Source organism: Pseudophryne corroboree, chromosome 6 (genome assembly GCF_028390025.1).
Source record: "Pseudophryne corroboree isolate aPseCor3 chromosome 6, aPseCor3.hap2, whole genome shotgun sequence".
NCBI lineage: Eukaryota > Metazoa > Chordata > Amphibia > Anura > Myobatrachidae > Pseudophryne > Pseudophryne corroboree.
In genome coordinates this window covers 266,492,093-266,780,450 of record NC_086449.1, presented here as the reverse complement: position 1 = coordinate 266,780,450, position 288,358 = coordinate 266,492,093, and the positions used below count along the sequence as shown (strand labels likewise).

The 288,358-nt window shown below is 47.1% G+C and overlaps 2 protein-coding genes across 3 annotated transcripts in view; one reads left to right on the top strand and one right to left on the bottom strand.

The window, feature by feature from the left end:
* USP50 (ubiquitin specific peptidase 50) overlaps positions 1 to 20,295 on the top strand; it is a 156,215-nt gene extending 135,920 nt beyond the window's left edge. Inside the window, exons 6-7 of the mRNA XM_063925994.1 lie at positions 6,139 to 6,271; positions 20,015 to 20,295. Of these exons, the coding sequence (XP_063782064.1) occupies positions 6,139 to 6,271; positions 20,015 to 20,212 (331 nt within the window). The 3' untranslated portion in view covers positions 20,213 to 20,295. The remainder of the gene's footprint in view (positions 1 to 6,138; positions 6,272 to 20,014) is intronic.
* A 52,448-nt stretch (positions 20,296 to 72,743) lies between these two features.
* USP8 (ubiquitin specific peptidase 8) lies at positions 72,744 to 278,458 on the bottom strand. 2 transcript variants are annotated; one of them, XM_063925992.1, is made up of 20 exons: positions 278,169 to 278,458; positions 257,914 to 258,080; positions 239,601 to 239,745; positions 227,361 to 227,446; positions 227,150 to 227,279; positions 207,849 to 207,900; positions 198,146 to 198,299; positions 197,676 to 197,838; positions 173,484 to 173,628; positions 171,131 to 171,342; positions 151,859 to 152,281; positions 151,079 to 151,156; positions 150,840 to 150,914; positions 149,611 to 149,861; positions 143,927 to 144,139; positions 138,488 to 138,698; positions 130,057 to 130,293; positions 120,906 to 121,048; positions 120,669 to 120,798; positions 72,744 to 74,063 (listed from the first exon to the last, which is right to left on the bottom strand). In XM_063925992.1, the coding sequence occupies exons 2-20, from the start codon at positions 258,015 to 258,017 to the stop codon at positions 73,878 to 73,880; spliced, it is 3,138 nt and encodes a 1,045-aa protein (XP_063782062.1). In that variant the 5' UTR covers positions 258,018 to 258,080; positions 278,169 to 278,458; the 3' UTR covers positions 72,744 to 73,877. The 2 variants fall into 2 exon arrangements, with proteins under 2 accessions (XP_063782062.1, XP_063782063.1); XM_063925993.1 differs by lacking the exon at positions 257,914 to 258,080 and having other exon boundaries at positions 278,169 to 278,457.
* Positions 278,459 to 288,358: the final 9,900 nt, after the last annotated feature.

Genomic DNA, 288,358 nt, shown 5'->3' with positions numbered 1-288,358 from the left:
TCCCCTCGTCATTACCCTCCTCACATCACTCCCCTTGCCATTACCCAGCTAACGTCACCCACCTCATCATTACCCAGCTCACATCACTACCCTCATCTTTACCCTCCTCAAATCACCCCCCTCCAGCATTACCCTACTCACATCACGCCCCATGTCATTACCCAGCTAATATCACTCCCCCATCAATACCATTCTCACTTCACCCCCCTTGTCATTATCAAGCTCACATCACCCTCTCGTCAATACACAGCTCACATCACCCCCTTCATAATTAAGCAGCTCACATCTCCCCCACATCATTACCCAACTCACATCACATCCCCTGTCATTAGCCAGCTCTAACCCCTGTCATTACCTATCTCACATTTCCCAGCTCACATCACCTCCACGTCATTATACTGCTCACATCACCCCCTTCATCATTACCAAGCTCACATCACCCCCACGTCATTACCCAGTTCACATCACCCCCACTTCATTATCCAGCTCACATCACATCCCTTGTCATTATCCAGCTCTAACCACCCCATCATTACCCATCTCTCATTACCCCCTCTCCCCCGGTCATTACCCTCCACACATCACCCCCCTCATCATTACCCAGCTCACATCACCCCCCTTGTCATTAGCCAGCTCACACTACCCACCTCATCATTACCCTCCTCACATCACACCCCTTGTCATTACCCAGTTTACACCCCCCTCCTCACATCACCCCCCTGGTCATTACCAAGCTCACATCACCCCCCTCATCATTACCCAGCTCACATCGCCCATCTCGTCATTACCCAGCTCACGCCACTCCCATCATCATTACTCTCCTCACATCAGCCCTTCTCATTAGCAAGCTCACGTCACCCCCTTCGTCATTACCCTCTTCACATCACACCCCTGGTCATTACCCAGCTCACATCACCCCCATCATTAGCCAGTTCACCCCCCCCTCATCATTACCCTCCTCACATCACCCTTCTAGTCATTACCAAGCTCACAGCACTCCCATCATTAGCCAATTCACCCCCCCTCGTCATTACCCTCTTCACATCACCCTTCTAGTCATTACCAAGCTCACAGCACTCCCCCTCATATCCCTCTCCCCTCATTATTACCAAGCTCACTACCCCCCAAACATTAGCCAGCTCACATCACCTCCTCCCTCTCGTCATTACCCAGCTCACATCACCCCATTGTCATTACCCTTCTCACATCACTCCCCTTGTCATTACCCAGCTCACATCATACCCTCATCATTACCCTCCTCACATCAGTGCTCATTATTAGTCAGCTCACGTCACTCCCCCCCATCATTACCCAGCTCACATCACCCACTCATCCTTACATAGCGCACATCACTCCCCTCATCATTACCCTCCTCACATCAGTCCTCATCATTAGTCAGCTCACGTCACTCCCACCGCCCATCCTTACCCAGCTCACATCACTACCCTCATCATTACATAGCTCACATCAGCCCTCATCATTAGTCAGCTCACATCACCCCTCCCCCCATTGTTACTCAGCTGACATCACCCCCTTGTTCTTACCCAGTTCACATCACTCCCATCGTTATGCTCCTCACATCAGACATCCTCATTAGCAAGCTCACGTCACCCCCTCATCTTTAGCCACCCCCTTCCCCCCATTATTAGCCAGCTTACATCACCCCCTCGTCATTACTCAACTCACATTATCCCCTCGTCATTACCCTCCCCACATCAGTCCTCATTAGTCAGCTCACATCACCCATCCCCCCATTATTACCCAGCTCACATCACTCCCATCGTTATTACGCTCCTCACATCAGACCTCCTCATTAGCAAGCTCACGTCACCCCCTCATCTTTAGCCAGCTCACATCACCCCCTTCCCCCATCATTAGCCAGCTTACATCACCCCCTCATCATTACTCAGCTCACATTATCCCCTTCGTCATTACCCAGCCCACTTAACCCCCATTGCCATTACCCTGCTCACATCACTCCCTCACTTCATCAACCAGCTCACATCACCTCTCTCGTCATTACCCAGCACAGCCCCATCATCATTATCCAACTCATATCACCCCCCCACTCATCATATCACTCCCCTCATCATTACCAAACTCACTACCTCCTCAACATTTGGCAACTCATTTCACCCCCCCCCCACCCCGTCATTGCACAGCTCACATCACCCCCTCATCATTACCCAGCTCACATCACCCCCTCATCATTATCCAGCTCACATCGTAACCTGGTTATTACCCAGCTCACATCATAGCCCCCCTCCCTCCATCATTACCCAGCTCAAATCACTCCCCCACTTCATTAACCAGCTAACATCATCCCCTCATCATTACCCAGCTCTGCCCCATCATTACCTAGCTTACATCACCCCCCCCCCATTATTACCCCCTCATATCACTCCCTTCATCATTACCAAGCTCACTATTACCTCATCATTAGCCAGCTGACATTACCCCCTCGTCATTACCCAGCTCACTGAACCCCACCCAGCTCACATCACTCCCTCACTTCATTAACCAGTTCACATCACCCCTTTCATCATTACCCAGCTCAGTCCCATCATCATTATCCAGCTCATATCACCCCCCTCGTATCACTCCCCTCATCATCACCAAACTCACTACCTCCTCAACATTTGCCAACTCATATCACCCCCCGCCCCATCATTACACTGCTCACTTCCCCCCTTGTCATTACCCAGCCCACAACATAACCCCCCTCCCCCCACATCATTATCCAGCTTCCATCACCCCACTCATCATATCACTCCACTTGTCATTACCAAGCTCACTATTCCCTCATCCTTAGCCAGCTGACATTACCCCCTTGTCATTAACCAGCTCACATCACTCCCTAACTTCATTAACCCCCCTCGCATTACCCAGCTCAGCCCCATCATCTTTAGCCAGCTCATATCACCCCCCCCATTCATCATATCACAGATAACATTACCCCCTTGTCATTACCCAGCTCACATCGCCCATCTCGTCCTTACCCAGCTCACATCACTCCCGTCGTAATTCCCCTCCTCACATCAGCCCTCCTCATTAGCAAGCTCACATCACCCCCCCCTCATCATTACCCAGCTCACATCACCCCGTCATTACCCAGCTCACATCCCCCCTCATAATAACCCTCCTCATGTCACCCCCCCCCCCCCGTGATTACCCAGCTCACATCACCCCGCTCGTCATTACCCAGCTCACATCAGCCCTCAACCTTAGCCAGCTCATATCACCCTCCCCATGTCATTACCCAGCTCACATCACTCCCACGTCATTACCCAGCTATCACCCACCTCGTCATTATCCAGTTCACATCACATCCCTTGTCATTACCTTCCTCAGATCAGCCCTCCTCATTAGCCAGCTCACGTCACCCCCCTCGTCATTACCTCCTCACATCACACCCCTTGTCATTACCCAGCTCACCACCCCCCTCCTAGCATCACCCCCCCCTCGTCATTACCCAGCTCATGTCACCCCATCACTACCAAGCTCATGTCACCCCCTTCATCACTACCCTGCTCATGTCACCCCCTTCATCATTACCCAGCTCATCCCCATCCTCATTACCTCCTCACATCACACCCCTGGTCATTACCCAGCTCACCACCACCCTCGTCATTACCCTCCTAGCATCACCCAACCTCGTCATTACCCAGCTCATGTCACCCCCCATCACATGTCACCCCCTTCATCATTACCCAGCTCAACCCCATCATCATTACCTAGCTCATATCACTCCACTCACCATTACCAAGCTCACTACCCCCTCAACATTAGCCAGCTCCCATCACCCCACCCCTTGTCATTACCCAGGTCACATCACTCTTCTGTCATTAGCTAGCTCACATCACCCCCCTCATCATTACCCAGCTCACATCACCCCACTCATCATATCACTCCACTCATCATTACCAAGGTCACTACCCACTCACCGTTAGCCAGCTCCCATCACCCACTTTCATCATTACCCAGCTCACATCACTCTCCTTGTAATTAGCCAGCTCACATCACCCCCTTATCATTACCCAGCTCACATCACTCTCCTTGTCATTACCCAGCTTACACCCCCCTCCTCACATCACCCCACTCATCATATCACTCCACTTGTCATTGCCAAGCTCTCTACCCCCTCATCATTAGCCAGCTGGCATGGTATCCGTTCACATGGTCGACCATGTTATGGTCGACAGTCATTAGGTCGACCACTATTGGTCGACATTCACATGGTCGACACATGAAAGGGTCGACACATGAAAGGGTCGACATGAGTTTTTTTACTTTTATTTCTTTTGGGGAACTTTTCCATACTTTACGATCCACGTGGACTACGATTGGAACGGTAATCTGTGCCGAGCGAAGTGGTAGCGGAGCGAAGGCACCATGCTCGAAGCATGGCGAGCGAACGCGGTGCACTAATTGGGGTTCCCAGTCACATTACGCAAAAAACGACACCAAAAAAAGTTAAAAAACTCATGTCGACCCTTTGATGTGTCGACCATTTTAATGTGTCGACCATGTGTCCATGTCGACCATGTCAATGTCGACCAATAGTGGTCGACCTAATGACTGTCGACCATAACATGGTCGACCATTCATACCGGAACCAGCTGACATTACCCCCTTGTCATTAACCAGCTCATATCACCCCCCTCTCATTACCCAGCTCAGCCACATCATCATTATCCAGCTCATATCACCCCCCCACTCATCATATCACAGATAACATTACCACCTTGTCATTACCAAGGTCACATAGCCCATCTCATCCTTACCCAGCTCACATCACTCCCGTCGTAATTACCCTCCTCACATCAGTCCTCCTCATTAGCAAGCTCACATCACCACCCCTCGTCATTACCCAGCTCACATCACCCCCTCATCATTACCCAGCTCACATCACTCCGTCATTACCCAGCTCACATCCCCCCCCCCATAATAACCCTCCTCACGTCACCCCCCTCGTCATTACCCAGCTCACATCACCCCCCTCGTCATTACCCAGCTCACATCAGCCCTCCTTATTAGCAAGCTCACATCACCCCCCCCCCATAATAACCCTCCTCACGTCACCCCCCCTCGTCATTACCCAACTCACATCACCCCCCTTGTCATTACCCAGCTCACATCAGCCCTCAACATTAGCCAGCTCATATCACCCTCCCTGCGTCATTACCCAGCTCACATCACTCCCACGTTATTACCCAGCTAACATCACCCACCTCGTCATTATCCAGTTCACATCACATCCCTTGTCATTACCTTCCTCAAATCAGCCCTCCTCATTAGCCAGCTCACGTCACCCCCCTTGTCATTACCCAGCTCATGTCACCCCCATCACTACCCAGCTCATATCACCCCCTTCATCATTACCCAGCTCAACCCCATCATCATTACCTAGCTCATATCACTCCCCTCACCATTACCAAGCTCACTACCCCCTCAACATTAGCCAGCTCCCATCACCCCACCCCTCGTCATTACCCAGCTCACATCACTCTCCTTGTCATTAGCCAGCTCACATCACCCCCCTCATCATTAGCCAGCTCACATCACCCCCCTCATCATTAGCCAGCTCACATCACCCCCCTCATCATTAAACTCCACACATCACCCACTTCCCCTCCTCTCCTCTCACATAACCCATTAGTCTCCTCACACAGCACCTGTCTGTCACTGCTGGTCTGTAATCATTTCTCCCTGAGCTCACCCCTTGCATGACTTCAGAAGCCGACACAGAGCGCAGCTCCTGGAAGAGACTGAGGTAGATCCTCATTTGTGCCCATCATGTTTGATCTCTGTCCCTGTTAGCATCATAATGTACATGTGGATACGCCAGCTCTGCTACCCCCTGGCCGTGGCTGGCACTGCCAGGTAGAGCTCCCCATCAACGGGTGGCCCTGGCAAGTGCCATCCTGGCCAAGGGGTAGATACACCTCATAATATTAAACTCATGATTCTTTTGTCCGTGAAAATTGTAGTTTAGAAAGTATTTTAACAAATTCAACTTTTTTAATGCCATAAACATATTTGTAGACAATTAATTGTGTGACAGGTGTATTGCAGGTATATTGTAAACCATGCAGGCGATACAAGTAAAGAAAACCCTAACACCAGTTTCTATTGCAGGTTTGAGTATCAAGGTCGTGTGAAAAGAAAATTGAAAACAAATGTCACATTTCCTCTGACCCATTTAGACCTGTCTCCATTTGTCTCAGCAGTTAAAGTAAAACACTCCATGTACAGCTTATATGCTGTAGTGGTAAGTTCTATACTGCACTTATTATTATTATTATTATTATTGTTTATTTATATGGCGCCACAAGGGATCCGCAGCACCCATTACACAGTACATAATCAATGAGCAAAACAAGAAAACAGCACTTACAGTCAAGGCAATATAGGACAGCTATGGAAAACCAGGGGTTAGGTGCCATCAAAGGGAGTATGGAGTATAAGGTAGTGTAAGTATGAGACGGAAAGGCACATGAGGCGCTCTTACAAGCTTACAATGTAATATGATGTACACATTAAGGAGGCTGTACGCCGGCCCTCAAGTCCCACACTTTGCTTTTATTACAATTTATTGTCATTACATTATGTTGTTTTCTTTACAATGTATATACAGTACCCGCCTACACCAGAGCCATCTTTTCCACTGGGCTCAATGGGCACCATGATTCTAAGGGCCCGTGACCAAACAACCCCTATTCCACCCCACACACATCACAGCAGCCAAATGCACTGATCCTCCCACTCCCACGGGTTGCATGTGACATCTTTCAGACGGCCAACCTGACGATGGTGGTCATTCCGAGTTGTTCCCTCGCTAGCAGTTTGTAGCAGTCGTGCAAACGCTATGCCGCCGCCCTCTGGTTGTGTATTTTAGCTTAGCAGAAGTGCGAACGAAAGGATTGCAGAGCGGCTACAAAATAAAATTGTGCAGTTTCAGAGCAGCTCCAGACCTACTCAGCGCTTGTGATCACTTCAGACTATTTAGTTCCTGTTTTGACGTCACAAACACGCCCTGCATTCTCCCAGCCACGCCTGCGTTTTTTTTAACACTCCCTGAAAACGGTCAGTACACACCCAGAAACACCCTCTTCCTGTCAATCACTCTGCGGCCAGCAGTGCGACAAATGCTTCGCTAGACCTTGTGTAAAACTGCATCGGCCGTTGTGAAAGTACGTCGCGTGTGCGCATTGCGCCGCATACACATGCGCCGAAGTGCCGTTTTTTTGCCTGATCGCTGCGCAGTGACCGAAAACAGCTAGCGAACAACTCGGAATGACCACCCATATCGCATGCGGCGCTGTGCATATTGCTGAAGGATGGAACAGCATAGCATTTATTAAATCACCTGATATGTGTAGTCAAACGTGGATGGTCCAGGACGAAGGTAAAGCATCCTGACTATCAGCCCGATTGGCGGTCTGATGTGTACTCACCATAAGGCACAAGGCATCCCCCACCCCCCACTGGGTATCTCCTTTGATATTGTCCCTGAGTATTAGTATTCAAAGTTGTCAAGAATGCAGTGACATGCCTAATTATCTCCCCTCACTCTGTTTTCCTTCCTGTTCTTATTTCATGCTTGTGTCAATTATTGTCACTTCATTAATATGTAGTGCTGTATCCAGAGCCGGCCCTAGGCATAGGCAAACTAGGCAAATGCCTAGGGCATTTGGTATGCCTGGGGGCACAAGCAGCTTCTGCTGATTAAAATAATATGCGGCATGCCTATAGTCTATGTGTGACTGCAGCTGTATCTGCATACGAAATGCTACGTTACAGTGTATTCCTGGAAATCACTGTAATGTAGTATTTCATATGCAGATACAGCCACAGTCGCACACAGAATATAGGCATACTGCATATCATTTGTAATCAGCATGTGCATCCTAGCCACATAGTAATGCAAATAAGAAGGTGCCCAACCTAGCAGAGCTGCCAGCTGACTCAATCCAGCCATCTCCTGCTGCATATTGAGGTAAGATGTATGAGGACACATCTGTATCCAACCAGAGGCAGAGGTTACGGTGTTAGCGGCCAGGTGAGTGCTGTGTGTGGGTGGGTTGGTTGTGCAGTAGTGTTCGGCATATGTGTAAGAGGCATTATGTGTATAAGGGCATTAATAAAGGTTGGCCTAATGTGGCGCATTATGTTTATAAAGACATTAATAATGTGTGTCATATGTGTAAGGCATTACTGTGTGGTATTATGTGTATAAAGGCATTACTAATGTGTGGCATTAAGTGTATAAGGTGCTCTACTTTGTGGCTTAACGTATAGAAAGGGCAATACTGTGTGGTCTAATGTGAATAAAAAGCAATATAGTGTGGTGTAATGTAAATAAGGAGCAATTCAGTGTGATGTAATGTGGATAAGGGCACTACTGTGAGAAGTAACGCATATAAGGTAAAGTGGTACTACTCTGTGATGTAACGTGAATAAGGGACACTATTGCATGATAAAATGTGAATAAAGTTGCACTACTGTGTGGCACAATTTAAATTGGGGGTACTATTGTGTGGCCATGCCCCTTGCGCACTGTTCCTATTTAAAATATAGGGGGTAGGACACCAAAATGAGGACTGCTATGGGTGATGGTGCTGGGAAAGGGGTGCAGGGTCAGAGGCGGAACTAGAGGCGGTGCTAGGGGGCATCAGCCAAAATCTTGCCTAGGGCATCATATTGGTTAGGGCCGGCTCTGGCTCTATCCAACCCCTCTGCTGCTCCACATCATGCATACTATAGATTAGAATTTTGATAAGCAATGTAAGTGTAGGATCAGAGGAACATATTCTCAACAAAATCTTTATTTCTGTTTCCTGCATTGGTTATTTACTTTCCAACGGAACAAGAGAAACCACTCACACAAATATACAAAACTAATTCCATTCAACACACACACACACACGTCAAAGACAAATCTGTGCACTGTATAGCATATACACAATTACTATGGACTAGAGCAGCATTACAAGGAGCTAACTGCTACTGTACATCCCATAAACATGAAAGTGAAGAATGAGAAGGAAGAGCATTAAACACCTGCAGAGGGAGAGTTAGTGTTTCTCTTTGTATATTACTTTTTCCCTACATAAATTTTAAACGAGGGAACAGGGTAGAGAAATGCAGAGTCACTAAATAAAAAACACTTAATGACTATACGTTCCCGATAGCTAAATTCTTCCAATTTCTAAATACAATGGAAGCAGGATCAGAACATTGGGGGTCATTCTGACCTGATCGCTCGCTGCAGTTTATCGCAGCGCAGCGTTCAGGTCAGAACTGCGAATGCGCCGGCGCATGGCTGACAGCCGACGGCTATCATTGCCTAGCGATCGCCTCTACCTGATTGACAGGCAGAGGCGGTCGCTGGGCGGGAGTGGGCGGCATGGCGGCATTTGGGCACCATTTTGTGGGCACGGTCCGGCCAACGCAGGCGTGGCTGGACCATGCGGGGGGCGGGCCGCAATGGCTGCGTGACGTCACACGCAGCCGCTGCGAGCTGGGCAGCGATGAGTTGCTCCCGGCCAGTGTGCAAAAGCTGCGCTGGCCGGGAGCTGCTCCTGAAGTACAAAAGCATCGCCGCTGTGTGATGCTTTTGTACTTCAGCGACGGGGCAGGGACTGACATGCGGGGTGGGCTAGCCCTGTGATGGGCGTCCCCCCGCATGTCTGTGTTCCTGATCGTAGCTGTGCTAAATTTAGCACAGCTACGATCAACTCGGAATGACTCCCACTGTGAGGCTCTTCAGTCACTGTGAGGCTCTTGACAGTCTGCAGGTGTTTCAGGGCAAAGTTTGGAAGCATTCCTGAAAATGGGTGTGCTGGACCCATTTTCTGGGCATTCCAAAGCCAGAGGCTGCGTTCTCGTACACAGTTTCAGTGGCCCCGGCAGCATAGATTTGCCGGACATCCTTAGTAACCTGAGGGTTTACGCAGAGGTATGATGTTGTGACCATTTGTTAATGATCCAATGCTGCGACCCATAGTCCTCCAGAATTAATGGAACAACTTAATGCTCTGAAGTGAACTCAACAGGAAAAGACCAGAACAGTCCGACGTGGTACCGGTCTTACAGCCCAATGGAACAATACCAGTAATATGCACCCTGTATTATCATTCATGGTGAATTTATTTTACACTATCTTGAAGACTAGCATTGGGTTGTTTTAAATATTAAAAGTATTACCTGAATGTACCAATAATCACATGCAAGGATATGAACAGCAGCAAAAAGATTATGCATTTTTGCATTACTAAAGAAAAAAAAATGTTTCCCAAACAGAATAGAGGTATTGTCATACGTTCCTGAATACAGTAGCTGTTAGCCTCAGGTAGGCCATGGCTCTGGCATTTTTGCTGCTTCTTGGCAAGGAGGCATACGTTGTGATTAAGACACTGTAATAGGTTTTTTGCTGCAACAATACACGTGGGCAGGGATAGGTCAGTTTTCTCACCACTTGGTGAGATGGACTCACGCTCCAGTTTTGTGTTGCTCACTAGCAGCCAAAAAGTTAACAAACCAAATTATATAACACATTTTATAGGAAAACTCACATAACAAAATGGAAAATCAACTGAACCACGTCTGTGAAGTCATTGTTCAAAAATAAACATGAGCCCCTCGGGATCCACTGACTGGATTTGACTAATATGGCTTATGTGTGTGGATTGTGTTTGCTTTACATAAATTCACCATTCCATAGTTTTGAACTGCCCTTGAAAATGAACCTGTACCTACCTTTTATGAAATGGGTTGGGTACGAAATCCCAGCAGTCAGGATCCCAACAGTCAGAAGACCGACAGTGGAATCCTGATGGAGCCTGGTGAGTATTTTCACTCTACTCCCAGCCCAGCCTAACCCTTACCACCGGGATCCTATCCGTGGGCATATCGCTGTCAGCATCCCGACTGCCAGGATTTTAACCACATCCCCTATCAACACTTACATTAATGTATTGTTTTTAATTCTTCCTTAAATACTGCTCCGTTTGCCCTCATATACGTGGTTAATTAATCATGAGCGAGATACCACATTGGAACTGTATTTATGACCTTAAGACATTTTTGAGTTTGGCTTTATTACATTGGTCACAGTAAACCTTAAAAAGTGTTTTCCTATAAAAAAAAAAATGCACTTAAAAGTGGACTCCTGTTTACCAGCAGCCTCAGTGTAACTGGAACATTCAAGTAATCTTGCCGACGTAAAAATGCTGTGCAGCACCCCGCAAACAGCAAATAGAAATAGCTGAAATTCAGCATGGAACATCACGGACCTGCCCACCTCCTCCCATTAGGAAATGCAAAATGTTGCATCCCTACATACGCCTCCATCTTAAACGACAAATTAATGCACTTCCTCCCCCCCCCCCCCCAAAAAAAAAGTGACGATTTGGTGAACGAATTTGCTTGAATCCCTTCATGCATGAATTATGATAAGCTAATGCAAGATTTTTTTTAAAATGTTTTTTTGGTCTTCAGGACTTTTAAAAACACAAAGGGCGGTATTCGATTCTTTTCACCCCCTTCCACACCTGTTCTGTTTCTGCTGACGGGCTTGGTATAATCATTTCCACTTACTACTACCAGAGTAACGAGGGTGCCCAATTCTTTATGCCGCTAAACCCGATTACTATGGGCGCGATATGCGCAATAACGGGGATCACTTTAGGGAGGAGATTGGGTGTGATATATAATTTGAATACCACCCAAAAAGTGTTTTAAAACTATGAAACTAAAGATGTTATACACTTGTCCACTTGAGAGGACAACATGCATCTGCAACATAAAAAAATTGCGCTTTTCTCGTTCAACTGTTTTTTAACCATGAAAATATTTATTTATATTTTTGCAAAAAAGCTATAATGAATAATCAAATGTCTGGTATGATTCCAATTTGTTCTTACATTGCTTATTCTCCAGAAACAAAAAAATCCTCTATGTTAAAAATTTATTTTTTATGCCTAGTTATGGATAAATTCATCCAGAAACAAAAATGTCCTCAGTGTTTATAACCTAAGTATTTTCAATTAGTTCTGAGTTTGCTTCATACCTAGAAAGTCAGCCCATTTCACTTTAGTGAACGGAATTTGATTTTATTGCACAATGTCCACTGAAGTGGACATGTGACTTAAGAGTATGGATCTGTGTGTTGCGCGATGTCCACTGAAGTGAAATAGGATTTTACATCAACTGAAAAAAAATATTTGATAAAAAAAACTACCATATTATGAAACCTAAAATGGGACGGCAGATAAGAAGCACTTGGCCCATCTAGCCTGCCCCCTTTTTTTTCCCACCATATTTTTACCTCAAACCTTATTTGATCCTTATTTCTTTGTAAGGTTATCCTTATCCCATTTATTGTAGGGGGGTTGTACCAGCGCACTGGGTGGATGAGTTCAGCGAGCTGCTACAAAAATAGGGTGACTAGCCTATAAGGAACAAGCAATAATTCATATGTTGTAGCGCTCAACCTGTGCGAATGTGTAAATGATGATGCTGTGAAACTAGAATTCTGAAAAATAATTCAAGGTTTATTATTGTTAATAAAGGACACAAACATATATTTCGTGTACATGCATTCAGAAATTATGAATGTATGGTTTGAAAAAATTATATGTATACATATATATGATCGAGATTATATATATATATATATATATATATATATATTGCTTGGAAAGACTGTATATATATATATATATATCAAGGGAAAAAAATGTTGAAAAACCGTACAGGCTGAAAAAAAGGGAGGTAATTTAAAAAGAAATGGAAAAAAATGAAGAAAAAATGAAAAAAATGAAAAAAAAATCAAAGGAAAACAGAGGAATTGTCTCTTTGGCTGTGACCCAGCTGATTAAGTTATTTAAATAGTTGTGCAGCATTCAAAGTCATTCACATATTAGTCAGCGGCGTCCCGCTGACTACACGGTTCGAGCAGGCTGATGGTGACTTGCTTAACGGTGATTGCGGTGTTTCCCCGGGGTTCTGGGTGCGCCTGGTGCGGGGAGGGTAAGGGGACAGGGAGTACCGGACTGTGTATGCCCCGTGGGAGGACGCACTCACCCTGTCCTGGTTCGGACAGTGATAGAGGATCCAGCCACCACAGGGATTGAACTAGCGGTGATCGGCAGTGTAGGCTTGTTTAGAGCCGTCACTGCGCTTCGTCCGCCGGGCCCGGAGCTGCTACCTCTCTCTCCCCCCTCCTACGCTGGTCGACTCGGCAATACACCCCACCGGCTTACCTTCCTCCTTCTGATGTTTCTCCGTCGCTGGTGTCTGCTTCCGGGTAGGGGAATCACGTGATCCCCGCTCGGCAATGTTCTGCAGGATTTCTACGGCTCGTGCTGTCAGTGCAGTTTCAATGTGAATGAGGTAGTTTGAAGGTATAGGCCCAACGCGTTTCAACCCTCTAGGGGTCTTCTTCCAGGGATGTGTAGGTAATGTTCATGGATCGGGTCTCCCTTAAAAAGGGGGATTGATTCAATCTCATTGGTTTGCATGTCAGTATCCGCCTCCTTTTGGTTTTGTCCGTTCCTTATTGGTCTAACTGGACTTCAATCAAGTTGGATTGACATTGATGGGTGCTTGGAGTGTGATCACAGTATGGGATGAGAGAGAAATATCACTTGGATATTGTTTTTGGTTGGTATAGAATGTTGATAATCGTGTTATCAATTCTAACTTGGTGGGTGATGTATTTCACACTCCCCCGCTTGTCATCATTTATAATATAAGATGAATGAAGAATAAAATTATACATCTAAATGTACATAAAGTGTAATAGATTGAAAGTATAAGTGAACATATATGTAAATAAAATTATAAATAGAAAATGGAAATAAAAATATTAATAATGAAAATGAGAGTAAAAGAAGAAATTAGATGTAAAGATAAGAATAAATAAAAATAAGAAAAAATGAAAATAAATATGAACCTAAAGATAAAATTAAAATAAATTTGCGAAATGAAATTGAAAGTATAAAACGTGGTTTAGGTAGTTTGTATTGTTTTAGGACCCATAATAGCGGTGTTGGGGAGGGGGGAGGGAGGAATGAGATATGGGGGGGGGGGGGAGGTATGTGTAAAGTAGTCATTCATCTGATGTGTATCAGTGTGGTAGGGTGTGATCCTCCACATTGATATGTCATTGATTGCAGATAATGGCTTTCACTTCATTATCCAGGTTATGTCCCTGCGGTGCAAAGGTCTTGAGTTCAAATATCCATCTCAACTCTGTTGTGTTCATGTGATGCACAAAATTTCCACCCCTCCAATTTTGTTGTACTCCTTGTATGCCCATAAATTTCAGAGTATCTGGTTCACTATTGTGCATTTCTTTATAATGTCGTGACAGGCTATGATCCTCATAGCCCTTTTTGATGTTCCTTATATGTTCATTGATTCGTGTCTTAAGTGGTCTTGTTGTCCTCCCCACATATTGTTTTTTACATGGGCATTCTATGAGATAAATGACCCCTTTGCTGGTGCAAGTCAATCGTTCTTTCACTTGATATTTCTTGTTGGTGGTACATGATGTGAATTCTGAAATGGGTTTTGTACTTCGTATTTTTGCGTTCTTGCATCCTTGGCAGAACCCACAAAAATAGAAACCGTGCTTGGGAATGTTTCCGTCTATACTTGTTTGTTTCATGGTTTGTGGTGGTATATGATTGTGAACTAAATTTTTCTTAATGTCTGGTGCTTTTCTAAATATGAACTTGGGTCCTGTTGGTAAAATGTCGTTGAGGATTTCATCTTCTAATAACAGTGGCCAATGTTTCTTTATAATATGTCTCACTTGATTAACTTGTCCTGAATAGTTTGTTATAAAGGGGATATTATCGTCATGGTGTTTCTCTTTCTGTCCTTTTTCTTTGTATCTGAGTAGTTCTGTTCTATCTGTTATTGTCACCTCTTCGAAAGCCTGTTGGACCTGATCAGTCTCGTATAGTTTGTCTGTAAATTTGGCAGCCAGTTCCTGACCTTGTATGCGATAGTCTTCTAATTTTGAGCAGTTCCTACGAATTCTTAAAAATTGTCCCTTAGGTACAGTCTGGCGCCAGCTCGGGTGATGCCAGCTGGTGGCCAGGATGAAGCTATTGACATCTACAGGTTTCTGATAGGTCTTAGTGTGAATCTGTCCTTCGTCAATGAAAATGTTGAGGTCGAGAAACTCTACACTAGTTCTACTGTAGTTTGTGGTGAATTTCAGATTGTTGGTATTGGAGTTTATGAGGTGCAGAAATTCAGTTAGTGATTGTTCGTCGCCCCGCCATATGATTAGGATGTCATCGATGAAACGCCTCCAGAGCACGAGATTCGTCCCGAGCTCGGGATTGGACCAGATGTTGAGGTCTTCCCACCAACTCATAAAGAGATTGGCGTAGCTTGGGGCGAATCTCGTGCCCATGGCGGTACCCCTTGCCTGAAGATAAAATTGGTTTTCAAACCAGACATAATTGTGTCGTAAAATAAATGATATGCTGTCAAGCATAAACTCTATTTGGGCTGATGTCATGCTATTATCTTTGTGTAAGTGGTAATCTATGCTGGCTAGTCCCTGATCATGATCAATCACTGTATATAGAGATGTTATATCGGTTGTTGCCAGCCATAGATCGTCTGTCCATTTGATGTCTTGTAGGAGATTGAGGACATGTGTAGTGTCTCTCAGATAAGACTGTTGTTGTTGTACGTAGGGTTGTAAGATGGTGTCTAGATATTCAGAAAGGTGTGATGTCAAGGATCCTATGCCTGATATTATTGGTCTCCCTGGCGGATGAATGGGATTTTTATGTACTTTGGGTAAATAGTAGAAGACTGGGATTATTGGATGCTGTGTGTTTATGAAATCTTGTTCATGTTTGTTTAGAATCCCGTTACTGAAACCTTTTGATATGTGTGTTTCTAGCTGTTTCTTGAAAAGTTGTGTTGGATCATGGCTCAGTTCGGTGTATGTTTCTCTATCACCCAGAATTCTGTGTGCCTCTGTCAAATAGTCTGTTTTGTTCAATATGACTATACCTCCTCCCTTGTCTGCTGGTTTTATTATGATTGCATGATTGTCTTGTAGATCTTTGAGTGCTTCATGTTCTTTTTTTGTCATGTTGTTAGTGGGTCTCTTGGTTCTGATTTTGTCTATGTCTTTCTCCACCATCTTGACAAAGGCATCTATTTGTGAACCTTTCATGTGACTTGGGTAAAATTTGGATGGTGGCTTGAAGTTGGTATGTTTTATGTTGTCTGTGGTAATTGGTGTTTCTTGCTGGTTCCTAAGGGCCGCTGGAGTTGTGCTTGCAAAAAATTTTTTGAGTGTCAATTTGCGTGTAAATTTATGTAGATCTAGATATGTGTGGAACTTGTCAATTTTGTTTGTTGGGGCATATTTCAGGCCTTTGTCTAATAGTTTGAGGTGACTATCAGTAAGTGTAATGTTGCTGAGATTGAATACTCCCTTTCCTATTTCTATATTTATTTGTGAGGTGATGTTCTTGTTCTTTTCCCCTCCTCTACAACCTCTTCTAGTTTTTCTAACTTCCTTTTGAGATTTTTGTTGGGAGTGCTGTTGGTTTGTAGTGCCCGGCCCATTATTGGAGTCAGCTCTAAAAAAAGACTCTGATTCTGGTTTGCACATGATGTGGTTGGTATATCTTCTATCTGACCTGTGGTTGACTCTTTGTCGTTCGGATTATTCTGAGTGATTGATACTGTCTCGTGGCTGTCCTTTCGTTGATCAGTATACTGTGATGGTGACTATTTGCCCACCCTCTCTCCAGTGATTGTCTAGCTAGATTGTCATAATGTGTTTCATCTGCCAACTCGTATACGGAAAAAGAGACCTCTGTCTCTGTGCTAGTGTCGATAGAGTTTGTCGACTGATCAAGAAATAGCTGTGGGAACTGTTCTTGTTTGCTGTGTATTTTCTTCATGTATTGTTGATAGGTTAGGTTTAGTTTCTTGTATAGAGGACTACCTTGTCGATGATTTGTCTTGTGTATGTTGGATTTAATTAGAGGGGGTCTTTTCTGGGGATGTTGTCCTGGGTTGCGTGTTTTTTTGATACCAAATTTGTCTCTGAGAATTTTACGTTTTTTTATTTCAATGATTTTGTTCTCTCCTCTCAGTAGTCTATTGGCCGTTAATTCTGCCAGTTTTTTGTATTCTAATTCTTTTTTGTATGGTTCTAATTGTTCGTCTAATATACCAATCTCTGTGTTCAATGTCTGGAGGTACCCCTCGTTGTGTGTGATGAGTAATTCGGTAAGTTTAGTGGAGCAATCTTGTAGTATGGTGTCCCATTTTGTCATGAATGTTAGGTCGTCTAGAAAGTGTGTTGGTGTCTTCTTAATTTTGAGACCTTTTGGTATTCGAGTGTTGTGTAGATACCATTTGAGTGTGTGATTGTCCCACCACACGTGCGTCTCTTTGTTGATGAGTTTTTCTAGTTGTAGGAATGTGTGACAGAACTCGTGGTTTGTTCCTGTTTGTTCATGTGTCTTAATTAATGTGGAAAACACAGATTGTGCCCTCGTGTCTCTGTTGGTTCTAATATCCGTCAATCCCATGTGTGGACCCTTGCAGCTGGTAAATGGTCACTTGCAAATGCTTTTATTGTAGGGGGGTTGTACCAGCGCACTGGGTGGATGAGTTCAGCGAGCTGCTACAAAAATAGGGTGACTAGCCTATAAGGAACAAGCAATAATTCATATGTTGTAGCGCTCAACCTGTGCGAATGTGTAAATGATGATGCTGTGAAACTAGAATTCTGAAAAATAATTCAAGGTTTATTATTGTTAATAAAGGACACAAACATATATTTCGTGTACATGCATTCAGAAATTATGAATGTATGGTTTGAAAAAATTATATGTATACATATATATGATCGAGATTATATATATATATATATATATATTGCTTGGAAAGACTGTATATATATATATATATATATATATATATATATATATATCAAGGGAAAAAAATGTTGAAAAACCGTACAGGCTGAAAAAAAGGGAGGTAATTTAAAAAGAAATGGAAAAAAATGAAGAAAAAATGAAAAAAATGAAAAAAAAAATGAAAAAAAAAATGCATGTACACGAAATATATGTTTGTGTCCTTTATTAACAATAATAAACCTTGAATTATTTTTCAGAATTCTAGTTTCACAGCATCATCATTTACACATTCGCACAGGTTGAGCGCTACAACATATATATCCTTATCCCATGCATGTTTAAATTGCTCTACTGTCTTAGCCTCTACCACCTCTGATAGGAGGCTATTCCACGTGTCTACTATTCTATGAAGTAATTTTTCCTCAAATTTCCCCTGAACCTACCTCCCTCCAGTTTCAGTGCATGTCCTCGTGTTCTAATACTTCCCTTCATTTGAAGAATGTTTAAGTTTCTATCATGTCCCCACTTTCCCTTCTCTACTACAAACTATACATATTGAAATGTTTGTCTTTCTGGGTATGTTTTGTGATGTAGGGCATGTACCATTTTAGTTGCCCTTCTTTGTACAGTCTCATGTATTAATAACCTTCTGAAGATATGGCCTCCAGAATTAAACAGTATTCTAGATGAGTCCGTACCAATGACCTATACCGTGGCATTATTACTTTTTTTTCTGCTGCTGATTCCTCTCCCTACGCAACCGAGCATCTGACTAGCATTCCTCATTGCTTTGTTACATTGCTTACCTGCCTTTAAGCCACCTGAAATAGTGACTCCTAGATCCCTTTCCTCCTCAGTAGTTTCCAGTATAGTGCCATTAATACTATATTTAGCTTTTGGATTTTTGAGACCCAAGTGCATGATTTTGCATTATTTGGCATTAAACTGTAATTGCCATGTCCTTAACATTACTTTACTTGAATTTATTTTTTTACCTCCTCTACTATCTTTTATAAAATATTTTACAGAAATCCCTTAAGTGCTTGGTGCTGGTGAACTTTTCTCCACCATTTTATTTGGACCTTACTGTATATGGAGGGGGGGAAAAGCTGCCACTAGGTGGCATACCTTCTAATTTTGGTAGAAGTCCAAAGGAGAGGACACCATGCACTAGTGATGTCAAAAGAGTTTCTAAAGAAAATAATTACTTAAACACAGCTGTTCACTGTAGTGGCCTCTATGTATAAAAGCATTATTGAAATGGAATGTTTTGGGATTTTTTAAATAGAGAATAGCTGCTTACAATAAAGTATACAGCAGTAATAATATTTTAGTCATAGGGCGATATTCGATTATATCGCACCCAAACAGACCGGGTTTAGCCGCGTAAAGACTAAACTATTGGGCGCAAAGCAAGAAGTGCAGTTTGGGTGCCCAAATGGGTCACTTCGCACATTTCAGCTCACCACCCCTGCGGGGTGCAAGTTGAATGTCGGCGTCTGTTCACGCCCAACCAGAGCAACAATTGAATTTCTCCATCGGTGCCACAATAAACAATTAACTATCGCCCACATAGTGATACATAATCAATTCCAAACGTATGGCTACAAAACCACCTTCTCATACTAATAATATAGATACAGGTTGAGTATCCCTTATCCAAAATGCTTGGGACCAGGAGTATTTTGGATATCGGATTATTCCCTATTTTGGAATAACTGCATACCATAATGAGATATCATGGTGATGGGACCCAAGTCTAAGCACAGAATGCATTTATGTTTCATATACCCCTTATACACACACCTGAAGGTCATTTTAGGCAATATTTTTTAATAACTTTATGTATTAAACAAAGTGTGTGTACATTTACACAATTCATTTATGTTTCATATACACCTTATACACACAGCCTGAAGGTCATTTAATACAATATTTTTAATACCTTTGTGTATTAAACAAAGTTTGTGTACATTGAGCCATCAGAAAACAAAGGTTTCATTATTTCATTCTCACTCAAAAAATTCCGTATTTCGGAATATTTGGATATGGGATACTCAACCTGTATTGACAAAATATTTTTTTTTTTTCAGAATCATTCCGGAGAGTTAGATTTTGGCCATTACACTGCGTACTGCAAACATCCTGGGACCAAAGAGTGGAATGCCTTTGATGACATGAAGCATTTCAGCATTGCAGAATCCACAGTGCAAACCCCTTTGGCTTACATGCTGTTTTATACTAGCCAGACGTTCAACTCGCCAAAAAAGACATCATCTTGCCCTGTATAAAGATAATGAATACGGAGGCCTCCTAATGTTTTTCTGTCTGACTTTAGCCACCATGACTCATATTAAATAAGTAAGCACCAAGAGACTTGAGAAATGTGAAATTAATGCATACTTGCCTACTTTGCTGCCCCCTGGCAGCGTTGTAGGCACATGGAGGCATGGCCAGCGGCATGATGGGCTGTCCGGGGGCGTGGTCAATCACTGTGGGCTGTCCAAAGGCATAATTACTGGGAAGTGGGCCGTCCGGGGGGCGTGGTATCATGATCACATTTGTGGCTCCGCCCCCGCTATACAGTGTTAAGAAAATGGGCACTGTATAGCGGGGTGGAGCTACGATGGCGCGATTCAACCCGAATCGCATCATCAGATTCCCTCGGACCGCCCACCTGTTCCTGCTGTGGGCGGCCGAGGCGGAGGGCCTGACAGGGAAAACGGGAGGCTTGCCCACCTTTCCGGGGAGCCAGGAGGGTGACCCGATTTTCGGGTGCCTCCCGACCATTTCCGGGAGGGTAGGCAAGTATGAATTAGTGGATGTTAAAAACAAAACAAGTAGTGAGAACTGTCACAGTTATATAACAACCAAAAAATGTAAGTTTGTTTTGAGTTAATATATTTGGAAAAAACATGGTTTGTTTATAACTATTTTTACAGAGCTTTAAAAAGAAAAACAAAAGGAGATTTATGTAGACTTACCATGGTTAAATCTCTTTCTGCGAGGTACACTGGATTCCACAGGGAATACGTCGGGTGTAGAGTTGGATCTTGATCCAAGGCACCAACAGGCTAAAGCTTTGACTGTTCCCAGGATGCATTACACCGCCTCCTCTATAACCCCGCCTCCAGGCACTGGAGCTCAGTTTCGTTAACCAGTCCAATGCAGTAGCAGGTAAAAGACGGTAGAAGTTAGTCACATAGAACTACATTCTCACGACAGGAGAAGGGATTAGCGGCTAATGCCATACAAACCCAAAGAAGCTAAGTGCGTCAGGGTGGGCGCCCTGTGGAATCCAGTGTACCTCGCTGAAAGAGATTTAACCATGGTACGTCTACCATAAATCTCCTTTTCTGCAGCGGGGTACACTGGGATCCCACAGGGAATACATCGGGGATGTCCTAAAGCAGTTCCTCATGGGAGGGGACGCACCGTAGCGGGTACAAGAACCCATCGTCCAAAGGAAACATCCTGGGAGGCGGAAGTATCAACATAGAACCTGATGAACATGTTCACTGAGGACCACGTAGCCGCCTTGCACAATTGTTCAGCGGACGCGCCTCAGCAAGTCGCCCAAGAAGGTCCAACAAACTGAGTAGAATGGACTTTAATAGCAGCAGGAGTTGGAAGACCAGCCTGTGCATAGGCTTGTGCAATCACCATTCTAATCCATATGGCCAAGGTTTGCTTATTCGCAGGCCAGCCAAGTTTGTGAAAACCAAAAAGTACAAAAAGTGTATCTGACCTCCTGAAGGAGGCAGTCCTCTCTACATAAATACGTAGAGCCTGTACCACATCCAAAGACTGCTCTTTGGAGGACAAACCAGAAGAGATAAAGGACGGAACCACAATCTCTTGGTTAAGATGATACCACCTTAGGTAGATAACCAGGGCGAGTTCGAAGAACTGCCCGGTCACGGTGAAAAATCAGAAAGGGTGGATGACAGGGCAAAGCGCCTAAGTCCGACACTCTCCTAGCAGAGGCAATAGCCAGTAAAAATACGACCTAAAGTGTAAGACATTTAAGATCCACAGACTCAAGAGGTTCAAATGGAGACTCTTGTAGGGCATTTAAGACAACAGACAGATCCCATGGAGCCACCGGAGGCACATAGGGAGGCTGAATCCGTAAAACACCGAGTGAAATTATGAACGTCAGGAATAAACGCAATTTTCCTCTAAAATCACGCCGACAAGGCAGATATATGAACCTTGAGGGAGGCCAGATGAAGGCCTAAATCTAGGCCTTGTTGCAGAAAAGCCAAAAGCCTGGAAGTTCTGAAGGAATAGGCATCATAATTCTTAGCAGCACACCATGTGAAGTAAGAGTTCCAGACCCTGTAATAAATCCGTGCAGAAGCCGGTTTGCGGGCCTACAACATAGTTTGAATAACCGCCTCTGAGAATCCCTTGAGCCTCAGGAGTAAAGTCCCAAGAGCTACGCCGTCAAAGCCAGTCTGACCAGGTCCGGATAGACACAAGGGCCCTGAACGAGGAGGTCTGGGCATTGAGGAAGCAGAAGAGGACGCTCGATCGATAGACCCTGCAGGTCTGAGAACCAATGCCGTCTGGGCCACGCTGGAGCGGCTAGAAGTAACATTCCTCTTTCTTGCTTGAACTTCCGTAGTACCCTGAGCAGAAGTGACACTGGAGGGGACCCGTATGGCAGCCAAAAGTTCCATGGAATTGCCAGTGCATCCACGAACGCTGCTTGAGGATCCCTTGTCCTTGATCCGAAGGCGGGACCTTGTGATTGTGTCGAGACGCCATCAGGTCCACATCTGTAAGCCCCACTTGTCCACTAGGAGTTGAAAGACTTCCAGATGAAGACTCCACTCTCCGGTGTGAACGTCCTGACGACTGAGGAAATCCGATTCCCAATTGAGGACTCCGGGAATAAACACTGCCGATATTGCCGGCAGATGGTGTTCCGCCCAACATAGGATATTTGATAGTTCCAGCATTGCCATGCAGCTTTGAGTGCCACCTTGATGATTTATGTATGCCACCGTGGTGGCATTGTCTGATTGTACTTGAACGGGCCTGTTCTGTACTAGAGGTAGGGCCAGTGTCAACACATTGAACACTGCCCGCAATTCCAGAATGTTTATCGGGAGGAGAGATTCCTCCCTGGTCCATCGACCCTGGAGAGAGTGTTGCTCCAACGTGGGCCATAAACTGGCATCCGTTGTCAGGAGGACCCAGTTGGAGATCCAGAAGGGACGGCCCATGCTCAACTGTTGGTCCTGTAGCCACCAGCTCAGTGACAGACGAACCTCCGGAGTCAAGGAGAGCATTTGAGATCTGATCCGATGAGGCAGGCCATACCACTTGGAAAAGATTAACCTCTGCAGAGGGCGGGAATTAAATTGAGCATATTCTACTATGTCGAAAGCAGACACCATGAGGCCTAGTACTTGCATTGGCGAGTGTATTATCTATTTTCTCTTACATCCGAAAGGATACTGGGGTCCATTTAGTACCATGGGGATGAACCTAAGCTCCCAAAACGGGATGGAGAGTGCTGAGGTACCTGCAGAACTGATTGACCAAACTGATGGTCCTCAGAGGCCAAAGTATAGAACTTGTAGAACTTAGCAAACATATTCAAACCTGACCAAGTAGCTGCTCGGCAGAGCTGTAAATCTGAGACACCCCGGGCAGCCACCCAGGAAGAACCCACGACCTAGTAGAGTGGGCCTGTACAGATTTTGGACATGGCAAACCTGCTGTGGAATAAGCATGCTGGATAGTAAGTCTGATCCAGCGTGCAATTGTCAGCTTTCAAGCAGGACACCCAATCTTATTGGGATCATAAAGAACAAATAAGTCCATTTTTCTGTGATGAGCTGTTCTTTTCACATACACCTCCAAAGCCCTCACAACATCCAAAGACTTTGAAGTAGCAGAGGTGTCAGTGACAACAGGAACCACAATAGGTTGGTTGACATGAAATGTGGACACCACTTTAGGAAGAAATTGCTGACGAGTTCTGAGTTCAGCTCTGTCCTTATGGAAAATTAAATAGGGACTTTTGTGAGACAAAGCTCCCAGCTCCGACACACGTCTTGCTGAAGCCAATGCCAACAGTGTGACTGTCTTCCACGTAAGATATTTTACATCCACCTTACCGAACCGTCCGGCTTCGGTACTACGAACAAGTTAGAATAGTACCCCTTGTTTAGTAGATGAGGTGGTACTGGAACAATGACCTGAGTCTGTACCAGTTTTGGGATGGCATGCTGTAAAGTTATACTCGTCTCTTGTGAAACTGGCAAGCCTGATTTAAAGAATCTGTGAGGTGGGAGCTCTTGAAACTCGTCTGTAGCCCTGGGAAATAAGATCTATGACCCAGGGATCCTTGCCCGAATTTGACCAGATCTGACTCAAGAATTGTATCGGGCTCCCACCTGACAGCCTTCCAAGCATTGCGGTCCACCGTCATGCTGAAGTCTTTGAGGAAGCAGAGCCTGAGCTCTGTTCCTGAGCACCTGCAGTTGCACGTTTGCGTGGTTTACCTCTGGATTTGCCCTTGAACTTGGCCGTCCGAAAGGACTGTAACTTAGAAGCTGAATAAGTCTTCTTGGTAGGGGGGCTGCAGAAGGAAGATACGTAGACTTACCCGCAGTAGCTGTGGAGATCCATTTGTCTAGTTCATCTCCAAACAAGGCCTCTCCTGTGAATGGCAGGCCTTCCACGCCTTTCCTGGAGTCTGTATCATTAGTCCACTAGCGTAGCCATAAGCCCCTGCATGCCGACACTGCCATAGCAGTGGTGCATGCGTTAAACACGCCTATTTCCTTTATGGCTTCCACCATAAAGTTTGCAGAGCCCTGTATATGCTGCAGGAGTAAGACAACATCCCCCCTAGATAAGGAATCTAACCCCTCAATTAGGTTACCTAACCATTTCGCAATGGCTTTAGTGATCCACGCACATGCAATAGTGGGTCTTTGGGCCACCCCAGCAGCTGTGTACAATGACTTGAGTGTAGTCTCAATTTTACGATCAGCCGTGTCTTTTAGGAAGGCTGCACCAGGAACAGGCAATACCATTTTTCGTGACAACCTAGAAACTGATGCGTCCACTATCGGTGGATTTTCCCATTTTTTCCTATCCTCCAGAGGAAAAGAAAAAGATGAGAGCAACCTTTTAGAGATCTGAAACTTCTTATCAGGATTAACCCATGGTTCTTCAAACAGGGTATTCAATTACATTTGACATAGGAAAAGTAACTTCTTCTTCTTCTTTACATTAAAATAAGATTCCTCACACTCCTCTGACACCTTATCAGGAATATGCAGAACATCTCTGATAGCATCTATAAGAGCCTCTATTCCCTGTGACAGAGCCACATCCCACCCCCCTCCAAGTCTACCTCACCCTCCTCCAAGTCTGACCTATCAGCTTCAGAGTCAGATTGCAGGATATGGGCCAGAGATCGCTTTTGCGGACAAATGGGAGGGGACTGAGATGATTTTTTGGGGACTGAGTCTCTGTTCATAAACTCATCCACAGTTTGTTTTAAGTATTGCGTCTCTTTCTCATTGCGGGACAATTTTGTAGAAAGAGTGGAAATCATTCAAGAGAATTAACACACTCCGGTTCAACCCCGCTAGCTTGTGATCCCTGAGTACCCAGTAGTGAGCCCCCTGGCGAAGAGGAACACTCCGCTGTATAAGAAACACACTCTTTGCCGGACATAATGTAAATGTGACAGCACACACACACACAGAAAAAGGTTAAGCACAATTAACCCACAAAGAGCCCTTCAGGGAGACAGAGTTGTTTGGAGCCAGCCCCCACCACGCTCATCGCTAATGCCAAGCTTAGCTGGATCGCAGACTAAGTACCGATAGGGGACTTAGTACACTAATAGTTGCTCCCCCCCTGCTATGACCCCGTGGTACCGCTGAGGTAATTTGGAGTCACACCGGAGGAGCTGCGCGTCCCTGTCCTGGCAGCGTCTGTGTCCACTGCAGAGGGAAAATGGCGCTGGTGAGCTGCTGGATCCTCTCATAGTGAAGTCCCGCCCCTTCAATGGCATGCAGTGTTCCCATTTTTTTTTAATACTGACTGAGGAATCTGGTGCTTAAAATAGAGATAAATCGTTTTAAGGCTGTGTTGCCAGTCTGGGTACTGTGTACAGCATACGGAGACGCAGTTGTGTACTGTGTCTGGAGACACATTCTGCCCCATTTAGAAGCCGTGTCTCCGTACCCTTGTGATGCCATAATGGCCAGCACCCCGCTAACCAGGACGCTGGCTCAGTACTCACCACTCTCCATTCTTCTGGCACTGTTAGGGGTGGCGGTGTGCTGCGGGAATGTACGCTCGCCATGGTGGGGCTTGCGAATAGTTCCCTCAGGAGCTTAGTGTTCTGTCAGCAGGGAACGGGACCATTAACCCTTCAAGAGGTTGGGCCGTTCCCCCCCAAGTCCCATGAAGCAGGCAGCCTGGTGCCAACCAGCCCTGCCTGAAAATAACAAAGAAAATAAAAGCAGAAAACTCTTCAAGATCTTCCTTCAGCTTGACCGGGTACTCCGGGCACATTTTCTAAGTAGTCTGGTAGGAGGGGCATAGAGGGAGGAGCCAGCCCACACTATCAAATTCTTAAAGTGCCCATGGCTCCTAGTGGACCCGTCTATACCCCATGGTACTAAATGGAACCCAGTATCTTCTAGGACGTAAGAGAAAAGGGAGCACCTCCAAGCTCTTTTTGAAGTCCAGGTGTACCTTCCAGGACCTCAACCACAGAATTAGGCGAGCCAGGATAGACGTAGTAGACACCTTGGCCGCCATTACACCTGCATCAGAGGCCACCTCCTGAATATAGTGGGAGACTGTGGTAATATAAGACAGATATTGTCTGGCATTGTCAGAAAAATCCTGAGGTAGTTCATCCTCAATTGCCTGAACCCGTGCTTCAATTCCTTTTGCAGTCCAGGAGGCTGCCATATGTACAGCACTAGTAAGAGAGTAAATCAACTTCAGGCAACCCTCCACGTGCTTATCCGTCGGTTCCTTCAGTGAAATGACAGTGGTGACAGGCAGATGCCACCACAAGACGTGCGACATGAGAGTCGACCGGCGGTGGAGTTTCCCACTTGTTACTCAACTCCGCAGGGATAGGGATATATAGAGATGAGCGGGTTCGGTTTTACTTGGATTTACTCGGGTATTTCGGGTTTTGCTTATTGGCTATCCAAAACGCGTGACATCCGTGATCCAATAAGATACCGTTTCGAGCCACGAGTAAAACCGAACCCGCACATCTCGAATATAAATATGTATGAATATAGATATAACAATGCACAGGAGATACTGGATGTATATCACAGGATACTTGTACTAAATATTCAGATAGTAGCACACTTGTTCTTAACTAACACTGTCTAAAATGACATGTAGAATACTTAAGTGCCTGTAAATGTACAGAGCTGATGAGACAGAAACCTGCAGTCCCAGAGATCAGCCCAGCTAGTAGTGAAGATGGCGCCAAAATCTCTGTCAGGGAGTGAGGAAGAGTGAAATGCAGCTCCAGGACGGGAACACGAGCAGTAGATGGCGTCCGGAGCTGGGGGAGGGGCTACAGGTCAGCACCTTATCCCCTATGCTGGTCCTCACCACCGGGTACTGTGGAGCTTATATAAAACGGATTTGAGTAAATCTGCCCTGTGCTCCCTGCCCTGGTGGATATAGTGGGGTCCCTGTGCAGTACAGTGTCCACGCCAATGGCGCGGTCCGTCTAAAGGGAATGAGATTAACCGGCGGGTCCCACCTGGGGGACCCTCTTACCTCCTCCCTGATGTGCAGCCACGTGATCCTGGAGAGCGTCAGCGGTGGTGTGTCTGATGACCAGTGCGCCTCAGCTGTAAGTACCCAGGAACTCGGCTGTGGGAGTATGCAGTGCTGCTGGGGAGGTGATGGAGCCGTAGCACAGAATTTTAAAATGACAAGCAGTGCTGCGACCCTTGAAGTCTTAAAAAGCTCTTTTCAGGGCTGCCTAGCGCAGCACCCACCTGTTAGTGCCCTGCTCTGCAGAAACCAACTTACAAACTGAGCTCCAGAGCCTGGAGGCGGGGTTATAGAGGAGGCGGTGCAATGCATCCTTGGAACAGTCAAAGCTTTAGCCTGTTGGTGCCTCGGATCAAGATCCAACTTTACACCCCAATGTATTCCCTGTGGAATCCCAGTGTACCCCGCTGTAGAAATATGTAATATTCTCTAGCAGATTCTTCGGTATGAACTGCAGTGGCTAACTTGTATCACCTTCCAAAGTGCAACAGGAAAAGATTCGCAAGTAAAGTTGTTTTTATGCAGCAGGGTACACTGGGTTCCACAGGGATAACATCGGGGTGTGGAGTAGATTCTTGATTCGAGGCACCAACAGGCTAAAAGCTTTGACTGTTCCCAAGATGCTCAGTGCTGCCTCCTCTATAACCCCATCTCCGTGCACAGGAGCTCAGTTTGTAAGTTGGTGCCTGCAGTGCAGTACAGTGCCGTGAAAAGAGCTTTTTTTAAGTGGCGATAGAAGACTTCAAGGGCTGCAGCAGAGGCACTCTCAGTGCTAGATATCATTCTGACATCTCCTGCTGCAGCTCCATCACCTCCCCTGCTGGCGCTGTATACTCCCGCGCCCTGTTTGCCGGATACTTACAGCTGAGGGATGCGGTTCAGCAGGTCAGGCACACACACTCACCGCAGTTCCCCGGGATCACGTGGCCGCATCTAGGGAGGAGGTAAGAGGTTCCCCAGGCGGGACCTGCTGGAAATCATGACCCGGCACGGCCCTGGGGCACCATTTTGAGTAAATGTTCCCGCCCTGAAGCTGCATCTCTCTCTCCCTCACTCCCTGTCAGTGTTTGGGTGCCATCTTCACATGCTGAGCTGATCCTGGGACTGTATGGGCAAAGCTTCCTCTGTAAAGCCACCTGCATTATCAGCGCTGTGCATTTTACAGGACACTTAAGTATTCTACATGTCTGGTGACAGTGTTAGTTAAGAAACAGTGCATTACTTCAGGGTTATGTAGTACAAGCACCCTGTGATATACATCCAGTCTTTACTGTGCAGTGATATATCTATAAGTCTATTTAGCTTTACTTAGTATTGCTAGTCCAGTGCAGTCTTATTGTTTATCATAATTTCTGCATTATACAGGTCACTGTGTATGTGCATATAGCTGCTGTGTGATTTCTACTTCGTGTATCTCACTCAGATTGCTATCCCTATGTCCTGTACCCTGATGGGGGCTAAGTGCGTCAGGGTTATTGTTTGATATAGGTATTTCACAGGATATACTTATTGTGTATTTTTCTCTGTGATTTTCAGTCACTGTATACCTCTTCAATCCTCTGTTTGTGCTATCACACTGCACAGGGGGTTCTTGGTCAGGTTTTATACTGATATTGTACTGTGTTGCCCGTGGTTCACGCTTTCATGTCATGTCAGCTTCAAGGGGTGACGGCTCTACGGCTGATCCCGCCATACACGGTGGTGACGCCGCAGACGCATTAGAGGAAAATAGACGTTATGGTAAGAACTTACCGTTGATAACGTAACTTCTCTTATGTCCACAGGTATCACCAAGATAACATTGGGATATGCCGAAGCGACAGCGGAAATGGCACCAAAAGGTCACGAGCTTTCTGGTCTCCTAGGATGCATCGGGGCTTCACCATATAATCCCGCCCACTGACTCAGTCAAATCAGTTCTTTCCACAGTGATTAGGCAGGAGCATCAGGTAGAAACCTACTTAGGCGATAAGAACACACATGCACACCCTTCCATACAAGAGGGAAGAGGTTTAGTGATTGTCAAGATCCTCAAATCAGGAGCGTCAGGGTGGGACCCCTGTGGACATAAGAGAAATTACGTTATCAACGGTAAGTTCTTACCATAACGTCTATTTCTCTGGCTGGGTCCACAGGTTATCCACAGGATAACATTGGGATTCCCAAAGCCAGTTTTAGTGGTGGGGACGCTCCTGATTACACAGGAGGACCTTTCGCCCGAAGTCTGCGTCATGAGAGGCAAAAGTATCCAAGGCATATTGTCTGATGAATGTGTTTATAGAAGACCATGTGGCTGCCTTACAAATCTGTTCTGCTGAAGCACCCTGTTGTGCTGCCCATGAGGACCTACCTTACGTGTAGAGTGAGCAGAGACATTAGCCAGAGTAGGGAGATCTGCATGAGAATAAGCTTCTGATATTACCATTCGGAGCCATCTTGCCAGCGTCTGTTTACTAGCAGGCCACCCTCTTCTATGAAATCCATAGAGGATGAAGAGAGAATCTGTTTTTGTGATGGCACTAGTACGATCTATATAGATTCTTAATACTCGGACTACGTCCAGCGACGCTTCTCCCGCAGAAAGTCCCGATACCTGAAAAGCTGGGACTACAATCTCTTCATTAAGGTGAAACTTTGAAACCACCTTCGGAAGATAACCAGATCTAGTTCTGAGAACTGCTCTGTCTGGAAAAAACTTAGGAAAGGAGGAGACTTGCATGATAATGCTCCTAAATCTGACACTCTTATGGCTGACGCCATTGCCAGTAGAAAAAGTACTTTAGCCGTTAACCATTTAAGATCTGCTCTCTTAAGCGGTTCAAATGGAGGTCCCTGGAGGAATTTAAGAACTAAATTCAAATTCCAGGGAGCTGCAGGAGGAACAAATGGAGGTTGAATATGTACAACTCCCTGAAAGAAAGTAGGTACATCCTGTAAATCAGCAATCTTTTGCTGAAACCATACAGTTAACACTGATACTTGAACTCTCAAGGAAGCTACTTTCAAACCTTTATCCAATCCTGCTTGAAGGAAATCCAAAATCCTGGATACTTTAAAAGATCTTGGATTCAAACTTTTTACAGTACACCAATGAATATAGGCTTGCCATATTCTATGATACACACGAGCTGAAGAAGGCTTTCTTGCTCTAAGCATAGTTTGGATTACTTGTTTTGAAAATCCTCTAGCTTCTAGGATAGTGGTTTCAACAGCCACCCTGTCAAAGACAGACGATCCAGATGACTGACAACAAGGACCCTGCATTAGCAGATCTGACGTTGAGGGAGATATTGGAGGGAACAGATACGCCAGATGAAATTTCCATTCTACTGACAGTGCATCTACAAGGACCGCTCCGGGATCCTTTGTTCTCGATCCGTACTTCGGCACTTTGTTGTTTAGACAAGACGCCATGATGTCTATCTCTGGTAGACCCCATCTGTTCACTATTGTCTGAAACACTTCTGGGTGTAATGCCCATTCGGTTTCCTGAATGGTGTGCCGACTGAGAAAGTCCGCTTCCCAGTTCAGTACACCTGGGACAAACACTGCTGACAATGCTGGGAGATGGAGTTCTGCCCATCTTAGAATGGGAGTTACTTCCTCCACCAATCTTTTGCTGTGAGTTCCTCCTTGATGATTGAGGTACGCTACTGCTGTCGCATTGTCTGAGCGAATCTGGACCGGTCTTCCTTGCAGACTGTCCTTTGCCTGAACTAGAGCCATATAAATGGCCCTTATTTCCAACAGATTTATTGGCAGGCGACTTTCCCTTACGGTCCATTTTCCCTGGAACCAAAGGCTTCCGAGTACCGCACCCCAGCCTTGCAGACTGGCATCTGTTGTCAGGACTTGCCATTCTTTTATCCAAAAGGGTCTTGTTTAAATGGTCTGTCTGTAGCCACCACGCTAGAGACCTTTTTACGTTTACTGAAAACTTTATCATCTGCTTCTTTATTGTCTGATGATTTCCGTTCCATTTGGTCAGAATAAGATGCTGTAATGGTCTGGAGTGGAATTGTGCATATTCCACCATGTCAAAGGTTGATACCATCAGACCCAACAGTCGCATTGCTGCATGGACTGACATTGTCTGGGTGTGCAACGCTTCATGACCTGCACCTTGACCATCTTTTTCTCTGGTAAGAAAACTCTCTGTAGGTCTGAATCCAATATGGCCTCCAAATGAACCATTCGCTGTGACGGATTCTGAGACTACTTTTCCCAATTTATGAGCCACCCGTGTCTCTGTAAACAAACTAATGTCTGTTGAAGATGGCTCAAAAGTAACTCCTGCGAATGTGCTAGGATTAACAGGTCGTTGAGGTATGGAAATATTCTTATCCCCTGCTTGCGGAGATAAGATGCCATAACCACCACAATCTTGATAAACACCCTGGGTGCTGTTGCTAGCCCAAAGGGCAAGGCTTGGAACTGAAAATGTTCCTGAAGGTTGGCAAACCTGAGATAGCACTGATGAGACCGTGCTATAGGTACATGTAGGTAAGCATCCTGTACATCCAGAGATACCATGTAATCTCCCCGTTCCATAGCCAACATTATGGAGTGTAATGTCTCCATGTGGAACCTTGGGATCCAAATGTATTTGTTTAACATTTTCAGATTGAGAATTGGTCGAAATGACCCATTTGGCTTCTGTATCAGAAATAGATTGGGGTAAAAACCCCTGTCCCCTTTGTGATGGAAGTACTGGGACAATCACACCTGACTGCAGTAATTTTTGGACTGCTTCTTGCAGGGCATTGGCCTTCGACTCTATACAAGACGGGATGGTGCAAAAAAATCTTTGAGGAGGCTGCCTTCTGAATGGGAACCCATACCCCTGAGATACCACCTTCTGCACCCAAGCATCTCGACTGTTGCCATATGTGTGCAAAATGAAGGAGTCGGCCCCCAACCCTGGAATCCTCCAGGCGGAGGACCATCTCTTCAGGCTGATGGTTTCTGTTCAGGCTTGGAAGCTGGCTTTCTACTAGCCCATTGCTTCCTACCCCTGGGCGATCTATTGGACTGGGGCTGCTTAGACTCCTCTTTAGCTTTCACTTTGCCATCGAAATGGGCGAAACTTTGAACCCTTAGAGGGTTATAACTAGCCGAAAATCTGACCTCCTTTGATTCAGCCTCTGATTCTAGAATATCAGACAATTGTTTTCCAAACAATATATTACCAATGAAAGGCAATGCTTCCAATTCTTTCTTGGATTCCGCATCTGCTTTCCAGGTACGTAGCCAAACTGCTCTACGAGCGGCTATTGTCAAGGCTGAAGCTTTAGAAGCAACTGTACCCATATCAATTGCTGCTTCTTCCAAGTATTGGGCAGATTGTCTTAAATGATACTCTTGCTCCCTATCAGGAGAGAGACCATTCTCTAGTTCCTCTATCTATTCGCCCATTGCCTTTGCTATCCAGGCCCAAGCCATAGCAGGTCTTAGCACTGCTCCTACGAGAGAAAATATATTTTTCAAGAAGCTATCTACCCTTCTGTCTGTGACATCATTTAGTGAGGTAGATGACAGTGGTAAAGCAGATTTATGCACAAGTCGCAGTACATGTGCATCTACTTTTGGAGGAACTTCTCTTTTCGAACAATCCGCAGCTGGAAATGGATAATAAGAATCCCATCTTTTCGGAATCTTATACTTTTCACTGGGCGTCGTCCAAGATTCTTCCATCATTTCCGTCAACTCATCTGACGCTGGGAATTCAGTTTTAACTGACTTTGTTTGTTTAAACACAGGTGCTTTAGACTTTGACACTGTTTTAGCTGGCTCTTCCAACGAGAACAGCCTACACAGCATCAATAGGTTCAGCTACATCCTCTGAACTAAAACTCTGCGACTGATCATCATACGGAGTATTTGAATATATTGTATCATCATCTGTTGTATCATCTTGTGTAGTCTGCCACATAGACGCATCTGTCTTAGTCTTACCTGTCCCTTGGTTACTTGCAGAGGCTACTGGAACCAAGCTGTAGGAAGGGAGCTGCAGGTATGGGTTAATAGTGTAACCTAACCCCTGGGGTGGTGCTACTGGAGTTATCCTGTCCGCTATTGAAGACAAAGTCTTTGCGAACATATTCCATGGTGGCTCTACTGGTTGTTGAACCAAATCCAGTTTTTTTACTTTGCTGAAAAGCAAAAAACAGTTCGCACACAACCCCTCATAAGTGACCAACTGGCCTATACCAATTAACCCTGTTTTACAAGATAAACATGTTAGGAATGTAGGAGTGCCTGATAAATTCTCCTCGTCACTATTGCCGCTCACAGACATGGTAATAATCTGTTAATGACTACACAATTTGTGACTGAAAATCACCTGATAAAGCCTAATATTTATCCTATATAACACACTATAAAGAGGTTAAGAGAGACAGTACGCAATTGGCGCACGAGGTACCGTAAGGGTACGCTCTTAGCGTAGCGGACGCTGTATCGGGAGCGAGCCGCTCGAGCGACACAAACGCTCGCGAGAATACGCTGTTGTATCGGGCACACTATAGGTGAGCGACTACCGTAATGCTACGCTATCAGCGTAGCGGACGCTCGAGACCACGAGATCACGAGCGGCGCAGACGCTCACAAGATAACAATCAGTAGACCTTGAATGTAACACAAAGGATATTCTTATACTGTAGACCTTGTACTGAAACACTGTAGCGATATAACGCTGCTTAACCTTGTTTACACTAAAGCTGTTTGAGCGATAGAGACGCTCCTATTACCCTCTGCAATATAATGAACACTCAAATACCGGTCTAAGGGTCTAACGCCTTTTAAGGAAATGAATGAACGTTCAAAAAGTATAATACAGTACAAGTTATACACTACCAAAATATCATAGAATATCTAACCAAGTAACTACACATAACATACAATAAAGAAACAATCACATTTAAGGGGGAAGGAGAGAGAGAGAGTGGCTCATAACATTAAATAAAAGACGATATGGTTGCAGAGAAACTTACGCACAAAGGGAAACAATCGCATGCGCCTTCTGGATATCCAGCTCCCGATTATCAGTGATGAGAACCGTTGAAGAGAATAGAGAGCTGGCCCAGATCGGCTTGTCCTTTTATACACTACACACAATACAGTACAATGGTCCCTATATTCTTATTGTTCATTGGACACAGGAATTCGTCTTCGCATTATAACAAAAGGTCATAGGTTGATTCATACAGGTGGGCTGTGACTATTCCTAACTGCTCAGGTGGGTGGGAAACTGGGTTTCCCGCCGCATGGGTAATAAAGTGCAAATACAGCAAATGTTCATAAACTTCTTATGTCCATAACTATTCGTACGAGCGATTAATCCGCTTCAAACCAACACCGGAATATTGCTAATTAAATACTCTTCCGATGGATACTAAACACCACTGTATAACCCCTGTCTGACCCTTCGTATCAAACAAAGAGGGATCTCTTTGTCTATGAACATGCTACATTAACTAAACTTTCAGATTCTATAAAAGGGACCATAATCTACAAAATACATTATATGGTTAAAATATGTTACGATTGAGTCGCACGCTAGACGTATACAAACTCTACCGTAAATGCGCATACCGTGCGCCCACGGGTGCACGCAACAGCGAGTATGCGCACACACGGGAGAGCTCATGCACGCGCAGCGGGGACACGCATGAGGTGCAAATATGGCAATGTGTAGCGTGATATTTTTCTGACTTTGACAGTCCACCCTTTGGCAGTCACCAATAACTGCCACTTCCTAAAACAGTTCAAAAAGAGAAAAATATATGTCATGTATAATACATTTCTATGATTGGGTAGGGGAGGAGAAGGAAGGAAAAGGGTATGACCTAGTGAGATAGCAGAAGCATGTGTGTATGAATCCATGTTTGGGGGGTCATGTATCATCGTGCCGTACGTGTTTTAAATCAAGCTTCGAGGTATTGCGAAGTATACATTTGAATTCCTTCTTATCCCGTGGTACGGGTCTGTGGATGAGCTGTCAAACTTTACCGAGCTCTTTTCGGCTTTTGGTTGCAACAAAATGGGGGAGCACATTTTAGTTGATGATACATGAATGGGGGAATATGTGAGTGCTGATATCTGTGCCTGTATTCCCTATCGACTATGTGTGTCATTACCTGAAGGTTGTAGAGATGAAGATAAGAAACAATTATGGTAAATGCAGTGATATTCTATGTGAGGTTAATATGCATTTGTTGATTGAAGTCTTGTCTGAAGTCTTGTCTTGATGTACATGTTGACTGTAGTCTCTTTGTGCTTTTGCCAATAAACGCAAGCAAAGCTTTATCAATGTCCATAGACTTACAAAAAGTGTTGGGCTAGCGTAAAATTAAAGGTACTAGGGATATGGGGGGTCTATGGCATAGTCCATCAGTTGTCTGTGTAAAAGGTTGTCAAATTCTTCTTCCAAGCGGATGTCTTTTTACCTTGGAGAGAAACAAAGGAGAAACGGGTGACAGAAACGGACCGTGGAATCACATTTTCATCACAACATTGTCTCTATCGTTGGGTCATAAATCAAATCAGTTGTTGTTATTACAGTATCTTCACTCCTTAAACTCATCACTCGGGCGCTACGTTTACACTTTGTTAAAACCCGAACGCATCTAAATATCAGACCGACCAATATGATGACACCCAGAATACACAAAAGGAATTTCCCTACATCCATGATAATTCCTTGAGTCCATTCTCCTAAACCAGAGAACCAATTTCGTGGGTTCAACCATGACATCCAACCGGTCAGCTCATTACCCACAGCAGCAAGGGTGAGATTGTGTCTCCTGCGGAATTCCCACTTTAATTGGAGAATGTCGTCCATCTTTTGGTCTATGACCTCGACCGGGTCCTCGGTGCTGTTTGTAATATATGTGCAGCACTTTATTCCATACTGAGTCGCTAGGGTAACACAATACCCGTCACAGCTGTGAGATAATTGAGAATCATCCTATGCTGAACCAGTTCTGTTTTATAAGCTTGGAGCTCCCTTCCAGTATACCTGAATGTGTCATCATACATTTCAGTGATATTGTCTAATAAATTTGCAAGCGCAGATATGTATTTATAATTTATCACTCCTCTGGCGGTACGAGTGATATCTAACGCGATTAGGAATTGAATCCCGGTGGATTCATTGATCAGGTCAGAGGCCGGATGCTCTGTTCTTTCTATTAGGTGCCGTTTAACGATGTGCTCGTAATGAGCGTGAGTATAAGGAGCTTGGGCACTGCGGTGAATATCCTTCATTTTAGTGTGAGATACAGTCATTACCTCAGGCAGTACTTTTCCAATGTAACATAACCCTTCTGAGTTTGGGGCAAGCCACTTATACGCCTTCCTCCCGCATATGAAATATGCATCATCGGGGAGAACATATGGGACGGAGTAGGACATTACCATATTACACATTTTCCATATGAAATCTCCTAACCCTAATTTTCCCATCTGTTTAGTACACGTATCAGTTTGTACGATATGTGCACAGTATCCTGGTGATACCTCTCCAACTCTCATGGTCCTACTTCCTAGGGTATACCTATATCGGAAATATTTTCCACTACCGGCTATGTGGCGTATAAGTTCTGTATCTGTAGGCATTCTATCGGCTCTGTATGAAAAGGTCATGGTTTGGTTATTCCATGACACTTCCCAATTTCCCGGCTTTCGGGGATTGGAAATGTTAAAACATACTAGGGATCTATCCACATGATATTGGTGGAGCTTCAAACTAGGAGGACTGGAGATATTAAACCTCCTGTCCACCGGCCTCCCACCACTTAGCTCAAGTACCTCCCCTATAGTTAAAGGGAAGGGCACTAATCCTGATTTGCTATGGCCTTGAGGTACTTGAGAGCATACCCAACAATCTGTCTGATTTAACACTTTACCCACTAAGGAGTGATAGTCACTCAATGGATGCCGATCCATGTGGATATTAAAACTGGATTGGCATTTCTTGATACACCCATCCTCAACTACACTGTCACAGAGTCTACAGATACAGTTCTCTTCAGCTAACAATCCTTCACAATTTCTTCTATTGTCAATGCTACCAGATCGTTTTCTGATACTCGCCTTTACTTGTTGATTATGTTGTTCTTGGAAAAATACGCCTCCATCTTTGTCATCAGAACCCATTCCAGAACCTCTCTCGACCTCCATGGTACTCTCGCCGGAACAGACTGCTCTGGTCAACATCATGGTCAACAGGAAAATCCGGATCACAGTCTCTTGGGGCAAGTCCATCTTACAGGAGGAGAAAAGGAGAAATTTGTAATGGGGGTACAGAAAAACAGTTTGAGGGGGAGAGAAACTTGTTACGATAATTAGTTCTCTAGTCTTGTCGTTCTTCTTGTTCTGCTGTCATCTCAAAGGTGCTGTCTCTCAGTCTTCCAACCGAACACTCCGGTGATACAATATTTCTTCCAAACCAGCGATCTTTCTGTAAGGAGCAAAAAAATCTTGCATCACCATTTGTCTAACTGATGTGTGACATACCATCTTTAAAACATGAAAACATGAGTGAGAAGAGAGAAAAAAAAAAAAGAAAAAAAAAAAAAAAGAGAAAGAGAACAATTCATATATATATAATAAGAATTTACTTACCGATAATTCTATTTCTCATAGTCCGTAGTGGATGCTGGGGACTCCGAAAGGACCATGGGGAATAGCGGCTCCGCAGGAGACTGGGCACAAAGTAAAAGCTTTAGGACTAGCTGGTGTGCACTGGCTCCTCCCCCTATGACCCTCCTCCAAGCCTCACTTAGGATACTGTGCCCGGACGAGCGTACACAATAAGGAAGGATTTTGAATCCCGGGTAAGACTCATACCAGCCACACCAATCACACCGTACAACTTGTGATCTGAACCCAGTTAACAGCATGATAACAGAAGGAGCCTCTGAAAAGATGGCTCACAACAACAATAACCCGATTTTTGTAACAATAACTATGTACAAGTAATGCAGACAATCCGCACTTGGGATGGGCGCCCAGCATCCACTACGGACTATGAGAAATAGAATTATCGGTAAGTAAATTCTTATTTTCTCTAACGTCCTAGTGGATGCTGGGGACTCCGAAAGGACCATGGGGATTATACCAAAGCTCCCAAACGGGCGGGAGAGTGCGGATGACTCTGCAGCACCGAATGAGAGAACTCCAGGTCCTCCTCAGCCAGGGTATCAAATTTGTAGAATTTAGCAAACGTGTTTGCCCCTGACCAAGTAGCTGCTCGGCAAAGTTGTAAAGCCGAGACCCCTCGGGCAGCCGCCCAAGATGAGCCCACTTTCCGTGTGGAATGGGCTTTTACAGATTTTGGCTGTGGCAGGCCTGCCACAGAATGTGCAAGCTGAATTGTACTACAAATCCAACGAGCAATCGTCTGCTTAGAAGCAGGAGCACCCAGCTTGCTGGGTGCATACAGGATAAACAGTGAATCAGATTTTCTGACTCCAGCCGTCCTGGAAACATATATTTTCAGGGCCCTGACTATGTCCAGCAACTTGGAATCCTCCAAGTCCCTAGTAGCCGCAGGCACCACAATAGGCTGGTTTAAGTGAAATGCTGAAACCACCTTAGGAAGAAATTGAGGACGAGTCCTCAATTCTGCCCTGTCCGTATGAAAAATTAGGTAAGGGCTTTTATAGGATAAAGCCGCCAATTCTGAGACACGCCTGGCTGAAGCCAGGGCTAACAGCATTACCACTTTCCATGTGAGATATTTTAAGTCCACAGTGGTGAGTGGTTCAAACCAATGTGATTTTAGGAATCCCAAAACTACATTGAGATCCCAAGGTGCCACTGGAGGCACAAAAGGAGGCTGTATATGCAGTACTCCCTTGACAAACGTCTGAACTTCAGGAACAGAAGCCAGTTCTTTTTGGAAGAATATTGACAGGGCCGAAATTTGAACCTTAATGGACCCTAATTTGAGGCCCATAGACAGTCCTGTTTGCAGGAAATGCAGGAAACGACCCAGTTGAAATTCCTCTGTAGGGGCCTTCCTGGCCTCGCACCACGCAACATATTTACGCCAAATACGGTGATAATGTTGTATGGCTACATCCTTCCTGGCTTTGATCAGGGTAGGGATGACTTCATCCGGAATGCCTTTTTCCTTCAGGATCCGGCGTTCAACCGCCATGCCGTCAAACGCAGCCGCGGTAAGTCTTGGAACAGACATGGTCCCTGCTGGAGCAGGTCCTTTCTTAGAGGTAGAGGCCACGGGTCTTCCGTGAGCATCTCTTGAATTTCCGGGTACCAAGTCCTTCTTGGCCAATCCGGAGCCACGAGTATAGTCTTTACTCCTCTCCTTCTTATGATTCTCAGTACTTTTGGTATGAGAGGAAGAGGAGGGAACACATACACTGACTGGTACACCCACGGTGTTACCAGAGCGTCCACAGCTATTGCCTGAGGGTCCCTTGACCTGGCGCAATATCTGTCCAGTTTTTTGTTGAGGCGGGACGCCATCATGTCCACCTTTGGTTTTTCCCAACGGTTCACAATCATGTGGAAGACTTCTGGGTGAAGTCCCCACTCCCCCGGGTGAAGATCGTGTCTGCTGAGGAAGTCTGCTTCCCAGTTGTCCACTCCCGGAATGAACACTGCTGACAGTGCTATCACATGATTCTCCGCCCAGCGAAGAATCCTTGCCACGTCCATCATTGCCCTCCTGCTTCTTGTGCCGCCCTGTCTGTTTACGTGGGCGACTGCCGTGATGTTGTCCGACTGGATCAACACCGGCTGACCCTGAAGCAGAGGTCTTGCCTGACTTAGGGCATTGTAAATGGCCCTTAGTTCCAGGATATTTATGTGAAGTGACGTTTCCATGCTTGACCACAAGCCCTGGAAATTTCTTCCCTGTGTGACTGCTCCCCAGCCTCTCAGGCTGGCATCCGTGGTCACCAGGACCCAATCCTGAATGCCGAATCTGCGGCCCTCTAGGAGATGAGCACTCTGTAACCACCACAGGAGAGACACCCTTGTCCTTGGAGACAGGGTTATCCGCTGATGCATTTGAAGATGCGATCCGGACCATTTGTCCAGCAGATCCCACTGAAAAGTTCTTGCGTGGAATCTGCCGAATGGAATCGCTTCGTAAGAAGCCACCATCTTTCCCAGGACCCTTGTGCATTGATGTACTGACACTTGGCCTGGTCTTAGGAGGTTCCTGACTAGGTCGGATAACTCCTTGGCTTTCTCCTCCGGGAGAAACACCTTTTTCTGTACTGTGTCCAGAATCATCCCTAGGAACAGCAGACGTGTCGTCGGAATCAGCTGTGATTTTGGAATATTTAGAATCCATCCGTGCTGTCGTAGTACTACTTGAGATAGTGCTACTCCGACCTCTAACTGTTCTCTGGACCTTGCCCTTATCAGGAGATCGTCCAAGTAAGGGATAATTAAGACGCCTTTTCTTCGAAGAAGAATCATCATTTCGGCCATTACCTTGGTAAAGACCCGGGGTGCCGTGGACAATCCAAACGGCAGCGTCTGAAACTGATAGTGACAGTTCTGTACCACAAACCTGAGGTACCCTTGGTGAGAAGGGCAGATTGGGACATGGAGGTAAGCATCCTTGATGTCCAGAGACACCATATAGTCCCCTTCTTCCAGGTTCGCTATCACTGCTCTGAGTGACTCCATCTTGAACTTGAACCTTTTTATGTAAGTGTTCAAGGATTTCAGATTTAAAATGGGTCTCACCGAGCCGTCCGGCTTTGGTACCACAAACAGCGTGGAATAATACCCCTTTCCCTGTTGTAGGAGGGGTACCTTGATTATCACCTGCTGGGAATACAGCTTGTGAATGGCTTCCAATACCGCCTCCCTGTCGCGGGGAGACGTTGGTAAAGCAGACTTCAGGAACCGGCGAGGGGGAGATGTCTCGAATTCCAATTTGTACCCCTGAGATACTACCTGCAGGATCCAGGGGTCCACTTGCGAGTGTGCCCACTGCGCGCTGAAATTCTTGAGACGGGCCCCCACCGTGCCTGAGTCCGCTTGTAAGGCCCCAGCGTCATGCTGAGGACTTGGCAGAAGCGGGGGAGGGCTTCTGTTCGTGGGAAGAGGCTGTTTGCTGCAGTCTTTTTCCCCTTCCTCTGCCCCGGGGCAGATATGAGTGGCCTTTTGCCCGCTTGCCCTTATGGGGACGAAAGGACTGAGCCTGAAAAGACGGTATCTTTTTCTGCTGCGAGGTGACTTGGGGTAAAAAGGTGGATTTTCCAGCCGTTGCCGTGGCCACCAGGTCCGATAGACCGACCCCAAATAACTCCTCCCCTTTATACGGCAATACTTCCATATGCCGTTTGGAATCCGCATCCCCTGACCACTGTCGCGTCCATAATCCTCTTCTGGCAGAAATGGACATCGCACTTACTCTTGATGCCAGAGTGCAAATATCCCTCTGTGCATCTCGCATATATAGAAATGCATCCTTTAAATGTTCTATAGTCAATAATATATTGTCCCTGTCCAGAGTATCAATATTTTCAGTCAGGGAATCCGACCAAGCCACCCCAGCACTGCACATCCAGGCTGAGGCGATTGCTGGTCGCAGTATAATACCAGTATGTGTGTATATACCTTTAAGGATATTTTCCAGCTTCCTATCAGCTGGTTCCTTGAGGGCGGCCGTATCAGGGGACGGTAACGCCACTTGTTTTGATAAGCGTGTGAGCGCCTTATCTACGCTAGGGGGTGTTTCCCAACGCGCCCTAACCTCTGGCGGGAAAGGGTATAATGCCAATAATGTTTTAGAAATTAGCAGTTTTTTATCGGGGGAAACCCACGCTTCATCACACACCTCATTTAATTCATCTGATTCAGGAAAAACTACGGGTAGTTTTTTCACACCCCACATAATACCCTTTTTTGTGGTACTTGTAGTATCAGAAATGTTCAAAACCTCCTTCATTGCCGTGATCATGTAACGTGTGGCCCTACTGGAAAATACGTTTGTTTCCTCACCGTCGACACTGGAGTCAGTGTCCGTGTCAGTATCGACCTGAGGTAACGGGCGTTTTATAGCCCCTGACTGTGTTTGAGACGCCTGTACAGGTATTAACTGATTTGCCGGCTGTCTCATGTCGTCAACAGTCTTTTGTAAAGTGCCGACACTATCACGTAATTCTTTCCATAAGACCATCCAGTCAGGTGTCGACTCCCTAGGGGGTGACATCACTAACACAGGCAACTGCTCCGCCTCCACACCATTTTCCTCCTCATACATGTCGACACAGCGTACCGACACACAGCACACACACAGGGAATGCTCTGATAGAGGACAGGACCCCACTAGCCCTTTGGGGAGACAGAGGGAGAGTTTGCCAGCACACACCAGAGCGCTATATATATACAGGGATAACCTTATATAAGTGTTTTTCCCTAATATAGCTGCTGTATATATTAATATGCCAATTTAGTGCCCCCCCTCTCTTGTTTTACCCTGTTTCTGTTGTGCAGGACTGCAGGGGAGAGTCAGGGAGCCTTCCTCCAACGGAGCTGTGAGGAAAAAATGGCGCTTGTGTGCTGAGGAGATAGGCTCCGCCCCTTTTTCGGCGGCCTTTCTCCCGCTTTTTTGTGGAAAACTGGCAGGATTTAAATACATCCATATAGCCCAGGAGCTATATGTGATGTATTTTTAGCCATTTAAGGTATTTTCATTGCGTCCCAAGGCGCCCCCCCCCCAGCGCCCTGCACCCTCAGTGACCGGAGTGTGAAGTGTGCTGAGAGCAATGGCACACAGCTGCGGTGCTGTGCGCTACCTTATTGAAGACAGGACGTCTTCTGCCGCCGATTTTCCGGACCTCTTCACTCTTCTGGCTCTGTAAGGGGGCCGGCGGCGCGGCTCCGGGACCCATCCATGGCTGGGCCTGTGATCGTCCCTCTGGAGCTAATGTCCAGTAGCCTAAGAAGCCCAATCCACTCTGCACGCAGGTGAGTTCGCTTCTTCTCCCCTTAGTCCCTCGATGCAGTGAGCCTGTTGCCAGCAGGTCTCACTGAAAATAAAAAAAACTATTTAAACTTTTACTCTAAGCAGCTCAGGAGAGCCACCTAGTTTGCACCCTTCTCGTTCGGGCACAAAATCTTAACTGAGGCTTGGAGGAGGGTCATAGGGGGAGGAGCCAGTGCACACCAGCTAGTCCTAAAGCTTTTACTTTGTGCCCAGTCTCCTGCGGAGCCGCTATTCCCCATGGTACTTTCGGAGTCCCCAGCATCCACTAGGACGTTAGAGAAATATATATTACATAAACCAACAATAAACAACAACAGGGAAAAACATTTTTCAAACATTTTAAAACATTGTTCATCAGGCTGTCATATCTACATGTCCAATGGTATCCTTGCGCAGTCCCTCCCACCAGCACCTCCATACTCCACCCTTTGTATCTGGCCAGGATACATTGATGCGGGTAGGTCATGCTGGGGTTTGGTAGACTTCTGCAAGGACCAAGTAGCTATGCAATGTTTGAGTCCTGCCGATGACCGTCAGAGATGGGGAAAAAAGAAAACATTTCACAGATACATTACAAATTTTACCCGGTCATTCCTGTGTCCTCAAGGAATGACCTCCCAACTTGTTAACAATAACCTCAGGCTTACCATCAGTCCTAATGATCACCTTTCCTGATTGCATGTTACAGGTGCGGCCCAAACTCCTTCCTATGTGATCCCTGATTACAATTTGGTGTGTCTTAACTTTGCTCATATCTTTGTCTAGGGGGTTTATATGAATTTGGTCTACTTCTTGATCTACAATCTCTTGCAAAATGACCTTCCTTCTGGCAATTGTAACAGACTTCCACATTTGAATTTCTCGCAGGGGTTTGGGGCTTATGCTGGAGTGGTCTTGTGGTTAGGGCCTGTATACTTACGGTCATTAACTTATCACTTTCTGACTCCCGGTGTCTGGTGATATTCCGATCATGATCAATAGCGGCCTCTCTTAATGCGGCCACCGAGATATTTCTCCAGTTTGGGTTGGTGGTCTGTACCCTTGTTCTCAATACCTCCTTTAAACCATTCATTAACACAGATACTGCTACTTCTCTATGATTTACATTTTTCTTGATGTCCGTGATCCCAGTGTTTCTAGCCATTACTTGCAGTGCTCGATTAAAATAATTGGAAATACTTTCCCCTTCGTTTTGTCTTATGGAGAAAATTTCATTCCACTTGACAACGGCAGGGAAATACACTCCCAACTGTCGGTTGATCTGCTTAATACATTCCTGATTGTGTTCCTCCGTTTGAGGTACTTCTGTGTCTAATTTACAATCAGCCCTCAGCACTGTCCGCCAATCTTTGTTGTTGGGTTCTGTTGAGTTTCCTAGTTCTTTAATGAACCTTTGACATGCGACTAGATTTTTCCTAGGATCAGGAAATTCAGACATAATTGCTCTCAATTCCATGCGGGACCAGGGACGGCGCATTGCACTGTCCTTGACGGGAATGATTCCCTGATCGTCAGTCTTCCCATTGGGGACTGTGATCACCCTGACAGGACTAAATTCAATTACATCACCTTGTGTTGGTCTTACAGTATGGGGTACATTTGTTTGTGCGTGATATATAACACCGTACGTACCTGTGGACACGACCTCACCTGACCCTCCGTTAGGGGGTTTGATTACTGCCTTTACCGATTTGGTCGTGTCCACCTGGATGTCTTGTGTGATGGCTGCTGGAAAAGGTGCCGACATCGTGCTGGGCTCACGTTCTTGCTTGTAGTCCTGAGGGAAGTTTGACATGGGGTGCGACTTGCACAGGTTAACATTTGTAATTTTTACACTTCATTTTCATAAACATTATTACATTTGTTACTTTCATTCTTAATACAGTTACTAAGTGCATTTTTATCGTACAACATTGCGCCATTCTCTGCAACCATAATCCTCTCCATTGCCATGTCTCTCTTCCCAAGATGAGTCAGATATGCAAGTTAAATTTCTTTGTATTTCACTTTCCTGTTGCCACAATTGCAAACAATCATAATGTTTGATCCGTCTCTTTGCTGATTTAATGAGACATATCCTTTTCCTTAGATTTTGTAACACATCTGGGCTAAAACTACCTACCCGGGGAAACTTTTCCCCGTCATGCACAGTCATTCTTTCCCATACATTGCATAAAACCTCTGTGTGTGGACCGTATTTCTCACACATTACATACCTTGCCGACCCGATTGATCGGTTTACTAAATCAACCCGAACCAAGGTTGATCGCCCCCTACCTGAACAACTGGCCCCCATACTTGCAGGTGTTGCTTTCACTACCTCTGACCTTCAAATCAGGGTCTTCAGCGAACCCTTACAAAAACCAAGATGTCCGGGGCAGGCCGGCGGCGAAGTTTACAGAGTACTCCACTCACTCCTCGCCCACGTTGGCCAGTACAGCAATCACTGATTCAGAGCTGCTGTACCCAACTTAGGGCCCCTATGAACCTTTACTCACTGGGGCGTGTTGGACCTACCAGTCCCCAGCAAGTATCGGTTGTTGGATAGTTCCCGAGTGACCAGCGAACCTCCCTTAAAATAAAAAAAATTACACAAATCACGTTAGAGTGTACAAATAGCGTTTATGACCCCTTTCGTACGCAAATGGTACTGGTCAGGTTACTAACTAATGCACACAATTACGTGCAGTACAATCGTTCTGCACATAAGCAACTAATCTTATGTGCGGAGCGACCAGTGGAATCGAAAATTACGGCTGCAAATTCCTTCAGCCAGAGCTTTAATGGCCTATATGGGTTCCGCACCAACCCTTCCTGGTGTTGTGCTACTTTTCTCTAAAGCGGACTTCTTAGTCTGCTGTACCTAGACCTCCTGGTCTGTTCCGGACCTCCTGGTCTGTGCTACAGTAGACCTCCTGGTCTGCTATACTCTAATGCTCAAATTTATGTTCAACAAGGGATGCCTCCCCAGCCACCATGCACGTCACTTACATGTATGTACCTCACGAGAACTCGACTTCTTGTGGTTCAACCCAAAAATTGTAAAAACTTATATATACAAACACTCACCACATGTACACTTTAATTTTATTTCTGCGCAGAAATTCCTTTCATTCAGTAAACAGTCTAGACCAGATGAGTCGCAAATTGGAGAAGGATCTATTAGCTTAAAATTTTGGACACTAAAATTGACTTGCGCTATTTATCGCGTTGCCTCCTTTTCGCCTGTTAAAAATAATACTATCGTGTGTTTTGAATTATGTGGGCGTACCCGGACGCTCCGTTGCGTAATATACGCTACGTGCGTCGGCCTTTGTGTTGCGTACACTAGTCTCACCCTTTTGTTAGAGACACGTGTATGCCAGCCCTGATATGTCCACAGAAATACAATTAACACGTTTATCAATGTAGATGATCTTTAATTGTATTCATCTACCGAGCACCACACAAGTCTCTCCTTGTATCTTAGGCAAAGCTGTGTGCGTGCTTTACAAATTACCCCTTAATGTATTACTTTTACTCTTTAACTACTAATAGCAACAAATCTTTCTTAGCACGTTATCAATTGTGAAATGGCAACCAGGAAAGTGATATGTGAAAATACACGAATGAAAAGAAATGCAGATGTATGCGTGCGTGCGTACGCAAGACAGAACAGACAAAAAAAAAAAAGTTTTAAAAGACACTAGCGTATTGTTCTTACCTCCGGTTCCGGATTCCTTCAGCACCCTTTACTAAGCAAAGCAGACGCTTATCTGGTCAGCACTACGAGGAATATTACCTCCCGCCCTTTGCTGACCGATAATGTCTGCTGAAATTACCTAGTGCAGATATGTGAAGGACGGACGAGCCGCCAATTGATAAAGCCTAATATTTATCCTATATAACACACTATAAAGAGGTTAAGAGACACAGTACGCAATTGGCGCACGAGGTACCGTAAGGGTACGCTCTTAGCGTAGCGGACGCTGTATCGGGAGCGAGCCGCTCGAGCGACACAAACGCTCGCGAGAATACGCTGTTGGTATCGGGCACACTATAGGTGAGCGACTAACGTAATGCTACGCTATCAGCGTAGCGGACGCTCGAGACCACGAGGAGATCACGAGCGGCGCAGACGCTCACAAGATAACAATCAGTAGACCTTGAATGTAACACACAGAAAGGATATTCTTATACTGTAGACCTTGTACTGAAACACTGTAGCGATATAACGCTGCTTAACCTTGTTTACACTAAAGCTGTTTGAGCGATAGAGACGCTCCTATTACCCTCTGCAATATAATGAACACTCAAATACCGGTCTAAGGGTCTAACGCCTTTTAAGGAAATGAATGAACGTTCAAAAAGTATAATACAGTACAAGTTATACACTACCAAAATAACATAGAATATCTAACCAAGTAACTACACATTACATACAATAAAGAAACAATCACATTTAAGGGGGAAGGAGAGAGAGAGAGAGTGGCTCATAACATTAAATAAAAGACGATATGGTTGCAGAGAAACTTACGCACAAAGGGAAACAATCGCATGCGCCTTCTGGATATCCAGCTCCCGATTATCAGTGATGAGAACCGTTGAAGAGAATAGAGAGCTGGCCCAGATTGGCTTGTCCTTTTATACACTACACACAATACAGTACAATGGTCCCTATATTCTTATTGTTCATTGGACACAGGAATTCGTCTTCGCATTATAACAAAAGGTCATAGGTTGATTCATACAGGTGGGCTGTGACTATTCCTAACTGCTCAGGTGGGTGGGAAACTGGGTTTCCCGCCGCATGGGTAATAAAGTGCAAATACAGCAAATGTTCATAAACTTCTTATGTCCATAACTATTCGTACGAGCGATTAATCCGCTTCAAACCAACACCGGAATATTGCTAATTAAATACTCTTCCGATGGATACTAAACACCACTGTATAACCCCTGTCTGACCCTTCGTATCAAACAAAGAGGGATCTCTTTGTCTATGAACATGCTACATTAACTAAACTTTCAGATTCTATCAAAGGGACCATAATCTACAAAATACATTATATGGTTAAAATATGTTACGATTGAGTCGCACGCTAGACGTATACAAACTCTACCGTAAATGCGCATACCGTGCGCCCACGGGTGCACGCAACAGCGAGTATGCGCACACACGGGAGAGCTCATGCACGCGCAGCGGGGACACGCATGAGGTGCAAATATGGCAATGTGTAGCATGATATTTTTCTGACTTTGACACACTTATATATGGATATATAGAAGTGAGATCAATCTGACCACAACCGTGCACCTGAATGTGCACCTGAATTGAGGGGCAGAACAGAACTGACAACATAGAAAAGTCAGCACACTTACTAGCAGTCAGTCACATGTTAAGGCATTAAACATTGTCATATGAGAATACAACCCCCATAACAACTTACAAGTAAGTAGGAAAATTGTACTTCTGTTTTTAACTGGTTCTTTTCAACATAACATGCAGAAACAACAGTAATATACAGGTCTCATATGCAATATGTACTAAAATTAACAATTCATACTGACAAGTAGAGAGAATTTTTAGTACTGTATACCCTTCCTCCATAGAGCGGGATACAGGGAGACTCACCACACTTCCATATCCAAACAAATACGCTCGCAAGACGCTGAGTGGATTCAGACGCTACTGTTGTACACTGCCGTTCTGATAACTGATGCAAGACACGGACGCTCACTAACGGACACGGACGCTCAGTGAAATGCCACGTGTATGCAGACGTTAAGGCCTGCGACTCGGTCCGGCAATCTCTAGTGTACACAACGGCTGCGTCTAAGCTGCGACCAAGTACCCTCGTGGTAGCATCTGAGACAGAAGTGAGGTCCTTCAGTTCATGGACGGGAGATGCGCGGAAACTGGTCATGAACTTGGGGGAGGGGCGGCCAGGAGAGCGTCTGATTCCCCCCGTTGACTTAAACTTTAAGGATCGCGGCCTCAACCTAGTCCTGGCGCCTATGATCCCTAGAGCGTAGCGCTGTCGCACCAGAGTGTGTTCGGCGCATCAACACCCTGTTTGTAGTCTCCACCAATACAGTGCAGCTGTGACCGGACCCCCCTAGTAAGAGGAAATCCATAGACTTACCTTCCCCCATGCTCCGGCCACAGCCTGGTTACGTCTGCTGGACCTGCTAGAACATCCGACACAGACGCCCGTCGAGACAGCACTGTACCACGAAGGTAAGCGTTGTTGCGACCCGGTGGGGAGTTGTTGGAGCGACTCTTTCCCGTATGTGTTTAAGACGCTGTTAAGAAAAAGTCGCTCAAAAAAAAACATAGTAAGACTAAAAAATAAGAATTTACTTACCGATAATTCTATTTCTCGGAGTCCGTAGTGGATGCTGGGGTTCCTGAAAGGACCATGGGGAATAGCGGCTCCGCAGGAGACAGGGCACAAAAAAGTAAAGCTTTTACCAGATCAGGTGGTGTGCACTGGCTCCTCCCCCTATGACCCTCCTCCAGACTCCAGTTAGGTACTGTGCCCGGACGAGCGTACACAATAAGGGAGGCAATTTGAATCCCGGGTAAGACTCATACCAGCCACACCAATCACACCGTACAACTTGTGATCTAAACCCAGTTAACAGTATGATAACAGAAAGAGCCTCTTAAAGATGGCTCCTTAACAATATAACCCGAATTTGTTAACAATAACTATGTACAGTATTGCAGATAATCCGCACTTGGGATGGGCGCCCAGCATCCACTACGGACTCCGAGAAATAGAATTATCGGTAAGTAAATTCTTATTTTCTCTATCGTCCTAAGTGGATGCTGGGGTTCCTGAAAGGACCATGGGGATTATACCAAAGCTCCCAAACGGGCGGGAGAGTGCGGATGACTCTGCAGCACCGAATGAGAGAATTCCAAGTCCTCTTTTGCCAGGGTATCAAATTTGTAGAATTTTACAAACGTGTTTTCCCCCGACCACGTAGCTGCTCGACAGAATTGTAATGCCGAGACCCCTCGGGCAGCCGCCCAAGATGAGCCCACCTTCCTTGTGGAATGGGCCTTAACAGATTTAGGCTGTGGCAGGCCTGCCACAGAATGAGCAAGTTGAATTGTGTTACAAATCCAACGAGCAATCGTCTGCTTAGAAGCAGGGGCACCCAACTTGTTGGGTGCATATAGTATCAACAGCGAGTCAGATTTTCTGACTTCAGCCGTCCTTGAAATGTATATTTTTAAGGCTCTGACAACGTCCAACAACTTGGAGTCCTCCAAGTCGCCAGTGGCCGCAGGCACCACAATAGGTTGGTTCAGGTGAAACGCTGATACCACCTTAGGGAGAAAATGCGGACGAGTCCTCAGTTCTGCCCTATCCGAATGGAAGATTAGATAAGGGCTTTTATAAGATAAAGCCGCCAATTCAGATACTCTCCTGGCGGAAGCCAGGGCCAGTAACATAGTCACTTTCCATGTGAGATATTTAAAATCCACCTTTTTCAATGGTTCAAACCAATGGGATTTGAGGAAATCTAAAACTACATTTAGATCCCACGGTGCCACCGGAGGCACCACAGGAGGCTGTATATGCAGTACTCCTTTAACAAAAGTCTGTACCTCAGGAACTGAGGCCAATTCTTTTTGGAAGAATATTGACAGGGCCGAAATTTGAACCTTAATAGATCTCAATTTGAGACCCATAGACAATCCTGATTGTAGGAAATGTAGGAAACGACCCAGTTGAAATTCCTCCGTCGGAACACTCCGATCCTCGCACCACGCGACATATTTTCGCCAAATGCGGTGATAATGTTTCGCGGTGACTTCCTTCCTTGCCTTAATCAAGGTAGGAATGACTTCTTCTGGAATGCCTTTCCCTTTTAGGATCTGGCGTTCAACCGCCATGCCGTCAAACGCAGCCGCGGTAAGTCTTGAAAGAGACAGGGACCCTGTTGTAGCAGGTCCCTTCTCAGAAGTAGAGGGCACGGGTCGTCCGTGACCAACTCTTGAAGTTCCGGGTACCAAGTCCTTCTTGGCCATCCGGAGCCACTAGTATTGTTCTTACTCCTCCTCACCGTATAATCTTCAATACCTTTGGTATGAGAGGCAGAGGAGGAAACACATATACTGATTTGTACACCCAAGGTGTTACCAGTGCGTCCACAGCTATTGCCTGTGGATCTCTTGACCTGGCGCAATACTTGTCCAGTTTCTTGTTGAGGCGAGACGCCATCATGTCTACCATTGGTCTTTCCCAACAGTTTATTAGCATGTGGAAGACTTCTGGATGAAGACCCCCCTCTCCCGGGTGAATATCGTGTCTGCTGAGGAAGTCTGCTTCCCAGTTGTCCACGCCCGGGAAGAACACTGCTGACAGTGCTATTACGTGATTCTCCGCCCAGCGAAGAATCTTGGCAGCTTCTGCCATTGCACTCCTGCTTCTTGTGCCGCCCTGTCTGTTTACATGGGCGACCGCCGTGATGTTGTCCGACTGAATCAACACCGGTTTTCCTTGCAGGAGTGGTTCCGCCTGGCTTAGAGCATTTTAGATTGCTCTTAGTACCAGAATGTTTATGTGAAGAGACTTTTCCAGGTTCGTCCATACCCCCTGGAAGTTTCTTCCTTGTGTGACTGCTCCCCAACCTCTCAGGCTGGCGTCCGTGGTCACCAGGATCAAATCCTGTATGCCGAATCTGCGGCCCTCCAATAGATGAGCCTTTTGCAACCACCACAGAAGATATACCCTTGTCCTTGGCGACCGGGTTATTCGCAGGTGCATCTGAGGATGCGACCCTGACCATTTGTCCAACAGATCCCTTTGGAAAATTCTTGCATGGAATCTGCCGAATGGAATTGCTTCGTAAAAAGCCACCATTTTTCCCAGGACTCTTGTGCATTGATGTACAGACACCTTTCCTGGTTTTAGGAGGTTCCTGACAGGTCGGATAACTCCTTGGCTTTTTCCTCGGGAAGAAAAACCTTTTTCTGAACCGTGTCCAGAATCATCCCTAGGAACAGCAGACGTATCGTCGGAAAACAGCTGCGATTCTTGGAATATTTAGAATCCAGTCGTGCCGTCGAAGAACTACTTTAGATAGTGCTCTTCCGACCTCCAACTGTTCTCTGGAACTTGCCCTTTTTAGGTCGTGCAAGTAAGGGATAATTTAGATGCCTTTTTTCTTTGAAGAAACATCTTTTCGGCCATTACCTTGGTAAAAAGGCCCGGGGTGCCGTGGATAATTCAAACGGCATCGTCTGAAACTGATATTGACAGTTCTGTACCACGAACCAGAGGTACCCTTGATGAGAAGGACAAAATTTGGACATGGAGGTAATCCTTGATGTCCAGGGACACCATATAGTCCCCTTTTTTCCGGTTCGCTATCACTGCTCTGAGTGACTTTATCTCGATTTGAACCTTTTATGTAAGTGTTCAAAACATTTTAGATTTAGACTATGTGTCACCAAGCCGTCTGGCTTCAGTACCACAATATAGTGTGGAAAAATAATACCCTTTTCCTTGTCGTAGGAGGGGTACTTTGATTATCACCTGCTGGATATACAGCTTGTGAATTGTTTCCAATGCTGCCTCCCTGTCGGAGGGAGCCGTTGGTAAAGCAGACTTCAGGAACCTGCGAGGAGAAGATGTCTCGACTCTCCAATCTTTACCCCTGGGATAATATTCGTACGATCTAGGGGTCAACTTGCGAGTGATCCCACTGCGCCCTGAGACTCTTGAGACTACCCCCCCACCTTGAGTCCGCTTGCACGGCCCCAGCGTCATGCTGAGGACTTGGCAGACGCGGTGGAGGGCTTCTTTTCCTGGGAAAGGGCTGCCTGCTGCAGTCTACTTCCCTTACCTCTATGTCTGGGCAGATATGACTGGCCTTTTGCCTGCATGCCCTCATGGGAAAGGAAAGATTGAGGCTGAAAAGACGGTGTCTTTTTTAGCTGAGATGTAACTTGGGGTAAAAAAGGTTTTCCCAGCTGTTGCTGTGGTCCCCAGGTCCGATGGACCGACCCCCAAATAACTCCTTCCCTTTATACAGCAATACTTCCATCTGCCGTATGGGATCTGTATCACCTGACCACTGTCGTGTCCCTGACATCTTCTGGGAGATATGGACAACGCACTTATCTTGATGCCAGAGAGCAAATATCCCTCTGTGCATCTCACATACATATATATAGAATGCATCCTATTAAATGCTCTACATGAATAAAATATTTTCAGTCAGGGAATCCGACCAAGCCAACCCAGCACTGCATCTCCAGGCTGATGGCGATCGCTGGTCGCAGTATAACCACCGTATGTGTGTATATACTTTTTAGGATATTTTTTCAGCTTCCTATCAGCTGGCTCCTTGAGGGCGGCCGTATCTGGAGACGGTAACGCCACTTGATAAGCGTGTGAGCGCCTTATCACCCTAAGGGGTGTTTCCCAACGTACCCTAATTTCTGGCGGGAAAGGGTATAACGCCAATATTTGCTATCGGGGTAACCCTACGCATCATCACACACTTCATTTTATTTTATCTGATTCAGGAAAAACTACAGGTAGTTTTTTCCACTCCCACATAATACCCTTTCTTGTGGTACTTGTAGTATCAGAAACACGTAACACCTCCTTCATTGCCCTTAACGTGTGGCCCTAATGAGAAATACGTTTGTTTATTCACCGTCGACACTGTATTCAGTGTCCGTGTCTGTGTCGACCGACTGAGGTAAATGGGCGTTTTTAAAACCCCTGACGGTGTTTCTGAGACGCCTGGACCGGTCCTAATAGATTGTCGGCCGTCTCATGTTGTCAACCGACCTTGCAGCGTGTTGACATTCTCACGTAATTCTCTAAATAAGCCATCCATTCCGGTGTCGACTCCCTAGAGAGTGACATCACCATTACAGGCAATTTCTCCGCCTCCTCACCAACATCGTCCTCATACATGTCGACACACACGTACCGACACACAGCACACACACCGGGAATGCTCTGACAGAGGACAGGACCCACTAGCCCTTTGGGGAGACAGAGGGAGAGTCTGCCAGCACACACCAAAAACGCTATAATTATATAGGGACAACCTTATATAAGTGTTTCTCCCTTATAGCATCTTTTATATATATACAATATCGCCAAAATCAGTGCCCCCCCTCTCTGTTTTAACCCTGTTTCTGTAGTGCAGTGCAGGGGAGAGCCTGGGAGCCTTCTCTCCAGCTTTTCTGTGAGAGAAAATGGCGCTGTGTGCTGAGGAGATAGGCCCCGCCCCTTTTACGGCGGGCTCGTCTCCCGCTATTTTTGAAGTTAGGCAGGGGTTAAATATCTCCATATAGCCTCTGTGGGCTATATGTGAGGTATTTTTTGCCTCTAATAAGGTTTTTATTTGCCTCTCAGAGCGCCCCCCCCAGCGCTCTGCACCCTCAGTGACTGTTGTGTGAAGTGTGCTGAGAGGAAAATGGCGCACAGCTGCAGTGCTGTGCGCTACCTTTATGAAGACTCAGGAGTCTTCAGCCGCCGATTTTGGACCTCTTCTCTCTTCAGCGTCTGCAAGGGGGCCGGCGGCGCGGCTCCGGTGACCATCCAGGCTGTACCTGTGATCGTCCCTCTGGAGCTAGTGTCCAGTAGCCAAGCAGCAAATCCACTCTGCACGCAGGTGAGTTCACTACTTCTCCCCTAAGTCCCTCGTTGCAGTGATCCTGTTGCCAGCAGGACTCACTGTAAAGTAAAAAACCTAAGCTAAACTTTCTCTAAGCAGCTCTTTAGGAGAGCCACCTAGATTGCACCCTTCTCGTTCGGGCACAAAATCTAACTGGAGTCTGGAGGAGGGTCATAGGGGGAGGAGCCAGTGCACACCACCTGATCTGGTAAAAGCTTTACTTTTTTGTGCCCTGTCTCCTGCGGAGCCGCTATTCCCCATGGTCCTTTCAGGAACCCCAGCATCCACTTAGGACGATAGAGAAAAATAACATAATAAAAGCTTCAGGCTGCTTTATTAACAGCAGCCCTGTGACCATGGTCCGGCTCCTGCCGCACCAAATAAAAAACTGATTTGACTGAGTCAGTGGGCGGGATTATATGGTGAAGCCCCGATGCATCCTGGGAGGCCAGAAAGCTTGTGACCGTTTGGTGCCATTTCCGCTGTCGCTCCGGCATATCCCAATGTTATCCTGTGGATAACCTGTGGACCCAGCCAGAGAAATATAGCAGTGGAGGGTTCAGGGGGTTCTCTACCCCCCAGTAGGTCTGTAGCAACGGGGGTACATAATGACTCGCCTTGGGCTACTTTCTCTACTTTACTAAACACGCTGGTAACTAGACTTACGCCCCCTACGGGACCTCACGTGCCTGTACAGTCACATATTGTCCCTGCGGTTAATCCGCCAAGAGCAGATCTCCTGTCCACTCAGTTACAGCAGTTGAATCACTCACTGAACCAACAGAAACCTAACCCTCACCCGCCTAAGACCAAGGGATCATCTAAGCGGGCCATTACTTCCTCACAATCCACACACATTTCAGACACTTTGTCTGATGAAGATCGCGTATATACTGACCCCTCAGACACTGACCCAGATGCTTCTGATGGAGAATCTGTTTCACAGGTGGATGTTCGTGACCTATTAGAGCAGGCTTTTTCAACCAGTGTGCCGCGACCAGTTGCAAGGTGTGCCGCGGAGCCGGAGCAGCTTCCTGCACCTTCAGAGTGATCTGTTGGCTCGGGCTCTTCTTAGAGGAACAGTCGTGCTCTGGCTGTGACCTATGCCTTGAAGACGCGGCGGTGTGATATCATGTCACAGCCGCCGCGTCTCACCACCCAGCCAGCCCACCCGCATACACATCTTCCAGTTCCTGCCTGCATACACAGCTTTCCTTGCCAACCCACATCCACACCTGCCCGACCAACTGCTGCTCAGTATTCGCAGCACTCCACTATGAACAACCCCCGCCACTGAGGAACAGGGAGGAGGACATCTCACCGGTAGGAGCTAATATTTGTTATTTTATTTCTCCTGTGGGGAACAATAGGATTTATGTGGGGAGAATAAGGATTTATGGGGGGAACAATGTGAATAATTCATGTGGGGAGCAATAGGATTTATGTAGGGAGCAACATGATTGTTTTTTTCTATGTAGGCCAATGTATGTGGATTTTTTTTTTACTGTGAGGGCAAATGTGTTTTTTGTTTTTTTTCTGTGGGGAACTGATGGTGTGCCTTGGCAATTTTAAAATATTGTTCGGTATGCCGCGAGTAAAAAAAAGTTGAAAATCACTGTATTAGTATTACCTCTAAGAAACCCGATAGATTTAAACGTCAGAAGGTTGCTAAATTAGTTTTACCTCATTCTGACCACTTAGTTGACATACGTCAGGAATCCTGGGAAAATCCAGGAAAGAAATTCACACTTCACAAAAAGATGCTTGCTCACTACGGAGTTAAGGAAAAATTGGGAAACACCACCGCCGGTGGATTCACAAGTAGCTCGGCTGGTGGTCTCATCTGCTCTGCCTGTAACTACCGTCACCTATCTGAAGGAACTGACGGATAAGCATGTGGAGGGTTGCTTGAAAAAGATATTTATACCCTTGCGGGAGCTGTGCATCGGCCCACTATTGCGGCTAGTTGGACTGCAGAAGCTATTGAAGCATGGGCTCAGGAGGTGGAAGCAGAGCTGCCGTCCAATTTTTCGGATAATGCTAGACAATGTCTTTCGTATATTGTAACAGCATCTCATTAAATTAAGGAGGCGGCTTCTGATGCCGGTGTTCTGGCGGCCAAGGCTTCTACTACGTCCATTCTGGCCCGCCGGATTCTCTGGTCCAACGGTCCTGGTCTGTGGATCTGGACTCTTAGAAAACCCTGGAGGTGCTTCCTTATAAGGGAAACATCCTTTTTGGTGAGGATCTCAACAAGACTGTTGATGACTTCGCTTCTGCTAAGACTGTGTGCCTACCTAGTACTGCTCCTTCTGTTCCAAAGGTTAAGAGTACTTCCTTTCAACCTCCAGATAAAAGCAAAGGGTCAGGTGTACCCGAAACAGGCTCGCACTTCCAAAACCACTAAGCCCAAACCTAAACGTGCCTGGGCTGCATGTCAGCCTGCTTCCAAATCAGACAAGCCTACTGCATGAGGGGGCGGGACCCCCCCCCCCCTGGGGGATCCCAGGGTGGGAGGCCGACTTCTAGGGTTTACCCAGGTATGGTTGAAGACCACTTCCGACGCCTGGGTACGGAAAGTCGTCACTCACGGATATGCCACAGCCTTCAAGAATCGTTCCCCTCATCGTTTTTGCCTGACAAACGTCCCTTCGTATCAAGTGAAGGCAAAAACTCCTCATTTGGTGGTACAGTCCCTCCTGGACACAGGAGTGGTAGTGCCGGTATCTCTGGCTCAGAAAGGCAAGGGGTACTATTCACCGCTGTTTCTAGAACCGAAACCGAATGGTTCCTCCCAGCCCATTCTCAACCTCAATTCCTTGAACAAATTTGTGAGGGTATCCAAGTTTCGCATGGAAACTGTTCGCTCTATTGTTCTGGCTTTGGAGCCCGGGGACTATATGGTCTCCCTGGACATACAGGATGCTTAGCTCTTTATTCCTATTGCCATGTCGCATAAGCAATACCTGCGCTTTGCTATTGCCAACCTCCATTATCAATTTCGGGTTTTATCTTTTGGATTGACCACGGCTCAGCGAGTATTCACAAAGGTCATGGCAGTAATGACGGCTCTACTCCGCCGTCAGGATCCTACCGTACCTGGACGACTTGCTGATCCTGGCGAATTCCCCAGATATTCTCCTTCGTCATCTGGATCTGACGGTCCAGTTCTGGATCTGATGGTCCTGGCTTATCAACTGGAAGAAATCTTCCATGGTCCCTGCTCAGAGAATGGTGCACCTGGGGGCATTGTTGGACACTCACAACCAACAGTTGTTTTTGTCTCAGGAGAAGGTCCTGAACCTTCAGGACAGAATTCAACGTTTCCTCTCTCGCCCGCGAGTATCGATACACTCGGCGATGCAAGTACTAGGCCTCATGGAGTCGTCTTTCGACATGGTAGAGTACGCTCAATTTCATTCCTGCCCTCTGCAGACGCTGATTCTTGCCAAGTGGGACGGCCTGTCTCACCCGATCAGGTCTCACATGATCTCCTTGTCCTCTGAGGTTCGTCTGTCACTGAGCTGGTGGCTACAGGACCATCGATTGAGAAGATCTGGAGCTACAGTCACCCTCAGAGCATGGTGTATGTCTGTATGACTAGATCAAATTGGTTAATCTGAGGGGTTTTGCACCCATTACAAAATCATAGTACAATGCAACAATTACAATAAAATGTAAAGCTAAAATAAAAAAACCTGGACTCAATGTCTAGGTGATTAAGTACATTAACACTGATGTAGTATTTAGCCCCTTTGTTGCTGAGGGTTTACTTACCTTCTGGCTGAGGCCATTTTCCAACATTATTGCTAGTCACATACCAACATCTCTAGCACTGATCTTTATGTGGTAACCATACACATTATACCAGGTTTCAGAAGACTTTGTATAACATCCTTAGTCTTTTTATTCATTCTAACACAAAACAAAAAATGATCTCAAATGGCCCAAAAAAAAGTATTAATTTTATTTAAATGTTCAGAAACGGAACCAAAAATAAGAATTTACTCACCGGTAATTCTATTTCTCATAGTCCGTAGTGGATGCTGGGGACTCCGTAAGGACCATGGGGATTAGCGGCTCTGCAGGAGACTGGGCACAACTATAAAGAAAGCTTTTAGACTACTGGTGTGCACTGGCTCCTCCCACTAAGACCCCCCTCCAGACTTCAGTTAGGATACTGTGCCCGGAAGAGCTGACACAATTAGGAAGGATTTTGAATCCCGGGTAAGACTCATACCAGCCACACCAATCACACCGTATAACTCGTGATACAATACCCAGTTAACAGCATGATAACAACTGAGCCTCTCAACAGATAGCTCAACAATAACCCTTTAGTTAAGCAATAACTATATACAAGTATTGCAGACAATCCGCACTTGGGATGGGCGCCCAGCATCCACTACGGACTATGAGAAATAGAATTACCGGTGAGTAAATTCTTATTTTCTCTAACGTCCTAAGTGGATGCTGGGGACTCCGTAAGGACCATGGGGATTATACCAAAGCTCCCAAACGGGCGGGAGAGTGCGGATGACTCTGCAGCACCGAATGAGAGAACTCAAGGTCCTCCTCAGCCAGGGTATCAAATTTGTAGAATTTTGCAAACGTGTTTGCCCCTGACCAAGTTGAAGCTCGGCAAAGTTGAAGAGCCGAGACCCCTCGGGCAGCCGCCCAAGAAGAGCCCACTTTCCTCGTGGAATGGGCTTTCACTGATTTAGGATGCGGCAGTCCAGCCGCAGAATGTGCAAGCTGAATCGTACTACAGATCCAGCGAGCAATAGTCTGCTTAGAAGCAGGTGCACCCAACTTGTTGGGCGCATACAGGATAAAGAGCGAGTCAGTCTTCCTGATTTCAGCTGTCCTGGGAAACATACATTTTTAGGGCCCTGACTACATCCAACAACTTGGAAGCCTCCAAGTCATTTGTAGCCGCAGGCACCACGATAGGTTGGTTCAGATGAAAAGCTGATACCACTTTGGGGAGAAAATGGAAAATCAGATAAGGGCTTTTACATGACAAAGCCGCCAATTCTGAAACACGCCTGGCCGAAGCCAAGGCCAACAACATGACCACTTTCCACGTGAGATATTTCAAATCCACGGTTGTCAGTGGCTCAAACCAATGTGACTTTAGGAAATCCAACACCACGTTGAGATCCCAAGGTGCCACTGGAGGCACAAAAGGGGGCTGAATATGCAGCACTCCCTTAACAAAAGTCTGAACTTCAGGCAGTGAAGCCAATTCTCTCTGGAAGAAAATCGATAAAGCCGAAATCTGGACCTTAATGGAACCCAATTTAAGGCCCATAGTCACCCCTGACTGTAGGAAGTGCAGGAACCGGCCCAGCTGAAATTCTTCCGTTGGAGCCTTCCTGGCCTCACACCACGCAACATATTTTCGCCATATGCGGTGATAATGGTTTGCGGTTACTTCTTTCCTAGCTTTTATCAGCGTAGGAATGACTTCCTCCGGAATGCCCTTTTCCTTCAGGATCCGGTGTTCAACCGCCATGCCGTCAAACGCAGCCGCGGTAAGTCTTGGAACAGACAGGGCCTCTGCTGCAGCAGGTCTTGTCTGAGCGGTAGAGGCCATGGGTCCTCTGACATCATTTCTTGAAGTTCCGAATACCACGCTCTTCTTGGCCAATCCGGAACAATGAGTATAGTTCTTACTCCTCTTCTCCTTATTATCCTCAGTACCTTTGGTATGAGAGGAAGAGGAGGGAACACATAAACCGATCGGCACACCCACGGTGTTACCAGAGCGTCCACAGCTATCGCCTGCGGGTCTCTCGACCTGGCGCAGTAATTTTCTAGCTTTTTGTTTAGGCGGGACGCCATCATGTCCACCTGTGGTTTTCCCACTGGTTTACAATCATTTGAAAGACTTCTGGATGAAGACCCCACTCTCCCGGGTGGAGGTCGTGCCTGCTGAGGAAGTCTGCTTCCCAGTTGTCCACTCCCGGAATGAACACTGCTGACAGTGCTAACACGTGATTTTCCGCCCATCGGAGAATCCTTGTGGCTTCTGCCATCGCCGTCCTGCTTCTCGTACCGCCCTGTCGATTTACATGGGCGACCGCCGTGATGTTGTCTGACTGGATCAGTACCGGCTGGTTTTGAAGCAGGGGATTTGCCTGACTTAGGGCATTGTAAATGGCCCTTAGTTCCAGAATATTTATGTGCAGGGAAGTCTCCTGACTTGACCATAGTCCTTGGAAGTTTCTTCCCTGTGTGACTGCTCCCCAGCCTCGAAGGCTGGCATCCGTGGTCACCAGGACCCAGTCCTGTATGCCGAATCTGCGGCCCTCTTGAAGATGAGCACTCTGCAGCCACCACAGCAGAGACACCCTTGTCCTCGGAGACAGGGTTATCAGACGATGCATCTGAAGATGCGATCCGGACCACTTGTCCAACAGGTCCCACTGAAAGGTTCTTGCATGAAACCTGCCGAATGGAATCGCTTCGTAGGAAGCTACCATTTTTCCCAGGATCCGCGTGCAGTGATGCACCGACACCTGTTTTGGTTTTAGGAGGCCTCTGACTAGAGATGACAGCTCCTTGGCCTTTTCCTCCGGGAGAAACACTTTTCTCTGTTCTGTGTCCAGAACCATCCCTAGGAACAGCAGGCGTGTCGTAGGGACCAGCTGTGACTTTGGAATGTTTAGAATCCAGCCGTGCTGTTGTAGCACTTCCCGAGATAGTGCTACCCCTACCAACAACTGCTCTCTGGACCTCGCCTTTATCAGGAGATCGTCCAAGTACGGGATAATTAAAACTCCCTTCCTTCGAAGGAGTATCATCATTTCCGCCATTACCTTGGTAAAGACCCTCGGAGCCGTGGAGAGACCGAACGGCAACGTCTGGAATTGGTAATGACAATCTTGTACCACAAACCTGAGGTACTCCTGGTGAGGATGGTAAATGGGGACATGTAGGTAAGCATCCTTGATGTCCAGCGATACCATGTAATCCCCCTCGTCCAGGCTTGCAATAACCACCCTGAGCGATTCCATCTTGAACTTGAATTTTTTTATATATGTGTTCAAGGATTTCAAATGGGTCTCACCGAACCGTCCGGTTTCGGTACCACAAACATTGTGGAATAGTAACCCCTTCCTTGTTGAAGCAGGGGCACCTTTACTATCACTTGTTGTGAATACAGCTTTTGAATTGCCTGTAACACTGCCTCCCTGCCTGAGGGAGTGGTTGGCAAGGCAGATTTGAGGAAACGGCGGGGGGGAGACGTCTCGAATTCCAGTTTGTACCCCTGAGATACTACTTGAAGGATCCAGGGATCCACCCGTGAGCGAGCCCACTGATTGCTGAAATTTTTGAGACGGGCCCCCACCGTACCTGGCTCCGCCTGTGGAGCCCCAGCGTCATGCTGTGGACCTAGAGGAAGCGGGGGAGGACTTTTGCTCCTGGGAACTGGCTGTATGCTGCAGCTTTTTCCCTCTACCTCTGGGCAGAAAGGACGCGCCTTTAACCCGCTTGCCCCTATTGGGCTGAAAGGACTGTACCTGATAATACGGTGCTTTCTTTGGTTGTGAGGGAACATGGGGTAAAAATGTAGACTTCCCAGCTGTTGCTATGGAAACGAGGTCCGAGAGACCATCCCCGAACAATTCCTCACCCTTATAAGGCAGAACTTCCATGTGTCGTTTGGAATCTGCATCACCTGTCCACTGCCGAGTCCATAACCCTCTCCTGGCAGAAATGGACATTGCACTAATTTTGGATGCCAGCCGGCAAATATCCCTCTGTGCATCCCTCATGTATAAAAGTGCGTCTTTTATATGCTCTACGTTTGGCAAAATAGTGTCCCTGTCTAGGGTATCTATATTTTCTGACAGGGAATCTGACCACGCAGCAGCAGCACTGCACATCCAGGTTGAAGCTATAGCCGGTCTCAGTATAACACCTGTGTGTGTATATATAGATTTCAGGATAGCCTCCTGCTTTCTATCAGCAGATTCCTTCAGGGTGGCCGTATCCGGAGACGGTAGTGCCACCTTCTTTGACAAGCGTGAGCGCTTTATCCACCCTAGGGGATGTTTCCCAGCGTGACCTATCCTCTGGCGGGAAAGGGTACGCCATTAGTAACCTCTTAGAAATTACCAGCTTTTTATCAGGGGAAGCCCACGCTTCTTCACACACTTCATTTAACTCTTCAGATGGAGGAAAAGCTACTGGTAGTTTTTTTCTCTCCAAACATTATACCCTTTTTTGTGGTACCGGGGGTAACATCAGAAATGTGCAACACATTTTTCATTGCCTCAATCATGTAACGTGTGGCCCTACTGGAAGTTACATTAGTCTCCTCGTCGTCGACACTGGAGTCAGTATCCGTGTCGACATCTGTGTCAACCATCTGAGGTAGCGGGCGTTTTAGAGCCCCTGATGGTTTTTTGAGACGCCTGGGCAGACACAGGCTGAGAAGCCGGCTGTCCCACATTTGGTATGTCGTCAAACCTTTTATGTAAGGAGTCGACACTATCACGTAATTCCTTCCACAGCACCATCCACTCAGGTGTCGACCCTGCAGGGGGTGACATCACATTTACAGGCATCTGCTCCGCCTCCACATAAGCCTCCTCATCAAACATGTCGACACAGCCGTACCGACACACCGCAAACACACAGGGAATGCTCTGACAGAGGACAGGACCCCACAAAGCCCTTTGGGGAGACAGAGAGAGAGTATGCCAGCACACACCAGAGCGCTATATAACACTGGGATCCCACTATCAATGAGTGTTTTCCCTATAGCTGCTTTTTTATATATATTATACATATATAATATCTATACTGCGCCTAAATTTAGTGCCCCCCCTCTCTATTTTACCCTTCTGTAGTATTCAGACTGCAGGGGAGAGCCAGGGAGCTTCCTTCCAGCGGAACTGTGAGGGAAAAATGGCGCCAGTGTGCTGAGGGAGAAGCCCCGCCCCCTTTTCGGAGGACTTTCTCCCGCTTTTTCTGTAATACTGGCAGGGGTAATTTTACATCTATATAGCCTCTAGGACTATATATGATGTATATTTGCCAGCCAAGGTGTTATTTATTGCCCTCAGGGTGCCCCCCCCAGCGCCCTGCACCCATCAGTGACCGAAGTGTGAGGTGTACATGAGGAGCAATGGCGCACAGCTGCAGTGCTGTGCGCTACCTTGGTGAAGACCGAAGTCTTCTGCCGCCGATTTTCCGGACCTCTTCGGTGCTTCTGGCTCTGTAAGGGGGACGGCGGCGCGGCTCCGGGAACGAACACCAAGGTCGGGTCCTGCGGTCAATCCCTCTGGAGCTAATGGTGTCCAGTAGCCTAAGAAGCCCAAACTACCACCGGTTAGGTAGGTTCGCTTCTTCTCCCCTTAGTCCCTCGCTGCAGTGAGTCTGTTGCCAGCAGATCTCACTGAAAATAAAAAACCTAAATATACTTTCTTTCTAGGTGCTCAGGAGAGCCCCTAGTGTGCATCCAGCTCAGCCGGGCACAAGAATCTAACTGAAGTCTGGAGGGGGGTCTTAGTGGGAGGAGCCAGTGCACACCAGTAGTCTAAAAGCTTTCTTTATAGTTGTGCCCAGTCTCCTGCGGAGCCGCTAATCCCCATGGTCCTTACGGAGTCCCCAGCATCCACTTAGGACGTTAGAGAAAGCAAATTAATTATTTTTCGTTTTTATAAAACACCACAAATACTTTGTGGTCCTTCTTTTGCCCATAATTTTCCTTTTGTTACAAGCCGCTAGCGGCACGTCTAAATTATTACACTCCAGCAGCTAGATTCCTGCATGTATTCCTGTGTTCAGCCTTAGCTGCTGCATACAGTAATTAGTAGTTTGCCTCTGTGTGTTTAGCTGTCCAGCTGCACGTCCTTTACTTTAATCATTACCTCCCTGGATTCCTGGGGCTGATTGGAGCAGCCACATATAAATTCCCTTCCTGGTCACTCCCAATCTGCTGGTTATAGTCCCTGCTACATGTGAGAACCTGTCAGCCCTGTGAACTCTAGAGATTCAGATACCCTGTCTAGATCCTTTCCCTGATCGGATTAAGCTTGCCTAGATTTCAGGTTTTGTGTGGAACTTCCACACAGGCTCTTTCCATTCGCATTTATTTCTTTATTGTCACCACCTTGTGCATTGTTGCATCTATTTACGGTTTGGTTGCTTATATCACCCTGTGCATTGTTGCATTTACAAACAGTGTGCTCTATACCACCCTGTGCATTGTTGCATTTACATACAATTTGTGTTATTATTCCAACCTGTGCATTGTTGCACTCGCTTGCATTTGTTTATCTGTCTGTGCATTGAACAGCATTATCAAGGTTGTGTTCAGTGAATGTTTCACCATACTGCATTTACTCTTGCCCAGCCTCCAATAGTAGCCTTGTCCTTACATAAGACCTGGGGGCATCTGAGGACAGGGTGGACCGAATTCATCCTGGAAAGGCGGCTGCTAAAGGTGAAGCTTAGCAGCGCAAAAGGCTAAAAGACTGCTGGGCAAGGGTAATTGCGTGTCACCAAGAATCACCTGGTAGCCCTTAGAACACCATAGTCCACGTAACACCTTTCAAAAACAGTAAAAAGGAGGATACTATGTGTATGATTTTACCACCAAAAAATCAGCATTTAAAATGAAAATGGAAACACTTACTATGTGCATAGGAATAATATGGCAGCCCAACAAGCCCTAGCATTTTATAAACTAGACAATCTACCGTATTAAAGGAGTGCTTGTTTAAAAAAAAAAAAATTAACACAAGATAAGCGATCTATGAGTTCTAGATGCCCCCGACTGCTGGAAAAATTGTATTTCTGTTTTTATCTGGTGCTGACAAGACAACAGCTACTAGGGGGCCACATCATTTCAAAGAAGAAATTGCCCTCTTAGGACTGAAGTGGAAGAAGTAAAAAATAAGATTTTACTTACCGATAAATCTATTTCTCGTAGTCCGTAGTGGATGCTGGGGACTCCGTCAGGACCATGGGGATTAGCGGCTCCGCAGGAGACAGGGCACAAAAATAAAGCTTTAGGATCAGGTGGTGTGCACTGGCTCCTCCCCCTATGACCCTCCTCCAAGCCTCAGTTAGGATACTGTGCCCGGACGAGCGTACACAATAAGGAAGGATTTTGAATCCCGGGTAAGACTCATACCAGCCACACCAATCACACTGTACAACTTGTGATCTGAACCCAGTTAACAGTATGACAACGTAGGAGCCTCTGAACAGACGGCTCACAACAAGAACAACCTGATTTTTTTGTAACAATAACTATGTACAAGTATTGCAGACAATCCGCACTTGGGATGGGCGCCCAGCATCCACTACGGACTACGAGAAATAGATTTATCGGTAAGTAAAATCTTATTTTCTCTAACGTCCTAGTGGATGCTGGGGACTCCGTCAGGACCATGGGGATTATACCAAAGCTCCCAAACGGGCGGGAGAGTGCGGATGACTCTGCAGCACCGAATGAGAGAACTCCAGGTCCTCTTTAGCCAGGGTATCAAATTTGTAGAATTTTACAAACGTGTTCTCCCCCGACCACGTAGCTGCTCGGCAGAGTTGTAATGCCGAGACCCCTCGGGCAGCCGCCCAAGATGAGCCCACCTTCCTTGTGGAATGGGCCTTGACAGATTTAGGCTGTGGCAGGCCTGCCACAGAATGTGCAAGTTGAATTGTGCTACAAATCCAACGAGCAATCGTCTGCTTAGAAGCAGGAGCACCCAGCTTGTTGGGTGCATACAGTATAAACAGCGAGTCAGATTTTCTGACTCCAGCCGTCCTTGAAATATATATTTTCAATGCCCTGACAACGTCCAGCAACTTGGAATCCTCCAAATCGCTAGTAGCCGCAGGCACCACAATAGGCTGGTTCAGGTGAAACGCTGACACCACCTTAGGCAGAAAATGAGGACGCGTCCGCAGTTCTGCCCTGTCCGAATGGAAAATCAGATATGGGCTTTTATACGATAAAGCCGCCAATTCTGACACTCTCCTGGCTGAAGCCAGAGCCAGTAGCATGGTTACTTTCCATGTAAGATATTTCAAATCCGCCGATTTGAGTGGCTCAAACCAATGGGATTTGAGAAAATCCAAAACTACATTAAGGTCCCACGGAGCCACTGGGGGCACAACCGGGGGCTGTATATGTAGTACTCCTTTTACAAAAGTCTGGACTTAAGGAACTGAAGCCAGTTCTTTCTGGAAGAAAATCGACAGGGCCGAAATTTGAACCTTAATGGGCCCCAACTTGAGGCCCATAGACAATCCTGTTTGCAGGAAATTTAGGAATCGACCCAATTGAAATTCCTCCGTGGGGGCCTTCCTGGCCTCACACCACGCAACATATTTTCTCCAAATGCGGTGATAATGTTGTGTAGTCACCTCCTTCCTGGCTTTAACCAGTGTAGGAATGACCTCTTCTGGAATGCCTTTTTCCCTTAGAATTCGGCGTTCAACCGCCACGCCGTCAAACGCAGCCGCGGTAAGTCTTGAAATAGACACGGTCCCTGCTGAATCAGGTCCCGTCTTAGAGGTAGAGGCCACGGATTTTCCGTGAGCATCTCCTGAAGTTCCGGGTACCAAGTTCTTCTTGGCCAATCCGGAGCCACGAGTATCGTTCTTACTCCCCTTTGCCGTATAATTCTCAGTACTTTGGGTATGAGAGGCAGAGGAGGAAACACATACACTGACTGGAACACCCACGGTGTTACCAGAGCGTCCACAGCTATTGCCTGAGGGTCTCTTGACCTGGCGCAATACCTGTCCAGTTTTTTGTTGAGGCGAGACGCCATCATATCCACCTTTGGTTTTTCCCAACGGTTCACAATCATGTGGAAGACTTCTGGATGAAGTCCCCCACTCTCCCGGGTGTAGATCGTGTCTGCTGAGGAAGTCTGCTTCCCAGTTGTCCACTCCCGGAATGAACACTGCTGACAGTGCTATCACATGATCTTCCGCCCAGCGAAGAATCCTTGCAGCTTCTGCCATTGCTCTCCTGCTTCTTGTGCCGCCCTGTCTGTTTACGTGGGCGACTGCCGTGATGTTGTCTGACTGGATCAACACCGGCTGACCCCGAAGCAGGGGTTTTGCCAGGCTTAGAGCATTGTAAATCGCTCTTAGCTCCAGTATATTTATGTGAAGAGACATCTCCAGGCTTGACCATACTCCCTGGAAGTTTCTTCCCTGTGTGACCTCTCAGACTGGCATCCGTGGTCACCAGGACCCAGTCCTGTATGCCGAATCTGCGGCCTTCTAACAGATGAGCACTCTGCAACCACCACAGAAGAGACACCCTTGTCCGTGGCGATAAGGTTATCCGCTGATGCATCTGCAGATGCGATCCGGACCATTTGTCCAGCAGATCCCACTGAAAAGTTCGTGCGTGGAATCTGCCGAATGGGATTGCTTCGTAAGAAGCCACCATCTTTCCCAGGACTCTTGTGCATTGATGCACAGACACTTTTCCTGGTTTTAGGAGGTTCCTGACAAGTTCGGATAACTCCTTGGCTTTCTCCTCCGGAAGAAACACCTTTTTCTGAACCGTGTCCAGAATCATTCCCAGGAACAGCAGACGTGTTGTCGGGGTCAACTGAGATTTTTGGAAATTCAGAATCCACCCGTGTTGTTGCAGCACTACTTGGGTTAGTGCTACTCCTTCCTCCAGCTGTTCTCTGGACCTTGCCCTTATCAGGAGATCGTCCAAGTAAGGGATAATTAATACGCCTCTTCTTCGCAGAAGAATCATCATTTCGGCCATTACCTTGGTAAAGACCCGAGGTGCCGTGGACAATCCAAACGGCAGCGTCTGAAACTGATAATGACAGTTTTGCACCACGAACCTGAGGTACCCTTGATGTGAAGGGCAAATTGGGACATGCAGGTAAGCATCTTTTATGTCCAGGGACACCATAAAGTCCCCTTCTTCCAGATTCGCTATCACTGCTCTGAGTGATTCCATCTTGAACTTGAATTTTTGTATGTACAGGTTCAAAGATTTCAGATTTAGAATAGGTCTTACCGAGCCGTCCGGCTTCGGTACCACAAATAGCGTGGAGTAATACCCCTTTCCCTGTTGTAGGAGGGGTACCTTGACTATCACCTGCTGAGAAAACAGCTTGTGAATGGCTTCCAATACCGTCGCCCTGTCTGAGGGAGACGTTGGCAAAGCAGACTTTAGGAACCGGCGAGGGGGAGACTTCTCGAATTCCAACCTGTAACCCTGAGATACTACCTGCAGGATCCAGGGGTCCACCTGTGAGCAAGCCCACTGCGCGCTGAAATTCTTGAGTTGACCCCCCACCGCTCCTGAGTCCGCTTGTAAAGCCCCAGCGTCATGCTGAGGGCTTTGCAGAACCCGCGGAGGGCTTCTGTTCCTGGGAAGGGGCTGCTTGCTGCCCTCTCTTACCCTTTCCTCTGCCTCGGGGCAGATAGGACTGTCCTTTTGCCCGCTTGTTCTTATAGGACCGAAAGGACTGCGGTTGAAAAGACGGTGTCTTTTTCTGTTGGGAGGGGGTCTGAGGTAAAAAGGTGGATTTCCCGGCAGTTGCCGTGGCCACCAAATCCGATAGACCGACGCCAAATAATTCCTCCCCTTTATAAGGCAATACTTCCATATGCCGTTTGGAATCCGCATCACCTGACCACTGTCGTGTCCATAAACTTCTTCTGGCAGATATGGACATCGCACTTACTCTCGATGCCAGAGTGCAAATATCCCTCTGAGCATCTCGCATATAAAGAAAAGCATCCTTTAATTGCTCTAAAGTCTGTAAAATACTGTCCCTATCCAGGGTATCAATATTTTCAGTCAGGGAATCCGACCAGACCACTCCAGCACTGCACATCCAGGCTGAGGCGATGGCTGGTCGCAGTATAACACCAGTATGTGTGTATATACTTTTTAGAGTAGTTTCCAGCCTCCTATCAGCTGGATCCTTGAGGGCGGCCGTATCAGGAGACGGTAACGCCACTTGTTTTGATAAGCGTGTGAGCGCCTTATCCACCTTAGGGGGTGTTTCCCAGCGCGCCCTAACCTCTGGCGGGAAAGGGTATAATGCCAATAACTTTTTAGAAATTAGCCCTTTTCTATCTGGGTTAACCCACGCTTCATCACATACATCATTCAATTCCTCTGATTCAGGAAAAACTACAGGTAGTTTTTTCACCCCCCACATAATACCCCTTTTTGTGGTACTTGTAGTATCAGAGATATGCAAAGTCTCCTTCATTGCCGTGATCATATAACGTGTGGCCCTACTGGAAAATACGTTTGTTTCTTCACCGTCGACACTAGATTCAGTGTCCGCGTCTGTATCGACCGACTGAGGTAAAGGGCGTTTTACAGCCCCTGACGGTGTCTAAGACGCCTGGGCAGGTACCAACTGGTTTGACGGCCGTCTCATGTCGTCAACTGATTTTTGTAATGTGCTGACATTATCACGTAATTCCATAAACAAAGCCATCCATTCCGGTGTCGACTCCCTAGGGGGTGACATCACCATTACCGGCAATTGCTCTGCCTCCACACCAACATCGTCCTCATACATGTCGACACACGTACCGACACACAGCAGACACACAGGGAATGCTCTATTGAAGACAGGACCCCACTAGCCCTTTGGGGAGACAGAGGGAGAGTTTGCCAGCACACACCCAAGCGCTATAATATATATGGGAACAACCCTATATAAGTGTTGTATCCTTATAGCAGCTTAAATATATTAATATCGCCAAAAAAAGTGCCCCCCCTCTCTGTTTTACCCTGTTTCTGTAGTGCAGTGCAGGGGAGAGTCCTGGGAGCCTTCCTCACAGCGGAGCTGAGCAGGAAAATGGCGCTGTGTGCTGAGGAGAATAAGCCCCACCCCCTATTTCGGCGAGCTCTTCTCCGGAATCTGTGAGATCTGGCAGGGGTTAAATACATCCATATAGCCTCAAAGGGCTATATATGATGTATTTTTAGCCATAAAAAGGTATTATATATTGCTGCCCAGGGCGCCCCCCCAACGCCCTGCACCCTCCGTGACCGCTGTGTGAAGTGTGCTGACAACAATGGCGCACAGCTGCAGTGCTGTGCGCTACCTCAGGAAGACTGAAGAGTCTTCTGCCGCCTGCTTCTGGACCTCTTCCATCTTCGGCATCTGCAAGGGGGGTCGGCGGCGCGGCTCCGGGACGAACCCCAGGGTGAGACCTGTGTTCAGACTCCCTCTGGAGCTAATGGTGTCCAGTAGCCTAAGAAGCCAATCCATCCTGCACGCAGGTGAGTTCACTTCTCTCCCCTAAGTCCCTCGATGCAGTGAGCCTGTTGCCAGCAGGACTCACTGAAAATAAAAAACCTAAAAACTTTTTCTAAGCAGCTCTTTAGGAGAGCCACCTAGATTGCACCCTGCTCGGACGGGCACAAAAACCTAACTGAGGCTTGGAGGAGGGTCATAGGGGGAGGAGCCAGTGCACACCACCTGATCCTAAAGCTTTATTTTTGTGCCCTGTCTCCTGCGGAGCCGCTAATCCCCATGGTCCTGACGGAGTCCCCAGCATCCACTAGGACGTTAGAGAAATTTGTTTAGGTTTTTTTTTAATGCAGCCTCTGCAATCTAGCTGCATATCCCTGCAGCGAAGGGGTTAATCATGTCCAAAATCATGGTAAAGTCATTTTTTTTCTCCCTACAGAATTGTTTTTTTTTTTTTTTTTTTAAACCACAGCAAGCAAAAAAAAAAAAAAAAAAAAAAAAAAAAGTATAAAGTAATTTCTGTTTTGTGTTGATCTTGGGCTACAAGTAGTAATAGAAAGCTTTGGAATATATTCTGCAAGCTACGGATCAGGAATTTCTACAGGTGTGTCTGACATTAACACTGTTTCTTAAAGAAAGTTCTTAGCACCAACACAGACATTACCATGTACAAGGACCTCTTAGCATTTTAAAAAGAAAACACATGATCCATTATCTTTGTCACATATAATAATCAGCAGTGAATGCAACAGAAAAAAAAATATCTTCATTTAAAAATAAAAAAAAATGCATTTGCAGAGAAATGTAAGTGGGTGAATATATGTTGAAAAACACACAATGGTCCAGTGCCACAAGGTTCTCCCACCCTGTGGGGATAAAAGCACCAGCGTCTCTATAATTGCGACTGCAGCTCCCCCCTATAGTAGTTTACATATGGGATCTCTCTTGCACATATAAACATAAAATCACCAAAGTAAGTCAATGGAATGGAGCATTTTACATTAGGAAACTGTTTGGCACATAAAGGCAAACAATTAATTTGCATCTATTTTGGGGATTTTCAACTACACAAATCCAAAATGCATCTGAAAGGCAAGTGTTCTGATGCACTATGCCTGAACAAATGTAAAATATGCTTAGGAAAGATTACTGTCAATGCAGAGATGTGAATGAAGCTGTAGAAATCAATTTATTTTGTTGCGAGTGCTAACTACAAATTATCAAGGTGAAAAGCACATTGGTGTAAAAGAACCCTAAATTGTGAGGGAATGTTCTGCAGTGGATGTTACCTGCAGTTACCGAGGGTAAGATTGTATCTGTCACCTATATACAATGGAGGACAGCACTTTGTGGACTGAACCAATAGTAACACAGGATCAGTCCTTCTGGTCAGCTCAACTCCCCAATGCACACACAGCTGGTCACACTGGATGAGAAACTCACATTCTGATAACGTCTAGTGACACAGGAGCTTCCTACCTGATGACCACACAAAGGCCAATATTGGTCATCATCTGCCCATATTTAGCTACATGTCTGACCATGATCTGATCCATATTATTATTATTACTGGCCACACATGCTGCAATATGCAGGCTACAAGCCCAATAACACCATCGATACTGCACCGTGTATTCTCAAAGTCACTTGGAACTATACACACAGATAATGCAGGCCACAAAATGGGTGCCTCCACTTAAGTTACTATAGTCACAGATGATGTGTAAGTATAGTGAACTTAAGTCCTCAAGAAGTGCAGAGGGGTCTAAATTGGCCTGCTAATTAAAATATATATTGTGATTTTATCATAGTAACTTTATATATCATATGAACATAATGGGATAACAGCCAGCCATGTTTGATGGCAGAGAGCTGAAGATTAACAGTTCTAATATAAATAGAATATCTAACAACGATTTCCATAGTTATATACATAGCAATAATGTGCAAGTATGCAGTCCTTAATTCAAATACATTCCCATTCTGCTTAGACCGTTTCTGTCACAGTAAAATAGCATATGGAAAAAGGGAACAAATGGCCACAGCAGACAAGAGTAATTACATATTGAGGTCTTAATAAGGACATTTCCAAGGCAAATATATCTATTTTATGATCTGCTAAAGAGGCTATAGATTAGAATATAAGGTTAAATCTTTTTCCATTTCCAGTTAATATTTCTGCACTGGAACGGTCACCTATGAGTTGAGAAAAATAAGAATATGCAAACAGTCAATTTCTTCTCTGTGGCAAGGATTGGTCTCGCCAGATATACAGAATTTCTGAGCAAAACTGTGTTTTCATGTTAAAAGCTCAGTTGCTCGGAGATCCAGGGAGGTGTAGAAGAGGATGTATGCAGCCGAGCTCTTCACAGAGGATACAGAGATCTCCGATACTTCCTGGTCATCAAACTTAAACCATCTCTGTCTCATTGCGTTCTTACAATATGCTGTGTAGTGTCCTCCATCCAATCCTCCATAGTGATTCTGTGAGAAGCACATTTTATGTTAGAAAATAAATTGTGTCAGTATCTGTACAGGAACAGAAATGTACAAATCCATGTCCTAAAGTTTTGAAAGTATTTTAGGTTTTATAACATTTTGGACAAAAGTTAAACTGTTCCACTGGCGTTCATAGGAAATAATAGGATTTTGGTTACCTACCGGTAAATCCTTTTCTCGTCAACCGTAGAGGATGCTGGGGTCCATATTAGTACCATGGGGTATAGACTGGTCCACCAGGAGCCATTGGCACTTTAAGAGTTTAATAGTGTGGGCTGGCTCCTCCCTCTATGCCTCTCCTACGAGACTCAGTCTAGAAACTGTGCCCGAGAAGACAACATACTTCGAGAGAAGGAATTACACAGATAGTGGTGAGATTCATACCAGCTCACACAACAGGGAAATCCGGCTAACATGCCGGAACAACTTCAGCAACAGCTGAAACAGTAAATAACGCAGAACTTACCTAGGAACCAGGTAACACTGAACCATAAAACAAATGCAGTAAAATGAAGCGCTGGGCGGGTGCCCAGCATCCTCTACGGACTACAAAGAAAAGGATTTACCGGTAGGTAACCAAAAATAAGATTTTAAACCTACCAGTAAATCTATTTCTTCTATTCCGTAGAGGATGCTGGGGACTCCGTAAGGACCAAGGGGTATAGACGGGCTCCGCAGGAGATAGGGCACCTAAAAAGAACTTTGACTATGGGTGTGCACTGGCTCCTCCCTCTATGCCCCTCCTCCAGACCTCAGTTAGAGAACTGTGCCCAGAGGAGATGGACAATACAAGGCAGGATTTAGCAATCCCAGGGCAAGATTCATACCAGCCCACACCAATCATACCATGTAACCTGGAACATACATAACCAGTTAACAGTATAAACAAACAACAGTAACGGTCCAAGACCTATTCCAACTGTAACATAACCCTTATGTAAGCAACAACTATATACAAGTCTTGCAGAGTTTCCGCACTGGGACGGGCACCCAGCATCCTCTACGGACTAGGAGAAATAGATTTACCGGTAGGTTTAAAATCTTATTTTCTCTTACGTCCTAGAGGATGCTGGGGACTCCGTAAGGACCATGGGGTTTATACCAAAGCATCCAATCGGGCGGGAGAGTGCGAATGACTCTGCAGCACCGACTGAGCAAACGCTAGGTCCTCATCAGCCAGGGTATCAAACTTGTAGAATTTAGCAAAAGTGTTTGACCCCGACCAAGTCGCCGCTCGGCAAATCTGTAATGCCGAGACGCCTCGGACAGCCGCCCAAGAAGAGCCCACCTTCATAGTGGAATGGGCTTTAACAGAATTTGGTACCGACAATCCAGCCGTAGAATGAGCCTGCTGAATCGTATTACAGATCCAGCGAGCAATAGTCTGCTTCGAAGCAGGTGCGCCAATCTTATTAGCAGCATACAAGACAAACAGAGCCTCTGTTTTCCTAATTCTAGCCGTCCGGGCTACATAAATCTTTAAGGCCCTGACTACGTCCAGAGATCTGGAATCCTCCAGGTCACTTGTAGCCACAGGCACCACAATAGGTTGATTCATATGGAATGAAGAAACCACTTTAGGCAAAAATTGCGGACGTGTCCTCAATTCAGCTCGATCCACATGAAAAATCAAGTAGGGGCTCTTGTGTGACAAAGCCGCCAATTCGGACACTCGCCTTGCTGATGCTAAGGCCAACAACATGACCACCTTCCAGGTAAGAAATTTCAACTCAACCTTGTTAAGCGGTTCAAACCAGTGTGATTTTAGGAACTGCAACACCACGTTCAGGTCCCATGGTGCCACCGGAGGCACAAAAGGGGGCTGGATGTGCAGTACTCCCTTTACAAACGTCTGGACTTCTGGAAGAGAAGCCAATTCCTTCTGAAAGAAAATCGAGAGGGCCAAAATCTGTACCTTAACAGAGCCTAATTTCAGGCCCATATCCACTCCTGTCTGTAGGAAGTGGAGAAGACGACCCAGATGAAAATCTTCCGTAGGTGCATTCTTGGTCTCACACCAAGACACATACTTTCGCCAGATACGGTGATAATGTTTTACCGTCACCTCCTTCCTAGCCTTTATTAAAGTAGGGATGACCTCTTCCGGAATCCACTTTTTTGCTAGGATTTGGCGTTCAACCGCCATGCCGTCAAACGTAACCGCGGTAAGTCTTGAAATACACAGGGCCCCTGTTGCAACAGGTCTTCCCTCAGAGGAAGAGGCCAGGGATCCCCTGTGAGCATCTCTTGTAGATCCGAGTACCAGGCCCTTTGAGGCCAGTCTGGGACAACGAGTATCATCTGTACTCTTCTTCGTCTTATGATCCTCAACACTTTTGTGATGAGAGGAAGAGGAGGAAACACGTAGACCGATTTGAACACCCACGGTGTTACCAGAGCGTCTACTGCTACTGCCTGAGGGTCCCGAGACCTGGCACAATACCTCCGAAGCTTTTTGTTGAGGCGTGACGCCATCATGTCTATTTGAGGAGTTCCCCAAAGACGCGTTACGCCTGCAAAGACTTCTTGATGAAGTTCCCACTCTCCTGGATGGAGATCGTGTCTGCTGAGGAAGTCTGCTTCCCAGTTGTCCACTCCCGGAATGAAGACAGCCGACAGAGCGCTTACATGATTTTCCGCCCAGCAAAGGATCCTTGTGGCTTCCGCCATCGCGACTCTGCTTCTTGTCCCGCCTTGGCGGTTCACATGAGCCACTGCTGTGACATTGTCTGATTAAATCAGAACCGGTAGGCTTCGAAGAAGACTCTCCGCTTGTCGAAGGCCGTTGTAAATGGCCTTGAGTTCCAACACATTGATGTGTAGACAGGACTCCTGGTCTGACCAAAGACCCTGAAAACTTTTTCCCTGTGTGACTGCTCCCCATCCTCGGAGGCTCGCGTCCGTGGTAACCAGGATCCAATCCTGAATTCTGAACCTGCGACCCTCCAGGAGGTGAACACTTTGCAACCACCACAGGAGGGACACTCTGGCCCCTGGGGACAGAGTTATTTTCCGATGTAAGTGCAGATGGGACCCCGACCACTTGTCCAGAAGGTCCCATTGAAAAGTCCTTGCATGGAACCTTCCGAAGGGAATGGCCTCGTAGGCCGCCACCATTTTTCCCAGAACTCGAGTGCATTGGTGAACGGACACCCTTTTCGGTTTTAACAGGTCTCTGACCATGTTCTGGATGTCTTGGGCTTTCTCTATTGGGAGGAAGACCTTCATTTGTTCCGTATCCAGTATCATACCTAGGAACGGTAGTCGAGTTGTCGGAATCAACTGTGACTTCGGTAGATTTAGAATCCAACCGTGTTGCTGGAGCACTCTCAGAGAGAGCGCCACACTGCTCAGCAATTTCTCCCTTGATCTCGCTTTTATCAGGAGATCGTCCAAGTATGGGATAATTGTGACTCCATGCTTGCGCAGGACCACCATCATTTCCGCCATTATCTTGGTGAAAATCCTCGGGGCCGTGGAGAGTCCGAACGACAACGTCTGAAATTGGTAATGACAATCCTGTACAGCGAATCTCAGGTATTCCTGATGGGGGGCATATATGGGGACATGAAGGTATGCATCCTTTATGTCCAGAGACACCATAAACTCCCCCTCCTTGGCTATTATCGCTCTGAGTGATTCCATTTTGAATTTGAATCTTTTTATGTACAGGTTTCGGGATTTCAGATTCAAAATAGGTCTGACCGAACCGTCCGGTTTCGGGACCACAAATAGGGTTGAGTAGTAACCTCTTCCCTGCTGGTGCAGGGGAACCTTGATTATCACTTGCTGTATACACAGCGTTTGAATTGCAGCTAACACTATATCCCGTTCCGATGTGGAAGCTGGTAGGGACGATTTGAAAAATCGGCGCGGGGGCACCTCCTCGAATTCCAATTTGTAACCCTGGGAAACTATTTCCAACACCCAGGGATTCAGGTCTGAACTGACCACGGCCTGACTGAAAAGTCGAAGACGTGCCCCCACCGGTGTGGACTCCCTCAGGGGAGCCCCAGCGTCATGCTGTGGGTTTTGGAGCAGCCGGGGAGGACTTTTGTTCCTGGGCACCTGCCGAAGCAGGTGCTCTTTTGCCTCTGCCCTTACCTCTGGCGAGGAAAGAGGATCCCCGACCTCTTCTGGACTTGTGCGACCGAAAGGACTGCATCTGATAGGGTGTTACTTTCTTTTGCTGTTGGGGAATATATGGTAAAAAATTTGATTTACCTGCTGTAGCTGTGGAAACCAGGTCCGTCAGCCCATCCCCAAACAATACATCACCCTTATAGGGTAGTACTTCCATATGTTTTTTTGAAACCGCATCACCCGTCCATTGGAGAGTCCATAAGGATCTTCTCGCTGAGATAGACATGGCATTGGCCCTAGAAGCTAGCAATCCAATGTCCCTTTGAGCATCCCTCATAAATAAGACTGCGTCTTTTATGTGGGCTAGAGTTAAGAATATAGTATCCTTATCCATATTATCAAATTGATCTGTCAGCTCATCTGTCCAAGCTGCAATTGCGCTACACACCCATGCCGACGTAATTGTCGGTCTTCGCACAGCCCCCGTATGAGAATAAATACACTTTAAGGTAGTTTCTTGCCTGCGATCTGCAGGGTCCTTAAGGGCCGCTGTGTCAGGAGACGGTAGCGCCACTTTCTTGGACAAGCGCGTCAGGGCCTTGTCCACAGTGGGGGATGATTCCCAAATCTCCCTGTCCTGCTTAGGGAAGGGGTATGCCATATAAATTCTTTTGGGGATCTGCGGTCTCTTGTCCGGAGTCTCCCAAGCTTTCCCAAAGAAATCATTTAATTCATGAGATGTGGGAAAATTAATAATCTGTTTCTTTTCCTTAAACATGTGTACCCTTGTGTCGGGGACCGAGGGTTCATCCTCAATATGTAACACATCCCTTATTGCCACAATCATACACCGAATGGTTTTAGTCACCCTAGGGTGCAATTTTACTTCGTCGTAGTCGACACTGGAGTCAGAATCCGTGTCGGTAGTAGTGTCTTGTGTTAAGGGACGCTTTTGAGACCCCGACGGGCCCTGTGAGTTGGTCCAATCCGAGGATTGACCCCCTGATGTCCCCCCTAATTCAGCCTTATCAAGCCTTTTATGTAAAGATGTCACACTTGCATTCAACATATGCCACATGCCCATCCAATCCGGAGTCGGCACAACCGACGGGGACACACCACTCATTTGCTCCACCGCCTCCTTGGAGAAGCTTTCCGCCTCAGACATGTCGACACACAGGTACGGACACCCCACACACAGGGATTAACCTATAAGGGGACAAAGCCCCAACCAGGCCCTTAGGAGAGACAGAGAAAGAGTATGCCAGCACACACCCAGCGCTTAACACTGAAAAGATATGACCAGATAGCGCTTATATCTATAAAATGACCAGATTCCCACTCACTGCGCTCAAAATGCCCCCCTCCTCTTTTTTACAGCCTGAATGTTCAGCAGGGGAGAGACCAGGGAGCCAGCATTTTCCTCGTGCAGCTTCTGTGGAGAAAATGGCGCTGGTTAGTGCTGGGGATCAAGCTCCGCCCACCCGACGGCGGGCTTCGATCCCAGTGATTTTTTTTTATAGAAAATGGTGGGGGATCGTAGAATTACTGCCCAGCAGCCTAATCTACCTTGTCAGTGCCCAAATGTGAGGTTTATTGCTGCCCAGGGCGACCCCCCCCCTGCGCCCTGCACCCGGTGTGCTGCTCTGTGTGTGTGACTGGGAGCAATGGCGCGCAGCTTACCGCTGCGCGCCTTACCCCATGAAGATCTGTTGTCTTCTGCCTTCTCATACTCACCCGGCTTCTATCTTCGGCATCTGTGAGGAGGACGGCGGCGCGGCTCCGGGACGAACCCCAGGTGAGACCTGTGTTCAGACTCCCTCTGGAGCTAATGGTGTCCAGTAGCCTAGAAACAGAGCCCAACTTGACAAGCCAGCTCTGCTTCTCTCTCCTCAGTCCCACGATGCAGGGAGCCTGTTGCCAACAGGACTCCCTGAAAATAAAAAACCTAACAAAATTCTTATCCACAGAAAACTCTGGAGAGCTCTCTGCAGTGCACCCATTCTCTTCTGGGCACAAGATCTAACTGAGGTCTGGAGGAGGGGCATAGAGGGAGGAGCCAGTGCACACCCATAGTCAAAGTTCTTTTTAGGTGCTTTATCTCCTGCGGAGCCCGTCTATACCACATGGTCCTTACGGAGTCCAAATGATGTACCGCAGAGATGTACCGCCGAGACACCCCGGGCAGCCGCCCAGGAAGAGCCCACTTTACGAGTAGAGTGGGCCTTTACAGATTTCGGACACGGCAATCCTGCCGTGGAAGCAGCATGCTGGATAGTGAACCTGATCCAGTGGGAAATCGACTGCTTAGAAGCAGGACATCCAATTTTCTTTGGATCATAGAGGACAGAGAGTCACTTTTCCTATGACGAGCCATCCTCTTCACATAAATCTTCAAAGTCCTCACTACATCCAAGGCCTTTGAAGTAATTGAGGAGTCAGTAGCCACTGGCACCACAATAGTTTGATGTGGAAAGCAGACACAACCTTAGGTAGGAACTGTGGACGAATCCTAAGTTCCGCCCTGTCTTCATGGAAGATCAGATAAGGGCTTTTACAAGATAAAGCCCCCAATTCCGACACGCGTCGCGCAGAAGCCAAGGCCAACAAGGTGACCGCCTTCCACGTGAGAAACTTGAGGTCAGTCTCTTGTAGAGGCTCAAACCAAGCAGATTGCAGGAATTGCAACACCACATCAAGATCCCATGGAGCCGTAGGCGCCACAAAGGGAGGCTGAATGTGCAAAACCCCTTTCAAAAAGGTCTGAACCTCAGGAAGAACAGCCAATTGTTTCTGGAAGAAGATGGACAAAGCAGAGATCTGGACCTTGATGGAGCCCAGTCTCAGTCCCATATCCACCCCTGCTTGCAGGAAAAGGAGAAAACGTCCAAGTTGAAACTCCACCGCCGTAAACTTCTTGGCCTGACACCAAGAAACATATTTCTTCCAAATGCGATGGTAATGTTTAGACGTTACCCCATTCCTGGCCTGTATCAGGGTGGGAATGATCTCACTCGGGATACCTTTCTGAGCTAAGATCTGGCGTTCAACCACCATGCCGTCAAACGTAGCCGCCGTAAGTCTTGATAAGCGAACGGCCCCTGCAGAAGCAGATCCTCCCGAAGAGGTAAAGGCCGTGGATCTTCCTGCAGAAGATCCAGCAGATCTGCGTACCAAGCCCTCCTTGGCCAGTCCAGAGCAATGAGGATTGCCAGAACCTTTGTTCTTCTTACGAGCTGAAGAACCTTTGGTATCAGAGGAAGTGGAGGGAACACATACACTGACTTGAACACCCACGGTGTTATCAGTGCGTCCACCGCCACTGCCTGTGGGTCTCTTGACCTGGAATAGTACCTCCGTAGCTTCTTGTTGAGGCGTGAGGCCATCATGTCTATGTGGGGAACCCCCCACCAACCGGATACCTCCTAGAACACCTCCGGATGGAGGCCCCACTCCCCCGGATGGAGATCGTGTCTGCTGAGGAAGTCTGCTTCCCAGTTGTCTATGCCCGGAATGAAGATTGCAGACATCGCCACCGCGTGCCCTTCTGCCCAGATGAGGATTTTTGACACCTCTGACATGGCAGCCCTGCTCTTCGTTCCGCCTCGTCAGTTTATGTAGGCCACCGTGGTCACATTATCCGACTGCACCTGAACAGCCCGATCCTGTAGAAGGTGTGCTGCTTGCAGAAGGGCGTTGTAAACGGCCTGAGTTCCAGGATGTTTATTGGGAGAAGCGACTCTTGATCCGACCATCGTCCCTGAAAGGTTTCCCCCAGAGGGACCGCTCCCCAACCTCTTAGACTTGCATCTGTGGTTAAAAGGATCCAGTCTTGAATTCCGAACCTTCTCACTTCCAGAAGGTGCGGAAGATGCAGCCACCAGAGGAGCGAAATCCTGGCTTTCGGAGACAGGCGTATCCTCTTGTGCATGTGTAGGTGAGAGCCCGACCAATGGTCCAATAGGTCCAGCTGAAAGGGTCGAGCATGAATCCTGCCATACTGCAGAGCCTCGTAGGCAGCAACCATCTTCCCCAGAAGGCGTATGCATTGATGAACAGATACCCGGGTAGGCTTTAGGACCTACCGGACCATTGCTTGAATCACCAACGCTTTCTCCACCGGGAGAAATACCCTCTGCACTTCCGTGTCGAGGATCATTCCCAGGAAAGACAGTCGCCTTGTCGGCTCCAGATGAGACTTTGGAAGGTTTAGAATCCAACCGTGCCTCCTGAGCAGCCGTGTCGTGAGCGCGATGGAATGCAACCACCTCTCCCTGGAAGACGCCTTGATCAGGAGATCGTCCAGATATGGAATTATGTTCACCCCGTTTGCGGAGGAGAACCATCATCTCCGCCATCACCTTGGTGAAGATCCTCTGTGCTGTGGAGAGGCCAAACAGCAGCGCCTGGAACTGATAGTGATCGTCAATCAGCGCAAACCTGAGATATGCTTGATGCGGCGCCCAAATGGGAATGTGATGGTAAGCATCCTTGATGTCCAGGGACACCAGGAACTCCCCCTCCGACAGTCCTGAGATGACAGCTCTCAGAGATTCCATCTTGAATTTGAACTCCTTAAGATAAGGGTTCAAAGATTTAAAGTTTAGAATAGGCCGTACCGAACCATCCGGTTTCGGTACCAAAAAAGGTTCGAATAATAACCCTTGTTCCGCTGCTGAAGTGGAACCGGAACAATGACCTCTGACACCACCAATTTTCTGATGGCCTCCAGAAGAATTGTCCTGTCTGCCAGCAGCGCTGGCAAGCCTGACTTGAAGAAACGGTGAGGCGGGGGATCTTGGAACTCCAGTCTGTACCCTCTGGACACTATATCCAAAACCCAGGGGTCCAGACCCGACGACACCCAGACGTGGCTGAACTGCCGGTGTCTTGCCCCCACCTGACCTTCCTCCAGGCCTAGCTGTCCACCATCATGCGGAGGACTTAGGGGTATCAGAAGCAGGCTTCTGGGTCTGGGAACCTGCGGGAGTGGGTTTCTTTCCTTTGGCACGACCACCTCTGAAGGTGTTCGAAGGCTTATTCTTTCTAGGCCTCGCGGGCCGAAAGGACTGTGACGTCGTAGATGAAAAGGGATTCTTTGTAGTCGGTGCAGCTGAGGGGAGAAAGGAGACTTACCCGCGGTAGCCGTGGCAATCCACGCATCCAGCGCCTCCCCAAAGAGAGCCTGACCTTTGTATGGTAGGCCTTCCACATACTTCCTGGATTCCGCATCCGCAGACCAGTTGCGCAGCCAGAGACCTCAACGATCCGAGACGGACATGGAGGAGATCCCCGCAGCCATGGAACCCAGGTCCTTCATGAAATCCACCAGGAACCCTGCAGAATCCTGAATATTACGTAAAAATAAATCAACGTCACCTTTGTCCAGCGTAGTCGATTCCTCCTGCAGAATGATTGACCACCTGGCAATAGCTTTAGCAATCCAAGCACAGGCTATAGTAGGCCGCAATATAGCCCCTGAAGCCGTGTAAATGGATTTCAGCGTAGCATCCACCTTGCGATCTGCCGGGTCCTTTAACACGGTAGATCACGTGACCGGTAATACCACCTGTTTGGACAGCCTGGAGACAGAGGCGTCGACTATCGGCGGGGACTCCCATCTCTTCCTATCTTCCTCTGGGAAGGGAAAAGCCACCAAGACCCTCTTGGCAATCTGGAATTTCCCATGCCTTTTCAAAGATAGCATTCAATTCTTTGGAAAGGCATGGGAAAGTGAGGGGGGGCTTCTTATGATCTGTGAAGAAGGCCTCCTCCACCTGTTCCGGAGCTGTGTCTGAAATGTGTAAAACATCCCTAACAGCCTCAATCATCAACTGCACCCCCTTGGCCAGTGAAGCTGTCCCCCTCGACACATCCCCGTCACCGTCTGCAGCGTCAGAATCGGTGTCTGTGTCATCCTGCATAATTGTAAGTGCACGTTTGTGAGAATGTACCGCAGGGGACCCTGAGGAGACAGTATCAGACCATACAACCATAGAGGACTGAAGGACTTGAGTGGCATGCTCAGTCCTAGCAACTCTATTAGGAATCTGTGAAATAGTCCCCCTCAGAGAGATTAACCATTCTGGCTCACTAGCTGGGATCTGTGCTAAAACAGTGCAATCCTGATTACATGGAATGGAGTCTTCCTGGGAAGACAAATCCTCTGCAGCATATGAAACAGTGTCCCTAGACATGTTGCACACACACTCAAACACCCCACAAACACACAGGGTATTATGAAGACAGAGTTTCCCCCCAAGAATTGCAGAGAGACCCAGAGATTGGAGCCAACCCACACACAGCGCTATCAAAGGTATAGGGAGTCCCTTACCAGCGCTGGCTGTGTCCCTTAATAGGTGACACAGCCTCCCCCCTTCTACAACCCCCTTGGTACCATACAGACAGCTGGAGATTGCTCTGGAGGGACCTGGTTCCACTTGTAGTAAGTGCAGGCAGAAGAAATGGCACTGAACGCTGCAGGGTCCGCTCTGAGAAGCTCTGCCCCCTCGATGGCGCTGCCTTCCTGCTCACTGATCGATTATACTGGCTGGAAGAGTTGTGCTGGCCTGGATCCGCAGACACCGACAGACTTGCAATGGACAGTGTAGATACCGCTGAGCCATCACGGAGCGCGGGTGAGACCGCGCTCCTTACCCTAAGGCCGCCTGCTTCACACTGTCCCCCCGCTTGCAAGAGGGGACAATGACTCACTCACCACTTCTTCAGCTCCCAGGGGGTGGCGGCCGGCTGCCGGGGTGAGCGTTCCCCTGCGGCGGGGCGCGATTAGACCCCACTGAAGCCAAATGTTCAGTCAGCGGGAGCAGTGGCTCAAGACACCGCTCCCCCCCCCCTCAGTCCCACGCTGCAGGGAGGCTGTCGCCAGCAGCCTCCCTGTAAAATAAAAAACTCTGAAAAGAAAAAATTTAACTTTTTCTAAAGAAGCTCAGTAGAGCTCCCCTAGCTGTGACCGGCTCCTCTGGGCACATTTTCTAAACTGAGTCTGGTAGGAGCGGCATAGAGGGAGGAGCCAGCACACACTATTAAACTCTTAAAGTGCCAATGGCTCCTGGTGAACCCGTCTATACCCCATAGTACTAATATGGACCCCAGCATCCTCTAGGACGTAATAGAAAATAAGAATTTACTTACCGATAATTCTATTTCTCGTAGTCCGTAGTGGATGCTGGGGACTCCGTCAGGACCATGGGGAATAGCGGCTCCGCAGGAGACAGGGCACAAAAGTAAAAGCTTTAGGATCAGGTGGTGTGCACTGGCTCCTCCCCCTATGACCCTCCTCCAAGCCTCAGTTAGGATACTGTGCCCGGACGAGCGTACACAATAAGGAAGGATTTTGAATCCCGGGTAAGACTCATACCAGCCACACCAATCACACTGTACAACCTGTGATCTGAACCCAGTTAACAGCATGATAACAGCGGAGCCTCTGAAAAGATGGCTCACAACAATAATAACCCGATTTTTGTAACAATAACTATGTACAAGTATTGCAGACAATCCGCACTTGGGATGGGCGCCCAGCATCCACTACGGACTACGAGAAATAGAATTATCGGTAAGTAAATTCTTATTTTCTCTGACGTCCTAAGTGGATGCTGGGGACTCCGTCAGGACCATGGGGATTATACCAAAGCTCCCAAACGGGCGGGAGAGTGCGGATGACTCTGTAGCACCGAGTGAGAGAACTCCAGGTCCTCCTCAGCCAGGGTGTGCCCCTGACCAAGTAGCAGCTCGGCAAAGTTGTAAAGCCGAGACCCCTCGGGCAGCCGCCCAAGATGAGCCCACCTTCCTTGTGGAATGGGCATTTACATATTTTGGCTGTGGCAGGCCTGCCACAGAATGTGCAAGCTGAATTGTACTACACATCCAACTAGCAATCGTCTGCTTAGAAGCAAGAGCACCCAGTTTGTTGGGTGCATACAGGATAACAGCAAGTCAGTTTTCCTGACTCCAGCCGTCCTGGAAACCTATATTTTCCAGGGCCCTGACAACATCTAGCAACTTGGAGTCCTCCAAGTCCCTAGTAGCCGCAGGTACCACAATAAGCTGGTTCAGGTGAAACGCTGACACCACCTTAGGGAGAAACTGGGGACGAGTCCGCAGCTCTGCCCTGTCCGAATGGACAATCAGATATGGGCTTTTGTGAGACAAAGCCGCCAATTCTGACACTCGCCTGGCCGAGGCCAGGGCCAACATCATGGTCACTTTCCATGTGAGATATTTCAAATCCACAGATTTGAGCGGTTTAAACCAATGTGATTTGAGGAATCCCAGAACTACGTTGAGATCCCACAGTGCCACTGGAGGCACAAAAGGGGGTTGTAAAAGCAGTACTCCCTTGACAAACTTCTGGACTTCCCAATGGTCTTTCCCAACGGTTCACAATCATGTGGAAGACTTCCCGATGAAGTCCCCACTCTCCCGGGTGGAGGTCGTGCTGAGGAAGTCTGCTTCCCAGTTGTCCACTCCCGGAATGAACACTGCTGACAGTGCTATCACATGATTTTCCGCCCAGCGAAGAATCCTTGCAGTTTCTGCCATTGCCCTCCTGCTTCTTGTGCCGCCCTGTCTGTTTACGTGGGCGACTGCCGTGATGTTGTCCCACTGGATCAATACCGGCTGACCTTGAAGCAGAGGTCTTGCTAAGCTTAGAGCATTGTAAATTGCTCTTAGCTCCAGTATATTTATGTGGAGAGAAGTCTCCAGACCTGATCACACTCCCTGGAAATTTTTTCCTTGTGTGACTGCTCCCCAGCCTTTCAGGCTGGCATCCGTGGTCACCAGGACCCAGTCCTGAATGCCGAATCTGTGGCCCTTTAGTAGATGAGCACTCTGCAGCCACCACAGAAGAGACACCCTTGTCCTTGGAGACAGGGTTATCCGCTGATGCATCTGAAGATGCGATCCGGACCATTTTTCCAGCAGATCCCACTGAAAAGTTCTTGCGTGAAATCTGCCGAATGGAATCGCTTCGTAAGAAGCCACCATTTTTCCCAGGACCCTTGTGCAATGATGCACTGACACTTTTCCTGGTTTTAGGAGGTTCCTGACTAGCTCGGATAACTCCCTGGCTTTCTCCTCCGGGAGAAACACCTTTTTCTGGACTGTGTCCAGAATCATCCCTAGGAACAGCAGACGTGTCGTCGGAGACAGCTGCGATTTTGGAATATTTAGACTCCACCCGTGCTGTCGTAGAACTACTTGAGATAGTGCTACTCCGACCTCCAACTGTTCTCTGGACCTTGCCCTTATCAGGAGATCGTCCAAGTAAGGGATAATTAAGACGCCTTTTCTTTGAAGAAGAATCATCATTTCGGCCATTACCTTGGTAAAGACCCGGGGTGCCGTGGACAATCCAAACGGCAGCGTCTGAAACTGATAGTGACAGTTTTGTACCACGAACCTGAGGTACCCTTGGTGAGAAGGGCAAATTGGGACATGGAGGTAAGCATCCTTGATGTCCAGGGACACCATATAGTCCCCTTCTTCCTGGTTCGCTATCACTGCTCTGAGTGACTCCATCTTGATTTGAACCTTTGTATGTAAGTGTTCAAATATTTAAGATTTAGAATAGGTCTCACCGAGCCGTCTGGCTTCAGTACCACAATATAGTGTGGAATAATACCCCTTTCCTTGTTGTAGGAGGGGTACTTTGATTATCACCTGCTGGGAATACAGCTTGTGAATTGTTTCCAATACTGCCTCCCTGTCGGAGGGAGACGTTGGTAAAGCAGACTTCAGGAACCTGCGAGGGGGAGACGTCTCGAATTTCCAATCTGTACCCCTGGGATACTACTTGTAGGATCCAGGGGTCCACTTGCGAGTGAGCCCACTGCGCGCTGAAACTCTTGAGACGACCCCCCACCGCACCTGAGTCCGCTTGTACGGCCCCAGCGTCATGCTGAGGACTTGGCAAAAGCGGTGGAGGGCTTCTGTTCCTGGGAATAGGCTGCCTGCTGCAGTCTTCTTCCCTTTCCTCTATCCCTGGGCAGATATGACTGGCCTTTTGCCTGCTTGCCCTTATGGGGACGAAAGGACTGAGGCTGAAAAGACGGTGTCTTTTTCTGCTGAGATGTGACTTGGGGTAAAAAAGGTGGATTTTCCAGCTGTTGCCGTGGCCACCAGGTCCGATGGACCGACCCCAAATAACTCCTCCCCTTTATACGGCAATACTTCCATGTGCCGTTTGGAATTTGCATCACCTGACCACTGTCGTGTCCATAAACATCTTCTGGCAGATATGGACATCGCATCTACTCTTGATGCCAGAGTGCAAATATCCCTCTGTGCATCTCGCATATATAGAAATGCATCCTTTAAATGCTCTATAGTCAATAAAATACTGTCCCTGTCAAGGGTATCAATATTTTCAGTCAGGGAATCCGACCAAGCCACCCCAGCGCTGCACATCCAGACTGAGGCGATCGCTGGTCGCAGTATAACACCAGTATGTGTGTATATACTTTTTTAGGATATTTTCCAGCCTCCTATCAGCTGGCTCCTTGAGGGCGGCCGTATCTGGAGACGGTAACGCCACTTGTTTTGATAAGCGTGTGAGCGCCTTATCCACCCTAAGGGGTGTTTCCCAACGCGCCCTAACTTCTGGCGGGAAAGGGTATAACGCCAATAATTTTCTATCGGGGGAAACCCACGCATCATCACACACTTCATTTAATTTATCTGATTCAGGAAAAACTACAGGTAGTTTTTTCACACCCCACATAATACCCTCTTTTGTGGTACTTGTAGTATCAGAAATATGTAACACCTCCTTCATTGCCCTTAACATGTAACGTGTGGCCCAAATGGAAAATACGTTTGTTTCTTCACCGTCGACACTGGAGTCAGTGTCCGTGTCTGTGTCGACCGACTGAGGTAAATGGGCGTTTTAAAGCCCCTGACGGTGTTTGAGACGCCTGGACAGGTACTAATTGGTTTGCCGGCCGTCTCATGTCGTCAACCGACCTTGCAGCGTGTTGACATTATCACGTAATTCCCTAAATAAGCCATCCATTCCGGTGTCGACTCCCTAGAGAGTGACATCACCATTACAGGCAATTGCTCCGCCTCCTCACCAACATCGTCCTCATACATGTCGACACACACGTACCGACACACAGCACACACACAGGGAATGCTCTGATAGAGGACAGGACCCCACTAGCCCTTTGGGGAGACAGAGGGAAAGTTTGCCAGCACACACCAAAACGCTATATTATACAGGGACAACCTTATATAAGTGTTTTCCCTTATAGCATCTTAATATATAATAATATCGCCAAATAAGTGCCCCCCCTCTCTGTTTTAATCCTGTTTCTGTAGTGCAGTGCAGGGGAGAGCCTGGGAGCCTTCCTAGCAGCGGAGCTGTGTAGGAAAATGGCGCTGTGTGCTGAGGAGAATAGGCCCCGCCCCCTTTTCGGCGGGCTTCTTCTCCCGTTTTTCTGACAACCTGGCAGGGGTTAAATACATCCATATAGCCCCAGGGGCTATATGTGATGTATTTTTAGCCAGCATAGGTACTTTCATTGCTGCCCAGGGCGACCCCCCAAGCGCCCTGCACCCTCAGTGACCGTTGGTGTGAAGTGTGCTGAGAGCAATGGCGCACAGCTGCAGTGCTGTGCGCTACCTCATGAAGACTGAGAAGTCTTCAGCCGCCGATTTCTGGACCTCTTCTCTCTTCAGCATCTGCAAGGGGGTCGGCGGCGCGGCTCCGGTGACCCATCCAGGCTGTACCTGTGATCGTCCCTCTGGAGCTAGTGTCCAGTAGCCTAAGAAGCCAATCCATCCTGCACGCAGGTGAGTTGACTTCTTCTCCCCTAAGTCCCTCGTTGCAGTGAGCCTGTTGCCAGCAGGACTCACTGAAAATAAAAAACCTAACAAAACTTTTACTCTAAGCAGCTCTTTAGGAGAGCCACCTAGATTGCACCCTTCTCGGCCGGGCACAAAAACCTAACTGAGGCTTGGAGGAGGGTCATAGGGGGAGGAGCCAGTGCACACCACCTGATCCTAAAGCTTTTACTTTTGTGCCCTGTCTCCTGCGGAGCCGCTATTCCCCATGGTCCTGACGGAGTCCCCAGCATCCACTTAGGACGTCAGAGAAATATAGTTTATACATGAGTGGTATAAACAACAATATAATTTTAGAATGTGAACCAAGATGATGAGATTCCGTCACTGGATGATATATATTGTTTATATGGATAATGTAGGACTAGAGTACTAGGACAATAAAGCCACATAAATGGGTATAGAGTAAAACAAAGATAAAATGTCATTTTGGCACCCATATTTTATATATAAATATATATTACATATATTTTAATTTTCCGTCCAGGTGTAAATATAAATCACATCTGTGGCAGAGGCTCTGCTATATGTAAAGTAAAGTCATTGCATCAACATCCATTAGATAGCGTGTGGAGTGGCTGTTATCAGTGAGATAGGTCCTAGCCCGTCTGAGGATGCGCATGGAGGGTAATGAGACTTGGCTTTTCCCTCTTGCAGGGTACAGTTTCAGCTACACCTCATGGAAAGTGGAGGGGTTGGGCCGTGCCGTGAAGGGAGGTCATGGGTAGGGGGTTGGGTCCAAGGTGGGAAGACAGATGGTACGAAGGGAGAACTGAGGGGGAGAGGGGAGAACAGCCAGGAGTAATAAGCCACTTAGTGATTGAAGCTAGATGCAGGGGGAAAGAGGCCCAGGAGGCAGACGGAAAAGGGCTGTGGGGAGGGATGAAGTAGAGCAGCCGGAAAGGGGATTATCTCCATCCAGAGACTACAGACACCCTGCTCATGGTAACCCTAGACAACCCAGTACACTGACTGACGCCACCCAAATGTTTGGTTGGGGGCGGGGCGCAAGGTGCTCCCTCGCACACCGCCATTACGAAACCTATGTGTATGCTCCAATATGAAAACTCCTGATGGTGGATAACAGTGTGTACACAGAAAGTATCCTTTGCCTAGGTCAGAGGTTCCTAAATACTGGGGAAGATGTACGGAATCTCAATATGGAGTAGTGGTATCAGTGCACGTTATGTGCACGGATACAGTTTCTCCCCCATGTATTACAGCAGTGATGCGTGCTGAACGACAGGGGCGCCCTGTCTATATCAGCGCTCCTATGTACAAGATAGCACAACGATATGCGCGGACGATATATGAACAGTCAGTGCCACTGACGTTCCGTCACCTGCATCTATCGATTTTGACAGCTGCCGTTGTTGTTGCCCATACACCACAGCCAGGGACAACTCTGTCCCTGGCTACATATGAGATCTTGCAAGTGTAGAGAGATGTCGCACATACGCACTGGTGCCGGCCAGGAAAAAGACACAGCACTCTAGCAGCTATCGCCGACAAGGAAGGGGGGGGGGCACTTCGGCATCCGTGATGTTAATACATCTCGGGGCTGCTGCTGCCTCACCTCGGTAATGAGGCGAGGCAAGTAGCATTATACCCGTTATACCCATTATACTCTTATAGTGTGGGTATAATACAACCACCCCACAGTCCTCGAGGCAACCTAACGATCCAAGTATATCCGTGGCTCAGCACAGATAGTTAAATCAATTTGACTAAGGTACTAATTAAGTCACCTGTGGCCAAGCATGGATATACTTAAAACCTGGACCGTTAGGTTGATTTGAGTACCGCGTTTGGGAACAACTGGCCTAGGTAAAAAAAGACAACTGAACAACATGGTAGGGTAAGGAGTGTTAGGACTTCTGCTTTCCCCTGTTTGTTTCAAAGACCGTGACCAGGGTATTAAAGAGTCAATGACACTCATTGGTGGTAGAAAGAATGTCAAGTTGTGCAAGGTGGCTTCTGCTTTCCAACGTTATGTCAGCAGATATTGAACATTTTATAGATTAAAACTGGAGAAATGGCTGGTAACAAATTAGTCACATATCAATGCTAGGCAGAACAAAGTGCTATTTACTACATGCTGCCAAACTTGTGTTTAGCATAAAATAGTACTGTTGTATTAGAAGTGAGTGGGTACTCGAACAATCTACATCTTGAAAACTTGCTACGACACCTCCCCTCAGTTTATGATGACCATACCTACTGCAATATCTGGGGTACCAATATCACAGTGTGTGGTCCCAAGACGCCCCCCATGCCTGAAAATAAACTTACAAAAGCTTTGGTAGATGAGGTTGAATGCTGACCCCCATCTGTCAGTTTATGCTGTTATTTTCCGACTACACCTCTGACACCAGGAGAGGCACGGTTGCTGGCTCAAGTATACAATGTCCAGATTGTATCCAATTTGGTCACTAATTTGTGTTACCTAATTGGAAAATGATCCTAATGCTTACGTCAATAAATCATACCGTGTGGGTCCGACTTATAAAAACACAATCATAGAGAAAAAGTCCAGAACTAAAGCCCTTAACCTGCATGTAATCAGTTATATAGAGTTATGTCATAAATAACTTCATAAGCAGATCGGTACAGAGATCAAAGGGTAAATATTATGATTGCTAATCAGTGCCATAACAAAGCAGCTATCTCTCATTGAGGTCTGTACCTACTTGTTAATGACATTGTCAAAAAGATCTGTGACATAACTGTATAAAACAAATACATAACTTTGAAAACTTCTTTGAATTAAATAAGTAGAGGTTCTAGGAGTGTAACTTACTGTACTTGGATCTGGGTATTTAACATGTTCCTGAAATGTAGTTTTGAAAAAAAATCTAACATTAAAAGCACACACAGATTTAAGGCCTAATTGCTATCAGTTATTAATGCACATAAACTAAAAAATGTGAGGAAACTGCATTAAAAATATTGAATATTAGCTTCCATAAATAGGATTACCTACATGTAGACATAAAAAGGTGAATGTAAGGATGAAACTGTTGATAATTAACAAAGTATCTAAAAGAAGTTAGATGTGGTTAGTTATATCCATATTAACCCCCACACCACCACTACCCTATCATAGACCTATGTCTTACATTTATCATAATTAATCCCTCCCATACGTATTCCTAATAATTAATCCCTCCAATACGAATTCCTATTGACCCTACCTCAGCAACCTGCCATCATATCATTTAACGTCATCAACCCAATTCTCCACTGTTAATTTATACCAGTGTTGGCTGTCAGAGCATAAAGCTCAGTACAGAGCTGTGAACACTGAGCCTCCTCCTCCTCCAAACCTCGTGTCACACAGCAGCACCTGTCAGAGAAGGACCAATGTTCCGGTATGCATAGGGAATAATGGGGGTAATTCTGAGTTGATCGCAGCAGGAACTTTGTTAGCAGTTGGGCAAAACCATGGCCCTCATTCCGAGTTGTTCGCTCGTTGCCGATTTTCGCTATGCTGCGATTTGTTGCTAAATGCGCAAGGCACACAGGGCGCATGCGCTTAGTTATTTAACTAAAAACTTAGTAGATTTGCTGTGGATTCTGCAGCGCTTTTCAGTCGCACTGCTGATCGGTAAATGATTGACAGGAAAGGGGCGTTTCTGGGTAGTGACAGAGCATTTTCCGGGAGTGTGCTAAAAAACGCAGGCGTGTCAGGGAAAAACGCGGGAGTGACTGGAGAAACGGGGGAGTGGCTGACCGAACGCAGGGCGTCTGTGACGTCAAACCAGGAACTAAACGGACTGAGCTGAGAGTAGGTCTGGAGCTACTCAGAAACTGCAAAGAACTATTTAGTCGCAATTCTGCTAATCTTTCGTTCGCTATTCTGCTAAACTAAGATACACTCCCAGAGGGCGGCGGCCTAGCGTGTGCAATGCTGCTAAAATCTGCTAGCGAGCGAACAACTCGGAATGAGGGCCCATGTGCACTGCAGGAGAGGCAGATATAACATGTGCAGAGAGAGTTAGATTTGGGTGGGTTATTTTATTTCTGTGCAGGGTAATACTGGCTGCTTTATTTTTACACTGCAATTTAGATTGCAGATTGAACACACCACACCCAAATCTAACTCTCTCTGCACATGTTATATCTGCCTCCCCTGCACTACACATGGTTTTGCCCAACTGCTAACAAAGTTCCTGCTGCGATCAACTCAGAATTACCCCCTATAGCTCCCCGGGAGATCAATTCCATGGTGACAACGTACCTGGAGTTTGTGGAGCCCTATTTTAAGATGTTGATAACTATGTTAAATCTGTAGGGAAAATTAAGCAACTGTATCCAGAAAGCAAATGTGTGTCATATACAGGGAACCAAATGTAAACCACACTGAATGATCGCAAAACGAGATGACCTATAAACACAGAAGGAAGCCAGGAAGATAAACAGTGTACTTTGTAAAAGTTGTAGGAGGACATGTACATGCCAATAAATCAAAGTAATCAGAAGACATATTCACCTTATGTGATTCTGAAACACAGACCACTCTGCTCAATGCTAATAACTGGGATCTTTCCTAAAGTCTCCAAATGCACACAGAAATGATGATTCAAAAGCTGCACATCAAGTATGTAGCGGAATCATCCTTCACTGGGTAAGTTTACATCTAGAGTCAAGACAGTAGTTCCCAAACTTTTTTTGTAGTGTATTATATTTTCTGTTACAAATATATAAAAAAATGGCTTCTATAATTGTGCTCTCCCAAATCTGAAGCTTATTTAAAAAGCACAAAAAAAAGATCTAATTTGTGCATGTGGGAGCAATAGAAGGCCCACAACTACACATAGCCATCATTCAGTATGGAGTACCCTGATTCATGTATTCCTAGCAAGCAATGCATAATGTTGTACCCCTGAAGACGCTTTTGTAAAGTAAAATGGTACTATATTCAGAAATACTGTGCCATAGATAGCTACAAGGCGCAGGAAAATGCTACTTTCAGCATAGAAACAAGAAAATAGGATTTTAATTACCTACCGGTAAATCCTTTTCTCGTAGTCCATAAGGGATATTGGGGAGACTTAGTACGATGGGGTATAGACGGGGTCCAAAGGTGCCGATGCACTTTAAATTTCTTCACTGGGTGTGCTGGCTCCTCCCCTCTATGCCCCCTCCCACAGGGAGTTATAGGTCAAACAGTGCCCGAAGGAGAAAGGACATACTTGAGAGAAGGAACATAACAATAAGTAGTGACAGGACACCACGAACATAAAACAACCAGCAACGGCTGGAAACAACAAACAGCAACAGCTGAACAGGTAACCACACAAGAGAACCTGGAGAAAAGTCAACGCACTGAGGCGGGCGCCCAATATCCCTTATTGACTATGAGAAAAGAAGGATTTACTGGTAGGTAATTCAAATCCTATTTTCTCTAGCATCCATAAGGGATATTGGGGAGACTTAGTACGATGGGGACGTCCCAAAGCTTCCAGAACGGGCGGGAATGTGCAGAGACTGCTGCAGCACCGCCTGCCCAAACTGGGCATCCTCTTTGGCCAGGGTATCAAACGTGTAGAATTTCACAAAAGTGTTCTTCCCCGACCAGGTAGCAGCTCGGCATAGTTGCAACACAGAGACTCCACGGGCAGCCGCCCAGGAAGAGCCCACTGATCTAGTAGAGTGGGCCTTCAGAGATTTAGGAACAGGTAAGGCTGCCGACACATGGCCTGTTGGATAGTAAGTTTAAGCCAACAAGCAATGGACTGCTTCGAAGCAGGACAACCCTTTTTCTGCGCATCATAGAGCACGAAAAAGGAATCCATCTTTTTGATCCGAGCCGTTGGCTTGACACAGATCTTCAAGGCTCGCACCGCATCCAATGCCTCCGGAGGAGCAGAAGCGCCAGAACTTGATGGAATCACAATAGGTTGATTCAATTGGAACGCAGAGACAACCTTTGGCAGGAACTGGTGCCTAGTTCTGAGCTCCACTCTGTCCTCGTAAAAGACCAAGTATGGATTTTTACACGATAAGACCCCCAATTCTGACACACGTATAGCAGAAGCAAGGCCAGTAACATCACCATCTTCCATGTGAGGTACTTGTCTTCTACCATCATCAGAGGTTCAAACCAGGATGACTGTAGAAATTCCAACACTATATTCAAATCCCAGGGTGCCATGGGAGGCACAAAAGGAGGTTTGATGTGAAGTACTCCTTGCAAGAAGGTCTGCACTTCTGGCAATACTGCGAATTTCTTCTGGAAGAGAATTGAGAGGGAGAAAATCTGGACCTTAATGGAACCCATGCGTAAGCCCTTATCCACACTTGCTTGCAGAAAACGGAGGAAACGTCCCAAGTGGAACTCCGCAGGCGGATATGAGCGTTCCTTGCACCAAGAGGCATATTTCCTCCAGATATGATGATAGTGTTTTGCAGTCACAGGTTTCCTGGCCTGAACCATGGTAGCAATGACTCTTTTGGAAAGGCCCTAGTGAGCTAGGATGTTCCGCTCAACCTCCATGTTGTCAAACAAAGTTGCCATAAGTCCGGATAGACAAACGGTCCTTGTTGAAGATCTCTTCTTAGTAGTAGAGGCCAAGGGTCTTCGACGGACATGATCCACGTACCATGCCCTCCTAGGCCAATCCGGGGCAATGAGAATTGCCTGGATTCCTTGATTTCTGATCCGCTTGAGCACCCTTGGGAGCAACGGAATCGGAGGAAACAGGTAGACCAGCCGGTAAGGCCAAGGCGGCATTAGTGCATCCACTACCCTCGCCTGAGGGTCCCTGGTTCATCAGCAATACCAGTGAAGCTTCTTTTTGAGTCGAGAAGCCATCATGTCTATTTGTGGACAGCCCCACCAGTTGATGATCTGCTGAAACACCTGATGGTGGAGCCCCCACTCACCCGGGTGGAGAGCGTGACGACTCAGGAAGTCCGCTTCCCAGTTGTCCACTCCCGGAATGAAGATTGCTGACATTGCTCTTGCATTTCTTTCCGCCCAGAGGAGTATCTTTGACACCTCTCGCATGCAGGCTCTGCTTTTTGTCCTCCTTGTCGATTAATTTACGCCACTGCTGTGACGTTGTCCGACTGTATTTGGATCGTGTGATCCTTGAGTAGAGGAGAGGCCTGAAGCAAAGCATTCTAGACCGCCTGAAGTTCCAGAATGTTGATCGGAAAGAGAGCTTAGTGGGCTGACCACCTGCCCTAGAACTGAGCCCCTTGGGTGACAGTTCCCTATCCTCTCAGATTCGAATCCATCGTGAGGAGAATCCAATCCTGAAACTCCGGCATTCCAGGAGATTGGACGACTGCAACCACCACAGGAGGGAAATCCTGGCCTGAGGTGACAGCCGTATCATCCGGTGCATCTGTAGATGTGATCCGGACCACTTGCTCAGGAGATCCAATTGAAATGTTCTGGCATGGAACCTCCCATATTGGATCGCCTCGTATGAGGCAACCATCTTCCCCAACAATCTTATGCAAAGATTTATAGATACTCGAGCAGGTCAGAGTACCATGCGGACAATCTCCTGAAGTGTTCTCGCCTTGTCCTCCGGGAGGAACACCTTCTGGGCCACAGTATCCAGTAACATCCCCAGGAACAGGAGCCACTTTGTTGGCTCCAGGTGGGACTTCTGTAAATTGAGAATCCACCCATGGTGTGACAGAAGTTGGATAGTGCGGTTGATATGGAGCAATAAAAGCTCCATGGATCTTGCTTTTATCATCGTCCAGGTAAGGCACAACATTGACCTCCGGACCCAAGGCTGGAACATCATCTCCGCCATTACCTTTGTGAATACAGTTGGAGCTGTGGACAGGCTGAAGGGTAGTGCCTGGAACTGGTAGTGATCGTGCACTAGGGTAAAGATAAGCCTGATGAGGTGGCCAAATTGGAATATGAAGGTAGGTGTCCTTGATATCTAGGGAAACCATGAATTCCTGTTCTTCCACGCCCGCAATCACTGCTCTTAAGGATTCCATATTGAACTTGAAAACCCTGAGATAAGGGTTCACGGACTTTAGATTCAAAATGGGTCTTACCGAAACGTCCGGCTTCGGTACCACAAACAGGTTGGAGTAATAACCCTTTCCCCGTTGTTGTATTGGTACTGGAACAATGACATGGGACTGGACCAACTTTTGGATGGCCTGTTGCAACAGAACTTGCGTATCCTCCAAAACTGGTAAGCTTGATTTGAAAAATCGTTGGGGAGAAGCACCGTCGAACCCTGAGAAATGAGCCCTGAGAAATGAGGTCCCTTACCCAGGTATCCTGGCAGGAACTTTACCAGATGCGGCTGAAGTGACGCAGTCGAGCTCCCACGTCGAGATCCCCTCGGGGTAGGCACCGTCATGCTGATGACTTCGTGGAAGCAGAACTGGTGCTCTGTTCCTGAGAACTGGTGTTCGCAGGTCTTCTTGTCTTCTGGTGACTCTAGCCGCATTGGAGGCACCTCTGGCCCTAGATCGAAATCTGTTAGACCAAAAGGACTGAACAGATGGCCCCGGGTAGGAACGCCCAGCCGGCGGGGCCCCGGAGGGGAGAAACGTGGATTTCCCAGCAGTAACTTTAGAAATCCACTTATACAACTCAACCCCAAAGGGCCATTCCCCAGAAAAGGGGAGAGCTTCCACACTGCGTTTGGACTCTGCGTCCGCTATCCATTGACGCAACCACAAGGCCCTGCGTGCCGACACTGCCATGGCAAAGGTCCTGGCATTAATATTGCCCATCTCCTTGAGCGAGTCACACAGGACGCGTGCAGTATCCTGAATGTGCTTCAGGAAAGTCACCGTAGTGACCAGAGGCATATCCCCGGGGACGCCATCCTAAATTTGAGAATCCCAAGTGTGAATGGCATGAGTCATCCAGCAACCCGCTATGACCGGCCTTTGCGATACACCAGCTGCTGTGTAGATAGACTTTAGTGTAGTCTCTATTTTTCTGTCCCCAGGGTCCTTTATGGTAAAGGAGCCCGGGCAGGCAGCACCGCCTTTTTTGACAGTCAAGGGACTAATACGTCAACCCCCGGGGGTTCTTCCCAGAATTTCCTACTTTCAGGAGCAAATGGGAAAGTGTGCAATAATCTTTTTGACACTTGGTATTTTTTGTCTGGATTTTTCCAGGCTAACTTAAACAGGTCATCTAACTCTGCAGAATCACGCAAAGTGACATTAGGCTTGTTCTGTGTAAAGAAAAACGACTGCTGTGACGCAGCATCCTCCTGGAGGGAGTTTTAACACGTCCCATATAGCCAGAATGAGGGGTTCAATACACTGAGCAGAAGTGGAATCCCCACTAATGGGATCCAAGTCCTTCCTATCATCCTGTACATTCTCATCTGAATTGGAAAGTACAGCAGATAAACCATGCTTTTGTGGTCCTGAGTGAGAGAGGGGGGGCTGTGTAACATCTGCCCTGGCAGCTAAGTCTGCAACAGCCTGTTGTAGTAGCTGAGTTTTTTGAACATTAGCAGTGAGTTGTGATGACATCAGACATCAAATTTTAAAGGGCCCCTAGCCAGGAAGGCTATTGACCCTCCCCCTGAGTTGTGAAGATTGGCTGCATTGTTCACATGAAAAAGAATTAGATGATAAGGGAGAGAATCTGGTGTGGCATATACTGCATAGTTTGTGTTTACCCATGTTCACAGTAAATCACAATGACATACACACAGACAGTAATACTTATCAAGCCTGCCCTTACTGTATGTGAGAGGAAGATATAGAGAGAGAGGAGACCAGCACACCCCAGTGAGGCGGTCAGCTTATTATATCACAGTGAAAACTTATGGATTTCTGTCCTGCATAGGACACAGATTGTGTACAATAGCGGCTCTCCCCCTTTGCTACACCCTGTACCAGTTTTCCAGCGTGCCTTGAGTGTCAGGAGGAGCTGTGTGAGCCTGCTGCTGTAGTAAGCAGAGGAAGGCGCCAAAAACGAGATTTATGGTAAGAACTTACCATTGTTAAATCTCTTTCGGCGAGGTACACTGGGCTCCACAGGGAATGACATTGGGGTGTAAAGTAGGATCTTGATCCGAGGCACAAACAGACTCAAAGTTTTGACTGTTTCCAGAGTGCCTAGCGCTGCCTGCTCTATAACCCCGCCTCTTGCAGGGGAGATCAGTTTTCGTTAACCAGTCCAATGCAGTAGCAGGCAAAAGAGACGACAACTGTTAGTAGCCACAAACACCACATTCTCACGACAGGAGAAAGTGTCAGCGGCTAATACCATACCAACCCAAAGAAGCTAAGTGTGTCAGGGTGGGCGCCCTGTGGAGCCCAGTGTACCTCGCAGAAAGAGATTTAACAACGGTAAGTTCTTACCATAAATCTCATTTTCTGCTGTGGGGTACACTGGGCTCCACAGTGAATGACATTGGGGATGTCCTAAAGCAGTTCTTTATGGAAGGGGACGCACTGTAGCGGGCACAAGAACCTGGCGTCCAAAGGAAGCATCCTGGGAGGCGGATGTATAGAGGGCCGCCCAAGAAGGTCCAACAGACCGAGTAGTATGGGCCTTAATAGTAGCAGGAGCTGGGCGACCAGCCTGTACATAAGCATGTGCAATCACCATTCTAATCCATCTGGCCTAGGTCTGCTTGTGAGCAGGCCAGCCACATTTGTGAAAACCAAACAGTACAAAGAGAGAATCAGACTTCCTGATAGGAGCTGTCCTCTTCACATAGATACGGAGAGCCCATACCACATCCAAAGACCGCTCTTTGGAAGACAATTCAGGAGAGGCAAAGGCCGGAACCACAATCTCCTGATTAAGGTGGAAAGAAGACACCACTTTAGGTAGATACTCGGGACGTGTTCTAAGAACCGCCCGGTCACGGTGAAAAATCAGATATGGTGACTTACAGGACAAAGCACCCAAATCCGACACTCGTCTGGCAGAGGCAATAGCCAGCAGAAACAAGACCTTAAGAGAAAGCCATTTAAGGTCTGCCGTTTCAAGAGGCTCAAACGGAGACCCTTGCAACGCCTCCAGAACCACCGACAGATCCCAAGGAGCCACCGGCGGGACGCAAGGAGGCTGAATCCGCAACACACCCTGAGTGAACGTATGAACATCACGTAAAGCTGCAATTTTTCTCTGGAACCAAACCGACAAGGCAGAAATATAAACCTTGATGGAGGCCAGACGAAGGCCCAAGTCCAGGCCCTGTTGTAGAAAGGCCAAAAGTTTGGCCGTACTAAACTTGTAATTGTCATGATTGTTAGATGCGCACCAAGCAAAGTAAGAATTTCAGACCCTATGATAAATCTGAGCAGAAGTCGGTTTCCGGGCCTTCAACATGGTTTGAATGACCGCCTCAGAAAATCCTTTGGTCCTTAAGACGGAAGCTTCAAGAGCCACGCCGTCAAAGCCAATCGGGCTAAACCCTGATATACACAGGGGCCCTGAACGAGGAGATCTGGGCGCTACGGAAGTAGAGGGGGACGCTCTATTGAGAGACCTTGAAGGTCTGAGAACCTATGCCGTCTGGGCCACGCTGGAGCGATCAGAAGTAGGATTCCTCCTTTTTGCTTGAACTTCCTTATTACTCTGGGCAAGAGTGACACCGGAGGGAACATGTATGGCAGCCGAAAGTTCCATGGTATTGCCAGTGCGTACACGAACGCTGCTTGAGGATCTCTTGTCCTTGCTCCGAAGACCGGAACCTTGTGATTGTGTCAAGATGCCATCAAGTCCACATCTGGAAGGCTACACTTGTCCACGAGGAGTTGAAACACATCTGGATGGAGGCTCCATTCTCCGTTGTGTACGTCCTGACGACTGAGAAAGTCCGCTTCCCAGTTTAGGACCCCGGAATGAACACTGCCGATATGGCTTGCAGATGGCGTTCCGCCCACTGAAGAATCCATGATACTTCCCTCATTGTCATGCGGCTTCGAGTGTCGCCTTGATGATTGATGTACATAACTGTGGTGGCGTTGTCAGACTGTACTTGAACAGGTCTGTTCTGTATTAAATGCTGGGCCAAGTTCAATGAGTTGAACACTGCCTGCAATTCCAGAATGTTTATCGGGAGGAGAAACTCCTCCTTGGTCCACCGAACCTGAAGGGAGTGTTGCCCAACCTCTCAGACTGGCATCCGGCATCAGAAGGACCCAGTTGGAGATCCAGAAGGGACGACCCCTGCTCAATCGTTGGTCCTGACGGTAGTTACAGGTAGAGCTGAGGATAACACCAGCCGCGCCATCTGCGAATCCACTGGCGGAGGTGTTTCCCAATTTATACTTAGCTCCGCAGCGAGGGGGTAGCGAGCCAGCATCTTCTTGTGAGCTGTAAATTTCTTTCCTGGATTTCCCCAGGACTCATGACGTATGTCAACTAAATGGTCAGAGTGAGGTAAAACTTGTTTAGCCACTTTCTGACGTTTAAACCTGTCCGGTTTCTTAGGGGCAGCATCAGGCTCCGGGTCATCATCAACTTGAAGAATGAGCCTGATAGCCTCCAACAAGTCAGGAACATCCACCTGTGAAACAGCTTCCCCATCAGAAGCATCGGGATCAGAATCGGTGGGGTCAGTATAAACGCCATCCTCATCAGACGAGGTGTCTGGGATGTTGGTGGATTGTGAGGAAGTAATTGCCTGCTTAGAGGATCCCTTGGTCTTAGGCAGGCGAGGGTTAAACTTCTGAGTAGTCAGTGATTGGTTCAATTGCTGTAACTAATTAAACAGTTGATTTGCCCACGGCGGGTTAACCGCGGGGACCATAAGCGGTTGTACAGGCACAGGAAGTCCCATAGGGGGCGTTAGTCTAGTTACCAGCGTATTCAATAGGGTGGAGAAGGTAGCCCAAGGTGGGTCATTTTGAACCCCCATTGCTACAGTCCCACTGGGGGGTAAGGAACCCCCAGAACCTGAACCCTCAGCTGCTATGTTATCCCCCAAATGTGTCTGCAGCGTCAACACCACGCAATGTGGGATCAGCCCCAGCACCGTTGCCCTTTGTAGCTGACATAATCAAAAGCTCAATGCAAGGCAACACAGTACAATATCAGCAGCACAATACCTGACAAGAACCCTCTGTGCAGTGTATTTCAGCACAAACAGGGAATTCTAGAGATATATGGTGACTAGAAATCACAGAGAAAAATACACACTGAGTAGATCCTGTGAACTACATATATTAATGATAAACCTTACGCACTTAGCTCCCTTATGTTATAGAATATAGGGATAGCAATCTGAGAGAGATACACGAAATGGAGGTCACACAGCAGCTATATGCACACACACATTGTACAATGCAGAAAATAGGATTTTAATACCTACCGGTAAATCCTTTTCTCTTAGTCTGTAGAGGATGCTGGGGTCAAATCAAGAACCATGGGGTATAGACGGGATCCACAGGAGACATGGGCACTTTAAGACTTTCAAAGGGGTGCAAACTGGCTCTTCCCTCTATGCCCCTCCTCCAGACTCCAGTTATAGGAACTGTGCCCAGGGAGACGGACATTTCGAGGAAAAGGATTTATTGTTAAAACTAAGGTGAGATACATACCAGCTCCCACTTCTAGCACGCCGTACAACATGGCATTTAACACAACGCAAGTCAACGGTATGAATAACATCAGCAACAGGCTGACTATAAACGTAACACAACATGTTTGTAATCACAACTAATAACTGCAGAAACAGTACGCACTGGGACGGGCGCCCAGCATCCTCTACGGACTAAGAGAGAAGGATTTACCGGTAGGTATTAAAATCCTATTTTCTCATATGTCCTAGAGGATGCTGAGGTCACATCAAGAGCCATGGGGTTTATACCAAAACTCTAAAACGGGCGGGAGAGTGCGGATGACTCTGCAGCACCGATTGACCAAACATGAGGTCCTCATTAGCCAGGGTATCAAACTTGTAGAACTTTGCAGAGGTGTTTGAACCCGACCAAGTAGCTGCTCGGCAAAGTTGTAATGCCGAGACCCCACGGGCAGCCGCCCAGGACGAGCCCACCTTCCTAGGTAGAATGGACCTTCACCAATTTCGGTAACGGCAATCCAGCCGTAGAATGAGCCTGCTGAATCGTATGACAGATCCAGCGCGCAATAGTCTGCTTGGAAGCAGGAGCCCCAATTTTATTGTGAGCATACAAGACAAACAGAGCCTCTGTTTTCATAAACGGAGCCGTTCTGGCGACATAAATTTTCAAAGCTCTTACTACATCGAGAAGCTTCGATTCCAGCAAGGCGTCAGTAGCCACTGGCACCACAATAGGTTGGTTCAAGTGGAACGATGAAACCACTTTCGGCAGAAACTGCTGACGAGTCCTCAAGTCTGCTCTATCTTCATGGAAGATCAAATAAGGGCTCTTGTGAGACAAGGCCGCCAATTCAGGCACCCGCCTTGCGGATGCCAAGGCCAACATCATGACCACTTTCCAAGTAAGGAATTTCAACTCTACCTCCTGTAAAGGTTCAAACCAGTGAGATTTTGAAGGAACTGCAACACCACGTTAAGATCCCATGGTGCCACAGGGGGCACAAAGGGAGGTTGGATGTGCAATACGCCGTTCACGAAGGTCTGAACTTCTGGAAGGGAGGCCAATTGTTTTTGGAGTAAAACCGATAAAGCCGAAATTTGAACTTTAATTGAGCCCAACTTTAGGCCCGCATCCACACCGGCTTGTAGAAAATGGAGAAAACGTCCTAACTGAAATTCTTCCGTAGGAGCTTTCTTGGATTCACACCAAGACACGTATTTTCTCCAAATACGGTGGTAATGTTTACACGTTACTCCTTTCCTGGCCTGAATAAGAGTGGGGATGACTTCCTTGGGAATACCCTTTCGGGCTAGGATCCTGCATTCAACCTCCAAGCCGTCAAATTAAGTTGCGGTAAGTCTTGGAACACGCACGGCCCCTGCTGTAACAGATCCTCCCTTAGAGGAAGCGGCCAGGGATCTCCTATGAGTAATTCCTGAAGATCTGGATACCAAGCCCTCCTTGGCCAATCTGGAACAATGAGGATCGCTTGAACCTTTGTTCTTCTTATGATCTTTATCACTTTTGGAATGAGTGGAAGCGGAGGAAACACGTACACCGACCGAAACACCCACGGTGTCACTAGGGCGTCCACTGCTATTGCTTGAGGGTCTCTCGAAGTTTCTTGTTGAGGCGAGACGCCATCATGTCTATTTGAGGAATTCCCCAAAGACTTGTCACTTCTGCAAAGACCTCTTGATGAAGACCCCACTCTCCTGGATGGAGATCGTGTCTGCTGAGGAAGTCTGCTTCCCAGTTGTCCACTCCTGGAATGAAGATCGCTGATAGAGCGCTTGTATGCCTTTCCGCCCAACGGAGCACCTTTGTGGCCTCTGCCATTGCCGCTCTGGTCTTTGTTCCGCCCTGGCGGTTTACGCACACTACTGCTGTTATGTTGTCCGACTGAATCAAGACGGGCCGATTGCGAAGATGTTCCGCTTGCAGAAGGCCGTTGTGAATGGCCCTCAACTCCAGAACGTTTATGTGTAGACACATTTCCTGGCTTGACCATTTTTCCTGGAAGCTTTCCCCCTGCATGACTGCTCCCCAGCCTTGGAGAGTCGTATCCGTGGTTACTACGATCCAGTCCTGGACCCCGAACCTGCATCCCTCTAGGAGGTGAGAGCTGTGCAGCCACCACAGGAGTGAGATTCTGGTCTTGGAGGACAGGGTTCTCCTTCGGTGCATGTGCAGATGGGACCCGGACCACTTGTCCAATAGGTCCCACCGAAACACTCCGGCATGAAATCTGCCAAACTGAATGGCCTCGTAGGCCGCCACCATCTTCCCCAGCAACCGAGTGCATTGATGGAGGATAAATGGGAACATGTAAGTATGCATCCTTTATGTCTACCGACATCATAAAATCCCCCTCCTCCGGACTGGAGATCACAGCCCGGAGAGATTCCATCTTGAATTTGAATTTTCTCAGGTAGAAACTGAGGGATTTGAGGTTCAGGATTGGTCTGACTGAGTCGTCTGGCTTCGGGACCACGAACAGGCTCGAATAAAAGCCTTCCCCCTGTTGCGACGGGGGAACCCTGACACTGACTTGATTGTGACACAATTTTTGTATTGCGGCGCATACCACTTCCCTGTCTGGAAGAGAAGCTGGTAAGTCGGATTTGAAAAATCGGTGAGGGGGGACGTCTTGAAACTCCAGTTTGTACCCTTGGGACACTATATTTCTAAAACCCATGGGTCCAGGCCCGAACGAGTCCAGAACTGACTGAAGAGCCTGAGACGTGCCCCCACCGGTGCGGACTCCAGCAGAGGAGCCCCAGCGTCATGCGGTGGACTCGGCAGAAGCCGGGGAGGACTTCTGCTCCTGGGAACCGGCCATGGCCGGTGATCGCTAACCTTTTCCTCTAGTAGCAAGGAAGGAAGACCCTCTGCATTTTCTGTATTTATTGGGCCGAAAGGACTGCATTTGATAGTGGTGTGCTTTCTTTTGTGGTGCAGGCACATAAGGTAAAAATTATGACTTACCCGCGGTAGCCGTAGATACCAACTCAGCGAGGCCGTCACCAAACAATACACCACCTTTATACGGTAGAGACTCCATAGCTTTCTTAGAGTCAGCATCAGCATTCCATTGATGAATCCACAATGCTCTCCTAGCTGAGACTGCCATGGCATTGGCCTGTGATCCCAAGAGGCCATTATCTCTCGCAGCCTCCTGATATGACCTAGCGTCACAAGAATTCTATCCCTATCCAGGGTATCCATTTCAGATGACAAGTTACCTTCCCATTTTTCGATAGCACTACTCACCCACGCAGATGCAATGGCTGGTCTGAGTAGCGTACCCGTGGTGATATAAATGGATTTCAATGTATTTTCCTGCCTACGATCCTTTAGGTCTGCCGTGTCAGGGGACGGAAGAGCCACCTTTTTGGACAGCCGTGATAAAGCTTTGTCCACAATGGGGGGTGACTCCCATTTTTCCCTATCCCCAGAGGGAAACGGATAAGCCACTACAATCCTTTTGGGAATCTGAAACTTTTTGTCAGGACTTTCCCAAACCCTTTCACAAAGCGCGTTCAGTTCATGAGAGGGAGGAAATGTTACCTCAGGTTTCTTCCCTTTATACATACAGACCCTAGTATCAGGAACAGTAGGGTCCTCAGTGATATGTAATACATCTTTTATAGCCACAATCATGTACTGAATGCTCTTTGCCAGTTTTGGATCTAATCTGGCATCACTATAATCGACACTTGAGTCAGTGTCCGTGTCGGTATCTGTGTCTGCCAGCTGGGCAAATTAACGTTTTTGTGACCCGAGGGGGTCTGGACTTGAAACAACACATCCTTTACGGATTTCTTCCAAGCCTGGTTCTGAGACTCCGATTTAGCCAATCTTTTATTAATCAGAGCCACATTTGCATTCAAAGCACTCAAAACATTCACCCAATCCGGTGTTGGCGGTGCCGACAGGGTCACTCCCACAGCCGTTTGTGTCCCTAACATAGTCTCCTCCTGGGAAGAGCACTCTGCCTCAGACATGCCGACACACGTGCACCCACCACACACAGATACACTAGGCCTATAGGGGACAGACCTACAGTAAAGCCTGTCAGAGAGACACAGAGGGAGATATTGCCAGCTCACACCCCACCGCCTAATCCCGGTCTGAAAACACTACAGACAATGTCCCAGACCTGCAGCGCTTTTATAAGTTAATATAATGCACCAAAATCACTGCCCCCCCTTCCCCCGTTTTTTCACCCGGTTACTTGTACAGCAGTGTGAGGAAGGACCAGCGTCTCTTGTCTTCGGACTTCTGGCTCTGCAAGGGGGGTGACGGCGGGCTCTGGGAACGGGCATCTAGGCGTACTTAGCAATCAGACCCTCAGTAGCTAATGGTGTCCTGTAGCCAAAGAAGCAGAGCCTTTAAACTCACAGAAGTAGGTCTGACTTCTCTCCCCTAAGTCCCACGAAGCAGGGAGACTGTTGCCAGCAGTTCTCCCTGAACATAAAAAACCTAACAAAGTATTTTCAGAGAAACTCAGTAGAGCTCCTCAGTGTGCATCCAGTCTGCCTGGGCACAGATTCTAAACTGGAGTCTGGAGGAGGGGCCTAGAGGGAGGAGCCAGTTCACACCCCTTTGAAAGTCTTAAAGTGCCCATGTCTCCTGTGGATCCCGTCTATACCCCATGGTTCTTGATGTGACCCCAGCATCCTCTAGGACGTATGAGAAATTATGACATGCAATAAAACTGCACTGGACTAGCAATACAGAGTAGTACTATGTATAGCTATACACTTAATAGATATCACAATGCACAGTAAAGACTGGATGTATATCACAGGGTACTTGTACTATATAACCCTGACTAAATGCACTTTTTCTTAACTAACACTGTCAGCAGACATGTAGCATACTTAAGTGTCCTGTAAAATGCACAGCGCTGACAGGCAGGCGGCTTTAAAGAGGAGGATTTGCCCAAGCAGTCCCAGGATCAGCTCAGCTTGTCCTAATGGCGCCCAAACGCTAACAGGGAGTGAGGGAGAGAGAAATATGCAGCTCAAGGGTGGGAACATTTTTGCTCTAAATGGCACCCTGGGGATGGGGGAGGGGCTACAGGTCAAAGCCTTATCCCCCTGCTGGACTTCACCACCGGGTACTGCGGGCTTAAATAAACTGTTTTATGAGAGAAAACCGACCTGTGCCCATACCCTGGTGGTCTAGTGGGGTCCCTGTACTGCCACAGTGTCCACGCCAGCGCACGCAGCCCGCCTCCCACCGGCCGCTCGGGATCGCGATTTACAGCGGGTTCCGCTGGGGGGACCCACTTACCTCCTCCCTGAGTGCGGCCACGCGATCCAGGAGAGCAGAGGTCGTGTGTGTGTCTAACAGGAAGAAAACCGGAGCCTCCGCTGTAGGTACCCGGCAACCAGGGCACGGGAGTGTACAGCGCCGCTGGGGGAGGTGATGGAGTTGCAGCAGGAGATGTCTGACTGACATCCAGCACTTACAGTGCCTCTGCTGCAGCCCTAGAAGTCTTCATTTTTCTTTAAAAAACTTTTTCTTAGGGCTGCTAGAGCAGCCCCCCTGTTGTATGCCTGCTTATTGCATGGCACCAACTATAAAACTGAACTCCTGTGCACGGAGGCGGGGATATAGAGGAGGCGGCGCCATGCATTCTGGGAACAATCAAAGCTGTGAGCCTGTTGGTGCTTCGGATCAAGATCCTACTCTACACCCCAATATCATTCCCTGTGGAGCCTAGTGTACCCCGCAGCAGAAAATAGGATTTTGGTACTTACCAGGTAAATCCTTTTCTTTGAATCCATAGGGGGCACTGGAGTACTCTTGGGATATGGACGGCTTTAGCAGAACAAAGGCACTGAATATTTAAATTTAGAACTCTCCACCCCTCCATATCCCCGAGTACCTCAGTGTTTTTTACTGAGCCGAACAGGAACTATAGAGAGGTTGACAATGGAGAATTCCTATAACATAACGGACAACAACAAAGTTGACACATAACGTTACTGACAACGAAACAGTTGACACCATAACCGATAGAACCTTATAATTTGAACCAGTCGGTGAAAATGTGTTACCATAAGATCCCCTGAGCCTAATACAACCCAGGTAAAACTGCTCTGGGTGGGCGTCCAGTGCCCCCTATGGATTCAAAGAAAAGGATTTACCTGGTAAGTACCAAAATCCTATTTTCTTTTTCATCCACTAGGGGTCACTGGAGTACTCTTGGGACGTACCAAAGCTTCCCCCGTGGGCGGGAGAGCTGTTTGACACCTGTAACACTAGGCGGCCAAAGCTAGATGCTGATGCCGCAAACGTATCAAACTTGTAAAAGCGCACAAACGTGTGCACTGAAGACCATGTAGCCGCACGGTCAAGCTGCGTCGTAGAAGCTCCACGACCAGCTGCCCATGACGTTCCCACAGAACTTGTGGGATGAGCTATTACTGATGTAGGCGACTGTAACCTTGCCTTAAGGTAAGCCTGACGTATAGTCAGTTTTATCCATCTGGATAAGGTCTGCTGAGAAGCTGGCCAACCCCACTTGGCAGCATCATAGAGAACAAACAACGTATCCGTATTACGAACTGTAGACGTTCGGGACATATAAACGCGTAATGCGCGTACCACATTCAGAGTTCTAGAATGTGCTGTCAACACAGGAACTACTATTGGTTGATTGATGTGAAAAGATGACACTAACTTTGGTAAGAAATCGGGATTCGTCCGAAGTTCCGCTCTGTCATCAGGAAACACCAAATACGGTGGCTTGCATGACAAGGCACCCAAATTTGAAAAACGCCTTGCCGAAGCTAAGGCTAGAAGAAAAATCGTTTTCCAAGTGAGAAACTTAATATCCACTTGCTGTAAGGGTTCAAAATATGAAGACTGTAAGAAATCTAAAACCAGATTCAAGTCCCATGGCGCTGTAGGTGGAATAAATGGAGGCTGTACTCTGAGGACACCCTGCAGAAAAGTGTGTACCGACGGCAATAGAGCCAATCGTCTTTGAAAATAAATTGACAACGCAAATACCTGCACCTTCAGTGTAGATAAACGCAGTCCTCCATCCAACCCCGTCTGTAAAAATAACAGAATACGGGATAACTTGAAAGATGATGGCGGAAACTTCCGAGCTTCACACCAACCTATATAGGCACGCCAAATTCTGTAATAATGAGCTGCCGTAACCGGCTTCCTAGCTCGTAACATGGTTGGTATAACCGATACTGTAATGCCCTCTCTTCTTAAGAGGGCGGTCTCAACAACCACCCCGTCAAACGCAGCCGCGCTAAATAGGGGTAAAAGAACGGACCCTGTTGTAACAGGTCTGGACGTAGTATGAGCGGCCAAGGATCGTCTGCGAGTAGTCCGCGGAGATTCGAGAACCAAGCTCTCCGAGACCAATGAGGCATCACTAGTATGACTGTGACGGACTCTCTTTTGATCCGTTTTAGCAACTGAGAGAGCAGCGGAAAACGGTGGAAACAGATACACGAGGCTGTACGGCCACGCGATTGTGAGAGCATCCACCGCCACTGCCCTTGGATCTGTCGTTCTGGACACATACTGGGGCGTTTGTAATTGTGGCGAGATGCCATCATGTCCACCTGAGGGTAACCCCACCTGTGGACCAACATGTGAAACACCTCTGGATTTAATGCCCAGTCTCCTGGATGAAAATCCCGACGGCTGAGATCATCCGTCTAGCAGTTGTCCACTCCCGGAATGAACCAAGTCGACAATATCACCTTGTGGTATTCTGGGCAATTGAGGATTCGAGCTACTTCCCGCATTGCCATGCGGCTTCTCGTTCCTCCCTGGTTGTTGTGTATGCGACTGCCGTCGCGTTGTCTGACTGCACTTGGACAGTCTGAGAGCGAAGCATGTAGTGCATTGTAAATTGCACGGAGTTCCAGGACATTTATAGACAGCAATCTGTCGTGATCCGTCTAGAGACCCTGTCGCTGACCATTTTAAACTACAACTCCCCAACCTCTGAGACTCTCGCCCAGAGTAGAGACACCCTCGCCCCCCTGTGGGGAATCTGCCTATGTGAGGGCGACCACTGCTGTTGAAATGGACGCGAGTGAAAACCTCCGAACTGAAGCGCTTCGAAAGCCCATCATTGTTCCTAATAGGCGAATACACAAATGTACCGATAGTGTGCGTGGCTTGAGCACTAATTGTACCAGATGGCGTATAATCTGTACTTACTGGTGTAGTAGGTAAATTCTTTGATTTACCGTATCTGGAATCATACCTAGGAATTGAAGTCGTTGAGACGGAATTAGATGCGATTGTTTTTGAAGTTGACACTGCAACCGTGGTGTACGTTAGCAGCGCAAGTCGGAGGAGCATCTGTTGAGACGGAGCTCTTATGAGCAGATCGTCTAAGTATGGAACGATTGTCACTGCCAGGGAACTGAGATGAGCTATCATCACAAACATCACTTTGGTGAATACCCGAGGCGCTGACAAGAGGCCAAACGGTAGAGCCTGAAACTGTTAATGGTTGTGGCGTATTGCAAAACGCAAGAACCTGTGATGAGGTGACCAAACCGGAATGTGTAAGTACGCATCCTGGAGATCAAGCGCAATCATGCAATCTTGTGGCTCCAAATATGCAAATACTGACCGCAGAAATTCCATCTTCAATCTGTAGTAAGTGACTTACTGATTGAGACTGCGACGGAGCCCTCCGGCTTCGGTACCACAAACAGACGGGAATAATAACCCTGACCTTGTTGGTGTACCAGGCCTGGAATTAAAAACTGCTGAATCTAGCGACGATGAAAAGCGAGAAGCGAGCTAACAGGCGGCAGCGGAAGCTGTACAGAGATACTCAGCAGCTTCTCAGATGTGATTAACGATAAGTATAACGTTATCGTCATTGTTTCCATACACAGAGCGCCCTAGTGACCCAAATGTATCTTGGGTCTGTATAAGGTTTGACACAGACGAATTCACCAATGGCGGATTCTCCAATTTAGATGTCACTGTGTGGAAACGGGTAAATAGACTTAAATCTTAGTAAGATATGCTAAATAAGAAGCCCATTGAAGATCTGTCGTTTTGTAAATACGACGGATTAGATGTTAGAGGCTCCTTAGTCTCTGTAAATTTCAGAGACTGACTCACTGGTCAGTAGCAATGTATGGTTGTCAAAACCCGCACTATCTGACTGCTGGTCTAATGTGCCCTCCTCACTCGTATTTAGCGCTGTGAGGTTTGACATAGAATTGTCAGACTGCAACATAGCAGAAATGTTTAAATTATAAGACCAGTTAAATTAACACCCTGGTACCCAAAGTGAAGTTGGACCTTTGGAAAGGCTGAGACTCCTCTGTTAGAGCTGGCGGAGTAACTTCCGAGACTCCGATCTTACCGCTCCTGTCGAGCGGAGTCAATTTGAATTGCCAATGCTTAACATAGGATCTGGGAATGAACCGGCTTCCGGAGTGGAAACCTACAAAACATACTGAACATGTGGTAGATTTATGTACAGACATTGTAGTAAAACTTATTTTTAGTCTGTGCTGGAGCCTTACTCCTTATACAGAAAGACAACACAATAACCAGACACTTGCACGACTCAGTAAAATTTTTACTTAAGGTGTGTAATATATATATATATTTATGGCCGAAATACAGTTCACATGGCCAGCCTATGTGAAACCTGAACCAAAATTCCCACTAACACCCCTGCGCCTCCGGTGGAGTAGAGATGTAGGGCAGGAACCTTCTGGAATTACAAACTGGAAGAAACAGGAAGCATGGTTAAAATGGCCCCCATGCCATGCTTACACTGATAATCACAGGACAGGTTACAATACCTGCTGCAGTGTAAATATAGGCTCAATAGTCTATTATACAGTGATAATCACAGGCAGGTTACAATACATGCCTCCAGTGTTAATATAGGCTCAATAGCCTATTATACAGTGATAATCACAAGCAGGTCACAATTAGGCTCTGCCTGCTGACTGCAGTTTAATATAGGCTCTCTATTAATACCACCTATAGATATGGCAGCCTGTCATGCTATTCTTTCCCTTACATTTTCCCCCTTGCAGCCGCGCTGTAATCAGCCAGGTCCCCCCCCCCCCCCCTTCCCCCTGTACTCCCTGTAGCGCTGTGTCTCAGCGGGAAGCCGGGAAGCTCATTGCAGGGAGGCGAGGGACACTTATTGCAGAGCAGCGGAGGTCGGCTGGCCGGAGCGGCGCGTAGCGGCTTCCGGCGTCGCTAGCCGAGCTGCGGCGGGTCTCCCCCTCTGAGCGCTGCCACTTGCAATACAGCGCTGACGGAGCGCCTGGGGCGGTCGGACGGAGCGGCTGGGGCGGGCCGGCTGTATGAGCGGCGGTGAGCGGGCGGCATTACAACACGGACCCCACACAGCGGGGCGGCAGCCTGCGCTGACCGCCCCGTTTCCCCAGCATACCTTGTTGTAGGGAGGCCTGCGACGGGCTTCTATCTGTAAGCTCCGAGCTCTTCAGTTTATGGCTGCGACAGGGCTTCTATCTGTAAGCTCCGTCCAGCTGTTGCAGGGGGCTGCCTGTGGCTGTGAGGGTGCTCTTTGTGAGGACCGACACGCCATGCGCTGTCCGTGCAGCGGCACTATCCCGGACCCATGTTTTTACAGAAACTGGGAAGGGATGTGCTAAGTGAAAAAGTAAAAATGTAAAAATAAGAATTTACTTACCGATAATTCTATTTCTCGGAGTCCGTAGTGGATGCTGGGGTTCCTGAAAGGACCATGGGGAATAGCGGCTCCGCAGGAGACGGGGCACAAAAAGTAAAGCTTTAGGATCAGGTGGTGTGCACTGGCTCCTCCCCCTATGACCCTCCTCCAAGCCTCAGTTAGGATACTGTGCCCGGACGAGCGTACACAATAAGGAAGGATTTATGAATCCCGGGTAAGACTCATACCAGCCACACCAATCACACTGTACAACCTGTGATCTGAACCCAGTTAACAGTATGATAACAGCGGAGCCTCTGAAAGATGGCTCACAACAATAATAACCCGATTTTTGTAACTATGTACAAGTATTGCAGATAATCCGCACTTGGGATGGGCGCCCAGCATCCACTACGGACTCCGAGAAATAGAATTATCGGTAAGTAAATTCTTATTTTCTCTATCGTCCTAGTGGATGCTTGGGTTCCTGAAAGGACCATGGGGATTATACCAAAGCTCCCAAACGGGCGGGAGAGTGCGGATGACTCTGCAGCACCGAATGAGAGAACTCCAGGTCCTCCTTAGCCAGGTTATCAAATTTGTAGGATTTTACAAACATGTTTGCCCCTGACTAAATAGCCGCTCGGCAAAGTTGTAAAGCCGAGACCCCTCGGGCAGCCGCCCAAGATGAGCCCACCTTCCTTGTGGAATGGGCATTTACATATTTTGGCTGTGGCAGGCCTGCCACAGAATGTGCAAGCTGAATTGTATTACACATCCAACTAGCAAAAGTCTGCTTAGAAGCAAGAGCACCCAGTTTGTTGGGTGCATACAGGATAACAGCAAGTCAGTTTTCCTGACTCCAGCCGTCCTGGAACCTATATTTTCAGGGCCCTGACCACATCTAGCAACTTGGAGTCCTCCAAGTCCCTAGTAGGCGCAAGACACCACAATAAGCTGGTTCAGGTGAAACACTGACACCACCTTAGGGAGAGAACTGGGGACGAGTCCGCAGCTCTGCCCTGTCCGAATGGACAAACAGATATGGGCTTTTTTGAGAAAAAAACCACCAATTTGACACTCGCCTGGTCCAGGCCAGGTCCAAGAGCATGTTTACTTTTCATGTGAGATGCTTCAAATCCACAGATTTGACTGGTTTTAAACCAATGTGTTTTGAGGAATCCCAGAACTACGTTGAGATCCCACAGTGCCACTGGAGGCACAAAAGGGGGTTGTATATGCAATACTCCCTTGACAAACTTCTGGACTTCAGGAACTGAAGCCAATTCTTTCTGGAAGAAAAATCGACAGGGCCGAAATTTGAACCTTAATGGACCCCAATTTGAGGCCCATAGACACTCCTGTTTGCAGGAAATGCAGGAATCGACCGAGTTGAAATTTCTTCGTGGGGCCTTCCTGGCCTCACACCACGCAACATATTTTCGCCACATGTGGTGATAATGTTGTGCGGTCACCTCCTTTCTGGCTTTGACCAGGGTAGGAATGACCTCTTCCTGAATGCCTTTTCCCTTAGGATCCGGCGTTCCACCGCCATGCCGTCAAACGCAGCTGCGGTAAGTCTTGGAACAGACATGGTACTTGCTGAAACAAGTCCCTTCTTAGCGGCAGAGGCCATAAGTCCTCTGTGAGCATCTCTTGAAGTTCCGGGTACCAAGTCCTTCTTGGCCAATCCGGAGCCATGAGTATAGTTCTTACTCCTCTACGTCTTATAATTCTTAGTACCTTAGGTATGAAAAGCAGAGGATGGAACACATACACCGACTGGTACACCCACGGTGTTACCAGAACGTCCACAGCTATTGCCGGAGGGTCTCTTAACCTGGCGCAATACCTGTCCCGTTTTTTGTTCAGACGGGACGCCATCATGTCCACCTTTGGTAATTCCCAACGGTTTACAATCATGTGGAAAACTTCCCCATGAAGTTCCCACTCTGCCGGGTGGAGGTCGTGCCTACTGAGAAAGTCTGCTTCCCAGTTTCCATTCCCGGAATGAAACACTGCTGACAGTGCTATCACATGATTTTCCGCCCAGCGAAAAGTCCTTGCAGTTTTTGCCACTGCCCTCCTGCTTCTTGTGCCGCCCTGTCTATTTACGTGGGCGACTGCCGTGATGTTTTATCCCACTGGATCAATACCGGCTGACCTTGAAGCAGAGGTCTTGCTAAGCTTAGAGCATTATAAATTTACCCTTAGCTATATTTATGTGGAGAAAAGTCTCCAGACTTGATCACACTCCCTGGAAATTTTTTCCTTGTGTGACTGCTCCCCAGCCTCTCGGGCTGGCCTCCGTGGTCACCAACATCCAAAACTGAATGCCGAATCTGCGGCCCTCTAGAAGATGAGCACTCTGTAACCACCACAGGAGAGACACCCTTGTCCTTGGATATAGGGTTATCCGCTGATGCATCTGAAGATGCGATCCGGACCATTTGTCCAGCAGATCCCACTGAAAAGTTCTTGCATGAAATCTGCCGACTGGAATTGCTTCGAAGGAAGTCACCATTTTTTTACCATGGCCCTTGTGCAATGATGCACTGATTTTAGGAGGTTCCTGACTAGCTCGGATAACTCCCTGGCTTTCTCTTCCGGGAGAAACACCTTTTTCTGGACTGTGTCCAGAATCATCCCTAAGCACAGGAGACTTGTTGTCGGGATCAGCTGCGATTTTGGAATATTTAGAATCCACCCCTGCTGTTGTAACAGTATCCGAGATAGTGCTACTCCGACCTCCAACTGTTCCCTGGACTTTGCCCTTATCAGGAGATCATCCAAGTAAGGGATAATTAAGACGCCTTTTCTTCGAAGAAGAACCATCATTTCGGCCATTACCTTGGTAAAGACCCGGGGTGCCGTGGACAATCCAAACGGCAGCGTCTGAAACTGATAGTGACAGTTCTGTACCACGAACCTGAGGTACCCTTAGTGATAAGGGCAAATTTGGGACATGGAGGTAAGCATCCCTGATGTCTCGGGACACCATATAGTCCCCTTCTTCCCGGTTTGTTATCACTGCTCTGAGTGACTCCATCTTGATTTGAACCTTTGTAAGTGTTCAAATTTTTTTTAGATTTAGAATAGGTCTCACCTAGCCTTCTGGCTTCAGTACCACAATATAGTGTGGAATAATACCCCTTTTCTTGTTGTAGGAGGGGTAATTTAATTATCACCTGCTGGGAATACAGCTCGTGAATTGTTTCCCATACTGCCTCCTTGTCGGAGGGAGACCTTGGTAAAGCAGACTTCAGGAGCCTGCGCAGGGGAAACGTCTCGACATTCCAATCTGTACCCCTGGGATACTACTTGTAGGATCCAGGGGTCCTGTACGGTCTCAGCGTCATGCTGAGAGCTTGTCAGAAGCGGTGGAACGCTTCTGTTCCTGGGAATGGGCTGCCTGCTGCAGTCTTCTTCCCTTTCCTCTATCCCTGGGCAGATATGACTCTTATAGGGACGAAAGGACTGAAGCTGAAAAGACGGTGTCTTTTTCTGCAGAGATGTGACTTAGGGTAAAAAACGGTGGATTTTCCAGCAGTTGCCGTGGCCACCAGGTCCGATGGACCGACCCCAAATAACTCCTCTTCTTTTATACGGCAATACACCTTTGTGCCGTTTGGAATCTGCATCACCTGACCACTGTCGTGTCCATAAACATCTTCTGGCAGATATGGACATCGCACTTACTCTTGATGCCAGAGTGCAAATATCCCTCTGTGCATCTCGCATATATAGAAATGCATCCTTTAAATGCTCTATAGTCAATAAAATACTGTCCCTGTCAAGGGTATCAATATTTTTAGTCAGGGAATCCGACCAAGCCACCCCAGCTCTGCACATCCAGGCTGAGGCGATCGCTGGTCGCAGTATAACACCAGTATGTGTGTATATACTTTTTATGATATTTTCCAGCCTCCTGTCAGCTGGCTCCTTGAGGACGGCCCTATCTATAGACGGTACCGCCACTTGTTCTGATAAGCGTGTGAGCGCCTTATCCACCCTAAGGGGTGTTTCCCAACGCGCCCTAACTTCTGGCGGGAAAGGGTATACCGCCCATATTTTCTATCGGGGGGAACCCACGCATCATCACACACTTCATTTAATTTATCTGATTCAGGAAAAACTACGGTAGTTTTTTCACATCCCACATAATACCCTCTTTTGTGGTACTTGTAGTATCAGAAATATGTAACACCTCCTTCATTGCCCTTAACGTGTGGCCCTAATAAGGAATACGTTTGTTTATTCACCGTCGACACTGGATTCAGTGTCCCTGTCTGTGTCTGTGTCGACCGACTAAAGTAAACGGGCGTTTTAAAACACCTGACGGTGTTTTTGAGACGTCTGGACCGGTACTAATTGTTTGTCGGCCGTCTCATGTCGTCAACCAACCTTGCCGCGTGTTGACATTATCACGTAATTCCCTAAATAAGCCATCCATTCCGGTGTCGACTCCCTAGAGAGTGACATCACCATTACAGGCAATTGCTCCGCCTCCTCACCAACATCGTCCTCATACATGTCGACACACACGTACCGACACACAGCACACACACAGGGAATGCTCTGATAGAGGACAGGACCTACTAGCCCTTTGGAGAGACAGAGGGAGAGTTTGCCAGCACACACCAAAAACGCTATAATTATATAGGGACAACCTTATATAAGTGTTTTCCCTTATAGCATCTTTTTTATATATTTCTAACGCCAAATTAGTGCCCCCCCTCTCTGTTTTAACCCTGTTTCTGTAGTGCAGTGCAGGGGAGAGCCTGGGAGCCTTCCCTCCAGCCTTTCTGTGAGGGAAAATGGCGCTGTGTGCTGAGGAGATAGGCCCCGCCCCTTTTTCGGCGGCCTCGTCTCCCGCTCTTAACGGATTCTGGCAGGGGTTAAATATCTCCATATAGCCCCCGGAGGCTATATGTGAGGTATTTTTAGCCAAAAATAGGTTTTCATTGCCTCCCAGGGCGCCCCCCTTCCAGCGCCCTGCACCCTCAGTGACTGCCGTGTGAAGTGTGCTGAGAGGAAATGGCGCACAGCTGCAGTGCTGTGCGCTACCTTAAGAAGACTGAGGAGTCTTCATGCCGCCGATTCTGGACCTTCTTCTTGTTTCAGCATCTGCAAGGGGGCCGGCGGCGAGGCTCCGGTGACCATCCAGGCTGTACCTGTGATCGTCCCTCTGGAGCTAATGTCCAGTAGCCAAAGAAGCCAATCCATCCTGCACGCAGGTGAGTTCACTTCTTCTCCCCTAAGTCCCTCGTTGCAGTGATCCTGTTGCCAGCAGGACTCACTGTAAAATAAAAAACCTAAGCTAAACTTTTCTAAGCAGCTCTTTAGGAGAGCCACCTAGATTGCACCCTTCTCGGCCGGGCACAAAAATCTAACTGAGGCTTGGAGGAGGGTCATAGGGGGAGGAGCCAGTGCACACCACCTGATCCTAAAGCTTTACTTTTTGTGCCCTGTCTCCTGCGGAGCCGCTATTCCCCATGGTCCTTTCAGGAACCCCAGCATCCACTAGGACGATAGAGAAAGTAAAAATGAAAAATTAATAAAATCTTCAACTAAGTGTGGGAACTCCACACAAGCCTTGTTAGTGCTGTGAGCACAGAAAAAACACTAAGGTACTCGGGGATATGGAGGGGTGGAGAGTTCTAAATTTAAATATTCAGTGCCTTTGTTCTGCTAAAGCCGTCCATATCCCAAGAGTACTCCAGTGACCCCTAGTGGATGAAAAAGAAATGCCTCTGGTCCCGATCTGAGGTGGCTCTGCCGCCCCAATGGCGCCGGAGCTACAGAGATTTTTTTTACTGGCATTGTCTCCTAAAGTGCTTAAAAACATCACACAAGTGCTAGTTTAAGCCACCGCTAGACAGTTTACACAGGGGGCTATAGCAGGTCCCCCCCAGGAGGGTCCCATATGCCTCCCATGCGTGTCACTGCACCTTGAACCGGGACACCCCCACAGCGGGGCCCCAGTTTGCACTTACCACTGTAGTCACCTTCAGGCTCGTGTTAGGGGTGTGCGGTGTGCTGCGATTGCGACAGCTAAGGCACAGTGCCCCGCTGAACAAACAACCTCTCAGGACGGTGGTCCTGCAGCGGGGAAGCGGCTCTGACGCCTCGCAAGGCCGGTGACCGCATTCCCCCCTAACTCCCACAGTGCAGGTATGCTGCTGCCCAAACAGCATACCGAAAATAACAAAGATTTAAAATAAACTGAAGAAAACTCTCTGGAGCTGCAGAGATGTGCATCCTCTCTTGAAGGCACTTTTTTCTAAACTGCCTGTGGTAGGGGGCATAGAGGGGAGGAGCCAGCACACCCTGTGAAGACATTTTAAATGCACCGGCTACTTTGGACCCCGTCTATACCCAATCGTACAAAGTCTCCCAAATATCCCTTACGGATGCTAAAGAAAATATAACAAGTAAGAAGTTGGGTAGTGCTAGATACTTACAGATACTCCAAATAAGTTGTATCTCTTAAATGTCTTGGGACCTATGACATATTGCGATAGGTCAAGGAATTCCAAGGGAAAATCAACACATGTTTGAAGCTTTTGTTTCCAACGTCCTTCATATGAAAATCTAGGAAAGGAATTCACAGGTATACATGTGAACTGAAATGTATTTCTTTGAGCTTGTTACAGAAGTTGCAAAAATAAACATAATGAAAGCATATAATAGAAAATTACCGTTTTAAGTGCACCAGAAGGACAGGTGGGAGTTTCCAAATTTCTATTTTCTTCATGGAATCTCTTCGACTTTTACAATTACTACAATAAAACCTATTATTATCTGTGAGTTTCTCCTCCTTGGAAAACGATTTAAGGCAATCCTAAAAAAAAAAACACTATAATTAGTGGATGCTTATTGCTAAACATATGACTTTAAGGGTTGACTATCTTGGGAGCACACACACTGTATCACGATTTATAATGTATTCTGAAGAGAAAATATTGCAGGAGTCCTTAGCAGACGCTGGTGTGGTTAAATCTGTGCATGAAACATGCACCCTGTATAGTGGGGCTAGGAACAGCTTGATTGAGTATTGTATGCCAAATACACCAACCTGTAGATACTGTGAAGCATGCTGGATACAAGGGCTACACCAGGGTATGTTATTGTGGGTGTTTTCCTACATAGGATTATGTTACGTGGAAGTGGCTGAAAGGTAATCACTTGATCTTTGTGGCCTTCGATGGTTGTGGTTGGAGTGTGATGCCTCTTTCTAAGGTAAATGAAATGTATGTTGTACAAGATGATGTAGCCCAGAGTGTCACAGTGATGAAGTAGGTTCTTATATGACAAGCAATGTGATTTATAGTCCTGAGTTTGGATAAACCAGTAGTGAGGACCCACAAGTGATGTGTGGGGGGATGGCAGGAAACTGGTAAGGTGGTTGGGCTACTGTGGTACAGTGTTGGGGGTGAGTCTGATTTCCCTTTACCCTTCCTTGTGGGGCCTCATGGCTAGTTTATCCAAATTCTGAATAATAAACAACATTGTTCTTCATGTAAGATCTTCTAGCCATCATTGCTACACCCTGGATTACAGCACCTTCTACACCATACCATTCATTTTCCTTAAGAGGCATCACACTCCAACCACAATGACAGGTCAGTTGGTGCTTGATACACATTACACTTTGGGGGAGATGTATCAAACATTCGAGAGAGATAAAACTGAGAAATTGCCATAGCAACCAACCAGATTTGTCATTTTATAGACTGTGCTAGATAAATGATCGCTAAGAGCGGATTTGTTGCTACGAGCAAATTCTCCATTTTATCTCTCTCGAAGGGGAACCATGGGTCCCATAATTTAAATTATAATGTAATAAAACGAGTTTTATAGTAAGAACTTACCCTTGTTAAAACTCTTTCTGCGAGGTACTCTGGGCTCCACAAGTCTGGACAATGGGGTGTAGAGTAGGATCTTGATCCGAGGCACCAACAGGCTCAAAGCTTTGACCTTCTTCCCAAGATGCATAGCGCCGCCTCCTATATCACCCCGCCTCCCAGCACAGGAGCTCAGTTTAATTAACCAGCCCAATGCAGTAGCAGGAAAAGAGACGACAACGGTTAGTAGCCACACACACCACACTCTCACGACAAGAGAAGTGTCAGCGGCTTATGCCATATCAACCCAAAGAAGCTAAGTGCGCCAGGGTGGGCGCCTTGTGGAGCCCAGTGTACCTCGCAGAAAAAGTTTTAACAAGGGTAAGTTCTTACCATAAAACTCGTTTTCTGCTGCGGGGTACACTGGGCTCCACAAGTCTGGACAATGGGGATGTCCTAAAGCAGTTCCTTATGGGAGGGGACGCACTGTAGTGGGCACAAGAACCCGGTGTCCAAAGGAAGCATCCTGGGAAGCAGCAGTATCGAAGGCATAGAACCTTATGACCGTGTTCCCGGAGGACCACGTAGCTGCCTTGCACAATTGATCAATGGTCACACCACATTGGGCCGCCCAAGAAGGTCCAACAGACCGAGTAGAATGGGCCATAATGTGAACAGGAGCTGACAGACCAGCCTTCACATTAGCATGCGCAATCACCATTCTGATCCACCTGGCCAGGGTCTTCTTGTGAGCAGGCCACTCACGTTTGTGAAATCCAAACAAAACAAAGAGAATCAGACTTTCGAATAGAAGCAGTTCTCTTCACATAGATACGTACCACATCCAAAGACCGCTCTTTGGGAGACAAATCAGGAGAGACAAAAGCTGGAACCACAATCTCCTGATTAAGGTGGAACCAAGAAACCACCTTAGGCAAATATCCGGGACGAGTCCTAAGAACCGCCCGGTCACGGTGAAAAATCAGATATGGGGAACTACAAGACAAGGCACCCAAATCAGACACTCTTCTAGCAGAGGCAATAACCAACAGAAACACCACCTTAAGGGAAAGCCACTTAAGGTCAGCTGAACCAAGAGGATCAAATGGAGACTCTTGTAACGCCTCCAAAACCACCGACAAATCCCAAGGAGCCACAGGCGGGACATAGGGAGGTTGGATACGCAACACACCCTCAGTGAAAATATGAACATCAGGTAAAGTCGCAATTTTTCTCTGAAACCACACCGACAAGGCAGAAATATGTACCTTGAGGGAGGCCAGACGCAGGCCTAAATCTATGCCCTGCTGTAGAAAAGCCAAAAGTTTGGCTGTACTAAACTTGGAAGCGTCATAATGGTTAGATGCGCACCAAACAAAGTAGGAATGCCAGACCCGATGGTAAATCCCGCAACATAGTTTTAATGACCTCTTCAGAAAAACCCTTAGCTCTTAAGACGGAAGCTTCAAGAGCCACGCCGTCAAAGACAGCCGGGCTAGGTCCTGGTAGACACAGGGGCCCTGAACGAGGAGGTCTGGGCGTTGTGGAAGTAGAATTGGACGCTCTGACGATAGGCCTTGCAGGTCTGAGAACCAGTGCCGTCTGTGCCACGCCGGAGCTTTGAGAAGCAGATTTCCTTTTTCTTGCTTGAACTTCCGAATTACCCTGGGCAGGAGTGACACCGGAGGGAACACGTACGGCAGCCGAAACCTCCACGGCAATGCCAGCGCATCCACGAATGCTGCTTGAGGATCCCTTGTCCTTGCTCCGAAGACGGGAACCTTGTGATTGTGTCGAGACGCCATCAGATCCACATCTGGAAGACCCCACCTTTCCACGAGGAGTTGAAACACTTCTGGATGGAGGCCCCACTCGCCGGCATGCACGCCCTGACGACTGAGAAAGTCCGCTTCCCAATTCAGGACTCCCGGAATGAATATTGCCGATATTGCCGGTAGATGGCGTTCTGCCCAACGTAGAATCCGTGAGGCTTCCTTCATTGCCAAACGGCTTAGAGTGCCACCTTGATGATTTATGTAAGCCACTGTGGTGGCGTTGTCAGACTGTACTTGAACAGGACGGTTCTGAATCAAATGCTGGTCTAGGTTCAACGCATTGAAGACCGTCCGCAATTCCAGAATGTTGATCGAGAGGAGAGATTTCTCCTTGGTCCACCGACCCTGCAAGGAGTGCTGCTCCAGCACCGCGCCCCAACCTCTTAGACTGGCATCTGTCATCAACAGGACCCAGTTGGATATCCAGAAGGGACGGCCACTGCATAATTGTCGGTCCTGGAGCCACCAGAGCAGTGACAGACGGAGTCAAAGAGATCATTTGAGACCTGATCCGGTGAGGCAGGCCGTCCCACTTGGCTAGAATCAGCCTCTGGAGGGGGCGAGAATGGAATTGAGCATACTCCACCATGTCGAATGCTGATACCATGAGGCCCAGCACCTGCATTGCCGAATGTATCGACACTTGCGGACGAGAAAGGAAGCAACGAATCCTGTCCTGGTCTCAGGAGAAAGTCCTGAAATTTCAGAACAACCTCTGGTTTTGAGTGTCCAACAGCGCTCCCAGATGAACCATCCTCTGAGCAGGGACCAGGGAGGATTTCTTCCAGTTGATGAGCCACCCGTGGGCTTGTAGAAACCGGACCGTCATATCCAGATGACGCAGGAGAAGATCTGGGGAAATTGCCAGGATTAACAAGTCGTCCAGATACGGCAGTATCCTGACCCCTTGACGGCGGAGTACCACCGTCATCACCACCATAACTTTGGTGAAGACTTGCGGAGCCGTTGTTAAACCAAAAGGTAACACCCGAAACTGGTAATGGAGGTTGCCAATAGCGAACCTCAGGTATTGTTGATGTGACACTGCTATAAGAATATGCAGGTAAGCATCCTGTATGTCCAGGGAGACCATGTAGTCCCCAGGTTCCAGGGCCAGAACTATAGAGCGAAGGGTTTCCATACAGAACTTGGTAACCTTCACAAACTTGTTCAGTGCCTTGAGGTTGAGAATGGGCCGGGAGGACCCATTCGGTTTCGGGACTAGAAACAGCGGAGAATAGTACCCCCGGCCCCTCTGAGCAAGAGGCACCTGTACTACGACTCCTGTATCCAGGAGGGTCTGTACCACCGAATGCAGAGCGTTTGCCTTTGTCTGGTCCGACGGGACGTCTGTCTGGCAAAATCGATGAGGGGGTCGGTTTTTCAAGGCTATGGCGTAACCTCGAGTGACGACTTCCCGTACCCAGGCATCTGAAGTGGTCTTCAACCATTCGTGGGTATACCCTAGAAGCCGGCCCCCCACCCTGGGATCCCCCAGGGGAGGCCCGCCCCGTCATGCGTCAGGCTTATCGGTCTTGGCTGCTGGCTGACGGGCAGCCCAGGCTCTTTTGGGCTTCGGCTTACCAGGTTTGGAAGTGCGGGCCTGCTTATGGTACGCCTGACCTTTTGCTTTACCTGAAGGACGAAAGGGGCGAAAGGACGTGCCTTTGGCCTTCGACACAGAAGGAGCTGTATTAGGCAGACAGGCAGTTTTGGCAGTAGCCAAGTCAGCCACTATCTTATTTAAGTCCTCCCCAAACAGAATATCCCCCTTGAAAGGGAGTACCTCCAGGGTTTTTCTAGAGTCCAGATCCACAGACCAGGATCTCAGCCACAATATCCTGCGAGCCAGGACTGACGTAGTAGAGGCCTTGGCTGCTATGATACCGGCATCAGAAGCCGCCTCTTTAATATAGCGAGAAGCTGTGACAATATATGACAAGCATTGTCTAGCATGGTCAGAGGAGATTTCAGCTTCTAACTCAAGGCCCATGCTTCAATAGCCTCTGCGCCCATGTAGCTGCAATAGTGGGCCTTTGTGCAGCACCCGTGAGGGTGTAAATCGCTTTTAGACAACCCTCGACACGTTTATCCGTAGGCTCTTTTAAAGAACGTGACGGTAGTGACAGGTAGAGATGAGGAAACCACCATCCTAGCCACATGTGAGTCTACTGGAGGAGGCGTTTCCCAATTCTTAGACAGCTCTGGCGCGAGGGGATAGCGAGCCAGCATCTTCTTTTGAGGCACAAACTTCGTACCCGGGCTTTGCCAGGGTTCCTGACGTATATCCACTAGGTGGTCAGAGTGAGGTAAAACTTGTTTAATCACCTTCTGACGCTTGAACCTATCTGGTTTCTTAGGAGGAACGGATGGCTCGGGATCATCCGTAATCTGCAGAATTAATTTAATAGCCTCATAAAGATCAGGAACATCCACATGTGAACTACCCTCCCCATCAGCCGTATCCGAGTCAGAACCTGTGGGCTCAGTGTATGTGCTGTCTTCATCAGACGAGAGGTCAGTGACAGCAGTGGATTGTGAGGAGACAAGCGCTCGCTTAGAGGACCTCTTGGACTTAGGCGAGCAATGGTCAGACTTTTTAGTAGTCAGGGACTGGTTCAACTTCTTTAATTGAGCAGATAAATCGTCCGCCCACGGCGGGTTAGCTGCAGGGACCACATACGGTTGTACCGGCATTGGGGGTCCCATAGGGGGTGTTAGTTTATGAACATGCAGAAGCGTGGAAAAAGCGGCCCACAAAGGGTCAGTATGTGCCTCCGTTGCCACAGTCCCACTGGGGGGGCAAGGAGCCCCCAGAACCAGAGCCCACAGCTGCTATATTCTCCCCATATGTGCCTGTGGCTTCAGCAACACCAGCAGTGTGTTCCGCCCCAGAACAGTTTCCCTCAGAAGCAGACATGATATAACTTGCAGTATGAGGTAACACAGTACAATTATTAGCAGCACTATATCCCTAACCCCAAACCCCTGCGCAGTGTAATCAGCACCAGCAGAGATAAAGGAGAGATATGGTGACTAAATCACAGAGAAAAATACGTAATACAGTATATCTTTGTGAAAATCATACATTAAATAACACCTGATGCACCAAGCTCCCTCAGGTTATAGAATATAGGGATAGCAAGTTGAGTGAAAGACACAAGATGGACACCACTCAGCTATCAATGCACACACAAATCGTCACAGTTTGTACAATGCAGAGGTTATTACTAACAATAATACTGCACTGGACTAGCTTACACAGCTATATAGTCAATAGATATAACACTACACAGTAAGAAACTGGGTAATTCACAGGGTAATTGTACTATAAACCCCTGACTAAATGCACTCTTTCTTACTAACACTGACTAAAAAGGCAGGTAGAATACTTAAGTGTCATGTAAAGGCACAGCGCTGACAACCAGGCGGCTTTACATAGGAGGATTTGCCCAAGCAGTCCCAGGAACAGTGAGCTGAGGAGTAATGGCGCCGCAGACACTGACAGGGAGTGAGGAAAAGACAGAGATGCAGCTCCAGGGCGGGAACACTTGCTGGAAATGGCGATCTGGGGCTGGGGCTTCAGGTCTAAGCCTTATCCCCCTTGCTGGCAAAACCACCGGGTACTGTGGGCGATATTAAAATCGGTTTTAAGAGAAAACCTGACCTGCGCCCATGCCCTGGTGATCTTGTGGGATCGCCTGTATCCACAGTGTCCACCGCCAGCGCGCGCGGCCCGCCTCCCACTGACCGCGCCGGATCGCGATAAAGACCGGGTCCCGCGAGCGGGACCCACTTACCACCTCCTGAAGCGCGGCCACGCGATCCTGGAGAGCCCCAGCCGTGTGTGTCTAACGTGAAGAAAACCGGAGCCTCCGCTGTAGGTACCCGGCAACCAGGGCTCGGGAGTGTACAGCGCCGCTGGGGAGAGCTGGAGCTGCAGCAGTGAATGTCACAAGACATTTACCACTGCTGCTGCCCTTGAAGTCTTCACTTTTTACCTCATAAAAAGCTTTTCTCAGGGCTGCTTGGAGCAGCCCCTCTGTTAAGTGCCTGCTTACTGCAGCACCAACTGACAAACTGAGCTCCTGTGCTGGGAGGCGGGGTGATATAGGAGGCGGCGCTATGCATCTTGGGAAGAAGGTCAAAGCTTTGAGCCTGTTGGTGCCTCGGATCAAGATCCTACTCTACACCCCATTGTCCAGACTTGTGGAGCCCAGTGTACCCCGCAGCAGAAAAAAATTTTTTTCCCCCAGGCACAACTGCATTATGCTTTATATACAGTATATTTGTACACCTTTACCCTACCAGCCCTCCACTTAACTCCTCTCTCATAATTTTCTCCTTCTCACCTTGCCTTCTTCCCTGTTTAACCCACCCTTGTAACTGTAAGCTCCTGGGCAGGGCCCTCTTCCACCTTGTTCTTTACCACCAGAACTCCTTTTGTCGCTTTCTATTCTTCAGCGCCCATGATAAGAGATTCTCAAATGCGGTACTCAAGGCATCCCAACAGTCCAAGTTTTAATATTTCCATGGCTTAGCACAGATGGGTAAATCAATTTGACTGAGCTACTAATTAAGTCACCTGTGGCCAAGCATGGGTATACTTAATACCTGGACCGTTGTGGTGCCTTGAGGACCGCATTTGAGAACCTCTGGTCTATGACATTGTCTGCTCACCCATACGATGTGTACAGGATCACTGAGGAGAGCTTTTGTACCTTATCCTGTAACTCATCAATGCCTGCTGACGAAGTACCGCGAGATTGCCCTAACCTACCTAGTGTACTAGTCACTCTTCGTTTGTGGCTTTACTGCAATGTTTGTATTTAAGCTTTGTACTCCTGTGATGGTTCACTGTTCACTTTGTAAATTATTTATGCTATTTGTGTTAGGTCTACCTCTTGTACAGTGCTGCGTACACTTTGTGATGTCTAACAAATAAAATCTAACAACCACCTTCTAGGCTTGCACAAACTGGATCACAATCACGGAAAGGTTTTGTTTTTTTTCCATATCTAATTTTTGCCCATAAAATAAATTCAACATAAGGAGCAAAAACGGTCAAATGTGGATGGATCACAAAAAGCATTAAAAAAAAAAAAACAACAACATACCGAACATGTATTGTCACAAGAATTTCAAATACACAATTCAATGCGTTTAACATGATGAAAATCCAGAAAGAATGTTAAAGTAACAGCTTTCACATAGCAAAAGCTGGGTTGCAACCAGGAATTGGAAACGGGTCCTTCGTGGGTGCGACCATCCATTGGACCCTTTTTCAATGGGCTTACTGCCAGGTCGGATTGCCATTGGGGGCAGGGACCGCGGTGGCATTGGGAGCGGAGAGATCATCTCCACGGCACCTCTGCTTATACTGTGAATGGGTCCCGGGTCGCATCGACCCAGCAACCCATACACACTGCACCTGACCCGGGAATAACACTTCTTTATTCCCGGGTTGAATTACCAGGTCAAGTGACCTGAAAATTCGGGGGTGACCCTTTCACACCGCACAGCGACAGACAATATACCGGGTTATTTGTGCAGTGTGAAAGGGTTATATGTAAAGCCAATGATCACAGCTAATCACCCATGTATGTGAACAAACTGCATTGGCCTGCGTGGGCAGTATAAAAAAGAAAAACAACCTGACCATGATATGCACAGCTGATATTTAGAATCACAGACTCTGGGAATCCTCTAGGCGAGTCAATAGTTTTTTCTTATCGTGCTCAGACAGGCCGGGTTTAGCCACGTAAAACAGCTAAACCTGACCAAATTGCTGAGCGCAATGCTAAAAGTGCCGTTTGGGAGCCAAAACGGGTCACGCTTCACATATTTCAGCTCACTGACACAGGGAGTTACAAGCTGAAATGCGTCTCCCCATGGCTCAGCGCACCCGAACTGAGCATCAATTGCATTGCTCCGTTGGACGCCATCTAGTGGCTGCTGCTGAGAGAAACAATTGAATTCCCCCCTTTGAATGGTTTTGTAAGTTCCACTTGTGAGATTTTTACAAAGGAAAAGAACTTAAGCAATAGCATAGCATACCATGTTTTTGTACTTGTACAATGCAATCTATGGCATAAAGAAGTTTTCAAGCATTGCAACAAATAAAGTGCATTATATGAAACAAAACACAGCAATAAGTTGTAGAGAAGTACCTGAAGAGAACATTTGCTTGAGGATGGAAGAGGCAGAGACAAGTACATGAAAGCTTCAAACGTTCTGGATTTTTTGTGGCATGTTAGACACTGCACAGTTGATTTGAACTGTCCTTGGAATAGTGCCACTATGATTGATTCATTGAGTTGCTTGTGTTTCATCCAAGCTACATCAGCAGCCTGAGAATCATTTAAATGGTCATTATTTTCCTCCTTATGTCTCTTCCTGTTGTCAGCCTACAAACAGACAAAAATCAGCCCATCTGTTACATTTTACTACAAAAACTGGAACATTAATTGCTTGTAAGTGAAGGGATTGACTAGTAAGCGCCACTGTGAAAAAACACAAAGCTCTTATCACTATTCACGCCCGAGTACCATGTGCACCAGATAGAGCCTTCTGTGCCGCAAGGCTTTATAAATAGACTGTACAAAGCATGCATTGGCCTTATCACAAAGTATGAATTACATTGTGTGTGGCTCAGTACAAATGTATGTTCCAATATGGAAGCTGTGCGCTTCTCAGATTTACTGTACGTAAACAGGGCTTGATGAGGCAGGTATCCAGATGAGAAGTTGACATTTAAAAAGGTAGACAGTCAATAGGTCGACATACATATGGGCGACAGGTTGAAATGGTCGACATGACAATAGTTGACACAGCATATGTTCAGTATCGTTTTTTCTGAATTTAAAAAAAAAAAAATCAACTTTTTCATACTTTACCATCCACGTGGACTATGATTGGGAATAATAACCTGCGCTGAGCGCAGAAAGGCACCATGCCCGAAGCATAGCGAACGAACGCGGTACACTAATTGGGGTTCCATGTGCTGCAAGGAAACACCACAAAAACCATGAAAAAAAAAACCTCACCATTTCCGTGTTGACCTTTTGACCATGTTGACATTGTGCATGCTGACCATTTGGTGTCGACCTATTATACCATAACCAATGAGGAAATACTGTAAATAATGGCAGCAGAGGTTCTGAATGTCGCAAAGGAATAATTTCCCTACTGGTCTGCAGGTGGCAGCAACGCTGCACGTCCTCTTCACAACCACATTATTAAAAACAAGTGTCCTTTCACATGCAAGAGTGGGCAATTCACCCTAACATTAGTTTGTGTGGATAACACATGCAAACATACAATAGTTTACACACATTCCAGTAACAAATAGTTAATTGTTGTATTAACATATACACCAGTATTTGTAGTTTTATAGTTTGTTATATATCTATGTATCAATGACTTTTCTTAAATGCCAAACACTAAAGATTATTAGACACAGAACCATTACAATGGTAATTGTCCTACCAGAGTGATATAAGATACTGGTGCTAAGTTCTGAGATAAATTGAAAAGACACAGATCTGGATACTCCGATATTGGATTCAAGCAGCTTAATCCTTTGCTCATCACACCGATGTAAGTAAACTTTAATGAATGAAATTGACCATTAAAATGGGAAGTATTGCATTTTAAGAGTTGTGTTTACATGGAGACAATTTCAAAAATGTTATTTTTGTTCATTTTATCTGGTCAGATTTATTCCTTTGTGAAAGAAGCAGGGACACTTCTCTCCTCTGCTGTCAAATAAGTTATAAAGTTGACCGATGAAGCAAAAATCATGGCTTGGTCAGAGGGAGGCCTCTGCTTCATGCATTAATACTGCATATTTTAAAACTAAATTTGAGATTACTACAGAATGAGCATCACAAAAAAGGCTATACTAAACAGGCCAGGACAATGTGATTGTCAATCACAAAGACATTTAAATAAAGAGAGCCAAATATATAAAAAAAACAAATCCAGAAAATTAAAAAAAGGAAAAACAAATATGAGCATAATTTCAAGTATTCAATATTTCCCATTTAATAGACAATGTCTGTTCACTATCATAAACAATTTTACCATGAGTTACAACCATGACAGATGTATAACTAAACAAAACATTTAAAAAAAAAAAAAAAAAAACACATTCTGTTGTAATGGTAACATTATAGAATTATCAACACAACACAGTACATTAAATACATATACTGCATTTAGCGATCGAGATACATTCACTTAACTTGTATTATTACTTCATTTACACTACCACACACAACTAACACATTTATAGAAAGTGAAAACAAGAACTTTTAGTTTTTACAAAACACCAAAAAATTATTTAGCTTACTTACTCTCTACAATCATCACCAAAGGGAACGGAAAATAGAAAGTAAAAACAAAATGAGATTTTTACTATACTGGTAATTCACATGTAATCCTACCATAAAAAAGTATACTACTGAATTAACATTACACTCTAACATCTACAGTGAGAAGAGAGAGTTGGGAACCACATTAACTTGATGTACTGTAACCATAACTCTGATCTCTAACCAAAGCTCCCTTCATACAAGGGCAAATAACAGGATTTTATATACCTACCGGTAAATCCTTTTCTCGTAGTCCGTAGAGGATGTTGGGGTCCATATAAATACCATGGGGTACAGACGGGTCCTGTGGAGCCTTTGGCACTTTAAAATTTTAATAGTGTGGGCTGTCTCCTCCCTCTATGCCCCTCCTCCAGACCTCAGTTTAGGAACTGTTCCGAGAAGACGGACAGCTTTGAAAGAAGACTACTACATATATGTGGCGGGATTATCGCCAACTCACACTGCAATTATAACCATGCAACCAGCACATAACCAAACAAAACATGCCAACATGCATGAACAAAAGGTGGCAGCAACAGCTGCAATTACTTAATAAGTAATAACAGTGCAGGAAACAGAAGCACTGGGTGGGCGCCCAACATCCTCTACGGACTATGAGAAAAGGATTTACCGGTAGGTATATAAAATCCTGTTTTCTCTCTTACGTCCTAGGGGATGTTGGGGTCCACATAAATAACATGGGGATGATACCAAAGTTCCCACTAGGGGAGGGAAAGTGCAGATGTTCCCTGCAAAACTGAATGACCAAATTGAAGGTCTTCAGAGGCCAAAGTATCAAACTTGTAGAACTTAGCAAATGTGGTTTAACCCTGACCAAGTAGCTGCTCGGCAAAGTTGAACAGCCGAGACACCCCGGGCAGCCGCCCAGGAAGAACCCACTTTACGAGTAGAGCAAGCTTTAACCGATTTTGGCTGTGGCAAACCTCCCTTAGAATAAGCAAGCTGGATCGTACACCTGATCCAGCGAGAGATAGTCTGCTTCGAAGCAGGACACCCAATCTTTTTGGGATCATAAAGCACGAACAGTGCTTCTGTATTTTGAAGAGGAGCAGTCCTCTTAACGTAAATTTGCAACGACCGGACCATGTCCAAGGACTTTTCTGAAATAGATGTGTCAGTAGCCACTGGCACTACAATAGGTTGGTTGATATGAAATACAGATACAACCTTAGGAAGAAATTGCTGACGCGTACGTAGCTCAGCTCTATCCTCATGAAAAATTATGTAGGGGCTCTTATGAGACAAGGCCCCCAATTCTGACACTCGCCTTGCTGATGCCAAGACTAACAGAGTGACCGCCTTCCATGTAAGGAACTTTAAATCTACCTCCCTTAAAGGTTCAAACCAGTCCGATTGCAGGAATCGCAAGACTATATCAAGATCCCAAGACTCCGTAGGAGGCACAAAAGGAGGTTTGATGTGCAGAACACCCTGTAAGAAAGTCTGTACCTCAGGGAGTGCAGCCAATTGTTTCTGGAAAAAAATAGACAAGGCCGAAATTTGGACCTTGAGCGAGCCTAATTTTAGGCCCACATCCACACCTGACTGTAGAAAAAGAAGCAAGCGACCTAATTGGAACTTTTCCGTAGAAAGCTTCTTGGATTCACACCAAGACACGTATTTTCTCCAAATACGATGGTAATGTTTTGACGTTACCACTTTTCTAGCCTGAATAAGCGCAGGAATGACTTTGTCCGGAATTCCCTTCAGAGCTAAGATCTGGCGTTCGACTTCCATCCCATCAAATTTAACTGCTGTAAGCCTGGGCAAAGAACTGGTTCCTGCTGACTCTAGTCGACTTGACAAGGAAGAGGTTTTGGAACTTTAAGAATTAAACTGAGAATTCAATAGTAAACTTTCCCCAGCCCTCTTGGGGACTCGATCAGAGCTTGTGATCCTGTTATTGGAATCGGAGGGAATACTTCCCTTAACCAACAAGCCCTTGGAACCCAGTTGGGCCTTCTTGACACTGTCTATAACCTCATTTTGAGGTAAAGCAGTCTTATGACTCTGTGAGGGACATTTCAAAGGTCTTGTGTTCGTGCTGGAATCCTCCAACGGAACTTTAGTTGACGTAGACTTAGATGTCTGTTTATCTTTCCGTTTTGAATGTTTGTGCGAAGAAGTGCTCTTGGTCTTGATACCCTTCCTTGGAATATCTTTAGTTAAGTTTTCTTTTGACAGAGGCGGATCCAGGTCTGATTCTTGAACCTGCATCCCACATGTAGAAATGACATGTTCCCTCTCAACGGGGATGATATCTAAGCGTACGGCTAACTGCGTACCCACTTCAGCATCCAAAGATGTGTACTGACTGTCAAGCTGTAGAGACTTCTCAGGAAGAATTAGAGGTTGAATACTTAATTCCCCCACATCTGAGCTGCAAGACAACACCTTGTCAGTGGATACGTACACCTGTGGACTGGAAATCACTGTAGCAGGAAAAGGTCCAGTGACCTCTGGAAGTGCATCTAATAAAACTTCCTTTTCAATCAAGTTTGGGCTAGAAACAAAAGGACAAACGAGGTGTAGGCAGGGTCCTACTGGTCTTAGAGACTTTCTTTTGAATTTTAGTCAGAGATTTAATAACTTTTCCTAATGTTTTCTGAAAAGTTAGCTAGGTGGGAGCTCTTATGCTGGTGTGGCAATCCCTATCGGTAGTGGATTGTGGTCTCCCCCCTGACTGAACGCCTGGCTGAGAGCCCCAGCGTCATGTTGACGTGGATGGTGGAACAGCTGCAGTTTTCTGTTCCTGAGCAACTCCCGTTGCAGGTTTTTCTCCTCGCCCCCGACCCCTTCCTCTACAAAAAAGGGGGTGGAGCCTCTGGCTCTTCCTGCCTTCCCGCCTCTAAAGGAATTTTGTTGCGGGCCAAAAAATGGTTTCTTTGCAGGAGGTGCTGCTGTCTTAGATATCCACTTATCTAATGAGTCCCCAAAGAGGACCTCCCCTTCATAAGGGAGGGACTCTACATTTTTCTTAGATTCTGCGTCCGCTGCCCACTGGTGTAACCAGAGGCCTCTGCGTGACGACACCGCCATAGATGCAACCGTGCAGCCATTAAACCAATGTCCTTCATGGCTCCCACCATGAATCCTGCAAAATCCTTCATATGACCTATGGTTGTGATAAGTTCATCTTTGTCAATTGTGTCTATATTTTCTAATAGATTGTCTGCGTATTTTTCAATAGCATTTGAAACCCACGCTGCCGCAATAGTGGGTCTGATAATAGTACCGCTAGCTGTATAAATTGATTTAAGCGTAGTTTCAAGCTTACGGTCAGCCGGTTCTTTTAACGAAGCTGTGCCTGGTACGGGTAAGGTAACCTTTTTTGATAATCTGGACACGTCCACCAAGGGAGGATTTTCCCACTTCGCTCTATCATCCTCTGGAAAGGGATAGGTTATCAAGATTCTTTTAGGAATCTGAAACTTCTTATCCAGACATTTCCAGGCAGCTTCAAATATAGCATTCAATTAATCTGAAACAGGGAAAGTAATCACATGTTTCTTATTTTTATTAAAATAGGCCTTTTTCACCTCCGCCGGAGGGGTATCTGTGATTTCTAACACCTCTCTGATGTTTATAATCATGCCCTGAATGCTTTTTGAAAGGGAAGCATCCGCACCCCTGATGTCATCAACATCCCCAGTGTCTTCATCAGTGTCTGTGTCGACATTCATTATGCGTGCAAGGGAACACTTTGAACTTGCTGAGGGGGTTGATGTGAAGCAGGATATGAGCCCGTGTATAATGCATCTTCTACGGATCTCCTCCAGCCTTTAAATTCATTTTCAGATTGAGTAAATCTCTCATTCAACTGCTCAATCATCAATTTAATGCTACCCAAACCCTCAGGTTCAATTTCAGAGGGATTGGGCATCCTTTCATCAACCTGTTGTAGGAAAACATCACCAGTCGACAAACAGTCTGCATTGTCTGAATCATTCTCATTCGACATTGTACTGTGCTTACACACACACAAACACACACAGGGTATTTATAATAAACAATTCCCTCACTGAGACTTTCAGAGGAACACAGAAGGAAAAACCAGCCTCACCCAGCGTTTTTTTTTTTTAGAAGTGTACAAAATAAACCTTCTACGCCAATTTAGTAACCCAATAGGTTATTCTATCATATAAACAATAATACAGATTTATCACATAAGCAGCAAACAGCACTTCTCCCCCCCCCCCTCTATAACACCCTGGTACCACAGTGAGTTATGAGGGAGGAAAGCTTCCAGGCAGCCCTTCACAGCGGTGACTGTAGCTTAAAACGGCGCTGGTGTGAGCTGGATCTGAAAAGAGAAGAGACCCCGCCCCCAACATGGTGTGGCTCTCCCACGTTTTTAATTATTTTATACTGGCCTGAGGGAATTAATGTAAACGGAGGGTCTTTCACCTCCGTTTACTGTAGTGACCAGTTTGGGGATGTAATCCAGCTCAGCGCGCCCCTCCTGCGCTCTGCACCCGTGTGCAGTGTAAAAGAACTGGCGGAGCACAGCCTGTTGCTATGCTCCGTTCCCCACAGCCGCCATTGACACCAGCTTTCCGTTCTAACGGATCGCTGGTGTTTAGTACTCGCCACCTTGTCACCTTCTGGCAGCTGTAAGGGGCGGCGGCTGGTGCTGCGGGAGTGAGCGTTCGCCATCGGGGGCTATGAGATCATCACCCTCAGGAGCTAATGGTGTCCTGTCAGCAGGAGCAGGAGCCATTAACTCTTCAGGAAGTTGGTTCCTGCTCCTTCCCTCTGCGTCACGCGAAGCAGGGAGGCTGTTGCCAGCAGCCTCCCGGGTAGCTTTTTTCTTTAGAAATAGTCTTTCCAGAACTCTCTCTGAGGAGCTCCCTGGAAGTGCATCCGGCTCTCTCGGCACAATTTCTAACTGAGGTCTGGAGGAGGGGCATAGAAGGAGGAGCCAGCCCACACTATTAAAATTTTAAAGCGCCGAAGGCTCCACAGGACCCGTCTATACCCCATGGTATTTATATGGACCCCAACATCCTCTAGAACGTAAGAGGAAAACTGAATGTGTGACGTTTCATAGAAGAGTGCATTTAACTGTTCACACCACAATCTTACCGCACAGCTTTCACTACACTCTCACATTACTACTCTGTTGTGCAGTCAATGTTTAGACTCGCCAAATGGCTAAATGTTGTCTTAGCCCCTCCTACTTCACACAATACACAGATATGATACTAGGTTAAACATGTAGTGCTGCTGCTACAACTCTAATGCTGTAATTGACTGTATACTGTTCTAAGCCCATCTACTTAACATCTTCTTTGCTGATTCTATAAAGGTCTGAAGAATGATGGCAAGACCAGCCCTAGTCAAACGCCCCTAAATACAAAAACACATTGGGAAATCATAGCTTTCTATAGAATCATTTGTCATGGAGTATATTTTATAGATGTATCTAGATTCTAGAGCATATTATATTCTATCTATCTAGCTAACTACAGTATCTATCATTTATGAGAAGATTGCTACAGGATAGCCAAGCAGTTTCTGTTACCTAGTTTGTAATAGATGGGGTAATTACTTAAAACTGCTACCCCCTCCCTGTCTGGAAGTAAATCTGGATAGTAGTATTGCCAAAGTGAACCACTGCAGAGACGGCATGCAAGGGGTTTGGGGAGAGAGTAGATAATTGTTATTTGAGAACCCAAATGTGGAACACAAACATGGGCTGATCCTGGCAGCAATGTGTTTGGATGGAAAAAGCACAGTGAGGATATTTAGGAGTGTTACTAATTATGAGGGAGTTCAAGAGATGGTCTGGATGTGACTATATTATAAGCTTTTATTCACCCATTAGGTTCCCTGAGTTATCAATTCAATTAGACGTGGTAACTTACCATGGCTAATTGATCCCTGTGGCCAATTAGCCCAGAAAGCTGGCAGTATCAGGATTTTTTTTTTACTTGCCCAGTGGCAGGCAGGAAAACTATTATGTTGCTGAGATGTAGTTGATGAATGATAAAGTACAGCTGACTGCTACTTACATTACGTATGGTGGGTTCTGTAGGACATGCAGATTACTTTTGGTGACGGAGAAGTTGTAAATTAAGAAAATAAGTGATAGTTCCTCTTTACAGATTGACATATTGAAAACATGAACATGCATTTCAGCTACACAAAAACAGGAAAACAGATACAATATAAGACAGTGTTAATAATGGTAGAGGAGGATTACCTTATTGAGATCCTCATGGAGTCCATCCATTAAGAATAGCAGCAGCTCCTGGGAGTCTTGCTGGCTGTATCCAGCAAACTGATCATTGATTTTCCCGATTGTTACCTTAAAGTCTTTAGGGCTTATGTATTTGTACTGACCAGTCCATAGAGCCTTCATTATAATACCAAATTCCTCAGCTACTTCTCCTTTATGACCAAGAATATTGAATCTATATGGAAAAGGAGCTTTCATTTAATGGTTATGAATATCAGGAAAAAATACAAGTATATGTTATGGAAATAACGCACAATAAAAATGAAATACCTAAATCGTATCTGATTTGATAATTGTATTTATTTTGAAATAGTAATTTAAATAAGGAGTGTGAAAACCTTAGTTGGTTGGAGTGACTACAATGATAAGCATGTTACAGCTTGTATCACACTGAAAGGAACACATCAGTGGGTAGATTTAATAAAGCTTCTAAAACAGACAAGTGGTGGTGTTGTTGCCCTTAGCAACCAATCAGATTCTGTTTATCATTTTCTTGAATGCAAAACAGAAACGATAGCTAAAATATGATTGGTTATCATGGGTAATGCCACCACTGGTCTGTTTTAGAAGCTTTAGTAAATCTACCCCCAGGAGAGCAACATATTTAGCAGTCATTCAATAGTAATGTATAGAGAGGGGAGGTATGGACATCTGCCTTTGCCTGCTTTAATCAGTAGGGAGGGCAGTCAACCAGGAGAGCAAAAAAATACATTTCAGTCTGGTAACAAGTGAGGATCAATCTTGAATTATGTAAACTATGTAAGCACAGGTAAAGTTTGCATTTTGCATAGTTATCATTAAAGCATACTCATCAACACAAATGAGAATGAAGTTGTTTGGTACAGCTTACACATTAAAAGTATATGACGAAATCTATTATTTAATATTAACATCAGGACTATTCAACTTGCAGTACATCAAAGCTTTCTGTTACCCTACTGTTGCTGAAGCCTTCACACACACACTCTGCTGTATAACACATCTATTAAAGTATTCAATCCATAATATATTACCTTTGTACTTCGAAATGCTAATATTAAATAAACAGTGCATGGATATCAGAAAACTAAAGAAATTGTTAACACACACAGTGCATACGGAAAGTATTCACAGCGCTTCACTTTTTCCACATTTTGCTATGTTACAGCCTTATTCCAAAATGGAACAAATTTATTTTTTCCCCTCATAATTCTACACACAATACCCCATAATGACAACGTGAAGAAAGTGTTTTTGAGATTTTTGCAAATGTATTAAAAATAAAAAACTAAGAAATCACACGTACATAATTATTCACAGCCTTTGCCATGAAGCTCAAAATTGTAGGGGCATTGAAAACTATTCACCTGTTTGAAACATGCAAGCATCTAGAAAACAGAGTAGTTTCTGAACTTAGACATCAAGGACCCTGGAGAACCCAGCGAGTGGTGTATACCTGGTACACATACGTTATTTTTTCAAATACATTTTCTAAAATCCAGCCATTACCAAATTTAATATTAAACTACCCTATAAAAAAACAAATTTTAGCACTAGTCTCCATAAAACAAATCTGCAAGTAGAAAAACAGACTAGCAGGTAAAGATATTTCCACACATTTCACAAATGTATTTTTACAAGAGCACAAATTATCCTGAAGAGATGGGGTATATGCAATTAGCGGCGAATCGCGGCAATTTTTCGGCCGTTTTTCAATTTGACAGTCTAATTTCGGCAAGTGGGTGCCGAAATTGACCATATGCAATAAAAAACGGATTCGACAGTCCCGCTGACGAAAAACGGCCGATTTGACGGATTTTGTTCCGTTTTTTTAAAAACGGGAAAAAACACGGAAAAAAATGGCGTGGGGTCCCCCCTCCAAAGCATAACCAGCCTCGGGCTCTTCAAGCTGGTCCTGGTTCTAAAAATCCGGGGGAAAAATGGACAGGGGATCCCCCGTATTTTTAAAACCAGCGCCGGGCTCTGCGCCTGGTGCAAAAAATACGGGGGACAAAAAGAGTAGGGGTCCCCCGTATTTTTTACACCAGCATCGGGCTCCACTAGCTGGACAGATAATGCCACAGCCGGGGGTCACTTTTATACAGCGCCCTGCGGCCGTGGCATTAAATATCCAACTAGTCACCCCTGGCCGGGGTACCCTGGGGGAGTGGGGACCCCTTCAATCAAGGGGTCCCCCCCCCCCCCCTAGCCACCCAAGGGCCAGGGGTGAAGCCCGAGGCTGTCCCCCCCATCCAAGGGCTGCGGATGGGAGGCTGATAGCCTTGAGAAAATGTAAAGAATCTTTTTTTTCCAGTAGTACTACAAGTCCCAGCAAGCCTCCCCCGCAAGCTGGTACTTGGAGAACCACAAGTACCAGCATGCGGGAGAAAAACGGGCCCGCAGGTACCTGTAGTACTACTGGGAAAAAAATACCCAAATAAAAACAGGAGAGACACACCTTGAGAGTAAAACTTTATTGCACACCTGCCGACACACACATACTTACCTATGTTGACCCGCCGACTGCCACGTCTCCTGATCCGACGATCCGGGGTACCTGTGAATCAAATTATACTCGCCTCAATCCAGTGTCCAGATATAAATCCTCGTACTTGGCAAAACAAATAAACGCACACCCGGACCAGCGGACTGAAAGGGGTCCCATGTTTTCACATGGGACCCCTTTCCCCGAATGCCGGGACACCACGTGACTCCTGTCACAGAGGTCCCTTCAGCCAATCAGGAAGCGCTACTTCGTTGCACTCACCTGATTGGCTGTATGCGCGTGTGACCTCAGACAGCGCATCGCAAAGCCTCTCCATTACTTTCAATGGTGGTAACTTTGCCGTCAGCGGTGGGGTGACCTCACCGCTGACGCAAAGTTCCCACCATTGAGTATAATGGAGAGGCTTTGCGAAGCGCTGTCTGACAGCTCAGACGTGCAGCCAATCAGCAGAGTGCCAGGACGTTGCGCTCGCTGATTGGCTGAAGGGACCTCTGTGACAGGAGTCACGTGGTGTCCCGGCATTCGGGGAAAGGGGTCCCATGTGAAAACATGGGACCCCTTTCAGTCCGCTGGTCCGGGTGTGCGTTTATTTGTTTTGCCAAGTACGAGGATTTATATCTGGACACTGGATTGAGGTGAGTATAATTTGATTCACAGGTACCCCGGATCGTCGGATCAGGAGACGTGGCAGTCGGCGGGTCAACATAGGTAAGTATGTGTGTGTCAGCAGGTGTGCAATAAAGTTTTACTCTCAAGGTGTGTGTCTCCTGTTTTTATTTGGGTATTTTTTCCCCAGTAGTACTACAGGTACCAGCGGGCCCGTTTTTCTCCCACATGCTGGTACTTGTGGTTCTCTAAGTACCAGCTTGCGGGGGAGGCTTGCTGGGACTTGTAGTACTACAGGAAAAAACAATATTCTTGTCATTTTCTCAAGGTTATCAGCCCCCCATCCGCAGCCCTTGGATGGGGGGGGGACAGCCTCGGGCTTCACCCCTGGCCCTTGGGTGGCTGGGGGGGGGACCCCTTGATTGAAGGGGTCCCCACTCCCCCAGGGTACCCCGGCCAGGGGTGACTAGTTGGATATTTAATGCCACGGCCGCAGGGCGCTGTATAAAAGTGACCCCCGGCTGTGGCATTATCTGTCCAGCTAGTGGAGCCCGATGCTGGTGTAAAAAATACGGGGGACCCCTACTCTTTTTGTCCCCCGTATTTTTTGCACCAGCACCCGGCGCAGAGCCCGGTGCTGGTTTTAAAAATACGGGGGATCCCCTGTCCATTTCCCCCCCGAATTTTTAGAACCAGGACCGTCTCGAAGAGCCCGAGGCTGGTTATGCTTTGGAGGGGGGACCCCACGCCATTTTTTTACGGGATTTTACCATTCCTTCTAAAAAACAACAACAATATTTTAAAAAATATATAAATAATACTTGTGCCTCCCAAAAACACAAACCAAGTACCTAATCCCTTCTAATATAAATAGATATGCTATTACCAATAAAAAAAAAACACCAAAAAAAACATGTTTTAAATTTTTTTTATTAGATTCACCCACCAAAGTGTGGCGGATTGAAAATGACGAATTTACTGTCTAAAAGCACTGTTGTCGAATTTCCAAACTTCAATTGAATATACTTTTGTCGAATTGCCGCATTTGTACCATTGCAGAAAAGTCGAATTTGACAAATGTCGAATTTCAAAAAGTCGAATTTGGAAAGTCGGTTTTTTTTACGGAAAGTACTGAATTGCATTGTCGATTTTTTTTTTTAGGCGAAAAAGTCCAGTTTTTCGACAATTTCGGGAATTCGACCGCAATTGCATATACCCCTATGGGGTATATTCAATAAGAGTTGGGTCCATTCCGACATGCAGTTGTCGGAATGGACCCGACAACCCCTATTCAAAAGAGCGGCCAAATCCGACTGTCAGATTTGGCCGCTCCCGTTGTCATGGCCTGCTGTTGCTGTCAGCAGCGCCTGGGGCAGGGAGCTGTCTGTGGCACCGGGAGGATGTAATGACAGGGAGGAGGTGCGAGCAGATAACAGCCCACTGGGAGGAGGTGCTCTCAGATGGCAGTCCGCCGGGAGGAGGTGCTCTCAGATGGCAGTGCGCCGGGAGGAGGCGTTCGCGATTTGCAGCCCGCCAGGAGGAGATGGGGTTATCTGTGCCGGGAGGAGGTGATGGCCGCAGATGGGGAGGAGAGGAGGAGACGGGGGGGGGAGCAGCGGCTGCAGCAGCGGAGGCTCACGGCAGCATCCACCCGGCTCCAGCAAGCGGGACATCGCTTGCTGGAGCCGGGTGGACGCTGCCGCTGGGTTCCTGCTCTCCCCGCTGCTCCCCCGTCTCCTGCTCTCTACTCACTTATCTCAATACGACTTTTTTATAGTCAGATTGAGATTGTCGGAAACGAGGCTAAAACCTGTCGGGTTTGGCCCCGCTTCCGACAATGCACGCTGATCGGCGGCTGAAGCCGCCGATCAGCGTGCATTCCGACAAGTCGGGTTTCCCGACTTGTCGGAATAAATGGGGCCGTAATGAATAGGTCGGTACCCCTTCCGACCTAAAACTGTCGGAAGCTGCCGTCTTTCCGACAAGACGGCAGCTTCCGACAGTTATTGAATATACCCCTATGAGTGGGGGAAAAGTCCTAAAGCAGGTGAAAACAGCTTCTCACAATTAACAAGCCCATACAAATGCTACAGTAATAATTTTGAAAGCAAACACGATACGTGTGCTGTCTGCTGTATATTTACTACCTGTTTTTTTTTTTTTATAAATTGCTGTGATAAGCATCACTAGAAATTCTGTTCTGTCACTGTAAAGTGATAAATAAACCAAGTTGTACTACTGGATACGAAACAATTCAGAAGTAGACGCACAGCAACTATAAAATTATGTGTTTTACAAATGATTCAAATTACCTGTTAATATCGGTTTGGTAACAGTTCTTGTGGAAGTACTCAGCCAAGCGTGGAGTATTGCAAAGACACTGTAAGATAGAATTCATGTAACAAGTATTGCCAAGATTCCGCAGGCCAGTGAGAGCTGGACCTACCCCTCCAAATACAGGATTCAGGCTGCGTATCTTAGATGCTGATAACTTTGTAATTTCAGTTTTAGTATGAGTTGTTGGTCTGCAACACAAAGACATTTCAAATTAACATTACAATTCTCAAATAGCAATGAGTTGACTTATAATGACATCAAGTCATTTAACACTCCACTGAACATTATTCATTGGCACTAATATTTATCACATACAACTGTGGCACTTTGCTAAACCTTCCTGTACAGGTCAATGCACATAAAAATAAAATAATTTGTAACAAAATTAAGGTTAAAATATTATATGTCCATCCTCATACATCTGAAACAAGTTTCATTATTTGACCACCACAAAGCCAAAATAACACTTTCAAAGTGATTTCTCTAATCCACTACACAAGAGCAATTGGCTCTACATCATGGATTGCATTAACACTCATACTGGTGCCCCTTTTTGGAGTTACAGAAGCATATGGAGCAGATGGATTCAGATGTGGTTGGAGGAGCAATCGCTGCATCTTACATGGAACCAACAGTGATCGTACTAATTGCAATCCCGAAAGGGGGGAGGTTGCCCTCTCTCCCCTACCCCTCCATTCCCGCAGCCTAACTCTAACATTCCAAATATATAAAGAGCAGAGATCTGACTCTTAAGGGAAAACAGACTAAGTTCATGATCCAAACTCACCTGCAAGAAGGAAAGGAGGTGCACAAGTCTGAATTGGCAAAAGGGAAATTCCCAACACTCACAACAAACACATATATGTCTTCCAAGTCCGATGGTAGATTTTTACATTTCCAAGCATTGTCTGGATGATGTCACTAGTGAGACCTCTAAGCTTCAAGTTTCACATTGTTGAAGCCAACCAATTCCATTTTGGGTGAAAAAACATGCCCTGGTCTCTTATCTGAGAAAGACACAAAGAAGGTTCTAGCAACATGGCTTGAAGATCTGAGTACCACATATCCCTAGGTGAAAAGACCACTGGCCATCATTGTGTTTAATAAGGTCGCTAGAGGGTCACTGGTCCATATGCTGTTGTTTCCTGTTCAACTGGAAGGCCTGGGGATCAATATATCTGGGATGAAAGTCTCAAGATGAAGCACTTACTCCCTTGGGTGAACAGTATACCAACTCAGGAAGTTGGCCTTCCCTCTGGTCCACCTCTGGACAAAGACTACAACTCCAGCACATTGATGGGAAGAGTAGATTTTTCCCAGGACCATAAGCCTGCAACTGGATTCCCAAGATCACTTCACCCCAAGCTTGGCTGAAGTCTGTTGTTACAATTGTCCATTCCCATACTGATGTAGGTCATCCATTGGTTAAGTTGGGCAAGTGAAGCAATCGCAGAAGCAACAGGCAGATCTGAGCAGACAACTAGAAAAACTGCCTGTTCAGCCGAGGATCAGCCCATAATGAAAAATCTGACCCTGAAGAGGCAGTGAGTGTAATCGAGAAAACAACAGAGCTTCAAGGAAAGCCACCATATTCCACAGCAATTGCATACACTGGAGAATGAACACATCTTCTCAGCAATAGAGATCACACCTGAAATTGCAGGACAAAATTTTGGACTCCAGAAGAAAAACTTTCAGGAAACTGGTGTCGAATAAAGATGCTCATAAAAATTATCTTGAGTAAGAATTAGACTGGATTTAGGGAAAGAGACTCTAAAGCTGACGTGTTAAATAGGTCATTCAAACAGGGAATAACCATGATAAATTATGTTCTCAACAAGGTGATCATGGGAGACATGATCTTGGTGAAAACTCATGGATAAAATGAATGCAAGGCTTGGAAATGGAGATTTTGCACTGCAAATCGTAGATGCATGTCATGTGCCTCCCAGATAGGGACATGCAGGTAGGCATCTTTGGTGTTTAGAGCTGCAAGAAACTCCCCATTTTCTATGGCTTTTAACAGACCATTGCATCTTGAACATTTAAAAGATCAGATGTATATTCAACAATTTTAAAGTTAAAAGTAGAGAATTGCCCAAAAGGAATAGTGTAGCTACTGCACTAGGAAGGAATTGAGTAAAACCCCAAACCTCGCTGCGATACTGGAATGTATGCCGTGTATGCCTCAGAACTAGTCATTCAAAGCCATTTAGATTGTGTTGGCTTGTTAGCAGGCTAGCCGTTTTTGTAAAATCCATATAGAATAAAACAGCATCCGAGCTTCGTAGAGATTTGGTTCGATCCACAAATTCAAAGTGCACGCTTCACCTGCCGTGATGGTGGGGGACTGAAAAGCTGGCAAAACAATCTCTTGATTGATATGAAACCTGGAGACAACTTTAGGGAGGGTAGCCAGACCTAGTTCTGAGGATAGCACTATCCTGGTGAAAAACCAGAAAGAGGGAGCGACATGATAACGCTTCTAGGTCAGATACCCTGCGTGCTGATGCAATGGCAAGAAGGAAGAGATTCTTCCTCGTGAGCCATTTCAGGTACACAGATTCCAAGGGTTAAAACAGTGAAGTCTGTAAGACCTGAAGCACATAAGATAAGTCCCAAGGGGCCAGCGGAGGGACAAAGGTAGGTTGTATTCGGAGAACTTCCTGAAGGAAGGTCTGGACATCAGGTAAAAGAGCAATCTTACGTTGAAATCATACTGAAAGGGCCGAAACTTGCACTTTAAAAGTCGCCAAGCGAAGACCCATATCCAATCCTACTTGTAAAAAGTCTAGGGCTCTAGCCACCGCAAAAGTTTTAGGATTGTAACCTCTAGGTGCACACCACCTAAGTACAGATATTCTGTAGTTAATCCTTGCAGAGGCAGATTTACGTGCCATGACTTTTGTCTGAACTACCTGGCGTGAGAAACCCCTCGATCTCAAGAGGGATGTCTCAAGAGCTGCGCCGTCAAAGACAGACGAACCAGGTTTGGGTGTAGACATGGTCCACGAATTAACAGATCTGGCCGTACAGGCAGTCTAAGAGGATTGTCTACTGAGAGACCCTGAAAGTCTGCAAACCAAGGAAGTCTCAGCCACAAAAGCTGTGCTGAGATCTCTGGTTCTGGACCCGTACCTCGTTACCTTGCAATTGTGGCGTGATGCCATGAGATCCACATCCGGGAGGCCTCACTTGTCTACCAAAATGTTTACTATTTCTGTATGTAGAGACCGGAGTGTACGTCCTGACAGATTAGGAAGTCCGCTTCCCAACTGAGAATTCCTGGAATGAATACCACCTAGATAGTCGTGAGGTGACGCTCTGCCCAAGTGAGAATGCGGAATACTTCCTTCATGGCGGCCTGACTGAGAGTACCTTCTTGATGATTTATGTAGGCTACCTTGGTCGCATTGTTGGACTGTATCTGAACACGGCCCGAATCTCCAGATTCTGGACAATTTCCAGAATGTTGATGGGCAGGCTGCTGTCCTGTACTGTCCATCATCCCTGAAAATACTGATGACAAGTTACTACTCCCCATCCGTGAAGACTGGCGTCCTTGGTGAGGAGCACCCATTCCTAGCCAGTGTTTTTTAAGGGAGGATATAGATGGAATGGGTAATTGTATAGCCTTTCACTAGACGAGCTGTATGAACATCTACCGAGGGGGGAACTTTCCACTTAGTACATTCTCCCTCTGGGAGAGGGTAGGGAGTAGCCTGCTTTCTTGGTAACTGAAACGTCCTGTTAGGTGTACTTCAAGCCTCACGCATGAGTTCCGTGAGCAGGTCTGACTGAGGAAATTCCGCCTTGACGACAATTTGAATTTAAAGACTGGTCCTTTAGGCCTAGGAGCCGGCTCCTAAGGATAAGTGCTGTATAACCTGGCATATGGGAGAGGTATACAGGGAGACTAGACCCAGCTCCAGAGACTTGCTATGGAGGGCTTGTGCAACAATGGGTGCCGAGTGACTCAGTGAGGGAGGACGGTAGAAGCAGCAGCTCAAAAAAGGTGGGAAAATCCTCAGAGAAATCACACCCTGGGCTGGGGGAGGGGCTAATGGTGAGAGCCACCTTCCTTATGCTGACATCACCCCCAGGGCTTACCCGGTCTTTACAAGTGTCTCCAGATACATATTATAGCCCTGGTGGTCTAGCGGAGGAACACAAGCAACCTGGTCCCTGCCATCAGTACCTCCGGTGGTCTCCCTCACTGGAGGCTAATGGCAGCTGTGCACTGTAGTACACGCAAGCGGGGAATCGCCTTACCCGATGCCCTTTATGTCCGGCTGCAGCCTGGGTCCAGAAGGAGCTGTTTGCTAGGAAGATCCACCTGGTGCCACCCAGATCACTGTCCCAGCTATCAGTGTTGCGGTGCCAGCAGGGGTTGCCGAAGCAGTAGTGCAGGTTCCCTATGGGACGTCCCAGCTAATTGCTCAGACTACCAAATAACTAAAAAGCAGAGAAAATTATAAAAGAAAGTTTGGAGCAGCTTAACAGCAGCAGCTCCCCTGTCTAAAAGGTGCATCCGGCTCCTGCCAGCACCAAACAAAAAATGGATAGACTGGGGTGGGGTATAGGGTAGAAAGGCCCTGAAACTGTTTGGTGCCTGGTTCTCTACAAAAAACTTATACCCGTGGTAAATCCTGTGGAGCCTATGGACCCTGAAGAGGAGGATTTTGGGGCACTTACCGCTGAATCCTTTTCTCTGAAGCAGGCTGGGGAACACTGGACCATGAAATTGCAGGTTGGGGCTGGAGTTGGCACCTAAATTGAACTGTAGCTTTAAAAAGTAAGCTCGTCCAGAAAGGAGTAGCAGTAACCAAGTGAAACTGCTATAACAATTATTACATTTTATTTCTAATGCGCCACAAGTGTTTTGCAGCGCTGTGCTGTGAAACACTTGTGCAAACCAATAGAGAAAAGAGAGTCGGGAACCAACCTCGCACGACTAAGCAAGAGGAACGGAACGCAAAATTCTTTTTTCTCTTTAAGCAAGGCTGCGTAACACTGGACCATGGGACGTTCAACAACCATTCCACATGGGAGGTAACGCTGTCTGACTGAAGACCTGTACATCCAAAGTGGGTGCCACCGGAGGCAAAAACCTCACATGCTAAAAACAGAGGAATCAGAGAGCTAAACGACAGACTTGATTCACCGAAGCCTTGTGTTCTGCTGCCGAGAGGTTGTCAGAAAACCGTAGGCTCGTTTGATGACTGAGAGGAGCCAACGTGTCAAAGGCCTGTCTTGTAGCTGGCCAACCACGTTTATGTGCGTTGTAAATAACGATCAGAGAATCTGTGCCATGAACAGAAGTAGTCTTGTCCAAGTAAATTCACAGAGCTCGGACTATGACTAGCAGACCTAAATCATTCGGTTACAGAAAGTCGCCGATTGAGAAAAAACTGGAAAAGGACTATTTGTGTTTAAGCTACGTGGGGTTGCAAGGGGAGATGAGCTCACTGTTTAAAGCTACAGTTTAATTTAGGTTCCAGTTCCAGCCCCAACCTGCAACCCCATGGTCCAGTGTTCACCAGCTTTGCTGAAAGAGAAAAAACATTTCATCAAGTTCTGAGTCTTGCGGAAATCGTATGGAAAATTTATAAAATCATCCAACCATGCAATATAATTTCATTCATGAAAGATCACTTACTTATTTTCACGGTTAATTATAGGTGTTGGCTTCTTCTTTTCTTCTTCCTTAATAGCTTGAGTTAAATCGGGAGAAGAGTATGATCGCTTCAACTTTGTTTGCTCCTTGTCAATATCTGTATGCGACTGAGGCTTCACTTTCTGAACTGGAGTGGAGGAAGGAGCAGATGGAGCCACTTCAGGTGGATACATATGAACTGTATGAGTTGGTGAATGATAATAGCGATAGGTACCGGTTATGGGTTCAAGGAACTGCAAGGAGAAAAAAAAATGGCAATAAGTTTGTGCTGCACCTGTAGTTATTGGAAGAGAAATGTTACCGTTTTATTATATGGTGTATTACTTCAGCAATCTGTGTCCTCAGGCTGAATGCAACAGATGTGCAGAGGCTTAACAATTTTATGTATAGTAATTAAAGTGTGTATTCCTAATAAATATACAGTATAACACTAATCTTACATGCAACAACAATAACTTGTATGCTATAAAGGAAAAGGAGATTTGCATATAATTATGGAAAACATTCCTAAATGTAGGCATTACCACCCCCGCACATGCAACATTATGAAAAGGGGTCAGGCCCGGGAAGCTCTCAAACCAAATACAGGTGCCACTGAGTAGCGACTGTGCAGCCCCCTTGGGCTATGGTACCAGTCACACACCCCTAATTACGACCCCACAGCAGAGTTCCAGACGACAGACAAAACTTTCTATTAACGTTGCAGCCTCTGGACGTTAGAGTGTCTAACTTAATTGGGTTAAACAGAGCTGTTTTCAGGAGACACAAGTATGATATATCTATTGTTGTTCTCTAGTTGGTATTTACTGTATTTCACACAGCCTCAAAGCTTAACTCCTATTGCTATGCGAAAATGCAATACTAAATATTTGTGCTTTGTTGAAATGAAGCAAAGGACAAAGGTGCATGGGTTCTCTACCTATAACTTCCAGCTATAAAGCAAATAAAAACAAAATTGTTAAGTGTTTTAGATTAATAAATAATTTGTGTTTTCCAACGTTAAAGCAAAAAGATTAGGTCCATCATATCGATATACTAAAACTACAATAAAGTCTGCTTCTGACCCGGGAAGCTTTTACTTGGACAGTTTACAGCACACTTTTAATGAATAAGTAGCTTTGTTGCTATAAATTACAGCAGGAGTTCCCCAAGTCAGTTTCCATGGAAAAGGAAAAAGATGACCTAGCGTGCATTATTTTTTTTTTTTTTACCTTGACCCAACCAGCAGGCAGTCCTGGAACAGTTATACCCATTTCCTCACTTCGAGCTCGCATCAATGGCTCCCTCTAAAACAACATATGAAAATGATAAGTAAAAACAATGGCATAGGTGCGGCACTGTTATTCATTTAAAATCCACTAAATTCCATAAATATGCATGTAGCATAACCCAAAATATCAGATCTTTATTAATAGCAGCAAATATTTTCAGATGTAGCCAGAATACCTACTCTGGGACGATCATCTTCAGCAACATCTTTAGAAACCACCTCAGCTTTAGCCTCTTGAAGATCTTTACTTGTTTCAGGCTGTTAAATAAAATTGTTTTATATTACACTTTAACAGCATGTGCATATTCATGATTTGTATTTATACAATGTGTAGATGCAAACATACGTGAATATATACGAGATAACTTTGTAAGTGGATATTTTTCTTCAATACTACTAAAATAGAGAGTTATAGTTTACTTTCAAAGATTTTAAATAAGTCATTACTTTCACTGTTCCACAGCTATAGAGGAGATATCTTCCTTAGCAATTGCCATCATCTTGTAGGCCAGTGGTTCTCAAGCGCGGTCCTCAAGTACCCCTAACAGTTCATGTTTTCCAGGTCTCCTCACGGGATTGCAAGTGAAATCATTTGCTCCACCTGTGGGTCTTTTAAAATGTGTCAGTGAGTAATGAATACACCTGTTCACCTGCTAGGTGACCTGGAAAACATGAACTGTTGGGGGTACTTGAGGACCGAGGTTGAGAACCACTGTTGTAGGCAACCTGTAGCACTCCAGCTGCTGTAGAACTACAGCTCCCAGTATGCCCTGTCACAGTTTTGCCATTAAGGCATGCTAAAACCATGGCAATGCATGCTAGATGTGTATTTCCACAGCTAGAGTACCACAGGTTGCTTATATACAGCATATAAACAGGTTGCAAGTATACAGCAGAGGCTTAGGAAGGTGGTCTTGGATATGGTAAAAAAAAAAAAAAAAAAAATACGGTAGGCCTCACCTTCTTTGGATTGCTTGATATGGTTACATCTTTCTTTCGTTCATCATTCAAAGTTTGTTCAGCACTTGGTTTTTTAATTTCCTTTGTTTCTTTATCAATCACAATTTGCGTTGTTTTTTCCAGTTCTTTAATTTTAGGAGGGTCCTCCTGTACAGTTTCTCTCACATTGTTCTTAGTCACTTCTTTTTCTTCTTGTGTACAGACATCTCGGAATTCTTCCACACTACTGTCTGAGTTGTCTTTCTTTTCTGGATTCTTTTTATCTAGCGAGGAAAGGTTGTCTCCTTTGGAGTGTAATAATGGCTTTGTGGACCGGTCTGGAATAATCTTACCATTCTGCACTGGTTTGTTTTCTTTCACTTCATTCTTAAACTTCTTTGGGCCATCATTTATAACTACTGTGGGCTTCTTTGAGCGGTCGATCTAGGAATGAAAAATATAATTAGAACCAAGGAACAATCTGTACAAAATGTCAATAATGGCATGCACTCAAAGCTAGGCACCTTATGAGAAGTTTTTTTTTTTTGTATTACCTGTGAAAAAACACACACAAGCAGGAAAAGAGGCGGCACTCTGATAAGCCACTGGCATCTGTGTGTGTTTATTCAGCGCTGAATGCAGACTTACCTGCATATTGTACATGCGCTTCATCTCACATCTGTATTTGCATGGCACCAGGCCAAGTAACTTGTATCAGGTGTGGAGTGCCGGATCTGGCTTTTGGGGTGTGGGTGTGTTTGTATTGCCTTGACTTTGCTATTCACTTCACATCTAAAATGAACTCCATATGTCAGGACAGCACATCCCACAATACCCATAGCACTCCACCCCCCCCCTTAGCCTAGCAACTCCCCATCCATCTTACCAACTCTAACTTCTGTCTTCCTTGTGTCTGGAGATTAAGTCAAGGCCCTCATCTGGTCCTCGCCCTCTTCCACCTCCCCCTTGACACCATCCCCTCATACCTGCTATGCTACCTCTTTCCTGTTGTCTGTTACCATCTTGACCATCTGTTCATTCTCTTCCTCTCATCAGCCACTGCCCCTCTGCGTTCAAGCATGCCCTTCTCTCCCCAATTCTTAAAAAACCCACCCTTGATAATAACACTCTATTCAACTACTGACCCATCTCTCTCCTCCCTTTTGCCTCTAAACTCCTTGAACGTATTGTCTACAACCGCCTTTACTGCCTCTTTTTTTCTCACAAACTGCTTGACCAATTTTAGTCTGGCTTCTGTCCTTTCCACTACACTGAAACTGCCCTCTTGAAAGTCAGCAATGCACTCATTGCTGCCAAATCCAAGGGCCACTACTCTCTGCTCATTCTCCTTGACCTCTCTGGCCATCCACCTACCATTCCTTCTCAGTCTTGTTTCATGACTCCACCTTGCCCCCACTTGCACTAACAGTTGGTGTCCCCCAATGATCTGTTCTGGGACCTCTCCTATTCTCCCTCTCTACGTCCTCTTTAGGTGAGTTTATCACTTCTTTTAAATCTTCAATATCATCTCTATGCTGATGACACTCAGATCTACCCTTTCTCCCCTGACCTCTCCCCCTCATATCTCCAAATGTCCATCTGTTCCTGGATGACTCAGTGCGTTCTTAAACTTAACATGTCTAAGACAGAGCTGGTCATCTTCCCTCCCTTCCGCATAACCTCACCTCTCACAATTTCATTACCTACTGCCAGCATAACCATCTCCTCCAGCCCACAAGTGCGCTGTCTTATGCCAGGTACAGACTACGCCGATATCACTCCATTTTGCAGCGAGTATGTATGCCCTATTTGCGTGCTCCCGAGGTCGTTTGTGATGTCCTCTGGTCGGCCCTGCTGCAGGGTCACCCAGAAAAAATCGCTTACAATGCCCTGCTGCACGGTCAACCAGAAGAAATCGCTAACAATGCCCAGCTGCCAAATGCAGCATGGCATACTACTTCGCCACCCCTGCATCAACAAGTGTGCATGCACTTGCCGATGCAGGTTTCTGTCGCCAGCCAGCTAAACATAGTCTATAGAGTTGTCCTTGACTCCTCCCTTTCCTTCAAACCACAAAATCAGTACCTTTCGCAGTCCTGCCAATTCAGTCTTAAAAATATTTCCAAGATCAGCTCCTCTCTCACCCTGGATGCTACTAAGACTCTCAACACCCTCCTATCAGGCCTTCCTGACTCCACCTCTCTACACTCCAATCTGTCCTTAATCTTGCTGCCCGGCTCATCCTTCTCTCTGAACGAATGACATCTGCCTCACTTCTCCTACAAGCTCTACAATAGCACCCCTTCCCCTTGAGAATCCAATTCAAGCTTCTCCCCCAATCCGCTCCCATTTACATCTCTGACCTTATCTGAATTCACACTCCCACCAGCCACCTTCGCTCCACACCTGCCTCTCTAGCAAACTAATTACTTCCACCAACTCCGACCTCCAAATTGTGCCAAAGTTGCTCCCGGCCTCTGGAATTCTCACTCTCTCAGACTCTCCACCTCTCTACTAAACTTCAAACGGGCTCTCAGGATCCACTTCTTCATTAACGCCATTAAGCTCTCATCCCAACACATCTGTGTTACCCTTGTCTGTCTGTCCCTCTCCTTTAGAATGTAAGCTATCACAAGCAGGGACCTCTTTCCTCATCTGCCTTTTCTTTGCCTTACTTCTCTATCATCTATCTGCATACTCCCTACGACGACACCTAACCCTTGGTTTCTGCCACCCTGCTGCTTATACGAGTGTCATGACCGCTGATGCAGCAATGTTTATAATCCATGTACTGTACTTGTCCTACAGTCTTATACTGTAAGTCAGTGTTCTGCTAATTTGTTTATGTATATTGTTATACCCCACCAAATCCTTCTGGTGCTATATAAATGAATGATTGTGTGTGCGTGTGTGTACAGACAGACGTAGAGTACCCATATTTATCCTGGGAAAAGAAGTGAATTATTTATTTTTTCAGATGACAGCCTTACTATGAATAAGTACTTCCGTTCTTTTATCTGCATTTGGATAATTAATAAATTTGTGTTGTTGTTTTCGGGACCCGCGCTGCACAGCACACAGCCCGCTGTCACAGGTAAAAATTGAAGGTAAGAATAAGGAGATGCTGGGGACGTGGCCTGGACGTAGAAGGGAGAAGTTGTGCCACTGCTAGAGCTCCTGTTAAAGGAGACCCGAGAAGACGACTCTCCCAATTGAAAATCACCCGCACTGGGGCGTGGCCTGGCTGGCAATGGGAGAGGAAGCACTCCCTAGGAGCTCCTGCAAACTGGCCAACATAAATTAAAAAAACAACTCTATTTAGTATCCTGGTGCCCCCTGCACTTACCCCACTGCCTCTGCCTACATCAACCCGACCAGGGGAAGCGTGCTGCGGAGTCGGAGGGCGGCCTTGGCTGCCCTTGCGGATTGTGGCCTTCCCCCTCCTGTGAAACCGGGGCCTCGATTTCGCCGCCTCACGGGGCCGGGCTCCGGAGCTACTCGCGGGACTTGGGACCCTCATCTCCTCCCCTCCGGACCGTTGGCAGCGGCTTGTGGTGGCCTCATCCCTCCTGCGGACCCCTCCGGCGGAGCTGTGCAGCAGCTGAAGCGGGCCTGCGGCCCCCCTGCTACCTCCGGCCGCCGCGGCCTAACACGCGCCCAGAAGCCGGGACCTCGAGTTCGGGGAAGACCCGGCCGTGAGCTCCGGGATCGGAACGCGGCCGCGACGGGCTCCCCGACACCCCGGATCACCCCCACATGCGAGGCTGGACACTCTTAAGCACCTCCAAAGAGCCTCTGTGCCACAAGCAGCCCCACAAGGGATAAAAGAGGGGAAAGGAGCAGCCCTATAAGTGCTGCGGTGGCCATCTTGGATTCCTGGAGATTTAGCTGGAGAAGGCTGAGCACACCTGCAGCTCTAGGAATCTCTACAGCACATCCAAAAAGGCTGCATTACCTTTAGCACCCAACCATCCTGGAATATTGTGAGTGCCTGCTGCTGCCACAGCACTCATTTCTCATTTGCACCCCTGCTCCATAGAAGCCCACGACAGGAACCCAGAGTCACCATTTTACTTTCTGGCACTCAGCCAGGGTAAAGATAACCCGCACTATACCACACACTCCTCACCCCCGCAGGAGTACAGATTCTATTTACACTACCGCCAGTATCGGCGAAGGCTATGGAAGTGCTTTAATACCACCCAAGTGCGCCCGGGCCACTGAATAGGGGATCGAACCGCGATCTGCCCCGACGTCGGAGTTGGCGCCTGGAAGAGTCATGGCCTCAGCGTTATGATATTCGGATCCGCACATCCCAGACCTATCCTTAAGATGACTCTCAAGATGATTTAACGCAAAATAATAAAATACTACATGTGCCATAGCCAAATGATCAGACCCCATATATAATACTCTGGCACCCTACCCCCCCAGCTCCGCGGTTGGAGGATCGGATCTGACCGGATTACCTGTTCATTAAACGGACTCGGGCCTGTGTCCCCCCAGCAATAATTTTTCCTTCCTTTTTCTTTTTTACCCCCACTCCTACCCTACCTCTTATGGATATAAGCCACTATGTCCAAAAACAAAAAAGCATCGCAAGCTCCGACTAACTTCTTTGGCTCAAAGTCCAAGGGCTCACAGAACCCCACCATGGCCGCAAGCTCCCCCCCCTCTCCATGTTCGTCGGAAGTGGGTATCGATCACCAGATACAGGCGGTTATGTCGAGCCTATTGGAGGGAGTGCAGTCCGCGTTCAAGCAAGAACTCTCGAACGCTATAGCCGAATTTAAATCGGACCTTACAGATCTCGGTAACCGGACGGATGCACTGGAAACAAAGACGGACGATCTCTGCCGCTCCCAACACCGCATTGACAGTGAACTCGCTAGATTGCACGAGGAAATGGAGTCCCTCAAGGAGCGACAAGAGGACCAAGAAAATCGCTCGCGTAGAAATAATCTGCGCATACGTGGCGTTCCAGAAACGGTCCTCGGCCCATCACTACCAACATTCTTGAGAGAATTCTTCATACACTTGGTACCAGACCTCACAGTCGAAGAATGCCTTTGCGACAGGGCACATAGAGCACTCCGGGCAAAACCATCTCCCGCCCAACCGCCCAGGGATGTTATTGTCCGTTTCCATTATTTCCGTTCGAAGGAGAAAATCATGTCCTCCGTTCGAGACACATCGGAGATCCTGTTTAAAGGCACACAGCTGCAGATCTTTCAGGATCTTGCACCCTCCACCATCCAAAAACGGCGAGACCTCCAACCGGTCACCCGGATCCTACGACAACACCAGATCAGATACAGATGGGGATTCCCCTTCCACTTACATGTTTCGGTCAATAACTCTGTTCACTCGGTCAAGACCTTACCCCAAGGACAGGAACTGCTGGCAAAGCTAGATCTCCTCCCAACATCAGCAGTAGAAGACATGGCGGCCTCATCATCCCAACCGCCACATCCTCAGTCCCCTCTTCCCGACTGGACACGGGTGACCCGACAGCGCAATGTGGACAAGGACCCTCCCTGACCTGGGGAAACCCCCCGATGTGTATAGTGCATGAACTGTCGGTGCAACTTCTCCACGACTCGAAACGAGTGTGAACAGTGGAAGATTCGACCTCAGTTCAACTACCAGTATCGTAACTATCCTTGGTTAATGCTGTTATAAACAAGTTATAACTGTTTGAATCCCCCCCCCCTCCTCCCTCCCTTTCTTCCAACCCCCCTCCTCCCCTTCCCTTCTTTCTCCCTCCCCAATTTTTATTTTTTTCTCTCTCTTTTTTGTTTTCATGCTTGCATTTTTGTTGTATGGACACAGTTCTCAATGTCCTATATTATATTATGTTTGCTATAAATGTAAAAAGGTCATAGCCATTCCCAGCCTTCATGGCCCGGGTGACGCTCACCCTCCCACATGGTAGCTCAGTTACCCCCCTACAATCCCTTACTGTTGTTTATAATGTTACTAACTCGATGCTTTTTCCTAGCGGCCCCTAAATGGGACCCACAACCTCAGGGATGTTTCCCCGTTTGGGGTACTTCTTCTTCTTCTTTTCTATGTTCTTTCTTTTCTCTCTTTTCTTGTGGCCTCTGCTTGACTTTCCTGCTCCTTCTCTTGCTTGGCCTGGAGGGGTGGCCTTTGCCTGGCACAAATTGTACCTCGCTGGACCATACCTGGCAATATGCCGTACTCCCCCACGTAAATAATCATGTCTCTTAAAATATTCTCGGTCAATGTAAATGGCCTGAATTCCCCTAGGAAGCGTACCGTGTTCCTGAGTGCTTGCAGACGTGAGAAAGTTGACATAGCATTCCTGCAGGAAACACATCTCACCGGTCCCCACACTCGGCTTACGGGCAAATGGTTCTCCCAGTCCTACTTTGCCTCAGCAGACTGCAAAAAACGGGGTGTGGCCATCTTAGTTCACCGTAATATCCCGTTTATTCACTCCAGGACGGTGACAGACCCAGACGGACGGTTCCTCATGGTAATGGGTACCCTCCGCTCTAAGGCTTTCACCCTGGTCTCCGTCTACGCCCCCAACCAAGACCAATCTTTGTTTTTTGATTCTCTCTCCAAACGCCTATCACGAGAAGCACAGGGAAGCATTATCATGGGTGGTGACTTTAATACCATAATAGACCCCTTGCTGGATAGATCTGGTCCTCCGCCTCATGCTTCCATGACGACCCTCCCTCGGGCTTCCCGCACACTTACCGCCACCATGAAACTCCACGGTCTCTGTGACACTTGGCGTTCCCAACACCCCCACACCAAAGATTTTACGCACTTCTCAGCTCCACATCAACACTATTCCAGAATTGACATGATCCACATCACCACTGCCCTAGTGCCACTGATCTCGGACACGGGCATTACACCACTGACTTGGACGGACCACGCTGGGGTCTACCTCCTCATAGATATATACCGCTCGCCTCATAGGAAATTTAAATGGCGTCTTGATGACTCGCTTCTACAACACCCCTCTGCACTAGAGGAAACTAGACTTGCGATTACACAATACTTCACTGAAAATATATCTCCCGATATTCCACTTAATATCCTTTGGGAAGCCCACAAAGCCACGATTCGCGGTACCTTATTAGCAAAATCGTCGGCAATCAAGAAAAAAGCCGCACAGGAAATAGCCTCCCTCGAATCAGAAATAGCCACCTTACTACCCAAACACAAAGCATCCCCCGACCCCTCTTTACTCACCCAGATAGACTCCCTCCGAGGACAACTCAACACTCTCCTATCCACCCGCGCGGCAACAATTCTTCGGAAGTTGCAACAACGCTTTTACGACAAAATGGATAAAATAGATACCCTACTAGCCAACAAACTACGTCGTAAGCAAGCGTTGGGTGCAATAGATAAACTGTACTCGCCACAAAGGGGAACCTATACATATGACCCTGAATTGATGGCTGAAGATTTCCGCCTGTTTTATAGCTCCCTCTATAACTTACCTGACTCGCCCCTGCTGTCTCCTGACGGATCCGGGGGAGTGCGCTCATATTTATCCGATACCCCCCTCCCAACCCTATCCGACAATCAATTGGAAGCCCTAAATAGTCGAATCTCGGAGGAGGAGACAATAGCTGCCATACGATCGATGCGCTCGTCGGCTGCCCCGGGTCCGGACGGTTTCACAGCCCAATATTATAAACTCTTCGCGAAGGAACTGGCCCCACACCTAGCCTCCCTATTTAACGGTATCCTCGAGGGAGCCTCCTTCCTGCCGGAGACGACTCGGGCCGATATAGTGGTAATACCAAAGCCTGACAAAGATCCGACTAGCTGCTTAAATTACAGACCAATCTCATTATTGAATGTTGACTTGAAAATATACGCGAAAATACTAGCTAACCGTCTGGGTCCCCTGATGCCCGGCCTGGTCCACCCGGATCAGGTCGGCTTCATTCCTGGACGCCAGGCGTCCGACAACACTAGAAGGGCAATAGATCTAATATACTCAATCCAAAAACGGAAACCTCCCTCTCTCATTTTGGCTCTTGACGCGGAGAAGGCCTTCGACCGCATATCGTGGTCTTTTGCCTTTGCAGTCCTTGACAAAATGGGATTCTCCGGAAACTTTCTAGAGGGAATTAAAGCACTCTACCACTCTCCGTCGGCCCAGGTTATGGTTAACGGTGTCTCCTCCTCCAGTTTCGGGATCACCAATGGTACCAGGCAGGGATGCCCCCTCTCCCCTTTAATCTTTGCCCTAGTCATGGAGCCCCTAGCAGCAAGGATCCGTAATAACAGTGCTATCCATGGAATATCCACAGGCCTATCTGAACACAAGATAGCGCTATATGCCGACGACGTCCTGATCTCCCTCACTGACCCAGCCCAATCTCTCCCCGCGCTTTTATCTGAGATTAGCTCATACTCACAGCTCTCAGGTTATAAAATAAACGTGAGCAAAACAGAGGTCCTTAACTTTTATATCCCGGCAGCTCTCAAACAAGAACTTCAAACTATTCTCCCCTGTAACTGGCAAACCAAGAAAATTAAATACCTTGGTGTGTACTTGACCCACCATCACCACCAACTTTTCCAAGCAAATTATCCCCGTTTATTACAGACAATTAAGGAGGACTTGGTGGACTGGTCCAGTTATTTTATATCATGGATAGGCAGAATTAACTCTGTCAAGATGAGCGTGCTCCCCCGACTCCTGTACTTATTTCAGACCCTCCCGATCTACGTCCCTACCTACGTCTTCAAGACCCTACAACGCCAATCTTCCCTCTTTATTTGGAATCACAAACGCCCTCGAGTCAGACTTAAACTGCTTCAACGCCCCTCCAGAGGCGGCGGTCTGGGTATCCCGGATTTTAAGAAATACTTTTATGCCGCGCAACTCGCTCAATGTGCACAATGGTGCAACGAAGGCGGGACGCGGAAGGTCTGGGTGGGGATAGAGGCGGAGGAGACGGGCCTAGCTACACTATCCTCCCTACTGTGGCTTCACCGGAACCAGCGTCCCCGTGCGGCCCTATTGCACCCTGTAGTAAGTCGCTCCCTGGCAACATGGGACCTGACAAATAGACGGTTCAGTTTGGCCCCATACCCGTCCCCGCTAATTCCGTTATTTAACAACCCAGCCTTCCCACCAGGTATGAGCAGAGCCACGCACACATCTTGGCGCATGAGTGGTATTTTCTATGTTAATGATATCACCTCCACAGCTACGTTCCCACAATTCGCAGATATCCGTGAAGGAACAGTAATCCCCTCATCGGACTTCTTCCGCTATCTACAAATTAGACATTTCCACTCCACCATCACCACCACCCTTCTCCACAGACATTTATCCCCCTTTGAACACATTAGCTGGAAACGCACCAACACTAAAGGCCTCATATCAGACATCTACACCCTCCTGGACGACCTCCCCACAACATCCCGGGCCCCTCGAAGTGGCATGGGAAAAGGAATTGGGATTCACTATAGACAATGAGGACTGGGTAGATATATGGGACAATGCGGCTTCCAGCTCCATATGTGTAAGAATTAAAGAAAATATTTATAAATTACTCTACCGATGGTACTATGTCCCTTCCCGTCTACATACTATGTTCCCCGATACTCCAGATAGATGCTGGAGGGGCTGTACGGACATCGGTTCATTCTTACACATATGGTGGGCCTGCCCTAAAATCTACACAATATGGGGTGAACTCATCACCATGCTTTCGCGTTTATTCGACACCTCCATCCCCTCCGACCCCCAATACTTTTTGCTCCCCATGACTCTTCCTACCCTCAACAGACATCAAAACAAACTATTCCGACATATAGTCTCGGCAATGACATGCCAAATTGCCACAGACTGGAAGAGCCCGACCCCCTCACCAATACAGGGGATAATTTCTCGGATATGGTATGTCCACAAAATGGAATACATGACCGCAGTTATTCGCAATACTGCGAAGCAATTCGATAAAGTATGGTCCCCATGGCTAAACCTACAACAGGCTTCCTCCCCATTCATAATCTGACACGGCATGCCAAGGTCCTATCCACCTCTTGCCCCCGAAGGCTACCCCTCCACCTCTTTGCCCTCTCTCTACTCCCCCCCCCCTCTTTTCTTCAACCGGAGGTGCCCAGCCTCCTATGCTTTTCTGTCCCCTTCTGATCGCTCTCCGAGCACTATCTTTTTTTCATTTCCTTTGCTGACTCTCTTGACGGAAGGCCACTCCGTTGCCGAGAGTTTCCCACTTTTTATGCTCTAACTTGAATCTCTAAACACGGGAAAACACAAAAACAAAAAAAAAAAGGATCCATGCTGTTGTAGCAACAATTTACTGTACCTACATTTGTATTTTAAGCACCCAAAATGTTCGGGTGCTCTGTTATGTTATCATTGTACCTATTTCATGATCCACTCAATAAAATGTGTTTAAAAAAAAAAAAAAAATTTGTGTTGTAATCAGATATATTGAGTGCAGATCTTGTTCAACTGGGCTGGATGATTAGATAGGGATAGAAAATGCTCTCCGTGCAATATTTTAGAGAATAATAGAGAATAATGATGCCAGTTTCCCATACCTCACATCCTGAATACATAGTAGTATACTTTCATTTTTACAGACTTTTGCTACAGTGCTGTTTTAAATTGCAAGACTAAATGTTGTCATGAAGTACATTTAAAGTGGTTAACAGGTGAAGGCAGCATTGGAAGTCCACAAAGCAGCTCTATGAAGGATCGCTTGATTCGTGCAAGGGTGGTATTTAGGCCGCTGCAATTTGAATCAAACATAGGGAATGGAGAGCATCAGCACAAGACCTACCCTCTAGAGCAGGGGTGGGGAACCTTTTTTCTACCATGGGCCATTTGGATATTTATAAAATCCTTCGAGGGCCATACAAAAATTATCAACTTAAAAATTAGCCTGCCCCCAGTCAGTTGTTATGCTGTAGTAGATATACCCCCAGTCACTTGGTATGCCCCAGTAGATATACCCCCAGTCAGTTATGCCCCATTAGATATGCCCCCAGTCAGCTATGCCCCATTATATATGACCCCAGTCAGTTGTTATGCCCCATTAGATATGCCCCCAGTAAGTTGTTATGACCCATTAGATAAGCCCCCAGTCAGCTATGCCCCATTATATATGACCCCAGTCAGTTGTTATGCCCCATTAGATATGCCCCCAGTCAGTTGTTATACCCCATTAAATATGTCCCCCTGTATTTATGCCCCATTTGATATGTTCCCTAGTAGCGCCGCTTACACACACATTAAAAGAAAAAAACCCGGTGTGGCCTGCTGCCTGACTAGGAGGTTGTGTCCCAGGGGAGCTCATACTAAAAACAGCAATATAAACACCCTAATAGCTGCCCACCCAGGTAAACAACCCACCCAGAGGCCTCTTAAGTTGTCTTGTGCACTATCCCCCAGAGAGGGAAAGCTGCGGAGCCGGGGAGTGGGTTTATCCTGCTCCTGCAGGTTGCGGCCTACCTCAGGGTTTGGAGCCGGGACCTGGATTTTGCTGATCCCCGGCCGGACGTCGAGAGCTCCCGGGAGCCGTGTGGACGGGAGCGACACCCGCTACCGCCGAGACCCCCCTGCAGGACAACGCCGAGAGACGTGCAGCGGCATCCAGACCTCAGGAGGAGACGAGGTAAGCCGCAAAAGGCCGCGGAAGCACCCGCGAGTGTCCGGCGCCGGCGGCCATCTTGGTTGGGGCAGAGTAAGGCGCGCGGACGCAGCGCCAGGAATAACGACTACTCTGGCCCCAGACCTTCTACACTAAAGCTGTGGGGGGACTTGGGGACCCAGTGATTAGTTGCAGCAAGTGGAGGATCCCTATACTGCCATCATATAGGGCAGAGACCAAGCAGCGGCGGCCATATTGGAGGTGGAGGAGGAGAGCTGGTCACATAGAGCTGCTGCTGCTGCTGCTGTTGCTGCTGCTGAATATATGTTCTGTGCACAAGCTACCCCACACCTGAATCACCCCCACAGAGTCCCCTTGGGTATCTACCAATCTCTGCACGGAATACCCTGACGGCTGGCTGGTCCAGGTTGGGAGCCCTGAAGAGCGGGACTGGGGAAGAAGCAAACGACCCGTGCCACTGCCTTGCTCCCCTGTGTATATAATCTGATTCTCCGGGACCACGCAGTCCTACACCCATTGCTAACAACTACGGCATATATGGTGCGACTCCCCCGTGAGGTTATGTCCTTCTAACACCATGTTTATCTCACCGTCGCTTCCTGCCTGAATAACCACTCGCTACGGTCATCCTCTTTTTATCTATATGATCTACTGATCCCCCTCGGGACGTCTTATCATGCCTCCAAAGAAGTCGAAGGGGTCTAAATCTGCTTCACAAGTGAATTTCTTTGGGTCCTCCTCCTCTGGTAACAAGCCCCACGCATCCTTTCCCTCGCCGACCCCAACTCAATCATCTCAATCAACTTCATCAAAAATATGTAACACGGCTAACGCCGCACAAGTCGATATGGACTCTCTGGATGGCCCGGTCATGCTACGCTCTATCCACTCCTTGCTAGCCTCTTTCAAGTCTGACATTTCATCTGAGCTTAGATCTAATATACAAGCTCTTCGCTCTGATATCTCTGAAATCGGTGACAGAACAGACCACATTGAACATAAGATGGAGGAGCTGGTAACATCACACAATGATTTGATCACCGCACACGACTCTCTACTGGAGGAAGTCGCCAACATCCGGGACAAAACCACAGATTTAGAGGACCGCTCACGTAGGAATAATATAAAAATAAGAGGCATCCCTGATGATGTTTCAAATGCTGACCTGTACGGATACGCTACCGATCTTTTTCATAAATTGATACCTGACGCTCCGCTACATGATCTCCTGATTGACAGGATCCACAGACTCCCAAAGTCTAGGCAAGCACCTCCTCAGGCCTCCCGAGACACACTTCTCAGGGTTCATTTTTTTCACATCAAGGAAAAGATCTTGCGTGCAGCATTGCCCTCTTCACCTACGGCGACTTGTTTGGATTCTCTTCAACTCTTCCAAGACCTGTCTCCAGCGACTATGGCCAAAAGACGTTCATTCTCCAATATTACATCAGCCTTACGGAAAGCTGCAGTTCAATATAAGTGGGGATTCCCTACTAAACTGATCGTACTACGTAATGGTATTACCACCATCATTACCTCACCTGAAGATGGACCTAAAATTCTAGAAAAATGGGACATCCTTCTCGATATACAACCTGCTCCCCCCGTTGCATCACCGAAACGGATAGCCCAAGACTGGACATTGGCTCCGGGCTGAGAATCACCTGGGAATAACCATAACATAGCTATTATTTAGCTTCTGTTTTTTCCCCTACAGGTTCATCAATGGCTATAGGTTCACTATATTATAGGCGATGTTCTTCGACTGATGTTCCAATGTTTTCGTTAAATCTTAGATAGAGGTAGAACTGTGTCTGTTTCAATTAGATAGCAAACGTCCACTTCTCCCTATTTTAGGATGACCTTATTTATTAATCTTATCCATCTTTGCGATTGATAATCATATGTTAAGTATGTTCTGGTTTGGAGGCGACGGTGGGCAATTTTGGCTGATATGCCACCCACCCACACCTGTCCGTCACGATACCCATGTGACGGGATCTCTAGCTCCTTTATGGATGCTATTTCTGTTTTTTTCCCCTGTTTTATTTCTTGCTCTATTTTCTTTTCTCATATTCTTCTCTTTACTGATGCTGACTTTACTTCCTCGGTCTTAGAGGACTGTGCTGCTATGTATTATATTTTGATGCAAGTTTTACTGATGCTTTTCGATGTGTTATGTATCACCCTGTCATACCCTCCCACATGGCCACCTTTCTAAGTCTTAATGTTAAAGGGCTCAATTCACCACAAAAGAGGCGCCTGGCTCTGAAATATTTTGCTGATCAAAAGGCGGACATAGTGGCTATACAGGAATCCCACTTCCCACTGCACTCCCCCCCTCAGTTCTCCAATACCAATTACCCAGTCCACTATGTCTCCTGTGGACCGTTTAAGAGGAACGGTGTAGCTATTCTTTTCCATAAATCGTGCTCTTTCCAATTGGAGAGTAAATGGGTAGACGGCAATGGCAGATATCTGATTCTAGTGGGGAAACTGCGAACTAAATATGTTACTTTGGTCTCCATTTATGCCCCTAACTCTAATCAACCTCGGTTCCTGAAATCCTTTCTTCAAAAGCTGTATAGTGTCAAGAAAGGTGCGGTTTTCCTGATGGGTGACTTTAATATAGCTCCTGACCCTGATCTAGACAAATCTTCGAAACTAGACAAACAGTCTGCTAACGCAGCCAAAACCCTGGCCGCCTCTTTTGCACACCTACTAACCGAATTTGATTTATATGACGCCTGGAGAATCAGGAATATCGGCGCTAGAGACTATACATTTTATTCGGCAGTGCATAGATCCTATTCTAGGATCGATTTGCTCCTGACGGATAAATGGACATTACAATCTATCTCTAACATCAAAATATTACCGATATCGTGGTCAGACCATGCACCCTTACTGTGGACCTGGTCATACAAAACGCCTATCTCCACACCACGATCTTGGAGGTTGCGGGATTACATTTTAAATGATGAGGATGGAGTCTCTATATTACGAGAGGCCTTGTCTTCTTATTTGGACACCAATAGCCCCGCCGATACCTCTATTTCTAATCATTGGTGTGCTCTTAAGGCAGTCCTGAGGGGTGCAGCTATCCAAGCCTCAGCTCACATAGCGCGCCGTGACCGGGAAGTTCAGCTGGCCTACGAGTTGGAGGTGACGACGTTAGAAACCAAACATAAACAATCCCCTGCCGACGAGCTCACCCTTGCGTCTCTGACTGAAGCAAAGAGGAAATTGAACAGTCTCTACCTTTTGCACGTACAAAGAGCAGTCTCCAACCTAAACCAAAAATATTACACATTAGGCAATAGGGCGGGTAAATTACTGGCGCGGAAACTCAGAGGGAAAAACATAATCAACAGAATTAAACACTTGACAAACCCAGATGGATCGCTGTCCCTGAACCCTAAAGATATTGCAAACCAATTTGCCTCTTATTATAGAAAACTGTACAATCTCAAACATGATCCCCTCACCCCACAACCTTCCATGCAGCTTATACGGTCTTTTTTAGATTCCATTAATCTACCCTCTATTTCCCCAGATGATGCTTCCACACTGTGTACACCCTGGACTGAGAGAGAACTTCAGACTTCCCTGAAAGCCCTCAAAAAAGACAAGGCCCCTGGGCCAGATGGGTTTATCAATCTCTTTTACATTACCTTTCAAGACTCACTCTCCCCACTCCTCCTTAATCTGTACAATGACGCTTCCTCTAACCCTTTCCCTAGAGAAATGTTGGAGGCGCAGGTGATAACGATTCTCAAACCTGGCAAGAACCCATCTCTCTGCGCAAATTATAGACCCATAGCACTTTTGAACACCGATATTAAGCTGTATGCCAAACTGCTTGCAAATAGACTGAATCCGTTGATCCCCACATTGATCCATCAAGATCAAGTGGGTTTCACTATTGGTCGCCAGGCCCCTGACAACACCAGGAGAGTCTTTTCCCTTCTGGAGGCTCGCTCCGCGTCACGAGAACCCTTATTACTGCTCTCTCTTGATGCGGAGAAAGCTTTTGACAGGATTCATTGGCTATACATGTCAGAAGTTCTTGCCAGGTTTGGGTTCACGGGACAATTTCTACAGAATATCCTACGTCTATATATGCACCCCTCAGCGCGCGTTTTTAGTAATGGGTTTTTATCCGATTTTTTCCCCATCACCAACGGCACCCGACAGGGATGCCCACTGTCACCATTAATATTCATTTTAGCAATAGAACCTCTGGCAGAGAAAATTAGGGCATCTACCCTAGTGAGCGGAGTTTACATAGGCCCCACGCAACATAAGATTTGCCTGTTTGCAGATGACGTCCTGTTGTTTGTAACTAAACCTGAATCCTCTCTCCCAGCTATCCACGATATTCTGCAGGACTACTCTAAAATCTCCTACTATAAAATGAACACGGCAAAAACTGAGGCTTTGGCATTTGACATTGAGCCGATCCCACTCCAATCCCTACAATCTATTTATCCCTACGCATGGCAGGACTCTTCCCTCCAATACCTTGGGATCAAGATCCCTTCCGGTTCTCACTCAGCGGTGGATTGTAACTACCTTCCTCTCTTGGGTCACTTCAAAACACTCACCAAACAGTGGACAAACTATGAAATCTCTTGGTTGGGGCGACTTTCATCAATCAAAATGATGCTCCTCCCTAAAATTCTCTACCTGTTTAGAGCCATACCTTACTTAGTTCCGCTAGCTCTCCTTAACAAGTTCTATTCTGTCATGTCTACTTTCATTTGGAAGGTTAAAAGACCCAGGATAGCTAGAACCCGCTTGTTTAGATCCAAGGGTAGCGGGGGTCTCGCATTCCCTAACCTAGAACTCTACCAGCATGCATGTCTCCTTGATCAGTTGAAGGACTGGCTCCGGACGGAGTCCGTAAAACCCTGGGTAGATATTGAAAGACATATGTGCACTGAATTTCCTCTTCCAGATTTAATCTGGGTCAAACCTGCACATAGACCCCCCTCCTCCAAACTTATGAGGAGTATAATTAATTCTCTTAAGGTCTGGGACAGATTGGTCACTAATCTGGGCGACTGCCCACTACCCTCCACGCACCTATCCATATTGGCGATTACCAAGCTGCTCCCAGACCTTTCCCTGCGGAACTGGCGGGAGCTTGGGGTTCAGCTGGTCAAGGACTTGTATGATAAATCAGAGCTTAAAACCTTCCAACAGCTACAAACCCAATACTTGATACCGTCAAAGGACTTTTATAAATACCTACGTATCCGACATTGGATTAGGGCGAACATGCCTGATCCTCTCTCCTCCCCTACTCCCCCACCATATATCTTGAGTAACTTTTCCTCCATACACCACAAAGGTGGTATATCCCAATGGTATGTCACGCTCCTCTCTCCGCTAAATGATGTGAAATTACATATTCAAACAAGGTGGGAATCAGAATTTAATATTCTTCTGACAGATCAGGAATGGGAAACTAGTTTTATGAATATTTTTAAAATGTCACGGTGCATCAACCATACTGAAATGATGTTCAAACTAATCCACGGCCTCTACCACACACCTGATAAACTCCATAGGATCTGGCCAGATTCCTCTAAATTTTGTTGGAGGCAATGTGGATTGGAAGGTACTTTAATACATACATTTTGGACATGCCCAGTTATTAGGCCATTGTGGACGGAAGTTTTTAGACTAATTGAAAAGGTCACAAGGGTGATCCTCCCCCACCGCCCTGAGATTGTTCTCTTACATTACTTTACTCCCTATGTACCCTCTGAATACTCTTATATTATAGGCCATATTCTCATAGCCACCAGGGCCGCAATTGCTCAATATTGGAAAAGGACAGATCCACCACGACTATCCAAAATTATAACGTCAATACAGCGCAATTGTGAAATGGAAACTATGAGCATTAAATATTCCTTAGCCCCCCAATCCCCTCTACTGAAATGGCTACCGTGGCTTGATTACTATTCCTCTTGCATTACCTCCCGGAATGCCTTGCCTGACAAGGTGTGAATGTTTAGCTCCTTGTTATATATGTCTTCATACAGTTTAGTTAAAAATGTACAGAAATTTGCGCAGGTTCTCTACAGTCTCCCTGAAAGGCTGATGGTCAGCATCTCCTCTATCCTGTGTCCCACTCTTTCTCTATCCCCTCTCTTTCTTATCTCCCCTATTTTTTCTCTATATCTAACTCTTAAGCCTTTTTAGTATTATTACTTTACTACCATGTACTATGGTTTACAGACATACTGTTACTATGTTATTGGCCTTTCTGTTTTCATAATGTTGTGTATGTTCTGTATTGAAAATTTTCTCTAATAAAATTTCTTCAGATAAAAAAAAAGAAAAAACCCCCACAATACTCACCAGCCCAGCTCCTGTTTCCAGAACGCTGCCCTCCACCTGGCCGCCCGCTCCTCGGCACTATGGGAGCGCCTCACATGTACACTGCCTGAGCCAGAAGCTGGAGCTCAGGAGTGAGCTCCTGCCTCCGACTGCTGGTGAGGAGAAGGAGCCGGGCGCCCACGGTTCACAAAATCTCAGCGGGCACCAGACTTCTCTCTGGGTTAGGTGAGCCTGGCCGTGCCAGATCAAGTGGCTTTGCGGGCCTGATACAGCCCGCGGGCCTGAGGTTCCCCGTCCCTGCTCTAGAGGCTCCAGGGAGAAAAGCTCCCCAGCTGAGCATAAAGTGTTCTCACTTCAACTTCAAGGAGACTAAAGTTAGGGCATAGCTACCATCCCTTTGGACTAAATAGTGGAGTGGGCACTAGTCACCAGAGCATGTGTTGTGGAAGAGACTTTGGGCAAGAGATTTAAAAGATAAATCTCCCAGCCAATACTTGGTAGAACGAGGAGTTGAGATTCCCCTCCCCCTGGTAAAATAAAATATAAATTAAAAAAGAACGAAAAATAAAACAGCACCACTGAGGAAATAATTAAAATTGTGACTGGGTCCAGGATAACTGACATGCAAGGTAAGTGAATCAAACTGGTTAAAGGGTCTGTAATACATCCTGCCTGTGTAGTAAACAGTATATACTGTAAAATGCAGCAAAACTTCATGTACAAAAGTATGTGCCTGCATGTGTGAGAACTACTTTACAGATGTGTGTAACTGCTCTTTCAAAATCACTGCTTAACAATAAACAGGACTGTTCCTAAAGATCTTGCTCTATTGCTGCAAGACACCTGCTGAAATGCTGTGACCTCCAGCACAGAACTAGCCATCTCATTCATTATCCAGCAGTCCTGTGTTCAAGGCCCTGCCTGCTGCACTGCAATTTTGATTTTAAGTATATAGTCAGATGGAACCAGTTACCCCGTCACCTATAAAGAAGTGCGACTATACTCCAAAAATGTGCAAGTTGACAGTCAGAGAGTATCTGGTGGTAGAGAAACAAAAGTCTGTAATGGTAGTTTACGCATCGTGATAGGAACCCCAGGATGAATTTATAAGTCCTGTCCACCGACAGGATTGCAGAGAAAGACCAAAAGGTCACAACATTTAAATGTTTGTTAAAAGAAAAAGAAAAAAACAAGGAGATTAAGCATTGCTTCAGGAGAAGCAGAGAACAAAACAAATGAAATTTCTGATTGCACTATAAGCAAAGGGAATGAATGGTACACTTACTTGTGGAATAGACTTTGCCGATTCTGATGGCTGTACTTGTGGTGCAGGCTCTGGCTTCTGTATTATATTCACAGGTTCCACAATATTCTCTACTTGAATTACTTTTAATGTTTCACCATTATTAAGATCTGTTTTTTGAGCAGGAGGTGGTTCAACTTGAATGGAGGATGAAGGAGCGGATGGCTCTTCCAGAGATGGGTAGCTGAAATTCACTATCACAAAATGACAAAAAATAAAAGTTTAGGAGATATCAGGTATGCAACTTCGAAATATCAATAGTCCACTAAAATTTTTACAAAGCACTCCAGAGCTGTCCTCTGGGTTGATTTAGGAATCCAGGTAATTACAAAGCATTATGAAGATTATTATTACTATTGCGATAATGTGTCTGCCCTGATAAATTATTGACAACAACAAGGGAGAAAATGCCCTACTTTATACAATTGTACAGGGCACCCTACATGTAATCATCAGGCAAAGTTGTGCAGCAGTGAACCCAGCATGGGTTTCCTGTGGGTACATTATAAGTCGGGATCATCCCAGCTGTCAAGCAAAGATTTTCCAAATCGGAACGACAAATTGTGTATCCTCTGATGTATATGCTCAATGGTGCTTCTGCGGGCCACATGCGACAGCTTCCGTGGCGTGCTGCACGACCAAACGAACAAGATCGTATGCAGCTCCAAGCAAATTAATGAAGGACAAAACAGTGATCGTTCAGTCGTTCATTAACTCTTCATGGTGTGTAACGGCAATCTGGCATGGTCCGGGGTGAAGGGAAACTGCCCCAATCATCATCCGACTGCCGGTTGTTCTGACGTGTAGGTGGCTTAAGGGACCTGGGGATTTTACAACCTCACATCTTGTAATTTAAGAGAGTTTAGGGAGGCTGCACCTTATGGCCCCCATACATCAGTGGCCACATTTCCCCAACCCACTTGCACCACCAATCCGCAGGCAGCAACGATCGGCAAATAGGGGAAATTAAACATGTTAAAAATTACGAATATCCAAACCAAAAACGGGATTGGGGAGAAAACAAAAATATATATATATTTTTTTTTAAATAAAAAAATCGGGATTCTGAAACATGTTTACTATTCCCAATTCCAGGACTCCACTGCCAGGGGATCAATTCTGCCAAGATAGAATACTTGCCAATATATTAGTAATTAATGCCATATGGCCTCTAAGAACAAAGCAGGATTGCCTTTCTGTAATTTTCATAATTGTCAGCCCCATGAACAACACCAAACTGAGCCAATGTGAACTACAAAAGACAGTTTATAATATATTTCAATAATGATGTCCTTAGCACTTTAACAATTAAATCACGTTCCTAAATGCACAGTATAGTGATGATTACGGATAACAAGACTCTAAGTCAACCTGCACTAGTGTACAGTCACCATGAAAGCACGAGTCCCAAGCAAACACTAACTTCTTTTAGAAATGTATGCCCCTTACTTTCTCTCAGTGCGAAATGCAATGGGATTTACTTAAATTCTTAAAAACTAGAAAGAGGTCCAGTTACAAGCAAGCCTGGCAATGGAGTGATGACATGAGAATGACATAACTGCAAAAGTAAATTTTTTGATGAGAAACAACAACAGATAATCATTAAGTTTTAGTTATACAGCGCTTGTATACTAGGATACAGACAAAGCTTACACTTATAGGGAAAGAGGAGTGGGATTCATGAAATGCCACATGGATCCAGTCAAACTGGAAAAGCATGCAATCCTGTCTCACAGAAGTGTTCGTTTGGGAATAAGAAGGTTGAGTATAGAACGAAAATTAAAGCATGTTTTGAGCGAATTGTGTAGTAGAGTGCAGTCGAGATGGAGAGAGGGATAAGACTGTTCAGGAATCTGATAAGCATGTCTAAGAAATTTGGTCAAATACAACGGACCAATGTAGTAACTGACAGAGCTGAGCAGTAGCAAAACAATGTTTTGCAAGGAAAATTAGTTGCTCTATTCACAATAGATTAAAGGGGTGAAAGTCTGGTTTGGTGGAGAAAAGTAGGATGGAAACTGCAAAAGTCAATGCAAAGGTTATCTTGAATGATTCTGGAACATAAAAAGTCAACAGTTAAATTCAATGATTCCTATTAAATTAGCAAATACAGGTAGAACAATTAAATATACAATAACATTAATTCTAATAGTTAATAAGCGTGAGGTTTTAGCAATTGGGATAATGCTATTTTAGCTATGCTATAACTGCACATGAAAACAGACAATCCACAACAATTAATGCAGCTGTGTAACACAGTATAGGAAAACAAGTATTTTAGGCTTCTTTCACTTTCTTAGCACAGAAGATGAAATGATGAGAAGGATAAACTTACATGACATTAACATGTTTTCAGCTGTCTTTCTCCTAGGCACAGCTACTTTCCCATTTGTGGTGTACATTGGATAACAAAGAAGCCAATTTTCATAACCACCATCCAATACAAAAGGTTCACTTTTCAGAATGGTCTTAGTTTCCCACTAGAAAAAAACAACACAATATCACATTGTTTATTTAGTGACTACCAGACCTGATGATTGTGAGGGCCATTTCAGAGTATAGGGGGTCATTCCGAGTTGTTCGCTCGGTAAAAATCTTCGCATCGCAGCGATTTTCCGCTTAATGCGCATGCGCAATGTCCGCACTGCGACTGCGCCAAGTAAATTTGCTATGCAGTTAGGAATTTTACTCACGGCATTTTCATCGTTCTGGCGATCGTAATGTGATTGACAGGAAATGGGTGTTACTGGGCGGAAACAGGCCGTTTTAAGGGCGTGTGGGAAAAAACGCTACCGTTTCCGGAAAAAACGCAGGAGTGGTCGGAGAAACGGGGGAGTGTCTGGGCGAACGCTGGGTGTGTTTGTGACGTCAAACCAGGAACGACAAGCACTGAACTGATCGCAGATGCCGAGTAAGTCTGGAGCTACTCAGAAACTGCTACGAGGTGTGTAATCGCAATATTGCGAATACATCGTTCGCAATTTTAAGATTCACTCCCAGTAGGCGGCGGCTTAGCATGAGCAAATCTGCTAAAATCCGCTTGCGAGCGACCAACTCGGAATGACCCCCATAGTTTTTACTAAAACACTTGATCCCCCTGTGATAAAAAAAAACAAACTAGAGAATGTAACATGTGCCTGGCTGTCATCCATCACGAGGACCTATTCATCACAAACATCCCTGCTTAATTAACCCCTCTAAAACTTTTGCCAATTAATGCAGCTGACAGAGTAGATTTTATTAAGTGTTCGCTATGGTACTAGAAACAATATGGTTAGCATTTAAATATTTTGAATCCATTTAATATACTTGAACCTGAAAATGAACATCAGTATAGATCACAATCCAAAATTCTCATAGTACTGTGATGAAAGGAATCCAGTAAAAGCCTGGGCTCATTTATGTTATAATTCTATAGGGGTATATTCAATTGCAGTCGAAAGCTGCCGTCTGTCAGAAAGACAGTAGTTTTAGACTTTTTTTTTTTTTTTTTTTTAGATCAGAAGGGGTTCCGACCTCTCCCCCTCTCAGGTCCCTCATCTCAATCCAACTTTTTTTAAAGTCGGATTGAGATGGTCAGGAACGGCCAAATCGGACAGACGTTCATTGAATAGCCCTTATCGGATCCTTTCCGACAAATGCATGTCGGAATGGATCAGACTTTAATTGAATATACTCCTATATCTCATACCCAATCTTCTCAGAACATCATTTATTATACCACTAGCTAACAGCCCATCAATATGATGGAACAACATAACAGTACGTCAGCACCGGCGGCTGTGTGCGCATGAACATAGCAACACTTCCACACTTGAATTGCTCTGTTGGGCACCATCTAGAGGCTGCCGGCATGCAACACACTTGAACTCCCCATAGAAGTAAGGAGCAGAGTTAGCCTTTTATTATATAGGATTCGGTTGTGCTGTTTGGGTGTGGTTTAGAAGATCTAGTTATTAGATAAATAGTCAATAGGTTGATACCATATGGTGAACATGCTTTAGGTTGACAGGGTCAAAAGGTGGACAGTACACAAGGTCGACAAAAAAAAGTAACAAGTTTATGATTTTTTTAATGTCCTTTTGTATGTTTTATCACCTGTGATCCCAATTAGTGCAGATCCCAGCAGACTCACTTTGCTCAAAACGCTTCAGGCAAGGTTACTATTCCTAATCATTGTCCATGTGGATAGTAAACCAAGGAAAAGTTGAAAAAATAAAAACCCTAACTTTTTTTGCAGCGCTGCGATCAGGTCAGAACTGCGCATACGTATGCACCGCAATGCGCAGGCGTGTCGCCCCACCGGCAACGGTGATCGCCGGACAGCGACAGGATGAACGAAGAAAGCGATCGCACTGGCGATCGCAAGAAGATTGACAGGAAGAGGCCATTTGTGGGTGGCAACTGACCGTTTCCAGGGAGTGTCCAGGAAAACGCAGGCATGTCCACCCGTTTGGAAGGAGGGTTTCTGACGTCAGCTCCGGCCCTGATCATCGCACGGCAAGAGTAAGTCCTGAGCTGTGCAGAGACTGCACAAACATTTGTTTGTGCAGCGCTCTACACATCCAATCGCACCGCTGTACAGCGAATACCCCCTCCTCCTGTAGGCGGCAACTCCCTGGTCGCAGTAATGCAAAAATCGCCTGCTTGCGACCAGGTCTGAATCAGGCCCTGTATCCGGAACAGGAAGATCAGCTTGAATGTAACCTTCTGCAATAGTCATGTGAAGCCACTTGGACAGCTTTGTTTACTAGCTGGCCAACCTCGCTTATGGAATACATACAGGACAAATAGAGAATCCATTTTCTTGATCATGCTGGTACGTTCCACGTAAATCCTTAATGCACGAACCACATCCAATAAGGCCTCTCTAGCCGACAGATCCGAGGACTGAAAGGCTGAACCACTATCTCCATATTTAGATGAAACTTGGACACCACCTTAGAAAGGTTACCCACCTCGGTCCAGAGAGCTGCCTTATCTTGAAGGAAGATCAGAAACGGAGTACGACAGGAGAACACTCCCAAATCAGACACTCTTCTCGCAGGGGCAATAGCCAGGAGAAATTACACCTTTGCCGACAGCCACTTAAGTCCACTGACTCTAAAGGCTCAAATGGGGAAGTCTTAAGAGCTTGAAGGACCAGGGTTAAATCCCAGGAGGCCACTAGATGAACAAGAGGATGGATATACAGTATTCCTTGAAAAAAAAAAGTATGCTCATCTTATAGTAGAGCGATCTTTCATTGAAACCACACTGATAGTGCAGAAACTCGTACTTTCAGGGATGCTAGGCGAAGACCAAGGTCTAACCCTGCCTGCAGAAAATCCAGTACCCTGGAGACTCTAAAGGCACAAGGGTCATAATGCCTAGGCACACACCACTGAAAATAAGCGTGCCAAATTCTGTAATAGATGCGGGCTGAAGATGGCTTACGAGCCTGCAGCATTGTCTGTATCACTGCATCTGAGAACTCAACACTGAGGACTGATAACTGAAGAGCCAGGCTGTCAAAGACAGCCGAGCCAGGTCCCGATACAGACAGGGACCCTGAGGCAACAGGTCTGGTCACTGTGGTAGTAGGAAAGGCATGTACACGGACAGATTTTGGAGATCGGGGAACCAATAGTGCCTGGGCCATGCGGGAGCTATCAGTATCACAGTGCCTCCTTCCCGCTTCAACTTGCAAAGAACTCTGGGTAACAGTGATACAGAAGGAAACAGGCATCCCGGATGGAAGGTCCACCATACTGCTAAAGCATCCACAAAGGCTGCCTGTGTAGCTCTGGTCCTGGATCCGTACACTGGGGCCTTGTGATTGTGACGAGAGGCCATCAGGTCTACATCCGGCAGATGCCATCTGTTTACCAGGTTCTGGAACACTTCGGGGTGCATAGACCATTCGCTGTTGTGGACATCCTGCCGACTGAGGAAGTCTGTTTTACAATTGAGGATTCCTGGCAGAAATACAGCTGTGAGCCTCCTGGAAGGTGAGCCTCGGCCCAATGGAGCGTGCACTCCACCTCTGCCATAGCCATATGGCTGCGAGTACCCCGTTGATGGTTTACATAGGAAACTACGGTGGCGTTGTCGGACTGAATCTGAATAGGCCTGCCCTGGAGCCTGAACAAGAGCTCTGTAGACTGCCCGAAGTTCCAGGACATTGAAAGACGTGTGGACCGGTTACTGCACCTCATCCATGGAGACTGGCATTCATGGTGAGGACCACCCAATCCGCAATTCAAAATGGCCATCCTTTGTCTAAGTGTAACAAATGTAGATACCAGGTGAGAGAGTCAGACGCACCTCCAGACACAGTACCATCGTCTGGGCCCTGATTTGATGATACTGCCAGTTCCACCTGGAAAGGATGATATGTTGTAGGGGCCTGCAGTGAAATTGGGCATACTCCATCATATCAAAGGTGGAGACCATGGACACCAGAACCTGCATTGCCGTATGTATGGACTCCTGGGGATTGTGCAGTAAGTTGCGTACCCTTGACTGCAGTCTGGCAACGTTGTCCACTGGCATGAAGAGCCTCTGTTCCTGCAAATCCAGGAGAGCCCCTACATGCAACATCCATTGTGAAGGGACAAGGGGGGACTTTTCCCAATTGATCAGCCACCCATAAATTTGTGGAAAGGCCACGGTTATTTGAAGATGGCGGTGTAAAACCTGTGCCATGAGCAACAAGTCGTCCAAATATGGGAGCACCCTGATCCCTTGATGATGCAGCCGAGCTACCATAACCACCACCAACTTGGTAAATACTCGTGGAGCAGTAGCCAGCCCAAAGGGTAGTGCCTGAAACTGGTAATGCTGTTGCAGAAAAGCAAAGCGGAGAAATCTCTGATGAGCAGGTGCTACAGGGACATGTAGGTAGGCATGCCGAATATCCAGGGATACTATAAAAGCCCCTGGCTCTGACGCCACAGCAATAAACTGTAGTGTTTCCATACGAAATCTGGGCAGCCGCAAAATCTTAAGAGATTTCAGATAGGCTGATAAGTCCCATTGGGTTTCCGAACCACGAAAAGGGGGGTGTAAAAACTCTTCCCTTGTTGTTCCAAGAGAAAAGGGATAATAACCCCTATGTTCAGTAAAGACTGAACAGCTCCATGATGTGTCATGGCTGTGCCTGGATCCAATGGAGGATTGGGGGGGGGCTGTCTCATATGAGAAGGCATACCCGTGAGAAACCACATCTCGTACCCAGGCGTCTGTAGTTGCATGGCACCATGAGGCTGCGAATCGCAGAAGTCGGCCTCCCACCCTAGGGTCCCCCAGGAGGAAGCACGCCTCATCAGTTGGCGTCTGGGCATCTGGTCGTCCAGGCTTGCTTAGTCCGCTACTTAGCTGCTTTGCTGGAGACAATCTGCCGTGAAAAAACCTGCCCTTTTGCTTTGCCTTGAAACCGAACATTTTGAAAGTAAGATGTCCCAGCCTTCCGATTAGATGCTGATGGCAAAAAAATAGGATTTTAAATACCTACCGGTAAATCCTTTGCTCGTAGCCCATAAGGGATATTGGGGACAGATTAGTACGATGGGGTATAGACTGGTCCAAAAGGAGTCAGTGCACTTTAAATTTCTTCAACTGTGTGTGCTGGCTCCTCCCACAGGTCAGTTATAGGTAAAACAGTGCCCGAAGGAGAATGCCATAATTGAGAGAAGGAACATAACAATAAGTGTGGTGAGATATACACACCAGCACACCATAACATAAATCGGGCCAGCAACGGCTGGCAACAGGAACAGTAACAGCTGAACAGGTAACACAAAGAACCTACAGAAAGTCACTGCACAGAGGCGGGTGCCCAATATCCCTTATGGACTACGAGAAAAGGATTTACCGGTAGGTATTTAAAATCCTATTTTCTCTAGCATCCATAAGGGATACTGGGGACAGATTAGTATGATAGGGATGTCCCAAAGCTTCCAGAAAGGATGGGAACGTGCAGAGACGTCTGCAGCACCGCCTGCCCAAATCGGGTATCCTCTTTGGCCAGGGTATCAAACTTGTAGAACTTCACAAAGGTGTTCTTCCCCGACCAGGTAGCAGCTCAGCATAGTTGCAGGGCCGAGATTCCACGAGCAGCCGCCCCGGAAGACCCCACTGATCTCGTAGAGTGGGCCTTCAGAGACTGTGGAACAGGTAAGGCTGCCGATACATAGGCCTGTTGGATAGGAAGCCGAATCCAACTAGCAATAGACTGCTTTGAAGCAGGGCAACCCTTTTTCTGCGCATCATACAGCACGAACAAGGAATCCGTCTTTCTGATCCGAGCCGTCCTCTTGACAGATTTTCAAGGCTCGCTCTGCATCCAATGCCTCCGGAGGAGCAGAAGTGCCAGAACTGGACGGAATCCCAATAGGTTGATTCAAGTGAAACGCGGAGACCACCTTCGTCAGGAACTGCTGTCTAGTCCGGAGCTCCGCTCTGTTCTTGTAAAAGACCAAGTAGGGACTTTTACACGACAAGGACCCCAATTCTGAGACACGTCTAGCAGAAGCCAGGGCCAGTAACATCACTGTCTTCCACGCGAGGTACTGGTCTTCTACCATCATCAGAGGTTCAAACCAGGAGGACTGTAAAAAGCGTAGTACCACATCTAAATCCCAAGGTGCCATAGGCGGCACAAACGGAGGTTGTATGTGAAGCACCCCCTGCAAGAAGGTCTGAACTTCTGTCAGGATAGCCAACTGCTTCTGGAAGAAGACCGAAAGAGCTGAAATCTAGACCTTAAGGGATCCAAGACGTAATCCTTTATCTACTCCAGTCTGCAGGAAACGAAGGAATCTTCCCAGGTGGAATTCTGCAGACGGATATGTGCGTTCCTCGCACCAAGAGACATATCTCCGCCAGATATTATGATAGTGTTTTGACGTCACAGGTTTTCTGCCTTGCACCATAATGGCAATGACCTTTTTGGAAAGCCCTTTGTGAGCTAGGATGTTCCGCTCAACTTCCATGCCGTCAAACGAAGCCGCCGTAAGTCCAGGTAGATGAACGGTCCTTGCTGAAGATGATCTCTTCTTAGTGGTAGGGGCCAAGGGTCCTGGATGGAGATCGTGGCGACTCAGGAAGTCCACTTCCCAGTTGTCCACTCCCGGAATGAAGATTGCGGACAGTGCTCTTGCATGTCTTTCTGCCCAGAAGAGTATTCTTGACACTTCTCGCATGCAGGCTCTGCTTTTTGTCCCTCCTTGTCGATTGATGTACGCCACGGCCGTGGCGTTGTCCGACTGAACATGGATCGGCTGATCCCGGGGCATAGTGAAGGCCTGAATCAGAACATTGTAGATGGCCCGAAGTTCCAGGATGTTGATCGGAAGTAGGGCCTCCTGGGCAGATCACCTGCCCTGGAACTGTGCCCCTGGGTGACAGCTCCCCATCCTCTCAAACTCGCGTCCGTCGTGAGGAGGATCCAATCCTGAATCCCAAAGCGTCGACCTACCAGCAGGTTGGAAGACTGTAGCCACCACAGGAGTGAAATCCTGGCCTGGGGTGACAGCTGAATTATCCGGTACATCTGAAGATGGGAACCGGACCACTTGCTCAGGATGTCCAATTGGAAAGGTCTGGCATGAAACCTTCCAAACTGTATCGCCTTGTACGAGGCCACCATCTTTCCCAACAATTTTCTGCAAAAATGAATGGATACTTGAGCAGGTTGGAAAACCATGTGAACCATTTCTTGAAGTGTTCTCACTTTGTCCTCTGGGAGGAACACTTTCTGTGCTACCGTATCCAGTAGCATCCCCAGAAACAGGATCCGCTGAGACAGTTCCAGTTGGGACTTCTGCAGATTGAGGATCCATCCGTGGTGAGTCAGAAGTTGGATAGTACGATCTATGTGGAGCAATAGAAGCTCACTGGAACTCGCTTTTATCAGGAGGTCGTCCAGGTATGGAACTACGTTGACCCTCTGGGTCCTGAGCTGAAACATAATTTCCACCATCACCTTTGTGAACATTCTCGGAGCTGTGGACAGGCCGAAGGGTAATGCCTGAAACTGGCAGTGATCGCTTAGTAGGGCGAACTGCAGATAGGCCTGATGATGAGGACATATGGAGGTAAGCATCCTTGATATCCAGTGACACTAGGAATTCCTGTTGCTCCAGGCCCACGATCACTGCTCTCAAAGATTCCATCTTGAATTTGAAAACCTTCAAGCAAGGACTCAAGGACTTCAGATTCAGAATGGGTTTCACAGACCAGTCTGGTTTTGGTACCACGAACAGACTGGAGTAGTAACCTTTGTCCTTGTTGTTGCAGGGGTACTGGAACAATGACCTGGGACTGGACAAACTTGTTTATGGCCAGCAGTAGCGTACCACGCATATTTTTCAAAGCTGGTAAGCCTGTTTTGAAAAATCATTGGGGAGGAGCACCGTCGAACTCCAGCTTGTAACCCTGAGAGATAAGGTCCCTTACCCAAGCATCTTGGAAGGAACCATCCCAGATGTGGCTGTAATGACGTAACCAAGCTCCCACCACGAGATCCCCTCGGGGTGGGTGGGCAACGTCATGCTGTGGTCTTTGCGGAAGCTGAACTGGTGCTCTGTTCCTGGGAGCTGGTAACGGCTGGTTTCTTAGGCTTACCTCTGGTGCCTCTAGCTGCGTTGGAGGTCCCCCTGGCCCTAGATTGAAATCTGGAGGACCGAAAGGACTGAGCAGACGGGCCCGGGTAGGTACGTCTAGCAGGCGGAGCCCCAGAAGGGAGAAACGTGGATTTCCCAGCAGTAGCTTTGGAAATCCATGCGTCCAATTCACCTCCAAAGAGACAGTCACCTGTGAAGGGAAGAGATTCCACATTACGTTTGGAGTCAGCGTCCGCAATCCACTGACGCAACCATATGGTCCTGCGCACAAACACAGCCGTGGTCCTAGCATTAATATTGCCAATATCTTTAAGGGAGTCATAGAGGACCCTAGCCATGTCCTGAATGTGTTTTAGGAAAGTTACAGTAGTAACTAAGGTCATATCACCCAAAAGAACTTCCTGAATTTGAGTAGCCCAGGAATGAATGGCATGTGTCATCCAGCAACCTGCAATGACCGGTCTTTGAGCTACACCTGCAGCAGTGTACATAGATTTCAGAGTGGACTCAATTTTCCTATCTGCCAGGTCCTTTTAAAGGAGCCCGGAGCAGGGAGTACCGCCTTTTTAGAAAGGCAAGAGACTGAGACGTCTACTGCTGGAGATTGTTCCCAGAATCTCCTGCCTTCAGGGGCAAAGGGGGATGTACGCAAAAACCGTTTGGACACCTGATATTTTTTAACTGGATTTTTCCAGGTTATTTTAAATAAATCATCCAACTCTTTGGAGTCAGGAAATGTGACTGTCAGTTTGTCTTGTGGGAGGAAAAATGACTGCTGATTATTAGCATTCCCCAGGATAAGCTTTAACACATCCTGAACAGCCAATATGAGGGGTTCAATACCCTGTGTAGGGGTGGAGTCCACGCTTATGGGGTCCACATCATCCTGTATATCATCTTCAGTATGATAGAAGTGCAGGTAAAAGCACGTTTTTGCGTTCCTGTAGTGGACGGGGGGGGTGTTTAGCAGCTAGATTTGCCACTGCTTGTTGCAGTTCCTGAGTTTTATTGGCATTTGCAGCAAGTTGAGATGACTTATCAGACATCATAGTTTTGATAGCCCCCAGCCAGGAGGGCTCTGAACTCTCCCCCACATTGTTATCAGCATTTTGTGACTGACTGACTACACTGCTCACATGATATTGTGCCAGATGAGCTAGGGGAAAATCTAGCATTACACACACTGCATAACTTCTGTTTTACCATTGTGAAGAAGAAAAAATAAGAATTTACTTACCGATAATTCTATTTCTCGTAGTCCGTAGTGGATGCTGGGGACTCCGTAAGGACCATGGGGAATAGCGGCTCCGCAGGAGACTGGGCACATCTAAAGAAAGCTTTAGGACTATCTGGTGTGCACTGGCTCCTCCCCCTATGACCCTCCTCCAAGCCTCAGTTAGGATACTGTGCCCGGACGAGCGTACACAATAAGGAAGGATTTTGAATCCCGGGTAAGACTCATACCAGCCACACCAATCACACCGTACAACTTGTGATCTGAACCCAGTTAACAGCATGATAACAGAGGAGCCTCTAGAAAAGATGGCTCACTACAGCAATAACCCGATTTTTTGGTAACAATAACTATGTACCAGTATTGCAGACAATCCGCACTTGGGATGGGCGCCCAGCATCCACTACGGACTACGAGAAATAGAATTATCGGTAAGTAAATTCTTATTTTCTCTAATGTCCTAAGTGGATGCTGGGGACTCCGTAAGGACCATGGGGATTATACCAAAGCTCCCAAACGGGCGGGAGAGTGCGGATGACTCTGCAGCACCAATTGAGAGAACTCCAGGTCCTCCTCAGCCAGGGTATCAATTTTGTAGAATTTTACAAACGTATTTGCTCCTGACCAAGTAGCTGCTCGGCAAAGTTGTAAAGCCGATACCCCTCGGGCAGCCGCCGAAGATGAGCCCACCTTCCTTGTGGAGTGGGCATTTACAGATTTTTGGCTGTGGCAGGCCTGCCACAGAATGTGCAAGCTGAATTGTACTACAAATCCAACGAGCAATAGTCTGCTTAGAAGCAGGAGCACCCAGCTTGTTGGGTGCATACAGGATAAACAGCGAGTCAGATTTTCTGACTCCAGCCGTCCTGGAAACATATATTTTCAGGGCCCTGACAACGTCTAGCAACTTGGAGTCCTCCAAGTCCCTAGTAGCCGCAGGCACCACAATAGGTTGGTTCAGGTGAAACGCTGAAACCACCTTAGGGAAAAACTGAGGACGAGTCCTCAATTCCGCCCTGTCCGAATGGAAAATCAGATAAGGGCTTTTACAGGATAAAGCCGCCAATTCTGACACGCGCCTGGCCCAGGCCAGGGCCAACAGCATGACCACTTTCCATGTGAGATATTTTAACTCCACAGATTAAGTGGTTCAAACCAATGTGACTTTTGGAACCCAAAAAACTACATTGAGATCCCAAAGTGCCACTGGAGGCACAAAAGGAGGCTGTATATGCAGTACCCCTTTTACAAACGTCTGAACTTCAGGGACTGAAGCTAGTTCTTTTTGGAAGAAAATTGACAGGGCCGAAATTTGAACCTTAATGGACCCCAATTTCAGGCCCATAGACACTCCTGTTTGCAGGAAATGTAGGAATCGACCCAGTTGAATTTCCTCCGTCGGGCCTTACTGGCCTCGCACCACGCAACATATTTTCGCCAAATGCGGTGATAATGTTTTGCGGTTACATCCTTCCTGGCTTTGATCAGGATAGGGATGACTTCATCCGGAATGCCTTTTTTCCTTCAGGATCCGGCGTTCAACCGCCATGCCGTCAAACGCAGCCGCGGTAAGTCTTGGAACAGACAGGGTCCTTGTTGGAGCAGGTCCCTTCTTAGAGGTAGAGGCCACGGATCCTCCGTGAGCATCTCTTGAAGTTCCGGTTACCAAGTCCTTCTTGGCCAATCCGGAGCCACGAATATAGTGCTTACTCCTCTCCATCTTATCAATCTCAGTACCTTGGGTATGAGAGGCAGAGGAGGGAACACATACACTGACTGGTACACCCACGGTGTTACCAGAGCGTCTACAGCTATTGCCTGAGGGTCCCTTGACCTGGCGCAATACCTGTCGAGTTTTTCCCAACGGTTTATAATCATGTGGAAGACTTCTGGGTGAAGTCCCCACTCTCCCGGGTGGAGGTCGTGCTGAGGAAGTCTGCTTCCCAGTTGTCCACTCCCGGAATGAATACTACTGACAGTGCTATCACATGATTTTCCGCCCAGCGAAGAATCCTTGCAGCTTCTGCCATTGCCCTCCTGCTTCTTGTGCCACCCTGTCTGTTTACGTGGGTGACTGCCGTGATGTTGTCCGACTGGATCAACACCGGCTGACCTTGAAGCAGAGGTCTTGCTAAGCTTAGAGCATTGTAAATGGCCCTTAGCTTCAGGATATTTATGTGAAGTGATGTCTCCAGGCTTGACCATAAGCCCTGGATATTCCTTCCCTGTGTGACTGCTCCCCAGCCTCGCAGGCTGGCATCCGTGGTCACCAGGACCCAGTCCTGAATGCCGAATCTGCGGCCCTCTAGAAGATGAGCACTCTGCAACCACCACAGGAGGGACACCCTTGTCCTTGGTGACAGGGTTATCCGCTGATGCATCTGAAGATGCGACCCGAACCATTTGTCCAGCAGGTCCCACTGGAAAGTTCTTGCGTGGAATCTGCCGAATGGGATTGCTTCGTAGGAAGCCACCATTTTACCCAGAACCCTTGTGCATTGATGCACTGAGACTTGGCTCGGTTTTAGGAGGTTCCTGACTAGCTCGGATAACTCCCTGACTTTCTCCTCCGGGAGAAACACCTTTTTCTGGACTGTGTCCAGGATCATCCCTAGGAACAGGAGACAAGTCGTCGGAACCAGCTGCGATTTTGGAATATTGAGAATCCAATCGTGCTGCCGCAACACTACCTGAGATAGTGCTACACCGACCTCCAACTGTTCCCTGGATCTTACCCTTATCAGGGAATCGTCCAAGTAAGGGATAACTAAAATTCCCTTCCTTTAAAGGAATATCATCATTTCGGCCATTACCTTGGTAAAGACCCGGGGTGCCGTGGACCATCCATACGGCAGCGTCTGAAACTGATAGTGACAGTTCTGTACCATAAACCTGAGGTACCCTTGGTGAGAAGGGTAAATTTTGACATGAAGGTAAGCATCCTTGATGTCCCGAGACATCATGTAGTCCCCTTCTTCCAGGTTCGCAATCACTGCTCTGAGTGACTCAATCTTGAATTTGAACCTCTGTATGTAAGTGTTCAAAGATTTTAGATTTAGAATCGGTCTCACCGAGCCGTCCGGCTTCGGTACCACAACAGTGTGGAATAATACCCCGTTCCCTGTTGCAGGAGGGGTACCTTGATTATCACCTGCTGGGAATACAGCTTGTGAATGGCTTCCAAAACTGTCTCCCTGTCAGAAGGAGACATCGGTAAAGCCGACTTTAGGAAAACGGCGAGGGGGAGACGTCTCGAATTCTAATTTGTACCCCTGAGATATCACCTGAAGGATCCAGGGGTCTACTTGCGAGTGAGCCCACTGCGCGCTAAAATTCATTGAGACGGGCCCCCTACCGTGCCTGATTCTGCTTGTAAAGCCCCAGCGTCATACTGAGGGCTTGGCAGAGGCGGGAGAGGGTTTCTGTTCCTGGGAACTGGCTGATTTCTGCAGCCTTTTTCCTCTCCCTCTGTCACGGGGCAGAAATGAGGAACATTTTGCCCGCTTGTCCACGAAAAGACTGCGCCTGATAATACGGCGTCTTCTCATGTTGAGAGGCGACCTGGGGTACAAACGTGGATTTCCCAGCTGTTGCCGTGGCCACCAGGTCTGAAAGACCGACCCCAAATAACTCCTCCCCTTATTAAGGCAATACTTCCAAATGCCGTTTGGAATACGCATCACCTGACCACTGACGTGTCCATAACCCTCTACTGGTAGAAATGGATAACGCACTTAGACTTGATGCCAGTCGGCAAATATTCCGCTGTGCATCACGCATATATAGAAATGCATCTTTTAAATGCTCTATAGGCAAAAATATACTGTCCCTATCTAGGGTATCAATATTTTCAGTCAGGGAATCCGACCACGCCAACCCAGCACTGCACATCTAGGCTGAGGCGATTGCTGGTCGCAGTATAACACCAGTATGTGTGTAAATACATTTTAGGATACCCTCCTGCTTTCTATCAGCAGGATCCTTAAGGGCGGCCATCTCAGGAGAGGGTAGAGCCTTTACAAGCGTGTGAGCGCTTTATCCACCCTAGGGGGTGTTTCCCAACGCACCCTAACCTCTGGCGGGAAAGGATATAATGCCAATAACATTTTAGAAATTATCAGTTGTTATCGGGGGAAAACCACGCATCATCACTCACCTCATTTAATTTCTCAGATTCAGGAAAACTACAGGTAGTTTTTCCTCACCGAACATAATACCCCTTTTTGGTGGTACTCGTATTATCAGAAATGTGTAAAACATTTTTCATTGCCTCAATCATGTAACGTGTGGCCCTAATGGAAGTCACATTTGTCTCTTCACCGTCGACACTGGAGTCAGTATCCGTGTCGGCGTCTATATCTGCCATCTGAGGTAACGGGCGCTTTAGAGCCCCTGACAGCCTATGAGACGTCTGGACAGGCACAAGCTGAGTAGCCGGCTGTCTCATGTCAACCACTGTCTTTTATACAGAGCTGACACTGTCACGTAATTCCTTCCAACAGTTCATCCACTCAGGTGTCGACCCCCTAGGGGGTGACATCACTATTACAGGCAATCTGCTCCGTCTCCACATCATTTTTCTCCTCATACATGTCGACACAAACGTACCGACATACAGCACACACACAGGGAATGCTCTGATAGAGGACAGGACCCCACTAGCCCTTTGGGGAGACAGAGGGAGAGTTTGCCAGCACACACCAAAGCGCTATATATATACAGGGATAACCTTATATAAGTGTTTTTCCCCTTATAGCTGCTGTATTGTTAATACTGCGCCTAATTAGTGCCCCCCTCTCTTTTTTAACCCTTTCTGTAGTGTAGTGACTGCAGGGGAGAGCCAGGGGAGCTTCCCTCCAACGGAGCTGTGAGGGAAAATGGCGCCAGTGTGCTGAGGAGATAGGCTCCGCCCCTTTTTCGCGGACTTTTCTCCTGCTTTTTTATGGATTCTGGCAGGGGTTAAAATTCATCCATATAGCCCTGGGGGCTATATGTGATGTATTTTCACCAACCAAGGTGTTTTTATTGCTGCTCAGGGCGCCCCCCCCTAGCGCCCTGCACCCTCAGTGACCGAAGTGTGAAGTGTGCTGAGGAGCAATGGCGCACAGCTGCAGTGCTGTGCGCTACCTTGGTGAAGACAGGATGTCTTCTGCCGCCGATTTTCCGGACCTCTTCTGTCTTCTGGCTCTGTAAGGGGGCCGGCGGCGCGGCTCTGGGACCCATCCATGGCTGGGCCTGTGATCGTCCCTCTGGAGCTAATGTCCAGTAGCCTAAGAAGCCCAATCCACTCTGCACGCAGGTGAGTTCGCTTCTTCTCCCCTTAGTCCCTCGATGCAGTGAGCCTGTTGCCAGCAGGTCTCACTGAAAATAAAAAACCTAAACTAAAACTTTCACTAAGAAGCTCAGGAGAGCCCCTAGTGTGCACCCTTCTCGTTCGGGCACAAAGATCTAACTGAGGCTTGGAGGAGGGTCATAGGGGGAGGAGCCAGTGCACACCAGATAGTCCTAAAGCTTTCTTTAGATGTGCCCAGTCTCCTGCGGAGCCGCTATTCCCCATGGTCCTTACGGAGTCCCCAGCATCCACTTAGGACGTTAGAGAAACAGGTATAATACACATACAACACAGCCTGAAATACAATACAAGCCTGCCCTATTGCATGTGAGAGGAGACACAGGAGAGAGGACACCAGCGCACCCAACGCTGCACAGCCCCAATGAGGCGGTCAGCATTTCACATATACATATAAACAGTGAGACTGTCTAATGAAAAGTCCCTTAGAATATCCCCAGTAAAGGGAAGGATTTCTAAGGTTTTTCTTAGAATCCAGGTCCACCTTACAAGACCTCAACCACAAAATACGGCACGCCAGAACAGACGTAGCTTGGTGACCAACACACCAGTTTCAGACGAAGCTTCCTGAATGTAATAAGAAGCCGTTTTAATGTGAGACCGGTATTGTCTGGCTTCCTCTGAAATATGATCGGGCAGCTCATCCTCTAGTGCCTGAACCCAAGCCTCAATTGCCTTTGCTGCCCATGAGGCAGCTATAGTAGGTCTATGGACAGCCCCTGTACAGGAGTAAATAGACTTCAGGCAACCTTCAATACGTTTATCAGTCGGTTCCCTTAGAGAAGTGACCGTAGTAACAGGTAGAGTGGATGATACCACGAGGCGAGTGACATGCAAATCCTCCACGGATGGATTTTCCCACTTATTACAGATGTCCTCAGACAGAGAATAACAAGCTAATGCCCTTTTTCAGACAGGAAACTTTTTGCCTGGAGTATTCCAGGGTTCCTGTCTGATGTCCTACAAATGATCAGAATGGGGTAATACAGCTTAAACCACCTTCTATCTTTTAAACTTATCAGTTTTCTTTGCCCTAGTAATAGATTCCTCCTCCTCCGTAAGTTGTAGAATACGCTTAATAGCATCTATCAGGGCAGGACATCAACAGTTAAAGGAGCCTCCTCATCTGCAGCACCAGAATCTTTGTCAGATTGGGCTGTATGCGCCCCCTCCTCTTCAGATGAATGGACAGAGAGGACAGTGAGGAAGAAGTAGTCCGCTTAGAGTGACTAAAGCCACGTGTGTACCCAGAGGGAGCTTTCTGTCTAGCCAGATTCTGTTTTAAAATCTGTAGCTGATAAGTCAAGTTATCCGCCCATGGCAGATAACCATAAGGACCATTTGGGTAGGCAGAGCCACTAGCGGGCCTATAGAGGGTGCCAGGCACTCTACCAGGGTACCCAACAATGAGGTGAAAGCTGCCCACGGAGGCTCCTGTACAGGGACAGGAGCTGCGGACTGACTGGGAGGTGTATAACATACAGTACAGAGATAATCATGTAACGTGTCCTCCACAGTTAAAGCGGCTGGGCACACTCTGCATGATCCTAATACAGGGGCTTCAACCTGTTTGCAGACCTTTTTGCTAGACTTACTAGTACTGAGCAACAAAGTGGACTTACACAGTGCGAGTACAAATAAACAGAACAGGGTATAATGTGACTGCAACACATGTAATATACTTTATATATATATATATATATATATATATATATATATATATATATATATATATATATATATACACACACACACACACACACACACACACACACACACACACACACACACACACACACACACACACACATATATAAACACTGTGAAAACTGCAGTTCTAACCCAAATGCACCCAGCCCAGGGTATAGAATATCAGAGACAGATATCTGGGATACCTGAAAATGAAAACCACACAGCAGATAAAGGCACTCGGTCACATGCAATGCAGTATACAAATGATTATTAATACTGCAAAACAACCCTTATAATCACAGCGCAGCCCTGAGGCTGGAGGAATATGTAGGAAACTCGCACAAATTTAACTGCAATGAACACTTATTTTCACTAGCACTGCCTTATGAGACCGGTAGGATACTTAAGTGTATGTAAAAAAACAGCCCTGTTCAGGCGTTTTGTACAGAGAGCCTTGTCCTGCATCCTGGAGACCTGCTGTTGCTTGTGCTGCTGATGGCTGCACAGGCTCCTGTGAGGGAAGAAGGGGTGAAACAGCCCAAAGACGGGAAAATCTTCTTGAGATTGTGCCCTGGGCCGGGGGAAGGGCTACAGGTCAAGCGCCGCCTCCCCTATGCTGAACTTCCACCCCAGGATCTATGGAGCCTTATTTAAAACAGGTGTTAATACACCTGATCTGTGCTCCTACTGCCCTGGTGGTCTAGTGGGGTCCCTGCTCGGTGACAGTGTCCATGCCAGTGCAGTGGTCTGCCTCTCTAGACCGCAGACAGAACACGATTTCAACCTTACCTGCCCCCCAGTGACGGTCACGTGATCCCGGGAAGCGTCTCACAGGTGAACGTTCCCTCCGCAAGTACCCGGGCAAGCCAGCGGGAGTATGTGGCGCCGTGTGGAGGGTGATGGAGCTGCAGCGCTGAAGTCTCTCAGACTTACAGCTCTGCCAGCCCTTGTTGAAAAGTTCATTCTGTAAAGCTTTCAGGGATGCCTGCGCAGCCCTCCTGTTTAGTGACCTGCTACTGCAGGCACAAACAACAACACTGAGCTCATTGGGGGTAATATCGAGTTGATTGCAGCAGCAAATTTGTTAGCAGTTGGGGAAAACCATGTGCACTGCACGTGTGGCAGATATGACATTTGCAGAGAGAGTTAGATTTGGGTGGGTTATATTGTTTCTGTGCAGGGTGAATACTGGTTGCTTTATTTTTACACTGCAATTTAGATTTCAGTTTGAATACACCCCACCCAAATCTAACTCTCTCTGCACATGTTACATCTGCCCCTTCCTGCAGTGCACATGGTTCTGCCTAACTGCTAACAGATGTGCTGCTGTGATCAACTCTGAATTAGGCCCATAGTGCCTGGAGGTGGAGTTATAGAGGAGGGCACCAATGCATCCTGGGAGAGCCAAAGCTTAACCTGTTGGTGCCCTGGATCCAGACCTAGCTAAACATCCCTGATGTTTCCCTGTGGAAACCTATGTACTTTGCTGCAGAAATAGGGCTTTATGTAACCGGGCAGTACAGGCAAATGGCAGACTAGGGAAAAGGGTTGTCAGGTTGCTGTCAACTTACGCAGGAAAACTGTGTTGCCAAATGCACCCGTATGTGAAACACTGTAAATACAACTTGCACTCCGTCTGCTCATGTACAAACATGACTGAGTATATGTCTGACATAATACATTTTTGGCTTTATTCACAAAGTATACATTCTTTAGCCGAAGCAACTTGAACAGGAAAATAATAAGATTTTACTTACCGATAAATCTATTTCTCGTAGTCCGTAGTGGATGCTGGGACTCCGTAAGGACCATGGGGAATAGCGGCTCCGCAGGAGACAGGGCACAAAATAAAAGCTTAAGGATCAGGTGGTGTGCACTGGCTCCTCCCCCTATGACCCTCCTCCAAGCCTCAGTTAGGATACTGTGCCCGGACGAGCGTACATAATAAGGAAGGATCTTGAATCCCGGGTAAGACTCATACCAGCCACACCAATCACACCGTACAACTCGTGATCTGAACCCAGTTAACAGTATGATAAATGCAAAGGAGCCTCTGAAAAGATGGCTCAAACAATAATAACCCGAATTTTTGTAACAATAACTATATACAAGTATTGCAGACAATCCGCACTAGGGATGGGCGCCCAGCATCCACTACGGACTACGAGAAATAGATTTATCGGTAAGTAAAATCTTATTTTCTCTGACGTCCTAGTGGATGCTGGGACTCCGTAAGGACCATGGGGATTATACCAAAGCTCCCAAACGGGCGGGAGAGTGCGGATGACTCTGCAGCACCGAATGAGAGAACTCCAGGTCCTCCTCAGCCAGGGTATCAAATTTGTAGAATTTAGCAAACGTGTTTGCCCCTGACCAAGTAGCTGCTCGGCAAAGTTGTAAAGCCGAGACCCCTCGGGCAGCCGCCCAAGATGAGCCCACTTTCCTTGTGGAATGGGCTTTTACTGATTTTGGCTGTGGCAATCCTGCCACGGAATGTGCAAGTTGAATTGTACTACAAATCCAACGAGCAATCGTCTGCTTTGAAGCAGGAGCACCCAGCTTGTTGGGTGCATACAGGATAAACAGCGAGTCAGTTTTCCTGACTCCAGCCGTCCTGGAAACATATTTTCAGGGCCCTGACAACGTCTAGCAACTTGGAGTCCTCTAAGTCCCTAGTAGCCGCAGGCACCACAATAGGTTGGTTCATGTGAAATGCAGAAACCACCTTAGGTAGAAATTGAGGACGAGTCCTCAATTCCACCCTGTCAGAATGAAAAATTAAGTAAGGGCTTTTATATGATAAAGCCGCCAATTCTGACACACGCCTGGCTGAAGCCAAGGCTAACAGCATCGACACCTTCCACGTGAGATATTTTAAGTCCACAGTGGAAAGTGGTTCAAACCAATGTGATTTTAGAAAACTCAATACAACATTGAGATCCCAAGGTGCCACTGGAGGCACAAAAGGAGGCTGTATGTGCAGCACCCCTTTCACAAATGTCTGAACTTCAGGTACTGAAGCCAGTTCTTTCTGGAAGAAAATCGACAAGGCCGAAATTTGAACCTTAATGGACCCTAATTTTAGGCCCATAGACAGTCCTGTTTGCAGGAAATGCAGGAAACGACCCAGTTGAAATTCCTCTGTAGGGGCCTTCTTGGCCTCACACCACGCAACATATTTACGCCAAATGCGGTGATAATGTTTTGCGGTTACTTCCTTCCTGGCTTTGACCAGAGTAGGGATGACTTCTTCTGGAATGCCCTTTTCCTTTAGGATCCGGCGTTCAACCGCCATGCCGTCAAACGCAGCCGCGGTAAGTCTTGGAACAGACAAGGCCCCTGCAGTAGCAGGTCCTTTCTTAGAGGTAGAGGCCACGGTTCGTCCGTGAGCATCTCTTGAAGTTCCGGGTACCAAGTCCTTCTTGGCCAATCAGGAACCACGAGTATAGTTCTTACTCCTCTCCTTCTTATGATTCTCAATACTTTTGGTATGAGAGGCAGAGGAGGGAACACATACACTGACTGGTACACCCACGGCGTTACCAGAGCGTCCACTGCTATTGCCTGAGGGTCCCTTGACCTGGCGCAATATCTGTCCAGTTTTTTGTTTAGACGTGACGCCATCATGTCCACCTTTGGTTTTTCCCAACGGTTTACAATCAGGTGGAAAACTTCCGGGTGAAGTCCCCAGTCTCCCGGGTGAAGGTCGTGTCTGCTGAGGAAGTCTGCTTCCCAGTTGTCCACTCCCGGAATGAACACTGCTGACAGTGCTATCACATGATTTTCCGCCCAGCGAAGAATCCTTGCAGCTTCTGTCATTGCCCTCCTGCTTCTCGTGCCGCCCTGTCTGTTTACGTGGGCGACTGACGTGATGTTGTCCGATTGGATCAACACCGCCTGACCCTGAAGCAGAGGTTTTGCTTGACTTAAGGCATTGTAAATGGCCCTTAGTTCCAGAATGTTTATATGAAGAGATGTTTCCATGCTTGACCACAAGCCCTGGAAATTCCTTCCCTGTGTGACTGCTCCCCAGCCTCTCAGGCTGGCATCCGTGGTTACAAGGATCCAATCCTGAATGCCAAATCTGCGGCCCTCTAGAAGATGAGCACTCTGCAGCCACCACAGGAGAGACACCCTTGTCCTTGTCGACAGGGTTATCCGCTGATGCATCTGAAGATGCGATCCGGACCATTTGTCCAGTAGATCCCACTGAAACGTTCTTGCATGGAATCTTCCGAATGGAATCGCTTCGTAAGAAGCCACCATTTTTCCCAGGACCCTCGTGCACTGATGTACTGAGACCTGTCCTGGTTTTAGGAGGTTCCTGACTAGCTCGGATAACTCCCTGGCCTTCTCCTCCGGGAGAAACACCTTCTTCTGGACTGTGTCCAGAATCATTCCTAGGAACAGGAGACGTGTCGTTGGAATCAGCTGCGATTTTGGAATATTTAGAATCCACCCGTGCTGACGTAACACTACCTGAGATAGTGCCACTCCGACTTCTAACTGTTCCCTGGTTCTTGCCCTTATCAGGAGATCGTCCAAGTAAGGGATAATTAAGATGCCTTTTCTTCGTAGAAGAATCATCATTTCGGCCATTACCTTGGTAAAGACCCGAGGTGCCGTGGACAATCCAAACGGCAGCGTCTGAAACTGATAATGACAGTTTTGTACTACAAACCTGAGGTACCCTTGGTGAGAAGGGTATATTGGGACGTGGAGATAAGCATCTTTGATGTCCAGAGACACCATATAGTCCCCTTCTTCCAGGTTCGCTATCACTGCTCTGAGTGACTCCATCTTGAATTTGAACCTTTTTATGTAAGTGTTCAAAGATTTCAGATTTAAGATTGGTCTCACCGAGCCGTCCGGCTTCGGTACCACAAACAGCGTGGAATAATACCCCTTTCCCTGTTGTAAGAGGGGTACCTTGATTATCACCTGCTGGGAATACAGCTTGTGAATGGCTTCCAAAACTGCCTCCCTGTCGGAGGGAGACTTTGGTAAAGCAGACTTCAGGAACCGATGAGGGGGAAACGCCTCGAATTCCAGTTTGTACCCCTGCGATACTACCTGTAGAATCCAGGGATCCACTTGCGAGTGAGCCCACTGCGCGTTGAAATTCTTGAGACGGGCCCCCACCATATCTGAGTCTGCTTGTAAAGCCCCAGCGTCATGCTGAAGACTTGGCAGAAGCAGAGGAGGGCTTCTGCTCCTGGGAAGCGGCTGCATGGTGCAGTCTTTTTCCCCTTCCTCTGCCCCGGGGCAGAAAAGAGTGGCCTTTTGCTCGCTTGTATTTATGGGAACGAAAGGACTGAGTTTGAAAAGACGGTGTCTTTTTCTGTTGATGTGAAGTGACCTGGGGTAAAAAGGTGGATTTTCCAGCCGTTGCCGTGGCCACCAGGTCCGATAGACCAGCCCCAAATAACTCCTCCCCTTTATACGGCAATACTTCCATGTGCCGTTTGGAATCTGCATCCCCTGACCACTGTCGCGTCCATAACGCTCTTCTGGCAGAGATGGACATAGCACTGACTCTTGATGCCAGGGTGCAAATATCCCTCTGTGCATCACGCATATATAGCAATGCATCCTTTAAATGCTCTATAGTTAACAAAATACTGTCCCTATCCAGGGTATCAATATTCTCAGTCAGGGAATCCGACCATGCGACTCCAGCACTACACATCCAGGCTGAGGCGATTGCTGGTCGCAGTATAACACCAGTATGTGTGTATATACTCTTTAGGATATTTTCCAGTCTTCTATCAGCCGGTTCTTTGAGGGTGGCCGTATCAGGGGACGGTAACGCTACTTGTTTAGATAAACGTGTGAGCGCCTTATCTACCCTAGGGGGTGTTTCCCAGCGCGTCCTAACCTCTGGCGGGAAAGGATATAGTGCTAATAATTTATTAGAAATTAGCTGTTTTTTATCGGGGAAACCCCACGCTTTATCACACACCTCATTTATTTCATCTGACTCAGGAAAAACTATTGGTAGTTTTTTCACCCCCCACATAATACCCTTCTTTGTGGTACTTGTAGTGTCAGAAAGGTTCAATGCCTCTTTCATTGCTGTGATCATGTAACGTGTGGCCCTGCTGGACATCACGTTTGTCTCGTCACCGTCGACACTAGACTCAGTATCTGTGTCTGGGTCTGTGTCGACCCACTGAGGTAACGGGCGTTTTAGGGCCCCTGACGGTGTCTGAGACGCCTGGACAGGCACTAATTGATTTGCCGGCTGTCTCATGTCGTCAACAGTTTTTTGCAAATTGCTGACATTATCACTTAATTGTTTAAATACAATCATCCAGTCAGGTGTCGACTCCCTAGGGGGTGACATCACTAACACAGGCAACTGCTCCGCTTCCACCTCATTTTCCTCCTCATACATGTCGACACACGCGTACCGACACACAGCACACACACCGGGAATGCTCTGATAGAGGACAGGACCCCACTTAGCCCTTTGGAGAGACAGAGGGAGAGTCTGCCAGCACACACCCAGCGCTATATATATATACAGGGATAACCTTATATAAGTGTTACTCCCTTATAGCTGCTGTTAATATATTTATTTGCTGCCAAACGTGCCCCCCCTTCTCTTTTTTTACCCTGATTCTGAAGCAGGACTGCAGGGGAGAGTCAGGGAGCCGTCCTTCCAGCGGAGCTGTGAGGGAAAATGGCGCTTGTGTGCTGAGGAGATAGGCTCCGCCCCTTCACGACGTCCTTATCTCCCGCTTTTTCTGTGTAAAATGGCAGGGGTAAAATACATCCATATAGCCCAGGAGCTATATGTGATGTATTCTTTTTAGCCACCTAAGGTATATACTGTAATATTGCGTCTCAGGGCGCTCCCCCCCCAGCGCCCTGCACCCTCAGTGACCGGAGTGTGAAGTGTGCTGAGAGCAATGGCGCACAGCTGCGGTGCTGTGCGCTACCTTAGTCTGAAGACAGGATCGTCTTCTGCCGCCGATTTCACCGGACCTCTTCGTCTCTTCTGGCTCTGTAAGGGGGACGGCGGCGCGGCTCCGGTGACCCATCCAGGCTGAACCTGTGATCGTCCCTCTGGAGCTAATGTCCAGTAGCCTAAGAAACCCGATCCACTCTGCACTCAGGTGAGTCCGTTTCTTCTCCCCTTAGTCCCACGATGCAGTGAGCCTGTTGCCAGCAGGACTCACTGAAAATAAAAAATCCTAAACTAAACTTTTATTCTAAGCAGCTCAGGAGAGCCACCTAGATTGCACCCTTCTCGGCCGGGCACAAAAATCTAACTGGGGCTTGGAGGAGGGTCATAGGGGGAGGAGCCAGTGCACACCACCTGATCCTTAAGCTTTTATTTTGTGCCCTGTCTCCTGCGGAGCCGCTATTCCCCATGGTCCTTACGGAGTCCCAGCATCCACTAGGACGTCAGAGAAATATGGTATACCAGAGGCAAGAAAAAAAAACTAAACACAGCAATAGCCTCACACCTTCCACAACCCACTGGAAAACTGCACAAAGAAAACTACGTTTTTTCCATAATACCCAATGAAAGATTAACTTCTGCGTTCAGGGTTTTCACTGTTTTCCACAGCTAGAAAACTAGTGCTATTTTCCAACTCACTGTACATTTACATCTAGTCATTTTCAGCAAGTTACCTTAAAGAGCGCATCTTTTAAACTCTGAAGCGTTGTTCCAAGCTTCAAGTCATTTACAGAACTGAACCAGTCAAGCAATACAATATAATCAGCATGACCTCGTCTATCCCACACACTTTTTGATGCCTCTGGTAAAGTGTTCTCAATCTTGGTTGCAGTACATCTGCAAAGAATAAAACTGGTGTTTATATTTAGCAGCAGCCCTATATTCAACAGGAAATCAGTAATCTAAACAAATTAACAAGTATTGACTGTACCTACAGACAGTTGGGGCTTGTATAATAAAACATCTCTTTCACTGTAGTAACACGAATACAATTCTTTTTACGGGATCAGTACAGGATCCCGACGGACAGGAGACAGACACCGGGAGCCTGACTGCCTCCCCTTTTTACAAAAAAACAAAAAACAAAAAGGTAGACATGCAGTTCTGACAAACAGAAAAATTATGGACGTAGTAATGTACATACCCTGGTGATATAGCCTCTTCAGCCACGTTTATGGAAGATTCAATATGAGACTCCTCAAAATCGTTTGTTTTGCGAGCATCCATTATTATAACATTGATATCAGGATTATTCATCATTGCAAACAATCTTACTGGGTTAATTGATCCATGAAGAACTTCAAAAGAAAAAAAATGCAAGTTACAATTTAGCTGATTTTGATGTTACACAATGTAAACCAAGCCAGGCAAAATTAAAGCAATACGTAGTTATGGTAGACTATAGGGCCCCATACACTTATGCGACATGTCCGACCGTCATGTCGTAGGCGATCACCCCGGCAGCCTCCTGGCTCAGGAAATTCAGTTGTTTTCCAAAGCTCAAGGCAGGGGCATCATAGAGAGCACTAAACGAGAAGAACACACATGCACACCCTTCCATAAAAGAAGGAAGAGGTAAGTAGGTAAAAGGATCCTCAAAATCAGGTGCGTCAGGGTGGGATCCCTGTTGATACTGTGGACTTAGGAGAAAGAGAGTTATCGACGGTAAGTCTACCATAACTACGTATTTCTCCTGCAGGGTCCACAGGTTAGCCACGGGATAAACATTGGGATGTCCCGAAGCAAATTTAGTAGTGGGGACGCTCCTGATTGGACAGGATAATTCTTCGCCCGAATTCAGCGTCCTGAGAGGCAAAGGACTCTCTTTTGACCCGTTTTAGCAACAGAGGGAGCAGCGGAAACGGTGGAAACAGATACACGAGGCTGTACAGCCACGCGATTGTGAGAGCATCCACTGCCACTGCCTTTGGATCTCACGTTCTGGACACATACTGGGGCATTTGGTGATTGTGGCGAGATGCCATCAGGTCCACTTGAGGGTAACCCCATCTCTGGACCAACATGTGAAACACTTCTGGATTTAATGCCCATTCTCCTGGATGAAAATCCCTACGGCTGAGATAATCCGCCTCCCAGTTGTCCACTCCCGGAATGAACACTGCCGACAATATCACTTGGTGATGCTTGGCCCAATTGAGGATTCGAGCTACTTCCCGCATTGCCATGTGGCTTCTCGTTCTTCCTTGTTTGTTGATGTACGCGACCGCCGTCGCGTTGTCTGACTGCACCTGGACAGTCTGAGACCGAAGCATGTGCACTGCTTGTCGTAGCGCATTGTAAATTGCCCGGAGTTCCAGGACATTTATAGACAGCAATCTTTCGTGATCCGCCCAGAGACCCTGGAGCTGACAATTTTGAACTACAGCTCCCAACCTCTGAGACTCGCGTCCGTCGTTAGAATTATCCAATTGCAGGAGCCGAACCGTTTCCCTGCGGTTAGATTGTGTACTTTGAGCCACCAGAGTAGAGATACCCCGGCCCGCGGTGACAACCTCACCCTGTGGTGAATCTGCAGATGCGAGCCCGACCACTGTGCGAGCACATCCAGTTGAAAAGGACGTGAGTGAAATCTTCCGAACTGAAGCACTTCGAAAGCCACCACCATTGTGCCTAAGAAGCGAATGCACAAATGTACCGAGACTGTGCGTGTCTTGAGCACTAATTGTACCAGATGACGAATAATCTGTACTTTCTGTTCTAGTAGGTAAATTCTTTGATTTACCGTATCGAGAATCATACCTAGGAATTGAAGTCGTTGAGACGGAATTAGATGTGATTTCTTGAAGTTGACAATCCAACCGTGCTGAACTAGTACATTGTACGTTAGCAACGCATATTGGAGGAGCATCTCTTGAGACGGAGCTTTGATGAGCAGATCATCCAAGTACGGAACTATTATCACTCCCAGGGATCTGAGATGAGCTATCATCACAGACATCACTTTGGTGAATACCCGAGGCGCTGGCGAGAGGCCAAACGGTAGAGCCTGAAACTGGTAATGGTTCTGCCGTATCACAAAACGCAAGAACCTCTGATGAAGTGGCCAAATCGGAATGTTTAAGTACGCATCCTTGAGATCTAGCGCAATCATGAATTCCAGTGACTCTAAACCTGCAATTACTGACCACAGAGTTTCCATCTTGAATCTGTAGTAAGTGACGTACGGATTGAGGCCCTTTAAGTTCAATATTGGCCTGAACGAGCCATCTGGCTTTGGTACCACAAACAGACTGGAATAATAACCCTGACCTTGTTGTTGTACAGGGACCGGAATCAAAACCGCTGAATTCAGCAGGGACTGAATGGCACTTTGCAGAACCGCCCTCTTGTCGTCCGAGAGAGGCAGTCCTGTCTTGAAAAACCGCAGTGGCGGGAGACCGTCGAACTCTATTTTGTAACCTTTTAACACTAACTTGCGGATCCACCCATCTGTGGACGTCTGGAACCACGCCAAATGGAACGTCTGAAGGCGTGCTCCCACTATTGGAGATCCGAGATGGGCTGGGAGCCCGTCATGCCACTGGCTTGTCGGTGACCTTAGCGTCCTGACGACTGGTGTTGGTTTGTTGGAAACCACGTCCTCGACCTCGTCTACCAGGCGTGGCTGTTCCTCTACCATGGCCTCAAAAGGACTGAGGTCTAAAAGATTTGAACGCCGGGCCACAGTATTTCCGTCTAGGTACCGTTGGCGGCAATGGTAAGAAAACAGACTTTCCTCCCGTGGCCTCAGAAATCCATTTGTCCAATTCAGGACCAAACAACTTCTCGCCACCGTAAGGTAACGCCTCTATACCTCTTTTGACCTCTGCCTCCGCTTGCCAAGAACGCAGCCAGAGTGCTCGTCGTACTGTAACTAGCGACGATGAAATGCGAGACGTGAGCTGACAGACGTCAGTAGAAGCTGTACATAGATACTCAGCAGCTTCACAGATTTGATCAGCAAGAAGTATAAGGTGATCGTCATGTAGGGCAGACTTGAGCTCTGTTATCCATACAATTAGCGCCTTAGTGACCCAAATGCCAACCAACCCAGGTCTAAGCAACACTCCTGCTGCTATATACATGGACTTTAGCATAGCTTCTATTTTCCCGTCTGAAGGGTCTTTAAGCGTAGTAGCAGTTGGTACTGGTATGGTTAATTTCTTTGTAAGTTTTGACACAGACGAATCCACCATTGGCGGATTCTCCCATGTAGATGTCACAGACTCTGGAAACGGGTAACTAGACTTAAATCTGCGAGGTATAGAAAACCGTTTAGCCGGATTCTTCCGTGTTTCCACTAACATCTTATTAAGAGATTCCGAAACAGGAAAACACATCGGAGATCTCTGTCGTTTAGTAAATACGACTTCATCATTTGTCAGAGGCTCCTCAGTTTCTGTAAACTTCAGAGACTGACGTACCGCTCTGATGAGATTATCAATGCCTGGGCTGTGAAAATCCTCACTATCTTACTGCTGGTCTACTTCGCCCTCCTCACCCTCATCTTGCGCAGGGAGGTCTGGCATAGAATCGTCAGAATACAACATAGCAGAAACTGGTAAATTATAATTAAATTTATCCCTTCTACCCAAAGTGGACTTGGACCTTTGGTAAGGCTGAGACCCCTCTGGTAGTTCTGGCGGTCTCACCCGAGACTCAGATCTTGCCGCTTACCGCTCTTGTCGAGCGGCGGCCAATTCTGATTGCAACCCAGCCATTACATTGGCTAGCATTTCCCATGGAGGGTCCGGGGATGAAACCGGCTTAGAAACCGGAGCCGAAATTGTATTTGTAGCTGAATTCACAAAACATACTGTACATGTGGTAGATCCATCCGGTAACACACTCTTACAGACCTTGCAGTGAAACTGCTTTTTAGTTTTTGCTGGTGCCTTACTCATTATGCAGACAGAGACAATAAAATATACAAAAATACAGACACTTGCACGACTCAGTAAAATTGTACTAAGGTGTGTGTAATAAATATATATATATATATATATATATATATATAGCCGCTGTGCAGTGCACGTGGCCAGTACTATATGAAATCTGATCCCAAATTCCCACTAACACTCCTGCGCCATCCGGTGGAGTAGAGATGTAGGACAGGAATGTTCTGGAAACAGAAAGAACAGGAAGCATGGTTAAAAATGGCCCCCATGCTTACAGTTAGAAACATAGTCTATGTTATTTACACTGATAGCCTGTAACTAACTCCCTGTTTAAAAAGCTGAACAGCCTATGACTTATTAACCCATGCAGCCTTGCTATATGTTGCTGCTGTCATGGGCATTTACTCCCCCTCACCCCCCCTGCAGCTGCGCTGCTTGTGAGGTAGCTTCTCCCCCCTACTGCTCCCAGGGAGCCTAGCGGAAGCAGGGAGCCGGGGAGCGCTGTGTATAGTGCCGGGGAGCTGCGGTCCGGAAGAGCGGCCGGCGTCTCGGAGTGACGTGCGGCCGCTCCGAGCAGTGTCCCCGTAGACAGCGGCGGTGTAGAGCGGCTGGCTCGGGCGGCCTCGTACAGCGGTGGCCGGGTAATCATCGGCGGGAACGGGCGCCTGTAAACAGCGACGGGAGCGGGCGCCTGTAACCAGCGGCGGGCAGGCGGTAAAGGAGCACTTTCCCCACACAGCGGGGCGGCAGCGTGAGCTGACCGCCCTGACCCCCCAGCATACCTTGCTCGTCGTGCCGTATGTAGTGAGGGCTATGACAGGGCTTCTTCTGTAAGCTCCGTCCAGCCTTTCCAGCAGGTGTGAGCTGCGTGTGGCTGTGAGGGTGCTCTTTGTGAGGACCGACACGCCATGCGCTGCCTCCGTGCAGCGGCACTATCCCGGACCCACGTTTTTTTTTTTTTTTTTTATAAACTGGGAAGGGATGTGCTAAGTGCAAAAATGAAAAAGTAAAAATGAAAAAGTAAAAAAATGAAAAATTAATAAAATATTCAACTAAGTGTGGGAGCTCCACACAAGCCTGTTAGTGCTGTGGGCACAGAAAAAACACTGAGGTACTCTGGGATATGGAGGGGAGGAGAGTTCTAAATTTAAATATTCAGTGCCCTGTTCTTGCTAAAGCCATCCATATCCCAAGAGTACTCCAGTGACCCCTAGTGGATGAAAAAGAAACAATATTACTGCATTACCTTAAATAGGACTTTTAAACATATTCAGTCACACAGCGAAAGAAACAGCAGCAATAGTTTACAGACTCATATGCATCAGGCACTTATCCAACTACTCGTACCCATTGGTAGGTAGAGACTTAGTGCTGTATCACCCAGCTCAGGAGAGTGGGATACAGGGAGAATTCACCCCTCTTCCAGGATCGATCAATACGTTAGTGAACGCTGAGTTGATCCAGACACTAATAGTGTACGCAAAACATCCAATGAACCTACAGTGAATACAGACGCCCAAGTGAACACCGAAACACCAGTCATACAGCCTCCCAGTCGGAACTCAGTTCATGGCGGGAAACTCAGAGGAAACTGGTCATGAACCGGGGGGAGGGGCGACCAGGGGAGTGTCTTACTCCCCACTGATGACATCAACCCCAGGGATCAAAGCCTCACACTTATCCCTGGAGCCTATGACCCCTGATGCCTAGCGTTGGTGCACTCACGGTGACAGCTACTGTTCAGTAGTCTCCTCCCGAAAACAGTACGGAAGTGTCTTGCGTCTCCCCCGCTAAGCGGAACCAACGCCTTACCTTCTCGCCGTGCTCCGGCCACAGCCTGGTAACGTCTGCTGGACTTGCTAGTACATCCCGACACAGACGACCGCCGAAACAACACTGTACACGTAAGTGTTGTCGCGACCCAGTGGAGAGTTGTTGGAGCGACTGTTTCTAAGGTGCGTGTAAGACGCTTTTTAGAAAACTCGCTCAAAAAACTTAAGACTATAAAAATAGATTAAATCACAAGCTTATGGTTGCAAAAATCAGCAGCCCAAAGATCGTGATCCGGCTCCTGCCGCACCAACAAAATAACTGAATTGCCTGAGCCAGGAGGCGGGGATATAGGGGACTGGCCCGTTGCATTCTAGGAGAGTGAAAGCTTTGATCGTTGGTGCCAATCCGCTGACGCTACCTCATATTCCAATGTGTATGCTGTGGATAACCTGTGGACTCTGCAGAAGTAAACAAGATTTAACAAAACAACCTGATCTGATGCACTGTGGAGAAGTGAAAAAATGTTGGTCCATAATTAACACAGACATCCATACTACATTGGGGATAGTATTTGGTATGAATTCAGAGTAGACTTTGTGGGATATAGTTTCTTCATCACGTTCACCTCGATTGACCAATAACACACGTTAACTTTTGGCAAAAATTGCGGCAGCATTGAAAAAAACTATACATCCCAAGGAGTCTCATCTGATACATTAACTTTAGCTCTCCTACAACCCAGGGTGTAATAGTTATTTTATATGGTCTGACTGGAAATGTATGTGACTAAAGAGAAGGTAACGGAAATAATATTTTCAATCTGGCTTTCCTTACATACGTACCTCTGGCTTTCCTTACATACGTACCCTACCCCCTCAGGTTAAGGACTCACTTTGGTCAACGGTCCGCAGAACCCGTGGTGTAACTTGGACATCTTGGAAGTAATGTCCTTAGGTTACCCACCTTTTTAGCTTCTCTATTCCTATACGATAGTATGCGCTCTTCTTGACGACAATTTTTGGTTATTGTTCATTATTATATTTACCATTGTATGTTGTAGTGCAATTTTCATACTTCATTCTAATTTGCAGTTTTATAAAGTCTCTTTTTTTGTACTCCTGGATTGTTAACAATGATATTTGTGGATCTTGACATTTATTGTATTGTGTAGTCTTACAAGAAAATATTTTGAAAACAAATAACTAAAACAAGATTTTGGATCTTACCTTATACATTTGTTTCTCTGAAGCCATGGGGGACACTGGAGAACCATGGGGGTATAGCTGGTGCTGGAATAGTCTGGGCCCTAAAGAATTAAACTTCCAAGGTGGCTCCGTCTCCCAAAAGTCCCCCCGCCCCCCCTGCCAGGGAATGCAGGTTTCATCTATCAAAGGCATGAAGAACAGAGGGGAAAAGAAGAGGAGGAGGAGGAGGAGGAGGAGAAGAAAACTACACACACAAAACACATCCAAACTTGAGGGTCAGGTTGGCACAATGCAACCATGAACACAACCAAGGATAAACCAGGAGTGAACGAGAGGGCATCCAGTGTTCCCCATGGCATCATAGAAACAGATTTATCTGGTCAACCATGGGGGACACTGGTGAAACATTGGGAAGTGTCAAAGCTGCCTACTAAGTGAGGGAACGCTCCTGAGCTGCACAAAGTACTCTTCGTCCAAAATCCTGCGTTTCTGGAGGCGAAGAATTCAAAAGGGTAGAAACATATAAAAGTGTGTGCCGAGAACCAAGTGGCAGCCCTGCAAAATTGCTGAGGCACCATGCCAAGCTGCCATAGGAGGTCCCGACATACCTAGTAGAGTGGATGGCAACCAAATGAAGCACCAGAAAGTTAGCCAAAAGTATAAGCTTGACAGATGACCTCTCAAATCCATGAAGCAATTGTTTATTTGAAAGCAAGCCAACTCCTCTTGACAACCAAATATAGGACAAAGAGAGGGAAGTAGCCACATACATGTGGAGAGCTTGTACAACGTCCAAGGAACCGGAAGATATCTGTGAATCTCTGGCATCTGGAAAGGATGGAACCACAAGCTCTTGATTAATATGAAACCTGGGAGACCATTCTCGGAAAAAAAAAAAAAAAAACAGGGTTGTCTTGAGGCTGCCCAGTCCAGGTTCAAAATCAGAAACAGAGATCTATGCGACAAAGTACTAAATTCGGAGACCCGACAGGAAGCAGAAACCGCAAAAAAGGAAAACCATTTTCTACCTAGCCATTAAGATCTACTGACTCCAAGGGTTCAAATTAAGAAATTTTAAGAGCCTGGAAATGCAAAGATCAAATCACAGAGCTCGATTGGAGTCGGAGTAGCTAGAATAGTGGTCAAGTGTTTATGGAAATAAACTGAAAGAGCAAAAACCTGGACCTCGTTCTTCTGCTAATTTGCAGAGGGTTGCGATTGGATAGTTGCTGCCCAGACAGAGTGAAAATCCACCCCGAGCAAGTCTGTGTACGCCATGCAAAAAGCTTTGCAAACGCTGATCAGTTGCAAATCCGTTCGCAACTCACTCACCATTGAATGTTTTTTCCAGTCTGTGCGTAGCCCAGGACTTACTCCTACAGTGCATAAGAAACAGCCTGATCGGGCCAGAGCTGATGTCACACACCCTCCCTAAAACTGCTTGGGAATGCCTGCGTTTTAACTGACATTCCCAGAAAACGACCAGTTACCACCCCCAAATATCCGCTTCCTGTCAATCAACCTTGCATTTGCCTAGCACTAAAAAAAAAAAAGATGCCGATTTCTTTCGCAGTTTGGCCTCGCGCGTGCGCATTACGATCCATACGCATGCGCAGTCGTTCCATAATTGGCCGCCTTGTGCATTTTCACAACAGTGATCAGATCTGAATTAGGCCCTTTGTCCATTTGTAAGTGCCAAAGATGTACTAAGAATATTTTTCCGTATAACCTTATCAAGGGTAAAAAGGTGTAAGCCTTTATCTGGTGTACTACATAGGCTGCTATAGTATGCGCACATTGGCCCATTCCGAGTTGTTCGCTCGCTAGCTGCTTTTAGCAGCTTTGCACACGCTAAGCCGCCGCCTACTGGGAGTGAATCTTAGCTTTGCAGAATTGCGAACAGAAATTTCTTTGCAGTTTCTGAGTAGCTCGGGACTTACTCTGCCACTGCGATCAGTTCAGTCAGTTTCGTTCCTGGTTTGACGTCACAAACACACCCAGCGTTCGCCCAGACACTCCCCCATTTTTCCGCACACAACCATAAAACGGCCAGTTTCCGCCCAGAAACACCCACTTCCTGTCAATCACACTCCGATCACCAGAACGAAGAAATTTCTTCGTTAAGCCGTGAGTAAAATACCTAACTTTTTGGCAAATTTACTTGGCGCAGACGCACTGCGAACATTGCGCATGCGCAGTTTGCGACAAATCGCTCAGTTGCGAAAACCACTAACGAGCGAACAACTCGGAATGAGGGCCATTGGTTTTTACCAACTTTTGTTTCAAATGCTGAAAATTACCGCTCACCACCTAAGGGGAGGATAGTTGGGAGAAACAGTTGGAGGGTGGGTGAAACGGGGGAGGCCTCCTACCCCTCCCCCATGGCCAACAAGGCAGGGACTCTTCACAGTCATTAAAAATAGTGCCCCATTAGTTGTTATCCCTTGTGGTCTAGTGAGGTAGTGGAAAGCCGACTTAAAAGTTAACTCTTTAGTGCCCAGACTCCTCCAGCACCAGCTATACCACCATGGTTCTCCAGTGTCCCCCATGGCTGAAAGAGAAAAATGTTTTGATTTAAAAATAAAGAAATGCTAAGAAGTGGTGGAACTGGGGTCCTTTTCTAGACCTTAATGTGCTAAAAGTATAACAGGCAATTTATTTTCCCTAGCAAGGTTTCTACAAATACTGAATTTGGCATTTTTGCATTTTCCAGGGTGTAACTATACATGATTTGTACACATCCACTTGAACATATTTTTTGTTATTCACAAAAAAGTGAAGACAATATAAAACTAAACTATTGAATGTATTCACTTTGACTGTAACATGATTATATGGCCACTATTCCTGTCCCTCCTCCTTTACATTTTTGTATGCACTTTATTTATAGTTTGTAATGTAGAGGTGCAAAAAACAAATACCAAACCAAACAAAAAATAAATAAAATCAGTCTAATTATTTTAAAACATACCATTTGAAGAGACTTCTTTCTTAGGCAAGGATTGCCTTTTCTCACCATTTACCTACAGTATTAAAAAGTAAAATCATTTTGTTTCAAATTGTATTCCTTTTTTATACTCAATTACAATGAGATGTTTATTTATTTTTTTCATATTAAATACAGTAATTGCAATCGGAGATAACTTAACAACAATAGCAAGAAAGTTTTCATATTTACGGAAAGTTCTGCAAATGCTAGTAATGAATGCTGGGCAGTCGTGACCAGGATTGTTACCTCAGTGCTGGAGCCATGGCTTCAGTTCTGAGCAGGGCACTATCTTAGTTAGTTTGCATAGGTTTACTAAAGATAGTGCCGCAGTCAAAAACATAACAGCAGGTCAGCATTATGGTGTTTATGTACAGCGAAATTAGACTGTAAGCTCCACTAAGTCAGGGACTGACGTGAATGATTAGGATATTATCTGTAAAGCTCCCTGTACTATATTGGTGTTCTAGAACTAATAACAACAATACATGGTGTAAAGGACACAGTGTGATTCCTGATTAGTAAAAAAAAAAATATATATATATATATATATATATATATATATATATATATATATATATATATATATATATATATATATATATATATATATATATATATATATATATGTATCTTGGATAATCCGGCACTCCTGTGCTGGTACATTAAGTGTTGGGTGCTCGTGCTGTTTTGAATACAAGTCCTCTGTTGCTAAACAAGCAAGCTGCACGTCACTCCATGAGAAAAAAAGTGCTTTAATGAATGTTGGTTACATGAGAAAAAATCAGCCTATCAGTTTTATCAACGGCTCGTTTCGGGACTTTGCATTGTCCCTTCGTCAGGATAACATATGGCTGCTGTGTTCTGTAACAAAAAAGCGTGCTGAAAAGAAAAAGAAAGAAAAAGAAAGTGTGCACACTTTCTTTTTCTTTCTTTTTCTTTTCAGCACGCTTTTTTGTTACAGAACACAGCAGCCATATGTTATCCTGACGTAGGGACAATGCAAAGTCCCGAAACGAGCCGTTGATAAAACGGATAGGCTGATTTTTTCTCATGTAACCAACATTCATTAAAGCACTTTTTTTCTCATGGAGTGACGTGTAGCTTGCTTGTTTAGCAACAGAGGACTTATATATATATATATATATCAAACACTGAGCAACATCCCCAAACAGGTAATTTCAACTTTAAACTTGTCATTTATTGTGTACAGTCTGAACATGGCTACTAATAACAAATGCACAGACAAAATTCTTAAAGCTATGTGTGCAAATGCTAGGAGCTTAGGAGACAAAATTCCAGAGCTAATTGCGATAATGACAAGGGATAACCTGGATTTTGTGGCAATTATAGAGTCATGGTGCAATGAAAATCATGACTGGGACATAGCTATACCAGGATACAATTTATTTAGGAAGGATAGAATAGTAAGAATAGGAGGAGGGGTAGCAATGTATGTGAAAAAAAGCATAAATGCTACTTTAATACAAAATATTGAAGACAAAACTGAGGCCCTTTTGGTCACCATAGAAACCGGGGAGAAGGATGTTATTCACATTGGGGTGATCTATAGACCACCAGGCCAGGGGCAGGATTTGGACAGGAACCTATTGTTGGACATCACTAAAATGGCTTTAAAGGGAGAAGTCATAATCATGGGAGACTTTAATTTACCTGATGTAAATTGGAAGGGGTCTTTTGCAAGTTCAGCTACAAGTGGCAAATTTCTACATTCCTTACAGGGAGCATCTCTCAAGCAATTGGTGATGGAGCCCACTCGCAAAGATTCAATATTAGATTTAATTCTTACAAATGGTGATAGGATATCCGACATATATGTGGGTGAGCACCTGGGATCCAGTGATCATCAAGCAGTATGGTTTAGTATAATGACAGGATCCAACTCCTGTCACACAAAAACAAAGGTGTTGGATTTTAGAAATGCTGATTTTGCAAAAATGGGGAGATGTTTAAGTGATTCATTGGCGGACTGGTGGAAATTGGAAGGAGTGCAGGAGAGCTGGGAAAAACTGAAAAGTGCAATACTAAGTGCAACTGATCTTTGTATCAAAAGGGTTAGGAAAAGCACCAGGAAAAGGAAGCCAGTGTGGTTCACAAAATAAGTATCAACTAGTGTGAAAGCAAAAAAGATGGCTTTTAGGAAATACAAACAGACTCAAAAATAATAATGACAAAGAGGTGTATCTTGACAGACGGAAGGATGCTAAGAAAGTGATCAGACGGGCAAAGGCAGAAGCTGAGGAAAAAATGGCTAAGGGGTATATGCAATTGCGGTCGAATTCCCGAAATTGTCGAATTTCGGGTCATTTTCGCCAAAAAAAAAATAAAAAATAGTCAATGCAATTCAGTGCTTTCCGTCAAAAAAACGGACTTTCAAAATTCGACTTTTTGAAATTCGACTTTTTGCAAATTCGACTTTTCTGCAATGATACAAGTGCTGCAATTCGACAAAAGCATATTCAATTCAAGTTTGGAAATTCGACAGCAGTGCTTTTAGACAGTAAATTCGTCATTTTCAATCCGCCACACTTTGGAGGGTGAAAACAATAAAAAAAAATGTAAACATGTTTTTTTTGGTGTTTTTTTTTTGGGGGAATAGCATATCTATTTATATTAGAAGGGATTAGGTACTTTTTTTTTTTTTTTTTTTTTTTGGAGGCACAAGTATTATTTATATATTTAAAAAAAAATTTTTTTTTATTTTTATTATTTTTTGTTTAGTGCTGGAACGGTAAAATTAAAAAAAAAAAAATGGCGTGGGGTCCCCCCTCCAAAGCATAACCAGCCTCGGGCTCTTCGAGCTGGTCCTGGTTCTAAAAATGCGGGGGGAAATTGGGCAGGGATCCCCCGTATTTTTAAAACCAGCACCGGGCTCTGCGCCTGGTGCTGGTGCAAAAAATACGGGGGACAAAACGAGCAGGGGTCCCCCGTATTTTTCACACCAGCATTGGGCTCCACTAGCTGGACAGATAATGCCACAGCCGGGGGTCACTTTTATACAGTGCCCTGCGGCCGTGGCATTAAATATCCAACTAGTCACCCCTGGCCGGGGTACCCTGGGGGAGTGGGGACCCCTTCAATCAAGGGGTCCCCCCCCCCAGCCACCCAAGGGCCAGGGGTGAAGCCCGAGGCTGTCCCCCCCATCCAAGGGCTGCGGATGGGAGGCTGATAGCCTTGAGTAAAATGACAAGAATATTGTTTTTTCCAGTAGTACTACAAGTCCCAGCTAACCTACCCCGCAAGCTGGTACTTGGAGAACCACAAGTACCAGCATGCGGGAGAAAAACGGGCCCGCTGGTACCTGTAGTACTACTGGGAAAAAAATACCCAAATAAAAATAAGAATTTACTCACCGGTAATTCTATTTCTCGTAGTCCGTAGTGGATGCTGGGAACTCCGTAAGGACCATGGGGAATAGCGGGCTCCGAAGGAGGCTGGGCACTCTAGAAAGATTTATGACTACCTGGTGTGCACTGGCTCCTCCCACTATGACCCTCCTCCAAGCCTCAGTTAGGACACCGTGCCCGGACGAGCAGACATAATAAGGAAGGATTTAGAATCCCGGGTAAGACTCTTACCAGCCACACCGTACAACTCGTGATACTATATCCAGTTTGACAGTATGAAAACAACTGAGCCTCTCAACAGATGGCTCAACAATAACCCTTTAGTTAACAATAACTATTTACAAGTAATGCAGACAATCCGCACTTGGGATGGGCGCCCAGCATCCACTACGGACTACGAGAAATAGAATTACCGGTGAGTAAATTCTTATTTTCTCTAACGTCCTAGTGGATGCTGGGAACTCCGTAAGGACCATGGGGATTATACCAAAGCTCCCAAACGGGCAGGAGAGTGCGGATGACTCTGTAGCACCGAATGAGAGAACTCCAGGTCCTCCTCAGCCAGGGTATCAAATTTGTAGAATTTTGCAAACGTGTTTGCCCCTGACCAAGTAGCTGCTCGGCAAAGTTGTAAAGCCGAGACCCCTCGGGCAGCCGCCCAAGATGAGCCCACCTTCCTTGTGGAATGGGCCTTTACAGATTTTGGCTGTGGTATGCCTGCCACAGAATGTGCAAGCTGAATTGTACTACAAATCCAGCGAGCAATAGACTGCTTAGAAGCAGGAGCACCCAGCTTGTTGGGTGCATACAGGATAAACAGCGAGTCAGATTTTCTGACTCCAGCCGTCCTGGAAACATATTTTCAGGGCCCTGACAACGTCTAGCAACTTGGAGTCCTCCAATTCACTAGTAGCCACCGGCACCACAATAGGCTGGTTCAGGTGAAACGCTGACACCACCTTAGGGAGAAATTGGGGACGAGTCCTCAACTCTGCCCTATCCATATGGAAAATCAGATAAGGGCTTTTACATGATAAAGCCGCCAATTCTGACACTAGCCTGGCTGAAGCCAAGGCTAATAACATGACCACTTTCCACGTGAGATATTTCAGATCCACGGTTTTAAGTGGCTCAAACCAATGCGATTTTAAGAAACTCAACATCACGTTGAGATCCCAAGGTGCCACTGGAGGCACAAACGGGGGCTGAATATGCAGCACTTCTTTTGCAAAAGTCTGAACTTCAGGTACTGAAGCTAGTTCTTTTTGAAAGAAAATCGACAGAGCCGAGATCTGTACTTTAATGGAGCCTAGTTTTAGGCCCATATCCACTCCTGCTTGCAGGAAATGCAGAAATCGACCTAGTTGAAATTCCTCTGTTGGGGCCTTATTGGCCTCGCACCATGCAACATATTTTCGCCATATACGGTGATAATGCGTTGCCGTAACATCTTTCCTGGCCTTAATAAGCGTAGGAATGACTTCTTCCGGAATACCCTTTTCCTTTAGGATCCGGTGTTCAACCGCCATGCCGTCAAACGCAGCCGCGATAAGTCTTGGAACAGACAGGGCCCCTGCTGTAGCAGGTCCTGTCTGAGCGGTAGAGGCCACGGGTCCTCCGAGAGCATCTCTTGAAGTTCCGGGTACCACGCTCGTCTTGGCCAATCCGGAACCACGAGAATTGTGTTTACTCCTCGCTTTCTTATTATTCTCAATACCTTTGGTATGAGAGGCAGAGGAGGGAACACATAAACCGACTGGTACACCCACGGTGTCACTAGAGCGTCCACAGCTATCGCCTGAGGGTCCCTTGACCTGGCGCAATATCTTTTTAACTTTTTTGACTTAGGGCATTGTAGATGGCCCTTAGTTCCAGAATATTTATGTGAAGGGAAGTCTCCTGACTCGACCATAGTCCTTGGAAGTTTCTTCCCTGTGTGACTGCCCCCCAGCCTCGAAGGCTGGCATCCGTGGTCACCAGGACCCAGTCCTGTATGCCGAACCTGCGGCCCTCTAGAAGATGGGCACTCTGCAGCCACCACAGTGGAGACACCCTGGTTCTTGGAGACAGGGTTATTAAGCGATGCATCTGAAGATGCGATCCGGACCACTGGTCCAACAGGTCCCACTGAAAGATTCTGGCATGGAACCTGCCGAAGGGAATTGCTTCGTAAGAAGCCACCATCTTTCCCAGGACCCGCGTGCAGCGATGCACTGATACCTGTTTTGGTTTCAGGAGGTCTCTGACTAGAGATGACAACTCCCTGGCTTTCTCCTCCGGGAGAAACACTTTTTTCTGGACTGTATCCAGAATCATACCCAGGAACAGTAGCCGTGTCGTCGGAACCAGCTGTGACTTTGGGATATTCAGAATCCAGCCGTGCTGGTGCAGCACTTCCTGAGATAGTGCTACTTCCACCAACAACTGTTCCTTGGACCTCGCTTTTATTAGGAGATCGTCCAAGTATGGGATAATTAAAACTCCCTTTCTTCGAAGGAGTATCATCATTTCCGCCATAACCTTGGTAAATACCCTCGGTGCCGTGGACAGTCCAAACGGCAGCGTCTGGAATTGGTAATGGCAATCCTGTACCACAAATCTGAGGTACTCTTGGTGAGGATGGTAAATGGGGACATGCAAGTAAGCATCCTTGATGTCCAGGGATACCATGTAATCCCCCTCGTCCAGGCTTGCAATAACCGCCCCGAGCGATTCCATCTTGAACTTGAATTTCTTTATGTATGTGTTCAAGGATTTCAAATTTAGAATAGGTCTCACCGAACCGTCCGGTTTCGGTACCACAAATAGTGTGGAATAATAACCCCGGCCTTGTTGAAGTAGGGGGTACCTTGATTATCACCTGCTGGGAATACAGCTTGTGAATTGCCGCTAGCACCGCCTCCCTGTCTGAGGGAGCAATCGGCAAGGCAGATTTTAGGAACCGGTGGGGTGGGGACGCCTCGAATTCCAGCTTGTACCCCTGAGATACTATTTGCAGGATCCAGGGATCCACCTGTGAGCGAACCCACTGATCGCTGAAATTTTTGAGGCGACCCCCCACCGTACCTGGCTCCGCCTGTGGAGCCCCACCGTCATGCGGCGGACTTGGAAGAAGAAGCGGGGGAGGACTTTTGCTCCTGGGAACCTGCTGTTTGTTGCAGCCTTTTTCCCCTACCTCTGCCTCTGGACAGAAAAGACCCGCCTTTTCCACGCCTGTTTTTCTGGGTCCGAAAGGACTGAACCTGATAAAACGGCGCCTTCTTAGGCTGTGAGGGGACATGGGGTAAAAATGCTGACTTCCCAGACGTTGCTGTGGAAACTAGGTCCGAGAGACCATCCCCAAATAATTCCTCACCCTTATATGGTAACACTTCCTTCCATGTGCTTTTTTGAATCTGCATCTCCTGTCCACTGGCGAGTCCATAAGCCTCTCCTAGCAGAAATGGACAATGCACTTACTTTAGATGCCAGTCGGCAGATTTCCCTCTGTGCATCTCTCATATATAAGACTGAGTCTTTTATATGGTCTATGGTTAACAGGATCGTGTCTCTGTCTAATGTGTCAATATTTTCTGACAGTTTATCTGACCATGCAGCGGCAGCACTGCACATCCAAGCTGACGCAATAGCTGGCCTAAGTATAATGCCTGTGTGTGTATATACAGACTTCAGGATCGCCTCCTGCTTTCTATCAGCAGGTTCCTTGAGGGCGGCCGTATCCGGAGACGGTAGTGCCACCTTTTTAGACAAACGTGTGAGCGCTTTATCCACTCTAGGGGGTGTTTCCCAACGTGACCTATCCTCTGGCGGGAAAGGGAACGCCATTAGTACCTTCTTAGGAATTACCAATTTTTTATCAGGGAAAGCCCACGCTTCTTCACACACTTCATTTAATTCATCTGATGGGGGAAAAACTACGGGTAGTTTTTTCTCTCCAAACATAATACCCTTTTTAGTGGTACCTGTAGTTATATCAGAAATGTGTAACACCTCTTTCATTGCCTCAATCATGCAGTGAATGGCCTTAGTGGGCATCAGGTTAGACTCATCGTCGTCGACACTGGTGTCAGTATCAGTGTCGACATCTGGGTCTGCTTGAGGTAGTGGGCGTTTTAGAGCCCCTGACGACCCATGTGACGCCTGGGCAGGCACGAGCTGAGAAGTCGGCTGTCCCACATTTGGCATGTCGTCGATTTTCTTATATAAGGAGTCTATACGTGCACTCATTACTTTCCATAAGCCCATCCACTCAGGTGTCTGCCCCGCAGGGGGTGACATCCCTTCTAAAGGCATCTGCTCCGCCTCCACATCATTATCCTCAAACATGTCGACACAGCCGTACCGACACACCGCACACACACAAGGAATGCTCCGAATGAGGACAGGACCCACAAAAGCCCTTTGGGGGGACAGAGTGAGAGTATGCCAGCACACACCAGAGCGCTATATAATGCAGGGACTAACTGAGTTATGTCCCCTATAGCTGCTTTTTATATTATATATATATTGCGCCAAAATTTAGTGCCCCCTCTCTCTGTTTTTACCCTGTTCTGTAGTGTAGACTGCAGGGGAGAGCCAGGGAGCTTCCTTCCAGCGGATCTGTGAAGGAGAAATGGCGCCAGTGTGTCTGAGGGAGATAGCTCCGCCCCTTTTCCGCGGCCTATTCTCCCGCTTTTTTCTGGATTCTGGCAGGGGTATTTACCACATATATAGCCTCTGGGGCTATATATTGTGGTATTTTTGCCAGCCAAGGTGTTTTTATTGCTGCTCAGGGCGCCCCCCCCCCCCCCCCCAGGCGCCCTGCACCCTCAGTGACCGGAGTGTGAAGTGTGCATGAGGAGCAATGGCGCACAGCTGCAGTGCTGTGCGCTACCTTGGTGAAGACTGATGTCTTCTGCCGCCGTTTTTCCGGACCTCTTCTTGCTTCTGGCTCTGTAAGGGGGACGGCGGCGCGGCTCCGGGACCGAACACCAAGGACTGGGCCTGCGGTCGATCCCTCTGGAGCTAATGGTGTCCAGTAGCCTAAGAAGCCCAATCCGGCTGCAAGCAGGCGAGTTCGCTTCTTCTCCCCTTAGTCCCTCGCTGCAGTGAGCCTGTTGCCAGCCGGTCTCACTGAAAATAAAAAACCTAAAACTATACTTTCTTTCTAAGGGCTCAGGAGAGCCCCTAGTGTGCATCCAACCTCGGCCGGGCACGAAATCTAACCGAGGCTTGGAGGAGGGTCATAGTGGGAGGAGCCAGTGCACACCAGGTAGTCAAATCTTTCTAGAGTGCCCAGCCTCCTTCGGAGCCCGCTATTCCCCATGGTCCTTACGGAGTTCCCAGCATCCACTAGGACGTTAGAGAAAACAGGACACAGACACCGTGACAGTAAAACTTTATTACACACTGCCGACACACACATACTTACCTATGTTCACACGCCGACATCGGTCCTCTTCTCCATGTAGAATCCACGGATACCTGAAAAGAAAAGTTCAATATACTCACCTCAGCCAGGGTCCAGAGATAAATCCACGTACTTGGCAAAAAAAGAAAACGGACACACGGACCACCGGACTGAAAGGGGTCCCATGCTGACACGAGACCCCTTACCCCGAATGCTGGGACACCACGTGACTCCTGTCACTGAAGTCCCTTCAGCCAATCAGGAAGCGCTACTTCCGTGGCGCTCACCTGATTGGCTGTGCGCTGTCTGTGCTGTGACAGCGCATCGCACAGCTCAGTCCATTAGTTTCAATGGTGGGAACTTTGCCGTCAGCGGTGGGGTTACCCGCGGTCAGCCGCTGACCGGCGGGTGACCTCACCGCTAGCCGCAAAGTTCCCACCATTGAATATAATGGACGGAGCTGTGCGATGCGCTGTCACAGCACAGACAGCGCACAGCCAATCAGGTGAGCGCCACGGAAGTAGCGCTTCCTGATTGGCTGAAGGGACTTCAGTGACAGGAGTCACGTGGTGTCCCGGCATTCGGTGTAAGGGGTCTCATGTGTCAGCATGGGACCCCTTTCAGTCCGGTGGTCCGTGTATCCGTTTTCTTTTTTTGCCAAGTACGTGGATTTATCTCTGGACCCTGGCTGAGGTGAGTATATTGAACTTTTCTTTTCAGGTATCCGTGGATTCTACATGGAGAAGAGGACCGATGTCGGCGTGTGAACATAGGTAAGTATGTGTGTGTCGGCAGTGTGTAATAAAGTTTTACTGTCACGGTGTCTGTGTCCTGTTTTTATTTGGGTATTTTTTCCCCAGTAGTACTACAGGTACCAGCGGGCCCGTTTTTCTCCCGCATGCTGGTACTTGTGGTTCTCCAAGTACCAGCTTGCGGGGGAGGCTTGCTGGGACTTGTAGTACTACTGGAAAAACCAATATTCTTGTCATTTTACTCTAGGCTATCAGCCTCCCATCCGCAGCCATTGGATGGGGGGGGGGGGGGGGGACAGCCTCGGGCTTCACCCCTGGCCCTTGGGTGGCTGGGGGGGGGGGGACCCCTTGATTGAAGGGGTCCCCACTCCCCCAGGGTACCCCGGCCAGGGGTGACTAGTTGGATATTTAATGCCACGGCCGCAGGGCACTGCATAAAAGTGACCCCCGGCTGTGGCATTATCTGTCCAGCTAGTGGAGCCCGATGCTGGTGTAAAAAATACGGGGGACCCCTACTCTTTTTGTCCCCCGTATTTTTTGCACCAGGCGCAGAGCCCGGTGCTGGTTTTAAAAATACGGGGGATCCCTGCCCAATCTCCCCCCCGCATTTTTGGAACCAGGACCAGCTCGAAGAGCCCGAGGCTGGTTATGCTTTGGAGGGGGGACCCCACGCCATTTTTTTTTTTCGTGTTTTTCCCGTTTTTTCAAATCGCGGCAAAATCCGGCAAATCGGCCGTTTTTCGCCCGCGGGACTGTCGAATCCGTTTTTCATTGAATATGGTGAATTCCGGCAGCCACCTGCCGGAATTCACCTGTCGAATTGTGTCGAATTTAAAAACGGCGATAATTTGCCGCGATTCGCCGTGAATTGCATATAGCCCATAGTCAGTAGATAAAGGGGGCAAAACTTTTTTTAAGTATATAAGTGAAAGGAGAAAATCAAATGGAGGAATAATAAGACTTAAGACAGAGAGTGAGCATTTGGTGGAGGGTGACAAGGCAATAGCAGATCGCCTAAATAATTATTTTTGCTCAGTATTTACTACAGAAGAAGGGATGGGGCCACAGTTAAGTTGCAAGGACATTCATAAAAATAAGGTAGATGAAAGTACATTTACAGAGGAGAAGGTCCTAACAGAACTTTCACAACTAAAAGTGGATAAATGAATGGGACCAGATGGGATACACCCAAGGATACTCAAAGAGCTAAAAGATGTGCTGTTTACACCGTTAACAGAATTATTTAACCAGTCACTAAATACAGGTGCTATTCCAGAGGACTGGAAAAGAGCAAATGTAGTTCCACTGCACAAAAGTGGAAGCAAGGAAGAAGCAAGTAACTACAGACCAGTAAGCCTTACATCAGTAGTGGGGAAAGTAATGGAAAAACTATTAAAAGAAAGAGTTGTGGAATATCTTAAATCAAACCATTTACAGGATCCAAAACAGCATGGATTTACTGGTGGTAGATCATGCCAAACAAATCTTATTGACTTTTTTGACTCTGTGACAAAAATAATAGATCAAGGGGGAGCTGTAGATGTAACATATCTAGACTTTAGTAAGGCATTTGATACTGTCCCACATCGCAGACTGCTAAATAAACTTGAAAGCGTGGGGGTGGATTATAAAAGAGTTAAATGGATAAGAACCTGGTTGCAGGATAGGAAACAGACAGTTGTAGTTAATGGAGTGCAATCTATGGAGGGAAATTTTTACCAGAGGAGTACCCCAGGGATCTGTACTTGGTCCAGTTCTCTTTAATATCTTTGTTGGTGACATTGCAGATGGTATTGAAGGGAAGGTATGCCTTTTTGCAGATGATACAAAGATATGCAACAGGGTAGACACACAGGGAGGGGTAAAACAAATGATTGAGGACCTAGGTAGGCTTGAGAAATGGTCAAGAAAGTGGCAACTACAGTTTAATGCTAAAAAATGCAAAATCATGCACTTGGGTCTCAAAAACCCAAAGGCTAAATATAGTATCAAGGGTACTATAATGGAAACTACTGAGGAGGAAAGGGATTTAGGAGTCACTATTTCAAGTGACTTGAAGGCAGGAAAGCAATGCAACAAAGCAATGAGAAAGGCAAGTCAGATGCTTGGTTGCATAGGGAGAGGAATCAGTAGTAGGAAAAAAGAAGTGATAATGCAACTGTATAGGTCATTGGTGCGGCCCCATCTGGAATACTGTGTCCAGTTCTGGAGACCATATCTCCAGAAGGATATAAATACATTAGAAAATGCACAAAGAAAAGGGCAACTAAAATGGTGCATGGCCTACATCACAAAACGTACCCGGAAAGGCTAAAAGATCTTAACATGTATAGTTTGGAGGAGAGAAGGGAAAGGGGGGACATGATAGAAACTTTCAAATATATCAAGGGTCTTAAAGTTCAGGAGGGAAACATTCTTCAAAGAAAGAGAAATATTAGAACTCGAGGACATACACTGAAACTGGAGAGGGGGAGGTTCAGGGGAAATTTAAGGAAAAATTACTTCACAGAAAGGGTAGTGGATAAGTGGAATAGTCTCCCATCAGAGGTGGTAGAGGCTAAGACTGTAGAGCAATTTAAACATGCTTGGGATAGGCATATGAATATCCTTACAAAGAATTAAGGTTCAAAAAGGGTTGAGATTACCTAAAGGATAAAAAAAAAAAAGAGGCAGACTAGATGGGCCAAGTGGTTCTTATCTGCCGTCAAATTCTGTTTCTATGTAATAATAACATAGAAAAAAAGTTTTTCACCTTTAAATTAAGAAAGCTAAGTAACGCAGTGGTTAAATAACAGAAAAGCAACTTTGAGGAATCCATAGTTCCAATTTGGGCCCCAATTCAGATTTGATCGCAGCAGCAAAACAATTTTCTAATGGGCAAAACCATGCGCACTGCAGGTGGGGCAGGCGTAACATGTGCAAAGAGTGTTACATTTGGGTGGGTTATATTGTTTCTGTGCAGCGTAAATACTGGCTGCTTTATTTTTACACTGTGATTTAGGATTTAATTTTGAACACACCCAACCCAAATCTAACCCTCTCTGCACATGTTATATCTGTCCCCCCCACACACACACACACATGGTTTTGACTATTAGAGAAATATTTTGCTGCTAAAAATCAGGTCTGAATTAGGCCCTTAGAGCCTTAAAACTTTTCACAAGTAATTTTGTCTCTCTGTCCCAGGATTATATCAGCAGTGATGACCCTCTGAAAGGAGCCCGTCCCTGTGATGTGCTGTCAGGGCTCCCGCGCGGCCCTGCTGATACGCACGGTGGCCACTGACAGGAATGGTCCAGGGGAACCATCCACCAGCTAATTAGGAAATGTGCAGCCCATGGGTTATGGCGGTAACCAACCTCCTTTGCATTCCGAAGGTTGTTAAATCTGACAGCATTGCATCTCCCATAGAAACCTATGGGGGCTGCAGCTGCCGGCGAGAATCAGTCTCCTCTTGTGAAATGCAGACACCTCTCTTCTTATCTCATGGGCTGCACAGCCTTCTCTCGTGAAGTGCAAACACCTCTATTCAAGAATGTATATAATAGGATTTTGGTTACCTACCGGTAAATCCTTTTCACGTAGTCCGTAGAGGATGCTGGGGTCCACATTAGTACCATGGGGTATAGATGGGTCCACCAGGAGCCCTTGGCACTTTCAGAGCTTGAGAGTGTGGGCTGGCTCCTCCCTCTATGCTCCTCCTACCAGACTCAGTCTAGAAACTGTGCCCAAGGAGACGGACCTCTTCAAGAGAAGGATTAAAACACAGATAGTGGCGAGATTCATACCAGCTCACACATACAAGGCAAATCAAGCTAACTTAGCTTGAAAACTCAGCAACCGCTGAAACATTACTTACCAAGTAACAATGCAGTACTCAACTAAAACAAAGTTGTACTGAACCAAATAATGATAGCAGGAAAACGAAGCGCTGGGTGGGCGCCCAGCATCCTCTACGGACTACGAGAAAAAGATTTACCGGTGGGTAACCAAAATCCTATTTTCTCTTACGTCTTAGAGGATGCTGGGGTCCACATTAGTACCATGGGTTGTACCAAAGCTCCCAGAACGGGAGGGAGAGTGCGGAGGCTCCTGCAGAACTGATTGACTGAACTTCAGATCATCGGAGGCCAAAGTATCGAACTTGTAGAACTTTGCAAACGTGTTCGACCCAGACCAAGTTGCAGCTCGGCAAAGTTGTAAAGACGAGACACCCTGGGCAGCCGCCCAGGAAGACCCCACCTTACGAGTAGAGTGGGCTTTGACAGTCGTAGGACACGGCAATCCTGCTGTAGAATACGCATGCTGGATAGTGAACCTGATCCAGCGAGAGATCGTCTGCTTAGAAGCAGGACACCCAATTTTCTTGGGATCATACAGGACAAACAGAGTGTCCGATTTTCTGTCACGAGCAGTCCTATTCACACAGATTTTCAGAGCCCTTACAACATCCAAGGACTTTGATGAAATTGAGGAGTCAGTAGCCTCTGGCACCACAATAGGTTGGTTGATATGAAATGCCGACACAACCTTCGGAAGAAACTGCTGACGTGTCTGGAGCTCAGCTCCATCTTCGTGGAAGATCAAGTATGGGCTTTTACAGGACAATGGCCCCCAACTCCGACACACATCTAGCAGAAGCTAAGGCCAACAACGTGACAGCCTTCCATGTAAGAAATTTGACCTCAACCTCCTGTAGAGGCTCGAACCAGTCCGATTGAAGGAACTGCAACACCACGTTAAGGTCCCAAGGCGCCGTAGGCGGTACAAAGGGAGGTTGGATATGCAGAACTCCCTTCAAAAAGGTCTGAACCTCAGGGAGGGCAGCCAATTGTTTCTGGAAGAAAATAGAGAAGGCCAAAATCTGGACATTCACAGATCCTAACCTCAGGCCCATATCCACACCGGCTTGTAGGAAGAGGAGAAACCGTCCCAGTTGAAACTACACAGCAGAAAATTTCTTGGAGTCACACCAAGATACATATTTTTTCCAAATTCGATGGTAATGTTTAGACGTTACTCCTTTTCTAGCCTGTATCAGGGTAGGAATAACCTTGTTCGGAATGCCCTTTCGAGCTAGTATCAGGCGTTCAACCTCCATGCAGTCAAGCGTAGCCATGGTAAGTCTTGATAGGCGAAAGGCCCCCGCTGCAGCAGGTCCTCCTGAAGAGGAAGAGGCCTTGGCTCTTCTTGCAGTAGATTCAGAAGATCCGCGTACCAAGCCCTTCTTGGCCAGTCTGGAGCAATGAGGATCGATTGAACCCTTATTCTCCTTATGAGCTTTAGAACTCTTGGGATGAGTGGAAGTGGAGGAAACACGTACACTGACTGGAACACCTCCGGAGTCACTAAGGCATCCACCGCCACTGCTTGCGGGTCCCTCGACCTGTAACAATACCGCCGAAGCTTCTTGTTGAGACGAGAGGCCATCATGTCCATCTGGGGTACGCCCCAAAGATCTGTTACCTCCTTGAACACCTCCGGATAGAGACCACACTCCCCTGGATGGAGATCGTGTCTGCTGAGGAAGTCTGCTTCCCAGTTGTCTACTCCCGGAATGAAGATTGCGGACAGCGCCAACGCGTGTTTTTCTGCCCAGAGGATGATTCTTGTTACCTCTAACATTGCAGCTGTGCTCTTCGTTCCGCCCTGTCAGTTTATGTAAGCCACTGTTGTCACATTGTCCGACTGCACTTGAACAGCCCGATTTCTCAGAAGATGGGCCGCTTGGAGAAAACCGTTGTAGACGGCTATTAGTTCCAGAATGTTTATCGGCAGGCCGGCTTCCAGACTTGACCACCTTCCTTGGAAGGTTTCCCCTTGAGTGACTGCGCCCCAGCCCCGGAGACTTGCATCCGTGGTTAGAAGGATCCAGTCCTGAATCCCGATTCTGCGGCCCTCCAGAAGGTGAGGCAGTTGCAGCCACCAGAGGAGTGAAATCCTGGCCTTTGGTGACAGACGTATTCTCTGGTGCATGTGTAGATGGGATCCCGACTACTTGTCCAGGTGACCCAGTTGTAAGGACCGAGTGTGAAACCTCCCTTACTGCAGGGCCTCATAAGAGGCCACCATCTTTCCCAGAAGGCGAATGCACTGATGAACAGACATCCGGGTTGGCTTCAGGACATCCCGGACCATCGTTTGAAGCACGGACGCTTTTTCCCCTGGAAGAAACACACTCTGTACCTCCGTGTCGAGGATCATTCCCAGAAAGGACAACCTCCTGGTTGGTTCCAAAAGAGATTTTGGAAGATTCAGGATCCAACCATGCTCCCTGAGAAGCTGGGTTGTGAGAGCTATCGACCGTAACAGCTTCTCCTTGGACGATGCCTTTATCAACAGATCATCCAGATATGGAATTATGTTCATCCCCTGTCTGCGGAGGAGAATCATCATTTCCACCATCACCTTGGCGAATACCCTCGGTGCTGTGGAGAGGCCAATTGGTAGGGCCTGCACTGAAAATGACAGTCCAACAGTGCGAATCAAAGATAAGCTTGATGCGGCAGCCAAATCGGAATGTGGAGGTACGCATCCCTGATATCCAGGGATACCAGGTATTCCCCATCCTCCAGACCTGATATCACTACCCTTAGAGACTCCATTTTGAACTTGAACTTCATCAGAAAGGGCTTTAGTGGTTTTAAGTTTAGAATGGGCCTGACCGAACCATGCGGTTTCCGTACCACAAAAAGGTTCGAATAGTAACCTTTGTTTTGCACATGAGGTGGTACTGGCACAATGACCTGTGCCTCCACCAACTTCTGGACTGCTTCTTGCAGGACAGTCCTGTCTGCCAGCAAAGCTGGCAAGCCTGATTTGAAAAATTCAAGCCTGTACCCGAGACACAATATCTTGCACCCAGGGGTCCAGGCCGGATGACACCCAGACGTGACTGAAATGCCCGAGTCTCGCTCCAACCGGCCCCACCTCCGGTGCGTGCAGACCACAGTCATGCGGAGGACTTTGGTGTACCTGAATCAGGTTTCTGTTCCTGGGAACCTGCTGCCGCAGGTTTCTTGGACTTGGGCCGACCTCCCCGAAAGAAGGTGTTGGACGGCTTGACCTTTCTGGGCTTGGTAGACCAAAAGGGCTGTGATGTAGCTGAAGAAAAGGTTTTTTTCGGTGTAGGTGTAGCTGAGGGAAGAAAAGGTGACTTACCAGCCATAGCCGTGGAGATCCACGCATCTAACGCTTCCCCGAAGAGAGCCTGACCTGTGTAGGGTAGGTTTTCCACACTTCTCCTGGATTCCACGCCGGCAGACCACTGGCGCAACCACAGTCCTCGACGAGCTGATACAGACATGGAAGAAATTTCCGCAGCCATGGAACCAAGGTCTTTCATGGATTCTACCAGAAATCCTGCCGAATCCTGAATGTTACGTAAAAACAATTCAACGTCACATTTCTCCATAGTATCCAAGTCTTCAATCCAAGCACTGGCAATAGTGGGACGTAGTATTGCCCCAGAAGCCGTGTACATGGATTTGAGCGTATTATCAATTTTACGATCAGCCGGCTCCTTCAAGGCGGCATATCCTGGAACAGGTAAAACCAGCTTTTTTTAGAGTCTGGATACTGACGTGTCAACAATAGGTGGGTTTTCCCATTTTTTCCTATCCTCTACCGGGAAAGGAAATGCCACCAGAACCCTTTTAGCTAACTGGAATTTTTTATCCGGGTTTTCCCAAGCCTTTTCAAAATAGCATTTAATTCCTTTGACGCAGGGAAGGTTAGCGAGGCTTTATTATTTTCAGTGAGCCTCCTCAACCTGCTCGGGTGTTGTATCAGCAATATTCAACAACTATCATCAACTGCACCCCTTTAGCAAGAGATGCTGCACCCCGCAACACATCCCCATCACTGTCTGCAGTGTCAGAATCGGTATCCGTATCATCCTGCATGATCTGCACAAGAGCACGTTTATGTGAATATACAGCGGGGAGCCCTGAGGTACCAGAACTGGGCCAGACTGCAATAGAGTTCTGTAAAGCCTGAGTTGCAGATTCATTTTGTGCAACCCTATTTGAAATCTGAGAAATCATAGATTTGATAGAGGATAACCACTCAGGCTCCCTTGCTGGTATCTGTGCTAAACCAGTGCAATCCTGATTACATTGAATGGGATCATCCTGAGAGGACATATCCTCTGCAGCATATGACACAGAGTCCCTGGACATTGCTTAATGGAGACCACAGACACTCCACACACACACAGGGGAGGACAGACAGAGTTGCACCCCCCAAGAATGGCAAGAGACAGAGATTGGAGCCAACCCACACACAGCGCTTTTAATGTAAAGGGAGATCCCCACTAGCGCTGACTGTGCACCTTAATAGGTTACACAGTCTTAATGCAGCCTTCCACTCCCCCCCCCCCCCCCCCCTCCCCTCCCCTTCTACAACCCCCTGGTACCGTGAGAGATAGCTGGAGTTGCTGTGGAGGTACTTGCTCTTCCTGGACAGCACTGTGCAGGCAGGAAAATGGTGCTGAACGCTGCTGGGTCCGCTCTGAGGAGAAGCTCCACCCCCAAAATGGCGCTGTCATTCCGGTCTTCACAAGGATTATACTGGCCTGAGGTAAAATGCTGGCTGAGATCCACGGACCCCGACAAGCTTGCTGACCAGTGCAGGGTTCAGGCGCTGGCTCAGGGCGCCCCTCACAGCGCCGCACTATGTACCGCTGAGCCGCGGGAGCGCAGTTAGTACTGCGCTCCTACCCTGTTGCCGCCATCTTCACACCGGCCCCCCGCTTGCTAGGGGGAGTTGGTGACTCACTCGCCACTGATCTTCAGCTCTGTAAGGGAGTGGCGTGCGGCATGCTGCTGGGGTGAGCGATCCCCTGTGGCGGGGAACGATCTATCCCCTCAGGAGCTCAGTGTCCTATCAGCGGAGATAGTGGCTCAGCCCCCGCAGGGTGGACACTACTCCTCCCCTTAGTCCCACGAAGCAGGGAGGCTGTTGCCAGCAGCCTCCCTGTAAAACAGGGATGGGGAACCTACGGCCCTCCAGCTGTTGTTGAACTACACATACCAGCATGCCTTGCTACAGTTTTGCTATTTGGCCATGCTGGGATGTGTAGTTCAACAACAGCTGGAGGGCCGAAGGTTCCCCATCCCTGCTGTAAAATAATAAACTCTTTAGTAAAGTTTTTTTTTTTTTTTTTTTTTTTTTTTTAAAGAAGCTCTGTAGAGCTCCCCTAGCTGTAACCGGCTCCTCTGGGCACATTTTCTAAACTGAGTCTGGCAGGAGGGGCATAGAGGCAGGAGCCAGCCCACACTCTCAAACTCTTAAAGTGCCAATGGCTCCTGGTGGACCCGTCTATACCCCATGCTACTAATGTGGACCCCAGCATCCTCTAGGACGTAAGAGAAAATTTGTTAGTATTAGAGATGTTAGGGACCCATCTAATGAAGTTCACCTGGATGCGGTGGATGGTCCCACATACTTGGCCAAATGTGTGCTAAGAACTTCATTTACACTCCACGTTAATTTAAGATTTTATCAAAATTATTTTTACTATATACGTGTTCTTAGTGATTAGAGTGTGCATCAGCATTTTTTCTTTCACCTCTATTCATCTCCCCTGAAATAAGTACTCTCCCAAAACCCACCCCAAACCCCATCTCATTTCCCTTTTTATTCCAAAACAGGTGGTTTGTCTATACATTATTAGGAGGTAATACAAGAGCAGGTTAAAAGTAACTGATCTCCCTCAGCTGGGAAGTGGTGGACAGTTATTTCACACGCTGCATTCCGGTACATGAGAAACATTACCGTTAAGTTATCACTTTGTGCAGAAATATCTTCAGGTATTTCTTTTGGGATAGCTTTTTCTTCCCTTTTCTTCTGTTCTTCTTCCTTGTCTCTTTCTTCGAGTCTCTTTCTGACTTCAGCTTCCTCATATCTAATAAAATGAGAGAGTTTCTACATTATGTAATACATACACATTATCTCACTTACTAGTCAACACAAAAATCACACTTACCGGTTTTTCAGGCTATTTGAAAGTTTTTCAGCTTCTTCAATTGATTTTAATATTGTACTTGGCCCAAGTAAAGACTTGAAGTAATCCTAGAAGCAAACAAGGAAACTATGAGAACTAGAATAGGCATCAACAAATATATAGGAGCAGGCACCCGTGGCTCTCCAGCTGTTGTGCAACTACACATCCAAGCATGCCAGTATTCAGTATTCCCTAATAGCAAAACTGCAAAGCATGCTGGGATTTATAGTTTTACAACAGCTGAAAAGCCACAGGTTAGCCAGGCTATATATATATATATATATATATATATATATATATATATATATATATATATATATATAATAAGATTTCACTCACCGGTAAATCTATTTCTCGTAGTCCGTAGTGGATGCTGGGCACTCCGTAAGGACCATGGGGAATAGACGGGCTCCGCAGGAGACTGGGCACTCTGAAAGAAAGATTAGGTACTATCTGGTGTGCACTGGCTCCTCCCTCTATGCCCCTCCTCCAGACCTCAGTTAGGATACTGTGCCCGGAAGAGCTGACACAATAAGGAAGGATTTTGAATCCCGGGTAGGACTCATACCAGCCACACCAATCACACCGTATAACTCGTGATACTATACCCAGTTAACAGTATGAAATATAACTGAGCCTCTCAACAGATGGCTCAACAATAACCCTTTAGTTAGGCAATAACTATATACAAGTATTGCAGACAATCCGCACTTGGGATGGGCGCCCAGCATCCACTACGGACTACGAGAAATAGATTTACCGGTGAGTAAAATCTTATTTTCTCTGACGTCCTAGTGGATGCTGGGAACTCCGTAAGGACCATGGGGATTATACCAAAGCTCCCAAACGGGCGGGAGAGTGCGGATGACTCTGCAGTACCGAATGAGAGAACTCAAGGTCCTCCTCAGCCAGGGTATCAAATTTGTAGAATTTAGCAAACGTGTTTGCCCCTGACCAAGTTGCAGCTCGGCAAAGTTGTAAAGCCGAGACCCCTCGGGCAGCCACCCAAGATGAGCCCACTTTCCTCGTGGAATGGGCTGTTACTGATTTAGGATGCGGCAATCCAGCCGCAGAATGCTCCAGCTGAATTGTGCTACAAATTCAGCGAGCAATAGTCTGCTTAGAAGCAGGAGCACCTATTTTGTTGGGTGCCTACAGGATAAAAAAAAGAGTCCGTTTTCCTGACTCCAGCCGTCCTGGAAATATACATTTTTAAGGCCCTGACTACGTCCAGTAGCTTGGAATCTTCCAAGTCCCTAGTAGCCGCAGGCACTACAATAGGTTGGTTCAAGTGAAAAGCTGATACCACCTTAGGGAGAAACTGGGGACGAGTCCTCAATTCTGCCCTATCCATATGGAAAATCAGATAAGGGCTTTTACATAACAAAGCCGCCAATTCTGACACACGCCTGGCCGAAGCCAAGGCCAATAACATGACCACTTTCCACGTGAGATATTTCAAATCCACAGTTTTAAGTGGCTCAAACCAATGTGATTTCAGGAAACTCAACACCACGTTGAGATCCCACGGTGCCAAAGGAGGCACAAAAGGGGGCTGAATATGTAGCACTCCCTTTACAAAAGTCTGAACTTCAGGCAGTGAAGCCAGTTCTTTCTGGAAGAAAATCGACAGAGCCGAAATCTGGACCTTAATGAAACCCAATTTTAGGCCCATAGTCACTCCCGACTGTAGGAAGTGCAGAAAACGACCCAGCTGAAATTCCTCTGTTGGGGCCTTCCTGGCCTCACACCACGCAACATATTTTCGCCAAATGCGGTGATAATGGTTTGCGGTTACTTCTTTCCTGGCTTTTATCAGCGTAGGAATGACTTCCTCCGGAATGCCCTTTTGCTGTAGGATCTGGAATTCAACCGCCATGCCGTCCAACGCAGCCGCGGTAAGTCTTGGAACAGACAGGGCCCCTGCTGTAGCAGATCCTATCTGAGCGGTAGAGGCCATGGGTCCTCTGATATTATTTCTGTAAGTTCTGGGTACCAAGCTCTTCTTGGCCCATCCGGAACCACGAGTATCGTTCTTCCTCCTCGTTTTCTTATTATTCTCAGTACCTTTGGTATGAGAGGCAGAGGAGGGAATACATAACCGACTGGTACACCCACGGTGTCACTAGAGCGTCCACAGCTATTGCCTGAGGGTCCCTTGACCTGGCGCAATATCTAGTTTTTTGTTTAGGCGGGACGCCATCATGTCCACCTGTGGCCTTTCCCAACGGTTTACCAACAGTTGAAAGACTTCTGGATGAAGTCCCCACTCTCCCGGGTGTCGGTCGTGTCTGCTGAGGAAGTCTGCTTCCCAGTTGTCCACTCCCGGAATGAACACTGCTGACAGTGCTAAGACGTGATTTTCCGCCCATCGGAGAATCCTTGTGGCTTCTGCCATCGCCATCCTGCTTCTTGTGCCGCCCTGTCGGTTTACATGGGCGACTACCGTGATGTTGTCTGATTGGATCAGTACCGGCTGGTTTTGAAGCAGAGGCCTTGCCAGACTTAGGGCATTGTAAATGGCCCTCAGTTCCAGAATATTTATGTGTAGGGACGACTCCTGACTTGACCAAAGTCCTTGGAAGTTTCTTCCCTGTGTGACTGCCCCCCCAGCCTCGAAGGCTGGCATCCGTGGTTACCAGGACCCAGTCCTGTATGCCGAATCTGCGGCCCTCTTGAAGATGAGCACTCTGCAGCCACCACAGTAGAGATAACCCTGTCTCCAAGGACCAGGGTATCAGCCGATGCATCTGAAGATGCGATCCCGACCACTTGTTCAAGAGGTCCCACTAAAAGGTTCTTGTATGGAACCTGCCGAATGGAATTTTTCTTCGTAAGAAGCTACCATTTTTCCCAGGACTCGTGTGCAGTGATGCACAGATACCTGTTTTGGTTTCAGGAGGTCTCTGACTAGAGATGACAGCTCCTTGGCTTTTTCCTGCAGGAGAAATACTTTTTTCTGTTCTGTGTCCAGAACCATCCCCAGGAACAATAGGCATGTGGTAGGAACCAGCTGTGACATTGGAACGTATAGAATCCATCCGTGCTGATGTAGCACTTCCCGAGATAGTGCTACTCCGACCAACAACTGCTCCTTGGACCTCGCCTTTATAAGGAGATCGTCCAAGTACGGGATAATTAAAACTCCCTTTTTTCGAAGGAGTATCATCATTTCTGCCATTACCTTGGTAAAGACCCTCGGTGCCGTGGACAGTCCAAACGGCAGTGTTTGGAATTGGTAATGGCAATCCTGTACCACAAATCTGAGGTACTCCTGATGAGGATGGTAAATGGGGACATGTAGGTAAGCATCCTTGATGTCCAGGGATACCATGTAATCCCCCTCCTCCAGGCTTGCAATAACCGCCCTGAGCGATTCCATCTTGAACTTGAATTTTTTTAATGTATGTGTTCAAGGATTTCAAATTTAAATTGGGTCTCACCGAGCCGTCCGGTTTCGGTACCACAACCAGTGTGGAATATTAACCCCGTCCTTGTTGAAGTAGGGGCACCTTGACTATCACCTGCTGGGAATACAGCTTGTGAATTGCCTCTAGCACAGCCTCCCTGCCTGAGGGAGTTGTCGGCAAGGCAGATTTGAGGAAACGGCGGGGGGGAGACGCCTCGAATTCCAGCTTGTACCCCTGAGATACTACTTGAAGGATCCAGGGATCCACCTGTGAGCGAGCCCACTGATCGCTGAAATTTTTGAGGCGGCCCCCCACCGTACCTGGCTATGCCTGTGGAGCCCCCGCGTCATGCGGAGGACTCAGAGGAAGCGGGGGAAGAATTTTGATTCTGGGAACTGGCTGACTGGTGCAGCTTTTTCCTTTGACCCGCTTGCTTTTCTGAAGCCGAAAGGACTATACCTGATAATACAGTGCTTTTCTTAGGCTGTGAGGAAACCTGAGGTAAAAAATTTTCATCCCAGCTATTGCTGTGGATACGAGGTCCCAGAGACCATCCCCAAACAATTCCTCACCCTTATAAGGCTCTATGTGCCTTTTAAAGTCAGCATCACCTGTCCAGTGTCGGGTCTCTAATACCCTCCTGACAGAATGGACATTGCAATAATTCTGGATGCCAGCCGGTAAAATATCCCTCTGTGCATCCCTCATATATAAGACGACGTCTTATGTTCGCAAAATAGTATCCCTGTTTGAAAGGGTTACAGACCACGCTGCAGCAGCATTATCTGCAGGTCTCAGTCTAGAACCTGAGTGTGTAAATACAGACTTCAGGATAGCCTCCTGCTATTTATCAGCAGGTACCTTCAAAGTGGCCGTATCCTAAGACGGCAGTGCCACCTTTTTTGACAAACGTGTGAGCGCCTTATCCACCCTAGGGGATATCTCCCAGCGTAACTTATCCTCTGGCGGGAAAGGGTACGCCATCAGTAACTTTTTAGAAATTACCAGTTTCTTATCGGGGGAACCCACGCTTTTTCACACTTCATTCACTCATTTGATGGGGGAACAAAACACTGCCTGCTTTTTCTCCCCACACATAAAACCCTTTTTTAGTGGTACTTGGGTTAATGTCAGAAATGTGTAACACATTTTTTATTGCCGAGATCATGTAAAGGATGTTCCTAGTGGATTGTGTATATGTCTCAACCTCGTCGACACTGGAGTCAGACTCCGTGTCGACATCTGTGTCTGCCATCTGAGGGAGCGGGCGTTTTTGAGCCCCTGATGGCCTTTGAGACGCCTGGGCAGGCGCGGGCTGAGAAGCCGGCTGTCCCATAGCTGTTACGTCATCCAGCCTTTTATGTAAGGAGTTGACACTGTCGGTTAATACCTTCCACCTATCCATCCACTCTGGTGTCGGCCCACAGGGGGCGACATCCCATTTTCAGCATCTGCTCCGCCTCCACATAAGCCTCCTCATCAAACATGTCGACACAGCCGTACCGACACACCGCGCACACACACAGGGAATGCTCTGACTGAGGACAGGACCCCACACAGCCCTTTGGGGAGACAGAGAGAGAGTATGCCAGCACACACCAGAGCGCTATATACTGTAGGGATAAACACTATCACTGAGTGAGTTTTCCCCAATAGCTGCTTGTATATACAATATTGCGCCTAAATTTAGTGCCCCCCCTCTCTTTTTAACCCCTTGAGCCTGAAAACTACAGGGGAGAGCCTGGGGAGCTGTCTTCCAGCTACACTGTGAAGAGAAAATGGCGCCAGTGTGCCGAGGGAGATAGCTCCGCCCCTTTTTCGGCTGACTTTTCTCCCGCTTTTTTCTGTATTCTGGCAGGGGTAATTACCACATATATAGCCTCTGGGGCTATATATTGTAGTTATTTTGCCAGCCAAGGTGTTTTTATTGCTGCTCAGGTCGCCCCCCCCAGCGCCCTGCACCCTCAGTGACCGGAGTGTGAAGTGTGCATGAGGAGCAATGGCGCACAGCTGCAGTGCTGTGCGCTACCTTGGTGAAGACTGAAGTCTTCTGCTGCCGATTTTCCGGACCATCTTCATGCTTCTGGCTCTGTAAGGGGGACGGCGGCGCGGCTCCGGGAACGAACACCAAGGACGGGTCCTGCGGTCGATCCCTCTGGAGCTAATGGTGTCCAGTAGCCTAAGAAGCCCAAGCTAGCTGCAAGCAGATAGGTTCGCTTCTTCTCCCCTTAGTCCCTCGTTGCAGTGAGCCTGTTGCCAGCAGGTCTCACTGTAAAAATAAGAATTTACTTACCGATAATTCTATTTCTCATAGTCCGTAGTGGATGCTGGGACTCCGTCAGGACCATGGGGAATAGCGGGCTCCGCAGGAGACAGGGCACATCTAAAAAAGCTTTTAGGTCACATGGTGCGTACTGGCTCCTCCCCCTATGACCCTCCTCCAAGCCTCAGTTAGGTACTGTGCCCGGACGAGCGTACACAATAAGGAAGGATCTTGAATCCCGGGTAAGACTCATACCAGCCACACCAATCACACCGTACAACTTGTGATCTGAACCCAGTTAACAGTATGATAACACAAACGAAGTAGCCTCTGAACAGATGGCTCACAACAACAGTAATAACCCGATTTTTGTAACAATAACTATGTACAAGCATTGCAGACAATCCGCACTTGGGATGGGCGCCCAGCATCCACTACGGACTATGAGAAATAGAATTATCGGTAAGTAAATTCTTATTTTCTCTAACGTCCTAGTGGATGCTGGGACTCCGTCAGGACCATGGGGATTATACCAAAGCTCCCAAACGGGCGGGAGAGTGCGGATGACTCTGCAGCACCGAATGAGAGAACTCCAGGTCCTCTTTAGCAAGAGTATCAAATTTGTAAAATTTTACAAACGTGTTCTCCCCTGACCACGTAGCTGCTCGGCAAAGTTGTAATGCCGAGACTCCTCGGGCAGCCGCCCAGGATGAACCCACTTTCCTTGTGGAATGGGCCTTTACAGATTTAGGCTGTGGCAGGCCTGCCACAGAATGTGCAAGTTGGATTGTACTACATATCCAACGTGCAATCGTCTGTTTAGACGCAGGAGCACCCAACTTGTTGGGTGCATACAATGTAAACAACGAGTCAGATTTTCTGACTCCAGCTGTCCTTGAAATATATATTTTTAATGCTCTGACAACGTCCAGTAACTTGGAGTCCTCCAAGTCGCTAGTAGCCGCAGGCACCACAATAGGCTGGTTCAAGTGAAATGCCGAAACCACCTTAGGGAGAAATTGAGGACGTGTCCTCAATTCTGCCCTGTCCGAATGGAATATCAGATATGGGCTTTTGTATGACAAAGCTGCCAACTCCGAAACTCTCCTGGCTGAAGCCAGGGCCAACAGCATGGTTACCTTCCATGTAAGGTATTTTAAATCTACCGATTTTAAAGGCTCAAACCAATGAGATTTGAGAAAATTTAGAACCACGTTCAAATCCCACGGTGCCACTGGAGGCACTATTGGGGGTTGTATATGTAGTACACCTTTGACAAAAGTTTGTACTTCAGGCACTGACGCCAATTCCTTCTGGAAGAAAATTGATAAGGCCGAAATTTGAACTTTAATGGACCCCAATTTGAGGCCCATAGACAATCCTGCTTGCAGGAAATGTAAGAATCGACCCAATTGAAATTCTTCCGTTGGAGCCTTCTTGGCCTCACACCACGCAACATATTTTCTCCAAATGCGGTGATAATGTTGTGCGGTCACTTCTTTCCTGGCTTTAATTAAAGTAGGAATAACTTCCTCAGGAATGCCCTTCTCTTTTAGAATCCGGCGTTCAACCGCCATGCCGTCAAACGCAGCCGCGGTAAGTCTTGGAACATACAAGGTCCCTGCTGAAGCAGATCCCTTCTTAGAGGTAGAGGCCACGGATCCTCCGTGAGCATCTCTTGAAGTTCCGGATACCAAGTTCTTCTTGGCCAGTCCGGAGCTACCAGTATTGTTCTTACTCCTCTTTTCCATATAATTCTCAGTACCTTTGGTATGAGAGGCAGAGGAGGGAACACATACACTGACTGGTACACCCACGGTGTTACCAGAGCGCCCACAGCTATTGCCTGAGGGTCTCTTGACCTGGCGCAATACCTGTCCAATTTTTTGTTGAGGCGAGACGCCATCATGTCCACCTTTGGTTTTTCCCAACGGTTCACAATCATGTGGAAAACTTCTGGATGAAGTCCCCACTCTCCCGGGTGAAGGTCGTGTCTGCTGAGGAAATCTGCTTCCCAGTTGTCCACTCCCGGGATGAACACTGCTGACAGTGCTACGACATGATTCTCCGCCCAGCGCAGAATCCTTGCAGCTTCTGCCATTGCACTCCTGCTTCTCGTGCCGCCTTGTCGGTTTACGTGGGCGACTGCCGTGATGTTGTCGGACTGGATCAACACCGGCTGACCCTGAAGCAGCGATTTTGCCAGGCTTAGAGCATTGTAGATCGCTCTTAGCTCCAGTATATTTATGTGAAGAGACGTCTCCAGGTTTGACCACACGCCCTGGAAGTTTCTTCCCTTTGTGACTGCTCCCCAACCTCGTAGGCTGGCATCCGTAGTCACCAGGACCCAGTCCTGTATGCCGAATCTGCGGCCCACTAACAGATGGGCAGTCTGCAACCACCACAGGAGAGACAACCTTGTTCTCGGTGACAGTGTTATCCGCTGATGCATGTGCAGATGCGATCCGGACCATTTGTCCAGCAGATCCCACTGAAATGTTCGTGCATGGAATCTGCCGAATGGAATCGCTTCGTACGAAGCCACCATCTTTCCCAGGACTCTTGTGCATTGATGTACTGACACAGTTCCTGGTTTTAGGAGGTTCTTGACAAGTTCGGATAACTCCCTTGCATTCTCTTCCGGGAGAAATACCTTTTTCTGAACCGTGTCCAGAATCATGCCCAGGAACAGCAGATGTGTTGTCGGGGTCAATTGAGATTTTGGAAGATTTAGAATCCACCCGTGTTGCTGAAGCACTACTTGTGTTAGCGCTACACCGACTTCCAGCTGTTCTCTGGACTTTGCCCTTATCAGGAGATCGTCCAAGTAAGGGATAATTAATACGCCTTTTCTTCGTAGAAGAACCATCATTTCGGTCATTACTTTGGTAAAGACCCGAGGGGCCGTGGACAACCCAAACGGCAGCGTTTGAAACCGATAATGACAGTCTTGTATCACGAACCTGAGATACCCTTGGTGTGAGGGGTAAATCGGGACATGTAGATAAGCATCTTTTATGTCCAAGGACACCATGAAGTCTCCTTCTTCCAGATTCGCTATCACTGCTCTGAGTGACTCCATCTTGAACTTGAATTTCTTTATGTACAGGTTCAAGGATTTCAGATTTAGAATAGGCCTTACCGAACCGTCCGGTTTCGGTACCACAAATAGTGTGGAATAATACCCCTTTCCCTGTTGTAGGAGGGGTACCTTGACTATCACCTGCTGAGAATACAGCTTGTGAATGGCTTCCAAAACCGACGTCCTTTCTGAGGGAGACGTTGGTAAAGCAGACTTTAGGAACCGGCGAGGGGGAGACCTTTCGAACTCCAGCATGTAACCCTGAGATACTATCTGCAGGACCCACGGGTCCACTTGTGAGTGAACCCATTGATTGCTGAAAATCTTGAGTCGACCCCCCACCGTTCCTGAGTCCGCTTGTAAAGCCCCAGCGTCATGCTGATGGCTTTGTAGAAGCCGGGGCGGGCTTCTGTTCCTGGGCAGGGGCTGCTTGCTGCCCTTTCTTACCCTTTCCTCTGCCTCGCGGCAGATAAGATTGTCCTTTTGGTCGCTTTTTATAGGAGCGAAAGGACTGCGGCTGAAAAGACGGTGTCTTTTTCTGTTGGGAGGGGGTCTGAGGTAAAAAAGTGGATTTGCCGGCAGTTGCCGTGGCCACCAGGTCCGAAAGACCGACCCCAAACAATTCCTCTCCTTTATATGGCAATACTTCCATATGCCTCTTGGAATTCGCATCACCTGACCACTGTCGCGTCCATAAACTTCTTCTGGCAGATATGGACATCGCGCTTACTCTTGATGCTAGAGTACAAACATCCCTCTGAGCATCTCGCATATAAAGGAAAGCATCCTTTAATTGCTCTAGAGTCAATAAAATACTGTCCCTATCCAGGGTATCAATATTTTCAGTCAGAGAATCCAACCACACTACCCCAGCACTGCACATCCAGGCTGAGGCTATTGCCGGTCGCAGTATAACACCAGTATGTGTGTATATACTCTTCAGTGTAGTTTCCAGCCTCCTATCTGCTGGATCCTTGAGGGCGGCCGTATCAGGAGACGGCAACGCCACTTGCTTTGATAAACGTGTGAGCGCCTTATCCACCCTAGGGGGTGTTTCCCAGCGCGCCCTAACCTCTGGTGGGAAAGGGTATAATGCCAATAACTTCTTGGAAATTAGCAGTTTTCTATCGGGGTTAACCCACGCTTCATCACACACGTCATTCAATTCCTCTGATTCTGGAAAAAATACAGGTAGTTTTTTCACCCCCCACATAATACCCCTTTTAGAGGTACCAGCAGTATCAGAGATCTGCAAAGCCTCCTTCATTGCCGTGATCATATAACGTGTGGCCCTATTGGAAAATACGTTTGTTTCTTCACCGTCGACACTAGATTCATCTGTGTCGGTACCCGTGTCGACTGACTGAGGTAAAGGACGTTTTACAGCCCCTGACGGTGTCTGAGACGCCTGAACCGGTACTAACTGGTTTGCCGGGCGTCTTATTTCGTCAACTGACTTTTGTAATGTGCTGACATTATCACGTAATTCCATAACTAAAGCCATCCATTCCGGTGTCGACTCCCTAGGGGGTGACATTACCATCATCGGCAATTGCTCTGCCTCCACACCAACATCGTCCTCATACATGTCGACACACACGTACCGACACACAGCAGCCACACAGGGAATGCTCTAATCGAAGACAGGACCCCCTAGCCCTTTGGGGAGACAGAGGGAGAGTTTGCCAGCACACACCAAAAGCGCTATAAATGTATATAAACAACCCTAGAAGGTGTTGTTTACTATATATGCGCTCTTAATATATAAATATCGCCAATTTATGCCCCCCTTCTCTTTGTTACCCTGTTTCTGTAGTGCAGTGCAGGGGAGAGACCTGGGAGCCTTCCTCACCAGCGGAGCTGAGCAGGAAAATGGCGCTGAGTGCTGAGGAGAATAAGCTCCGCCCCTTTTTCGGCGGGCTTTTCCCCGGTTTTTAAGAAACTGGCCTGGGTTAAAATACATACATATAGCCTTAATGGCTATATGTGATGTATTTATTTTGCCACTAAAGGTAATTATATTGCTGCCCAGGGCGCCCCCAGCAGCGCCCTGCACCCTCCGTGACTGAGTCAGTGAGCCGTGTGACAACAATGGCGCACAGCTGCCGTGCTGTGCGCTACCTTCAAGAAGACTGAGGAGTCTTCTGCCGCCTGCTTTCCGGACCTCCGTTCTGCCGTCTCTTCAGCGTCTGTAAGGGGGATCGGCGGCGCGGCTCCGGGACGAACCCCAGGCTGACCTGTGTTCCGACTCCCTCTGGAGCTAAGTGTCCAGTAGCCTAAGACTCCAATCCATCCTGCACGCAGGTGAGTTGGAAATCTCTCCCCTAAGTCCCTCGATGCAGTGATCCTGTTGCCAGCAGGAATCACTGAGATTGAAACCTAAAAAAAAAAACTTTTCTAAACAGCTCTTTATGAGAGCCACCTAGATTGCACCCTCTCGGACGGGCACAAAAACCTAACTGAGGCTTGGAGGAGGGTCATAGGGGGAGGAGCCAGTACGCACCATGTGACCTAAAAGCTTTTTTAGATGTGCCCTGTCTCCTGCGGAGCCCGCTATTCCCCATGGTCCTGACGGAGTCCCAGCATCCACTAGGACGTTAGAGAAATAAAAAACCTAATTTTAAACTTTCTTTCTAGAAGCTCAGGAGAGCCCCTAGTGTGCATCCAGCTCGGGCCGGGCACAGAAATCTAACTGAGGTCTGGAGGAGGGGCATAGAGGGAGGAGCCAGTGCACACCAGATAGTACCTAATCTTTCTTTTAGAGTGCCCAGTCTCCTGCGGAGCCCGTCTATTCCCCATGGTCCTTACGGAGTTCCCAGCATCCACTAGGACGTCAGAGAAATATATATATATATATATATATATATATATATATATATATATATATATACACACACATACATATACACATACATATACACACACACACCTTATATCTTTTTACTGAATTTTTAACTGGGTCTTTGGCTACTGAATACACTTGTTATAAGGAAGTGATAAACCAGTGATAAGTGCAAGGTGATAAACGCACCAGCCAATCAGCTCCTAACTGTTAAATTACATATTGGAGCTGATTGGCTGGTGCATTTAACAGTTAGGAGTAGATGGGCTGGTGCGTTTATCACCTTGCACTTACCACTGGTTTATCACTTCCTTATGCCATCTCCAGACTTAATACATCTGCCCCTATGGCCCAGTGAAGACTTCAGCTCCTAATGAAGTGATAACCTGCATTGTCAACAATATTTAGCAACAACCAATAACTTTGATTATTTTACATTCACTGTCATATAACCTTTTCAGGTAATTTGTTTGTAATGCTTTCCACATGATACAAAAGTAATAAAGATAACACATAAAGCCATCTAAAACAAATGTGAGATTCACTAAACTAAGACTCCACGACGATATAAATCATTTACCAAGAACTATTAATCTTACATGTTCAACTGTAACTGAAACTGTACCTGGTTTTGCTTGTAGTCTGGTCTTTTTTTAACAAGTTCAAAAACTGATAAAAATTTCATGTACAAGACATAAGCTTTTTCCTCATCGCCATCGAGTCTGCACTCTTCTGCTTTCTTAAAGATCTTGGAAGCACTGATAACATAGCTTAGTAATAAAAAAAAAAGGAGGTGTAAATCTTTTATACGTTTAAAACAGTATAGAAGTATGTTTTTGTGAAAACAGGATTTTAATACCTATCGGTAAATCCTTTTCTCCTAGTCCGTAGAGGATGCTGGGGTCCACTTCGGTACCATGGGGTATAAACTGTTCCGCAGGAGCCATGGGCACTTTAAGACTTTTTCAGAGTGTGAACTGGCTCCTCCCTTTATGCTCCTCCTCCAGACCACAGTATAGGAACTGTGCCGAAGGCGACGGACATTTCGAGGAAAGGATTTACTTTTAATTTAACGGTGAGAGATTCAAACCAGCTCACACATCAACCATGCCGCACAACATGACATTCAACATAACCTAAGCCAACGTGCATGAAGAATTGCAGCAACATGCTGAAAATAATTGTAACACAACACTTGTGTAACTACAAAACTAACCACTGCAGGTAAAGTACGCACTGGGTCGGGTGCCCAGCATCCTCTACGGACTAGGAGAAAAGGATTTACCGGTAGGTAGTAAAATCCTGTTTTCTCATACGTCCTAGAGGATGCTGGGGTCCACTTCAGTACCATGGGGTTATACCAAAGCTCCAGTACGGGCGGATGACCCGGCAGCACCGATTGACCAAACTTGAGGTCCTCATCGGCCAAGGTGTCAAACTTGTAAAACTTTGTAAACATGTTTGCCCCTGACCTAGTAGCTGCTTGGCAATGTTGTAATGCCGAGACCCCGCGGGCAGCCGCCCAAAATGAGCCCACCTTTCTAGTAGAATGGGCATTTACCGAATTTGGTATCAGCAATCCTGCCGTGGAATGAGCGTGCTGAATTGTCCCTCTGATCCAGCGCGCAATGGTCTGCTTAGAAGCAGGACACCCAATCTTGTTGGGAGCATACAGGACAAACAGAGCCTCTGTTTTCCGTATCCGAGCTATTCTAGCGACATCAATTTTCAAAGCTCTGACCACATCAAGAGACTTTGATGCAGTGAAGGTGTCAGTAGCCACTGGCACCACAATAGGTTGGTTTATATGGAAAGACAAAACCACCTTCGGAAGAAATTGCTGACGAGTTCTTATCTCTGCCCTATCTTCATGGAAGATCAGGTAAGGGCTCTTGTGAAACAAGGCCCCCAACTTAGACACCCGCCTTGCGGATGCCAAGGCCAACAGCATGACCACTTTCCAAGTGAGAAACTTCAATTCTATCTCCTATAGAGGTTCAAACAAATCCGATTGAAGGAACTGCAACACCACATTAAAGGTCCCATGGTGCCACCGGAGGCACAAATGGAGGTTGGATGTGCAGCACCCCTTTCACGAACGTCTGAACTTCTGGAAGGGAGGCCAATTGTTTTTGAAAGAAAACAGATAAGGCCGAAATCTGGACCTCGACTGAACTGAATTGTAGGCCCGCATCCACACCCGCCTGCAGAAAATGGAGAAAACGTCCCAACTGAAACTCTTCCGTAGGAGCCTTCTTGGATTCACACCAAGACACATACTTTCTCCAACTACGGTGGTAATGTCTAGACGTTACTCCTTTCCTGGCCTGAATAAGAGTGGGGATGACTTCTTTGGGAATACCCTTTCGGGCTAGGATCCGGCGCTCAACAGCCATGCCGTCAAACGTAGCCGCGGTAAGTCTTGATACACGCACGGCCCCTGCTGCAGCAGGTCCTCACGAAGAGGAAGAGGATCTTCTATGAGCAACTCCTGAAGATCTGGATACCAAGCCCTCCTTGACCAGTCTGGGACAATGAGGATCGCTCGAACCCTTGTTCTTCTTATGAGCTTGAGAACTTTTGGTATTAGTGGAAGTGGAGGGAAGACATACACCGACCGAAACACCCACTGTGACACCAGTGCATCCACTGCTATTGCTTGAGGGTCTCTCGACCTGGAACAATATCTCTGAAGCTTCTTGTTGAGACGAGACGCCATCATGTCTACTTGAGGAACTCTCCAAAGACTTGTCCCCTCTGTGAAGACTTCTTGGTGGAGGCCCCACTCTCCTGGATGGAGATCGTGTCTGCTGAGGAAGTCTGCTTCCCAGTTGTTCACTCCCGGAATGAAAATTGCAGACAGAGCTTTTGCATGTCTTTCTGCCCAGAGGAGGATCTTTGTCACCTCTGCCATTGCCGCTCTGCTTTTCGTTCCGCCCTGACGGTTTATGTACGCGACTGCTGTTACATTGGCTGACTGGATCTGCACGGGTTGTTCTTGAAGAAGATGCACCGCTTGTAGAAGGCCGTTGTAAATGGCTCTCAATTCCAGAACGTTTATGTGAAGACAGGTTTCCCGACTTGACCATTTTCCTTGGAAGCTTTTTCCCTGTGTGACTGCTCCAGAGCCTCAGAGACTTGCATCCGTGGTTACTAGGACCCAGTCTTGAATCCAGAATCTGCGTCCCTCGAGTAGGTGATGGATCGACACTCGTTGGTTTCAAAATTTGTTTGACCATTCTCTGGATTTCCAGAGCCTTTTCTACTGGAAGAAATACCCTCTGTACTTCTGTGTCAAGTATCATCCCCAGAAAGGACAATCTTGTCGTCGGTTCCAACTGCAACTTTGGAAAATTCATGATCCAACCGTGTTGTTGGAGTATAAACAGGGAGAGTGCAATGTTCTGCACCAACCGTTCCCTGGATCTCGCTTTTATCAGGAGATCATCCAGGTAAGGGATTATATTGACTCCCTGCTGTCGAAGCCATCACCTTGGTGAATACCCTCGGTGCCGTGGAGAGTCCGAACGGCAACGTCTGGAACTGGTAATGGCAATCCTGAACTGCAAATCTCAGATAAGCTTCATGAGGAGGATAAATGGGAACATGTAAGTAGGCATCTTTTATGTCCACTGATACCATGAAGTGCCCTTCCTCCAGACTGTTAATCACTGCCCTCAGAGATTCCATTTTGAACTTGAGCCTTTTCAGGTAGAGATTCAGAGATTTCAGGTTTAAAATTGGTCTGACCGAGCCGTCCGGCTTCGGAACTACGAAGAGGCTTGAATAAAACCCTTCTCCCTGTTGTGACAAGGGAACCAGGACAATGACTTGATCCTGACATAATTTTTGAATTGCAGCTGTTACTACTTCTCTCTCCGGGAGAGAAGCTGGCAAGGTCAATTTGAAATTCAGCATGGGGGGACGTCTTGAAACTCCAGTTTGAATCCATGGGACACTATTCGCAAGACCCATGGGTCCAGGCCAGATTGAACCCAGAGCTGACTGAAAAGTTTCAGACGTGCTCCCACCCGAGCGGACTCCCGCAAGGGAACCCCAGCGTCATGCTGCAGATTTGGCAGAAGCAGGGGTTGATTTCTGCTCCTGTGATCCTGGGGACGCTGTGGACTTTTTTCCTCTTCCCCTCCCTCTACCTGCAAAGAAAGGGGAACCTTTACCCTTTTTTGTATCTGTTGGGCCGAAAGGACTGCATCTGAGAGTGATGTGTCTTTTTCGCCGGCGCAGGAGCATAAGGCAAGAATGTCGACTTACCAGCGGTAGCCGCAGAGACTAAAGCATCCAGCCCATCTCCAAACAAGGCCTCACCTTTATACAGGAGAGCCTCCATATTTCTTTTGGAATCTGCATCAGCATTCCATTTGCGAATCCACAACGCCCTCCGAGCTGAGACTGCCATGGTAGCGGCATTTGAACCCAAGAGCCCAATATCTTTCATGGCTTCTAGCATGTATGCCGCAGCGTCTTTTATATGACCTAACGTTAGGAGTATCTTGTCTCTATCTATCATGTCAATTTCAGATGATAAGTTGTCTGACCATTTTTTGATAGCATTACTCACCCATGCACAAGCAATGGTGGGTCTGAGTAGCGTACCATTGGCCACATAAATAGATTTTAACGTAGTCTCCAACTTGCGGTCTGCCGGCTCCTTTAGTGAAGCCGTCCCAGGCGCAGGGAGAATCACCTTTTTAGTTAATCGTGACAGGGCACTGTCTAAAACGGGGGGGGGGTGACTCCCACCATTTCCTGTCCTCTGCCAGGAAAGGATAAGCAACCTTTATTATTTTGGGAATCTGAAATTTCTTTTCAGAGTTTGCCAAAACTCCCTCAAAGAGTATTTAGCTCATGAGAAGGAGGGAAAAAGTTACATTCATTTTCTTTTCCTTATAAAAATAAGCCTTCTCCTGAGGTAAAGGAGGGGCTTCCGTAACTTCTAAGACCTCCTTTATAGCAACAATCATATATTGAATGCTTTTTGCCAATTTAGGATCTATTCCCCTGGAATCACTAGTGTCGACACAGGAATCAGAGTCCGTGTCGGTATCAGTTTGTACTATTTGTGCAAATGGGCTCTTATCTGACCCAGCAGTCCCCTGTGGGTGAAAAGGCAGAACTATGAAAAATCACATCTTCAACTGATTTTCTCCAGTTTTCTGCATGAGACTCAGATTTATCCACTCTCTTACTGATATGATTCACACTATCACGTAATTCTTTCACCCATTCAGGCTCGTGGTGTGCCGGCAGCGCCACCACATTACAACTCTGTGTCCCTAAAATGGCTCCCTCAGGGGAAGAGCTCCCTGCCTCAGACATGTCACACACGTGCACAACCACACCACAGACACTCCGGGACTTATAGGGGACAGAGCCACAGTAAAATCTGTCAGAAGGACACAGAAAGGATTCTGCCAGTTCACAACTCAGCGCTAGTGATATAATCCCTGTGTAACACAAAATGCCCACAGACCTGTAGCGCTTTTATAATGACAAATTCACCATACAGCACCAATTTATACTGTGCCCCCCCCCCCCTGTTTTGCACCCTGATACTTAGTTCAGAAGTGGAGGAGGGCCAGCGTTCTTCTCTGCAGCTTGCTAGGAGAAAAAATGGCGCTGAGCAGTGTGCTGGCTGACTGAGGAGGAAGCCTCGCCCCCGTAATAGCGCGTTTCCCCTCAGACTTTTCAATACTATTTTTTATACTGGTGGGGGTAGGACTGTGCCTCAGCATCTTATGTCCCCTTGTTAGCCAGTTTTGAGTAGGTTCATGCTGCCCAGGGTGCCCCCCCCCTGCTCCCTGCTGTACCCGTGTTGATGGGTAGCATGGCGCGCAACGTTCCCGCCAGCTGCGCGGTACCTTTTAGCTGTCATGATGACTGAAGATCCTCTTCTGTACACTCACCTGTCTTCTGACTTCTGGCTCTGTAAGGGGGGTGATGGCGGGCTGTGGGAGTGAGCGCATAGCCGCAGCTAGTGTTCAGTTCCCTTCAGGATCTAATGGTGTCCTGTCAGCCAGAAGCAGAGCCATGAAACTATTCAGGAAGTTAGTTCCTACTTCTGCCCCCTAAGTCCCACGAAGCAAGGAGACTGTTGCCAGCAGTCCTCGCTGAAAATAAAAAAACCTAACAAAGTCTTTCAGAGAAACTCAGCAGAGCTCCCCTGGAGTGCATCCAGTCTGACTGGGCACATTTTCTAAACTGAGGTCTGGAGGAGGGGCATAGAGGGATGAGCCAGTTCACACTCTGAAAAAGTCTTAAAGTGCCCATGGCTCCTGCGGAACTGTCTATACACCCATGGTACTGAAGTGGACCCCAGCATCCTCTAGGACGTATGAGAAAATAAGAATTTACTTACCGATAATTCTATTTCTCATAGTCCGTAGTGGATGCTGGGGACTCCGAAAGGACCATGGGGAATAGCGGCTCCGCAGGAGACTGGGCACAAAGTAAAAGCTTTAGGACTAGCTAGTGTGCACTGGCTCCTCCCCCTATGACTCTCCTCCAAGCCTCAGTTAGGATACTGTGCCCGGACGAGCGTACACAATAAGGAAGGATTTTGAATCCCGGGTAAGACTCATACCAGCCACACCAATCACACCGTACAACTTGTGATCTGAACCCAGTTAACAGCATGATAACAGAAGGAGCCTCTGAAAAGATGGCTCACAACAACAATAACCCGATTTTTGTAACAATAACCATGTACAAGTAATGCAGACAATCCGCACTTGGGATGGGCGCCCAGCATCCACTACGGACTATGAGAAATAGAATTATCGGTAAGTAAATTCTTATTTTCTCTAACGTCCTAGTGGATGCTGGGGACTCCGAAAGGACCATGGGGATTATACCAAAGCTCCCAAACGGGCGGGAGAGTGCGGATGACTCTGCAGCACCGAATGAGAGAACTCCAGGTCCTCCTCAGCCAGGGTATCAAATTTGTAGAATTTAGCAAACGTGTTTGCCCCTGACCAAGTAGCTGCTCGGCAAAGTTGTAAAGCCGAGACCCCTCGGGCAGCCGCCCAAGATGAGCCCACTTTCCGTGTGGAATGGGCTTTTACAGATTTTGGCTGTGGCAGGCCTGCCACAGAATGTGCAAGCTGAATTGTACTACAAATCCAACGAGCAATCGTCTGCTTAGAAGCAGGAGCACCCAGCTTGTTGGGTGCATACAGGATAAACAGCGAGTCAGATTTTCTGACTCCAGCCGTCCTGGAAACATATTTTCAGGGCCCTGACTACGTCCAGCAACTTGGAATCCTCCAAGTCCCTAGTAGCCGCAGGCACCACAATAGGTTGGTTTAAGTGAAATGCTGAAACCACCTTAGGGAGAAATTGAGGACGAGTCCTCAATTCTGCCCTTTCCGAATGAAAAATTAGGTAAGGGCTTTTATAGGATAAAGCCGCCAATTCTGATACACGCCTGGCTGAAGCCAGGGCTAACAGCATTACCACTTTCCATGTGAGATATTTCAAGTCCACAGTGGTGAGTGGTTCAAACCAATGTGATTTTAGGAATCCCAACACTACATTGAGATCCCAAGGTGCTACTGGAGGCACAAAAGGAGGCTGTATATGCAGTACTCCCTTGACAAACGTCTGAACTTCAGGAACAGAAGCTAGTTCTTTTTGGAAGAATATCGACAGGGCCGAAATTTGAACCTTAATGGACCCTAATTTGAGGCCCATAGACAGTCCTGTTTGCAGGAAATGCAGGAATCGACCCAGTTGAAATTCCTCCGTAGGGGCCTTCCTGGCCTCGCACCACGCAACATATTTACGCCAAATACGGTGATAATGTTGTACGGTTACATCCTTCCTGGCTTTGATCAGGGTAGGGATGACTTCATCCGGAATGCCTTTTTGCTTCAGGATCCGGCGTTCAACCGCCATGCCGTCAAACGCAGCCGCGGTAAGTCTTGGAACAGACATGGTCCCTGCTGGAGCAGGTCCTGTCTTAGAGGTAGAGGCCACGGGTCTTCCGTGAGCATCTCTTGAATTTCCGGGTACCAAGTCCTTCTTGGCCAATCCGGAGCCACGAGTATAGTCTTTACTCCTCTCCTTCTTATGATTCTCAGTACTTTTGGTATGAGAGGAAGAGGAGAGAACACATACACTGACCGGTACACCCACGGTGTTACCAGAGCGTCCACAGCTATTGCCTGAGGGTCCCTTGACCTGGAGCAATATCTGTCCAGTTTTTTGTTGAGGCGAGACGCCATCATGTCCACCTTTGGTTTTTCCCAACGGTTTACAATCATGTGGAAGACTTCTGGGTGAAGTCCCCACTCCCCCAGGTGAAGATCGTGTCTGCTGAGGAAGTCTGCTTCCCAGTTGTCCACTCCCGGAATGAACACTGCTGACAGTGCTATCACATGATTTTCCGCCCAGCGAAGAATCCTTGCCACTTCCGTCATTGCCCTCCTGCTTCTTGTGCCGCCCTGTCTGTTTACGTGGGCGACTGCCGTGATGTTGTCCGACTGGATCAATACAGGCTGACCCTGAAGCAGAGGCCTTGCCTGACTTAGGGCATTGTAAATGGCCCTTAGTTCCAGGATATTTATGTGAAGTGACGTTTCCATGCTTGACCACAAGCCCTGGAAATTTTTTCCCTGTGTGACTGCTCCCCAGCCTCTCAGGCTGGCATCCGTGGTCACCAGGACCCAATCCTGAATGCCGAATCTGCGGGCCTCTAGGAGATGAGCACTCTGTAACCACCACAGGAGAGACACCCTTGTCCTTGGAGACAGGGTTATCCGCTGATGCATTTGAAGATGCGATCCGGACCATTTGTCTAGCAGATCCAACTGAAAAGTTCTTGCGTGGAATCTGCCGAATGGAATCGCTTCGTAAGAAGCCACCATCTTTCCCAGGACCCTTGTGCACTGATGCACTGACACCTGGCCTGGTCTTAGGAGTTTCCTGACTAGGTCGGATAACTCCCTGGCTTTCTCTTCCGGGAGAAACACCTTTTTCTGTACTGTGTCCAGAATCATCCCTAGGAACAGCAGACGTGTCGTCGGAATCAGCTGCGATTTTGGAATATTTAGAATCCATCCGTGCTGTCGTAGTACTATTTGAGATAGTGCTACTCCGACCTCTAACTGTTCTCTGGACCGTGCCCTTATCAGGAGATCGTCCAAGTAAGGGATAATTAAGACGCCTTTTCTTCGAAGAAGAATCATCATTTCGGCCATTACCTTGGTAAAGACCCGGGGTGCCGTGGACAATCCAAACGGCAGCGTCTGAAACTGATAGTGACAGTTCTGTACCACAAACCTGAGGTACCCTTGGTGAGAAGGGCAAATTGGGACATGGAGGTAAGCATCCTTGATGTCCAGAGACACCATGTAGTCCCCTTCTTCCAGGTTCGCTATCACTGCTCTGAGTGACTCCATCTTGAACTTGAACCTTTTTATGTAAGTGTTCAAGGCTTTCAGATTTAAAATGGGTCTCACCGAGCCGTCCGGCTTCGGTACCACAAACAGCGTGGAGTAATACCCCTTTCCCTGTTGTAGGAGGGGTACCTTGATTATCACTTGCTGGGAATACAGCTTGTGAATGGCTTCCAATACCGCCTCCCTGTCGGGGGTAGACGTTGGTAAAGCAGACTTCAGGAACCGGCGAGGGGGAGACGTCTCGAATTCCAATTTGTACCCCTGAGATACTACCTGCAGGATCCAGGGGTCCACTTGCGAGTGAGCCCACTGCGCGCTGAAATTCTTGAGACGGGCCCCCACCGTGCCTGAGTCCGCTTGTAAGGCCCCAGCGTCATGCTGAGGACTTGGCAGAAGCGGGGGAAGGCTTCTGTTCGTGGGAAGAAGCTGTCTGTTGCAGTCTTTTTCCCCTTCCTCTGCCCCGGGGCAGATATGAGTGGCCTTTTGCCCGCTTGCCCTTATGGGGACGAAAGGACTGAGCCTGAAAAGACGGTATCTTTTTCTGCTGCGAGGTGACTTGGGGTAAAAAGGTGGATTTCCCAGCCGTTGCCACCAGGTCCGATAGACCTCCCCCAAATAACTCCTCCCCTTTATACGGCAATACTTCCATATGCCGTTTGGAATCCGCATCCCCTGACCACTGTCGCGTCCATAATCCTCTTTTGGCAGAAATGGACATCGCACTTACTCTTGATGCCAGAGTGCAAATGTCTCTCTGTGCATCTCGCATATATAGGAATGCATCCTTTAAATGCTCTATAGTCAATAATATATTGTCCCTGTCCAGGGTATCAATATTTTCAGTCAGGGAATCCGACCAAGCCACCCCAGCACTGCACATCCAGGCTGAGGCGATTGCTGGTCGCAGTATAACACCAGTATGTGTGTATATACTTTTAAGGATATTTTCCAGCCTCCTATCTGCTGGCTCCTTAAGGGCGGCCGTTTCTGGAGACGGTAACGCCACTTGTTTTGATAAGCGTGTGAGCGCCTTATCCACCCTAGGGGGTGTTTCCCAACGAGCCCTAACCTCTGGTGGGAAGGGATATAGTGCCAATAATTTTTTAGAAATTAGCAGTTTTTTGTCGGGGGTAACCCACGCTTCATCACACACTTCATTCAATTCATCTGATTCAGGAAAAACTACGGGTAGTTTTTTCACACCCCACATAATACCCCTTTTTGTGGTACTTGCAGTATCAGAGATGTGCAAAACCTCCTTCATTGCCGTGATCATGTAACGTGTGGCCCTACTGGAAAATACGTTTGTTTCTTCACCGTCGACACTGGAGTCAGTGTCTGTGTCTGGGTCCGTGTCGACCCACTGAGGTAACGGGCGTTTAATAGCCCCTGACGGTGTTTGAGACGCCTGGACAGGCACTAACTGAGCTGCCGGCTGTCTCATGTCGTCAACAGTTTTCTGTAACGTGCCGACACGGTCACGTAATTCCTTAATTACGGCCATCCATTCAGGTGTCGACTCCCTAGGGGGTGACATCACCATTATAGGCAATTGCTCCGCCTCCACATCATTTTCCTCCTCATACATGTCGACACACACGTACCGACACCCAGCACACACACAGGGAATGCTCTGATAGAGGACAGGACCCACTTAGCCCCTTGGGGAGACAGAGGGAGAGTTTGCCAGCACACACCAGAGCGCTATATATGTATAGGGACAACCTTACAATAAGTGTCTATCCCTTATAGCTGCTTATATCTGTTATTTTGCCAAATAAGTGCCCCCCTCTCTTTTTTACCCTGTTTCTGTAGTTGCAGGATGCAGGGGAGATTCTGGGAGCCTTCCTACCAGCGGAGCTGTGTGGGAAAAATGGCGCTGTGTGCTGAGGAGATAGGCCCCGCCCCCTTCACGGCGGGCTCTTCTCCCGCTTTTTTCTGGAAAACTGGCAGGGGTTAAATACATCCATATAGCCCAGGAGCTATATGTGATGTATTTTTTGCCAAATAAGGTAAATTCATTGCTTCCGAGGGCGCCCCCCCCCAGCGCCCTGCACCCTCAGTGACCGAAGTGTGAAGTGTGCTGAGAGCAATGGCGCACAGCTGCAGTGCTGTGCGCTACCTTATGAAGACAGGAAAGTCTTCTGCCGCCGATTTATGGACCTCTTCTTGCTTCAGCATCTGTAAGGGGGCCGGCGGCGCGGCTCCGGGACCCATCCATGGCTGGGCCTGTGATCGTCCCTCTGGAGCTAATGTCCAGTAGCCTAAGAAGCCCAATCCACTCTGCACGCAGGTGAGTTCGCTTCTTCTCCCCTTAGTCCCTCGATGCAGTGAGCCTGTTGCCAGCAGGTCTCACTGAAAATAAAAAACCTATTTAAACTTTTACTCTAAGCAGCTCAGGAGAGCCACCTAGATTGCACCCTTCTCGTTCGGGCACAAAGATCTAACTGAGGCTTGGAGGAGGGTCATAGGAGGAGGAGCCAGTGCACACCAGCTAGTCCTAAAGCTTTTACTTTGTGCCCAGTCTCCTGCGGAGCCGCTATTCCCCATGGTCCTTTCGGAGTCCCCAGCATCCACTAGGACGTTAGAGAAATATAATTTAAAAAAAACTACAGAGGTTTAGAAAATAAGATTTTACTCACCGGTAAATCTATTTCTCGTAGTCCGTAGTGGATGCTGGGACTCCGTAGTGGATGCTGGGACTCCGTAAGGACCATGGGGATTAGCGGCTCTGCAGGAGACTGGGCACAACTAAAGAAAGCTTTAGGACTACCTGGTGTGCACTGGCTCCTCCCACTAAGACCCTCCTCCAGACCTCAGTTAGGATACTGTGCCCGGAAGAGCTGACACAATAAGGAAGGATTTTGAATCCCGGGTAAGACTCATACCAGCCACACCAATCACACCGTATAACTCGTGATACTAAACCCAGTTAACAGTATGAAATATAACTGAGCCTCTCAACCTATGGCTCAACAATAACCCTTTAGTTAGGCAATAACTATAAACAAGTATTGCAGACAATCCGCACTTGGGACGGGCGCCCAGCATCCACTACGGACTACGAGAAATAGATTTACCGGTGAGTAAAATCTTATTTTCTCGGACATCCTAAGTGGATGCTGGGACTCCGTAAGGACCATGGGGATTATACCAAAGCTCCCAAACGGGCGGGAGAGTGCGGATGACTCTGCAGCACCGAATGAGCAAACTCTAGGTCCTCCTCAGCCAGGGTATCAAACTTGTAGACTTACAAAAATGTTTTAACCCGACCAAGTAACAGCTCGGCAAAGTTGTAAAGCCGAGACCCCTCGGGCAGCCGCCCAAGAAGAGCCCACTTTCCTCGTGGAAAGGGCTTTTACAGATTTAGGGTGCGGCAGTCCAGCCGCAGAATGTGCAAGTTGAATCGTGCTACAGATCCAGCGAGCAATCGTCTGCTTAGAAGCAGGAGCACCCAGCTTGTTGGGTGCATACAGGAGAAATAGCGAGTCAGTCTTCCCGACTCCAGCTGTCCTGGAAACATATACTTTTCAGGGCCCTGACTACGTCCAGTAACTTGGAATCCTCCAAGTCCCAAGTAGCCGCAGGCACCACAATAGGTTAGTTCACATAAAAAACTGATACCACCTTAGGAAGGAATTGGGAACGAGTCCTCAATTCCGCCTTATCCATATAAAATACAGATAAGGGCTTTTGTATGACAAAGCCGCCAATTCTGATACACGCCTGGCCGACGCCAAGGCCCACAGAATGACCACTTTCCACGTGAGGTATTATAGCTCCACGGATTTAAGTGGCTCAACCCAATGCGACTTCAGGAAATCCAACACCACGTTGAGATCCCACGGTGCTACTGGAGGCACAAACGGGGGCTGACTATGCAGCACTCCCTTAACAAAAGTCTGAACTTCAGGCAGTGAAGCCAGTTCAATTTTGGAAGAAAATCGACAGAGCCGAAATCTGGACCTTAATGGAACCCAATTTTAGGCCCATAGTCACCTCTGACTGTAGGAAGTGCAGAAATCGACCAAGCTGAAATTTCTCCTTTGGGGCCTTCCTGGCCTCACAGTACACAACATATTTCCGCCATATGCGGTGATAATGGTTTGCGTTCACTTCTTTCCTAGCTTTAAATAGCGTAGGGATAACTTCCTCCGGAATTCCCTTTTCCTTCAGGATCCGGCGTTCAACCGCCATGCCGTCCAATGCAGCCGCGGTACGTCTTAGAACAGACAGGCCCCCTGCTGCAGCAGGTCCTGTCTGAGCGGCAGTGGCCATGGGTCCTCTGAGATCATTTCTTGGAGTTCTGGGTACCAAGCTCTTCTTGGCCAACCCGGAACAATGAGTATAGTTCTTACTCCTCTCCTTCTTATTATTCTCATTACCCTGGGTAAGAGAGACAGAGAAGGGAACACATACACCGACTGGTACACCTACGGTGTTACCAGAGCGTCCACAGCTATCGCCTTAGGGTCCTTGACCTGGCGCAATATCTTTGTAACGTTTAGTTGAGGCGGGACGCCATCATGTCCACCTGTGGCCTTTCCCAACGGTGTACAATCATTTGGAAGACTTCTGGATGAAGTCCCCACTCTCCCGGGTGGAGGTCGTGTCTTCTGAGAAAGTCTGCTTCTCAGTTGTCCACTCCGGGAATGAACACTGCTGACCGTGCTAACACATGATTTTCCGCCCATCGGAGAATCCTTGTGGCTTCTGCCATCGCCATCCTGCTTCTTGTGCCGCCCTGTCGGTTTACATGAGCGATCGCCGTGATGTTGTCGGACTGGATCAGCAGATTTCACCTGCTGGAAGTACAGCTTGTGAATTGCCGCCAGTACTACCTTTCTCCGAGGGCAGCAGGCAAGGCTGATGTGAGGTAACGGCGAGGGGGAGTCGCCTCGAACTCCAGCCTGTATCCCTGTGATACTATTTGCAGAACCTAGGGATCCACCTGTGGGCAAGCCCACTGGTCCCTGAAGTTCCCGAGACGCGCCCCTACCGCACCTGTCTCCACCTGTGTAGCCCCAGCGTCATGCGGTGGACTCAGAGGAAGCGGGGGAAGATTTTTGATCCTGGGAACTGGCTGCTGGTGCAGCTTTTTCCTTCTTCCCTTGTCTCTGTGCAGAAAGGAAGCGCCTTTGACCCGCTTGCTTTTCTGAAGCCGAAAGGACTGTACCTGAAAATACGGTGCTTTCTTAGGCTGTGAGGAAACCGGAGGTAAAAAAATTTATTCCCAGCTGTTGCTGTGGATACGAGGTCCCAGAGAACATCCCCAAACAATTCCTCACCCTTATAAGGCAGAATCTCCATGTGCCTTTTACAGGCAGCATCACCTGTCCACTGCCGGGTTTCTAATACCCTCCTGGCAGAATGGACATTGCAGTAATTCTGGATGCCAGACGGCAAATATCCCTCTGTGCATCCTTTATATATAAGACGACGTCTTTAATATGCTCTATGTTAGCAAACTATTATCCCTGTCCTAGAGTATTAATATTATCTGACAGGGTATCAGACCACGCTGCAGCAGCACTATTTATGCTGAGGCAATTGCAGGTCTCAGTATATAACCTGAGTGTGTATATACAGACTTCAGGATAGCATCCTGCTTTTTATCAGCAGGCTCCTTCAAGGTGGCCGTATCCTAAGACGGCAGTGCCACCTTTTTTGACAAACGTGTGAGCGCCTAATCCACCCTTAGGGATATCTCCCCAACGTGACCTATCCTCTGGCGGGAAAGGGTACGCCATCAGTAACTTTTTAGAAATTACCAGTTTCTTATCGGGGGAACCCACGCTACTTTACACACTTCATTCATTCATCTGATGGGGGAACAAAACACTGGCTGCTTTTTCTCCCCAAAAATAAAACCCCTTTTATGTGGTACTTGGGTTCATGTCAGAAATGCGTAACACATTTTTCATTGCCGAGATCATGTAACGGATGTTCCTAGTGGATTGTGTATATGTCTCAACCTCGTCGACACTGGAGTCAGACTCCGTGTCGACATCTGTGTCTGCCATCTGAGGTAACGGGCGTTTTTTGAGCCCCTGATGGCCTTTGAGACGCCTGGGCAGGCGCGGGCTGAGAAGCCGGCTGTCCCACAGCTGTTACGTCATCCAGCCTTTTATGTAAGGAGTTGACATTGTCGGTTAATACCTTCCACCTATCCATCCACTCTGGTGTCGGCCCCACAGGGGGCGACATCCCATTTATCGGCCTCTGCTCCACCTCCACGTAACCTTCCTCATCCAACATGTCGACACAGCCGTACCGACACACCGCACACACACAGGGAATGCTCTGACTGAGGACAGGACCCCACAAAGTCCTTTGGGGAGACAGAGAGAGAGAGTATGCCAGCACACACCAGAGCGCTATATAATGCAGGGATTAACACTATAACTGAGTGATTTTTCCCCCAATAGCTGCTTGTATACATATATTGCGCCTAAATTTAGTGCCCCCCCTCTCTTTTTAACCCTTTGAGCCTGAAAACTACAGGGGAGAGCCTGAGGAGCTGTCTTCCAGCTGCACTGTGAAGAAAAAATGGCGCCAGTGTGCTGAGGGAGAAGCCCCGCCCCTTTTTCGGCGGACTTTTCTCCCGCTTTTTTATGGATTCTGGCAGGGGTAATTTATCACATATATAGCCCTGGGACTATATATTGTGATGATTTGCCAGCCAAGGTGTCTTATATTGCCCTCAGGGCGCCCCCCCCCAGCGCCCTGCACCCATCAGTGACCGGAGTGTGAGGTGTACATGAGGAGCAATGGCGCACAGCTGCAGTGCTGTGCGCTACCTTGGTGAAGACCGAAGTCTTCTGCCGCCGATTTTCCGGACTCTTCATGCTTCTGGCTCTGTAAGGGGGACGGCGGCGCGGCTCCGGGAACGAACACCAAGGTCGGGTCCTGCGGTCGATCCCTCTGGAGCTAATGGTGTCCAGTAGCCTAAGAAGCCCAAACTACCACCTGTTAGGTAGGTTCGCTTCTTCTCCCCTTAGTCCCTCGCTGCAGTGAGTCTGTTGCCAGCAAATCTCACTGTAAAATAAAAAACCTAAATATACTTTTTTTCTAGGAGCTCAGGAGAGCCCCTAGTGTGCATCCAGCTCAGCCGGGCACAAGAATCTAACTGAGGTCTGGAGGAGGGTCTTAGTGGGAGGAGCCAGTGCACACCAGGTAGTCCTAAAGCTTTCTTTAGTTGTGCCCAGTCTCCTGCGGAGCCGCTAATCCCCATGGTCCTTACGGAGTCCCAGCATCCACTTAGGACGTCAGAGAAACATTATATCCAAGTTCTGAACAACATTTTATGCAATGCAATAGACTACAGACTACAGATAAATATTGCACTTGCTACCATTGGAAATATTTTGCTGCATGTGATAGCTCCAAGTTATGAATTTTACTTTTGCTCTCCATGACTAAGTCAATAAAAAATAATTAACCAGCTACTCAATATTCAAAAGTCAAACATTGACATTTCTATACAACATTTTTCTCTTTGAACGATACTAACTTTGTTTTCAACATATAAAGCTCGATTCAATTCAGTGCGAATAGAATAGCGCCGGGAAGGAGCTATTCAATTCAGCGCCATGTTATGCCTGACTAGAGTATTTGTTTTCGTACCCCTCCCGGAATGCAAGCTCCTTTCTGGCGCTATTCAATTTGCGCTGACTTGAATTGAGCCCATTGTTTGCATATATTGCACCAATGCTAACATGATTGGTATGCAATTTAGAATGTTTAGGATCCCGCACTGGTATGAAATCATTAGTGTATAATTAGGTGTAAAGACCAAAATAGACAATGAAGGGTGAGAAAATTCCCTATTAAATTCAGGTTGGTGGTGCAACCAGAGTCAGTGTAAATGGCTATATTACATGGAAAGAGAAAAGAAGGCTCTTGTGGGTGCACTCTTATGTTTAATCTGAAAGAATTGATAAGGAGTAAATATAACTTTAAATTTTATTGAGTCTATTTAAAATGGATAAATACATCCAAACACACAACACTAAAGACAAACAATAATTTAAAAAGACTTTAAAATTACTCTGAAAAATTACATAAAATTTGATAAGACTAAACATTGGTTAATTATAAAATGGATCACCAATGTATTCCTCCAGGCTATTCAGGAGCTTGGTGCCCTATGGACAAATGGACCAATGGATGAAATGAGCGGGCCCCCGAGTCCCTCCCCCTCGCTCAGCACACATTGCGCTGAGTGGTGAGCGGTGGAAGAGATGTGTGCTGAGTGGTCTGTGCTAGATCGCTCAGCACACATCTCCCCCGTGTGTACGGGGCTTAAGAGTATCAGGACACTCCGTGTCTAACATTGACAGCAGATTCACCACTTGGATTTCTTCTCAGATTCATCTCTAATCTACTAAATGTTATCATCAGTACTTACATAATTAAACTTTGTTGATAATTCACATATACTTCAATCAGCTCCATTTGTCCATAGGGCACCTAGCCTCTGAATAGCCTGGAGGAATACATTGGTGATCCATTTTATAATTAACCAATGTTTGGTCTTATCAAATGAATGTCATTTTTCAGGATAATTTAAAGTCTTTTTCAATTATTGTTTGTCTTTAGCGTTGTGTGTGTTTGCATATATTTATCCATTTCAAATAGACTCAAAAAATTTTAAAGTTTTATTTACTCCTTATCAATTCGTTTGGATTAAACATAAGAGTGCACCCACAGAAGAGTATTCTTTTCTCTTTCCATGTAATATATGATTGGTATGCAGCAAGACATAAGACATAAACATGTTATTACTAGTGGCCAGTGTGCTGAACCGGTCTTTACAATCTCTAAAAAGATTCCCATTGCCTCTACTGAATTTATTTATATTATAGTTTGGAAGCACATCTAGTATTCCTTGTAACCTGCTGTAATTATAAAACTATTCAAGTCGCATCGTGACCGCAATTTACCCTCCATGGTGTCAATGCGCATGCGTAGGTTCCATCCTGCGCGAGAGCCAAATACAATCGGTTCGCAATGGGTGCGAACGCCTCTACTTGATTGACAGGCAGAGGCTTTCACGGGGTGGGCAGGAAACCATGTCGGACCATTGCGGGGGCAGCGCAGGGAAAACGGGGGCGGATCAACAGTGTTCGTAGGGCGACTGCGTGACGTCACATGCTGCCGCTCTGATGTACAAAATGGGAGTGGTCCTCCTGCATACGCAGCCTAGCAGCAACTGCAGGTGGGCATCCGTAATTTCTGTATGGGCAATGTGACTGCAATTGTTTTACGAATGCTGGACGGCCTTGCCCTGCGATGGGCGGTCCCCAGCATGCTACAGAAGGAACTGCAGATTCTGCTTTAACAGAATCTGCAATCCGTGCTGAATAACCCTCTAAAAGCTGCTAGAAATATGAGAAAGCGAAACACCATAAACAATGAGCAGTTTGATTATTTTTTTCAAAAACACACATAAGTTAAAAGAAGAAACTCAAGTTTTAGCCCATAAGTATATGTTGAAGATAAAAAAAAATTATCTACCTCTTTGTACTAGTTGCATCTGCTTTAACTTCAGCTTTCTTATTAAGCTCCAACAGGGAAGTGGAAAGATACAACTCTTTGGGTAATGCAGATGCTGTAGGCATATTGGAATAAGTTTCCGTTTCTTACATCAGAGGGTGTATGTTAATCCTAGTGATAATGTATTCCTTTGTAAAATAAAGAAGTATGATGAAATCAGTAAGCCAAAAAAAAAAAAAAAAAAAAAAGAATACATACAGAGTACTATTAGATGTCTAAACAGTAGGTGGTGCAACAAAGGCAGTCTATGTCCATAGTAATCTATTATGCATCCTGACAGATATGTACTAATAGATTGCCCTGTATTTTCCTGTTCTCTTGAACATAACATGATGACATTATGTACTGTGACAGAACCACATAGATGGAGTACAGTCCAACTCACTTTATTTCCATCTGAGGCAGTTTTACACAGTACATGCAGGTTTTGCAGGCAGTCTTTAAACAGAAGTACAACATTCCAAGTTCTAATAAGCACAAGTAGTTCAGATTCTAAATGGCTCCTACAGTAACCCCAGACCCCCAACCTATCGCATGGCCACTTCCTGGCATCAGGAACCAAGACTACTGAACAAACACAGTTTTAAAGGTAGCAGACAAGTTGTAGTGATTAGCCCAGCTGTGGCTTACAACAGACTCAGCTAAAAACCGGTCTGGAATCCATCAGACCTATTGCTCCCGATCCAATCCTGCCATTTCTTAGTATTTTCATGTGAATCATGCTGTCCCTGCCACAGTAAGCAATTCCAGGAATTGGAGAAGAAATGGAAAGCCAAGGTACAATACATACAGATGATCAAAATATTCTTTTTTTTTTCTCTAAGATGTTGCTTAAATCTTATTATTGATTTAGAGAACATATTTTTGTTTTAAACATGTAAGATATTGTAACCAAATATCAGCACAGGAAAATAAGATTTTAAACCTACCGGTAAATCTTTTTCTCGTAGTCCGTAGAGGATGCTGGGGACTCCGTAAGGACCATGGGGATGGACGGGCTCCGCAGGAGACATGGGCACTTTAAAAAAGACTTTAGGTCTGGGTGTGCACTGGCCCCTTCCTCTATGCCCCTCCTCTAGACCTCAATTAGAGAAACTGTGCCCAGAGGAGATGGACAGTACGAGGAAAGGATTTTTGTTAATCCAAGGGCAAGATTCATACCAGCTACACCAATCACACTGTATAACTTGTGTATCTATTAAACAGTTAACAGTATGAAAAAACAACATAGCATCAGTCCAATCTGATGAAACTATAACATAACCCTTATGTAAGCAAAACTATATACAAGTCTCGCAGAAGTAGTCCGCACTTGGGACGGGCGCCCAGCATCCTCTACGGACTACGAGAAAAAGATTTACCGGTAGGTTTAAAATCTTATTTTCTCTAACGTCCTAGAGGATGCTGGGGACTCCGTAAGGACCATGGGGATTATACCAAAGCTCCCAAACGGGCGGGAGAGTGCGGATGACTCTGCAGCACCAAATGAGCAAACCTTAGGTCCTCCTCAGCCAGGGTATCAAACTTATAGAACTTTGCAAAGGCGTTTGAACCCGACCAAGTAGCAGCTCGGCACAGTTGTAGTGCCGAGACCCCTCGGGCAGCCGCCCAAGACGAGCCCACCTTCCTAGTGGAATGGGCCTTGACCGATTTTGGTAACGGCAATCCAGCCATAGAATGTGCCTGCTGAATCGTATTACAGATCCAGCAAGCAATAGTCTGCTTCGAAGCAGGGGCGCCAACCTTGTTGGCTGCATATAGGACAAACAGTGCTTCTGTTTTCCTGACTCTAGCCGTTCTGGCCACATAAATATTCAAAACCCTGACTACATCAAGGGACTCGGAATCCTCCAAATCTTGTGTAGCCACAGGCACCACAATTGGTTGGTTCATATGAAAAGATGACACCACCTTAGGCAAGAATGGAGGACGGGTCCGCAATTCCGCCCTATCCATATGGAAAACCAGATAGGGGCTTTTATGAGACAAAGCCGCCAATTCCGACACTCGCCTAGCCGAAGCCAAGGCTAATAACATGACCACCTTCCAAGTGAGATATTTTAACTCCACCGTTTGAAGTGGTTCAAACCAGAGCGACTTAAGGAAACTCAACACCACGTTAAGGTCCCAAGGCGCCACCGGAGGTATAAAAAGGAGGCTGAATATGCAGCACTCCCTTCACAAAAGTCTGTGCTTCTGGGAGAGAAGCCAATTCTTTTTGAAAGAAAATGTTTAAGGCCGAAATCTGAACCTTAATGGAGCCTAATTTTAGGCCCAAATTCACTTCAGTCTGTAGGAAGTGAAGGAAACGGCCCAGATGGGATTCTTCCATAGGAGAATTCCTGGCCTCACACCAAGAAACATATTTTCGCCAGATACGGTGATAATGTTTAGACGTCACTTCCTTCCTGGCCTTTATCAGAGTAGGAATGACCTCATCCGGAATTCTCTTTTCCGCTAGGATCCGGCGTTCAACCGCCATGCCGTCAAACGCAGCCGCGGTAAGTCTTGGAACAGACATGGCCCTTGTTGTAACAGGTCCTGTCGTAAAGGAAGAGGCCACGGATCTTCTGTGAGCATTTCCAGCAGATCCGGATACCAGGTCCTTCGTGGCCAATCTGGAACAATGAGAATTGTTCTCACTCCTCTTTTTCTTATTATTCTCAACACCTTGGGTATGAGAGGAAGAGGAGGAAACACATAGACCGACTGGAACACCCACGGTGTCACTGCTACCGCCTGAGGGTCTTTTGATTTGGCGCAATACCTCTGTAGCTTTTTGTTGAGGCAGGATGCCATCATGTCTATCTGGGGCAGTCCCCACTGACTTGCAATCTGTGCGAAGACTTCCCGATGAAGTCCCCACTCCCCTGGATGCAGGTCGTGTCTGCTGAGGAAGTCTGCTTCCCAGTTGTCCACTCCCGGAATGAACACTGCTGATAGTGCACTTACATGATTTTCCGCCCAGCGAAGAATCTTGGTGGCTTTCGCCATTGCCACTCTGGTCCTTGTGCCGCCTTGGCGGTTTACATGAGCCACTGTGGTGATGTTGTCTGACTGGATCAGAACTGGTTGGTCGCGAAGCAAGTTCTCTGCTTGACGTAGGGCGTTGTATATGGCCCTCAGTTCCAGGATGTTGATGTGAAGACAAGTCTCTTGACTTGTCCAAAGTCCTTGGAAGTTTCTTCCCTGTGTGACTGCTCCCCACCCTCTGAGGCTCGCGTCCGTGGTCACCAGGATCCAATCCTGAATGCCGAACCTGCGTCCTTTCAAAAGGTGAGCACTCTGCAGCCACCACAGGAGAGATACCCTGGCCATGAGGGACAGGGTGATCCGCTGATGAATTTGTAGATGTGACCCGGACCACTTGTCCAATAGGTCCCATTGGAAAGTCCTCGCATGGAACCTACCGAAGGGAATGGCTTCGTATGTTGCCACCATATTTCCCAGGACTTGAGTGCAATGATGCACAGACACCTGTTTTGGCTTCAATAGGTTCTTGACTAGAGTCATGAGTTCCTGAGCTTTTTCTATCGGGAGAAAAACCCTTTTCTGGTCTGTGTCTAGAATCATGCCCAAGAAGGTCAGACAAGTCGTAGGAACCAGCTGTGACTTCGGGATATTGAGAATCCAGCCGTGTTGCTGTAACACCTTCAATGAAAGTGACACGCTGTTCAGTAACTTCTCTCGTGATCTCGCTTTTATGAGGAGATCGTCCAAGTATGTGATAATTGTGACACCCTGCTTGCGCAGGAGCACCATCATTTCCGCCATTATCTTGGTGACAATCCTTGGGGCCGTGGAAAGCCCAAACGGCAACGTCTGAAATTGGTAATGACAATCCTGTACCGCAAATCTCAGGTATGCCTGGTGAGGTGGATAAATGGGGACATGAAGGTATGCATCCTTTATGTCCAGAGATACCATAAAATCCCCCCCTTCCAGGCTGGCGATGACCGCTCTGAGCGATTCCATCTTGAACTTGAACCGTTTTAAGTATAGGTTCAGGGATTTTAAATTCAATATGGGTCTGACCGAACCGTCCGGTTTCGGAACTACAAACAGGGTTGAGTAGTATCCCTTCCCTCTCTGAAGCAGGGGAACTTCGACCACCACTTGTTGAAGACACAATTTTTGAATAGCATTTAACACTATCTTTCTAGGGGAGAAGTCGGTAGAGCCGATTTGAAAAACCGGCGAGGAGGCACCTCTTCGAATTCCAGCTTTTATCCCTGAGAAACAATTTCTATTGCCCAGGGATCCACCTGTGAGTGAACCCAGATGTGGCTGAAAAGTTGAAGACGTGCCCCCACTGGGGCGGACTCCCCCAGCGGAGCCCAAGCGTCATGCGGCGGATTTTGCAGAGGCCGGGGAGGATTTCTGTTCCTGGGAACTAGCTGAGCTGTGCAGCTTTTTACCTCTGCCCTTACCTCTGGCAAGAAAGGACGATCCACGCACTCTTTTGCTTTTATTTGAACGAAAGGACTGCATTTGATAATGTGGCGCTTTCTTAGGTTGTGAGGGAACATAAAGCAAAAAAATTCGATTTACCTGCCGTAGCTGTGGAGACCAGGTCCGAGAGACCTTCCCCAAACAATTCCTCCCCCTTGTAAGGTAAAACCTCCATATGTCTTTTTGAGTCGGCATCACCTGTCCACTGCCGGGTTCAGAGGACTCATCTAGCAGAGATTAACATAGCGTTTATTCTGGAACCCAGTAAACTAATGTCTCTTTGAGCATCTCTCATATATAAGACCGCATCCTTTATATGGCCTAGGGTCAATAAAATGGTATCCTTATCTAGGGTTTCAATCTACGCCGATAAGGAATCTGTCCATGCTGCAACCGCGCTACAAACCCAGGCCGACGCAATTGCCGGTCTGAGTAATGTACCAGAATGTGTGTAAATGGATTTCAAGGTAATCTCCTGCTTGTGGTCTGCAGGATCCCTGAGGGTAGCCGTATCTTGGGAAGGCAGCGCTATCTTTTATGACAAGCGTGTCAACGCTTTGTCCACCTTAGGGGATGATTCCCACCGTACCCTGTCAGTTGGCGGGAAAGGATACGCCATAAGAATCCCTTTGGGAATCTGCAATTTTTTGTCTGGAGATTCCCAAGCTTTTTCACATAAGTCGTTCAACTCATGTGAGGAGGGAAAAGTTACCTCTGGCTTTTTTCCCTTATACATGTGTATCCTCGTGTCAGGGACAGGGGGTTCCTCTTTGATATGCAACACTTCTTTTATTGCAATAATCATATATCGAATACATTTAGCAACTTTCAGCTGTAACTTTACATCATCGTAGTCGACACTGGAGTCCGAATCCGTGTCGGTATCAGTGTCTGCTATTTGGGATAGTGGGCGCTTCTGAGACCCTGAAGGTCCCGGTGACATAGGAACAGACACGGGTTCACTCCCTGACTGTTCCTTAGCCTCAGCTATGTCTAATCTCTTGTGCAATAAGTTCACACTAGCACTTAAAACATTCCACATATCCACCCAGTCAGGTGTCGGCACCGCCGACGGAGACCTCACATTCATACGCTCCCCCTCCTCTCTAGGTGAGCCTTCTACCTCAGACATGTCGACACACGCGTGCCTACACACCACACACACAGGGAACCTCTTATCTGAAGACAGTTTCCCCACCAGGCCCTTTGGAGAGACAGAGAGAGTATGCCAGCACACACCCCAGCGCTGTATGACCCAGGACAAAAACACAATAATATTATGTTTACCCAGATAGCGCTATTTACATATACAATATGCGCCAATTTTGTGCCCCCCCCTCCTCTATAAAACCCTCTGTCTACCGTGGTATAAGCAGGGGAGAGTCCGGGGAGCTTCCTCTCAGCGGTGCTGTGGAGAAAAAATGGCGCTGTGAGTACTGAGGGAGAAGCCCCACCCCCTCGGCGGCGGGCTTCTGTCCCGCTGAAAATGTCAAAATTTGGCGGGGGCTCTTATACATGTACAGTGCCCAGCTGTACATATACTTATTTTTGCCTAAAGAGGTCTATATGCTGCCCAGGGTGCCCCCCCTGCGCCCTGCACCCTTACAGTGACTGCCGTGTGTGAGGTGTACGGGAGCAATGGCGCACAGCTGCAGTGCTGTGCGTTACCTCAGTGAAGATCATGAAGTCTTCTGCCGCCTCTGAAGTCTTCTTTTCTTCTCATACTCACCCGGCTTCTATCTTCCAGCTCTGCGAGGGGGACGGCGGCGCAGCACTGGGACGGACAGCGAGGGTGAGACCTGCGTACCAATCCCTCTGGAGCTAATGTACAAATATACTTTCTGTCAGGAAGCTCAGGAGAGCTCCCTGAAGTGCACCCATCTCCTCTGGGCACAGTATCAAACTGAGGTCTAGAGGAGAGGCATAGAGGGAGGAGCCAGTGCACACCCAGACCTAAAGTCTTTCTTAAAGTGCCCATGTCTCCTGCGGAGCCAGTCTATCCCCATGGTCCTTACGGAGTCCCCAGCATCCTCTAGGACGTTAGAGAAAATAAGAATTTACTCACCGGTAATTCTATTTCTCGTAGTCCGTAGTGGATGCTGGGACTCCGTAAGGACCATGGGAAATAGCGGCTCCGCAGGAGACTGGGCACAACTATAAAGAAAGCTTTAGGTCTAACTGGTGTGCACTGGCTCCTCCCACTATGACCCTCCTCCAGACTTCAGTTAGGATACTGTGCCCGGAAGAGCCGACACAAGAAGGAAGGATTTTGAATCCCGGGTAAGACTCATACCAGCCACACCAATCACACCGTATAACTCGTGATACAATACCCAGTTAACAGTATGATAACAACTGAGCCTCTCAACAGATGGCTCAACAATAACCCTTTAGTTAAGCAATAACTATATACAAGTATTGCAGACAATCCGCACTTGGGATGGGCGCCCAGCATCCACTACGGACTACGAGAAATAGAATTACCGGTGAGTAAATTCTTATTTTCTCCGACGTCCTAAGTGGATGCTGGGACTCCGTAAGGACCATGGGGATTATACCAAAGCTCCCAAACGGGCGGGAGAGTGCGGATGACTCTGCAGCACCGAATGGGCAAACTCTAGGTCATCCTCAGCCAGGGTGTCAAACTTGTAGAATTTAGCAAACGTGTTTGACCCCGACCAAGTAGCTGCTCGGCAAAGTTGAAGAGCCGAGACCCTTCGGGCAGCCGCCCAAGAAGAGCCCACCTTCCTCGTGGAATGGGCTTTCACTGATTTAGGATGCGGCAGTCGAGCCGCAGAATGTGCAAGCTGAATTGTACTACAGATCCAGCGAGCAATAGTCTGCTTTGAAGCAGGTGCACTCAACTTGTTGGGCGCATACAGGATAAATAGCGAGTCAGTCTTTCTGACTCCAGCTGTCCTGGAAACATATATTTTCAGGGCCCTGACTACGTCCAACAACTTGGAAGCCTCCAAGTCTTTTGTAGCCGCAGGCACCACAATAGGTTGGTTCAGATGAAACGCTAATACCACTTTAGGGAGTAACTGGGGAAGAGTCCTCAATTCTGCCCTATCCATATGGAAAATCAGATAAGGGCTTTTATGTGACAAAGCCGCCAATTCTGATACACGCCTGGCCGAAGCCAATGCCAACAACATGACCATTTTCCACGTGAGATATTTCAAATCCACGGTTTTCAGTGGCTCAAACCAATGTGACTTTAGGAAATCTAACACCACGTTGAGATCCCAAGGTGCCACTGGAGGCACAAAAGGGGGCTGAATATGCAGCACTTCCTTAACAAAGGTCTGAACTTCAGGTAGTGAAGCCAGTTCTCTCTGGAAGAAAATCGATAGAGCCGAAATCTGGACCTTAATGGAACCCAATTTAAGGCCCATAGTCACCCCTGACTGTAGGAAGTGCAGGAAACGGCCCAGCTGAAATTCCTCCGTTGGGGCCTTCCTGGCCTTACACCACGCAACATATTTTCGCCATATGCGGTGATAATGGTTTGCGGTTACTTCTTTCCTAGCCTTAATCAGCGTAGGAATGACTTCCTCCGGAATGCCCTTTTCCTTCAGGATCCGGTGTTCAACCGCCATGCCATCAAACGCAGCCGCGGTAAGTCTTGGAACAGACAGGGCCCCTGCAGCAGCAGGTCTTGTCTGAGCGGTAGAGGCCATGGGTCCTCTGAGATCATTTCTTGAAGTTCCGGGTACCAAGCTCTTCTTGGCCAATCCGGAACAATGAGTATAGTTCTTACTCCTCTTCTCCGTATAATCCTCAGTACCTTTGGTATGAGAGGAAGAAACACATAAACCGACCGGTACACCCACGGTGTCACTAGAGCGTCCACAGCTATCGCCTGCGGGTCTCTTGACCTGGCGCAATACTTTTCTAGTTTTTTGTTTAGGCGGGACGCCATCATGTCCACCTGTGGCCTTTCCCAACGGTTTACAATCATTTGGAAGACTTCTGGATGAAGTCCCCACTCTCCCGGGTGGAGGTCGTGCCTGCTGAGGAAGTCTGCTTCCCAGTTGTCCACTCCCGGAATGAACACTGCTGACAGTGCTAACACGTGATTTTCCGCCCATCGGAGAATCCTTGTGGCTTCTGCCATCGCTGTCCTGCTTCTCGTGCCGCCCTGTCGGTTTACATGGGCGACCGCCGTGATGTTGTCTGACTGGATCAGCACCGGCTGGTTTTGAAGCAGGGTTTTTGCCTGACTAAGGGCATTGTAAATGGCCCTTAGTTCCAGAACATTTATGTGCAGGGAAGTCTCCTGACTCGACCATAGTTCTTGGAAGTTTCTTCCCTGTGTGACTGCCCCCCAGCCTCGAAGGCTGGCATCCGTGGTCACCAGGACCCAGTCCTGTATGCCGAATCTGCGGCCCTCTTGAAGATGAGCACTCTGCAGCCACCACAGCAGAGACACCCTTGTCCTTGGAGACAGGGTTATCAATCGATGCATCTGAAGATGCGATCCGGACCACTTGTCCAACAGGTCCCACTGAAAGGTTCTTGCATGAAACCTGCCGAATGGAATCGCTTCGTAGGAAGCTACCATTTTTCCCAGGATCCGCGTGCAGTGATGCACAGACACCTGTTTTGGTTTTAGGAGGCCTCTGACTAGAGATGACAGCTCCTTGGCCTTCTGCTCCGGGAGAAACACTTTTTTCTGTTCTGTGTCCAGAACCATCCCCAGGAACAGTAGACGTGTCGTAGGGACCAGCTGTGACTTTGGAATATTTAGAATCCAGCCGTGCTGTTGTAGCACTTCCCGAGATAGTGCTACCCCGACCAACAACTGCTCTCTGGACCTCGCCTTTATCAGGAGATCGTCCAAGTACGGGATAATTAAAACTCCCTTCTTTCGAAGGAGTATCATCATTTCGGCCATTACCTTGGTAAAGACCCCCGGAGCCGTGGATAGACCGAACGGCAACGTCTGGAATTGGTAATGACAATCCTGTACCACAAATCTGAGGTACTCCTGGTGAGGATGGTAAATGGGGACATGCAGGTAAGCATCCTTGATGTCCAGCGATACCATGTAATCCCCCTCGTCCAAGCTTGCAATAACCGCCCTGAGCGATTCCATCTTGAACTTGAATTTTTTTATATATGTGTTCAAGGATTTCAAATTTAAAATGGGTCTCACCGAACCGTCCGGTTTCGGTACCACAAACATTGTGGAATAGTAACCCCTTCCTTGTTGAAGTAGGGGTACCTTTACTATCACCTGTTGTGAATACAGCTTGTGAATTGCCTGTAACACTGCCTCCCTGCCTGAGGGAGTGGTTGGCAAGGCAGATTTGAGGAAACAGCGGGGAGGAGACGTCTCGAATTCCAGCTTGTACCCCTGAGATACTATCTGAAAAATCCAGGGATCCACCCGTGAGCGAGCCCACTGATTGCTGAAATATTTGAGACGGGCCCCCACCGTACCTGGCTCCGCCTGTGGAGCCCCAGCGTCATGCTGTGGACTTAGAGGAAGCGGGGGAGGACTTTTGCTCCTGGGAACTGGCTGTATGCTGCAGCTTCTTTCCCCTACCTCTGCCTCTGGGCAGAAAGGACGAGCCTTTAACCCGCTTGCCCCTATTGGGCCGAAAGGACTGTACCTGATAATACGGTGCTTTCTTTGGTTGTGAGGGAACATGGGGTAAAAATGTAGACTTCCCAGCTGTTGCTGTGGAAACGAGGTCCGAGAGACCATCCCCGAACAACTCCTCACCCTTATAAGGCAGAACTTCCATGTGTCTTTTGGAATCTGCATGTCCTGTCCACTGCCGAGTCCATAACCCTCTCCTGGCAGAAATGGACATTGCACTAATTTTGAATGCCAGCCGGCAAATATCCCTCTGTGCATCCCTCATGTATAAAAGTGCGTCTTTTATATGCTCTACGGTTAGCAATATAGTGTCCCTGTCTAGGGTATCTATATTTTCTGACAGGGAATCTGACCACGCAGCAGCAGCACTGCACATCCAGGCTGAAGCAATAGCCGGTCTCAGTATAACAGCTGTGTGTGTATATATAGATTTCAGGATAGCCTCCTGCTTTCTATCAGCAGATTCCTTCAGGGCGGCCGTATCCGGAGACGGTAGTGCCACCTTCTTTGACAAGCGTGTGAGCGCTTTATCCACCCTAGGGGATGTTTCCCAGCGTGACCTATCCTCTGGTGGGAAAGGGTACGCCATTAGTAACCTCTTAGAAATTACCAGCTTTTTATCAGGGGAAGCCCACGCTTCTTCACACACTTCATTTAACTCCTCAGATGGAGGAAAAGCTACTGGTAGTTTTTTCTCTCCAAACATAATACCCTTTTTTGTGGTACCGGGGGTAACATCGGAAATGTGCAACACATTTTTCATTGCCTCAATCATGTAACATGTGGCCCTACTGGAAGTTACATTAGTCTCATCGTTGTCGACACTGGAGTCAGTATCCGTGTCGACATCTGTGTGTCATCTGAGGTAGCGGGCGTTTTAGAGCCCCTGATGACTTTTGAGACGCCTGGGCAGGCACAGGCTGAGAAGCCGGCTGTCCCACATTAGGTATGTCGTCAAACCTTTAATGCAAGGAGTCGACACTGTCGCGTAATTCCTTCCACAGCACCATCCACTCAGGTGTCGACCCCGCAGGGGGTGACATCACGTTTACAGGCATTTGCTCCGCCTCCACATAAGCCTCCTCATCAAACATGTCGACACAGCCGTACCGACACACCACAAACACACAGGGAATGCTCTGACAGAGGACAGGACCCCACAAAGCCCTTTGGGGAGACAGAGAGAGAGTATGCCAGCACACACCAGAGCGCTATATAACACAGGGATCCCACTACAAATGAGTGTTTTCCCTTATAGCTGCTTTTTTATAATATATATATATATATATATATATATATATATATATATATATATATATATATATATACACACTGCGCCTAAATTTAGTGCCCCCCCCTCTCTTTTTTACCCTTCTGTAGTGTTCAGACTGCAGGGGAGAGCCAGGGAGCTTCCTTCCAGCGGAGCTGTGAGGGAAAAATGGCGCCAGTGTGCTGAGGGAGATGGCCCCGCCCCTTTTTCGGCTGACTTTCTCCCGCTTTTTCTGGAATACTGGCAGGGGTAATTTTACATCTATATAGCCTCTAGGACTATATATGATGTAGATTTGCCAGCCAAGGTGTCATATATTGCCCTCAGGGCGCCCCCCCCCCCCCCAGCGCCCTGCACCCATCAGTGACCGGAGTGTGAGGTGTACATGAGGAGCAATGGCGCACAGCTGCAGTGCTGTGCGCTACCTTGGTGAAGACCGAAGTCTTCTGCCGCCGATTTTCCGGACCTCTTCGTGCTTCTGGCTCTGTAAGGGGGACGGCGGCGCGGCTCCGGGAACGAACACCAAGGTTGGGTCCTGCGGTCGATCCCTCTGGAGCTAATGGTGTCCAGTAGCCTAAGAAGCCCAAGCTACCACCAGTTAGGTAGGTTCGCTTCTTCTCCCCTTAGTCCCTTGCTGCAGTGAGTCTGTTGCCAGCAGATCTCACTGTAAAATAAAAAAATAAGAATTTACTTACCGATAATTCTATTTCTCGGAGTCCGTAGTGGATGCTGGGGTTCCTGAAAGGACCATGGGGAATAGCGGCTCCGCAGGAGACAGGGCACAAAAGTAAAGCTTTCCGATCAGGTGGTGTGCACTGGCTCCTCCCCCTATGACCCTCCTCCAAGCCAGTTAGGTACTGTGCCCGGACGAGCGTACACAATAAGGGAGGAATTTTGAATCCCGGGTAAGACTCATACCAGCCACACCAATCACACCGTACAACTTGTGATCTAAACCCAGTTAACAGTATGATAACAGCGGAGCCTCTGAAAAGATGGCTCACAACAATAATAACCCGATTTTTGTAACTATGTACAAGTATTGCAGATAATCCGCACTTGGGATGGGCGCCCAGCATCCACTACGGACTCCGAGAAATAGAATTATCGGTAAGTAAATTCTTATTTTCACTATCGTCCTAGTGGATGCTGGGGTTCCTGAAAGGACCATGGGGATTATACCAAAGCTCCCAAACGGGCGGGAGAGTGCGGATGACTCTGCAGCACCGAATGAGAGAACTCCAGGTCCTCCTTAGCCAGGGTATCAAATTTGTAGGATTTTACAAACGTGTTTGCCCCTGACTAAATAGCCGCTCGGCAAAGTTGTAAAGCCGAGACCCCTCGGGCAGCCGCCCAAGATGAGCCCACCTTCCTTGTGGAATGGGCATTTACATATTTTGGCTGTGGCAGGCCTGCCACAGAATGTGCAAGCTGAATTGTATTACACATCCAACTAGCAATAGTCTGCTTAAAAGCAAGAGCACCCAGTTTGTTGGGTGCATACAGGATAACAGCAAGTCAGTTTTCCTGACTCCAGCCGTCCTGGAACCTATATTTTCAGGGCCCTGACAACATCTAGCAACTTGGAGTCCTCCAAGTCCCTAGTAGGTGCAAGGCACCACAATAAGCTGGTTCAGGTGAAACACTGACACCACCTTAGGGAGAGAACTGGGGACGAGTCCGCAGCTCTGCCCTGTCCGAATGGACAAACAAATATGGGCTTTTTTGAGAAAAAAACCACCAATTTGACACTCGCCTGGTCCAGGCCAGGGCCAAGAACATGGTCACTTTTCATGTGAGATGCTTCAAATCCACAGATTTGACTGGTTTTAAACCAATGTGATTTGAAGAATCCCAGAACTACGTTGAGATCCCACAGTGCCACTGGAGGCACAAAAGAGGGTTGTATATGCAATACTCCCTTGACAAAGTTCTGGACTTCAGGAACTGAAGCCAATTCTTTCTGGAAGAAAATTGACAGGGCCGAAATTTGAACCTTAATGGACCCCAATTTGAGGCCCATAGACACTCCTGTTTGCAGGAAATGCAGGAATCGACCGAGTTGAAATTTCTTTGTGGGGCCTTCCTGGCCTCACACCACGCAACATATTTTCGCCACATGTGGTGATAATGTTGTGCGGTCACCTCCTTTCTGGCTTTGACCAGGGTAGGAATGACCTCTTCCGGAATGCCTTTTTCCCTTAGGATCCGGCGTTCCACCGCCATGCCAACAAACGCAGCTGCGGTAAGTCTTGGAACAGACATGGTACTTGCTGAAGCAAGTCCCTTCTTAGCGGCAGAGGCCATAAGACCTCTGTAAACATCTCTTGAAGTTCCGGGTACCAAGTCCTTCTTGGCCAATCCGGAGCCATGAGTATAGTTCTTATTCCTCTACGTCTTATAATTCTCAGCACCTTAGGTATGAGAAGCAGAGGAGGGAACACATACACCGACTGGTACACCCACGGTGTTACCAGAACGTCCACAGCTATTGCCTGAGGGTCTCTTGACCTGGCGCAATACCTGTCCCGTTTTTTGTTCAGACGGGACGCCATCATGTCCACCTTTGGTATTTCCCAACGGTTTACAATCATGTGGAAAAAACTTCCCGATGAAGTTTCCACTCTCCCGGGTGGAGGTCGTGCCTGCTGAGGAAGTCTGCTTCCCAGTTTCCATTCCCGGGATGAAACACTGCTGACAGTGCTATCACATGATTTTCCGCCCAGCGAAAAATCCTTGCAGTTTTTGCCATTGCCCTCGTGCTTCTTGTGTCGCCCTGTCTGTTTACGTGGGCGACTGCCGTGATGTTTTTCCCACTGGATCAATACCGGCTGACCTTGAAGCAGAGGTCTTGCTAAGCTTAGAGCATTATAAATTTACCCTTAGCTCCAGTATATTTATGTGGAGAAAAGTCTCCAGACTTGATCACACTCCCTGGAAATTTTTTCCTTGTGTGACTGCTCCCCAGCCTCTCGGGCTGGGCTCCGTGGTCACCAGCATCCAATCCTGAATGCCGAATCTGCGGCCCTCTAGAAGATGAGCACTCTATAACCACCACAGGAGAGACACCCTTGTCCTTGGATATAGGGTTATCCGCTGATGCATCTGAAGATGCGATCCGGACCATTTGTCCAGCAGATCCCACTGAAAAGTTCTTGCGTGAAATCTGCCGAATGGAATTGCTTCGTAGGAAGCCACCATTTTCTACCAGGACCCTTGTGCAATGATGCACTGTTTTTAGGAGGTTCCTGACTAGCTCGGATAACTCCCTGGCTTTCTCTTTCGGGAGAAACACCTTTTTCTGGACTGTGTCCAGAATCATCCCTAGGCACAGCAGACGTGTCGTCGGGATCAGCTGCGATTTTGGAATATTTAGAATCCACCCGTGCTGTTGTAGCAGTATCCGAGATAGTGCTACTCCTACCTCCAACTGTTCCCTGGACTATGCCCTTATCAGGAGATCGTCCAAGTAAGGGATAATTAAGACGCCTTTTCTTCGAAGAAGAATCATCATTTCGGCCATTACCTTAGTAAAGACCCGGGGTGCCGTGGACAATCCAAACGGCAGCGTCTAAAACTGATAGTGACAGTTCTGCACCACGAACCTGAGGTACCCTTAGTGAGAAGGGCAAATTTGGGACATAGAGGTAAGCATCCCTGATGTCCCGGGACACTATATAGTCCCCTTCTTCCTGTTCGTTATCACTGCTCTGAGTGACTCCATCTTGATTTGAACCTTTGTAAGTGTTCAAAAAATTTTTAGATTTAGAATAAGTCTCACCTAGCCTTCTGGCTTCAGTACCACAATATAGTGTGGAATAATACCCCTTTTCTTGTAGTAGGAGGGGTAATTTAATTATCACCTGCTGGGAATACAGCTTGTGAATTTTTTCCCATACTGCCTCCTTGTCGGAGGGAGACCTTGGTAAAGCAGACTTCAGGAGCCTGCGAAGGGGAAACGTCTCGACATTCCAATCTGTACCCCTGGGATACTACTTGTAGGATCCAGGGGTCCTGTACGGTCTCAGCGCCATGCTGAGAACTTGTCAGAAGCGGTGGAACGCTTCTGTTCCTGGGAATGGGCTGCCTGCTGCAGTCTTCTTCCCTTTCCTTTATCCCTGGGCAGATATGATCTTATAGGGACGAAAGGACTGAGGCTGAAAAGACGGTGTCTTTTTCTGCAGAGATGTGACTTAGGGTAAAAACGGTGGATTTTCCAGCAGTTGCCGTGGCCACCAGGTCCGATGGACCGACCCCAAATAACTCCTCTTCCTTTATACGGCAATACACCTTTGTGCCGTTTGGAATCTGCATCACCTGACCCCTGTCGTGTCCATAACATCTTCTGGCAGTTATGGACATCGCATTTACTCTTGATGCCAGAGTGCAAATATCCCTCTGTGCATCTCGCATATATAGAAATGCATCCTTTAAATGCTCTATAGTCAATAAAATACTGTCCCTGTCAAGGGTATCAATATTTTTAGTCAGGGAATCCGACCAAGCCACCCCAGCTCTGCACATCCCGGCTGAGGCGATCGCTGGTCGCAGTATAACACCAGTATGTGTGTATATACTTTTTATGATATTTTCCAGCCTCCTGTCAGCTGGTCCTTGAGGACGGCCCTATCTATAGACGGTACCGCCACTTGTTTTGATAAGCGTGTGAGCGCCTTATCCACCCTAAGGGGTGTTTCCCAACGCGCCCTAACTTCTGGCGGGAAAGGGTATACCGCCCATAATTTTCTATCGGGGGGAACCCACGCATCATCACACACTTTATTTAATTTATCTGATTCAGGAAAAACTATGGTAGTTTTTTCACATCCCACATAATACCCTCTTTTGTGGTACTTGTAGTATCAGAAATATGTATCACCTCCTTCATTGCCTTTAACGTGTGGCCCTAATAAGGAATACGTTTGTTTATTCACCGTCGACACTGGATTCAGTGTCCCTGTCTGTGTCGACCGACTAAAGTAAACGGGCGTTTTAAAACCGATGACGGTGTTTTTGAGACGTCTGGACCGGTACTAATTGTTTGTCGGCCGTCTCATGTCGTCAACCGACCTTGCTGCGTGTTGACATTATCACGTAATTCCCTAAGCTAAACTTTTCTAAGCAGCTCTTTAGGAGAGCCACCTAGATTGCACCCTTCTCGGCCGGGCACAAAAATCTAACTGGCTTGGAGGAGGGTCATAGGGGGAGGAGCCAGTGCACACCACCTGATCGGAAAGCTTTACTTTTGTGCCCTGTCTCCTGCGGAGCCGCTATTCCCCATGGTCCTTTCAGGAACCCCAGCATCCACTAGGACGATAGAGAAACCTAAATATACTTTCTTTCTAGGAGCTCAGGAGAGCCCCTAGTGTGCATCCAGCTCAGCCGGGCACAAGATTCAAACTGAAGTCTGGAGGAGGGTCATAGTGGGAGGAGCCAGTGCACACCAGTTAGACCTAAAGCTTTCTTTATAGTTGTGCCCAGTCTCCTGCGGAGCCGCTATTCACCATGGTCCTTACGGAGTCCCAGCATCCACTTAGGACGTCAGAGAAATAAATAGTATATATCTAGGGGTGGTTTGCACCTACCCCCGTGTGCACAGGCACCCATTATAAAATAAATCCCCCACCCCCCATGGGCAATAGACCCCCCACTGGTCTCAAATCATAATAATAGTAGCCCTACACCCCTTTAGTAGCGAAGCAAAAACAAACTAAATTTGTAAACCTCCCCATTTAAAAGCAGTCATGTCGGCAGGACCGCCTCGTCACTGCTGGGTCTGGGGCGCAACGGCAGCAGCAGACACTAGGAGCTCTGGGGTAGCCGCACATCGGGGGTTGCGCGTTGCATGTGATCGACCTGGCCGGGTAACATACACCTGTCTCCGGTCACATTACATGCGACCAAGCCAGTTAAGTGGTTAATGGATTAAGGGGCCTATTTATTAATCAACTATGCCCTCAAAACTTATAGAAACGGATGTTTCCACATGTTTAAGGGCAGAATTTAGTATCCCTTAAATGTACCAATACAGAAAGAAGCAGCTAACAGGCCAATCCTATGTTTTTTTTACGGGGACGTTGCTTAACAAGATCAATAACTATAATGGGCCTGCCCATGAAATAACTATGGTGGGCTGCAGGAGGCCCTGTTGTGCATCACAGCTTTTTCCACATTGCAAACGCGTAGCTTGAAAGCAGCGCAAGCTCAGTAGCCCATAAGTGGAAGCAAAGCGATTACGGATGCGATCACTTAACTTTTTCCCGACTGCTGGAACAAGCTCTCATAGCAGTCTGTGGCGCTTCATATCTCGGCGAAAACAAGAGCTAATTGTTGCAATATGTTGTGAAAAGGCTGCCACATATTTTATTTAAAAAAAAATATGCCTCTAAAACAGGGTTAAATGCACCCTACAGCAAAGGAGATATCAGTGCAAACGAAACAGTTTATTTAATAAACCATTTAATTAAAAAAATAATGCGCAAACAGTTGTTTCTCCATGCATAACTCGCATTTAGGTACTGGGAGCTTCCAGTACAGGAACAATTGTAAATATATTATACTGTGTCTATAGTTGTGTATAAGTATGACAGTCTACTCCAATTTAACAAGCTCTATAAACTCAGCTTTTTGAAGTTCGTCTCCGATGAGCTTATTCAGATGTAGCTAGTACCTCTTACGTAAAGGTGTGTACACATGGAGCGATATGGCTCAGCGATTTTGACTATATAGAAAGTTAGTGCATATCGCTCCGTGTGTACACAGCGAGCGATATCGATGCACATCCCCGCCAGGTCGCTATCGCTAGGAACAATAGACTGTGCAGGCAAGTCAATTTTGACTATGTCGCTGGAAAAGTAAACGCATCCCCATATTTAAATGAGATAGTCAAAAATCGCCCAGTTAAAATCGCTCCGTGTGCACGGACCTTAACACTGGGATATAGCCTGGCAGGGCAATCTTTTGCTGCAATAATTATGCAGAGAAATGGTTTTCCTGTTTGATAGGCTACCCCAAAACTACGGAGACAATTCAGTTCGACGCAAGCTGCCTCACCGTCTGGCCGATATGTCTGTCCAACAAGCCAGTTTGAAAATTCCTACACACTTGTGATGTCATATTAAATGGATTCTGCAGCCAATTTATAGGTCGATTAAACACCCGTACACACAGGCCGATGTGCCGACATAGCTGCATCGGCCAAGTTGCAGGGCCGACCTAATATGCCTGTGAAAGACGTTTGTTCACAGACATATTGGCTGCACACATGGACAGAAGCACTTACAGATATACATCGTTCATCAGCGGTATATTTGCATAGCGAACCTAATTCATGTGTGTACGCACATGCCTACGCAGCTGCTATTTTTCAGGCTACAGACTTGGTAATAACTGCAAGTGAAGCTTCCGCTCAGAAAACAATATATATGTCCACCAAAGCCATCACTAAAGCAAAGTACAGTGTGTCAGGTTTTTTTGGTCGGCCCAACAATCTGCCGATTTTTCTGAAAATTGTAGGCACCAATGTCTAATGGTGTGTACACACGGCGAGATATTTTCTTACGATCCCGATTCGATGCCGATGCGCGGTCGGCATCGCAAGAATAGATAGACTGTGCAGGCAAGTCAATTTTGACTCTCTCTATAGAAGAGAGAGTCAAAATTGATACTTAGCCAAAATCACCCAGTCAGTATCGCAAGCACACTCATTACGTGCTTGCGATGCCGACCTAGCCCCTGTCGCATAGTGAGAATCCGTGTGTATGGGCCTTAAGCTACACACTAACAGATTTTGTTTTTCAAGTTGCTGATTTTCTATAACATCACACTGCATTTGCATATGCCCGCCCACAAGGAGGATGACATAGTGACAGGAAAACATAGGAAATATGGGCAGATTATTGAGAATGCACACACACTGCTCGATATCAGGAGATTGTGGTCGAGATTTTTGGTTTGGGACAGCAGATTGCAAAATCGTATGTGTGTGGGCAATATTTTCCAAAGTTGTCGTCGAAAAGATCGTTCGTACACACTATATGATAACTCAGGTCGATGTCCCAATTTTTGGCAAATCAGCCCAATAATTGTATACATAGCTTTAGTCTCAGCAACTGCGTACAGTTACAGCACTGACGCAGAAATGAGAAACATTGACTCATCGTGTGAGTCTATAAGCACGCACACTGGCTGCAGATGTTACGACACTGCCGCCATGTTTCTTTACGTACATGATAGCAGCTGAAAGCAGATACACATCTCGAAAATGGCCTATTGTAATACTGCCATTCCCCGTTACCTCTACCAAATTGTCCCTTCCTGTCAATCACCCTTTTAGAAACTTGAACACTTTAAAACTTTTTACTATTATTTACCAATTCTCTATAAACATCATCGTGCTCTCCCAAATATATATTTTTAAGGTAATAACAATGTACTTGTTAACTTAGCAAAAGGTACATTAACATTAAAAATACACCACATATTTCATATACTTTGGATTTTAAACAAGCACAGTAAAACAGATTTTAAAGTATCAACATTTAATGAATTTGCTTTTATAACATTTTAAACACACATACGTGCAAGGGCTATAACATACAGATGGTATGTTTCCTAACTACATGCAGAAGATGAATAAACACCAGCATATGGCTGTAGTTACATGTCCATGTTTTAACTATTTCAAAATCCAATGTGAGCCCATTAATAGGCATCCTCCTGTATGAATCGCGACATGCGACAGGCAGCACTCCCAGTGACAGATAAGTCACATGACAGCTACCATGAAGCCCTTGTGTGTTATTAAGTCATGAGGGGTGGGGGCAGCAGACCCTCCCAGGACAAGGACACCGCTATAATACAGCATGTTCGACACACACTCACCGAGCTCATCATCATAGTCCCTTCTCCCCCGCCCCAGGCGTCGGTCACCACACGCTGCAAGGGCAGCACAGGGCAGAACTTCTGCAGCAGCTACAGCCTGCCTGATGCCGCACCAAAATGGCCACGGATTGTTTTCCTTGCGGCGAGAGAGCGGCCAGCGCGGTGACGTCACCGGAGGCTGCTGTAGTAGCGTACCGGCCCGGGGGAAGCGTGCATAGCGCCGGCACATTCAAAAATCGTTACCATCATTCGGTCAGCTGAGTCAGAGATGTGACGCTACTTGTCTTTGCAGCGGACTGGTCATTGCTGTGAAGAGAAGCTGTTTAATGCAGCGTTATCCTATCTATCTATACAAACTCTCTTCTAGATTGTACGGTGCCTATAAACATACCTCCCAACATGACCCTCTCCAGGAGGGACACAATGCTCTGCTTCTGGACTTTTCCCTTTCTCTATGATTGCTGGCACCTGTGTTGAACAGGTTAATGGATGAGAAAGGTGTTTCAGCACAGGTGATTGCAATCAGTGGCGGTTCTTGCCACGGGCAAGCAGGACTTTTGCCCGGGGCGCCGCCTTCCGGAGGGCGCTGGCGCCATCCGGAGGGCGCCGCACCGTGGCAAGATCCGCCACTGCTGCCCGCTGTGTCCCCCGTCCGCTGCCCGCTGCCGTCCCCGTCCTCTGCGCCTCCTGTGAAGGGAACTAGACGCTATGCGTCGTTTCCCTTCGTGGAGAGTAACTGCTGAGCGGTGCGCGATGACGTCATCGCGCACCGCACAGCAAAGGTCCTCTCCACGAAGGGAACTAGACGCATAGCGTCTAGTTTCTCTTCGTGGAGAGGACCTTTTGCTGTGCGGTGCGCAATGACGTCATCGCGCACCGCTCAGCATTCAAGCGGCGCTTTCAATGTACAGGGGGCGTGACTCACCACGCCCCCTGTATTAGACCACGCCCCTTTCCTGCCCGGGGCGCTCTGCGCCCTTGAACCGGCCCTGATTGCAATCACAAATTAAGAGGGAAGTCCAGAAGCAGAGCATTCTGTCCCTCCTGGAGACAACAAACTCAGCAAAGTGTTTCAGGCAGCAGGGTTAAGTGATGGGTACTTGCAGGGCAGGCTTGTTCTCCCTACCAGTGTGCTTTTGAATGGAAGAGATTAGGCTGTTTCAAGTACTTACAGTAAACTGCTCTAACTGTCGCTATGTGATTTCAGGAGACACCTTTTTCACCCATATATAGGAAAGAAATATAAGATATTACATAGTGTGCCATGCTTTTCCAAGTATGTCATTAATACCCCATTCAGACATGCAGCTAAATCCCGGGTTTATGCACGTGAACACGAATCAACCTGGGATTTCTGCATGTGTGATTCCTCTTTCAGACATCAGACTTGAGAAATTGCCAGGTCTAGCACGCGGGCAAATTCCCCTGTCTGAGCTCCACGATCTCCTCATAAAGGCGAGGTCCAGAGAGCAGTTATTGGTCAGCGTAGCGCACTCTCAGGAAGTGTTGCTACGGCACGGCTGGATTCTGAATATTCCAAAGTCGCAGCTGATTCCTACGACGCGTCTGCCCTTCCTGGGCATGATTCTGGACACAGAACAGAAGAAGGTATTTCTCCCGGAGGAGAAGGCTCAGGAGTTAGTGACCATGGTCAGGGATCTCCTGAAACCAAAGCAGGTGTCGGTGCATCACTGCACGCGAGTCCTGGGAAAGATGGTAGCGTCATACGAAGCCATTCCTTTCGGCAGGTTCCATGCCAGGATCTTTCAGTGGGATCTGTTGGACAAGTGGTCCGGATCGCATCTTCAGATGCATCGGCTGATCGCCCTGTCCCCGTGGGCCAGGGTGTCTCTTCTGTGGTGGCTGCAGAGTGCTCATCTTCTCGAGGGCCACAGGTTCGGCATACAGGACTGGGTCCTGGTGACCACGGATGCAAGCCTCCGCGGATGGGGGGCAGTCACTCAGGGAAGAAACTTCCAGGGGCTGTGGTCAAGTCAGGAGACTCGTCTGCACATAAACATACTGGAATTAAGGGCCATATACAACGCCCTGAGTCAAGCGGAGCCCCTGCTTCGAGACCAACCAGTGCTGATTCAGTCAGACAACATCACGGCAGTCGCCCATGTAAACCGTCAGGGCGGCACAAGAAGCAGGGTGGCGATGGCGGAAGCCACAAGGATTCTTCGTTGGGCGGAGAATCACGTACAAGCACTGTCAGCAGTGTTCATTCCGGGAGTGGACAACTGGGAAGCAGACTTCCTCAGGAGGCACGACCTCCACCCGGGAGGGTGGGGACTTCATCGAGAAGTCTTCGAGCAGATTGCAAATCGGTGGGAACGGCCACAGGTGGACATGATGGCGTCCCGCCTAAACAAAAAGCTAAAAAAATATTGCGCCAGGTCAAGGGACCCTCAGGCGATAGCTGTGGACGCACTGGTTACTCCGTGGGTGTTCCAGTCGGTATATGTGTTTCCTCCTCTTCCCTCATACACAAGGTACTGAGAATAGTAAGAAAAAGAGGAGTGAGAACGATACTCATTGTTCCGGATTGGCCAAGAAGGACTTGGTACCCAGAACTTCAAGAGATGGTCACAGAGGACCCATGGCCTCTGCCTCTCAGACAGGACCTGTTGCAGCAGGGGCCCTGTCTGTTCCAAGACTTACCGCGGCTGCGTTTGACGGCATGGCGGTTGAACGCCGGATCCTAGCGGAAAAGGGTATACCGGATGAAGTAATTCCTACGCTGATAAGAGCTAGGAAGGATGTGACAGCAAAGCATTATCACCGCATATGGCGGAAATATGTTGCTTGGTGTGAGGCCAGGAAGGCCCCTACAGAGGACTTCCAGTTGGGTCGTTTTCTGCATTTCCTACAGTCAGGTGTGACTATGGGCCTCAAATTAGGGTCCATAAAGGTTCAGATCTCGGCCCTATCCATTTTCTTTCAAAAAGAACTGGCTTCACTGCCTGAGGTTCAGACGTTTGTAAAGGGAGTGCTGCATATTCAGCCTCCTTTTGTGCCACCAGTGGCACCTTGGGATCTTAACGTTGTGTTGGATTTCCTGAAATCCCACTGGTTTGAGCCACTTAAGACCGTGGAGCTAAAATATCTCACGTGGAAAGTGGTCATGCTATTGGCCTTAGCTTCGGCTAGGCGTGTGTCAGAATTGGCGGCTTTGTCATGTAAAAGCCCCTATCTGATCTTCCATATGGACAGGGCAGAATTGAGGACTCATCCCCAATTTCTCCCTAAGGTGGTATCATCGTTTCATTTGAACCAACCTATTGTGGTGCCTGCGGCTACTAGGGACTTGGAGGATTCCAAGTTGCTGGACGTAGTCCGGGCTTTGAAAATTTATGTTTCTAGAACGGCGGGAGTCAGAAAGTCTGACTCGCTGTTTATTCTGTATGCAGCCAACAAGGTTGGCGCTCCTGCTTCGAAGCAGACTATTGCTCGCTGGATCTGTAGCACGATTCAGCTGGCTCACTCTGCGGCTGGATTGCCGCATCCAAAATCAGTAAAAGCCCATTCCACAAGGAAGGTGGGCTCTTCTTGGGCGGCTGCCCGAGGGGTCTCGGCTTTACAGCTTTGCCGAGCTGCTACTTGGTCGGGTTCAAACACATTTGCTAAGTTCTACAAGTTTGATACCCTGGCTGAGGAGGACCTTGAGTTTGCTCATTCGGTGCTGCAGAGTCGTCCGCACTCTCCCGCCCGTTTGGGAGCTTTGGTATAATCCCCATGGTCCTTATGGAGTCCCCAGCATCCACTAGGACGTCAGAGAAAATAAGAATTTACTCACCGGTAATTCTATTTCTCGTAGTCCGTAGTGGATGCTGGGCGCCCGTCCCAAGTGCGGACTTCTTCTGCAATACTTGTATATAGTTATTGCTTACTAAAGGGTTATTGTTATGAGCCATCTGTTGATTGAGGCTCAGTTGTCGTTCATACTGTTAACTGGGTATGGTTATCACAAGTTATACGGTGTGATTGGTGTGGCTGGTATGAGTCTTACCCTGGATTCCAAATCCTTTCCTTGTAGTGTCAGCTCTTCCGGGCACAGTTTCCCTAACTGAGGTCTGGAGGAGGGGCATAGAGGGAGGAGCCAGTGCACACCAGATAGTACCTAATCTTTCTTTTAGAGTGCCCAGTCTCCTGCGGAGCCCGTCTATTCCCCATGGTCCTTACGGAGTCCCCAGCATCCACTACGGACTACGAGAAATAGAATTACCGGTGAGTAAATTCTTATTTTCGACTGCAATTAAATATACCCCATAGTCTTTCTACCTTATGCTACCATACAATAGACCATGTTCCTGTGATGGCGAGAGGATGGGATCAGGCGTAAAAAATGGAATGTAGGTGTATCCATAGGCTTGTGACTTTGGCATCAAAGGATACTTAACTGAGCTACACATATATGACTAGACTTTTGTACCCACATCTATATTATATGTAGGTTCATTTGCATGTTGATGTCATTTGATACATTTTATCCTAGAATGTGTTCCTTCCACAGGCTTTGTTTGAAAAATGACAGGAGCTGATTGGTTAGTGCTTTATCTCTTTTTCCCTTTCTCTCTGTACTTGCTTTTATAAATACCCTCCGTAGTAATTTTAGTGTCAGGGTACGTACACACTATGCAATATTGCATACAATCTGGCTGATATCGGCCGGTTCGTTGTATAGTGTGTACGCTCGATACAGGATACGATGCACGCTCCCGTGGGTCGTATCCTACATTGCATGTCGGACCTGCAGGTACTGTTTAATGGGTCCAACCGGGTGGTGAGTGTCCAGTATATTAAGCACTTAACACATTTCCCCGCCTCCTTATGGTGCCAGCGGCTTCCTCAGGCGGGGAAACGCATGAAATATTTAATGTACTGGACACCCACCACCTGGTTGGACGCATTATACAGTACTTGTTCAGCAGTTCTCACCTTCAGAACATATGGCTCACAACCTTTTCATATCCAACTCCCTGCACCTCCTGGCCATTACTGAAACCTGGATTACTTCCTATGACACCGCTTCTCCTGCTACCATCACTAAGCGTAACATTGAGGCTATTGACACCTCATCCCTATCCTCCCTGTTTGACTCACTTCTCTCTCCTCTTCTTTCTCTCACATGCCCTGAACAAGCCACATCTCTATACAATGCATATCTTACTTCAGCCCTTGACTCTGTTGCTCCGCCAACCACTATTCACCCTCGCAGATCAACACCTCAACCCTGGCACACCAAATGCACCAGATATCTACAAAAATGCTCATGTACTGCCGAGCGACAGTGGAGGAAATCACGCTCTCAAGCAGACTTCCTCCATTTCAAATTCATGCTCTCATCCTTCAGTGCTGCCCTTTCCCTCGCTAAACAATCATACTTCAAAATCCTAATCTCTAACCAGTCTTCCAACCCCCGGCGCCTCTTTGCCACTGTTAACTCCCTCCTCTGCCCACCACCTCCTCTCCCTTCCTCATTGTCTGCTCTTGACTTTGCCACTTATTTCACATCCAAGATTGACTCCATACGTCAGTACATCACATCCCACCAGTCCAGCAACCAGCCACCACCCATCCTTTGCCACCCCTCCCCTACCCTCTTACCAACTCTGACATCTTTCTCCCATGTATCTGGCGAGGAAGTCATGGCCCTCATACATTCCTCCCCCCTCCCCCCCACAACCTCCCCACTCGACCCTATCTCCTCCCACCTCCTCCGCTACCTCTCTCCTTCTGCCTGTTCCCATCTTGCCCACCTTCTCAATCTCTCCCTCTTATCAGGCACTGTCCCCTCTTCCTTCAAGCATGCTCTTGTCTCCCCTATTCTTAAAAAAACTACCCTTGATCCTAACACTCTCTCCAACTATCGACCCATCTCTCTCCTCCCCTTTGCCTCCAAACTTCTTGAGCGTATTGTCTATAATCGCCTCACTGCCTTTCTTTCCTCTCACTCACTGCTTGACCCATTCCAGTCTGGTTTCCGCTCTCTCCACTCCACTGAAACTGCCCTCACAAAAGTCTGCAATGACCTCCATGCCGCCAAATCTAAAGGCCACTACTCTCTGCTTATTCTTCTTGACCTCTCTGCTGCTTTTGACACTGTGGACCACCCTCTCCTTCTGCAAATCCTTCACTCTCTTGGTCTACGCGATACTGCCCTCTCCTGGCTGTCCTCCTACCTCTCTGATCATTCCTTCTCTGTCTCCTCTCATGATGCTACCTCGCCCCCACTTCCACTAACTGTTGGTGTCCCCCAAGGTTCTGTTCTTGGTCCTCTCCTTTTCTCTCTCTATACGTCCTCTTTAGGTAAACTCATTAGTTCTTTTAATTTCCAGTATCACCTTTATGCTGATGACACTCAAATCTACCTCTCCTCCCCTGATCTCTCCACGGCTCTCTTCACTCGTGCCTCTAACTGTCTTTCTGCTATCTCTTCCTGTATGTCCCAGCGCTTTCTTAAACTCAACATGTCTAAGACTGAGCTGATCATCTTCCCACCCTCCCGCTCAACCTCACCTCCCACAATCTCATTATCCATTGATGGCACGACTATCTCCTCTAGCCCCCAAGTACGCTGTCTTGGTGTAATCCTTGACTCCTCCCTCTCCTTCAAACCACACATTCAGCACCTCTCACAAACCTGTCATTTTCATCTCAAAAACATTTCCAGGATCAGACCTTTTCTCACCCAGGATGCCACTAAGATCATTATTCACTCACTGATTATTTCCAGACTGGACTACTGTAATCTCCTCCTAACTGGCCTCCCTGACAATTACCTCTCTCCACTCCAATCTATCCTCAATGCTGCTGCCCGGCTCATCTTCCTCACCAAACGCACTACATCCACCTCCCCTCTCCTACAAGCCCTTCACTGCTAATGCACGCCGGCTGTCCTGTCTTCTGATTACTTCCTCCCACTCCTATCTCCAAGATTTCTCTGACGTCCTAGTGGATGCTGGGAACTCCGTAAGGACCATGGGGAATAGACGGGCTCCGCAGGAGACTGGGCACTCTAAAAGAAAGATTAGGTACTATCTGGTGTGCACTGGCTCCTCCCTCTATGCCCCTCCTCCAGACCTCAGTTAGAATCTGTGCCCGACCAGAGCTGGATGCACCTAGTGGGCTCTCCTGAGCTTGCTAGAAAGAAAGTATTAGGTTTTTTATTTTCAGTGAGATCTGCTGGCAACAGACTCACTGCTACGTGGGACTGAGGGGAGAGAAGCAAACCTACCTGCGTGCAGCTAGCTTGTGCTTCTTAGGCTACTGGACACCATTAGCTCCAGAGGGTTCGAACACAGGGCCTGACCTCGATCGTCCGTTCCCGGAGCCGCGCCGCCGTCCCCCTTGCAGAGCCAGAAGACAGAAGAAGGAGATAAAATCGGCGGCAGAAGACTCCGGTCTTCATTAAGGTAGCGCACAGCACTGCAGCTGTGCGCCATTGCTCCCACTGCACACCACACACTCCGGTCACTGTAGGGTGCAGGGCGCTGGGGGGGGGGGGCGCCCTGGGCAGCAATAAGTATACCTTTTGGCAATATATACACATAATACAGTCTGGAAAACTGTATATGTGTAAAACCCCCGCCATTTTTAGTCAGAAACAGGACAGAAGCCCGCCGCTGAGGGGGCCGGGCCTTCTTCCTCAGCACACCAGCGCCATTTTCTCTTCACAGCTCCGCTGGAAGGAAGCTCCCCAGGCTCTCCCCGGCAGTATACTGGTACACAAAGGGTAAAAAGAGAGGGGGGGGCACATAAATTTAGGCGCAAAAATTTGTATATACAGCAGCTACTGGGTGAACACTGAGTTGTAGTGTAATCCCTGGGTTATATAGCGCTGGGGTGTGTGCTGGCATACTCTCTCTCTCTGTCTCTCCAAAGGGCCTTGTGGGGGAACTGTCCTCAAATAGAGCATCCCCTGTGTGTGTGGTGTGTCGGTACGCGTGTGTCGACATGTCTGAGGTAAAAGGCTCCTCTAAGGAGGTGATAGAGCGGATATGTGTGTGAGAGGGTGTCTCCGTCGACAACGCCGACACCTGTTTGGATATGTGTAAGTGCTAAGGTGAATTTATTGCACAAAAGGTTAGGGAACAGACAGGAAATCTACCCATGTCTGTCCCTATGTCACAGAGACTTTCAGAGTCTCTCAATGCTCACTATCCATAATAACAAACACTAGTATCGACATGGAGTTTAACTCCACTGTCGACTACGAAAATGCAAAGTTACAGCCAAGATGGCTATAAGGTATTCAATATATGATTATTGAAATAATAGATGATTTGCATATCACTGATGACTCATCTGTCCCTGACACGAGAGTACACATGTTTAAGGGGAAGAATGCTGAGGTAAATTTCCCTCCTCTCATGAGGAAAAAGAGCGGGAATCTCCAGACAAGAGACGGCAGCTTTCCACAAGAGAATTCTCAGGCTGTATCCTTTCCCCACTAGGGCCAGGATGTGTTGAGAATCTTCCCCTGGGGTGTCCTGTTTGCACAGATGGTAGCACTTTCTATTCTCAGGGATCCTGCAGATAGCGTGCACATTCTAGTATACTACCCAGACCGGCGATTGTGTCGGCATGGGTTTATAGCGCTGTGGCAGCGTGGACAGGTACCTTATCAGCAGAGATGAGACCCTAGTATGCAATATAAATATATTAAAGATGCTGTCTTAAGTGATAGATAGATATATAGGGGGTCATTCCGAGTTGTTCGCTCAGTAAAAATCTTCGCATCGCAGCGATTTTCCGCTTAATGCGCATGCGCAATGTCCGCACTGCGACTGCGCCAAGTAAATTTGCTATGCAGTTAGGATTTTTACTCACGGCTTTTTCATCGTTCTGGCGATCGTAATGTGATTGACAGGAAATGGGTGTTACTGGGCGGAAACAGGCCGTTTTATGGGCGTGTGGGAAAAAACGCTACCGTTTCCGGAAAAAACGCAGGAGTGGCCGGAGAAACGGAGGAGTGTCTGGGCGAACGCTGGGTGTGTTTGTGACGTCAAACCAGGAACGACAAGCACTGAACTGATCGCAGATGCCGAGTAAGTCTGGAGCTACTCAGAAACTGCTACGAGGTGTGTAATCGCATTATTGCGAATACTTCGTTCGCAATTTTAAGATGCTAAGATTCACTCCCAGTAGGCGGCGGCTTAGCATGAGCAAATCTGCTAAAATCCGCTTGCGAGCGAACAACTCGGAATGACCCCCATAGTTATAAAGCATGCCCAAAGAGACTGGGTTCTACAGTCAAAGCTATGTCGATCTCTGCTTGACGTGTCCTGTAGAATATGCATTGGACAGATGATGCCGACTTAAGAGGCATATGGAAGGCTGTGGATTGTGTGGAGAAGGGTTCTCGGGCCTGGTCTCCACAGCTATAGCTGGTAATTCTGCTAGTTTGCCTTATATTCCTGCACAGCCTAAGAAAGCACGACATTATTAAATGCAGCCTTTCGTATAAAGAAACAAGAAAGTCTGAGGGGCGTCCTTTCTTGTCAGAGCCGGGCAGCTAGTTCCCAGGAACAGAAGTCCTCCCCGGCCCCTACAAAAATCCACCAATGTCGCTGGGGCTCCACAGGCGGACCTAGGCCCGGTGGGGACACGCCTTCGTAAGTTCAGCCACAAGTGGGTTCACTCCCTGTTCGATCCCTGGGCAATAGATATTGTGTCTCAGGGATACAAGCTGGACTGTGAGAAGATGCCCCCTCACCGACGGCCCTGCGGGCTTCCCCCCAAGAGAGGGAGCCAGTGTTATCTGCAATTCACAAATTGTATCTTTAACAGGTGGTGGTCAAGGGTCCCCTCCTTCAACAAGAGGGTGTTATTATTAGACCATGTTGTAATCCCGAAACCAGACGGTTCGGTCAGACCCATATTGAATTAAAAATCCCTGAACATATACCTGAGAAGGTTCAAGTTCAAGATGGAATCGCTAAGAGCGGTCATTGCAAGCCTGAAAGGGGGAGATTTTATGGTGACTCGGGACATAAAGGATGCATACCTTCATGTCCCCATTTATCCACCTCATTAGGCGTACCTCAGAATTGCGGTACGGGATTGTCATTACCAATTTCAGATGTTGCCGTTTGGTCTCTCCACGGCCCCCGAGAATATTCACCATGGTAATGGCGGATATGATTGTGCTCCTGCGGAAGCAAGGTGTCACTATTATCACGTAC

Excerpts from the sequence above, each read along its gene's own strand:
- USP8 (XM_063925992.1), bottom strand. The coding sequence starts at position 258,017 with ATGCCTACAGCATCTGCATTACCCAAAGAGTTGTATCTTTCCACTTCC. Across the intron at positions 207,901-227,149 it reads CACAAAGTGATAACTTAACG|GTAAATGGTGAGAAAAGGCA; the intron begins GTAATGTTTCTC and ends TTAATACTGTAG. Across the intron at positions 120,799-120,905 it reads CTTCTGGTGCACTTAAAACG|ATTTTCATATGAAGGACGTT; the intron begins GTAATTTTCTAT and ends TTCCTTTCCTAG.